The sequence below is a fragment of the Cydia strobilella genome, chromosome 15, assembly GCF_947568885.1.
Source record: "Cydia strobilella chromosome 15, ilCydStro3.1, whole genome shotgun sequence".
NCBI lineage: Eukaryota > Metazoa > Arthropoda > Insecta > Lepidoptera > Tortricidae > Cydia > Cydia strobilella.
The window spans coordinates 10,655,404-10,943,761 of NC_086055.1; the positions used below are offsets into that span (position 1 = coordinate 10,655,404).

At 37.8% G+C, this 288,358-nt stretch overlaps 15 protein-coding genes across 22 annotated transcripts; 11 read left to right on the top strand and 4 right to left on the bottom strand.

Annotated features, from left to right (window-relative positions):
- The first annotated feature begins 17,654 nt into the window (after positions 1-17,654).
- Positions 17,655-52,028, top strand: LOC134748032 (homeobox protein XHOX-7.1'). Its single transcript, XM_063682754.1, has 6 exons — positions 17,655-18,651; positions 35,465-35,634; positions 36,516-36,623; positions 42,664-42,831; positions 48,445-48,586; positions 51,699-52,028. The coding sequence occupies exons 1-6, from the start codon at positions 18,021-18,023 to the stop codon at positions 51,806-51,808; spliced, it is 1,329 nt and encodes a 442-aa protein (XP_063538824.1). The 5' UTR covers positions 17,655-18,020; the 3' UTR covers positions 51,809-52,028.
- A 3,218-nt stretch (positions 52,029-55,246) lies between these two features.
- Positions 55,247-80,043, bottom strand: LOC134747937 (cilia- and flagella-associated protein 61-like). The gene is made up of 30 exons (XM_063682615.1): positions 79,915-80,043; positions 79,620-79,754; positions 78,104-78,264; positions 77,578-77,722; positions 76,617-76,752; positions 75,612-75,761; positions 73,793-73,968; positions 72,043-72,122; positions 71,425-71,536; positions 70,325-70,436; positions 70,001-70,077; positions 68,970-69,146; positions 67,970-68,048; positions 65,941-66,063; positions 65,436-65,548; positions 64,107-64,238; positions 63,327-63,521; positions 62,919-63,047; positions 62,001-62,158; positions 61,002-61,180; positions 60,596-60,791; positions 59,881-60,050; positions 59,290-59,393; positions 59,173-59,186; positions 58,850-59,001; positions 58,460-58,633; positions 58,009-58,122; positions 56,059-56,121; positions 55,907-55,939; positions 55,247-55,440 (listed from the first exon to the last, which is right to left on the bottom strand). The coding sequence occupies exons 1-30, from the start codon at positions 80,031-80,033 to the stop codon at positions 55,285-55,287; spliced, it is 3,864 nt and encodes a 1,287-aa protein (XP_063538685.1). The 5' UTR covers positions 80,034-80,043; the 3' UTR covers positions 55,247-55,284.
- A 4,123-nt stretch (positions 80,044-84,166) lies between these two features.
- On the bottom strand, positions 84,167-92,287 carry LOC134748033 (REST corepressor 1). Of its 3 annotated transcripts, none has more exons than XM_063682756.1 (11): positions 91,996-92,287; positions 91,538-91,675; positions 91,244-91,458; positions 89,301-89,489; positions 88,801-88,890; positions 87,637-87,752; positions 87,285-87,516; positions 86,690-86,843; positions 86,229-86,381; positions 85,427-85,521; positions 84,167-84,720 (listed from the first exon to the last, which is right to left on the bottom strand). In XM_063682756.1, exons 1-11 carry the CDS (start codon positions 92,099-92,101, stop codon positions 84,628-84,630), a joined length of 1,581 nt encoding a protein of 526 aa, XP_063538826.1. In that variant the 5' UTR covers positions 92,102-92,287; the 3' UTR covers positions 84,167-84,627. The 3 variants fall into 3 exon arrangements, with proteins under 3 accessions (XP_063538826.1, XP_063538825.1, XP_063538827.1); XM_063682755.1 differs by having other exon boundaries at positions 91,538-91,690; XM_063682757.1 differs by lacking the exon at positions 88,801-88,890 and having other exon boundaries at positions 91,538-91,690; positions 91,996-92,286.
- Positions 92,288-96,089: 3,802 nt separating this feature from the next.
- LOC134748038 (uncharacterized) lies at positions 96,090-118,333 on the top strand. Its single transcript, XM_063682768.1, has 14 exons — positions 96,090-96,522; positions 97,503-97,687; positions 100,422-100,495; positions 102,057-102,162; positions 103,162-103,331; positions 104,014-104,492; positions 105,134-105,318; positions 106,538-106,666; positions 107,052-107,213; positions 108,447-108,612; positions 111,885-111,986; positions 112,343-112,521; positions 116,024-116,187; positions 118,178-118,333. The coding sequence occupies exons 1-13, from the start codon at positions 96,408-96,410 to the stop codon at positions 116,177-116,179; spliced, it is 2,208 nt and encodes a 735-aa protein (XP_063538838.1). The 5' UTR covers positions 96,090-96,407; the 3' UTR covers positions 116,180-116,187; positions 118,178-118,333.
- A 54-nt stretch (positions 118,334-118,387) lies between these two features.
- Positions 118,388-149,277, bottom strand: LOC134748035 (mucin-2). 5 transcript variants are annotated; one of them, XM_063682759.1, is made up of 15 exons: positions 148,937-149,277; positions 143,895-148,784; positions 143,304-143,799; positions 142,849-142,952; positions 142,055-142,159; positions 141,898-141,973; positions 141,477-141,627; positions 140,368-140,591; positions 139,528-139,754; positions 137,966-138,107; positions 136,987-137,146; positions 132,013-132,201; positions 130,176-130,431; positions 127,143-127,252; positions 118,388-120,632 (listed from the first exon to the last, which is right to left on the bottom strand). In XM_063682759.1, the coding sequence occupies exons 2-15, from the start codon at positions 148,754-148,756 to the stop codon at positions 120,346-120,348; spliced, it is 7,389 nt and encodes a 2,462-aa protein (XP_063538829.1). In that variant the 5' UTR covers positions 148,757-148,784; positions 148,937-149,277; the 3' UTR covers positions 118,388-120,345. The 5 variants fall into 5 exon arrangements, with proteins under 5 accessions (XP_063538829.1, XP_063538830.1, XP_063538828.1 ...); XM_063682760.1 differs by having other exon boundaries at positions 136,987-137,140; positions 143,895-149,277; XM_063682758.1 differs by having other exon boundaries at positions 143,895-149,277.
- A 1,016-nt stretch (positions 149,278-150,293) lies between these two features.
- On the top strand, positions 150,294-152,230 carry LOC134748042 (N-alpha-acetyltransferase 20). The gene is made up of 5 exons (XM_063682770.1): positions 150,294-150,447; positions 150,524-150,639; positions 150,797-150,926; positions 151,267-151,403; positions 152,101-152,230. The coding sequence occupies exons 1-5, from the start codon at positions 150,395-150,397 to the stop codon at positions 152,184-152,186; spliced, it is 522 nt and encodes a 173-aa protein (XP_063538840.1). The 5' UTR covers positions 150,294-150,394; the 3' UTR covers positions 152,187-152,230.
- LOC134748040 (protein crooked neck) lies at positions 152,231-155,044 on the bottom strand. The gene is made up of 5 exons (XM_063682769.1): positions 154,890-155,044; positions 154,631-154,816; positions 154,431-154,546; positions 154,004-154,160; positions 152,231-153,915 (listed from the first exon to the last, which is right to left on the bottom strand). The coding sequence occupies exons 1-5, from the start codon at positions 154,926-154,928 to the stop codon at positions 152,281-152,283; spliced, it is 2,133 nt and encodes a 710-aa protein (XP_063538839.1). The 5' UTR covers positions 154,929-155,044; the 3' UTR covers positions 152,231-152,280.
- Positions 155,045-161,927: 6,883 nt separating this feature from the next.
- LOC134748043 (mitochondrial ribonuclease P catalytic subunit) lies at positions 161,928-169,433 on the top strand. The gene is made up of 5 exons (XM_063682771.1): positions 161,928-162,138; positions 162,211-163,012; positions 166,672-167,058; positions 167,947-168,136; positions 169,252-169,433. The coding sequence occupies exons 1-5, from the start codon at positions 162,093-162,095 to the stop codon at positions 169,405-169,407; spliced, it is 1,581 nt and encodes a 526-aa protein (XP_063538841.1). The 5' UTR covers positions 161,928-162,092; the 3' UTR covers positions 169,408-169,433.
- Positions 169,434-170,226: 793 nt separating this feature from the next.
- Positions 170,227-173,494, top strand: LOC134747735 (uncharacterized). Its single transcript, XM_063682358.1, has 5 exons — positions 170,227-170,372; positions 171,591-171,825; positions 172,569-172,716; positions 172,951-173,062; positions 173,289-173,494. Exons 1-5 carry the CDS (start codon positions 170,282-170,284, stop codon positions 173,465-173,467), a joined length of 765 nt encoding a protein of 254 aa, XP_063538428.1. The 5' UTR covers positions 170,227-170,281; the 3' UTR covers positions 173,468-173,494.
- A 7,202-nt stretch (positions 173,495-180,696) lies between these two features.
- Positions 180,697-183,062, top strand: LOC134747736 (uncharacterized). The gene is made up of 3 exons (XM_063682359.1): positions 180,697-180,841; positions 182,161-182,259; positions 182,747-183,062. Exons 1-3 carry the CDS (start codon positions 180,830-180,832, stop codon positions 182,843-182,845), a joined length of 210 nt encoding a protein of 69 aa, XP_063538429.1. The 5' UTR covers positions 180,697-180,829; the 3' UTR covers positions 182,846-183,062.
- Positions 183,063-202,181: 19,119 nt separating this feature from the next.
- On the top strand, positions 202,182-205,313 carry LOC134748044 (hornerin-like). Its single transcript, XM_063682772.1, has 2 exons — positions 202,182-202,526; positions 203,221-205,313. The coding sequence occupies exons 1-2, from the start codon at positions 202,515-202,517 to the stop codon at positions 204,877-204,879; spliced, it is 1,671 nt and encodes a 556-aa protein (XP_063538842.1). The 5' UTR covers positions 202,182-202,514; the 3' UTR covers positions 204,880-205,313.
- Positions 205,314-216,786: 11,473 nt separating this feature from the next.
- LOC134747905 (uncharacterized) lies at positions 216,787-217,989 on the top strand. The gene is made up of 2 exons (XM_063682582.1): positions 216,787-216,900; positions 217,090-217,989. The coding sequence occupies exons 1-2, from the start codon at positions 216,883-216,885 to the stop codon at positions 217,987-217,989; spliced, it is 918 nt and encodes a 305-aa protein (XP_063538652.1). The 5' UTR covers positions 216,787-216,882.
- Positions 217,990-230,733: 12,744 nt separating this feature from the next.
- LOC134748045 (uncharacterized) lies at positions 230,734-241,956 on the top strand. Of its 2 annotated transcripts, none has more exons than XM_063682775.1 (3): positions 230,734-230,815; positions 236,105-236,318; positions 240,603-241,956. In XM_063682775.1, the coding sequence occupies exons 2-3, from the start codon at positions 236,301-236,303 to the stop codon at positions 241,917-241,919; spliced, it is 1,335 nt and encodes a 444-aa protein (XP_063538845.1). In that variant the 5' UTR covers positions 230,734-230,815; positions 236,105-236,300; the 3' UTR covers positions 241,920-241,956. The 2 variants fall into 2 exon arrangements, with proteins under 2 accessions (XP_063538845.1, XP_063538844.1); XM_063682774.1 differs by lacking the exon at positions 230,734-230,815 and adding an exon at positions 235,696-235,881.
- A 9,864-nt stretch (positions 241,957-251,820) lies between these two features.
- LOC134747906 (acyl-CoA Delta(11) desaturase-like) lies at positions 251,821-255,678 on the top strand. The gene is made up of 4 exons (XM_063682583.1): positions 251,821-252,016; positions 252,186-252,348; positions 252,687-252,860; positions 254,884-255,678. The coding sequence occupies exons 1-4, from the start codon at positions 251,821-251,823 to the stop codon at positions 255,320-255,322; spliced, it is 972 nt and encodes a 323-aa protein (XP_063538653.1). The 3' UTR covers positions 255,323-255,678.
- Positions 255,679-275,230: 19,552 nt separating this feature from the next.
- On the top strand, positions 275,231-285,610 carry LOC134748046 (uncharacterized). The gene is made up of 2 exons (XM_063682776.1): positions 275,231-275,314; positions 283,274-285,610. The coding sequence occupies exons 1-2, from the start codon at positions 275,297-275,299 to the stop codon at positions 285,524-285,526; spliced, it is 2,271 nt and encodes a 756-aa protein (XP_063538846.1). The 5' UTR covers positions 275,231-275,296; the 3' UTR covers positions 285,527-285,610.
- The last annotated feature ends 2,748 nt before the right edge of the window (positions 285,611-288,358 follow it).

Sequence of the window (288,358 nt, forward strand, 5' to 3'; positions counted from 1 at the left end):
TTGCCTTCTCCGCTCAGGCATGGAGGTTTTTTGTTCCGTGTGTGAACGATTCAGCTTAGTCTGAGGTCTGAGAACAGATAAGAGAATAACTTTAATATGGTTAGATAATCGTATTGTGTCCACGTACTCCGTCTAACAATTAGGAATTATGCAGTTTTATAAATTGTTATGAGTTTAGTTGTTAATATAACACCTCATATTTTTACACATCCTTTATCTATCTACTTTGTACTATAATCCTTCGTTTTTTTTAACAATACAACAAGCATTATTTTGAAGATTTTGGATACTACAGAAAAATAAATATCACCCGAAAAAAAAGCAGCAGTTTACATACATGAGGTACATGAGTTTAACTTCAATTTGTAACCTATTAATCAACGAAACGGGAAGCCAAATATTTTTGGCAGACGGCACAAATTGCTATAGATTTTTATGACCAACAGAAATCTGTGTTAGAAACAATAAATTTTCGGTTTTCCGTATCAAACGGAGATTTGCGGCGTAGGGCGGGCGGGCGGCGTTGCCAGGCAACCCCCCTCCCCGAAGCGGAGTAGGGTGGGGACTGGGACTGGGATCACTTTTAAACTTTCATGTCGGAAAGTTATTAAGGTTTGCTTGTGGCTCTCAGATTCGCTTTCTTTTAGTTGAAAACAACATGATGGATGAAAAATGTGCAAGAGATAATATGCTTCGTAATGGTGAAGTTTCTGTAGTCTCGCGTCCAAATAATTCTACTTAAACTTATTTTTTACAAGAAGTTGAGACTGAAAAAGCTTTTACGATCATATACAATAAGTGTTGTTTAAATAGATAGAAATACAAATTAGTTAAATTAAAAAAAAACTTTAGATTTCAACCATTCAGTTTATTACGCAGGCTATTGATATATTTTTTTATCTTCACGCATATATTTAATTTTTGCATTTAAGTATGTACTAACTTATAGTTAGGTATACTCATTGATAATAATTTTATTGTCTTGAAAATGTGATAATATTGATAATCTTCCCAACTTCTTAATAAAAACAAAAGTATCAAGGGAAATATTTTAACTATTTTTCAGTACTACAATTCAAATTACGCATCTCAGGATTAATTTCAACATTTTTATATTATTTTCTAGGACTCGTAAATAAAGTCTGCAGAGATATTATAACGATTTTATATTATTTCTACCTAGTAAAACGACGGTTATAATATCTGTACGTTGAAACACCTATAATGAAAATCCTGAAAACCTAATCCCCCTCTCATTTAATCGTGGAAAATGCTGAAAAGTATACATCACGCCACTTAACCTGGCCATTAAAAGAAGTATTTTGCGTCGCATGGAAAATAGATACATTTTGTGAAGGATAAGAAAAATAATGTCGATATTATGTAATTAACTTTAGAAATATACAATATATTGTAGGATTCCTTGAAGATAAACAAATATTTACTAAACGGAACCTTTTAGGCATAATTATTTACATTATTTATTTAAAGTATAATTTTAATCAACGATGCTAAAGACGCCGGTTCGAATCCGGCCTTCACCACTATACTGGCTGGAGGGCGTCGTCACTTTTTCTTTAATATATGACATCTATTTTAATTTATAGTTTTTAATCAACAATATCACATATACAAATAAATTTTTGTATCGAAGGGCAACCAGCAGCAGAATTTTAATTCAGGAACGGCTGTGGCAACATTTTGAACAACGATTACTTTTACACAATGAATTAATAAATTTTCAGCCATTATACAGTCGCCTGTGAAGTATTATTGCAGGTGACTGTACAATGGCCTGAAATTCTGTACACGCTTCACGCACAATTCATCGTCGCAGGCAGCCTGCACTGAAACAAAAGCCTATTCCCTCCAAATTCAATCGACCCCAACCTTGAAAAAAAAAAACATAAGCTCTCCCACTTCGAAGTTTACCGTATTTTTGTAGCAGAAAGTTTTTAACAGCAGAGAGCGTTGTACAAAATTGATGAAGGAAGGAAACCGCGCAAGCAGGGCCCGAAGGTGCTTTTAGCCCCTAATTGGTGAGCTTTTAAGTTTGCCGCGCGTTCGTTTGACGTCGCAGAGGTACTGGCGACGAGTTAAGCGGGCATTTTGTTTACGAAATACTGTTTTTGGAAAAAAGTAAAGTGCTAGCATCCCTTTGTCGAGCGTGTAGGTTGTTACAGAGATTGCTTTGTTCGTTTTTTTCATGGAGGCTAACAGGATTTAATTGATCAGTGAAAGTATGCATTTAAAACTGTTTCAGATTTAAAAGTTTGTCTGACCATAACTTGTAGTGCTTTGATTAAAAATAAATTTGACATTATCGTAAGATTATACACAAAATTTAAATTCCAACATGATTAAATGCGGTCTAGGTGTTACTAGAGGGCTCGAAAGGTGAATTGTTGATGGTCTTAATAAAATAGTCGAAGACATCGAGAAAACTCATATCACGACTTCACGACTATTTTCGTTTTCTTCGTAACTAATAATACTTACACTAACTACAAAATGTATTGAAATAGGTAATATACAGAACTTTGCGTAGGTATTATCTTAAAATTGTAGTAGTCAGCTAACCAGTATCAATGAATTTTGAATTATATAAAATTATGTAACTGTGAAAGCACGTTAGTATTGTATAATTTTCTAGTTAATATCATGTTGTCTTGAAATAAACGGATTTATTATTTATTGAAACTATGAGTCAACATCTGTTACAAAATAAAAATAAAATACTTTTCGCTTTCGGCCTTCTAATAGTATTTTAAAGTACCTACCTTAAATACTAAACAAATTTTAAAGAAACACGTCTTCCCATCGGCTTCTAGTTATCTACAGTCTACCTTAAATATCTTATGCCTAACATAAATAAATAAGTATCTTAAGTGATATCTAAATCTCAATAAAGCGATAACGATTTCCGACTCGACTGTAGCCATACGAAACAGCGGAGCAAACATTCGGATCGCTATTTAAGAGGTATGATGGCAAACTGAGTTAGTCGCGTACTTAGGTACAGATATCTTGAAACCACCTTTTAGTTACAATCTCGTCAATAATTCCAATTCAATTTTGTTTGTTGTGTTTGTTCAATGTCTGGGCGTAGAGCTTTGCTTTGTAAGTACCTACCCGTAATTTACAAATTGCTCATAAAGCTTATAAATGTGGCTTTCCATCAGAGGACTATTCTCTGCACCATGCAAATGAAGCATTAGGACAAGCGCAGGAAAACTACAAAATTCTTGTTTATTCCATAAAAACTCGGAAAAAGACAATAAAAGCTTCCGTAAAACTTTTGCTAACCCTTAAAGCCGATTTTAAGAACCCTATTAGAAATAAGCTATAAATGACTATACAAAACTTGCTTATTACTTATTATGTAGAATTTTCAATATTTCCCTGGCAAAAATAGATAAAATAACGTGGGCAAATTAAAATGTTGTTTTCTAATCTTAAAAAAAGAGGTTAGTTAAAATAAATACCACTTTTTAATTAATAATTCATTTCTGTTAGCTACAAAACGACAACATAAACTCACAGTCAACGTATTATTTCGTAAATCTAATACAAACACACCTCTTCTGAATAAAAAAAGTCTGAGCCACGTGTCTCGAGTAAAAAAGTTAACCGTTTGAATTGGAAACACAAAAGGTGGCGCGTGCCAAATAAACTATATTCGGCAAATATCAAATCACGACAAAGACCCTAAGGCAATTCACTTAATATTATATTCGAGTGGCCGTGGCGCTTCAAATGAGGTATAATTCACTGGCGGGACACTAAAATTTGCCTGTCAAAATATTATTGCAAACAATCGAAGCGCGCTTTCATCGCCTACTTTTTAACACCCACTTATAAAGCAACAAAACAAAACCACAATTAGCATAATAGTTACTCGTAGCATCTATTGTAACACCAACAATGCCCCAAATCATTGGGCGGAGTCGCTCCCTACTACATAATTGGCCTGTTAATTTTACAAGGTAAATAAAATACGTCTTTGCAAATTTTGAGTCGCAAATAATTAATTATCTCTTAACCTGAACGAATCGGGGACACCATATAAATTATTAATTTCGGAAAATGGTCTAAAAAGGATGAATTATGGAATTAGTCGTCAAACGATTCGTGGGGCGGGTTTAGGATGCTTTTAAGGGGTTAACGTATGGGTCTGACAGGTGAGGGACCTTTGAGGCGGCCGGGGGTCCCGAGATACTATCCGAAGCAAGGTCTTCCCGACTCGAGCAAACCTCTGCCACAGAATACTTTATTCGTTTAATCATTTAGTAATACATTACAAATACTTAGCTACTGAGATAATAAATCCATGACATGGCAATTTCACAATTTATTTAATACGAGTTGAAGTTAATCTTGTCACAGTGTTCAGCGTGCCTTCATAGTTCCTGGTTTTACCTACTGATTCCATATTTTAAACAGGGTGTCGCATACTGATCAGATGAAGGAAAACTCGAGGGCTTTTCAAAAGGATTTTTTTTTTATTTGATCCCCATGTATGTATGCTCAGCGAAAATTAATTGTTTCGGAAAAATCATCGAATTTTGGCATTATACATTGCTAACCATCAAACCGGTTTACAGACTAATCTGGTTAATATTATGGTTTATAATACATTCTGGACTAGGTACTTAGCATTATTTTGAGGGCATATTTAACTTGCTTCATAGTTTTTGAAATAGACAAGTTACAGAAGTCAGGTTAACACGGTTTACCACGAACACAAAAGTTACTTTTTTTTATTAATCAATCATGACTGATTTAAAACTCGGGGTCGACTAAACTTAGTCCGTTTTAACCCTGCCAAGACACAGGTTTGCGCGTTTACCGCAAAAAAGTTAGAGTTTGTCGTGTCACCTCGTTTTGAGAGCACTCCCCTGACTGCCGCAGCCAGCATCGGAATCCTCGGCGTCGACATTTCGAGTGAAGTCCAGTTCCGCGGCCATTTAGAGGGTAAGGCCAAATTAGCCTCAAAAAAGCTTGGTGTGCTCAACAGATCGAGACAGTATTTCACGCCGGCCCACCGCCTACAGCTGTATAAAGCGTAGGTTCGCCCGCACATGGAATACTGCTCTCATCTATGGGCAGGGGCACCCCAATACCAGCTTCTCCCTCTGGACCGCATCCAACGAAGAGCGACTCGAATTGTCGACTGCCAGCGTATTTCGGAACGGCTTGACTCCTTGGCGCTGCGTAGAGATGTGGCCTCGCTCTGCATTTTCTATCGCGTGTATAACGGGGAGTGCTGCGAGGAATTGTTCGGATTAATCCCTGCCGCTTCTTTTCGCCATCGCCCTACGCGACAACATTACCATCCTCACCACTTAGATGGTTGGCAGTCCTTAACTGTGCGTTTCTCTAGAAACTTCCTGCCTCGCACAGCTAAACTGTGGAATGAACTGTCGCCTGCGGTATTTCCGGACCGATATGACCTTCAAACTTTCAAGAAAAGAGCGTACTCCCATCTTAAAGGCCGGCAACGCACTTACAACCCCTCTGGTGTTGCGGGTGTCCATGGGCGGCGGTAATCGCTTACCATCAGGTGATCCGTCTGCTCGTTTGCCTCCTATTTCATAAAAAATAAAAAAAATAAAAACACAAATTATTAGTGTCGGTAAGCTGTAAAACATATTTTCAACAAATATTTCTATTATAATAATTAATATTAATTTTATCGACTATACAAAACCTAGGTACGACAATATGAGTAGGTAAATACCTACATACGATATTTCAAAGTGTACGTGCTTATCATGTTTCCATATTCCAACTGTATCAGCTTAGCTTTAGACAAATAGGTACTAGTTTTTACCAGCCTCCGCTCTTTTACTAACTATAATTTTGTATTCATGCATTTGCATAAAAGGAATTGTTTTTATAAACGCCGTTGAACACTTGCTGTTTGGTCGGGCTTGTGCAAAATGTAGTTAACCATCAAAGGGCAAAGGGTGCATTTTAAAGTAAAATTGAAACGTTCCAGAGAACTACGGGACAAATATCTCGACACCACTGTACGTAGAGCCGTGTCATTTTCATGTTTAAAATCTAACGGGTTCAAGGAAAATATTATGAAATATATTCTCGACCTTAAATCGTTGATCATTGAGCATAAAATGATAAAACTATTATTCCTTTGTTTTTCAGCGTTCTTCATCACCTACTACCTAATTCACAATTCATTTATTTACTACGAGCACGTCGCGTCCCCTAACATAACTTGGCCTCGATACTTAACAGTATTTTATGATCGGCAGACTTACAATAAATGGTTCATATGAAACTACGCTGCCTGTAATAATTGTAAATAATAACCCTGAAAATTGGTGGGTAGAGGGGTAAGGAAGATCATGGAGTGTTGGTAGGTGTGTAGGTATCGGATAAACGGTGGGTCCGCATCGTCGCAGCCATTAAAAACTTATTAAACATCATCTCAAGCAATTACCTTGCCCCTCCTGCCTCCCGGGTGGCTGGAGACACCTCGCTGCTACAACAAGCCCATGTAATAACTGTAATAAGACTGCGACAGTATTATTGACAAATATCAAATATTAGGAAGAACGTAATCAATGTAAAGATTACCTTGCATTGATATGACTATTTTGTGATGTATTGAATATCTACATTAGCCTTATATTTGTACAGGTTACAGGTGTGGCCCTCATGTATACCATAGATATTATACATATGTATACTATAACGAACAAGAATCAGTTTCTTAACTATTTGTTATATTTTTTGGCAGCCAAATCCTGATAATTCCATCTATAATTAACATCACGATGTAAATAGATCCAACTACTTAATTATAAACCCGTCATTATAAGTATTCATTTCTAACTTCTAACTAATATATTATGGAGGGCTGACTGCTACATATTTATTGGAAAATACTACCGCGGGCCGCAACGAAACAATGTCATATCGAATTGCTTACATCGTAAAAGCCCATTCAGGCTTTAGGGGCCGATTTTTGAATTTTGACCGCTCGATTTCGTGTATTTCGTTAAATAATATCTTGAACATTAATTAAAAACGAATCATATTTCACACAGACAGACAGACAGAGTCGCACCATAGGAGTTCCTTTTTGGTACGGAACCCTAATTAGCATTTCGCCGTTTACCACCGATTTTCGAGTAACGAACTCGAGCGATCGAAATTCAAAAATAGCTTTTTAGCACATCCACCCATACCACCAACAGCTGTGTCACATTGTAATTAATCAAAACGAAACGCAGATATTTCAGAGATTCTTAGGTTTGTTGGGCGATAAACCATCGAACAGTTAAAAACCTAACCTATTTTAACAGTTAAAATTACCAATATATGTCACGAAGATCTAACAATCTGAATAAACTGAAACGTGTTCACCAACTACTATGATATTAATAAGTATGTACACGTATCTCGGGAGTCCGGCGTCCCGGAACGGTCGGCCACAGGAAGCAGCCGCGACGACCTGCGCCGGCTGGCTGCGACGCCAGTTCCCCCTGAATAAAATACGATTTATTGCCGATAAATTAAATTGCTAATCATTTTATTCCAACTGATGGCTGTTTAAGTAGCAAGTAATGTAAAAAGGAAATGTGATCTGTTTTTGTACTTTGTGGTGTTTACTAGGAAACAACATGTTATACTGCGTTACATTCATACATTTCATTTGAGTTTATATAGCTCCATCTTAAAAAACAAACGAAATAGAACAAAAACAAATTATGTATGAAAAACTTAAATTGGGTGGATTTTTTAACTATGATATGTGAAGCTACATAAAACTAATTACAGGCATAGATTGTGAGTACAAAGTTTCAGAGCAATCTAGCTAGTCGTTTTAAAATGAGAGCGTAACTACGTTTGTATGGAGAACCGAGCTTGGCGGGGACTTAAGCTATTGGTAAAGTAACCAATTTTGGTGGACTTCTTAACTAACTAGTGGAGTGCTCCGCTTAAAAAATATCAAAAGCCATGTTAATAAAAAAACCGGCCAAGAGCATGTCCGGCCATGCTCAGAGTAGGGTTCCGTAGTTACCCGTCTGTCAACTATAGTTTACTATAGTTTTCAATTTTTACGACTTTTTCATATTTTTTGGACCCATGGTTCAAAAGTTAGAGGGGGGGGGGCATTTTTTTCTCTCGGAGCGATTATTTCCAAACATTATTGACTATCGAAACTTTTTTATTAAAGACCCCTATTCGTTTAAAAAGACCTATCCAACAGCACCCCACACCATAAGGGTTGAAACTATAAAAATCATATTTTTAGGGTTTTTTTACAACTGACGGACTGATAAGTTTTTATATGCATGACTAATTGCAGCTTCCTAGCACCAAAGAGGATATAATAAGATAGAGCGGTACTGTCATAGTAAATTTTGTAACCACTGTAAATTCACTGCCGTCTATCGACATACTTTAAAACTAAAAATGAAGATTTATAAAAATACGTTAAAAAGTATTTAAATATGGATAAATGATTTTTTTATTTGCATTAATTATTTTTATATGATTTTGACCAATGTTCTTTAACGGATATGCGTTAAAATTATAAATAACAAACGAAACCGTCAACGCCCCTGTACGAGAGTAGGCCACAGCTAGTGGCGCCGTCTGATCGAGAATCAAATTTTCGTGATTTTCGAGGCACGTTTTTTCCTAAGACTGTATCCATCTATTACGGAGTTATATCTATCTTTGCTAGCACTAACAATTACGGAGCAAAGTCTCGGACAGACATACGGACATGGCGAAACTATAACGGTTCCCAGTTGATTACAGAACCCTAAAAATCATCAAGATTTTTTGTATCATGTGAACATAAATCGCATAAGAATTTGAAAGTTTTTAATTTAAACGGTATGTAAATTACCTATACCTATTTTGAATGTAAGAGCGTTTGAGGGAAAACCGACAGCACGCCGCCCGGCCGGGCAACCTAGGTACCGATGGGCGGATGTGGTGGACGCTGATCTGCGCGAGCTCCAGGTCCAAGACTGGCGAGAAACTGCACAGGACCGGGATCAGTGGCGAACTGTCGTATTGAAGGCCAAGACACACTTTGGGTCGCTGCGCCGGAGGAGTAAGTAAGTATTTTGAATGTACGTATTAAAAAGAATATCTATCTAGAATTCCAGATCCAGACATAAGTAGTTACAAAATGCATTCACTTGCTATTGTTTTGTTATGTTTTAAAACAACCTTAGGATTAGCTAACCTTGTAACTCCGATACCGAAATATACGATCCCCAAAATGCCGCGTGCAATCGCGGCAGATGAGAGACCTGTAATTTGGCGTTGTACCACATCGCATTATTCCTTTGACACACTCGCAACAAAGCGACGGGGCGGGGCCGCACATGGTCAAAATAGAGTACACTTGTAATTATTGGGATTTTCCCCAATTTCTGAACAGAGTCACATTTCTGTAAGCGCATTAAGAGGAAAGTGGAGGACCCGCGCGAAATTGCCTTTTCATACAAACGTATTAGTCCTCATTTTCCTCTTTGGATATTAACATTATTGAAAATATTATGACACATTTTATTGTATATCAACCACAGCTATGCCCCAATGTTTGATTTTTTCGAATTTTTAAATATTATAAGAATTAGGAGCGTTTAAAAAATTGTACGAAATCGGTTTTCCGCACCTAATTTTTACAATTAAACGCATTAAGTCAAACGCATAGGCATAGGCTATGGTTAATATACATCAAATTATATAAAAATAATTTTCATAATGTCAATATCCAGAAAGGAAAATGGGGACTACGTTTGTATGGAGACGCAGCCGTCCCATTTCCTCTTAAAGGACATTCTACAAATAGGTACAGAAATATATTTTAGAAAGAGATCTGTAACGTGTTACATGGGTAAAGCTATGGAGCTTATTTTTATGATGTCACTACTACACTACATGATTAGTGTCCTTAAGTTAATTTCATGTAGAAAAAATATTTATTAAAAGCCAAATTCATCTTATTTTCACTTCGTAGAAGAGCATTTTACAGAATTCAGAATTAATTTCATTAAGACGTTAAGGTGACTGTGAATTATGTATATTTAATAAACGTAGAAAGTGTGTCACACAGTACCTGACACACATATGACTCAAAGTGGCGAAATCAAGTCTGTTCCCGGACAAAGTGTTCGCGCGGATCTCGGCTTAGGGCTACCCCACACTAGCGTCTTTTGAGTGTCGGCGTCTAGTCAGCGCTATGGAAAATGGCGTCGCTGCGCAGTTGCGCCAACAACGAGCCTCGAGCAGCAGCCATAGAGTTGACTAGACGCCGACGCTAAAAAGACACTAGCGTGGGGTGGCTCTTATGCGCAGTTTCTATGAGAACTTTGTTGCGCCCGCGGCTCTGCCTGTATTGGTTTCAGATGGAACATCGATTCTGGAAAATAAATGGATTAAGAATAAGTAGGACAAAAACAGAATACATGGTCTGCCACTTCAACCGCGTACATCCAGCCGATACACACATCACACACCACACATTATCACATTAGACAATATCAGGGTGCCCCAAGTTAACAAATTCAAGTAAGTATCTTGGATCTGTGATATCAGACGATGGCACGATAGACGCGGATGTTATGCACAGAGTCACAGCAGGGTGGAACAAATGGCGCCAACTTACTGGAGTAATGTGTGATACAAAGATGCCAGTAAGAAGCAAAGGCAAAGTGTGACTGCAATAAGAAGGTAGTCTAAAGGTGGCCTCGATAAACTTGCAGAGACCACCCTCAGGTAGTATGGTCATGTGATGCGTAGACCAGACGAATATGTTGTGAAGAAGTGCCTTTCCATCGCAACAGGCAAGCGGTAGACCGGTAGCCACATGGGTAAAGACTGTCCAAAGGGACATGAAATTCTCTCATTAGAATGCAATGACGTATATGACTGCAAAAAATGGCGTGGCCTGGTTAAGAAAGCCGACCTCGTGTAGCGGGATAAAGGCGAAGACAAAGAAGAAAGGCTGGTGATGAAACAAGCGTAAGACTTGCTTGATCATAAACAAACGCAAGTGCAGAGGTGTTTTAATACGAATTTTGAGATCTTACTATAATGGCATGGGCAATCCTACTGTAATTAAGTTTACACATTCTACTTTAACTCTGATTAGGCATTAATAAGATCTGAACTAAAATCGTATATTTATTTACTTTAAACTTTACCCACGTTGTTTAAAACAGCACAATATACGCGTAATGCAGTACCCTGATTCTTACTCGTATCTTAGAGTATGTAGGTACTTACCTACCTACAATATTTCATTTCCATGATAGGCCTATAGTTTGCATCATCTCAAATGGCTTTTGTTTAACAGCCGGACAATCATGTGCTCGGCCTACAGATTACCATCTTAGAAGAAAAAGTCATTTGAGAAGATGAAGACTATACCTAGATTTGTAATTTAATTTAGTGTTAATCAGAATTAGATTCAGTAATAATTATGGCTGTGCAGTCTGATCTCAATAGTTTAGTTATTTTTGGAAAAATAATTAATGCAAAAAAGTAAAACTAAATTATAACAAATACAATATTACCCCCCACTCTGATTATCCCCCGGACCAAATGTGCCAAAAATACTGGCGGCATTACCTCGCTGAATGGCCAGGGATATCTTTTGGATCAGGAAAGAACCAGAGCGAGGGTCGCCGCCCCTTTCCCTTAAGCGTCGCCCTATATCCTTAATAAAGGCTTTGGCCTCGGCACACCAAGGCCCAGCCGTCTCGACGGCAACCGGGACAAAATCATACACCTGTTCAAGGTTCGCGTACTTGCTGTGCTTGAACCTAGCAGCACTTTCAGCCGCTGCACCTGCCTTGTTCACCGTGCGCGCAAGATGAGTGGGAGCAAAAGTACTCACACACGTGGCATCCCAAAGTAAGCTGCGGCCCTTCGCCCAAGGAACAAGCGTAAGGCCGTCCGGTCTCTTACCGTCCAAACGACTTAGACCCTGGGGCTCCATGATGCATGGGACGTTCGCCGACACCAAAGCTCGCCTTATTAAATCGTTAATGGCACAGTGCCTGGGTATCCTACCCACACACCGCAAGCAGCTGAGCCCGTGGTGTCCATCCGCCTCCACCATTACCCCACACTTACACTGATGTGGCTCACACACCTTGCCCCCAATTCTAAGTACAATCGCCATCCGTAATGTATCATTATCAAGTAAGGTTCCCAAGTGTGGTGTCGGCAAGGCATGTAACCATGCCCCGGACTCAGGTTCCCAGGTTATTTTTGGTGTCCTTAAACTTTAAACTTACACCTTATATTCGCTGACAATAGGGAGGCGTGCGCGGAGCCTAAGTAGAGTTTCGACACTTTTATGAAATGTAAGTGAGTACACCGAGCGGATGCTGCTCTTGTCGGTGTCATGGGATTGGACGCAGTACGCGCGCAGGGCAGCACCCGTCAGATTGTAAGGACTGTTGAGAGTTCGAGGAATCTAAAATTTGGACTAAATGCTGGACTATGGGATATAAAACTGGACATTTTTAGTTCCGGCAGAGAGTGACTCGTCCCTAATCCATAAGATGACCCTCCGCAAAAAGCGATATCTACGATGGCTCAACACACAACTAATTGGTGCGATAGGTGCGAGCGAGATGGACTGCGATCGAGTTTACGCAGTCGCTAATGTAAACGTCAAGTGTCAACTCGTGGTACGGCTACTGATGACTGTGGTACTCATGATATGAGCCAACAGTGGAGTTATCTTACTGTAAACAGTACGTATATCCTGTTAATAGTTAGTGCCCGAGCACAGGAGTCACACTCCAAGAAGCGTGGAGTCAATTAAAACTAGTAATAAAGTTCCAAGACATTTCACTCCGAAGTCTAGTTGAAAACTTCGCCGTAGTTACACCTGGAGTGAATTCTATTTAGCCCTGCCTTGGCAATGGCCAAGTGTATGCATGTTAGCACAATTATCTTTTTAGGGTTCCGTACCCAAAGGGTATTTTGTTTTTCATTTTTTATTTATTTATTCGCAAGCAATATTTACATTGCATTGGAAATTATACATAAAAATGGGCTAACACAAAAGAAATACACAATAGCATACAAGGGAATAGGCGTTAATTTTACTCAACTAAAGCAAAAACAAATTAGTAATTAAAAAAAGCAATTACAATAAAATATAAAATGTCAAGTCTTAACTTAACACTTAACTTGTAAAACTACAACTAAAAAAAACTAAAAAAATCAAAATATGTCAATTACGCAATAATTATATTAAAAACAGGAGGTAAAAACAGGACCCTATTACTAAGACTCCACTGTCCGTCTGTGTGTCTGTCCGTCTGTCCGCCTATCACCAGGCTGTATCTCATGAACCGTGATAGATAGACAGTTGAAATTTTCACAGATGATGTATTTCTGTTGCCGCTATAACAACAAATACTAAAAAGTACGGAACCCTCGGTGGGCGAGTCCGACTCGCACTTGTCCGGTTTTTTTATTTACATCAGTGTTACATCTAATTTTAACGTTTTTAAATATGGGAAGTTTCATACTTATTTAGTTCTTTACTGAGTAGAGTTTATTGATCAGTCCGTCGATTGTGTTTGATGCAACTGGCTCTTAGTGAGAAAAGGTTCTCAACGAAAAGAAAATTAAAATTGAGCGTAACCTCATATTACCCCTACTCGTAATATAAGCAAAAGTATCGATACTATTCGTAAGATGCGACATCTTCGTAGCTACGTAGCTCGGCTACGGAGTCTACCGCCCGATCTACAGCTATTACGTCTACATCGCCATCGGCCTCGTAGCAAGCCTTCTGAATGCAATTAGAAGTATCCGTGTTGCCTCTTTTTTAGGGTTTCGTACCCAAAGGGTAAAAACAGGACCCTATTAATAATAATCCGCTGTCCGTCTGTCTGTCCGTCTGTCTGTCCATCTGTATGTCTGTCTGTCACCAGGCTGTATCTCATGAACCGTGATAGCTAGAATGTTGAAATTTTCACAGATGATGTATTTCTGTTGCCGCTATAACAACAAATACTAAAAAGTACGGAATCCTCGGTGGGCGAGTACGACTCGCCCTTGTCCGGTTTTTTTTTATTTACGGCAGTGTTATATCTACCTACTTATAAGCAATTGAAATGATCTAATATTCTTATAGTTGGTCAAACCAAATTGGCAGTAAATAAGAACCAAAAAAACTATTCTCATCCTTTTTCTTTTGGGTGCCAGTACTAGTGTAAGACAAAGATAGTATGATTCTCTCTGTCTATGTTTGAAATGAGACAGTCCTTTGACAAACTATACCGTAGTATATTATGCCCTTAGGCCACGGGTTCTTTTTTTTTTTTTTCAAATATTCATAGACTTTCGGCGTAATGTAAGTTTGCGCACGAATTTCTAGGCCCCGCTCGCCACGTAACGTAATAGAATTTCTCGATTTAGATTTTTTAAATTAAAAGAATGAATTTACCTTCCTTCTTCTTCCTCGCGTTATCCCGGCATTTTTTTGCCACGGCTCCTGGGAGCCTGGGGTCCGCTTGACAACTAATCTGACCTTCCAACCCAGAGGGGGAACTAGGCCTTGTTAGGATCAGTCCGGTTTCCTCACGATGTTTTCCTTCACCGAAAAGCGACTGGTAAATATCAAATTATATTTCGTACATAAGTTCCGAAAAACTCATTGGTACGAGCCGGGGTATAAAAGAATGAATTTACCTTACCGACATAAAATGCCTGCATAAGATAGTTTTAATGGATCCAATACAAGTAGCTTCATGACAAAACAAACTAACCAAGCAGTTGTCTCCATTTCAACACAATATGGCACATTTCTATCATACGATATTTATCTTCAATCTAAACCTCAAATTAAACATATCGTAGCAGCAAATCGGACATCAAACCTGATGGCTGATACCCTATCTGTTAATGGTATTCATAACTCGGTATGCAAAATGAAGGGTTGGTACGATCGGGTACGGCGGGCTACACTTGTATCTTTGATATTTGATAGCTTGTTTAATACTAATTGTTTAAGAATGCTGATAATGGAAATGCGGTATTTTATTATGTTATTGTTTTCTGTACTACATATAATATGTGTAAGTAAATCATGAGCCACCCATTCACTAAATTTGATTATGATTTATGATATTTAATATATTTTCTTTGTACCAGTCACTAAAATCAGGATCAGTAAAATTGGGCCCCGCCAAAGATTTCAAAAGTAAAGATAGGCCCGTTCATATAATGCACCATGCGCACCGTTTTTGTCCTGTAAATAGTAACAAAATCTGCCCCAACAAGCATAACGTAACAGATATTGAAAAACTAGTATGAATTTGGAATTTACAGGGCGGGGATTCGGTATATAATTGAAAGAGTTTCTTTCTTATCTTTATTTATCTTTTTTTTATTCTTGATCAGATGGCGCCACTACCTTTGGCCTACTCTCGGATAGATGGCGTTGACGGTTTCGTTTGTTATTTAACAATTTTAACGCATATCAGTGTAAGAACGTGGGTCAAAATAATATAAAAATAATTAATTCAAATAAAAAAAAATCATTTATCCATATATAAATACATTTTTTTATATTTTTATTTTTAGTTTTAATCGTGTGTCGATAGATGGCAGTGAATTTACTGTGGCTACAAAATTTACTAAGACAGTATCGCTCTATCCTATTACCTATATATCCTCTTTGGTTAAGGCTAAAAGCGTGGCCATTTTAGGATTCCGTAGTCAACTAGGAATCCTTATACCTATAGTTTCGCCATGTCTGTCTGTTCATCCGAGGCTTTGGTCCGTGATCGTTAGTCTGTAATCTATATTTGATAAATCAGTCACGCCGAAAATGTAGTTAAATAAAAACTAGATTTTTTTTTAGAGTACCTCCACAACCTACATTTTTCGCTTCAACCCCATAGTTGGGGTGTCGTTGGATAAGTAGTGGGTCTTCATACTCTTCATAAACCATTTTTTTACAAATAGTATTGTTTTGGAAACAATCGCTCCGAAAAAAAAAGTCAAAGTAATGCTTAGTAAACTTTCAATGAAAATTATAGCGAACATTATCGGTGAAGCCGTTTTTGAGTTTTTGCAAAAAGTCTTCCCTTCTTAAGTAGTAAAAGTGCTACGTATACACTCTTTTGCTTGTTACGTAAGTACTTACAATCGGGGACATTGCCGGTGAAACACTTCAGAATTGTTTTACCTCGATCCTTACGAGTGAGCTAAACTCCGCCTCCCATAGAGATAACCAATTACGATGCATTTTGAATTCTTTATGTTAATATCGAAAAGGATAAAAACAGGTAATGAGACCAACAATAGGTAGTAAGGACAGTTTATTAGTTGTTGTTGTTTAAGCTAAGCTTCGCCTCCCCTTAAAGATAACCAATTAGGATGCATATTGGATTCCTTATCTTAGTTAGCAACCGGCCGTCACAAAGACAATGCACGGCAATAAACTTTACCTGAGCTATATAACACGGGTACGGGGAAGACGGGTACAAATTATCGTCAACTTGGGGACCAGTGATTCAGATGTTGAAATCAAGGGATGTAATATCCTCGGACCAGTGTGTGGATATTGTTAGTGTTGCGTGTCGTGCCGTGGACAATAAGCATTAAACAGGAACGGGCAAAAGTATTTATTTGTCTACCCCGAACATTTATATAAACTAATATCGGGTAGTTTAGTGTTGTATATCAAAATCTCTATTTAATTTTGCTGGGACGTCAGTCTTCCGTGACCACAGCTAGTGCAACCTAGCTGAAACGTCGGAAAAAGGTAAAATAATGAAATTTAATCTCGTTAGACCCGGTAATGACATTAATTATGTTTACCTCAGCTAACCTTTTTTTTTCAACACTAACATTTTTAAGTGCCATGCTAGGTCATTTTTATGATATCGCCTGACCGTATGCAAGACGTTTAAACGATTTTTGCCCTTAAGGTTGTTCATCGGGAATGTCCCCGATTGTAAGTACAAGATACCAACTAACAGCCCCCGTTCAAGGCAGCCTACACTACTAACTACGGAACCCTACACTGAGCGCGGCCCGACCCGACTCGTTATTTTATTTTATATTAATGATTGAGATGCAAAAAGTTTATCTCTACATTCTTCAATAGAGTCTGTGCGAAAAGAGAAAAGTCGTATAATGTATTGGTACCCATATATTGTACAACTATGCTCCGCACAGACTCTACTACAAACAAGATAAGTATAATTAGGTTATATACGATTAGTATTCAGTAAATAAAGTTGGGCATCACCCACAGGCAAGTTACACTCAAGAGAAAATTCGATATACCTAGAGTGCTCTTGAGTATATTAGTAATTATCTAGGTAGGTATATGCTAAAGTCATGTAAAATAGTTACCTATGAAAGTTTATTTACTGAATCAAAAAGGATACTTAATCTATTACCTTATACCTAGTTACCTACCTGAAAAAAATAACATACCTATAGTACAGAGTTTTAAAATAAGTATAACCAAAAATTGTAAGTTGTGATGAGTGCAATTATTTTTATTTATTAATTTAACATAAAAATACATGTAAAAAATGAGCGCAATGTAAGTAGATGTGAGATAAATAACAATTAACTATTTGTAAGCAAGGAAAGGTAGGTGTTAAAAAACGGGCTTAGATCAAACACAGCACTATCACAAAACACTCCTTTTAATATTTGCTGCGATTCCTCATCTCTGTTTCACGTCTTATTTACCTCGAGAAGTTGGGACCCGTGAGCTTATTTTGTTTGAATTTTGTGAAACAAAACATGGTGCAATGCATAAACTTTAAACGCAAGATCGACGAGAAGCCATGGAACAATAAAACAAACAAAAGCCTATCTGGCCCGGAGCACTGCCGCGGCGGGTTCCGCCCCCAGCTTGCGCTCGTCCGCCATTGGTCGCCCGCAGCCGCCCCCGACGCAGGGGCGCCTTTCGCAATGGGTGCAAACGAGACGCAGCATCCCTATAAAGATTTTACATCGATTATGGGGGTATGGGAGCAGGCCGTTTCGTTCTAGCCCGTGGGCGGTGGCGTTCGGTCCTCTCGCGCAGTCGCGAACAATTAAAACGCGCGGGGCGGCCTGTGCGCGGCAACGGCGTCGTCACTATAATGTGGTTAGTCAGTGAGCGTCGGGGCCGGGCCGACGGCGACGGCACGCAGCACGAGGCCCGCAGCTCGCTCGGAGAGCGCTGGTCCATCAGCCCGCGAGCCGGCCACAGCACGGTGGAGTTCAAGAGTGCGGCGTGCGCGGCGGCCGGGGAGCCGTCCGCGCCGCCTTTGTCAGCGCTGCCGGATCCGCAGCAGTTCAACATCTTCCCCGCCTTCTTCAGTAGGCAGCTTAACTTTACTGGTGGAGGCGGATGCGGCCAAGGGTCAAAGATCATGGAGGAGTTGCGGCCAAACCTGGTCGGAGGGTTGCTCGGAGTCGGGGGGTTGTTGGATGAGCACAGGGCGGACGCCAAGTTCCTGCCGGGCGGGGAGAGCAAGTACACGCCGGACAAGGGCCGCAAGTGCAGCAACGCGTCGAGCTCGTCGGCGGAGGAGTTCGGCGCGCTGTACGGCGGCGAGCACGCGGCCACACCACCAGCGCCCCCGCTCAGTCGCTCGTTACAGGATCATACACGTGTGTACACTTCTATATTAACGTGATAAAGGATGATTGTCCATCAATGGGCGAATGTCCATATTGGGAGCCTAAAGGTAATGTTTATTTTCTTTAATATTTAAGACTTCTTTCATCCTTCTACCCATTCCTAATCTCTGGTGGGCAATTAGCTGCGTATAGGTACTTATTATGATTGCAGTTTTGAGTTCTCTAACATGTTCTTTTATTGGACTTGTTGGAATTGTTCTTTTATAAAAAGCGCGGTGTTTACCTTTGTGCCACTAGTGAGCTTATCTTCTTTGAAGCACCTTAGATTAGTACCTTTCCATTAGTAGTAGGTACCTGCTGCTGCTTTGGAGTACATATTTAATTTAAATATATGCCGCTTCTAACAAGGAAGTTAATCGTACAGTTGTACAAGCAAATAATAAGTATCTACTAATAAACTAACTACAGACAGACCGATTCGAATGCAGTAATTTTATTAGAAATATATAAAGTGGTAATTAGGGTAATTACGATTGTGTGGTGAAAATAAGTAGATTCATTTTCCATGATTCCATGTTACCGAAATCATATTTAAAATAAGATATATGATAGTTAGTTCTGTTCATTCAGGAACAACCTAGTAGTCCGCTCCGACCCAGGCTGCATGCTTTCATAAAACCCGGCCAAGTGCGAGTCGGACTCGCGTTCCAAGGGTTCCATACAATGTACCTATTTTTTATGCGACATTTAAAACCCGTAATTAAGTCCAACTCACGCTTGACTGCACATTTATAATAGGTTTTCCGGTGATCTATAGGTAAAGATCTACTTTGTGTATTTTTTTCAAAGTTTTTGACCCTGTAGTTTCGGAGATAAAGGGGGGAATGGTCATTTTTTGCCTATTTTCTAGAATAACTTCTAAACTGTTTATCGTAAAATTATATAAAAAATATATTTGAGATTCTCACAATGAGCTCTTTTATTTGATATGTAACACGATATAGTTTGAAAAACTTTATTTTTTAATTTTCTCATTTACCCCCCAAAAGTGGCCCCCGTGTTTAAAATTAATTTGTTTACGTTACATGTCCATGTTTGGGTCATAATCTTACATATGTGTACCAAATTTCAACTTAATTGGTCCAGTAGTTTCGGAGAAAATAGGCTGTGACAGACGGACACACAGACAGACAGACAGACGCACGAGTGATCCTATAAGGGTTCCGATTTTTCCTTTACGGAAACCCTACGGAACCCTAAAAACGACAATATATACCTAGTCGTAAAGTGGAAACAACTATATATATATATATATATAATATGGGATATTGTAATTAACTCTAATAAACTTTGACCCTGATCTATTTTATTTATTTATTTATATTTTGGAGACCCAACAGCTATCAATACAAAGTAGTAAGTAGTAGTAGTTTTTTAACTGGATCTTAGTTCTGCGGTTCTCTTCATGGTCTTATCGTTTAACGTTGCTGTATCATACTCACGTGATCCCATAGGATATTTATTAAACTATGTATTCAAACATTATCAGCATTAACGCACAATACAGAAACGAAATGCGTTACAAAACGGACACTTTTTTGGAGACATATTTTTTTTTCTTTTGTAATCGATAGTCCCCAGAAAATGCCCATATGACACCTAAGGGAGTTGGCAGTTGACTAGCTGGCGTTCGAATAAAAAAAAACGGGCATGTGCGAGTCAGACTCGCGTTCTAAGGGTTCCGTACATTACACAATTTTTAACAATGTGTATTTTTTTACCTGAAACGTGAGTGTATTAATCTTTAAAAACCCGTAGAAAGAAATGTAAAGTTGCATTTAAATGGCATTCTAGCAATGTGGCAAAATGGCGGCGGCCGTCGGTTCTTCACTCTGACAGGGCGCTAAAACTGAAATCATCCGACTACAGTAGTACACAAATGCATTCTCTTTATACAATTGATATGTTTTAGACTTCGATGGTATGTAATCTATGGTAGTTTTTTCAGAAAGGTATTATGTAGTGTACGGGTACTAAGTAGGGGAGAGTGGGGGAATTGGGAACGGCGGGTAATTAAAAACAGTGAGACAAACAGGTACAGTCACCTACAATAATATGCTACTCTCCGAAGGCCGCAAAAATATGTGACACGCTCTTATGGCTCTACAAATAAGATCGTGTCAGATATTTTTGAGGCCTTCGTTGTGTAACATATAATAGTATGTTTAAAACAAACATAAAAAGGCCATCATGTGCAAAGGTCACGATTAATCGAAAAATATATTTTCAACTTTTGTTGTAATATTTTTCACATATCATGATAGATGTAAGCATGAAGGTTTTGGAGTCGAAGGCTCCAAATTTTGCTATTATCTTGTATAATTATGGTATCTGCTTTCAAACCCCAGGTGGTTTCAAGTGATACTTATTTTGATTGATATTAATCAATTGAGGTATTTAGGAACAAAGGAAACGAGAGTGTTCCCAATTATGCAAGGGTGCATTCTCAATTATTCCTACTACATAGTGATTGAAAATTCAATATTTTTCAACTATGTATATTATTATTATTTATTTATTTATTTTAAACTTTATTGCACAATATAACAAATAAAGTACAAATGGCGAACTTAATGCCTAAAGGCATTCTCTACCAGTCAATCACCAGGCTAAACAGAAACAGTGATAGGTGCAGGCATTGAACAAAAAAAAAGCAGAATAGGTAACTTAAAACAAAAAATATAGCGATAAATAATACACACTACCGAAAATAAACTTACATATACATACTATACATACAATAATTAAATAAACTTACATATATATTACTTTACTTTATGTACCCAGTGCAAATAATACTATGCCTACGATGGACAACTAACCAGTGAGCTTGTCGAAAAAAATGCTTGCGTAACATGCGCTTAAACGAGAGCTTGGTTGGAGCCTGTCTGATGTTGAGTGGGAAAGTGTATTATGTATCCCGTGAGGTAAAAAAGATCCTTGAAAAGTGATAATAAACTGAAAATCTTCAGTGCTTCCATTTCCCCCGTGGACTGTTTCCAATTACCCGATACGGTTTCGGGTAAAATGGAACGGCAAGGTTTTTGTTTTCGTTCAAATTTAGTAGGATAACATTAACCTAAAATTATTACTTGTTTAAAATTAGACAGATAACGGTTAGGTACCATAAAACTTAATTCGGTTTGTGACATTTTTATAAATTTTTAGAATGTTTGAAGTTAAGAGTTCCCAATAGGGAATATTACGCGAAACTCTGCGCAGGGGGCGCCACTACCACAATCTGAGGGTCTATCGCGAAGCAAGAAAATCGAAATTTCGTTATCTAACATCTCTGTCACTCTTGCATATTCGAGCGATAAAGAGGCAGATAGCGAAATTTTGGATTAGCGTTTTCCGTCCTCTGTAAACAAACCGCCTTGATGCATCGATGTCATATTTTATTATCTCTGAAAACTTGTCAAAAACCTGTTAAAGGTACAGTATGTATATGTTACTCTATGGTTTAATAAAAAGACTAGAGGTGCACTCTGGTGGTAGAACATTGCAGTAATATCCCCTATTCCTCCACTTCCCCCTACTAAGTACAATAAAAACTGACTGTGCGAGTCGGACTCGCGCGCGAAGGGTTCAGGACCATTACGCAAAAAATTCACGTTTGTTGTATGGGAGCCCCACTTAAATATTTATTTTATTTTGTTTTTAGTATTTTTTGTTATAGCGGCAACAGAAATACATCATCTGTGAAAAATTCGGCTGTCTAGTTATCACGGTCCATGTGATACAGCCTGGTGACAGACAGACGGTCAAAGACGGACAGTGAAGTTTTAACCCTTTGGGTACGGAACCCTAAATTTTTTTACTAGAGTTAGCCCAAGAAAGGTCTGCAACGATTTTGATAGCACATCAAACCTCTATGAAATTATGACGTATAAATAACACTTGCACTGCGTATGCTATCAAAATCGTTGCAGACTTTCCTTGGTCTAACTCTACCTAATCAAATTACGATTACGAAGCATTTCACGAAAGCAACAAAACAACCTTTAGTTTCGTATTTCGGACTTTCATTGCAATGTACTCAAACTCAATTCTAACAATGCTTTCCCAAATTTTTCAACAAACAAATTTATTCTAGAGTCCCATCAAAGAGGATATAATAAGATAGAGCGGTACTGTCATAGTAAATTTTGTAACCACTGTAAATTCACTGCCATCTATCGACATACTTTAAAACTAAAAATGAAGATTTATAAAAATACGTTAAAATGTATTTAAATATGGATAAATGATTTTTTTATTTGCATTAATTATTTTTATATGATTTTGACCAATGTTCTTTAACGGATATGGGTTAAAATTATAAATAACAAACGAAACCGTCAACGCCCTCTATACGAGAGTAGGCCAAAGCTAGTGGCGCCGTCTGATCGAGAATCAAATTTTCGTGATTTTCGAGACACGTTTTTTCCTTAGACTGTATCCATCTATTACGGAGTTATATCTATCTTTGGTCTCATCGAGCGTCCTAGTGTCAGCTCACAAAAGCAAGGCGACCTATAACCAAACACTATACGTGCCAGTGATTACAATTCCAATTAGAATAATATAGCAAACAATCGGGCCCGAGTGACGTCATGAATGCGAAATGTCGTCACTAACGACCACCCACTCCCGTGGGGGGTGAATTTTCAACCACCTCGCTCAACTTGCAGTGTGAGCAATTAATGTACGATACATTTCAGTTCACGTCTTTATATTTTAGCTCGATATTTCAATTTATCTTGTATACGAGTAGAAAATATAGACACTCACGGTATATGAGTATGTATAATAAACATTCCAAACCTGTGAGACTTTACAGTTTTCCAGTATTGCTCATAATCAGGTCATATCATAATATTGTTTTACACTTTTTAAAGTGATTTAATTAAATTAACTTGCAGGACAATTCGAACGTACACTGCTGACATTAGAATGATATCTACATGATTTCATTTACCTAGTTATCGTGCGTCTCGCTCGCGCCAATACGGACAAGTACGGAGAAGATATCATTCTGTCAGTTAACGCTCGAATTGCCCTGTTAGTTAATTTTACTACACAATAAAGTATTATGTTTTTATATATTTCTCTCATACTTTTTTTACTTAGGTATTTTTAAAGCACTTGCACAAATCGCTGCGTTATACTTCCGTAGCCAAGAGCTATAATTATATATTCCCATCCCCGTCAATCCATTCTAATCGTAGAAAATGGCAGCCAACGAATAACAAATTCGACACAGGTTTGCCAGAGAGAAATAAAGGCGAGCACAGACACGTACCGCGCAGTACTCGGACAGCTAACAATGGCGTACGTGACCGCGTGCACCTTCACTTTGTAGCACAAACTATTGCAAGTTTCGGAGTTCAGGACATGCCTTGTTGAAATTAAACAATGACTAAGCAAAGGCTGGGCTTTTAGTTTTAATTGATATTCTTGTAAAATTTTAAAAGTTTGAGATTGTAAATATCGTTTGATTGGATTACAGATGAATCATATTATACTTCGCAAAATAAAACACTTTAATATTACATTATAAATACTACCGCGCGCATCTTCACTTTGTAGTACAAATTATTGCAAGTTTTGCAGTTCAGGACATATATTGCAGAAAATTAAGCAAATCCTAAGCAAACCGACCGGTCTGTTAATTAAAAAAAACAGCCAAGTGCGAGTCGGACTCGCGTTCCAAGGGTTCCATATATTACACAATTTAAACAATGTATTTTTTATGTGAAACGTGAGTGAAATGTTTAAAAAACCCTTAGGGGTCGGATCAAAAACTAAGTAGGTAATTAAGTACGACTCACGCTTGACTGCAATTTCTCATAGGTTTTCCTGTAATCTATAGGTAAAGATCTATTTTCTGTATTTTTTTCAAAATTTTAGACCCAGTAGTTTCGGAGATAAAGGGCGGGAATTTTTGCCTATTTTCTTGAATAACTTCTAAATTGTTTATCATAAAATTATAGAAAAAAGATATTTGAGATTCTCACAATGAGCTCTTTCATTTGATATATAATACTATATATAACATTTAAAACTTTCGCGGTTTGAACACATAATTAAAGGTAACAAAAAGTAAATAAAGGTAACAAAATAAATTCGCGATAGACCCGTTTCTAAATGTGATTTAATATGTAATACTATATAGTTTGAAAATCTTTATTTTTAAATTTTCTCATTTACCCCCCAAAAGTGGCCCCCAAGTTTAAAATTCATTCGTTTACGTTACATGTCCGTCTTTGGGTCACAAACTTACATATGTATACCAAATTTCGACTTAATTGGTCAAGTAGTTTCGGAGAAAATAGGCTATGACAGAAGGACAGACAGACAGACAGACGCACAAGTGATCTTATAAGGGTTCCGTTTTTTTCCTTTTGAGGTACGGAACCCTAATTAAATATCATCTAGAACATCGTTGTATTAAATTAAAGTTGCATAGTCATTCAGTAAAAAAAAACGCTTCAGTTACATAATACAGTTGTTTTTTTGCAAAGCTACATTTTAAGGATAGCAAAAAAACCGAACCTATATTATAACGCAGCTTGCTGAGCTTGCTGAGGCTGAAGCAAGCTGCATCTTAAACGCTGACATTAAACAAGAACGAGACAAAGGTGCGTCTTAAATTACAACAATTATTACCTTTTTTAATAAATAAATGAAAGAAAACACAAGTTTGAAATAATAAAAATAACGTGCACGAACACCGTACCGCGGACCCGGACAGCTAACAGTGGACGTGACCGTGTACGCCTTCAGTTTTTAGCACAAACTATCGCAAGTTGCGCAGTTTCGGGACATAGTTGAAATTATCAAAGGGTTAGCTTTTAGTTACAATGAAATGTTACGTTTATAAATGATGTCAATACATGGGTACAACTACTACTACAGCGCCCTAATCATTTACAGTGAGATGAAACTACTTAATAATTACACTTTGCTAAACCTACCTTACCTTTACCTTTGCTTTGCTTTGCTTTGCTTTGCTTTACTTAAAATACTCATAAAGTATAAACTGAAATAGATATCATACACTAAAGAAAAAGTGACCAAGTCCACCGTTGGCGGAGGCGGGAATGGAACCCGCGTATTTAGCTTACACAAACACAAATCAAAATATTTCATAAAATAATTTGATTTGTTCCTTAGTTGAATCATGAAGTAATTAATAAAAATAAATCATGACACTTGATTATTGTTGTTTTTAATACTCAAATTGATTTGTTACAATTTACTGCCGAAGAAGGATTTACAACAATTTCAAAAATTGAAACTACATACTCGTACAGCCAAAAAAAAACGAAAACTCATAGAGCCCTTTTTTGCTGGCAGGATTTCAACTGATTTCGCAGTCAAAGCATCAAGCACACAAATTGATGTGACAACTGGTTTACATTCAATCATAGGTATATTTATATTTTTCTTAATTTTACATGATCTTTTTTTAAATTGAAATAATTTTCATCTATTTCAGTTTTCTCGCTGAATATGGTAGAAGATTTGATATAGGTACACATACTGCTTCAAAAAAATAAAAAAGATACGTCGCTGAGTTTCTGACGCCTCGCCTGATCTTCGTCTGATGTTTTTCTTTACGAACCAGTAGTCGCTTTCGAATATACTAAGTAGGTAGTAAGCGGATATCTAAATTGAAGATTTTAATTTTTTTTACTTTGACTAAAATATTATTATCACTTAAAAACCTCAGCTTCACTCCTCATAATACACAGTTTGCTCATATTTTACCGCTTCATTTTCTGGCACAACTGGCATCACCATAAAGTAAAACTTTTTCTTTGTTAATGACTTCAGAACACCAGTTTTCTGATGGTCATCGTTTATATTAATATTTTTGTTGTCACTATTATCTATTTTTGGATTATCACTAGTAGCTTGTCCTTGACTTTCTTTTTCTTGTTCTAACTTTTGCTGTTCTTTCAACCTATTCAGTTCCTTTAACCTTTCTAATAGTTTCTCGGCTTCTTTCATTTGGTTCTTTATGCTGCTTACATCATTGTTCGGATTGGTTTGTCCTGTGGTCGGATAACTATTGAAGTTATTTAAGTTGTTGGTGTTCGGTCTGTTAACATTTGCATTACCTCCTAGCGCTGATAGTAAACTTCTATTTTCATTATTATTGTTAGGGTAATTATTTGAATATTGATTGTAGTTACTATTAAATAGACTTTGTTGGTTATTGTTTGATCCCAGCCCTAGTGCACCGATAAGTGGTATGTTGGGATTGTTGTTGTTACTATTTTGGTTATTTCCAAGAAGCGAGCCGAGAAGTAGCTGCGCCGGTGCTGGAGTTGTGAACACCAAAAATCCTGTAGACAATCAATTTGACGTCTTTATAAATAACTTTATTTTCCATATTTATTTGTTAATGTTATTTGAATACTACTTTGCACAAAAGTTCCAAAGGAAATATCTATAAGAATATAAAATAAATGATCAGTACAAATGATCCTGCTTTACATTATACAAAGCTAAGTGGTTTTGAACAAAAATCAGCTATCAACTATTACAGAATGACCAAATAACAAACTGAGTAAATATGTACAAAAAAATTCCCTTGGACTCTTTACAAATTTATATAAAAAAAAATGACAAAAGCAAGTACAAAAAAGATTTTGAAGTCCCTGACTTCTGAGCTAGGTAAAAACCTGTGTTACAGTCAGTCGTCAGTTATATCAGTCGAAACACAATTTTTTTGGTAAAACACTGCATAAATACCTACATTTTAAAAGTTCTTTCGAACACCGACCTATTTTCTCTTTAATGTGTATCGTCAAATATGCCAAGATTTAGTAAGGGATGATAGAAAATAGAAACCACTCACCTAAAACAAAAGAGGTAAAAGCATTTCTAAATAAACCCCACATTTTGATCAGGTAACTCAATTGCACAACAATAAATTAACCAGACATTTCGCGCGCACTACCACACTCACCGCTGACAAAATCACAAGGCAACCTAACATATTTAATGACCATTTAAACATTATGTCTTTCCGGTTTAATCATTCGATTAACCGATATAATTAACCAAGATCCGTTTAGCAAATCGATCCTATTTTTAGTCGGAATTACTCAGATAGTTGTGTTAATGGCCCATCATTATTTTATGATGCACTGCACCATGCATTATATTATCTAGCTGTATTTGTTCGACTGCAATGGTAGGTACAGGTACCTATATTTTACTCGAGTATGTTGTTAGCAAAATGAAATCAGGAATATTAAAATACGTCTTTCCATATCTCGGGTTTTAGACCAAAAAAACCATAGGGTTTTTTTTATCATAGGAACTAACTAAAATTCTGTTACATCGTGATTGATTTAGGTATTCATCGACCCATCATTCATAACAAAGGGTACCTATTCGAAGATCATTTCAATCTGTGATAAAGAACCTTAAATAAAGAATGGCTTCGAGAAAAAGACGGTAGGTACTAGGTAAGTACGGCCGTGCCTCTTTTTTTTTGCTCGACTTGGCGGGGGCACTGCCATGCCCCCAGATATAGGTACTGTGCGATATACACTCAAAGTCACAGACAATCTGACTTTATATTAATGTATGTTTCTTATTTTATTATGGAGTTTGATAACCGCAAACTATTAAGGGAAAAGTGCTGCTTGAAAATGTACATTGATTTAAAAGATTTACCTCATCATGCGTGGCCGATTTTCATCGTGTACAGTCTTTATCATCTCTATTTCAAAAATATTACAGCTACATTGACTGCAAAATATAAATGTGCGCTAATTCCTGGCGCGTGCGAGACGCGTGCGCGGTTCACCTGCGTGCGTGTGCGCAGAAGGGTTCCCTTGTAAAGGATTAGTTAGTTGATCCTATTTTTTTGGGTAGGATTGTGTTTGTGTCGGTCTGAAATCAATCGAGCCATGACTAAATTGACTGGTCAGTTGCTGGTCCATCTGCTTTCCGTCTGACTATTCTTTTGCAGGGAGGATTATTTTAAAATGGTCTATTATTCCTATTTGTTGTGTAAAATTATATACCAAACAATTCTAACTAATATTTACACATATTTTACCACACAAATTAAAATAAATTAAGATTTTATATCTAATATAGCTTTAAAAAAATTTATGAAATAATGACGTGAAACAATCCATAAGTGGTCAGTGAAATCCCTGTAAGTATTACAAATTCGAAACAATTTTTTTTTTAATAAATGATTTCCTCATTTAACAAGAAGAAGTTCTAGTATTTCTAAATCTAGATCCCATATTTTTTAACTCTCTTACCTACTTGTACGAACTGTAACTAAAAAGTTAAAAACCCCCAATATTCGCATAATAAATCCCATACTTAGCACCCACTCGACATAATGGAGTGGCGATTGTGTGCCCTTCGCACCGCACCGGGCGACAATCCGCTAAATCTATTGTAATTATACACATCAAAGCACCCTTTGGAATCAGCTGGCTGACAAAATATGTTCACTTTTAGCACCAAGGTATTTGGACTATTTTGATTATGATTACTTACTTACAAAAAAGAAACACGAATTTTGGTGTGATAACATTTAGGTATTAATTTAAATATTTGTAAGTTTTTTATTATTATTAATATTTTATTTAAGAGCCTAGAGACTCCAGTGGAGCAATTGCTAGCAGAGTCACTCCACTGCTAGCAATTGCTAGCCAAATGTCTGCCACTATTCCATATGCCACTAGTCACTCTAGTCAGCAATAATGTAATAATAGTCTCAACTTGGGTTTATTTTTATAGCCATTTTTACAATCCTCCACCAAACTAACTGTCTCTATTTAGCACAATGGTTGACTGGTAGAGAATGTTTCAAGGCGTTAGGTCCGACATTTGTACTTTTGTTATATAAATTTGTGCACTAAAATTAAATAAATAAATAGATAATATGTTCAACTTAATCTAATCAAGAATAATTACATAAAAATTATGGTGTGACTACCATCTTCGTTTTGGTAAGCGGGGTCAATCCAATCGACCCCGTGCCATGCTGAACGTGTTTTCACCACGGGATCCCTTTGTTTGACATAATTATTAAAAGTCATAATATAATGATTGTCATATTATCATTAGTCATAATTCTGAAACCGTTAACTTTTCAGGATTTTCCTCAGGCAATCTTTTCAGGAGAAAAGATACGCGCTTCTGTGAAAAACCAAATTATGACTAACGATAATATGGACAAACAATATATTATGACTTAAAACTATATGGGAAACAATAGAGACCCTTTGACCACTTTAACTGTCGCAACGTAGTAAATGTAAAATTCTAAAGGCATGTATTAACAGATCACCAGATTTAGTAAAATTTAACACCAAAAAGTTCGTTTTTACCACCAAAAATAATGAATGATCACCAAAATAAGAACTCATATTTAATGAGAAATGATTCCCAAATTTGTACCATATTTTTATCCTTTTAAAACAAATAACACCAAAATAATCATTTTTAACCCAAAAATTGTAAACGATCACCAAACTTAGAACAGCATTTTAATGTGAAATCATAACCAAATTATTTAATCTTGTTATCCTATTAAAGCTAATGACTCCAAACTAATTATTGTAAACCCAAAAATGGTAAATGATTACCAAAATTAGACCTCCATTTTAATGTGAAATTATAACCATTTTTTTTAATTTTGCTATCCTATTAAAGCAAATTACTTGAAGTCGGTTAAAAATGTGCAAATATTTATCATCTTGTTATTCCATTAAATTAATTAATCCACTTCGTCACACTAGTAGCATTTCGTTTTTGTAAGGGTCGCAGTTCTAACCTAACCTAACCCACTTTTATAAAAGCATTTCGTTTCTGTAAAGGTCGCAGTTCTAACCTAACCCACTTTTCATGTAGCATTTCGTTTCTGTAAGGGTCGGAGTTCTAACATAACCTAACCCACTTTTCTTGTAGCACTTCGTTTCTATAAGGGTCGCAGTTCTAACCTTACCCACTTTTTTTGTAGCATTTCGTTTCTGTAAGGGTAGCAGTTCTAACCTAACATAACCCAATTTTATAGTAGCATTTCGTTTCTGTAAGGGTCGCAGTTCTAACCTAACCTAACCCACTTTTCTTGTAGCACTTCGTTTCTGTAAGGGTCGCAGTTCTAACCTAACCTAACCCAGTTTTATAGTAGCATTTCGTTTCTGTGACGATCGCAATTCTAACCTAACCTTATCCACTTCTCTAGTAGCATTTCTTTTATGTAAGCGTGGCGCGTGACTGAATTGAGGATTGGGTCAGGCGAGCGCGGCGCGTGCGGTCGCAGTTCTAACCTAACCCACTTATTTGGTAGCAGTTCGATTCTGTGGGATCACAGTTCTAACCTAACCTACTTATCTGGTAGCATTTCGTTTCTGTGACGATCGCAGTTCTAACCTAATCTTACCCACTTCTCTAGTAGCATTTCTTTTCTGTAAGCGTGGCACGTGACTGAATTGAGGTTTGGGTCAGGCGAGCGCGGCGCATGCGGTGCAGTGTACGGGGGATTGAGCGGGAGGGGCTAGTAATTTTGGCATAATTTTACTTTATTTGTTAATATGTATACATTTTTTGGTAATCATAGTGGTTTATTAAAGTGAAAATATCGCATTAATTTGCTCTTCAAGATTTGGTGATCAATAATTATATTTGGTGATCATTCATGATTTTTGGTGTTTGAATAAAATTTGAAGTGCAGTCGTGATTTAAACAGGTGGTAGTTTTGTAATTTTAGACCTTATTTTTTTGGTCTAGTTTTTTTTTTGTTGAAAGCTATTTCTTTATTTAGGGTACCAGAGTATTTTTGGTGGTCATTATATTTGGTGCCAATTTTAAATAATCTACCCTTATATTTTTATTTTTATGAAAGCCTTTATTTTTTGTACCAAAAGCATTTAAATTGTTAACCTAATATGTAATAAAAGTCCAGCATCAGTGAAATGACTTCACAGTGTCACCAACATAAAAACGTACGTTATCGCACTTCTTTATCACCACAGCATCCCAATGACGGGGATTTGTGGCATTTGCGCCGATTACAAATCTATTAACATGTGATAACATATGGACCCCCGGGGCCGACCGGGGGCCCGAGCGCCCGGGGTGCCATTGCGATTGTATTTTGATTGCGATTCATGTTGAGCGGAATCTAGCGCAAATGACGACAGTTTTTTTTTAGGTACTTTTATTCGTGTCTCCGATAGTCAACTAAGTTCAGATAAACATAAGGTTGAATTCAGGAGAATAGCAGGTATGAATTATGATGTTTTGAAATTAGGCTTCCAAAGTGAAATAGTCGAACATTTTAAGGGTACTTTAATTATTGAGTTTGTAACGGTGCAGCATGAACGTTTTTTATTGTTGAGAATCAACCCTATGCCAATTGCCAACTATAAAAATATATGGATCACCACTAGGTGGGGAGGTAGGAGCTACTAAGCTGATATCATTATTTGTATTTCATAAGATCACCAAGTTAATTACTTTTTTTAATCATAATTACTGACAGACCTTACACATCTTATGACAGTCTCCACTGAAAAGGACTTCTCTGTTAGATACTTTTAACAATTTAAGAAGTTCTGGTCGCTGGTAGCATCGCATTATAAGTAATAGGTAAGGTCAATGTGGAGAAGAGAAAAAAATGCTCCATATTTCACGCCTAACTCGTCTACACTTCAATTGATTTGTCTAACAGAAGTCATCCTAAGAAAAAATTAAATTGTAGACGAAATTGGCTCTACAAAAGCTTCTAGTGAAATTTACCACTATAAAAAACAATGAAAATATACGAGAAACATTGAAACATCTCAACTTTCACCAAAGCCGGTGTTTAGCGACCCGACACCGCAGATGGCGCCCTGTCAATCGTCATAATTAGGGATCAGCGCCCTAATGGCACGTTGCACTGAATCTGTTACGCCTCCGAACAAATGTTTCCATTCTGTGAACAGTGAACACTCTTGACTTTGTCACTATGGACCACCCTCGTTTTCAATTTTCGCTTTATTTATTATTTATTTGTCTATGACTTTGGAATCTCATGGACGTGAAGAAATGGGAGTACGCACAAAATATCCACATGCTATTTGTTGATTTTGCCAAAGCATACGACAGTGTTGACAGAGAGACACTGTATAAGATTTTTCGGTACTTCAAAGTGCCAGAAAAATTGGTGTTAATGATTATTGTCGCTACCAAAATGAGCAAGATGAGCGCTCCATAGAGTTTTAGCGTCCATGCTGATCAGTAGACCGACCAAAATTCGAGTCTACAAGACTGTAATTAGACCAATTTTGATGTACGGATGTGAAGCTTGGACGCTGACTCAGAAAGAAGAGAACAAGCTCATAATGGCGGAGAGGAAAATCTGGCGAAAGATTCTGGGGCCTATCAGAGAAGAAGATGGAACTTGGAGGCGCAGGAATAATAGGGGAGCTGGTTGCGGTGCCCAATATAATTGGCGAGATCAAAGCCACACGACTCCGCTGGCTTGGTCACCTAGAAAGGATCGGAGAGGATCGTGCTGCGAGAAGAGCGTATGTGGGGCACCCGGGCGGAAAGCGTTCATCTGGGCGTCCCAGATACCGCTGGAGTGACGAAGCCCTAAAAGACCTGTCCGCCCTCGGAATACCCAACTGGCGTGAAGTGGCGCAGAATAGGGCAGAGTGGCGCTCTCTTGTGTTAGAGGCCAAGATCCTTTTTGGGTCACTGAGCCAGTGAAGTAATTAAGTATACCAATCTGTAATTGGGTAGCTATACTTTTCATGTATGGGTTCAAACTCAACTCAACTATAATGACGACGCGTTAGCCGCGATAGCTAAAGACGCCGGTTCGAATCCGGCCTTCATCACTGGAGGGCTTCGTCACTTTTTCTTTTTTTCTTTAATATATGACATCTATTACAGTTGTTAATTTATATATAGTAGTGTGACTATAGACTACGAAACCGCTTAGCGTTGCTAGTTAGTCTCCATAAGCTAGGGTGGCCAAAATCGAGAAAAAGCTGTCTAAAAATTTAATTTAAAAGTATTCAATCTGTTCACCACAATCAATCACGTGACTACTGATTTTTTTACAGCTCTTCATCTTACTTTAATTACAGTTTTTCTCGTTTCGTACCGTTTAATTATCGGTTTTCTCATTTGTTCGACATAATTACGACGTTATAAAAACGACGAAATACCGCCGAGCCTAAAACAAAATCTTAAAATCTCTAATGGAAAAAATGCAAAAATGTCACAACCATATTCGACGTCAAAGCGCCTAAAACATAGAAAGCGGCTAAAAAAGCCTTTTAAACGTTAAAAGGCCCGTTTACCGCGGACGCAAACACTTAGCTGCCTGTTAATTAGTAAGTAGCTGGGACACCGTCAAAGGGAATGCATGAATACTTGCTAAACCGACCTCCAACGGTGCTTTTAAAATTTCCCCCTCTTAATTCGAAGCTCAGAGAAACCGAAGCTAAACCGATTATGTCGCCAATATGGGGATTTTTCAGGGAAACGTTTAAACTTTGAAGTTGACATCCATGTGGCAACACAATTAGAAAGGACTGCTTGAAAATAAAATTGATGGCACTGACCGAGCGACCTCAATCGTGAATTTATTACGACAAAATGTGACATGGATTTGATTTAAAACTTCGTTATAAGTAACCGTTTCTGGTCCAACTCGTAATGTTGATGAAGATTTGAATGAGGGATTCCATTAAATACGTTGTAACCATACTTCAACAATATTACTATGTTAATAAAAAAGTTACGAAAATGACGCATAAACATTTAGTAAGTAAGTCATTAGATTTGTAGAACCCATACTCACTGCAAGGCAGATTTGCTTTCTTGCAGAAGGCTTTCACGTTTTCTAAAACAATGGCACGGAGTTTGTTAATCAGTTATAAAGTTTTAACTTCTAACTTAGTTAAAACTTTGTACCTAGAACATACATTCTTTATTTTACTATTGTATAAAAGAAATTTTAGAACCGCCTGTTGTTTACTTTTAACTTTGTACATTTTAAAGCTATTTGCCATGCAAGTCCTGTAATTGTAAATTTTCATTTTAGGCAGTATATTTATCACAAGTACCTATTGATCTAAAACGAAGGTATTTTGTCCTTTCCGCAAACAAAATTTTTGATTCATCGGCATCTGTACGTTCCCGAAAAAAAGACAATTTTTTCCGCTCACAGCAACCCGGTCCCGTTGCCCTACACGGCACGGCTCTATGCTAATTCCCGGCAGGATTACTTAACCGCATTACTTAGCCAGGCGCCGCAATTACGTGCGCACTTGACCTAGCCCAACCATCGTTCCTATGCAAATAAGAAACCTTTCTTTGACTGAGTGAACATGATTGTCTTTTCTGTATTTCGTACAGATATTCAGGGTTAAAGCTTGTTTTATAGGAAAAGCGGTTTGGTTAGCAATTTTTAGGGTTTCGTACCCCAAAAGAAAAACCCTTATAGGATCACTCGTGCGTCTGTCACAGCCCATTTTCTCCAAAACTACTGGACCAATTAAGTCGAAAATTGGTACACGTATGTAAATACGTGACCCAAAGACGGAAATGTAACGTAAACAAAAAAATTTTTAACACTTTTAGGGGATAAATGAGGAAATTAAAAAATAAAGTTTTTCAAACTATATCCTGTTACATATCATTATAAGGTAACCATTAAGATGTTACTTATGTTACAAATGACTAGTCATCTGCTCACTAATGAATGGAAACCTATATTGATTCCCTTTACAAGCATGGCCATTATTTACAGCTGAAGGCGCCTTCAAAAAGTTAAAACCTGAACCCGGCGGGAACAACGGCACATCAGGAGCGACGTCAGCACTATCTCCCGCGCTGGGACCCCAACACGCGGGGCACACCCCTACGACGGCATCGTGTCCTACGCCAGCGAGAAGGCGGCATCGAACAACATTTACACAGGTAGGTTACTCTACCAACGTTGGTACTAACTGCTTCGACGGGTCCCTAGTGGGGCACACTCCTACGTCTCCTACAAGATCTTCGTGCTCTGCGCCCCGGAGGAAACGGCATACGAGCACCCTTATTCAGATAACTGTAGAATTGTAGTGACGTCGGAACTAAGTATCTATCTCCCATAAAATTTGCCGTTTCAAACATTTCGGCTGATTGGATGTCGATGTGATGTTTTCTATGTGACGGACAAATTTTTGTGAGTTACATAGTTAGATAGTAACCGTTCAGAGTATGGCAAGAGTTGAAACATATATTACTTTTATGTTCTATAGTTAAGAGAATTTACACACAAACTACGTTCTGAAACACTGTTCACCGTTGCACCGTATTCCAAACAATTAAACGCCGCTTAGGCGCGGCGGAAGTACTACCGACGAAGTAGGAAGTGTGTAAAGTTTCTCAGTTTAAATTAAAAACTTCAAAAGAATAATATATTCAATTTAAAATCGAAGCCATAGTTCCTAAGAACAGATGTCGCTATCTCTCATAGTTACTGACTTCTCCATACTGACCCATTTGGATTGATCACCCTGTATATTGTATATATAATTGTCTGAGTACCCATAAGCCTCTTCGGGCTTACCGTGGGACTTAGTCATATAATAATATTTTATTTATATATTTGTATACGTAAGTACGTCGCTCAGACACAATCAGAAAGGAATAGCTTCACTCTTTTTGCTCTACCGACATTCTGTAAGTGGAGTATGTATACAAAAACAAGAGTTAAAAGCGACGAAAAAGCTTGTAGACGGTCTTCCCTTATAAACGGTATTCGCCACATTGACCTTAAAATAAAAGTGCTAAAATGAATGTTTGTTGCACAGGAACAATTAGCAGAATTAGAAGCAGCATTCGCGAAATCACACTACCCTGATATTTACTGTAGAGAAGAGCTCGCGCGGACGACCAAGCTGAATGAAGCGAGGATACAGGTTAGTTCTTTCACAGTTTTTCTTAATCTTCATTCTCTTTAAAAAAAAGTAATAGTCCGTAGGTAACCTGCAGTAGCGGAAAATAATCTATCATATTTTTTCAGGTACATTTGCATAATATTTTTGGTTATTTCTCAGAAACGGCTCTAGCGATTTCGATAAAATTTACGATATAGGGACATATGAAAACGACAATTCTATCAAACTAGGGTACATTTTAAAATTAATTAGTTTGTCCGAGTTTTCGCAGTACACCGGTGGGCATTAAATTGTAAAGTACTGATTCGATTTAATTTTCAAACCAGAGGCTAACAAGGGGCGAAAAATCGATCCTCTAGGTTTAATTGTTGGTAAGATTCGCTTTTGAGTGTTTTCAAATAAGAAATTCAATAATTATAAGATACATTAATTGGTGTGTGTGAAGTCCCCAATCCGCATAACGTGGCTGCCTATTGCCACGTGCAGTGGGACGTAGGTAAGTATATACTATATTATATGGATTATATGGTCGTGATAATGATACAATCATTGTTTACATGATGTAAAGTCTAATTTCAGGAATTTTCGAACAAATGCCCGCATAAAAATTGCGGCATGATAGATTTTTTTCCGCTACTGTAGGTAGGTATTAGGTAAATAGGTAGCTAGTGCGTTAAATAATGTTTCGTAACTGACTTGCTGTAAGAGGAACGCTTCGTTGTGACCGCATCTCTATACAAATGTAGTCCCCATTTTCCTCTCTAGATAATATTTTTACTCATGTTTACCTATTAACCACAGCTATACCCTTTCGTTTGATATTTTTCGATTTTTTATTATAACCGTCTCTAAACGACGCACCTTTTCACATGTTTACTTTTTATAATTTTTCTTTATTTTTGAATTGTATTGTTTTTTGTAGTTTTATGTTCCTTTTTAGGGTTCATTACTGTCGTGAACTAGTGCGCCTATAATTTATACCGTCTTTAAGATTTATAAGAGTTAGTTATTCATAGTAAATAATTTATGTTTTTTATATTATAGGACAGATTTTCAAAATCTGTCATCATGTGCCTATGTTAAAAATTGTCAGTAATCAGGCCAGTGGAAACTGGAAATAGATAAGCTATGAGTTGTTTCTAAGCCCATTACATTACAGAAGTAATATTTTTCAGCAACATAGTCTACCTACATATGTAGTAAAAAAAAACCAGCATAAATCATGTAAAATTTTGTATTATTTTGTATACATACATTGTTTTTTTTTCTTTAAGTAAAATGCTTTAAAAATGTTACAAAAAGGCTTAATAACCAATTCACAAAACCAAAACATATAGGTCATACAAAAGCGCAAAATATAACGCCCTAACAGAACTTAAACAGAATTGTCGAAATATCAATGATGCGAATACTCGCATAATATAATTTAGAGAGTAGGCCGGAGGCAGATTGAATTAACGCCATCTGTCGTCTGGACTGTATGAATACGAAATGCTTGCAGTCACTCTGAGCGATCTTTATCTCAGTTTTAAAATTGCTCAATCCCTCAGGGCGCGCGCTATTGATTTGTCCCCGGGCACCAAATTCGACGCTTTAGATGTTTTATACAGACTTACAACGAAAGCTTCCTTTAAATTTCGTCACGAAAAAACCTAACAAGAAAATATTACACGCAATTTAACAATAGAGTGTTCCATTACGTCCATGTATAAGTTCAAACGAGTAATGTTTTATTCACTGACACTCCATCAAGAGACGGTAAATGACTCTTTTATTTCAACGGCAAAGTTCGACTTAAGAAAATGAAAGGTTCCACGAAATGACATTAGATCGGGGACGTACGATGTACATATATATACCTACCGCTAAAAGCACGTGAAACACTGGCGTATGTGCCACGTGTGGAGTGCCGGCATGCGCACACATCATGACCGAAAGGTTCCATAGACATAGGATCATAATGGAGACATAGGACCTCTTTGTTGTTTGTTGAAAGAGTGAGTAGGTACGCTCGCACGCGCTCCGCAGGAGGCTATTAACGTTTAGGCGACGCTACATAAGAATGTAAACGTTAAAGACGACAGCGACGTCGCTTTCCCTCCTTCTAGAGGAAATTTCGATATAAAAATACAGCGTTGTCGGGCTTGCGAGGGTAGCGGGAGGCGGGTGGCCCCTGAGGCATTGCAATCCCATCAAATGGATCCGTAACGAAGTTAGCCGTTCATCCTCCCCGCGCGCCGCCGACATTGTCTCTGCCCTCAAATGAATTCTACAATTGGAAATAAGAAAATGTTTTGTTGGATCCCGTGCTTTTTCAGTTTAAAGGCGACCGTTTTCTCCGGATAACTCGGCCTCGGAAAATACCTATCTATTCGTCTTTGTTAAACGATGAATGTTTTAGCTTCAGCGAGGGATCTTTACTGAATTAAGCTTTATGTGCCTTTAAATGTCGCTCGGAGAGGAGTTTATCTGAAAGGTTAACAGGCTTTAAGCCTATATAAATACTTGATTATAGCGACCTTTTCAGTTTACTGATTACAAAAGATCATAAAATTTTGTTAGATCATCATTATTGAAGTATTAGAGCTATTTTCTCTGAATTGGTGCAAATGGAATAATAATAATTACCCAAAAAATATAAATTTTAAATGACTACTTATCTATTAACTGTTGCTATAATGAAGTTTCAGCAAAAGTTAAGTATACAGATTTATGGGAACTTACCTACCTACTGTAATTTACAACACATTCAACTTATTATAGAACTTGGAAAAATTAATTGAACCCAATATTAAAAAGTAATTTTAATTACCTATAGGTAGTACAAAAGCAAACAAAGGACCTCTTTACTAAAAACCTAAAAAGTAATAACAACCAAAAGTATTTCAATGTTACATGTTTTACTCAAAAAGTATTATTTATAAACGAATTGAAATTTTCAGTCACATTAATTTACTCTTTGTAAGGTCAACCGGGGCAATTGCGTTACTGTTTTTTTATTATTTTTTACTTTCCTTTAACCCCATAGGTATTATAAAATATTTAATAAGTGTATTGAAATAGTCTTTTGCTGTGTGTATCATGTGTATGTATGTACTCTTTGCCATGATAATTCGTGAAGTAACTTTTTCGTTGCACTATAATTAATATATTTATAGAGATGTTTTTTAAAAACGGAAATTTAGACGCCTTTGGAGTTGGGCAGATTTGCAAAATTTAGCAAGCAAGAAGCAATTTCCGTTCCTTAAAAAAGCTAGCATTAGAAAATGCTGTATGGTCGAAGGGTTGAAATTATAACTTCGCAAGCTTTTATTCTGACGAAATTTTCTTGAATAGCTGCTAAAACTACGTATCAAGTATACCTACTGGTAAAACTACGTATCTAGTAAAAAGGTTGTTGACCACTGACATTGGGGCAAATCGTTACATAGACCTCAACATTATTGACGCATTTTGCCCCGTTGAAAATATCCTCCAAGAATTTGACATGGATTTTTTCCAAAACAGAAATATTATTAATACAAATTGTGGTTCACATGTCTCAGTTAATCAATATTGAGCACATTTATTTCTAAATATTACCAAATATCTGAAGAATAACAAGGATGTAAACGTATTTTGTTGACTTACCTCATACACTGTGTTGTGTAGGTCTGAGGTAAAACTAGTTCTCAAAATAACGAACTATTTGAATACGATTCGGTAAAACGCACTCTATGTTACGTGTTGTCCTCCAAGTAGTTCTGATCTTTTTCTCTAGAGGCAGCTGTAGTAACTAATGTCGTTTAAAAAGTAACTCGAATAGACGCAATAACCCCATAGTGGCAATTATCCCGGTTGGCGTTATAGGAAAACTCCCATCATTTTCTGTTGAACTTGTGCATGATTGCTTTGAAGCCTTTTTGTGCGTTTTGCCGACCTGAAAGGTAAACAATTCCTAACGTAAAGGACGTAATAAAAGAGTAAAAACATGTTACATGCTTTAAAATATAGTTTGAAGTTAAAAAAACAAACAATTTTCAGAACATTTCATGGTGTTATATTTTTAGCAGATAGTAGAAATGAAAAAAAATTGTATTTCGTGTATTCTAATTTTTTAGGGTTCCGTACTCAAACGGTAAAAATGTAAACGGGACCCTATTACTAAGACTCCGCTGTCCGTCCGTCCGTCCGTCTGTCTGTCCGTCTGTCACCAGGCTGTATCTCATGAACCGTGATAGCCAGACAGTTGAAATTTTCACAGATGATGTATTTCTGTTGTCTCTATAACAACAAATACTAAAAACAGAATCAAATAAATATTTAAGTGGGGCTCCCATACAACAAATGTGATTTTTTTGCCGTTTTTTGCATAATGGTGCGGAATCCTTCGTGCGCGAGTCCGACTCGCACTTGTCCGGCTTTTTTCGTACGTCCAATTCAAAAGTAAGGGGGGATGCGGACACCTTTTTTTGGACTGTTGAAGCGATTATTTACATAATCAAAATTTATGATCCAAATAATCACTCATTAAAATAATAAATATATTTTATTATTATTATAAATATGGACTTTTGTCAATACATTTTTTACCCAATACCCCATTTCCTGTTATCATTAGTCAATATAAGTTTTAATTGGCTAAAATAAAATTCTATAGGTATGTATGTCAAACCTCTTGCGCGGCATTACAATACTTGACGTTGTCAACATATACTCGTACGCGTAGTATTCCCGTGGGGTCATTTTTAAGCTCTAGTCTTCTATAGCTCCTCAAGTTCGTTGCTTACTAATGAATATTAAATAGGTACATATACAGGGCCCCATTTTATTAAGTTACAAATTCAGAGATGATAATTGGCAAAATATATGCGATTGACAAACGCTCGACTTTGATCAAAGATATTTCATCGAGTAGGTATTGAGACTTATAAAGTTTGTGGCTAGTAACTTAATGCAATAAAATGTAGTCCAATGTGTAATAATAATAAGGAAAATAGTAGATCAAACAATTCAATCGCTTTCAAAAATAAACCAACAAAGCTACCAAAACCTCGCATCGTCATTTAAACCAGTCGGATATTGCCTCATTTTCCACTACAACGCGTAGAATGTCAGCGCAAAAACTAATATCCCATTTACGTTTCCTCCTACAGTTAATACAAGTATATAGGTACGCGTAGGGAGGGTTTGGCTACCCTATACCTATATAGGGTGTATCGGTTTATTTATATGGAGAGTGCGTAGAGGGCGCGGCCCTCCCGTCGGGCCCACCCCTCTAATCAGCTGTAATCACCATATCAAACGACATACGCTCATTCCTGTTGACAACACGCAGATTAGACTATACTCGCTTCTATGTTTTGTTGTTTCGTCTTTTATGTTGTAGTTAATGTTATTAAACGATGGAAGTATGTATTCGTGAGCGGTTCATTCGATTAAGTAACTATACGGCGTATCGATTTCGCTTTTTTACACAAAGCATATTTACACAAATATTCGAGCTGCATTTTTTCTTTAAACAATAAAAAATGCATAACTAAAGCAAATATTAGCGCAATTTGTGAGTTTGAGGACCGAAAAATTTAAACATGTGTTCCTAATCCTAATTATTGCTTAACTTCGGAGAAAGACATTCATTCATGACGATTTTCGGGAGAAGTACCTAGCTAGAAATAGAAGTAACTACTTAATAGTCTAAGGATCGTCTTTCATTGAATATGTAGTCAGATTATAAGCAAATAGATGTGTGAGAGAATAAACTCGTATTATTTTATTTTACAGTACGAGTAAAATTATTTAAAAAACATATCAAATTGGGTTACACTCTGAACTTCTCTTACTGTATAATAAGTAGTTGTAGAGCTTGGTTTCAGCCTTGGCACACTGCAAATCGCTTAAAACTGTCACGTACTAAACCTAATGACGTTTACGTTTACTGAGCTTCAGATATCTAAAGCTTTTTTATTTAGTTTAGTCGATATAGCAACCGTACTTATGAACTATTTAATGTGAAAACTTGGAATTCTACTTTTATTTGTTCAAATGTTAAACATAGGTGTAAATATTAATATTGTTTTAGGTCTGGTTTCAAAATCGGCGTGCCAAATACCGCAAGCAAGAAAAACAACTACAGAAGGCGCTAGCGCCGGCGGTACTACCTGGCTGCAACGGTATGATGCGCAACATCCAGGGCTACCGGGGCTACCAGCCTTACCCTCACCCCAACACCATCAACCGGTATCCACAGGTTGGTACAAACTTTGCGCTCTTTTCACAGATCATAGAGAGACGCTAGGTAGATAAAATCTAGTATGCTCTGTATGCTTTACTGTACCTTACATTGGTACATTAAAAAATGATTTTATTTATACAGTACTTTGTGAAATAACAATGTAACGGGTAACGAGGTATGGGATGAGATGAAAGTTGCCACAGTGACCCGTGTTTTTCCCGATCACGCTTTTTTTAGTAGTATAGGTAGTTATGTTTTATCTCAACACGTTCGAATAAAACACCAATAATCTTACGGTTTAACTCACGTATCACGTATTATCTTAATGTTAGTATGACTTACGACCGTTTAAATTCGAAAACATCTATCATTTGAAGCTTTACAATATTCCACAGCTAAACTTTGCCGATAGGCGCCATTGTTTCGTGCCTCGCGAGGCACAATCAGGCTGAAAACAATGCACTACAAGCAAGTGCGCGCAATGTTCGCCTCATTACTATGCGGCGCTAATCAACGCTGATTACGCGATAATCCGATTGCGCGGCGCGCGCGCGGTCATACGCGAAAATATGCAGCCTGAGGCGCTTTTGTTTTGATTGCGGTGGAAATGTGTCTCTTTATTTTATGGTGAGTGACAGATGTGTGAAACTATCGTTATGTGATTCGGACCTATGGATCGATTATCTAAAGCTGATGTGATTTGAATAAACTGTAGTGGAATCCAAAAATAGAGTAAACTGACGTTTATTTTTTTTTTTTTTTTTTTTTTAATTTATTGAATAAGGAAGCAAATTACAGTTTTTTTAGATCATTACAAGACCCATCGTAGGCAAAACCTTATGGAGGTTTGTGTGCCGATGGGGAGTTCGAGAATAACATAAAGAAAAACAATATTATATCCTATATCTTATCATAAATATGATTCTTAGTATACATAGCTTGTGTCGTTAGTTTTTAATAAGTGCATTTTAACGACATTTTTTATATGTTTACCATTTAAATATTTAGCACAAACAACTTCTGGCAGATCATTCAATATTTTAGGTAATATATATGTGTACAGCCTAGTGCCATATATGTTGTTATATTTGGGTATACAATATTTGTTTTGGTTCTGTAGACATCTTAGTATTTGCGGGCGTGTATTGAATAAGAATTACCGCATAAAGTACACTACGAAACAAGTACAAAAAATAGGAAATTCGCAGAGTGGCGATAAATTAAAACACGACCGAAGGGTGTTTTAAATCGACACGAGTTGCGAATTACCTATTCGCACATGTATCGTACAACGTTTTACAGTACATATGGCCCATAAAATTTTCGACATATTCACGTAATGTGCGAATTATCGCACTAGTGCAGCAAAGTAGCACCGTATGCACTGTAAATCTATATATCTTATGACTAAAAGTGTATATTATTATAGTGATTCAACTCTTATGAAAAACGCCTGAAACAAATAAATCAGGATTTTTATATCTGCTTTCAGTTTACTCTAAATGGACCCACTGTTTATCAGTCCGCCGGACGATATCAGCCTGTCAGTCAGAACAAAAATTTGACAGTTCCGAACAACTGACAGGCCGATATCGTCCGGCGGACTGGTAATAATCAGTGGGTCCCTTAATTCTGTTATGCTACAGTAAACGATGGCATCAACCTATCATTGTGTGAGTTAAAGCCCGGCAAGATTATATTTGGCCTTTGCCATGTAGCAAATTTTCAGTGGTACTAATTTCTTTTTCTACTCCAGCACTCTTATTTGTAGATTAAATGACTGCCAGTCAATTTCATAAGAAGCGCGGCGCAGCGGGCCCCGGCGCAGTGTTCTTAGGATGCAACTGTTGTTTTTTTTTTATTATGACTTCTAAGCAGATCTTTGCCTAGAAGAGAAACAATAAATAAATTTAGTCTAAGCTTTAGAAGAAAAAAATTCGCAAAAATAAACGATTTAACCGCAAAAATAAGATAAGATAAAAATAAAAGTGTCTTTATTGCACATAGAAAAAGAAAAGTTACACAGAGATAACAATAAGTAAATTGATATTAATGCGCATATACAGAAGTAAGAAGCAGTGCATATACAGAAATTGCAGAGGTCCCCGCACTAGGCCCGGTCTGTATCGCCAAAAATGATTCGCAAAGATGAGAGAATTTGAATACAAATATATACATCAAAAAAGGGACAAAGGATCGCGTAGCATTTCAACAAACAATGTTTTGAAATTGGTCGTTGACACAATTGATACTGACTAACATTTAATAGAGGTAGTGCGGTTGTATTTAAATGCTTAGTTTGGGATTAACTTAACTCATTCGCTGGCAGTGCTAGTGTTAAGCGTCATTAAGCCTACAAGCAGGTACTCCGCTTGCAGACGTAATGTCAGCGAACGCGTTAATAGGTTTTTTTTATTATTTAAATAAGTAGGTAGAGTTAGACAAGAAAAGTCTGCAACGATTTTGATAGCATACGCAGTGCAAGTGTTATTTATACGTCGTAATTTCATAGAAGTTTGACGTTTAAAATAACACATGCAATGCGTGTGCTATCAAAATCGTTGCAGACTTTTTTTGATCTAACTCTATATGTAACTCTGCGTAAAAAAAAAACAGACGCTCCCGCCATTGCCATCGTTACAAAATGACGTCTCACTTGAAAACATAATAAATATAGATGTTTCGATAAATACATGCCATAAGCCATTTTAATATTGAATATTTGAAATCAAATTTTGTTGAATAGGTAATTATTATGCCGAAAGCATGTGTTAACTTCGATTCTCTGAAAACAATGTTTGGACATTCTACAAATGTTAATACGAAGCCAATACACACTGTACAGTGTGTATTGGTACCTACTAGGTACGCACATTATTGCCATATATATATAAGCTGTTTGTAGCGACACTATCTCAGGGCTACATAGAAACTTATCAGGCTTTAAGGGGATCCCATGCCCCAATGACCTTCGATCTGAATCCCTTAGTTTTCTTATGTTTTTTGTAGCTTATCATATTAATAGCAACGGCTTTAAGTTATATAGTATCCCATATTTACTTCAAAGTTCATTGTTTTCGAGATATTTGGCCATACGTTTTGTGTTAATTAGTTTAGAATGAAAGACGAACCCAAATATGTATATTTCGTATATGTAAGATCTTTCACAGCAATCGAGAAACCAAAAAAAGTGTTTTTTTTGGACGATGATTAAAAAAATCATAAATAAATAAGTATTTATTTCTTTCAAAATCCGGTAGACAAAAATGGAGATATAAGATTGAAGAACCGATAGCCGTTTGTCTTATAATTCTAGGTATATGTATAGTAGTGCAAAAGTAGGAGATACGGATTCAAAACTTGTCAAAAATCGATGAAAACCTCGGGTAGCCCCTTAAGAACATTCTGTCCTATTAAGTAACCTGCACACGGTCTACGCAGATCCGTTGGAGATCCAGTAAACATAATACAATATGTCGAACTAAGAGCCAGTGTTGCTGTCTACGGACTAACACCCAGTCTAGACTGGGTACTCTGGGTACTACTGGGTGGGTCAGTCTAGCTAGCTATTATATGATAGCTGAATATATCTCAGACCACTTCAACTAGCCGAGATGCGTTCTAGCCTTGTATGTCTAGCCGTTGTCAATAGGTACAAATGTGGCACTTATCATAGGTAAATAAGTAAGCTTAGAGTGCACATCACATACATGGCTATACTTACTTAATAACAATAAGTTGTAAGTTAGGTTTAGTATGGTATTATTGTTTATAAGTTTACACTCTCTCAAATCTATAAGTACTTATATAAGTTTTCGCAAAGCTCTCTCAAAACTTGTTATAAATGGATTTTCTCTATGTAGAGGCACAGGGCGGACACGCTATACATCAATAATCACTTGCGTTTCTATGTGTGAACGGCACGTTCGTTCGTATACGCGTCATGCGTCATAGTGTGAGTAAGTTGCTTAAAAATAGTACTGAGAGCACGCCAGAAGTCCGCCTGATTTCTGTCGCGGGGCGAGGTAATTCGAGTCGGGGCGGGGCGGTGCGTGGCCGTTCTGTATGATAATACTATTACTTATTCTGTGGTAGAGGTATGGAGTGAGTACTCTAAGCTTAGATACTTATTTCTCTATGTTCTGGAATACTACTGGTTGTGTACCTACATAAACGTGATGAAAATGGGCCACTTTACAGTGTAAGGTTTTGGTTTTGTGTTTTATGGGCACAATATTAGCGACAATCGAAGTTAAACGTGTCGTGAGTCATACTAACTTAAGCCAAAAATATGGTTTAATTCACATAATTGTGTGGTACGTATGGCTTAAAGGCGTAGTGAGCGTTTCAAGTGTTAAAAAATTTAAGCATATACATTTTCTTAATTAGTAATAGAAATCTTCCTACCCGTTCTCAGCTAACTGCCTAACTTGTCAATTGCCTCTACTTTTGGTTTATATATTTTTTTTCTTTGAGGTACCCCATAAAGTTAATTTGCATTAATATAATAAGTTATGAATAAAATATTTCACGCAAGACCTAACCCGATCGCGATCGCAATTGCCCATTAGCGGGCTTCGATCAGTGCGCGATAAACGACCACCACTTAATAATGATTACCATGCGCCAAAAATTGATGACACCGGTAAAACCATAACTTTACTAAAGCCGGTCACACATGCGCGATCCAAACGCGCGTTTCAGTATCGCACGTCTGATTCATGACAGTGACTTAACGTTTGTATTAATCTAAACAGCTATACTGTATTGTAGTGTGGATAGTGGTCACTATTAATGCAGTATTAAGACAGTAATAATACGCTTTATGATATCACCTTTAAACTTGGTACCTGTGTTACTACTGCCTTTTGACTGAGCCGATGCCAAGAGCGGATATAGCTTCATAGTAAGGTCACCCGACTATAAACGGGGGTCGCCAGTTTAGAAAAATATCTAATGTTGTCCTAGACCCAGCCAGGGCCCCCATGACCCCCATGACCCCCACCCCCTGGATCCACCATTGGCTGCTGCAAACACTACCGGAAAATACTACTTAGGTAATGATTATTAAACATGGCACTAGTCAAAATTTTACACCTAACAGCCAGGTACAAAAACTTTTTGCACCTCTTCAAACGTGAGATTCACGCACGGTCAAACCACCACCAAAGAGAATTGATTGTAATAGAGAGGTAAAGCCTAAGAAAAAAACGTGCCCCTTATTTTGACATCCAAAGCAGATGGCGCTGTACTGCGCCATATGTTTTACGGTCACTGATTTGTCAAACGTCAACTTTAGACAATCAGAGTTGCCGCAAAATGTACGGAGCTGTACAGCGCCATCTCATTTACCTGTCAAATTCGAAGCACGAAATTGTCTTAGATTTTACGCATCTTACTCAATCAATGTATTTTTGCCACCACTTATCAATGATAAACTTACATCAATAAGGCCAGTTGGTACTAAACTTATTAGAGAATTTAATCTCTTGCAATTAGCCATTATTAGCGGCTCCTCAGTTCTAGTTATTAGTACTTATTACCTAAGAAACAAGGGCCAGGATTTGATTTCGGTTTTTTTGCATATCATGTCGTTAAACCGGTGTAACTTTTTTTCTTTTTTCGCAGCACCACGGGAGCTACGAGGAGCTGCAAAAGGACATCTTCTCACTCTCGCAAATGGGCGGGGGCTCGTACCCCATGACCCAGGGCTTCTCCATGGGCCACGGAGCCAACATGAGCGCCGTCGGCATGAGGCAAGATGCCATGGGTAAGTTGATCTTTTTTAGGGCTATAAACGTACCGTCATTCCTTCGTTCCAATTACTACACTGTAATTAATCATGGCATTATGTAAAAGCAATGTCATTATTCATAATAGTGCTTGGCCCGTATATGTCGTAGCTAGGCCGCTTGCATGTGGAGTGTACCATGCGAGTTCCCGACTATTTTAGCTGAATCAAAAAAACTTCGCGGCTACGCTAATTCCTCTACTTTCAATCTAATAATCGCTGGGACAGTCTATTATGATTTGTAGACAGTATAGACTAATCTAGTCAAAAATTTCTTTAACTGCGAATCTAATGGTCAATTTGTATAATAAACACATCCGTGTTCATCCGTACCTACACTGATTTAAACTCTCACGATTTTTACATATTATTATTTACGAAAACGCGACATCCCTATAGGGAACTGTGTACAAAACGTTCAAGTTGATAAACAAGACCAAGAGCGGGTTGTTCGAAAAACTCGCGCAGCTAGAAGATGTTGATGTCAATTTTAGCCCGTCTTCTCCGAGATCACGGGGACAATGCCCCATTTTTGTAAATTTATATAATGTATTTAAGATTCATTTATTTGAGGTATGGATGTTTTATTGATATCTAGTTAGTCAAGCATATAGTAACTATAGGTATAGTAAGGAAGCGTGTATCCGATGCAATAAATAGAGTTATTTCTATCTATTGCATAAATATATCGTCTTCTCTAGTAGGTGTTCACCACAAAAACCTAATTGATTATTGAGGTACCTACTATATCGATTTAGGTAGTTTCATGAAGTTACCTATCAGATAAGCAGTTGTAGTTCAAAATAGCTTTTTGCTATAAAATCGCTTATTTGTTATTTCCCTCTTCAAATGTAAAAGTATTTTCCGTTCTGGCAATATCTGTACTAGTTTAGTTTTCCAAAGAAATTAATAAATAGACAGGATACATTCTTGTCTTAACATGAACGAAATACCTACAAGGTAACATGAAGTATTTGCTACTACACAAAATATATTAAATTCCGTAAACACCGTATCAGCCCAAGTTTGTTTTCAACTAATACATTTTCATCACATAAAAAATAAAGTTTTAATATTATTCAATGTTCGAGCATGACGCTAAGAAGACGTAAGTTGCGAAGGGAAGGGAGGCAGCTTTCATCAACTTTCTATTACGGCCGCCGAGGCAATTATAAAGTTGAGCGCAGGATCGCAGTGCCAACCTCCGTTTTACGCAAATACTTATCTTATAATAATGAGAAAACTTGCTCTTTTTGTCAGCCGCATTGTTTGAGTAACTTGGATCAGATGATCGTAAAAAACGACGTTTCAGCGGTCTTAGAAAATTCTGCAAGTTAAGGTTTTAATTAAGCAGCGAACGAAGAACGATGCATTTAAAATTTTGGGTAATTATGCAGTCATTTACTTGTATTTGGGCCATTCTCTGAGAATATTCGTCCCCTGCCTGCTATACGGCCACATCTCAAAATTTATGATCATTGGAGATTCAATCTTAATTAGAAATAATAAAGTTAGGTTTCCAATAATTATAAATTTTGAGATGTGGCCGCAGGCGGGGGACGATGTCTGCGGTTGCGTCTAATTGCAACGACTGTTCATACATTTTGTATGGGATGGTATGAGTCGCGGCAATTAGACCGCAGGCATAATTTTTTGAGAACGACCCATTTGCTTCTTGTATCTTTACACTACATACTGAAACCAAGTTTTATTTGGTAACTAACGGTCCTGTACCGTACGGGATATGTATAACAGAAAAAAACATAACATATTATATGTTGTCAGTTTTTTTTTACTATAATCGAATAAATTGTTTAGTTAGAATAGAAATAAGTGCAACCATTAAGCGTGACTTCGACATGTCGTCATGCGCGTCTCGAAGACGCGGGTAGCGCTAATCTAATGATCCTTGAGTCTGTGGCCGGAGATTATTAATTTGTAGTACGGTACGTACGTGCAACTAATATCTATCAGATCATCATCTATGTACAGGCAGAATTGTTAATTTGCCGTTAGAGTTAGCAAACTGTTATGGATATAGAATCTAGTATAGCAAATTTACGCGGTGATTTAGTATGCAGACAGATAAGTAGGCATCTATGAAATGTGATGAAATGACTAAATGGTGAACGGGCTAAATTGCAAATTTTTTAAGTACTTAACTATTCAGTCTCATTCTACTTGCCAGTATAATATATACTACATATAACTAATATAGGTATAAGAAACTGAATCTTTGAAAGTTCAATTTGGATCTAGTCTTTTAATGTGATGGAAATTTTTCCATTAACTTATGCGTCGCTCAAAAAATGTCCCCCGTAACGTGTATAAGAAAAACGCGTAGGTACGCGATAAAGCGTGTAACAAGAGCCGGTCTGGAAGATTCCTGCGTAGCAAAAAACGAGCGCGGCGAGGCATCGTACCGTAGATATTCTAATAAGAAAATTTCCACTACATTTACTTTGGCGGGCGGCCTCGCGGCGTCTTGGCAAATATCTTATTTCCTGCGGCGAGATTGCATCTTGAGAAAACGCGAGGGTCGATTCAGTGCCTCACTATTCGCTTCCCGACCCTCTTACGGCGCCCTATATATACCTAGGTATATAGTATATATAACTGGAGCTAGAGGTAGGCGGGACGAAAACCACTTGCCGCGTACGCTTTTTTGCGCAGTTTTATTATTCTACCTTAGTTTTCACGATGAGAGAGAAATAAATAGGTCGAAATAATATGTTTCTATGATATTACGTTATTTTCCAAAATGTCTATTAAAATTTTGCGTGTGTACCTAGTGTATGTATAAATACTTAAGGTAAGGGAAGTAGGTATACAATTTAGGTATAAGTGTTTGGATTTCAGCTACCTCTACGTAGACGATAAGAGACAGTACAGTAGGTACTATTAGATACCGAAAAGAAAATGGCATGAATTTATTGTTATTTCAAAAATATACCCGTCCTGCCAATGTTTTTTTTTTTGTATTTGATTAACCGAATGCAACGATATGAAAACAGCATCTGCCCAATAGTATCCACCTACGTGCAACTTCAACAAATGTGGGTATATTACAGTTACCATTTTTCTTCTACAGGTATGAGCGCAGAAGACGAGTGGTACAACAAGTCGCTATCAGCCCTGCGGATGAACAGCGGGCACCACGCGAACCTGGCCGCCGCGCCTATGCTGCAGTACCAGACCTAATCGTTGCTCCACGGCGCCGACTACTCGGCGTCGGCGTCGGCGTCGCCGTACGCGCCCCCTTAGCCTAAAAGGTGAAGCTACGATATACGCGACAGTGGCGTTGCGTTGCGATTCAACCGCCGACTTTGCCTAGTCATGAAATTGAAACTGATCTCAAAGTTAAATTATGTTTCCTAATTTATTAAAGCTGCACCGCAGACTGAAACCCGAAAGGTGATTGAAGGAAAATTCATGGTACGTAGTATATCATCCACGCAAAAAGAATAACTGATTAAACTATAAACTATTTCTGCAACTAGTTATAATTCGGTATCTATATTCGTTATTTATTTGCTAGACAACGCCACTGTACTAAACTAGTTTTTCCTAGCAATGTAAACTTTCTTGGGAAAGAGATGATCAATTTATATGTATTATATATGTTAAGCTGTGACCTTTTGGCTTCGTTCAAATAGTTAAAAATTCGAGGATCGGAATCAAAGTATAATATAACTTAAAAGCGATAACATGACAACAAATTGCATAGATTATTAACACAAAAAAGGAATCTCAAATATGTGGATTTACTTTCGTTTGTATATACGGTTCAAATAAGATGAAAAATTACAGGAAGAACCAATAAAACAGCGATACATGCAACTTTGACATGATCATAATTCATAATTTATGACATACTGGTAATAATACCGATTCATTCTTTATCACTTCCCAGTCACTATACTCTGATTTGTAATTAGATTCCATAAAACTAACCTCACTTTTTCTCTTTTCCGTATGTTTTAAGAAACTAAACAAAGCTAAAATGATACATCTATATTTATTTTAAATGCTAGAGTATGTAAAAGGGAAATTTGAGTTTACTTCTTTACATATTTTCCATTATTACGAAAGAAAAAGGATCTGAGTGAGGTTAGTTTTTTGGAATCTAATTACAAATCAGAGTATAAGGGCCGATACAGACGAACTGCAACGTCGTCGTGCAGTTCCAATACTAGTTGCAGTCGGGTTGCAGTCCGTCTGTACCGGCCCTTAGACAGTAGGTAAGAACAAAATGCAAGACTTCAATAATTGAACTATTGCATAAAGTAATGGTATTTTATATTCATAGGTACCTAAGAATATAAAAGGATGAATATATAAAGGAAGAAGATTACTTCTGCATAATTCACAAACTTCTCAATCGGCCAAATCTATTTTACAATTACACATTTTGCTATACAATATCTGTTCAGTTAAGTTACATAGTGTTCTTTGGTGAGAATAAGATACAAAATGAATGCTTGCGGAGGTTGATATATTCACTAATATTCTAGGTAACTTATACATAAAAATTCAGAAACTGAATAACCTATCCCTATAATTTTAAATTATAAACTGAGATATATCTGTTTCCGCAGCCATTCGTGTGTTTAGATATTTATATATAGGTACAAATAGTGTTATAATTTTAATAGAGTTAGACCAAGAAAAGTCTGCAGAGATTTTGACAGCACGCACGCAGTGCATGTGTTATTTTAAACGTCAAACTTCTATGAAATTATGACGTATAAATAACACTGGCACTGCGTGTGCTGTCAAAATCTCTGCAGACTTTTCTTGGTCTAACGCTATGAATAATTTGTTCTACGACATTACGTAAGGTAAATCAACGTGTATGCTAGTCTGTACAGCCATTTAAATCGGTTAAGTGATAAGTATTGTATTTTCATGATTGTTGTATTGATTCTGATACCTATCAAATAAAACTTTTATTTGATAGCTTTGTAAAAATTCACACTGGAAAAATAAAGAAAAGATATTATCTAAATCAAGGTGGTTAAAAAACACTTCAAATTTCATGGCTATGGTACCTATAGACCCCTTCGGCGATTGCTACTTACTTGTACCAGCAAGAAGGTAAGCAGCAATAGTAGTCTGCAGACTCATCTGTATTGAAAAGTAAATAGTAAAACAAAGCATTGATACTTGGTTTTTCACCCTCTTTGTTGAACTCGGGACTCTCAAGGCTCTCTATTATAAGTGTAACGAAACTTTCAAGGTCGTGTGGATAAAAACAGCAGGTAACTAAGTAAGGCAGGCAATGGTTAATTATATACATGTGTTTTTTAAAAGCCCAAGTAGTTATAAGTTAAACTTTTGTTCAAAGTATAAATGTATTTGCTTCACTACGAATATTATGGAGCTATCAAATAAAATGTGTTATAAAGTTAATATTCTTTATCAGTGCAACTCAACCAATGTAAATAATCGTTTTGCATGATAATGATATTTTGTAAGATGTTAACAGCTCAACAATATCATAGCGTTAACTAATTAATTGTCTAGTCAAATTAAAATATAAGAGGCCGTTCCTCGTCTGGTCAACAGGTTAAGAGATCAGTTGGGGCAAGTGAGCCCCCTGGATAAGTGCTCCTACAGAATACATACAGGAAGAGCTTTGGGTTACAAAAACCTACTACCGTGGACGCACACTTATTCTGCCAGGGTGCGAGCCAATATGCCAATCGATTACGCTCCGTAGCGAACGAAATGCAACTGCCACTGTCGCACTAATATTGAAGTGATAGAGAGACACATAGCGTTTCGTTGTCGTAGCGCAAGCGATAGTCACCTTGGCTAGGCACCCTGACTGGCAAAATTGCGGCAGTTAGCCTTTCGACGCAGTTGTAAAAACTGATTTTAATAAAACTCATTTCACAAGCTAATTAAACTTTGATCTCATAGTTTTATATACCGTAAATGTAATTGACTACCTAATTGTTTATTCCAAATAATGAATGTTTTGAATTGTGTACAAACAGAATCATATCAAGTAAGACTGTTTCGGCGAAAAATCTTTATTCATCGATGGCCATCCTGTGCATTGTGTAAATATAATATTTAAGAAACATTGTCTAAATAATGAACATGTGTAAAATGGAATAAATTGTCTAAAACGTAAAAATCCGTTTTTCTTGGAGAAGTAATATGTACTTATGAGTACATTACCTATTCGCATGGATGTACCACGACAGACGCCAGAGTGTGCAGAAATAAAATGCGCATCATACCTACTCATATAGCCGCTGCTCTCCTAACTTATTTACATTTTTATTTTACGAGTACAATGCAACTCCACACTTTCTGGCAGCCTTATATGTCACGTAATAACATATAATTATTTGAATTTTGTCACGCACAACGTATCCAAATTACGCTCCAGTCCCTATCCACAACACTAAAACTGGCTATATCTATGTGGGGTCGCTGCCCAGAGCGTTCCAAAATTCCCCCGCGTCATGATGCAGCATTGCAGCTTAGCACATTATGGCAGCCTTATGACAAGGTATTTATATCGCGTACAAGCACAACAATCGAGTAGGTTCTAATTTACGCCGGCCCCAGTCCTTATCCACTCAACACCAAAAGCCATGGCATATCTACTGCTGTAAGCTTACCTTTGTTCGTTTGTAGTCTTCCTTGGAACAGCGCATATCCTAGATAAGATCAGTCTTGATGGTGGCGTACTGCGGGTTCAACACCCGGTTGCGGTCGAGATAGTGAGCGAGGTGCGCCGTCACGATGCGGTCGCCGCCCAACGCGTTCCAAAATGCCCTCGCGTCGTTACGCATTATTGTACTTTGACCACACTCCTGCAAAATGTTCATTCAGTTAAACCTTGACAAACATATCATGACAAGCGATATTTTTTCTGTTATCGTAACACACCTTTGTTACTTTAGAAATAAGGATGTTTTCTGAATGTTCCGACATATTTGGCCACTTTGCCCGTCACTATCTATTTGATGCCTATACCTATACCGCTAGTGTCCCTTTTTCGTTCAAAAAGTTTCTTATAGCTATTTATTTAGCTTAATTTTGGCTATTCAGCTTTTGCATTAAAATCACATTCATTAAATCACTATCGTTTGTGCAAATAGTACTCTATTATGTAGCTATGTGCGTCATTAAAAATTAAATACCTACCATTTCTTTTGTCAGCTGCCGATAGTGGCTAATACTTACATCAGGACTCATCGAATAATAAAATAACCTTGTGCTGTTTTTCTTAACTCTACCTAACGCTTAACCAAATTGTAGAGTGTATCTGATACTTACCGACGGGAGGTGTTTCCTTAAGCCCTCGTTCATCTGTGAAAATAAGCGGATGCAAATTAGTGACAACGCACGACTGAACATCTCAAACAAAAAAGTTTAACAATATTATAATTATATACTTAAATAAATCAAGAGGTGTAATTGAGACTCACCGCGGTAGAAATGGGAATGAACCTTTCTATTACTGAGCGGACTGTACCAAGATTTGGCGCATCCTAGAAGAAGAAACAAACCAATATACGTGAAATGTTCAATGAAGTAATTAAGCATATGTATTAAAAAAGAAATGGTTATAATGTTTAAAATATTTTTGGAAACGGGTATATACCATGTAGGTATATTTGTTTTGGTGAGTTCCTGATATTTCGGTACGGTTGCACATGCCATCTTCATGGAGTACCTAACTTTTTTTTAATACCACGTCGGTGGCAAACAAGCATACGACCCGCCTGACCGTAAGTAGTCACCGTAGCCAATGGACGCCTGCAACTCCAGAGGTGTTACATGCACGTTGCCGACCCTTTAAAAACCTGTATACTCATTTTTTGAAGAGTCATGTACTGTACTGAGTACTGTAGTCCCTCGAGAAAACCTCGGCATCCTGGAGCTCATTCCACAGCCGGAGCGTCCGCGGAAGGAAATTACTCTAACCGCACAGTGCGCGACCATTTAGGTTCTAGGGTGTGAGGATGAATATTCTGCCGACGGCGAGCGGTGCGGTGATAGAAAGAGGACGTTAGCATCATGTCAAACAATTCTTCAAAGCACAGCCCATTGTACAATAAGCGATAGAACACACACAAGGAGGCAAAGTCTCTCCTTAGACTTAAAGGTTCAATGCCGCTTGTTAGTTTGGGATACAGCGCGCCTTTGGACTGAGTCGAAGGTCGAAGACTCCAAGATGGCATCCAGGTGCTCCTGCCCAAAGCTCCTGACGTGTTGCGGGTTTAATTGTCGTCACCTGGTCACACCCACACACCATAGCGCTCTTTCGGATTTGCTTGTTATGCAGGTTGTACACACTCGTCGAGAAACCCCGAGACAAGCCGAGAACGAGTGTTAGTGTGTACATAATAGTCTCCTTCTCGTCTCCTTTTTCTCCGATTGGGTCGGTTTTTTGCCGAGACTCGGGGAGAGGCTCTCGACGAATGTATACCAGCCAGCATTACTTGTACGCACAGTATCACCGGTACGCTACTATCCCTCAATATGGAAAATACCCCATTTTCAATAGTATTTATAATATAAATGACTATGTTAATTTAAAGTTGTAAATGATTGTAATAGTCTTACTCACCCCAGAGTAAAAGAAGCAGCCGGGTTCCGAGTAACAAGTATGGATAGTGGAGCAAGATAGAGTTTTTGTGACCTTTTCCGAGCTTCCCACTCCGTCTTCATTAAAACTCATATCATCACGTGTGATCAGCGAGAAATGAGACTTGACTAAATCATACACCTGTAGGGCGAGCACATGATTGGCGCGACAGTATCTCGCCGCGAGATAGACTACCCGTCTTTTACTATCTGTATGAATTAAAGAGGGACGGGTAGTCTATGTCGCGGCGAGATACTCTCGCGCCAATCATGTGCTAGCCCGGCTGCAAGATAAAGGTCAGGTGTCGTAACTTGTTTAAAAACATATTTTTCCCTAAATTTAAGGTCTATTTACTATAAAATCGTTTTCCATATAAAAATCTTACACACGCACACTTTTTACAGCACACACTTTTGATGTACAGTCGCCATCAGATATATCGGAGCGGCCAAGGTGCTCACAAATATCTGAGCACGTCTCTATTGTCAAGGCGTTAGAGTGCGTGTACAGATATTTTTACCTATTCTACCTAGCTAATCTACCTATATTCAATCTTTTGTAGGCAGTTTGAGACATTCCAAAAATTTGTTTGGTTGAAGTCTGCATTACAAGTCAATTTTCTACGGTGCGGGATCTCGATTGCGAAGTGGTAGCGACACTGAAGTAATAATTCAATAATTGATTGCGAAATTTACTGCCTAATAAATTAGGAAAGCTTAGTGCCAACATTGTTGGTACTTTTATATACCTATAGAATCTATTGAATAAACTCTGTTATTATTATTACCGTCCCAACATTTTGTTGGCAAATATGTCCGAGTAGGTTCCCGAACGTCTCCTGGTACAATGCCGACATCCACGGCTGCATAAAGAACTCGTAAAAATCGTCGATCTTGTTCATCTGTGAAATTCAATCGCCTGATTGCATTTGACTCTCTGCGCTGACAATTTTCGCGTGTCACCATTATGTAGCGAATTTCAATATAACAAATCAGAGAATATGTTGCATTGCTACAGCTACAGTTAATAAATTTATATCTATACAGTTACCTACAGTATCTGATCTGATCTTATCATTCCGTTTAATGTTTTTATTGGAATGTATGCAATGTACGCTTTACTTATCTTTAAGAAAAGTAGGTAGATTATCAATCTTGGTTCGCAATTTACAATAATTTTGCCTGTAAATTTTTCCGGCCTAGAATCTTATTTTTGAAAACTCATATCATCATATTTACCATATATCTAGCAAGCAAGTTGTTGAACAGTGACTCATGCATTCCGTGAATTTGAGCGAGTATATCGTAGCAAGGAACCTTTTTGGCAAGGCATGTGGCGCCATCTATGCAATGAAACTCGTCAAGTCGCAGTTGGAAATAGTTCCCGTCCTTGTCCGTGTTCAGCGAATGGCCCTGGATAAGATTAAATAATTGGCATTATTGTAAAGGTCATTTTATTAATACCTCGGAAATCCAAAATATCAGAAATGAATGAATAATTTCCATTTTTTTTCCAACTTAGCAAAAGGTACACACTAAGTATGCAGCCTGAACACAAAGTATCCACAAAGTTAGTAACTAATTTGTGAACTAATTCTTAATATCTGTTTTAATATAGTTGACACTTACTTGATGAGGTAGGGTCAGTCCGACTTCCATCGGTATGACCACACCAGGCGACTTCAGGTGCAAATAATACAGTGGGCCCGGGAAAGTAGCCGCAAGTAAAAGAGGCGATACAAATTCCATCACAGGTTCCCACCTACGAAATAAAGTTATACCTAGGTATTAACGTCTAAGCATAGACACAAGATCTACATACACTGTTGATCAAAATATTAACGAACGAAAGTTCATAATTGCTCTAATCGTCACGGTCTATTTAATATAAGTAGGTGCATTTACTTACTTTCGGTTTTTTTCCAGTGACGGTCTAGTCAATGTTTCTATGCTTGGATGAGGGAAGCTGAAAAAATTTTAATATTTATGTAAGCATTCTAACCGTGTTTGGGTATATTATACAAAAGTAGGTAATGTAATAGGTAGGTAAGTAGGTATACAAAGTTTACCAGTTCAGTAAGCTCGATCTGTATCTCGGCATGGGATCCGAAAGATCCGATTCCGGGTCCGCCATCACGAAGGGGTCCATTTGACGCAGGAATATATTCGCAAGCTGAAATAATAAAATCCTATGATGGTATAGTGAGAGTCGAACGCGCGCGTATAGGGCCGGAGTAAAACTTTCTTGCGTCGCTCTGCAACCACGCTCTGCTCGGTTGCATAGGTTGCATACCCTTAATCGCGTTGTTTCATACAATAAGTTTTGATATAACAAAGACTGCCCAAGTGCGAGTCGGACTCGCACACGAAGAGTTCCGTACATTACCCAAAAAAACGGCAAAAAATCACGTTTGTTGTATGGGAGCCCCATTTCATTATTTATTTTATTCTGTTTTTAGTATTTGTTAATACATCATCTGTAAAAAATTTCAACTGTCTAGCTATCACGGTTCATGAGATACAGCATGGTGAGAGACAAACAGACAGACGGACAGCGGAGTCTTAGTAATAGGGTAACGTTTTCACCCTTTGGATACGGAACCCTAGAAATGACACATTTTAAAATTAATTGTTCTTTTAGAAACTTGATACACCCTTACTGCCTCGCCCACGTCCTCGGAGCAACGTTCACGATGCAACTGGCGGTCAGCGCGCAACCGTCTCGAGTACTGAACGCAGGTACCCGCGCCATATACGTGGGCATCATTGGTCTTGAACTTCGTGTCAACCACTAAGCCACCGTCGTATACTAGTCCGCATTCACTAATCGCTGAAAATTACAAGTTAATCATTTTGAAGATATTTAAATACGCAGGAGCGCTATGATTTATTGGAAATATAACTGACCAAATCTCGTATATATATATATATTGCAATTAAATACGGTCTTTACAGACTCTACCAGAAGACCTTTACAATAAAGTCTTGCCTTGCCTTCATTTACAAGTCTAGATTTATACGAGTTAACATACAGAACGCGGTAATTTTTAGTGGACTTGCACTGTGAGAATAACAATGTCCATATATGTATACTAGATTCTGCCCGCAACTTCGTCTGCGTGGAATGATGATGATGATCGATTGATTGATTAAAACTATCAAACCCTTCCCCGGGCTTCAAACTATCACCACCACAGGTAACCATTTAACAGCCAATTATTTTTGCATTTATTATATTATAGTATAGAGATCTAGTTTTTTCCTCCTGTGTAACTTTTCTAGGTTGATAGCATATCAAATAATTAAGGCATGTGCTCTTAGATAGAAGTACTTTCGCTTTCTTACTGAATTCTGGCATGAAAAGAATGTTCCTACCTTTAAAAGCATAATAGTTAATAGCCTTCAAGCCGTAATAAAAAAGAGCGAAGCACGGTATGGAGATCCTGTGGAGCGGCGACATAACGTCCAGGCTGGTGATGCGAGTGCCCTGCGTCTGCCAGCTTACGAAGTGACATTCACGGTATACGTAAATTCCCAAATTGTCTAAGCTAGCTTGTACTCTTTCATCAATCTAAGACAAACAAAAATGTATTATCAACTTAGGCACTAAACTCGCGTCACTGGCTTTTCTAACGAGTCCAACGGCAATAAAGAATATTCGCCACATGGCAACAAAAGCCCCGTGTTACGTTACGGCGTAGCACACGCAGCATTAGCAAGTCTTTTAAATGTATTATTTACAATATGCTTACATTACATTTAAAAAGTCGAAGATACACACCACTTCATCGTTAAAACAGTTCACTCTCATCACGTTGCGGTCAACAGGCGGGAATGATTCCACGAAGGCGATCTCGTTAGGAGTGATGCCTAGTTCAAGTAGAGCCGCCATAGTGCTGTAGGACTCCAGGTGGTCTCCGTACACAATTACCCGATTCTTGGCGCTTAAGTGTTCGCGGCCTAGATATTAAACAACAACTTAAAAACAGTTGACCGTAACCCTTCTACCGGAGGAAAAGGTTTAATTAAGGTGATCTGATTGGTGATACCCAGCTAGAATAGAACGGCAATGGTGCTGTAGGATTCGATGTGGTGCTCATCCACAATTAAATGATTTTTAGCGCTTAAGTGTTCGCAGCCTGGACACTATAAAAAAACCGGCCAAGTGCGAGTCGGACTCGCCCACCGAGGGTTCCGTACTTTTTAATATTTGTTGTTATAGCGGCAACAGAACAACATCATCTGTGAAAATTTCAACTCTCTATCTATCACGGTTCATGAGATACAGCCTGGTGACAGACAGACGGCAGACAGACGGATAGACGGACAGTGGAGTCTTAGTAATAGGGTCCCGTTTTTACCCTTTGGGTACGGAACCCTAAAAAACCAGCTATTAGCTAGCAGTTTTAAGCTTAAAACTCACTGACTCTTCAATGAGATGGATCGAAGTGAAATATTCAACGAAAGGGACCTCCATAAGAGCGATGAGCGATGACCAGCTCAAGTTAGCGGCTATGGTGATGTAGGAGCCGAGGTCCTACAGGTACACGATTACCCGATTCTTGGCGCTAAAGAGTAGGCGGTCGAAATAAGACCCCTTGCAAGATAATAATCTGCTAAAAGAGACCATTGGTCGTCGATACTCTCAAGTAACATTTCCCAATAATAAAGTATGTCATAGGTAAGGGTCTAGTTAGCCTTTCAGCCACAGTGTTTTTAACTTCACATGAGTATTTTCTGGTTATTTTATAATATGATAACAATGCGTAAAGTTCCGTACCTGCATTGATCATAGACATCAGCATTCTCAAGCAAATGTTGGCTTCGTGCATAGAGTTAATCAGGAACACGTTTTCGGGTAAGTCGGGCCGCGGCGGCACTTTGTCTGGCCGGTACTTGGGGTTGTCCATCAATATCCTCTCACACGGCTTGCCCTTACTATCGCAACAAAAAAGGAACAAAAAGTCAAAAAAAAATTACCAACCTTCATCTTCACCTTCGTTTTGTTCAGTCGCCATCGGATATATCGGAGAGGCCAAGGTGTCCTCAAATATCTGCATAAAGCCTCTATCAACAAGATGTAAAGTATATTCAATACTCAATCATTTATTGCACATAATGGTTACACAGGTCAGCCGGCCTAGCCAAGGTGACAATCGCTATCGCTTCGCCATCGAAACGCTTTGTGTCTCTCTGTCACTCTTCCATATTAGTGTGACAATGACAATTACGTTTCGATCGCTACGGAGCGTAAGCGATTGGCATGTTGGCTACGCGGCCAGTGCCCTGTTTATCAAAAGCTTGTAGCATGTAATACAAGTGGAAGTCCCTTTCTAACAAAAGCTGTCAAAAAGTGAGTTCCGCTTGTAATACAAGCTACAAGCGTTTGAGGAACAGGGCACAGGTGGAATATAAATATAATTATTGATCGCATTATGTACCCTGTTGGGCGCAGCAAATAAGGAGATTTCACTTAATTCTAGGTATTAGTTACAATTTCTTCTAAATATTTATTTAGATAATAATAACATTTGGACAGTAGAAATTGTTTCAGCTTTATCCGCAAGCTGCAATGCTGTTTCACTTCAGATATTTTTGAGGACCTTGGCCGCTCCGATTTATCTGTTAGCGAATGTTCAACGTGATAGATAACAATTACAATAAAAACAACTGGGTTGCAATGTATAATTGCAATTACCTCATCTTTTTGCTATGTGCGAAAGACTCAGCCAAATAATCCGGATGTTGAAATTGCTGGCCGCATGTCAATACCAGCTCGTCATAGAACTTCACCGCTCCGCCTTGCAGCCGGATGAATTTCTTCTGTCTGAGATTATAGACAGACTATACAATCGTTAAGAAGGCCAAACAAAGCGAACTTAGTTTGATTAATTTGATTATACGTAAAGGCACTGAGAAGACATGAAACTATCACGGGCCCTTCACAGTTCGCAATAAGCATACTTCCCAATGCCCATTTTCCTCGCCACAGTAACATAGTAATTGGGATGCTTATTTGATACTTCCAGATCTCTTGAGACTTACGATCTGACGGCATCGGAATACCTTGCCCGTAGAACAATGTTAATTTTGAGATAATTTGTACCTATCAATCTCCACCATAACGCCAGTAATACAGTCCACGTAGTAATACAACGGGAGGCTCTTCAGATATCGATCCGTGTATCGACCACTTCTGGGGACGCAGGTCTCTGCCCCTGGAATACACTCACACAGCATCGGAAGACCATGCTCGGATACAAGGGTTATGTTCGTAAATGTCAGGTAACGGGATGCGGGACTGTGAAGAAAAATTACAATTTTCATGAGATGACCTCAATTTTTTTAATAGGTACCTAGGTTTCATCTTCAGGTTTATAATGTTTCACTTGTCGTAACAATAATTGACGGATAGACGGATAGCGGGGACCTTTCGGTTAGTATCGGGTAAGATATGAGTAAGTAAACTTTATTGGCGTTATACATAAACGCATTTCAAACCTGAATTAGCTATGAATCGTTTGTCTTTATCTGTAATTTTGACTTATTTATTTTTAAGAAAGGGATAGAACATAATTAAACTAATTCAGGCTCGTAAGGTTTTATGAATAAGGTGGTAAAGCCTGACCAGAAATATATGATCATTGTCAAGAGGGCGCTGTTATTCTCATGTATATAGTGAGAGTTTAGTATAGTATGAAAAAATTAGTTCCAGTGAAATTCCGCAACATGGCGCGTGATCATATATATTCCTGCCCGCGCAGCATGGTTTCCCCTATCACTAAGTCCGTCACTTTCGCACTCACATACTTGTTAGAACGTGACAGGCATGGTGATAAGCGTACCGTGCTACGACTCCTGGTCGGGCTTTAAATCTATTACTCACCCCATCAGTAGAGTTTCGATAAAGGCCAAGCCAGTCCGACTGGCACCAACGACCACAATTCCATGGTTCACGTCCACTTTAGGCAACGCTGTCAAATGCGTTTCAATGCCAAACAATGCGCAATTTTTCGTTCTGTGCAGCGACAAACGATATCAATATCAGGTCTTTCAAAACGTATAGCGAACATGATCAGTTAAGCCGTTTTTGAGTTATCGGAAATGTCCTCTTCATAGTAAAAAGTCGTACGTACAGCCACAGTTAAACGGTATTACGACATTAAATGGATTTTTAAAGTCATTATTGATATAAATAAAGCAAAATATAAGATCAAATTGCTTATTGTACTCCTCAAATGCAAGTATAAGTCCTAAGAAAATAAAATCATGGCCATAGGTATGTTATAATATAAATTAATGCAAATTTACAATAACTTATTTGGTTTTCTCGCTTTCGATATAAAAAGAAGAGTGTTTAACTCGGGTGAAAGGCCTATTTCATCCCTTAGTAAACAATCTACTAGAGACTAGAGTCAGATCAAGATAACTCTGCAGCGATTTTTGTAGCACAGACTTGCAAGTGTAATTTTAAACGTCAAACTTCTAATAGCTTCTAATAGCCGTAAAACTTACACTACCGTACCGCACCGCGACCTTGATGCGCCGCACCCATAAGTGAGAGCGAGAAAGAGATTTTTTTTGCGCTCACACTTATGGGTGCTGCGCCGTGACCTTGGTGCGGTGCGGTAGTGTGTCACGGCTTTAACACTTGCACGTCTGTGCTATAAAAATCGCTACAGAGTTATTGTGGTCGGACTCTATGTATTTAGAGTTGTGCCGTTCCCGGTAACATTACCCATTTTGTATGGGGAATGTTACCGAGCGAGAAATTTCCCCATACAAAATGGGGAATGTTACCGGAAATGACACAACTCTATATGTATTATACTAATAGATCCCGAGCTCCCGTTTAGCCTATTGTGACGGAAGGGAAACTACGCAACCCTATACTCTGATTTGTAATTAGATTCCATAAAACTAACCTCACTTTTTCTCTTTTCCGTATGTTTTAAGAAACTAAACAAAGCTAAAATGATACATCTATATTTATTTTAAATGCTAGAGTATGTAAAAGGGAAATTTGAGTTTACTTCTTTACATATTTTCCATAATTACGAAAGAAAAAGGATCTGAGTGAGGTTAGTTTTTTGGAATCTAATTACAAATCAGAGTATACACTGAGCGTGGCCCGATATGCTCTTATCCAGTTTATTTAAGATAAGCTGTGTGAACATACATAATCAAAAGCATAAAATGTTGTTATTCAACTTACGAATTCCTCACTTTATCCAGATATTTGATCCCGGTTATATTAGGCACGGGATGGCGGTACGGCACGATGGGAACCATTCGTCCTGCCAGCGACATTATGTTTCGGCTTGAATACTGCAATTATATGCATAAGAAACTTCATTACAATTATCATTTAAGCAGAACTTTCGCGGCTAGATTTATATCCAAACCTTAACCTATTCTATGGATCGTCACAAATATCAGTTCCTTGTAGTGTTTTTTCAAAGGCCTTCAGCAAGTTTCACAAGCTTTACAGACCTCTTTCTTGTTGGAATCTAACCAAGTCTGCGTTTTGAGCCTATTCGTTGGTGACGAAATGTGTCTACTTTGCCAACGTCGTTTTTCGAATAAGTCATTATAATCAGCACTTTGTCACAGCGACAATAAACAAGAAAACCGCTAGAGATCAAATATAATTGTTATTGTAACAAAAGAAATGGCTGAGAAATCAAATTCCTAGCACATACAAAAAAATATGTAGGTACCTTGCCAGTTTTATTCAGCTGGCTCGGCCAGAATAGGTGGTAGAACTTTGAATGGCGTATGAGGTCGCGGAGATACCAGCGCGCGTGGGGTTCCAAGGCTGGTGAGAGTACCCCTGCAATGATCTGCCGCAATCACAAAAAAAATATACATCATACTATGATCATTTATACCATGATCATAATTATTTAAAACTTCTTTAGGCGCGACTAGAGGGTAACTCAGATTTTTTTTCTGAAGGAAGAAACGCTCAGTATTCTATAGTAAGTCTAGGTATGTAGATAGTTTCCGCTAATCAAGAATAGTAAATGTCATATCATAGAGTAACTTTGTATATATACTGAGATATACAGTCAGCGTTGACGGCACTACGCCATCTAGCGGAAAGTGACAAACTAACGGCACAAGGGTAATATTTTAGGGAAGTTTTATTATTTTCATGGTTGATTAGAGTAATAAAAGTCTTGTAAATTTGTAATTACTAACAATCGTAGGGATATTTATGTTTGAATTAAATTGATTGAACTGAATTGATTAAAATAATTTACAAAAATCAAAGCGTATCAAGAAAGATGCCAAATATGCCAAATTGACAATTTTTTTTAGTACTAGAGATAGAGCAGAAAAAATTATAAAAGTAAATTTAGTACATATATTATATCATGTAACAAATGCATTTCCGTTATTAAATTATCATTTAATCGCTTAAAATAATAAATAAAAAGTACAAAAATGTGCCCGCGAAAATCTAGTGAGCGAAACGCGCGAACCGTCACGTGACGTCACTCGTTCGACAGATTAGTTCACATAAGTTTAATTAGTAGCAAACGTTAGTTGGACCGTCCAACGTGTGACGTCATCACGCTCTATCAAATTCCCGCCAAAAATTATGAGCGTTTCAACCGCTCAAAATTTTTCAACATTCTAAATATTTTTTAATAAGATAATGTGAGGTTTACAAAAGTATATTTATTTTTTCCGGTGTTCAAACGATATAAATTATGATTACAAAAATGAAAAAAAAAACATGCATGGAGCTATATGCCATTTTCCAGTAGCTTTTCCAGTATTCATATGTATCATACTAATACGCTAGGACCTAGGTACCATTATAACATTTTCCCCTCACTAGCTCGGAAAGCCGTCTTTTATCCTTTAAAACAAGCGGGGAAAAACGCATTTTATCCACTAGTGAGGAAAGTAATTTGACCTTGGATGGAGCGTGTTTAAGTAGCGTGACAGAAACAAAACATAAAACGCTCATAATAATGGTTCGTTCGATATTAATTATCATTAAATAAATGGTTTGAGAATCTAATAAAAAATACCAGATTTAGCTTTATTTAATGATTTTAAGTCATAAACCTTAAAATCCTATAATAAACGTTTGTTTTTTAATAATTATGTTAAATATAATTCTGAACGCACAAGTTAAGTCGATGCAATTTCAAAAGGCATCATTGACATTTCATACGTCAGAAATGTCAACATTGTCAACAAAAATTTTACTTAAAAACTTCTCACGTAAAAGTACAGAATTTCCAGTTTTTTTTTATAGTATCGTAAAAAAATGAGTGATTCCAGTTGATGAAGATGATCTAACGCCTGTGGATGTTGCACTTTCCTCGCTATAGTGAGGGGAAAAGTTTTGTGTTACACACGGGTGCAAATGTATTTTACTTCTCGTGTGTTAAAACACTCGCTACGCTCAGGATTCTATTTTAGAGCCACTCGCTTCGCTCGTGGTTCAACTATAGAATCCTTTCGCTTGCTCGTGTTTCAATTCCACACTCGCGGGTAAAATACAACTTTGCACCCTTGTATAACAAATAACTATTATAATACACAACTCCTTACAGAAACGATAGTAATTTTACCTACTCTTTCTCATAGATAATTAGGTTTTCATTGTTTTCAAGAATAAATATCTCCGCAGTCACCCAACCTACTAAAAGTAAGTGGGGAGGCAATAACAATAACACTGACCCAGTTTAAGTAAATAGATTTGTAAAACAAATGGATTAGACTCACCGCGCCGTCGGTGCCCGCGCTTCTGGGCTCAGGCTCTAAGTCATACTGCGTTCGGACCCCAACACAATTATCTAGAGACCTGTCCATTAAATAAATTTATAGTCATTCTATCGCCTTAAAACCTGCCAAAATACGATCCGGATATATTACGCGAATGGGTATTAAATATCGCCATGGACAATGAGTCAAAAATATGCACGCTGCACGCACCTTAATAGGGGATATTACTGCAATGTTCTGCCACCAGAGTGCAGGACCAGCCTTTTTAGTAAACCATAGAGTAACTTATACATACTGTTCCTTTAACAGGTTTTTGACAAGTTTTCAGAGATAATAAAATATGACATTGATGCATCAAGGCGGTTTGTTTACAGAGGACCTACCGGGAAACGCGAATCCGAAATTGTTAATGTAAATCCGAGATGTTAGATAACGAAACTTGAATTTCTTGTTTCGCGATAGACCCTCAGATTGTGGTAGTAGCGCCCCCTGCGCAGAGTTTCGCGTAATATTCCCTATTTATGAAAATAAGGTGGTATATATACGCATTGCGATTTGTTGAGTGTGTGACATCGCTCCACTGTTTATTATACCTATACCTATCAGTCGAAAACTTTATGTAGAACCTCACTGAACTGACCTTACTTTAGGTACTTAAGGTCAGGCCAAGCTAACTCTGCAGCGATTTGCAGGAGTGTTACCCCACTCCCACTGCCTATTTACAAGTTTTAAGTACATAAACTATTAATCTTGGTTGTCTCTAAAAAATGCAAGATTACGAAGTAATGAAGATAAATTGGTTTGTTAACATTATTTTCAATTTCTTTGAAACTCCTTTTTAGAGTCACGCTTGTCACACAACACACAAACACACCCACTTTATCAGTAAAAAATGAGCGAAATTCCAATTTTCTCTGGTAAGTCAACTCTTCGTGCCTATTTTTTTTAATTTACCACCTTTTTCTACTGACATAGTGGGTATGCCAGAGTATATAATTACTCGAGTATAACCACTCCAAGGGCCTGACGCTGGCTCAACAGCACATAGGCGTCCAACTCGTCCGATACGAGACTCTTCTCCAGGAGCCGAAGTATGTTCTGTTTGTCGTGTACGTGTTCAAGGATGTGAGCTATGGATGGGAAGTCGAACGCTTCAGCTGGACGAACTGCCACGCTCCTAGAGATACGATACAATATTGGAAAAACCGAACAAGTGCGAGTCGGACTCGCGCACCGAGGGTTCCGTACTTTTTAGTATTTGTTGTTATAGCGGCAACAGAAATACATCATCTGTGAAAATTTCAACTGTCTAGCTATTACGGTTCATGAGATACAGCCTGGTGACAGACAGATGGACAGACGGACAGACAGACAGACGGACAGACGAACAGCGAAGTCTTAGTAGTAGGGTCCCGTTTTTACCCTTTGGGTACGGAACCCTAAAAACTACTACACATGTCTAAGAGTGGGGCCAAAATTACGTCGAAAACTTAGAATGCCAGTGTTAAATTTTCTTTTTCTAACAAATACTAATGTAAAAGTACCTAAGGGATAGGAAATAAAAATCCGGCCAAGTGCGAGTCGGACTCGCGCACGAAGGGTTCCGTACCATTATCTATTGTTTTTAGTATTTGTTGTTATAGCGGTAACAGAAATCGGTACATAATCTGTGAAAATTTCAACTGTCTAGCTACCACGGTTCATGAGATACAGCCTGGTGACATGACAGACAGACAGACGGACAGTGGATTCTTAGTAATAGGGTCCCGTTTTTAAACTTTGGATACGGAACCCTAAAAACGAATTGAAACAAGTCATTAATAAATAACGCCGTAGCTCGGATACGCGGATCGGTACGTGCGATAGTGTACACCATATTATTGACACGTCTACCGTTATCCATAAGTAGGTAACTGATATTCTTTATTAACTCGTATTCAGTATTTCTAGATCCATCCATGGCGGCCCTGGTTTTTAAATAATATTTTTCTGTGTTTATAAAGTCTAAATGCCCCTCTCGATCATACTTACTCGCGTACAGAGTTAACATGGGCCACATAGAGGGATTGGTTAGTGTATTTCTCCCGGTAATGTTTGGGTGTAACTAGCTGAAACAATTGCAAAAAAATATAAAAAGTATATATACACTTTCCTTGTAGCATAAAAACCCTTTACAAGAAATTATTATAAATATTATTATCACCACTTCAGGTCCAGGGCCAGGGATCATGAACTGTTTGGAATAAAATCAACAAAGGACTGTTATGTTTATAAGTTCACGGGCTATTCTGTTCAAGTGCAGGTGCTCACAGAGACCACAGGACCACTGCTCTAAATAATATACTCTGATTATACCGTAAAATGTTCGAGGAGAGGAAATGCCGGTTGGTTGGATGGGAGACACAACACACAATAATCTCTGTCGGGAAACACCTCAAACGCTGTCTGCAGAATGTCGTAACCATATCTGAAAGTGAATTGTTTTCTATAGAATTGATAAATTATAGATATGTCGGAGGGATGGCCAATGGCAATGGGGTTGGCAACTGTCAAAGATTTGTATAGATGGCGCCATCATAGCTTTATGGTCAGGAAATCAAATTTACGGAAATTAGGAAATAAAAGATCAAACATATTTTTGACCCTTTCTTGTAAAAAAATGGAATAGGTACATATCAGGTAAACACAATATAACATCCAAAAATATATTTTTTTTATTTACTTATAAAAGCTGGGATACCAAAATTAAATCCCGGTTAAATTATATGAATAATACGGACAAGTGCGAGTCAACAATTTTTTTTATTCACTTACAAATTTATAGTTTTTAGATTTTTTCCTGTACTTGTAGTAGATATAAGATAAAACGGTATTACTTGCTAAATTTCATAGATCTAGGCAAAATAGGTAAAGAGAAAGCATTGAAGCATTTTATGGAAACTCATTTAAAAGCACCATCTTTGATTTGCTACCGAAACTAACTATGTTCCATAATCGGAACCACACCTTAAAAGTTTTTTTTACACAGCTTCAAAGGACTGTAGACGTGAGTATATGGTTTTAATTTCAACTCGATACCTCCTTACCTCCACGCGTTCCCGACATAAAAGGTCTTGACAGACAGACGGGCGGACGGACAACAAAGTGTTCCTATAAGGGTTCCGTTTTTTTCCTTTTGAGGTACGGAACCCTAAAAATACTGGTATTGAATTTCTGATCGTGAGATGCGATAGTAGGAATTATATTCTTTAAATTTAATTTAGAAATATAATAGAAAAATATTTATTCGTGGCATACAAAACAATAATAAACAATACACAACTAAAAATAAACAAGTCATGAATGTAGAATATATTAGCTACGAAATAAGCCTACCTTACCTTAGTATGGTGCTGACCTACGGATCACTTTTAATTTATTACTAGGTATATATTTTTTTTTAGATTTTAACTTACCTTTCGTCGTAATCTTGATGCATCGCAAACACTTCTAACAGAAAAGCGTTCGGGGTTCCCGGGTAGCGTACGATTTCAAACGCAGGACGTGGACGAACTTTGTCGGGTGATACTGAAATTCACATAAAATATCATAAAATTCAATTTATAGTTCAAGCTTTTTATTGCTGACCGTACTTTTCATTAATCAAAAATCAACAGCAAAACCCGAATCCGAAGTTACGTCACAATTAAGACGATTGTAACGTCTCCAAAATTACAGTAGCAAACAAAAGTATTTTGACAATGATAATAACTATTGATCTACCTGTAGCGCAAATTATCAGGTTTAATTCTAAGTACATGTTTAGTTTTCGTAATCTCAGTGGAAACGTAACAAATGTAGGTTGAATAAGATATAATCGTAACGTAAAGATTAAATACATACCCTATTCATAAACATATTGAAAGAGGTTCATTGTCAAAATACTTTTGATCGCTATTGTAGTTTCAATTTAGTATAAGCAACTTCAGTCACTCTTCTCTTTTTCTCTCCCTTCTGCTCTTAGTTACATTTTTTCATTTTTTAAGTGCTATCAACATTATGGAGAAAATAATACATTTGTAATACATACTTACCTTGTTTCGACTTATGGATATTATTTTCAAGATCTTGAGTGGCCAACGTGGTGACTTGCAGGGTCTTATCCGACTTCAGCCTATGTGACAAATAAATCGTTTGCTTGAATGGGGTTGGCAACTGTCAAAGGTATAGATGGCGCCAGCATCGGTTTTACCTGTCTCTCGTTTTGTTCTATGGGATTTGGCTTCAAGGGCTAGCATCCAGGCCATAACATTAAAAAAACCGGACAAGTGCGAGTCGGACTCGCCCACCGAGGGTTTAAATTTTACTTATTTTTACAAGCTTTTATTTAACTTGCAATATGTAGGTACCTATATACAGTTGTGTGCAATAAAATAGCAGTCAATAGGAAAATGAAAATTAGGGGAAAACTATAACTTTAGATCAATTATATTGGTTTTTTTTTATAATTCTTATGCAGTACTTGACATTGTTTTAATAGTACATTATGATACAAGTGTGCTAAGTTGGTTATTACACACGAGGCGATATTGTGCGCGCGAGCTGTAAGCGAGCGCGCAATAAGAAAGCCGATGTGTGTAATGACCAATGCACACGCGTTTCATACGACGTTTCAACACATTTGCGAGAAAAAAAAATACTCATATTAATCAAATTTTAATAGTAAAAAAAGTTAGTATTGTGTTTTGCATCTGTCATACTGCCGGCCGCCCCTCGCCCCGGCCGCGGGCGGCGCGGCGGGCGGCCGCGGGCCGCGCACTGCGCAGGCGGTCGGGCGCGCCGGTGCCCGCCAGTCTGACCAATTAAAGAAGGCTCCTTTTCCATGCATATTAATAGAACTGATTGTCCTTAGTAGTCAGTCGGATAATATAATGAAAAAGCACGAGTGGAATAATACACTGAAAGAGCACGCGTGTTTAATATCTAGGATTATGAGCCAAAAATCGGTGGAATAAAAACGTCGTTTTGAGCAAGTGTGTTGAAAAATTAATTGTATAATTTACGTAAATAATATTGGAAGTTAAAAAAAATTGAAAATCGGCTTTTTTACTACCTCGCGGAAATTCTTATAAAAACGTAACAACCTACGAAAAAATTACAATTGCGTACTATAATTGTAATTTAGTATCTTGTCTATTATTTTCAATCAAAGCTTTCTTCTAAACCAATGTCATCCAAAAAAACTTTTCTTTAAGACGATCTTCTTCTCAGTGTACTACTAGTCCATCATTCGGACTTTTTTGTTGATTTTTGACCAAATACTCGGTTTTGTTTGTTTGCTTGAGGCTCTAAATGATAGTGCCACCCATGAGAAACCAAGTAGGTATTCGGTCAAAAATCAACAACAAAGTCCAAGTGATGGATTACTAGTACACTCTGAGACGAAGATCGTCTTATAGAAAAACTATTTTTTTCTGGGTGACATGGGTTTAGATGTAGGTAAAGCTTTGATTGGAAATAATAGGCAAGATACTAAATTACAATTATACTATGATTCAGTCATCAACTGACGGTCTTTCCACCGCGATACGACCGTCTGACTATTTTTTTAATTCATGATAGCATCTAAACTATCATCTGAAAGTATCAGCCGGGAGACGATGACAAACGATATATGCTCCTGACCCGCGGTTTTATAGGTATTTATTAGATTCAAATGTCCACTCGCCTTTTCTAAGGAAAGATAAGGATCATTTAGTTAGATACCAGTAAGCCGATTCAGATAGTGTTGGCACTGGTGGCTAACACATATGAAATAGGTATGTCAGATAATTTGTTATTTACTCGAAGACTATATTGAGTTCCACGGAGAGCGGCCTAGGTATCCGCATCAGTTCATTGGTGATGTTTACTATGTCGTAATCTACTAGGTCGTCATCGTTATCCACCATCGGCAGCTCGAAGATCACCTCATCGGATTCACATTGTGTAACCTCGCCGCTCAAGCCCCAGTTTAAGGTCTAAAGAAAAAACAGACGATTTTAATTAAAAATACCTATTATTTGCTCTACCGCACTCAATTGAAATTGAAGAAGTCTATTGAAAATCTGTTCACTACAGACACTACAGACAAACATATACTTTCGCATTTAAATATAGGTAGAGACCGTCTACACCAACTTTGCACCGACATCGGACCAAGACCAGCCGGCCTAGCCAAGGTGACAATCGCTATCGCTTTGTGTGTCTCTATCACTCTTCCATATTAGTGCGACAGTGACAGTTGCGTTTCGATCGCTGCGGAGCGTTAGCGATTGGCGTGTTGGCTACGGGGCCAGGCGCCGGAAAACTTTCGAGAAGAACGAGCCAACTGAACTAGAAATCAACAGTTCTAGGAATCTCTAAGAGCCTTTAAAGCCGTAACTTTGGCCGTAACACACCATCGCACCGCACCAAGGTCATTGTGCGACGCCCCTATAAGTAAGAGCGAGAAAGAGATATCGCTTTCTCGCTCTTACTTATGTGTGTACCTTGGTGCGGTGCGATGGTGTGTTACGACCTTTAATGTTGTTTTCAGTGGTCTAAGAACTCCTATTAATTTTCTGGGTGGCTTGAAGAGCCGCAAAATATCATACCTCCGAAGAACAGCACCGACCCCTGACATAAATTGGAATCTGCATAGGTATAACGCAGCGTACTACGTAGGCGAACAACACGCGAACGCCAAGCGAAGCGATGTGGCGCGGGGTGAATCATCAATCCTTTGATAGCTATAGAGGTGTCCTTACGTGGGCGATTTCGTTGCGAACGCGAACGCCGTGGGCCAGCCGCGCCGCGCCGCTTTGCGTTCGTGACTTGTTCGTTTACGTAAGACGCTGCGTAAGTATACCCATGATTTGGATAGGTATCATCAAATCAATGACCAGTTGACCACAGTTAGACCAAGAGAATTCTGCAGCGATTTTGATAGCAGAGACTGTGCAAGTGTTATTATAAACGTCATAAGTCGGCGTCGCTGCAGAGTTATCTTGGTCTAACTCTACCACCTTTTACCTTCTTCTGCTCCGCTTTATTAGAAGAGGGAACGGGATTTCCAGATCTAAGATTCGAGTCACGCCTCTCTGGCTTGCTGCTCCCCAAACTGAAGACACAAGTTTTGATGTCATCCAAAAGCATGGCACAGTTTAAGGGCCTGAGGGCCTACTTTGCGTGGCGCCACGCAACGCACTAATGGGACCACGCCCTAAGTGGACGTGTAGAATTCAGTCACCTAAATGAATTAACATGGATTCGCCAAAACGATTTTTAATCTTTACTGTGTGTTCATTTCATTCGTTCAAATGGCCTATGAATTCAAACGAATGTAATTACTTATTAAACTTTAAAAAAAGGAGGTTCTCAGTTTGACCCGTATGTTTGTATGTATATGTTTATTCGCGATTATCTCGCGTTTGGCTGAACAGATTTTGATGCGGTTTTTTATGTTAGCCTATTTCATTGATCAACCAGATACTTCAATTATTTATATAACTACGTATATACAAAATAATCACTATCAAACATTTTTCCGATAAAAAATTGAGCTAGGTATACACAACACGCCTACAGCGCAAAGAGTAGGTAACTAATTTGACTAGATAGTCTAGACAGAACTACGGACTTACATTTCTGCGGAAGAGTTGACGTATTGAACAACAGGGTTGCCCTCCAAATGACGGAGTCCTGCGAAAGGAGAGAGATCGAAGCTCTCCTCCAAAGACTCGAAGTTGATCATTGTATTGAGGATCATCACTCCGACTGCCAATTCCTGACGCTAAATATAAAAGGTTTAAGTGGAAAATGATATAGGTACCTACTTATAAGTAAGCAAATATACATTGATCGAGTGAAGGGTCCCACTGATTACCAGTCCGCCGGACGATATCGGCCTGTCAGTTGTTAGGAACTGTCAAATTTTTGTCCTAACTGACAGGCTGATATCGTCCGGCGGACTGATAATCAGTGGGCCCCTTAAGATACGTGAAATCTAAGACAATTTCGTGCTTCGAATTTGACAGGTAAACATGGCGCTGTACAGCTCCATACATTTTGAGTTAACTCTGATAATCATAAGTTGACGTTTGACAATTCAGTGACCGCAAAACATACAGCGCAGTACAGCGCCATCTGTTTTGGATGTCAAACTAAAGGGTACGTTTTCTTTTCTTAGACTTTACCTCTCTATTACAATCAATTCTCTTTGTAAGTAGGTATAGCAGTAATATAGTCTTTGGAAAACGATGTATTGAGGTGATACCTCTACTACTACACGCTTGTTTGCCAAATTGCCATTGCCATCCAACTCTTAGAGACACTTAGAGAGAATGGGAGAGGAGCGTGCCGTGCCCGTGAAGAAAGCGTACTTGGGACAACCAAATGGGAGACGCCCGATTGGACGCCCTAGGTACCGCTGAAACTACGTAGTTGCTCAAGACCTGCTCAACCTCGGCCATGGCGACTGGCGAGAGCTATCGCAAGACCGAGAGGCATGGCTTGATCTTGTGTCGGAGGCCAGGACTCACTTTGGGTCGTTGCGTCACCGTAGTAAGTAGGGATAAGTGAGTATTTCTGTGAATTAGTTTTTATAAAGTTGGTATAATTTTTAATTGTTTAAATATAGAAGTCTCACCTCTCCGACTAAAAGAACCCGTTCAGATTCTGGATGCCGCGATATCAATTCACTGATATAGAACTCGCCGTACATTTCCCGTAGGCGCTTGGAATGCTGGTCGATTATTGGAACTAAATCGTCGTTGTCCTCCTCGCTGAAATACAAACAGTGGTAAGTACGAGTAGTTAAAGATCGTCTGGGCATTGTAGGGACGTCAGGCGTGTGTCACTCCGCGATTTCGTCGCGTCGCTACAAGGAGCGGCCGCCTCAATTTTGAGGTTTTTCCATATTAATTGCCGCGCACCGTCATAGAACGCACGCCTGCACGCGCTTGCGCCGCCTAGCTTGCGCGTAGTAGACGCGTTTTGTTAGGGAGTGATCTTCTGTACCCAGTACTATTATATATTCTGTGGGCCGTGGAGACGTCGAATTTTATTAAAGACTAGCGACCCGCCCCGGCTTCGCGCGGGTTACACAAAACCTTAACAAATTATACACCTAAACCTTCCTCAAGAATCACTCTGTTGATAGGTGAAAACCGCATTAAAATCCGTTCAGTGGTTTTTGAATTTATCGCGAACATACATACACACAGACGGACACGGTGGGGGACTTTGTTTTATAAGGTGTAACAAAAAGCCTTTTAAATTGGTTTTGAGTTCAATGCAATGAAGTGATCGGGAGCTAGCTTCCGGTCCCTTTCCAACTCGTAAAGTCTCTGTAAAGGTTGAATGGAACATAAGGTATGTTCCTTCATAATATATTCTGCTCCTCGGACGCATACGCCCACTCTGTGACGCCGAAATGAACCGCTCAGCACGCTATGATAATGTTATCGACATACGGGCAAAGCGGTATGTCCTCGATGAAGCTCCTCTCGTTAGCTGCGTATTCTGACCACCCCGACATAGCATTCGGCTCTGAACTAGGTGAATAATTGAATATTTATGCATAAAACGAGAGAGAGAGAGAGACTAACACCGCCCTTCGCACCCTGAGCCTCGGGCACACTTCTGAACGCTCAGCCAACCAGAGCGAAGGCACTAGATCGGGTGGCAACCCGCGCTCCGCCGCAGATACTCGTCGAAAAGAAGCCTCGCAGCGACTTTGTCCTGGCATTAGCACTGAAATACAAGCACACAGTATAGTAAACGCCTTTCCAAGCGAGCGTAGTTTTACTAGAAGTTTCACTTACTTGCATACAAAACTCACTAACCAACCAAACTAGGTAATGGTACCGAATTCACCAGTTTAGTAAAGCCATAGCAGTGCGTTTTCACATTATGTAATCGAAAATCGTTCGAAGACGTTGGACTCATTAGGCTAGTCACAGTGCTTCAGTAGCTTCGTTGTTGGTAACTTGGTACACACTTACAGTTCAGGCCCACTCGAAGCTTCTGTTATTAGCGCTCTTAAGATTCTCCTCATATACCTAGTCTAAAATTCAACCCAGGCAAAAGTCCCAATCACGTGTCACCCATAGCCGACTACACAAGAAGACTTACTTGGATATTTAGGCATGCACTTGATGAAAGCAACGTTCATCAGGTAGGAGTCGTGCATGAACAAACTTTTCAGTAGGCTGTCCACTACTTCACGCCCGTAGGGCTTGCTCCAACAAAGAAGATGGAGGAAGTGGCTATTCCGAGCAGTCATTTCTATAGTTCTGGAAATATACGTTCAAATGGATCGGATACGGATCTGAGACGTGGGCGCTAACGATGGGCCTCATAAGAAGGCTCAAGGTCACGCAAAGGGCAATGGAGAGAGCTATGCTCGGGGTTTCTCTGCGTGATAGAATCAGAAATGATGATATCCGCAGTAGAACTAGGGTCACCGACATATCTCGCAGAATTGCAAACCTTAAGTGGCAGTGGGCGGGGCACATTGCTCGCAGAACTGATGGCCGGTGGGGCCGGAAGGTTCTGGAGTGGCGTCCGCGTACCGGAAGACGAACTGCCGGTAGGCCTCCAACGAGGTGGAGCGACAACCTGGTGAAGGTCGCGGGAATTCGGTGGATGCGACCGGCACAGGATCGGTCGGAGTGGCGAGCCTTGGGGGAGGCCTATGTCCAGCAGTGGACGTCTATCGGCTGACATGATGATGATGATGATGATGATGACGTTCAAATGTTCGGACGTGAATAGGCGGGTCCATACCTACACAAAAAGCCGTCTCGCGAGAAAATTGTCACACGAAGCAGCATGGACTGTGCAAACGTGCCGAATGCAAGCGCATCCACATCGCCTCAGGACCAACCAGCCAGGCCTAGCCAAAGAGCCAAGATGACAATCGCTGTCTGTCTGTCACCAGGCTGTATCTCATGAACCGTGATAGCTAGAAATTTTCACAGATGATGTATTTCTGTTGCCGCTATAACAACAAATACTAAAAAGTACGGAACCCTCGGTGGGCGAGTCCGACTCGCACTTGGCCGGTTTTTTTTATTCTACCGTTCTGTTATTGTCATGCATGATTTATGAGTGCATGCCAAATAAAAATGTTTGTCTTTTTATTCTACCGTTCTGTTGCCATGTATGATTTATGTATGCATGCCAAATTGCAGCTTTCTAGCACTAACGATCACGGTGCATAGCCGCGGACAGACAGACAGACAGACAGACATGGCGAAACTATAAAGGGCTACCTAAGTACCTACTACTACTAAAGTACTTGTATGGAAACTGCAGTCCGGTCCGGTTGGTGTCCGCCTGTAGCCTGAGCGGCCCTAAAAAGATTTACCTACTCGTACTTACTAGACTTATATTGACCGGGATATAGACCGTGATTACCTTTTGTATTGTTTATGAGCTCCCGATATTTCGACGCAGTTACATGCCCCCGGTATCCAGCGGCGGTAGCACGGTCGCATTTTTATCGCTTATCACCATGCCGGTCACGTTCTGACATGCAAGTGCGAAAGTGACGGGCATAATGACAGGCGATAAAGATGGAACCATGCTGCGCCCGCGGTTAATATAAATCTAGTGAAACTAACCGTGAATCATTCAAAACTCCTACTTGTATTTAGTCCAGATATAGTGTTCCCATGCAGATGGGTGGACCGAGGGTAGTAAAGGGTGGTCTTTTGCGGCCAGAAACCCCACGATTGCGTTATTGTCATTGAGTTGAACAATTGATAGCGTGCAAGTCTCTCTGAAATATGTAACATGACTTTGAAATAACAGAAAAGACAAGTGTACCGTACGTGTTACCCCCTACCCTACCTAGGTGGACGCAGACAAATGAACCACACCTGACTTGTTGGAGGGCAAGTCTCATTATAAATCTAGCAAAACGAAGGTGAATTACTTACATAAGGACAATTATATCAAACACTTGACGTATGCGGAAATTCTTCGCCATAGATTCGTTGCAGAGCTCAAATATGTCCGAGGCGTCCTGCAGGGTAGCAAGGCGGAGTCTGCCAAGCATCGGAGTACTCATCTTGTCCATTTTCAAAAATCAACACCACCTATAGTTGGTTTTTTTAATTGACAAGTTATGTTATGACAGATGATTCATCTAAGAATAGTCTTTGACGTTCTAGTTTTTTTTCTGATAAGAATAGTAGGTATACTTAGGGTCGGTTGCACCAAACCGTCTGTTACAGTTTTAGCGTTCGCTAAATTTTATTGTATGGAAAGTTTCATAGTTCTCTGCTGCTTGACGTTGGTCAGTCTGTTAATTGTGGTTGGTGCAACTGGCCCTTACTTTACTCTTTGGGCGATCGTGTGGACACGTCAACGCAACCACCGGCGATTCCCTTAGATGCGTGCCCAAAAAACCGACAACTCACGGGTTGCAGGCGATGATAGACGATGACTGGCGAATGTGCCCTCTACACTATCGTCTTCGCCAATCATCGCTTTTAAATGATAAATATTTAATAACATTCATTACAAACACCAATAATAGGACTATTGCATCCTGGTGTCCTACCTATATATGATTTGAGATAAGATTGAACTACATATTAACCTTTTGGACGCCAATGACGGATATATCGGTAGCGCAGGTCCAACGCCAAAGACAGAGTAATCCGTCATAGACCACAGAGCAACATAGACCTACGTGCATTCGCATAAAGTTCAATTTCAGTTTTGACACTTCGGTGGGGTGGCGTCCGAGTGACAGCTTTTGTGCTCGATACGGCGTCGAGAAGGTTACAGCTATTTCTAAAAAGTAGGTAAAATGAAATGCTCGTTTAACGTACTTATGCTTATTTAATATCCTTAAACCAAAATCAAAGCTTCCTCGATTTTAAACATTGTACCTAATAATTTGTAGAAATCATAAGTCATTCAGAGCGTTAAGTACTCGTAGACTAACACGGATAATTTGAGCTTTAACTTAAATAATAAAGAACTTCATAAACGAAAATGATTAATATCCTTAATATACAGAACACATCATTTTAAATAAAAAATAATTTAATTCAGCAACAATAATCTTACTTGCTCTAATTAGCATCAATAAATAAGATGACTTCATTATGTGGATTTCTTTGGAGTTGTTGACACATGTAAATAGACTACATTTTTTTTTAAATATATTTCAAGATGTGTCCGACGAATTCTTCCGGAACTTTTAAAATTGGATTATAACAAGCAAATAGTAATGTCAGCGTTTTTAAATATTTACAAGAATTACAAGCGTTCAGCAAGTCCAGGTACAATAATGAAAAACCAATACCAGCTTAAAAATAAGTTCAATCCGGAATACATGATCACATATTGAAGCGAAGATGATCCCGCTTAAAATTAAAAATATACAAAATTATGAAATAAACATATTGCTTACGTCAATGTGTTAGAAAGCTATAACAGCGGAAAACACTTTTAGGCGGACATTTCCCTGTTATTTTCGAAACAAGTAGCCAAATGTTTTTACGAGAAATACGAAGTGCTATGCTAGTGCTTATAGTATAAGCACTTTCATTTAAAATGCTTATATCTGGTGTTAGTTACATACAAAACTGAAACATCACTACGTCAATAAAAACTTAATATCGGTAACCACGTCTTCGGTTCGGTAAGACCAAATATATCATCTCATTCGTGATGTACGTACATTAAAACTAGTACATTATGCTTTAAAATTACGCAAGTATAAATCCATTAACCTAAATTGAACGAAATCTATTTAGAATAAGATTTAAAATAGTTATAATACTATAAAATAAGGTTAAATTTCAAACTATAAAAACACGCTTCCACACATAATTGCCCTAAATTGTAGCTGTCCTTTAACATACAAAAATATCGTTAATAGTATATTATTTTTGATATATCATCTGCTCCTACTAGATTTAACTAATTTACTATTTGGAACAATAAAGGCTTAATGCGCGATTTTGAAGTTTATTTGACTGACTGGTAGCAGAAACGATATCTCGGTCATGAATTTAATGTTGACCCCGTGTAAACTACCAAGCCAGCTTCAGACCAGAATCGGAGAGTATAAAATATGAGCTAATCAAAACTGATGCCTAGCTATCTTAAGATATTTACATTGCTTCGAAATGTTTACTTTATTGTATTTGTGTTTTTTTATACATAAATGTTCTCAAAATAACCAAGAATGTCATACTTCTACGAGCATCGTAGAATAAAGTCTGTCTAGACATCTAGATTGAATGTTAGTTTTAACGTAAAACTATAAGCGACGTGGACATTTAAAATTGATGATATACTTATCCATAAATTAAAGACTACATGAAAATGCCTAGCTACTATTTGCTCTTACGTTAGAATACAAAACTATTATCATTACCGCAATATATGCAGTGATCTGCACTGTCATATGCGTATATTAGGATGCGAGTATACGAGACATAATTTATCCTCAATCAAGGCAAGTGAATATAATATTTCTAAACGTTAGAAACGTTATCACACAAATCCAGGGAGATCAGATAGTGTTTAGTAAAATTTGCCATGATGCATCGTTTAATAGCTAAACAGTGATTATATTATAAATATACCCTTATCATTCGTTTAGAAGTCAACAAAATGTGACTGTAAGAATGGGTTTTATAAAAGCCAGTAATAAGACTAATAGGCATGTAATGCTAAATCAGTACTTCGATGTTAATCAATAATCATCTGACATGAAACTTGCCTTCACAAAACCCAGTCTTATAACTTGAATACTCCAAGTCCAATTCAATAAAATGATGCTTTCCTGAAGCGTATACTGACAATAGATACTCTGTCCTTTTTAATACACAACCGACAAAACATCACCTAATTATTTATTATATTTTGCACCATTTACACATGCACATTTTGTGCATCACATTGAGACTATTACGAACTAAGGGGCCCACTGACTATCAGTCCGCCTGACGATATCGGCCTGTCAGTTAGAACAAAAATTTTACAGTTTGGAACAACTGACAAGCCGATATCGTCCAGTGGACTGATAGTCAGTGAGCCCCTTTAGGAGCTGGATCCGCATTATTTCGCAAAAATGCGAGAATTGACAGTACTTGCCAGTTTGACAAATGACTGAGTACTATGACATGTAGATATTACATAATAATAATAATTTTTGTCACATTTGCGACATTCTGACTGTTCACAATGTAATGTTTTAAATATTTTCTAAACAGACTCCCCTAACTATCAATATTAGGCAAATTCAAAATGTTATGGCTCCTCTACGCGATGGACCAGCAAGATGGGCATGCGATGGTTGAGAGCACGCACCATGAAATGGGTCACGTGTAGATGCGTACGCACCATCGCTGGCCCACTACCTTTGATGTGCGGACGAAAAAGCGACACCGTAGCCATCCCATCGCCATCCCACCGCGCCATAGGCCATCCGACACCACTACCCTCTCTACACGCTGGCCCATCTTAGTGGGCCAGTATGATGGCCCATCGTGTAGAGGAGCCATTACACAAATGTTCGTTTGTGACAATACTTGATAATGAGATATAATAGCTTGACAACCCTATTGCAAGTTCTAAGAGGGTTATTTCTTATTATTAAAAAAATGCCTAAGTTATTTATTACTTATCATCACTTTGAAGATTTAATTACTACATACCCCGGTAGGAAAACTAAAATTCATTACATAAGAAATGTCGTAGAATAAATATTCTAAATGTGAACATATTGCTTTCATACACTCATAAAATAAATCATTTACATTTCAGCAAACTTAGCAAATAATTCTGTGATTGACTATGGATGAAAAGCAAGTGACACAATAACTGTATAAATTCATTATGGCTCCTCTACACGATGGCCCAACGTAGGCCAATCTAAGGCCTATCTCAGGCCTAAGGGACTCAGCTGTGTGGTGGAATGAGATAGCAATATCACTTGCTCCCTCTAACGCATAAATGCGTCCCTTAGATTGGCCTACGTTGGGCAATCGTGTAGAGGAGCCATTAAAATTGGCAAATATATGCACCTAAATATGGCTTCATCCCAAAATATCGCATTTTTAACTTACACCAAACTATACAATTCAAGGATATTTCAAAACATCTATAAAAATGTGGTATTTTGAGATCGAGCGAATCTATTCAAGGGCATTTAACAAATACGTACCCCTCACCTTTCTATTCCATGAAAATAACATGTTTTATTTCTACACAAAATTACAAATTCTTTTATCTTAATGGAAGAAAAGTGTCCATGATGTTTCATCCCTACTCTATTCATCTCGTACAATCGGTTCCCTAACATAAGTATCCACTTTCTATACAAGTAGTATGGCGACGGGGGTACTTATGTTATAACGTATACAACTTTGGGACACCCTTCTTCTATCAGGACCGAAAGAGCCTGTGACCTGCAAGAAGAGTCAATGCTGCTTGCTCATCCATTACTAGTCTGTCAAGCTATTACCGTCAGTAGACAAAAGCGGCAAATTTCTACGGCCTTTTTCTACTGACAAAGTTGTTTGACAGGCTATATTTTACATGAACCTCTTGGTCGCTATTAGGTGTAGCAGTATTTGGCAGGGTGTGGTGGTGGTGGTGGTGGTGGTGGTGGTGGTGGTGCGGCATCACTTGGTGGGCTTGTGCTTGGGCGGCGTGGTGGGCGGGCCGCCCTGCTCCGCCGGCGCGCCGATGGCCACGCCCTCGCTGTCTACTTCTGTCTATGAGACAAAAAATAACATTATACGACCGACCCTACTGAACGACCCACACAGAAATCTCGAACAAATTAAACTCTCATGTTATGAAATAATACTTATTTGTTTTACAAGGGGGCAAAGTTGTTGTTTAAGCTCTCGTGCTATTGATAGCCGAGCAAGCGAAAGACAACAACAAAATGGAATTTTGGGCGTTGCGAGGGTTTCAAGGCACGAGGGTTAAACGAATTATGCCACCGAGTGAAACACGAAATTTTTCACCACACCAACACAAGGAAATTACTAACTGTAAAATATCACACAATATCAAAGCAAATCGATTCAAAATGAATGTTATTAAATATTAATCATTCAAAATCATCATTTAAAAGTCAATTCTACCACTCTACCAGCAAACATAAGAAAACAACTCAAAATTTGCAATTCTTTTCAGTTTTTGAACAATCAAGAGAGCCGTTACCAGCTAGTGTGGAGAAAATCCGTATATTTATTTTCGACTGATAATATAACCTCTCTTGGTCTTTTAATGACTGTTCAAAAATCGTTTAACTCCTAAATAATTAAGCTCAGTGTACATTACATAATTATGTGTGGCAATAACAAATAAATAGATGTACTTTACAAAGATAATATTAACTACATTTGCAATATTAAAAATCTTAAAATCCTGAATAGAATTGATTGATTTAAATATATGTTGTTGACTTACTTTTTCATCCTTAGATGTGATTTGCGGGGAAGATGTCCCATTGTTAGCATTAGCGTTATCAACGGCACTTTCAGCGTTTTCTGCGCTTGTGGTTCCTGAAAATACATCATAATTAAAAATCTATTATATTAGCTCACTCCATCAAGATACGAAAATCCAACATTGACATGATTAGTGAGATTTTTTCGCTTACGCACAAGAAAAACACACGCATTTGTTCTTACAATAGTCAGAATAATAAAGTGTCTAGGTTATTTTGAAGTCAACGGCTTAGCTACTTTTGGTGCTGACCATACACAATAAGACAACCTCTGTCACGTTTCATAACCATATACACAAAAGAAACGTGACCAATGACCATAATGGATCACCAGATATTTGAAACCAGGTACTAATCCAATCGAAAAGAAAAACATGAAAATTCCACACGTCTGATTGTAATGAGGTAATGGCAATGACCCCCAGAAAAGTATTTTATTTGTTGACAAAAAAAGCGACATAACAAAAGTGAGTGGTGGTTTTGAGTTCATTTTTACTTTTTAAGCTGCCACCATGCAATTTGGTTTCGACAAATGTAGTTAATTTTATCACCTGTCACTATGCCTGTCACTTTCGCACTTACATACATGTTAGAACGTGACAGGCATGGTGACAGGCGATAAAAATGCGACGTGTACCGGCGGGTATGTGGCTGGCGTTGCAGTGCTCGCGCTGCTCGGCGTTCAAGTTGCATCTTTGGCGGTATTAGATAAAATTGAGCCTTATTCCAAAACCATAAAGTCCAGTTTGCACAGTAGTGTACCTGCGGGTATGTGGTTGGCGTTGCCGCGGTCCGCCTCGTGCTCTCGCAGCACGGCGTCCAGGTTATATCGTCGACGATACGAGATGAAGAACGTGCGTACGTGCGCTTCGGTCTTCGTGCCCAGTGTCTCTGCGATGGCCTGGAAGTCTTTGCCTGAACACGAAAAATAGAATTTAATTAGAGTATTCTTCGTAATTGCATTTTAAACCAGTGATGTAGTAATAAAATCCAGTAGTATCGTTTTATCAGACCAGCCGGCCTAGCCAAGGTGACAATCGCTATCGCTACGACAACGAAACGCTTTGTGTCTCTCTATCACTCTTCCATATTAGTGCGACAGTAACAGTTGCGTTTCGATCGCTACGGAACGTAAGCGATTTGCATGTTGGCTACGCGGCCAGATCTGCATGTCAATGTGAAACATGTATTTATATGCCATTATTGCCATTATAACAACTTACCGTATTTCCGAACTGCTGTCACAGCCATTAATAGCTCATCATTAGTCCAACGTGAGTTAATTTTGGCCGGAGGCTCACCAGGCCTCAGTTCCTCAACGCCACTGTCTCCAACTTTACGCTTCATTGCACTCAATTGCTGCTTATTCTGTTGCACCTGCGAGACATTCACAAGCTTTAGTTTTCACAAAGAACACAAAAACAAATTTAAAAAAAGCACTAGCAAACTAAGAACGACTGGTAGTGCATATCTGGATTATCCAAAGAACTGGTAGTAGGGTCGTGGAAATGTATTTATAAATAAATTGCGACATAAATAATAAAGGACATGGGAGGTAAAATGAGTTTCTGTGGTGCAGAATGCATTTCTAGGCAAATGCAATACCGCCTAGCGTGTATTACAACAGATTAACACTACTCTTGTTCGTCAAGGAGCATTGGTTGTTAGAATCACATTCTCACATTACATCACACAAACGCTTCACATGTTAAAAATTAATAGAAACCATGGGGATTGTTAGCAAGTGTCGACATAGAGTGAGAATGCGTCTCCCGCTACGGTACTACATAGCGACACTGTGGACAGGTGGTGTCTTACTTGTCTCTTGAGAGATATAATTTCTCTGTCCATGGCTTTGAGCATCGCCTCGCCCTGATTGACGAGCCCGGGCTGCGAAGGCTCGCCGGGCTGCGGGCCGGTCGCCATGGCCACCAGATCATCATGATTGATGTAAATGCCTCTCGGCAGCCGGTGCTTGTATCGCTGCTGTTTGGAGCCGGGCCCGCGCCGCCCCGACGGCCCACAGAGCGGTCTCATCGTCCCCGTGCGTCTGTCACATCACCGCCAACATTCAAACAACAATCCTAATCGATTCAAGTCTAACTTTAAAGACATGCAAGATTCAAACGGATGGATACAATGAGTGTTACCTAAGCTCGGAGTATACTACCTGGCGTGCACGAGGCAGGCCTGACACAGCTTTTGCGAGTTGTGCGCCGTGGTCTGGGAGCATTGAATGCCGCACACCGAGCACCACTTGCCCGCGCCCTCGCCGCCGTTCTCGCCCTAAACCCCAACAACATTTTACTAGCAATCAACTCCTTACGCGCTCCTACGTATAGGACAGACTTTCAAGGACTCCCTTACACACTTCTTTTAAAAACCCGTTAAAATGCCATTCTGCACACACAGTTTACTTATAAGTTTATCTGGGGCTGTTAAAGGAAGCATGCGGGAATTAGGTTTTAGGGGAAAAGGTTTGGAAGCGCGAAATTATTTCCATTTATAATTATAAGTAGTGCAATAAATGTCTGTATTTAATATATATTTATGATAATTATGATAAAGTTCTTAACATGAACATCTCCGAAACAACATTCATTCCATTAATTATAGAGCAAAGCCTCCTGTTTAGTTAAGATCTAAAGCATTAAGGACATCAATATTATTTCAGTGTTGTGACAATCCATGGAATTACACCACACCACATACATATAATAAGATTAATAAGTAAAACATCCTCAAATGAGAAGTTGAAGTAGACAATTGTTACAAAAACAGGAGACTACTTATTGGGATGAATCATTAAAACCTTAATTCTTCGAAATAAATAAAAGTTTCACATGTGAGACTAGCAATAAGTATGTAGATAAAAATGCAGAGCAGTCAAAAACAAAAAAAAAGTAAGCAATAGCCGGCAATCAATTAATAATACATGAAGCTAACAAATAATAAAAAAAATATATATATATATATAAACAAATTTCAAAACTAGAGGATGTAGTATTTTATAATGAAAAAATAATTAGATGCTATTGCTAACATGAATTTATGATATGCAATCTATGAAAATCAAAATGATGCGTAAAGCATGGTCACAAGCCAAACATCTGAAAGTAGACATGAATGGTAAGTGCATTACTATAGGTATTGCATGACGAAAACAGACACCATTGAATGGGAACCTTGGAACAGATCAGCATCTGGGAGAGGGAATCTGACAGACATCGAAATATGAATGATAAAACACCAATTAAATAGACAGACATGGTGCGAGAATGGAAGAAGACACTGAACATCGAGTTTCCATGAGAAGTGAAGTGGGAGGACCCACCTGGGCGCCTTGCGAGCCGCTGTGCTCGCTGCGCGTCGCCGGGCCTGGCGACCTGCTCCCGCGGACAATACCTCGATGGATAGTCCACTTCTGTCATAGCCAACACATGCCCATAACTCATATAGAACTATAGCAGATTTCAAGTATAATACCTAAGTCCTTGTTTGTCACCTTTAAACGCTGAGTTACTGAGTCGGAAATAAAGTCAGTTTGTATAGAGGACTTTGAAAGTAAACTATTATCAAAAAGTGGGACTACCAATCAAAATTTACACTACTCTGCATTTCTATTCACTACTAGTGCCACTATAGAGGACTGATTTTATTGGACAATCCAGATAGACCATCAGCAATTATCAAATGGGGAAAGATCTGAATATCCAGTCACTTTGTTAAGAAATTACATACACAAAAAATAAAAGTGGGGCTGTACAGCAAAATATATTTGGTAATGAGATATTCTACATGTAAGCTTTCCTTGTTAATGTTGGCAATGCCTACCTTCTCATCATTGTCAGACTCCTTGTCTGAGCCTCCAGGCTCTGACCCAGCACCGGACTCCCGCTTGCCTGTGCCTGATCCTGTAGCTGTGCGTCCTTCACCAACCACATCCATCAGTGAAGTCCGTGCTCTTGTTTTTTTCCATGAATAGTAATATTTAACTAATGACGCTATTGATTTGTCAGGTAACTGTAGGAAAAACAAAATATTGTTGAAATAGTTGGAAAAACATATGTAAGTACTTTTTTTACTAAAAAATACAATTTTTCGTATGAAATTAAAGCTCAATAATTTATTTTTATTTATTTTATTTTATTTAAAAATAAATAAAAATAAAATAATGGTGTGTAATGTTTAATATAATTATAAAACCGGCCAACTGCGAGTCGGACTCGCGCACGAAGGGTTCCGTACCATTACGCAAAAAACGGCAATAAATCACGTTTGTTGTAGGGGAGCCCCACTTAAATATTTATTTTATTCTGGTTTTAGTATTTGTTGTTATAGCAGCAACTTAAATACATCATCTGTGAAAATTTCAACTGTCTAGCTGTCACGGTTCATGAGATACAGCCTGGTGACAGACAGACGGACAGTGCAGTCTTAGTAATAGGGTCCCGTTTTTACCCTTTGGGTACGGAACCCTAAAAAACTATCATACACTTTTCATAATGCCATTTCATATATCATTACTAGTTATAATGTAATTATTATTATACATGGTCCATGAAGGCGCTACTGAAGGGCGACCTTCCCCTGTGTCTCAAGCGCAAACTCATCGACATGTGTATCCTGCCTATCCTAACCTACGGTGCTTAAACATGGTCATTAACTGAGGCGTTAAAGTCCAAACTCAAGGTTTGCCAGCGAGCGATGGAGCGCAGTATACTAGGTGTTCGCAGAACTGATAGAATCAGAAACACGGAACTGCGCTCCAGAACTCGAGTTGTAGATGTAGGTGTCCAGACCGCTAAGCTTAAGTGGGACTGGGCTGGGCATGTCTGCCGCATGCACCCTGAAAGGTGGGCCAAAATGGTTACCGAGTGGGACCCACGGAACACCATAGATGGTGCTGGCCGGGGTGCAGGCAGGCCGAAAAGGAGATGGCGGGACGACTTAGACGCATTTTATCCGGATTGGCGGGACACTACAAACGACAGGGTCGAGTGGAGGAAACGAGGGGAGGCCTTTGCCCAGCAGTGGGACACTAAATTAGGCTAGTAAAAAAAAAAAAAAAAATGATTTAATCTAAATGGTGATTGATACAATGCCTATTTTAATATAATTTTTAATTAGTATAAAGACATAATTGTTTAATGGCTATTGCTTATTATATATTTTAATAGAATATTATACTTTATATAATCAAAAACATTTTTTGTTCTAACCTACTATTACTAACATTTAAACCTTAAAACCGTTAAACCTACCATTATTTTATAACCTAACCCACTTTTTGCCAGATATTTGGGTGAATCAACTTTTAGAACACTGATTTCGTGTTTTAGACTCCCTAGCAAAGAAAAATCGATTTTTCAGAAACCATGTCTATTTTTTTTCTTTTCTGGTTACACGGGCATTATTAGATACATTAAGTATTTAATTAACACATTAAAAATTAACAACTAGATCAGATAAAAGTTACATTTTGTACGGTAACGCAGCATAAATCAAATATGATATTTTAATAATAATATGAAAAGTAATTATAAAAAATGTAGTGTACCCCTCAATAAACCTCATACTGAGCATCATTCAAAATGTTTGACAAGGAAATTTTAATCTAGTTTTTTTCTTCTTCAAGGTTGAATTTGCTTTGTTTGAATATTTTAAGAGACAAAAGAAATGCTACTTTGTTTATTTTCACAAGGTTTAACTTCCATTGAAACAGAGTGTAAGTACAATGGGCAGCAACACTAGAATAGGTAGTAACTAGTACTTACCATCTGCCTTATTCTGTGAAAACTTTTGCCATGAAACTGGAATGCTTGCTCAAACAGCACTTTATCCTCCACTGTCCACTCATCCGGAAAGGGTGTGAAGTTTGCCAAATCCATTGAGGCCCGATTTAAGTCATGTTTATGCCAGAATAACATACCAAGTGCTTGTTCACCATTATATCCATATTTTTCTTTAGCTATAGTTATGTATTCATCCACTATAACAAAATTGTTTCAACAATGATTAAAAATTCAAAATAAAATATGTAAATAGCTTAATTTAGATATGAAACTTACATTTGGAATCAGATATGTCACAAGTAGGTGACCACACAAGCAACGCTCTGTCAGAAATTAGTTCAGGTCTTCGCTGTTCCAAGGGTTCGAGCTCGGGGCACACTGCCTGGTAATCCCGTCCTACTCTTATCTTCTCAGCTGCAAATGGCACTACTGCTTGTTTCATGTTACATGAAGAGGATGAGATGATCAGTATGCAGATGGAGGCAGATGTAGATGATGAGAAGCATAAAAAAGAAAGCATGAATTGAGATGACATTAATAAAATCATGATAATGCTGGTGAGTATACAACAACGTAAAAGCCCCGCAACTAATAGCTTACCTCGCGGATGGACGACTCATACTTACTGACGTTCGAGCTGAACAAAAACCACATGCAACTGCGATATGTCCATCCGAAAATAAGCTCAACCTTAAGATCAGAAATCAACCAGCAATTATTAAATTATAATTTACCATTTTCATCCTCAGAACTGGAATCTGGACTTCCATGGCCATTGGGGCTAGGCCCTCTCGACCGCTTCCCGTTTCGAACATCATTACTTCGTTCCGCCAGAACCATGATTAACTAAATAAGCACTTAAGACAAATAATATAAACTCAACTTTACACGAATCACAAATTCATTTAGTTAAATTAAAATATACAATATAAAAACGAATATTATTGGAAATGCGGAGCTTCGCACTTCAATTCAAACCACCGCATCAATAATTTGACAAACCAGCAACGATACGCAACGGTTCATTTAATGGCGCCTGTACTTGACTTGCGGCATTCACTTCGTGTTTGTTTTGAAAATATTTATTAAAATTAACCGGTAAGAAAATATTTATACTAAAACTAATAATCTCCTAGAGGAAAATAACGATTTAATGTCTTTATAGCACGCAAAATTATTGATACAATTTGCAAATCAAAGCCTAAATGAAATTTAGATGCTAGCAACACCGTGAGTACAGACTTGTTGAAATGAAACATTGCAGTCAATATAAATTAAGAACGATTTATTCAATGACCTTTTAATTATCGAGCCTTAAATATTAAAAGTGAGGCGAAGAACATTAAAAACGTTATCAAAACAAAAATTACCCTAATAACTGAAACAAGAAAAAATGAGTTCACTTGAAACTTATACTCCTACTTTTGTGGTACGCTTTCGGGCAAAGAGATGGCTCTAGTCTAAATGTTCAAGTCAAGTCTCAAACGAAGCAATCGGCTCCTAATTACTGGAAAATAGGTACGCTGAAAAGCATACTTTCCAAGTGTGTACAATTAATACTTGTGATTGTATTGCATTTTCACACCCTAATCGAGCGAACATTTTGGCAAATAAATTTATTGCCTAAAGGGTGGTATTCCGCCTGTCCAATATTTGGTCATATTTGGTTTTGCGTCTCACATTTTGCTTAATGAGAGAGTGAGATGCAATGAACATTTGATTAAATATAGTATAGGTGGAATTGGAATCGTTAAAGAGTGGCTAGATTTTCAGGGAAAATTGCATATGCTTACTATCTCGGCATCGAATTTGATAGCCCAGTGTGCAAGCGCAAGTGTTATTTAAAACGTCATAATTTGCTAAAAGTTTGACGTTTAAAATAACACTTGTACAGTCTGTCTGCCAAAATCGCTGCTAATAACTTAGCTTGGTCTAACTCTAACAATAAAATAGTAGATTAGATTATACACCGAGGGAGGGGATTTTATTTTCTTTGTTTTGCGTATATGGCTTATTGTGGCTTGTTGTGGCCAGACGATCGTTCGATTTTTAAATGTTCTAATTTCGCCGGGTTGTACTATGGTTGGTCAATCCAAATTGTCAGTAAATAATGAACAAAAAAAATATACGCATCCTTTTCTTTTGGCTGCTAGTCCTAGTGTACGTAAATAAAATATATCCCTGAACATAAATACATTGAGTATAAGGTAAAGGCACCAGTGCTCAGACATGCACCGGTGGTCAGCCTTTCATGCTTATTTTTGTCTGTAATTATCAAACTTTTTCTAATTTTCATGTCAAAAGTAGATGATTAATTGAAAAATAGTTTTATTTTTAACAGAATTGTCTAGCATGAACCACAACACTACTAAGAAATCTTCTGACATAAAGAATCATGTGCGTCATTTTTTTTTGAAGTGTCACATGGTATTTTGATAATTTATAGGTATTATATTAACAGCCGAATTGTGATTTCTTGTTAAAATAATGTGGTCTGCTTAACATGATTAATACTTATTCCATCTGAAAGAAATACAAAGAAAAATAAAAGTAACATTTTAAGGCGGCTGACTATTACGAAATCCAATAGTCAGCCTCTCTTGACTGACTACTGGGTTTGAGGCAGTAAAGCCTGACCAGGAATATATGATCACGCGCCATGTTGCGGAATTTCACTGGAGCTAATTTATTCATACTATATTAACTGTCACATGAGAATGAACAGCGCCCCCTTGACAAAGATCATATATTACTGGTCAGGCTTTAATTTTGAAAGGGTCGTAAAACCAAAAGTCATCCGGGGGAGGCTGACCATAGGAATTAGAACTTTTTTTATTTTTAAATGAAATCTAAGTCGTCGAGCCAAGCACCTTTAAATATTTACATTATTATGACTTATTACGTTGATGGATTCGTCAATCTATGCGTCCAGTTAAAACGGCCGTTTTTGTTTTGAGTTCATAGATCGACGAATCCAGCAACATAAAAACGAGTTTGATTTATTCAAAAGTTACTTAAATACAAAATACAGTACGTAGCGGCTCCCTTTTTAGGGTTCCGTACCCAAAGGGTAAAAACGGGACCCCATTACTAACACTCCGCTGTCCGTCTGTCTGTCACCAGGCTGTATCTCATCAAAAACAGAATAATATACATATTTAAATGGGGATCCCATACAATAAACGTGATTTTTTTGCTGTTTTTTTCGTAATGGTACGGAACCCTTCGTGCGCGAGTCCGACTCGCACTTGGCCGGTTTTTTTTTAATATCTCGTTAAATTTAAATAATCACAATTATTTAGCAGTGGCGCTAGTGAGCATGCTGATGGGCTCTTAATGAAATATTTCCGAAAGCAACACTCAAAAACGTTTTATTCTTTACAACAAAATTAAACTATATTAAATTCTTGAGCAGTATAAATTTGTAATTCTTATAGGTCAATTAGTAACAAGCAAATGAAACTATCTTGAATTGAACATAAAATTTTTGTATATATAGGCTTACTACTGGTGCCTTTACCCTACAACTTGTACAACATGAATCAATTAGGTTGCCTATCTTTTTCCGGTCACTATTATTATTATGTGGTTGCCGTGCAGGTGAGTTTTATCGATAATTGCACTTATAGTCTAACCCGTTCGTATAAAAATACCGCAAATCGATGTACAGGTTAGCCGTTTGGCACACACATACTAGAGGCCAAAACAAAATTTTTCACCCGCAGTTCCTAAAAAAAAATTGCTGCGGGGGGGAGTGGTAAAACATTATTTTTTTTTGTATGGAAAAAAAGAATTTTTTTTTCCAAAACCTATGGTATGTGGTATCATACGAAAAGGCTTTTTGAGGCGATTCTAAAAATATATCACATCATTACATTTCGGGCATTTTTTTTAAATTAAAACAAAAAGAATTTTCGAAACATACCAAGTTTGGGCTCCTCCAGACACGATATGGCAGATTTTTTTTTGTACAATATACCACAAATGATACATGATATCCTCATGTCTAACTTTAAGAAAGCAAAATATTGTCTTCGGTTACCGCGATAGTTACTCATGAAATAAAACTATGAAAACGGATTATATCGCGTATATTGAATTTATAATACATCCCGACGTTTCGAACTCTTTACAGCGTTCGTGCGCGTGCTTTACAGCGTCACCCGTTGACCACGAACGCTGTAAAGAGTTCGAAACGTCGGGATGTATTATAAATTCAATATACGCGATATAATCCGTTTTCATAGTTTTATTTTAAGAAAGCAATTTTGAAAATAATATCATTAACATTTTTTTTTTAATTTTTCAATTTTACAAAGTGACACAGTTCTACTTCAATACCTATTTCACGAGACTTATGTAACTATACTGCAGATACGGTACATATTAATTATAAAATTTGCTATTTATTTACTTGTATATATATATAGTGGTCAAGCAAATCTTGTCAGTAAATAGAAACAAAGAAAAAACTATACTCATCCTTTTCTTTTGGTTGCTAGTACTAGTGTAAGACAAAGATAGTATGATTCTCTTTGTCAATTTTGGAATTGAGACAGTCCTTTGACAAACTATAAATCTTGTTATAGCCTAAGATACGTTGATAATTAATAAAATATGTTCCTGGACATAAATATAGTTTTTTTGTTCTTATTTACTAACAAGATTTGCTTGACCAACTATATGTCAAACTCGTGATTCTCGGAAATGTTTCAGTTACTTTAAAAAACACCGAAATCACCAAAATCTATTGTTACTGAACGAAATTGCTGCGTCGTTGCAAATCTTGCAAAGTTGTGCAAAATACGAAGCGAAAGCAGTTTCAGTTTCAGAACGCGTGGCCATTTGACAGATAATGAGGTGTTTGAGAATATTATTATCCATTCTTTCCAACACGTTTAAAGAATGTTATCAAAATAGATAACGATGCTGTATTATCATTCGACTAGCAGCTCGTGAAGGCGTGCTGGCGATAACAATTGCATTATAATAATAAGTTTTGATTAGAAATGCGCGATCCTTGACGGTACGGCTCGCCGTTTTTGGAGTCGTGTGTTTCGTTTATTTCTGTAAAGGGCGCACAAATATTATGTATGTTATATAACGAATGTTGTTAGTTTATCGCGAGTGAATTAATTTGTGTAAGATGAAGGTGGTGGCATTGGTGAGCGGTGGGAAGGACAGCTGTTACAACATGATGCAGTGTGTAGGCGCCGGGCATACGCTCGTGGCCCTGGCGAACCTCCAGCCGCAACACAAAGGTTAACACGTACGCTACTCGATATAGACGCATGTGTCGTGTGTCACATTCCCTAGGAGCTTGTTGATTGTGGCTACAGATCAGGTTAACTCTTTACTGATAAGAGAATTGATGCGTTAATTTCTAATTAATTATTGTCACGGTGTTACGTACTTTGAAATACACAAGACATTTGTTACTTAATGTAGAAAATAAATATTGCAAACAAAAAATATATTTCTACATTATCATCATAGGTATCAAAATAAAATAAAATAAATAAATGCAATAAATTATAATTTTGCTATTTATTGGTAACTAGCGACCCGCCCCGGCTTCGCACGGGTGCAATGCTGGTGTATTATACATATAAACCTTCCTTTTGAATCACTATCTATAAAAAAAGTTTTAAAGATCTAAGCGTCATCCAGACAGCAGGAAGCAACTTTGTTTTATAATGATAGTGTATATATGTAGTGATAATAAAAAATCTGAAAAATACTACCAAAACAGGTTTTCTTCTAGTTTTATCTTGTAAAGCCTCTGAATTAACTAAGTTATTCCAATAGATTGAAAACAATGAAAAAAAATATATAAATTGAAAGCACAGGTAAAGAGCATAATTATGGTAAGGATTATTTTTTCTCAGATCTAGGAGTTTTATGCCAATAAAATAATAAGGCATTTTTTTTTGCAAATTTCTGAAAATCAATAAGCATTTTGTATGAAAATGTGTGGACTGTGGACACTTATTACTCTTTCCTCAGTAAAATGATCTCTAATACCTATTCTAATTAGTTTTTTCCTAATTTAAAATCTGGCACAAAATTAAAAGGTACATAAAAAAAAACATTCACCCATTTTCATTGCTGCTGACTTGCTGAGTATTTTATATTCCAAACAATAAAATGAAGGTTTGAAATTTAATAATTTCTATTAATTCATTTTAAAACATACAAGTATATTAGCATAATTAATATTATCAATTTCTCACATTTTCAGATGAGCTGGATAGCTACATGTACCAAACTGTGGGCCATCAGGGTATTGACCTCTATGCGGAGGCCATGGGCCTGCCGCTGTACAGGGAGGTGATATCCGGCACTGCCGTGAACCAGGGAAAGATCTACAAGCCCACAGATGATGATGAGGTGGAGGATATGTATAGGCTGCTTGCCAGAATCAAGGTGAGGGTTCTTTTTGCAGTAGGTCCATAGACAAATTCTTAAAAAAAATACTTTACTGTGATTATATCCCAGATACTAAAGTGACAGATTGGCCAATCTACAACCCAATCTGAATTTCATTAATTTATTAATTATGTATTTGAGATAATTTATTTGTGTGACTGGTTTTTATTTGACAATTATTGTACATTATTATACATATAAGGAAAATACATTTATTTAGTACTAAAGTTGACACGTAAAAGATAAAGAAAAATACAATCACTAAAGATATCCTAAGAACTGAGAAATATTTAAGCCTAAAACTATAAATATAACTAAACCTAAACTAACCTATAAAAACTAATCAAACTACCCACCCCGCATTGCTCCCGGCAAAAAGGTCTGAATTTATGAATGAAAAACCCAAAAAAAATAACTACTGAGCCATTTTGACCATTTGCTGCAGACTCTTTGTTAAAATAAGATTTAATTTATTTAAACATGAAATATCTGGGAGACCGAGCTTTGCTCGGAAAGCATATAAAAACTCCATCGATTTTTCGCCCCCAAAAACCCCCTTATAGCAAATTTCATCGATATCATTAGAGCCGTTTCCGAGATCCCCGAAATATATAAATATATATATGCAAGAATTGCTCTTTAAAGGTATAAGATTATTGCTTGCAGTTCCACTTAATATGTCCCTACATTGTTATTCATACGATGTAGGACACTATGTAAATAAGGCACACGTAGATAACTTAATAATGGCAAGTATATGTTAAACTAAAAGCACTTCATACTTTAGCAACACTTAAGAGTCCCCGGCAAGCTCGGCCGAATTTCACCTTAGCGTACAAACGGAGTTTCGTTCTCATTTTAAAACTACGGGTTAGACCCACAAACAATGACATGAGGTATATCTAGGTCTGTAACCCAGTGTCGCGCGCCGCTTCGCCCGAGGCACGTCTACCGTCACGTCTCGGCCGAGGCGGCGCCCGCGAGGCATGTCTACTCTGGCCGGTTTGTGCGCGACGAAATTGCCTCGCGCGTATGCTCGCTCTGTGTGGACCCGGCTAATGACCAGAAAACTGTTTGCCATCTCAACTAATCAATGTATGTCTTGTTATCTTGCCAAGAGTTAAATATTTGCTCTGTACATATTCCATGTTGTGAAACAAAAAGCTGGTAATACCTAAGGCCCACTTGCACAATCCCACTAACCCGGGGTTAAGCGGTTAAACCGTTAACCCAGTGTCAAATTGTACTGGTAACCATGGTAACTCCAGGTTTGACCGGTTTGAAATAGGAGGAGATCTGTCGCTGCACAACGTGGTATCCGCTATGTTGCGCAGCGAGAGACAATAGGATGCGGTTGCCTCCGTTTGCGAAACAGTAATGAAGCAAAAGGAGGAAGCGGAGCAAGAGCGTGAAGATGACATTAACGCACACCCGCTACGGCGCAGGCGAAGGGGAAGAAGGCGGTTACAATACATTAATCGCCTTCTTCCCTAGTAAAGCCACGGATTGGGGACCCGCAGATGAGGCTCTACACGTCTGGGGAGGGGTTGTAGCGTTACGCAATCCCTCCTCCTTCGGCGCGAGGGTGCCCCCGGTAAATTAGCTGGGGCAGCCGAGGGAGCATCGTGATAGAATACTCGTGACCTCACAATGCTCCCCAATAACGGCAGAGAGGGTAACGCCGCAGGGGACGTTAGTGGGTAGTCTCCTCCCCTCCCTCTGAGTAACAGAGGGAGTACCGGAGGAGCGAGTCCCACATACAACCCCATCCCCAACGGGCCTTCGCAGCTCGGAGGTGAGATACGTAAATGTATTTACCCCTGCGAGAAAAAAAAAAAAAGGTTTAACTGGTTTGGTTCGGGGGGTGTCGCCGGGTGGGTGTGTAACGCCGCAGGGGATGTTAGTGGGTATTCTCCTCACCTTCATCCACCCCCCAGTGGGCTTCCCCAGCCCGGGGGTGAGATGCGTAAATGCATTTATACCTGCGAAAAAAAAAGTTTAACCATTTAACCCCAGATTAGTGGAATGGTGCAAGTGGCGCTAAATGAACATGTTAAAAAATCTACTTACTTCATCCCGAATTGCTTGTTATATACCAGTTTTTAATGTTTGTCAAATGATCTCTGGAACAGCCAAACATCGATCAATGAACATGTACTGGCGCACTCCTCGTTTTAGGCAAGCCACAATGCTTACAAAGTTATGCTAAAAATTATTTTATTTATTTATGTACTTTATAAGTATAGTTTGCTTTTGCTTTGCTTTTTTTAATTTCACTCAATATATTTCTCTCTCTGCACCAATTGTAGGTATCTCTGTTTGGCCCTATGGTTGACTGGTAGAAAATTCCATTTGGCATTAAGTTTGCCATTTGTACATTGTTGTATACATTTTGTGCAAAAAAGAAAAAAAAAACCAGTAAAGGTGTTAATTTAGAATGCTTTTGCTAGTAGGCCCTGCTACGATAAGTAGAAAATATCAATATGATAAATACTATCAGCAACGCAACTGATCATATGCCTATGAACCTGACCTTATCTCGTAGCAGTAAGGTTCAATTTTGTCAGTGACGGTACACAAGTGTATTACATAAAAACACTTGACACTATATTGAATATATTGTTTACAAAACTGCAACTTATCTCAAATAATAAATCAACGCTTATGATAACTATCTTATTTGCCCCTGTTTATTATATAACGTCATTTGTAATCGTGCAATTAATTTCAGAGTGAAATGGCTATAGAAGCTGTTGCAGTTGGGGCCATTTTGTCTGACTACCAAAGAATTAGAGTAGAAAATGTGTAAGTATATTTGTATTAAAATACTGTTTGAAAGTTACTCCCAGGCACTTATATGTTATGTGATTATTAAAATACTTACCTTACTAGTTACTAGTTAAATATGTAGTTGTAATAAAGTTACCAGACCCAGAAGTGACCACTCTCTAAAATGATTCCCTGGATGTTTTTTTTTATGTAGTCCAGGCCTTCCTTCACTACAGTTTAATTCATTTCATTGTGTTATCTGGGGGCACGGCCGCCAAGTCGAGCAAAACAAAGACAATCATCCTTTTCTCGAAGCCATTCAGGCCATTTTCAACGTCCTGTAATTTTGTGCAGGCTAAACCTAGAACCCTGAATTTTCAGTGATATATAGGGCATAATATGATTTAAATATATTCCCAATAATATTCAATTTGAACTTATGCTTTACTCATACTCTTTTGTGTATTGCTCAAACTGCCTGTGATTAGGGCTAGCGCTATGTTCAATTAGGATTATTTTTAATAGTTGACAATGATCATTATGTAATTTCGCAGCCGTGCGATGGCCAAGTAATTATAGGTGTAAAAAAATTGGTATAGATATCTAATCTCATATTGATATTGGTAAAAAACTTAGCTAAAGCCCCTTTTGCTTGTGTGAGTAAAGTGTATTGATAGACGTTCCATATTTTTGTAATATGACGTAAGGTTTGCAGATTCATTATTTACTTCGCTAAAGAAGTTTTATGAACAAACCCCGTTTTATGAATGTTGCAGTTTATTGAAAATAAGGGTTAGCAAAAATTCGCCTTTAGTACATAACATCGTCTTAACTAATAATTACATCATAATTTCTGTATAACTTGTATCATTGCCGTTTAGTACTTTATTCAACATACTTACAGAACATATACACATACACAACATAGAATTTCTTAAGTTTTAGTAAAAAAATTACTAGGCGAAGTTGGGGATGGGAAAATCATGTTATTTTACCTATTTTTTTTAATTTTAAACTTATATTTCGCAGTTTTTTCATTCATTGTGAGTCCAATAGATATCTTTTGCTTGGTATAAATATTAATTTAATATTTTACTTGGGCGAAGTTGGGCAATCGTTGGTGAAGTGAAGTTAGTGTTCCCTATGGCATCTATCAAAACGATCTAATTTTGCCAACCTCATAATTTATTTTTCATAAACATTAAAGATAAATATATTTAGTTGTCAACAATGCTGGGAATCTATTTAACGTTTTTGTAAACTGTACACACACTGATTAAAATAACCGACTTGGTTTCGCATTACATCTCAAAACTTTTTTGTAGTAGAAGAACTGCGTTGCGTGACTTGCATCTTTTTACATGTAATGTTTTTGATGGGATACAATGAGGGTTCTTACATAAATAGAATAGACTTCATAGTAGATAAATACTGTTATTTTTTTTAAATTTTTTTAAGTTTGATCATCTATTGTCAATGTTCAAAATGCAATATATCTGAGTGACTGGGATGGCTAAACATGTGATGCTTTCAATGCATTTATGTTTTTGTTTTACTATTAGTTAGGATATAAAGTTAAATGTAAACTATTTTTCAGGTGCCGAAGGTTAGGTCTAGTCTCTCTCGCTTATTTATGGCGAAGGAACCAAAAGGAACTTTTACAGGAAATGATAACTAGCAATGTCGAAGCGATTATAATAAAGGTTTGTTTACTCTATTTATCGCATAAACAATATCATTTTTAAATTTGTTATGGCCGTAATACCGTACTTTTCTAAAGCACGTGATGTTGTGAAATTCACATTAATCCACTTAAGGTCTATTTATGTTACCTCTTCTCCAAACTACCACTATACAGTCAGTTGCATTTTCTGCAAAGTGGCTTCTTATTTGTGATTTGATAAATTCTCAATCAGGCTCTATGATACATCCCTTAACCACTTTACGATCGCCCGAGAATAACTTGGTCAAAAAAAACTTTTATCAGCTTGCGGTCCAATAGACAGTTCTACATTTTTGCAAATATTTTTATAAATGTTCGTATAGCTTCGATAGCCAACTGGTATTTTCATTTCATCACAATAATATTGCTGTATACAAAGAAAAATTGTTAGTGCTGTTTGTTGCCATTATTGTGATGTCATAAAAGCAGTAACAAAGAAACTATAGAGAGAAACGTCAAATGTGCAGAGCAAACTTTTCGCCGTTGTTAAAAATTTAACACTTGTTCATAGTGATGTCATAACGAGAAATAAATGGTGGTCGGCGCTTTCGATCACGTGACATACAGATAATAAAACTACGATTTTAATTTGGAAATTAAAAATAAATCACATGTTTTATAACATAATAGTATTAAATTCGTATTTCTTATGGTAAACACGATATAAATAGCATACTTCCCTATTTTATTATTTATTTATCGTAGGACATACACACACTTCTTAAATTAGACTACATCAAAATTTACAATTCCACAGATACAAACTCGCGTTCTTTGTCAGGTTTTATAAAATCCTCAACTGGGCCATTATATCTGGTAACAGGGCATTGAAATACCATATGATGTATGGTCTACTTTGGGATCTCCGCACTCGCACGCCGCCGACTCGCTCCACCCCCACTTGTGCCAGAGGTACAAGATTTGCCAGATGTGCCAGAGGAGACTTTATTGTAAATGTTTGATTGAATTCTGTCCATAGGTGGCGTGCCTAGGGCTGGACCCTAACATCCACCTAGGCATGTCGATCCGCGACATTCAGCCGCACCTGCTGCTGATGCAGCAGAAGTACGGCTTAAACGTGTGCGGCGAGGGCGGGGAGTATGAGACGTTCACGCTTGACTGTCCGCTCTTTAAGAAGCGGCTCGTCATGTAAGTCATAGCTGTTTATATAGTGTTAGGGTCGGTTGCACTAAACTGTTTGTCATCGTTAAAGAGTTCGCAAAATTTTATTACATGGAAATTTTCAAACCGCCGCGGCGCCGTTGATCAGTCTGTCAAATGCGGTCGGCGCAACTGGGACTTAGTGTCCGAATGTTAGTAAGGGCTGTTTAGTAACATTTGGACAGTTTTATGGATTCTAAAATAAGCGCAACGCAAAAAGAAGTGGTGGTTGTAGTCAGGCCAAGCTAACTCTGCAGCGATTTTGATAGCACAGGCTGTGCGTTATTTTAAACGTCATAGAAGTTTGACGGTTAAAATAACACTGGGGTTAGGAAGCCGCACCCGCGTTATAAGTTTTTAAAAATCATCAATTTCTGATTTAAAAACCTGTAAATTTAAGATAATGCATAGGGCATTCTAGTTGATAAAGGGATCTGAACATATACCACTGATGCGCAAATGACTTTGTAAGAACATACCTTGCTGTAGCACCGCCCAATATCCAACTCCTTAAGGGATTCGCCAAATTTTTTTTTTCGTATTTTCGAACTGGGATTCGAGCTTACGTTAGCTTCTGTCGATCTCTAGATAGAACTTCAGGAATGCCATCTTTTAGTTTCAAAACTCAATTTAAGAGTCACTTATCTATGTTGTTTTTTTCTTTATACAGCGACGACAAAGAACTAATAGTCTGTTCCGACGACTCCGTCGCACCGGCCGGCTACCTCAACCTCGAAGTGCACCTCGAACCAAAAGCCCTAGAAACACCCATAGAACTACCTCCCACTGTGAAAAACGCCTTAGATTACGTAAACGACCTTAGCGACACCGTGTTCAGCGACCTAAGCGACATCGAGCTGAGCGAGACGGAGCTAGAATCTATTGAGAAGTTAGAAAAGGAGGAGAAGAAAAAACACAAAGAACTGAACCCATTGCTCAACACTCAAGATAGCATAGATGCCGACCAGAATGATAGCGTAGAAAGTATAGGTTATAACTACGACATCCACGGGCATAGAGAGATCCACCCCGTCCTGGACCATAGCTCTATATATGGAAATAGCCACGGATGGTACTATATCGGGGGGATAGTCGGAGAAGGAGTGGACACAGCGCTGGCGACGAAGGATGCTATGAAAAAACTCATTAGTAGGTAAACTTGTTCACGAGATGTATTATTTTGGTATTTAATATATGTCATATAGTTTGTAAACAAGAATTCGTGGTGTGAAACAGCGTTTTTACTAATATTGTCCCTAACACGCTCTTAATATGTAGCTGTGGCTGAACCCCTCTAGAAATGTGAATTTGCACAAACTGTACAGTCAAGGGCATAAATATATATACATTCACAAAGTTTCAAAAATATGTGTACACCTTAGACAATAAAGTCGTGTTCACATATTTTTGAGCCATTTGTCTGGATCGATATTTTTGCCTTCGACTGTACTTACCTACAAAACCTACCTATAAAAAAATATATTGTTGTGTTGTTTGTTTTGAGGCCATGCATTCTTGTTTGAATGTTCACGTCTGTCTGTGCTTATCGTGTCATTGTCCTGGAAAATGTGATATTCAATGTATTTTCTTGATACAATTATATTTCTTAAATAATATTTCGAATTTAACGAGCTAAACTAGCTAAAGTTTTACAGCAATCCAATTATTAATTTTATAATTTTGTTTCTAGCCATAATTTAAACTTAAATTCAAATCGCATCTAAATGAACCCATAAATTCTTTTCCAAATTCATCTTAATGTCCAAAGCTAATTCCAAAATTAATTCCAGACCTCCTAGACTCGCAAGACATGCGTCTCGAAGACGTATGCTCCGTCAACATATATATGAGAGACATGGGCGACTACGCGGCCTTGAACGAAGTATATGTGGACGCGTTCAACTTCGTCAACCCGCCGACTAGGGTGTGTGTGCAGTGCCCGCTCCCTGATGATGTGGGGCTCATTTTGGACGCTGTAAGTATTAAAATACAAGATACATATATGCTTCGTCAACATATATATGAGAGACATGGGCGACTACGCGGCCCTGAACGAAGTATATGGGGACGCGTTCAACTTCGTCAACCCGCCGACCAGGGTGTGTGTGCAGTGCCCGCTCCCTGATGATGTGGGGCTCATTTTGGACGCTGTAAGTATTAAAATACAAGATACATATATGCTTCGTCAACATATATATGAGAGACATGGCCGACTACGCGGCCCTGAACGAAGTATATGGGGACGCGTTCAACTTCGTCAACCCGCCGACCAGGGTGTGTGTGCAGTGCCCGCTCCCTGATGACGTGGGACTCATATTGAACGCTGTAAGTATTCAAATACAACTTATGCTTAATCAACATGTATATGAGATATGGGCGACTACGCGGCCCTGAACGAAGTATATGTGGACGCCTTCTACTTCGTCAACCCGCCGACCAGGGTGTGTGTGCAGTGCCCGCTCCCTGATGATGTGGGGCTCATTTTGGACGCTGTAAGTATTAAAATACAAGATACATATATGCTTCGTCAACATATATATGAGAGACATGGGCGACTATGCGGCCCTAAACGAAATGTGGACGCCTTCAACTTCGTCAACCCGCCGACCACTGTATGTTCAGTGCCCGCTCCCTGATGATGTGGGACCCATATTAAACGCTGTAAGTGTTCAAATACAAGATATATGCTTCCTCAACAAATAATATACATGTTTGTACACCTGTCTGTTGGGTTGCACGATGAATCGCTCTACCGCTCAGTATCAACTCTTATAATGTTTCTATAATATCGCATGTAAAATTTTTCGGCACTGTTTCGTCTTCTCTGTAGTCCAGCTATTGTATATATCTTTCTATGTAATGACTGTTTGTTGCCATAATAAAATAAAATAAAATGTTTAACTTTTGCACACAGTTAGAGAGTAGGAAAAAATAATCTGAATTGTAAATCACTGCAACACTACTTTTGTCAATACATGACGTGCTTTTATATGCGTGACCACGATGCCCATATATATTTGCGATGCTTTATATTTTATATTACTTATGTGTATGTGAATTTAAACACGAAGTTTCGAGATTCACATTAATTTTATTTATAGATACCTACGGTGATATTGCGTTGAGTAGGCGAGTTCATCCAAGGTTTTGTAACTTATTTTTATGTAATTGATAACGTAATCGTGTAAATGCAGGTAGCGCATAAGTCGAGCAGCCAGAACTATGACCCCGACGGGAACTCGAAGGAACGAGTCACGATGCACGTGCAGGGAATCTCTCACTGGGCACCGGCCAATATCGGACCTTACAGTCAAGCAGTTAAAGTAAGTTTTTCAATGATAAATGTTGTATTTTAATAATTTTAGACTAGGGAGAAGCCATACCTGATTATCTTTTTGTCAATAATCCTAACATCTCCAATCGCTTTTGATTAAAAATATGTAGTAGGGATGTGCGTTCTGGTTAATTTGTGGATGGTCTACGATCTACGAATTGACGCAGCACCGTCTATGAGTTTGCCATATTCATTCCTACTACTCCCAAACATCAATGGTGGGCAAATCATTGCTTTTTCTTATCTACGTATGTTCTTTCAAAGAAGCACATTTGTCGCGAAATCTGATCTCGTTTTCGATCTGTTCCACTCACGCGTTATTCCGGGTGGATTCACTTCCGATAGTCAGTTTTAATATTGTAATTTTGATGCAGGTGGGCGAAGTAATCGGCACATGCGGTCAAATAGCACTCGTGCCCGGCTCCATGCAGCTGCTGGAGGGCGGGGCGCGGCGGCAGTGCGCGCTCGCGCTGCGTCACCTGACGCGCGTCGTGCGCGCTGTGTGTCCGCGCGCGCACATCCGCAGCGTGGCGCAGGTATGCGGGGGCCGGGGCAGCTGCCGGAGGGCGGGGCGCGGCGGCAGTGCGCGCTCGCGCTGCGTCACCTGACGCGCGTCGTGCGCGCTGTGTGTCCGCGCGCGCACATCCGCAGCGTGGCGCAGGTATGCGGGGGCCGGGGCAGCTGCCGGAGGGCGGGGCGCGGCGGCAGTGCGCGCTCGCGCTGCGTCACCTGACGCGCGTCGTGCGCGCTGTGTGTCCGCGCGCGCACATCCGCAGCGTGGCGCAGGTATGCGGGGGCCGGGGCAGCTGCCGGAGGGCGGGGCGCGGCGGCAGTGCGCGCTCGCGCTGCGTCACCTGACGCGCGTCGTGCGCGCTGTGTGTCCGCGCGCGCACATCCGCAGCGTGGCGCAGGTATGCGGGGGCCGGGGCAGCTGCCGGAGGGCGGGGCGCGGCGGCAGTGCGCGCTCGCGCTGCGTCACCTGACGCGCGTCGTGCGCGCTGTGTGTCCGCGCGCGCACATCCGCAGCGTGGCGCAGGTATGCGGGGGCCGGGGCAGCTGCCGGAGGGCGGGGCGCGGCGGCAGTGCGCGCTCGCGCTGCGTCACCTGACGCGCGTCGTGCGCGCTGTGTGTCCGCGCGCGCACATCCGCAGCGTGGCGCAGGTATGCGGGGGCCGGGGCAGCTGCCGGAGGGCGGGGCGCGGCGGCAGTGCGCGCTCGCGCTGCGTCACCTGACGCGCGTCGTGCGCGCTGTGTGTCCGCGCGCGCACATCCGCAGCGTGGCGCAGGTATGCGGGGGCCGGGGCAGCTGCCGGAGGGCGGGGCGCGGCGGCAGTGCGGGCTCGCGCTGCGTCACCTGACGCGCGTCGTGCGCGCTGTGTGTCCGCGCGCGCACATCCGCAGCGTGGCGCAGGTATGCGGGGGCCGGGGCAGCTGCTGGAGAGCCAAGCGCGTCTACTTATTCGACTCAGGATCCATCTGATGAGGCTGCTTTGAAAATTAAGCCTCTGTTCCCGATTTTTAAGTATTAACTACAATATTTATAGAGCCAAGTCTCAAGTCTATTGGATTGTAGTCATTCGAATTTTTAATATACGATTTTGATTTAATATTGACCTAGCATCTCCCTCGCACACTTCGCGTTTGCAGATACGAAGATGTCAAATCGAAGTCAGATTTAAAAGTACATGTTATGCCATTTCAGGTTAAAGAATATAACCAAAATTATACTTAATAGTAAATTTTATAAACTTTACTTTGACTGTTTCTAGAGTGTTTGCTACATGACGCACGGCGGCATCGCGAGCGAGGCACGGCGGCAGCTGGAGCGGCGAACAGCCGGCGCCATCGTGCAGTACGCCGTCGTGGGCGCGCTGCCCCGCGGCGCCGCCGTCGAGTGGCACGCCTGGGCGCACACCGACAACAACCGCTTCGAGTGTGAGTTACAGAGAGAGAGAGAGAGAGACGAACAGCCGGTGCCATCGTGCAGTACGCCGTCGTGGGCGCGCTGCCCCGCGGCGCCGCCGTCGAGTGGCACGCCTGGGCGCACACCGACAACAACCGCTTCGAGTGTGAGTTACAGAGAGAGAGAGAGAGAGACGAACAGCCGGTGCCATCGTGCAGTACGCCGTCGTGGGCGCGCTGCCCCGCGGCGCCGCCGTCGAGTGGCACGCCTGGACGCACACCGACAACAACCGCTTCGAGTGTGAGTTACAGAGAGAGAGAGAGACGAACAGCCGGTGCCATCGTGCAGTACGCCGTCGTGGGCGCGCTGCCCCGCGGCACCGCCGTCGAGTGGCACGCCTGGACGCACACCGACAACAACCGCTTCGAGTGTGAGTTACAGAGAGAGAGAGAGAGAGAGAGAGAGAGAGACGAACAGCCGGTGCCATCGTGCAGTACGCCGTCGTGGGCGCGCTGCCCCGCGGCGCCGCCGTCGAGTGGCACGTCTGGGCGCACACCGACAACAACCGCTTCGAGTGTGAGTTACAGAGAGAGAGAGAGAGAGAGACGAACAGCCGGCGCCATCGTGCAGTACGCCGTCGTGGGCGCGCTGCCCCGCGGCGCCGCCGTCGAGTGGCACGCCTGGGCGCACACCGACAACAACCGCTTCGAGTGTGAGTTACAGAGAGAGAGAGAGAGAGAGAGAGAGAGAGAGAGAGAGACGAACAGCCGGTGCCATCGTGCAGTACGCCGTCGTGAGCGCGCTGCCCCGCGGCGCCGCCGTCGAGTGGCACGCCTGGGCGCACACCGACAACAACCGCTTCGAGTGTGAGTTACAGAGAGAGAGAGAGAGAGAGAGAGAGAGAGAGACGAACAGCCGGTGCCATCGTGCAGTACGCCGTCGTGGGCGCGCTGCCCCGCGGCGCCGCCGTCGAGTGGCACGCCTGGACGCACACCGACAACAACCGCTTCGAGTGTGAGTTACAGAGAGAGAGAGAGAGAGAGACGAACAGCCGGTGCCATCGTGCAGTACGCCGTCGTGGGCGCGCTGCCCCGCGGCGCCGCCGTCGAGTGGCACGCCTGGACGCACACCGACAACAACCGCTTCGAGTGTGAGTTACAGAGAGAGAGAGAGACGAACAGCCGGTGCCATCGTGCAGTACGCCGTCGTGGGCGCGCTGCCCCGCGGCACCGCCGTCGAGTGGCACGCCTGGACGCACACCGACAACAACCGCTTCGAGTGTGAGTTACAGAGAGAGAGAGAGAGAGAGAGAGAGACGAACAGCCGGTGCCATCGTGCAGTACGCCGTCGTGGGCGCGCTGCCCCGCGGCGCCGCCGTCGAGTGGCACGCCTGGACGCACACCGACAACAACCGCTTCGAGTGTGAGTTACAGAGAGAGAGAGAGACGAACAGCCGGTGCCATCGTGCAGTACGCCGTCGTGGGCGCGCTGCCCCGCGGCACCGCCGTCGAGTGGCACGCCTGGACGCACACCGACAACAACCGCTTCGAGTGTGAGTTACAGAGAGAGAGAGAGAGAGAGAGAGAGACGAACAGCCGGTGCCATCGTGCAGTACGCCGTCGTGGGCGCGCTGCCCCGCGGCGCCGCCGTCGAGTGGCACGCCTGGACGCACACCGACAACAACCGCTTCGAGTGTGAGTTACAGAGAGAGAGAGAGAGAGAGAGAGAGAGAGACGAACAGCCGGTGCCATCGTGCAGTACGCCGTCGTGGGCGCGCTGCCCCGCGGCGCCGCCGTCGAGTGGCACGCCTGGGCGCACACCGACAACAACCGCTTCGAGTGTGAGTTACAGAGAGAGAGAGAGAGAGAGAGAGACGAACAGCCGGTGCCATCGTGCAGTACGCCGTCGTGGGCGCGCTGCCCCGCGGCGCCGCCGTCGAGTGGCACGCCTGGACGCACACCGACAACAACCGCTTCGAGTGTGAGTTACAGAGAGAGAGAGAGAGAGACGAACAGCCGGTGCCATCGTGCAGTACGCCGTCGTGGGCGCGCTGCCCCGCGGCGCCGCCGTCGAGTGGCACGCCTGGGCGCACACCGACAACAACCGCTTCGAGTGTGAGTTACAGAGAGAGACGAACAGCCGGTGCCATCGTGCAGTACGCCGTCGTGGGCGCGCTGCCCCGCGGCGCCGCCGTCGAGTGGCACGCCTGGGCGCACACCGACAACAACCGCTTCGAGTGTGAGTTACAGAGAGAGAGACGAACAGCCGGTGCCATCGTGCAGTACGCCGTCGTGGGCGCGCTGCCCCGCGGCGCCGCCGTCGAGTGGCACGCCTGGGCGCACACCGACAACAACCGCTTCGAGTGTGAGTTACAGAGAGAGAGAGAGAGAGAGAGAGAGACGAACAGCCGGTGCCATCGTGCAGTACGCCGTCGTGGGCGCGCTGCCCCGCGGCGCCGCCGTCGAGTGGCACGCCTGGGCGCACACCGACAACAACCGCTTCGAGTGTGAGTTACACAGGGAGAGAGCGAGAGACGAACAGCCGGCGCCATCTTGCAGTACGCCGTCGTGGGCGCGCTGCCCCGCGGCGCCGCCGTCGAGTGGCACGCCTGGGCGCACACCGACAACAACCGCTTCGAGTGTGAGTTACAGAGAGAGAGAGCGAGAGACGAACAGCCGGCGCCATCGTGCAGTACGCCGTCGTGGGCGCGCTGCCCCGCGGCGCCGCCGTCGAGTGGCACGCCTGGACGCACACCGACAACAACCGCTTCGAGTGTGAGTTACAGAGAGAGAGAGCGAGAGACGAACAGCCGGCGCCATCGTGCAGTACGCCGTCGTGGGCGCGCTGCCCCGCGGCGCCGCCGTCGAGTGGCACGCCTGGGCGCACACCGACAACAACCGCTTCGAGTGTGAGTTACAGAGAGAGAGAGAGCGAGAGACGAACAGCCGGCGCCATCGTGCAGTACGCCGTCGTGGGCGCGCTGCCCCGCGGCGCCGCCGTCGAGTGGCACGCCTGGGCGCACACCGACAACAACCGCTTCGAGTGTGAGTTACAGAGAGAGAGAGAGAGAGACGAACAGCCGGCGCCATCGTGCAGTACGCCGTCGTGGGCGCGCTGCCCCGCGGCGCCGCCGTCGAGTGGCACGCCTGGACGCACACCGACAACAACCGCTTCGAGTGTGAGTTACACAGAGAGAGAGAGAGAGAACGGCCTGATTTTGACTGCGATGTAAGCGTTATACTGAAGACCGACTTAGATTCTTACCATTTGATCGAACACTTTATAATATTTATATTGTTTTCAGATGAAGAAACGGGTTGCAATGTGGGCGACTACAAAGTGGCGATAACGAGGCGGTGGAACTATGAGAACACCGTCGCGGCGTTCGTGTGTTACGTCGCAACAGGTAAATGTGTTTTAGACTGTTTTAATGTTTGTGTTTTAAATTTTTAATTGACTACTTCAAATTAGGAGATGTTTGAGAATTACATTTTAGATTCAAACTTTCATCTGGCTTTTATTGGGGCGGCCAACCTCAGTGCTACTGCTGACTAAGCATCAACTGTGACCGACTGATTGAAACACGTATTCTGGATAGGACGAAAAATTGTCTATGACAAAGGGCCGTATATAACCGACAGACGAAAAGACGTATTGGCAGTTTTAAAAGGTTCCTCGATGACAAAATAACTACAAGACTCCAGAACAAACCATTCAGCTTTAGTAAATAAGCAACAGTTTTAACTCCTGATTTTGTTACAGGTTCATCCCCCTCCACATGCCAGCTATCGTTCCCCAGCGAGGAAGCATGCGTGTCGCACAAGGCGCGCGCAGCACAGATGACGACGGCAGAGATAGAAGCCGTGCTGGAGTACGCACTGGGCAAGCTACTCCACGGTCGGCCCGAGCCCACCGCCGTCAAGATGAGGATATTCTACCAGGTAACAGTTGTTTCCTCGCAGGTTGCCATCTACCGTTCCCTAGCGAGGAAGCGTGCGTGTCGCATCGAGCGCGCGCAGCCCAGATGACGACGACCGAGATAGAAGCTGTTAGCGAAGTGTGCCGTGCCGGTAAGCCGTGAAAGGCCCATATGCTGTGTTGGGTGAGGTCTCGGTAGCTCACATGGCAGCGCACTGGGCTAGTGATCCAGTGGTCGTGAGTTCAAGTTTCGTCCAAGACGGTAAATTTTTCCACTTTTTATTTGTAAGCTTATCTAGTGTATGTTTTATCTGGGTGTCTATTGTTTCCCATAAAGTTTTAAGTCATAATGTATTGTTTGTCCGCATTTTCGTTAGTCTTTAAATGGTTTTTCTCAGAAACGCGTAACTCTTCAGGATTGCCATAAAACAAACCTAAAACCTAACTACGAAAATCCTGAAAAGTTAACTGTTTCAGAATGATGAACGATAATCTGACAATTTATTGCATTATAATGATGTGAAACAAAGGGACCCCGTTTTATGTTGTTTACCTTGAACTGTATATAATACACCAAGACCAGACGATTCAACGGAGCCGCGCCGTTTTGTCGCCTAAATAGTGTTTTAAGTTTATAAAATGCATATATATGTTAGTCTGTAAGGTATTTGTAATATGGGCCAGGGATATTGCGGATGCCGATTTTTTCACATCCGCGGATGCGGATTTTTAAAGGCTCACATCAGCGGATGCGGATGTCGAGATTAGGCACATAAAAACGTCAAATATTACACTTTGTAGCGAGACAGAATAATATTAGTATTCGCGAGGCGCGCGGATCCGAATATTTTCTCACTCGCACACTACTACCTGTTGCGCTCAGCCAAAGATAGATATAACTCCGTAATAGATGGATACAGTCTAAGGAAAAAACGTGCCTCGAAAATCAAGAAAATTTGATTCTCGTTCAGAGGGCGCTACTAGTTTTGGCCTACAGTCGTATAGATAGCGTTGACGGTTTCGTTTGTTATTTAACAATTTTAACGCATATCAGTGAAAGAACATGGGTCAAAATCATCAAAATAATTAATGCAAATAAAAAAAAACATTTATCTATATTTAAATACATTTTATCGTATTTTTACAAATCTTCAATTTTAGTTTTAAAGTGTGTCGACAGATGGCAGTGAATTTACTGGGGTTACAAAATTTACTATGACAGTACCGCTCTAGTATAAGTTACTCTATGGCTCAGCGGACCGACTGACCCGAGCGCGCGCGAAGATCTCCGAGCGGCGCACGGCACTGAATAAAAGGCGCTGCGCGGCCGCCGATAACGGATAATCATTCGTTAGCTAGCGGTCTAGCTTGGGAGACGGCCTCTGCTATCCTCAAGGTAAACCAACAAATGAGCACGGGTGAGAACGTCGCTACGTACCGCCCTAAGCTTCATCCTCGGTTAACCTTTAGTCTAGCGTTGGACATTCCCTGAGGGATTGAGCAAGGAGTGAGAACGCCACAGCGTACCGCTCTCCGCTCACATGTTATATATTTTGTAGCTAGGTACTTAACTTGTATGACTTGATTTTGTTCTAGTATAAGTTGCAACCAATAAAATACTGGTTTCCACTTGGCGTCTCATTCCATCCCTACAACTTTATTAATTTTTATTAATAAAAAAAGAAACTTTTAGTAGTTGAACAAGAATATAGGTGCCCCACAATCGCATTACTATACTAAAGTCCAAATAAGACAAAGTTTTCACTTCTTGTCGCTGTCCGTCATAGGCTAAAGTGCTCGATCGACGAATCACAAAAACGAAACGAGATTCCTATTGGCTAATGACGAAATTACCTAGCACTTATGCCGCCGCTAAGACGTTCCTGTACCTGCCTGTTCCACATCCGCATTAAGCTCCGCATCGATTTTATGCGGATGCGGATGTTGAAAATAATGCGGAAGTTCCGCGGTTGTGAAGGCGAATATTCGCAACATCCCTGATATGGGCCCTGTTCCCCGATTTAAATTTTTAAATAAATAAATAATAGGGTATTTGACTACTAATCAAATCAGTTTCCTTTTTCGAACTGTCAAAACGGTTTTGCTTCTATGGAATTTATATGAAACACTAGCATGTGACGTCACAATCAAATAACCTACTCTTTATAGTTTAATACGGGTTTTAAAATAGAAATTGTGTCTAAAAATAACTGCTGTGTACGTTTGTCTATTAATCTTTTGGTGCTTTATTTCATGCATGGTTTATTTTAATTTATTTTTCCCCTCACTAGCTCGGAAAGCCGTCTTTCATCCTTTAAACAAGCGGGGAAAAACGCATTTTATCCACTAGTGGGGAAAGTAATTTGACCTTGGATGGAGCGTGTTTAAGTAGCTCTTGACAGATAACAAACCGTAAAACACTCATAATGATGGTTCGTTCGATATTAATTATCATTAAATAAATGGTTTGAGAATTTAATAAAAAATACCAAATTTAGCTTTATTTAATTATTGTAGGTCATAAACCTTAAATTCCATAAGAAACAATAGTTTTTTTAAATGATGTTGAATGTAATTCTGAACGCACAAGTTGAGTCGATGCAATTTCAAAACGCATCGTCAGAAATGTCAACATTGTCAACAAAAATTTTCACAACTTCCAGAATTATATAGTCTCCATGTTCCAGAGTTTTCTGTTATAATATCGTATTATCGTAAAAAAAATGAGTGATTCCAGTGATGAAGATGATCTAACGCCTGTGGATGTTGCACTTTCCTCGCTATAGTGAGGGGAAAAGTTTTGTGTTACACATGGGTGCAAATGTATTTTACTTCTCGTGTGTTAAAACACTCGCGGGTAAAATACAACTTTGCACCCTTGTATAACAAATAACTATTACAGTACATATGGGGCTACATTACCGCACTAGTGTGATAACTAGCACATTACGCAACTATGTCAAAAATTAAATGGCCATATGTACTGTAAAACGTTGTACGATACACGCGCGAGTAGGTAATTCGCAACTCGTGTCGATTAAAAACACTCCCTTCGGTCGTGTTTTAATTTATCGCCACTCGTTTCGGATTTCCTATTTTTCGCACTAGTATCGTAATGTACTATTAAATACAGTCAAAGATAGATATAACTCCGTAATAGATGGATACAGTCTAAGAAAAAAACGTGCCTCGAAAATCAAGAAAATTTGATTCTCGTTCAGAGGGCGCTACTAGTTTTGGCCTACAGTCGTATAGATGGCGTTGACGGTTTCGTTTGTTATTTAACAATTTTAACGCATATCAGTGAAAGAACATGGGTCAAAATAATAAAAATAATTAATGCAAATAAAAAAATCTTTTATCTATATTTAAATACATTCTATCGTATTTTTATAAATCTTCATTTTTAGTTTTAAAGTGTGTCGACAGATGGCAGTGAATTTACTGGGGTTACAAAATTTACTATGACAGTACCGCTCTAGTATAAGTTACTCTATGATACAGTCAAATACCCTATTGTTGAAGGTGTGGAGCGCGCCGCCGCCGGGCCGCATCCTCGCCGCGGTGTCGGGCGTGAAGGCGCGCGGCGCCGCGCTGGCGGCCGCCACCGCCGTGCCCGTGCTGGCGCTGCACAACGCCTTCACCTTCCTCTCCATCAGCGGCCTGCGCTTCGACGAGTGATCACACAGGTAACGTACTTCCGTTCCACCTCCACTACGGATCTACGGCTTAGAACGCACTGCGATTCATTTCTTGCAGTTTCAGTCTAATGTCTTGCGGTTTCTTCTTAGTATTTTAAGTGCGTGCGCTTATGAAGCATGCCGTTCGTTACTTTTTGCGGTTCTGAAACCGCAAAAAAAATATCGCAGTGCGTGCCTTCAAAACCTTAAATTAGCTCATTACTTAAAAAAACATTCTTTATTTTCTAAAACAAACAAAACTACATTCATAGTTTTTTTTTTTTTGCTTGTCTAAAAATATTCTTGACTACTAAATATTCAATTTCATGGATATTTTGTACGACGGATAGTGTTTATTTTTTGGAATTTTTAGTCGGTTCGATTCCCGGGCGAGACAAGCGAATTTAAAAAAATCCTTGAATGCAGTTATGTTTCTTTTTAAAAATAAAATAATGTTTCATTTAAGTAAAATGAGCTAACTTAAGGTTTTAATGTACTTACCAGTTACCAGGACCGATAATTTTTAGGGTTCCGCACCCAAAGGGTAAAAACGGGACCCTATTACTAAGACTCCGCTGTCCGAATGTCACCAGGCTGTATCTCATGAACCGTGATAGCTAGACAGTTGAAATTTTCACAGATGATGTATTTCTGTTGCCGCTATAACAACAAATACTAAAAACAGAATAAAATAAATATTAAAGTGGGGCTCCCATACAACAAACGTGTTTTTTTTTGCCGTTTTGCGTAAGGGTACGGAACCCTTCGTGCGCGTGTCCGACTCGCACTTTTTTCTACACTGTATAGTTTGGCAAACCAATTTTGTCAGAAGAAAAAGGCGGCAAATTAAAACATATTCTGTGAAAGGTCGAAATCCCGTACAGAATTAGAATATCGCGCCTTTTTCTACTGACAAATTGTTGGTTTGCCAGACTGTATCGATTACAGTCGCGCTTGCCACGCTTGATGTAATACGGCACGTTACGTCACTTTCTGATACTGTACGGTTAATAGTGACCAGTGCTCGACTTTGGCCAGCGAGTAGTGTACTAGAAAACTTTACTTTTCGAGCATCACAGCTTTTTTCACTACTCACTTGCTGGTGCTAAGCCGCGTTCAGAATAACAGCGGGGCCAACGTTGACAATATCAGTAAGCCGTAAAGGAGCTGCAACGTATAACTCGTTACCAGAGGGCCTACCGCGAACAACGAAGTTCGCAAATTGCGGGCATCTTTCTCTGTCACTCTAAATACGCCTTAATTGGAGGAAAAGAGGAAGATGCTCGCAACTTGCGAACTTCGGTGTTCGCGGTAGGTCCTCGGGTGTTACCGTTGGCAATGAAGACCACGGACGTAAAGCTAAAGTGGACAGTACCAGTACCATACCACCGAGCAAGATATGTGATCATAGGAAACATGAGTCCGAACGAGCATTAAACGCAAGAACTGTGTTCCATATACCAAAGATATATTGATCAAGTATGAGTAGAATCTGAGAGAATTTCGTGATTCTAATTTGACAGGTAAACGAGATGGTGCTGTACAGCGCCATATGTTTTGTCTTTTGACACTTTTGACAATCAGAGTTACCGCAAAATGTATGGAGCTGTACAACACCATCTGTTTTGGATGTCAAACTAAGGGGCACGTTTTTTTCTTAAACTATATTACAATCAACTCTCTTTGCGTATACAAATAACCATAATGACACATTGACATCTTGTCAAATGCCTTGTCCGGTTTAGGTATACGTCCATGGTAGTATGGTGAGCGCGACCTGTGTCAATTTTGATTACAACATAGCTTGGCGAAATTCAATCTTAAGTCAAAGCTGTAAAAGTCGTTTGTTTAAAGAAGCTTATATACCTAATTACAAATTTTACTTCAATACAAAGCCCCTTACTAATTAAAATGGCGTGTTAACATGTTATCGCTCCTATTGGACTTTTTTTTCCTTTGTTTACGAAATGTACTTACGAACAATATTTTTTGTCCACAGTGTGCGGTTCTGTTCTCCAGAGAGAATGCAGATATGCTTTATTGCCAGTTTATAAAATATATTTGCTGAATATTTTCAGTGTTTATATGAATTTTGTTAATTATGCTACCGAGTTTACGATAACATAAGTCAAATTATATAAATTATTTTTATGCATTTCTTGTCTTTTTATTTCTCTGTTTTAAAGTTATGTAAAGAAAACAAAAGAACTCAAATTAAATTTATTTTATTTTTTTACAAAATTGACCGAACAGTGCGAGATTTCTAGAACGTTTACACTTGCATTAAGTAGACATAAAGTTATCAATATTCTCCTTAGAAATAAGTCTTAATTCACCTGTGTCAATAAAGCAATACGAATCAGAGGTGTGTGACACACAGGCACACCTAAACCAGTATATATTTAATATAAAAAGTAGTAACATGATTCGTTGAAATAAATCTGTGGACATAAATTTTGTCTTAAAAATTGTTACTAAGTAAACTATGATTAATAATAAACGAAAGATAACTATAAACTAAACATGATACATTAGGGGTCATCAGTTTGATGAATGTTACTGCACTTACAGAATTCTAATACAAGTATAATACACAACATACGGGACAATTGCACACAGCAGTGGTTAAAAGACGACAGCGCAGGATCGTAAGTACAGCGAGCGGTACGTATAAGGCGCGGACTACGAGTATCGAGGTTCGAGGTCGCTCTGGAAATGAATACCACCCAATTCGGCTATATTTTATTTAATACTATCTTTATAACACCGTACAATAAATAATTTTCTTCGTAATGAAAATAAACATATACTCTGAGTTTAAATAATTTATTTGATCTTTCTATTAATAATCTATATAATAAATTGGGTTCATAAACTTTCCAGAACGATGAGTAAATTAGGACACAAAATAGCCTAATGGTTTTGTACTTTGAAATTAAGTATAGAAGAAATGACATTGGAAAGCTGCTGAATTTCATTCGAGTAATTAAACTACAGAAACAAAATCTTATGTTAACTATTTAGTGATTTTAATCAACAATACCTTAATTAATTGAATGATTCTGCGTAATATAGGGGGACTCGCCCTCCATCGTATTCAATATTTCATATGTATATAAGCTTTCACTGGACTCCTACCGGCATCCAATGACTTCCAGGCATATCTCACTTTTGTAATATATTTTACATTTCTCAAATACAGAGGACACAAGATTGTATACAGTTGTATCCATATAAAACTAAAATAAATACCTTACAAAGGAAAATTAACAATAACTAAGTTAATCTATTTCAAAACATAAAATGCGGACTGTCTTGATTAGATCATTTCTTTCACCGACTTTCACGATATTCGAAAACAAAAGGGGAAAACAATTCATAGAAACAAAACTCAAATGCATCAAAAGGCAGACGTTTCTATCATAATTGTTTATTATCTTCAAGTAAAAAAACAATCGTAGATAATACAACCTAATTGTCAATTTTATGCAAATATATAGCTCATACAAAATTATTAGTTAGTGCTACAATAGTTTATAAACAAATTCGTAATAATCATAACGAAACAGCAGCAGAGCAGCACTCGTGAATCTTCTCTCCGACATAACAATTATCTGACCGAAAACGGTGCTTGTGTAAAGAAACGAATTGTCGGTTGACATTTTCGTATCTCCCAAGTTATAATTACGAGGACCGGCGCGCCTCTTTACACAAGCACTCGTCCAACATGATTTTTTCTTACAGGATACTTTCAAAACAAAACTATTAATATTAAAAATAGTATGATTGCCCAGCTACCCATTATAGTGAAGTTAGTATTACTGTACAGTTTACATGTTAGTTTATCTGCGACCTACATCTATCTAACCACTTCATGTTTAACCTCTGTTAAATTAATCCGTCTACACCCACTATTAGGGATAATATAACCGCGGCGGCGGTCCGGTCACTCGGCCGCGAAGATCACGAAAAATAAAGAGTCGGTCGACCCGGCCGAATACAGCTAGTATCTCTTCACTATCCGATAACTTAAACATACGTAGCCTACTAGTTAATCGTTACGTTAATCAGATTTATGCGACGGGGTCGCGCGCGAGCGTATCGAAGCGAACGAGTCATACACAGACGGCACTATCACTATACACAGTTCTATACAGTCGGACGCGGTCAGTCCTCGAAGGGCTGCGGGTCGTCGGGGTCGGAGCTGAGGTCGGGCGCGGCCTCGGCCTCGGCCTCGGTCTCGGCCTCGGCGTCGCCGCCGGCCTCGCGCGCCCGGGAGGCCAGGTACTGGCGGTGCGCGTACTTGTTGAAGCGGCGCTTGGCCATGAACAGCGTGGCGATGGTGCGCGGCGCGAGCCGAGCCGCCGCCGAGCGCGACGAGATGCCGGCGCGGCGGCAGTCGCCGCACGTGTAGTCCAGCACGTTCAGCGCCGCCACCGTCTGCTTAACGCAGTCTGCGCACACACGACAGATTAATCGTTGCCCGAACTAATGAGCGTTAGAACCCGGCCGTGTTAACCTTCTGACGCTTTATGAAGTTCCTCAAACTATTTTGCGAGATCGTCAATGTACGCCGCTGAAAAAGTGCAGGTTCACTGCACCCTAAGTTGTGACTTGTTTAGAATAAAGACTCGATCAGAATAAACTAGTTAGCGCTTAAAAGGTAACATGGAAGGGCACTTCTGCTCAATTTCGTAGACTCGTCACGTTTTTCAGAATAAATGCATAAAGAACGCTATAGCGATAATGTTATAATGTGCTGCAGTCTCTAGCGCACACACTGAGCTATTAGGTACAGCCTTGTTCATAGAAATCCTTATCCGAGGTTTGAACAACGACTTGCAAAACTTTTTTTTCTTTAATTCATCCTTATTTGAAATGTAAATTAGCGTTAAGTAATTGTTCCAATGATTCATAAAATCATAAACCTTATTTAAAGCAAAGAGTAACCCCGAGTTTGACAGCTCAACAAGATGGTGCTGTTCGGCGTTTGAAAAAGAACTGTCTGACATATTATTACTTAATATAATTTTTAAATCTACGTTAATGTATGACGTGCTAAATGTAATGTATAATTACATGGTCAATAAATTATCTTGTCTTATTATTATGCTTTGTGGTATCTGTGAAACAAAATCTTTGGTCAGCATGGAGCAATACAGCGCCATCTACATTAAACTGAAAAATTCCAAGCACGCATATGTCTTATACTTTACGCGTCTCAAATAAATCTAATGAATCTTTGTTTAAAGTATATTCTACAGAGTCGAGGTACCTACGTATCGATAACAGTTATATGCCGATATTTCATTTTGTCAATTATTATTTTTATACCACGTCGGTGGCAATCAAGCATACGGGCCGCCTGATGGTAAGCAGTCACCGTAGCCTGCAACTTCAGAGTTGTTACCAGCGCGTTGCCGACCTTTTAAAAACTTGTACACTCCTTTTTAGGGTTCCGTACCCAAAGGGTAAAACGGGACCCTATTACTAAGACTCCGCTGTCCGTCTGTCTGTCACCAGGCTGTATCTCATGAACCGTGATACCTAGAGTTGAAATTTTCACGGATGATGTATTTCTGTTGCCGCTGTAACAACAAATACTAAAAACATAATAAAATTATTATTAAGGTGGGCTCCCATACAACAAACGTGATTTTTTTGCCGTTTTTGTGTGTAATAGTACGGAACCCTTCGTGCGCGAGTCCGACTCGCACTTGGCCGGTTTTTATTTCAATCTTTCGTTTTTGCTACATCAGTGATGTCTTTTTGCATCATGTCAGCCTACTGTAGGCATGTTATAGCCGCACTATAACAGTGCGGCTATAACTTTCTCTGAATAAGGCTGTTGAAATCAACGAATCGCTTGAATTTGTTTACTAGCGTCCTTCGTGTATTTATTTTGTAGGCAAAGACAACCAATTTGATGGCGGGTCAGATTAAACTAGGTTTAGGTACCTAAATAATACATGTAGCAGTATAAATGACAAGCGAGTAAGTCAATGTATGTTTCAGACTACGATAAACTTTCGAATGTCAGTCTTTCTGACATTGACATAAGAATTAATTTCACCTGACCGGTGAGAAAGGATTTTTCTCAAACATGCTCGGAAATGGTCGCATTTTGTTCGTAATTAGAAAACGCAGTGCCTAATTTTTATCCCAGCGACGACAACGCACGCCAGCCGCGCGCCCGGCGCGGGCAAAAATGAAATTCGTATGATTAATTTTACTGCTAGGAGTAAAATAACCGATACAATGGTAGATTGTACAACAAGGGCATAAAGCGATCCATTTTTAACAGAGACAATTTTATTGGTCTGAGCGCAGGAGGCAGGAGGACCAATATAGTCGAAGATAAAAATGGACATTTATCCCACGAGCACTGCACTGCTTTTCTCTTCGACTGTGAGTAAAGTATGCATCAAAAATATCCAATATTGTAGGTTATTTTACCGTATTTATTTAAGACCAAAGAAAATTGTACTCGGTTGTGTCGGGGGAGCGGGGCGCGCCGGTCGGGGGCTCGCCGGCTCGCAGGGCTGGCAGTTTGTTTGTATGGCAGATTTTGGACTTTATTGCTAAGTCAATGAGGGTCGTAATATATCATTTTACTTTATGCTCTAGAACAAAAAGTAACTTTATGTCGTCTACGCACGACATACGCATACGTCTGCCACTACGCCTATAAAAAACAACAACAAACGATGTTTGCTATATCTTACAGTTTTATTTATATAAAATCGTCATTAACTTAACTACACAAATAAACATTTAAAATATTTCATCTAAATGTTAGCGGTAAAAATGTCTACTCAAACACGCGCAGGTATTTTTTTAAATTGTTATGGAGGCAAAGTTGAAAATTATTCATTCTGTAATTCTGTTTTACTGGATATGGTTTGTCAAAGGACTGTCTCGTTTCAAACATAGACAGAGAGAATCATACTATCTCTGTCTTACACTAGTACTAGCACCCAAAACAAAAGTATGAGTATATATATTGACCGGGATATAGACCGTGATTACCTTTTGTATTATTTGTGAGCTCCCGATATTCCGATATCTAGTGAAACTAACCGTGAATCATTCAAAACTCTAAGTATGAGTATAGTTTTTTTGTTCTTATTTACTGACAATTTGGTTTGACCAACTATATATTGTGCGTTGTTGATTTTGTTATTTAATGTGAAATCCGACGAAAAAAATCGTAATCGTAGGAGCGGGAATTGACAGCGTAACCAGAATTTACTTCAAATAACTTGCCGCTGCCAAGTCAAAGGCGAAGTATATGAGTTGCTTATGGCAATTTTATTATTTGAAAAACTAAGAAGTTTATCAGAAACAGTTTTTGTGGCATGTTTTAAAGAACTGGGGCCCGTTTATCAAAAGCTGTAGCTTGTAATACAAGTGGAAGTCCCTTTCTAACAAAAGCTGTCAAAAAAGGGACATCCACTTGTATTACAAGCTACAAGCTTTTGATAAACGGGCCCCTGAAAGTAACTATAAAATCGTCAACACTGGGAATTATACTCCATGCTTAAGGCAACGATGTATGTGAAACATCATATCAACATAAAAGGCTATGTAAATTTAGTTATGTGGCAAAAACGACAGACGGATACAAGGCGAAAAAACCAAAGATACATAAAAATATACGGGTAATAAAAATACACGACACGTGTATAAAATATGCGCGTGAAAAAGATATACGTGCTAGTTATATTTTGAGTGTAGTTTAGTTTTAGTTTTTCTATAAATAAAACTTTGATTTCGTGGAGTTTTTTTAATTTATTTCATTGCAGGTTTTAGAAAAGCACTATACATACCTCGGCGTGAAAAGGGGTTGCCGGCCTCATAACTACGCCGTCTATTTTATTCGGCCAGCAACCCCTTACTTCACGGCCTCTGTAGTAATGTACTATTCTGTGTCGGCGAGTACTTCACGCGTGCGCGCAACTACGCGGAACGAACGAGTACATAACGTATGCCACATTCGCCAAATATATTATGTTTCAGTATTTCCTTACATGTTTGAGAAAAGCACCATGGATACCCCGGTGGAAACAGGCATTTTCTGACTCGGACCTTTTGCCAGGCCGAGGCCTGCCATTTAGGTAAAGCCTGACCAGGAATATATGATTATTGTCAATAGGGCGCTGTTATTTTCATGTATTAGGGTGACAGTTCAGTATAGTATGAAAATATTAGTTCCAGTGAAATTCCGCAACATGGCGCGTGATCATATATTCCTGGTACCTAAACAAATAATATAGTATGATCACCTACACATCTAATTGGTTGACTACGTCAGGTTATAAAGTAGACTTGATACGATTTGAGAGTTTTTAGAATATTCAAATTAACCGGCTCTTTCTCACTTATGTTATAAGTACCTACATTGTATAAAGAAACCTGTTGGAAGAAACTGGTTGTTTTTAAAAGACACCTAAAAGCTTTTCTTACCGAGAAAGCATATTACTCTATTTAACTCTATTATAACAGAATTTTTGACTGAATTACCTAATTAAGATGTACTGCATGAAATAACCCTGTTTTGTCTATTATTGTTTGTCTGTGGTATTATGATTAGTGTGTATTTTTATTGAATTTGTATGCCAATAGGCACGACATAGTGATACTAAAATATTTATTTAACATCTTGTAACTTACAAATTTGCAATCTCTATGAATCTTTGAAAAACCTAACGTATATCAGGTATGGGCCAGAAACTGATATATAATGTAAACGATTTGAATTGGTATTGTCCAATTGCGGGTGGCATAGCTGAAGAATGATATTAAAAGTTTGGAGGTTATTGAACCCTGTGAATGCCACGCCTATAAAATATAAACCTTATTGGAATGCATGAACGTCGATATTACACTGTCACCGTGCTCGTCAGTTGACGTCTGTGCCGGTCAAACGGGTTTATTTACTTCGCAGTGCCTTTATTAATTTTAAGAACAAGTCTGAGTCTGACCATTGTTAGTTGTTAGTTGTATCTTAACAACAAGTCTAAGTCTGACCATTGTTAGCTGTATTTTAAAAACAAGTCTGAGTCTGACCATTGTTTGTTGTATTTTTGACAGTCAATGGTGAAAACTTACACTTGTTTACTGTAAGCGTACGCTTACAGATGTAGTATTTTCCATCGTATTTTCTCGGAAACGTTCGTATTTGTCATGCTACTTCAGTACTTTTTGTACCGAGACTGAATGAAATAGCAAGGCACGTTCAAGTTTCCGTGAAAATACGATGGAAAATAATTATGCACTACATCTGCACATTAATACCTATCTATATTATTCATTAGGAATGGCGACTGATACTTTTTAACCCTTTTCTTGACCAATTTAAAAAATATCGTGAATTCAAGCCAAACTTGCGCCTGATAGCGTAAAAAATTCTCTACGAACAACAAACAAAAAGACGGTGTAAAATTATGTATCTTGTAAGATACGTTGCAAAGGGATAAAAAAACCACCTTACCAATAAATCAAACACACAAAGTTTTTGTTTGTGTTTTGTGTATTTTTGATAATTAATGAGAGCTATCAGTTTTTGGACAATCACAAAAAAAAAAATAACGCACAATCGTATTGGACGTGTCGGAAAGGGATAAGTGACAAAAATTCAACTTAAACAACAGCATAACCACAAATCAACAACGGAAAATTCCCTGAAATAGTCGGTTATATTTATTAATAGTCTGACGTTCTTCCCTTCTTGTAACATATACAGCTGGGTTTTTTTTATTGTAAATAATTTATCTCAAATGGTATCAAGTCACATAATCGTCATATCTTAATCTATGGTCCTAAAACGCTGGAAAAAGGCACACAAACCGGTCTATCGGCCGATAGTACGAGGTCATTTCATACGCGACCCGCTACCGACTAGAGGCATCATTCGATCGCTGTGTATATACATCATGCCACCTTACACTGTCTAATACATCTAAAACACAACTAAGCTTCCTATCGATGTCATATTTCATCTGTTTGTTTCAGGATATATATTTGATTATTTATTTCGTTGGGTTTTAAGGAGTTTAAGGTTTGAGGTGGAATAAAAAGGTTGACTAGTTTATGGAAACAGCGATACGTGAAGCAATATAAAAAAGCGGTAATAGCGAATACATAACTAAAGCAACCAATCTATGTAATGAAGTATATGTAACATGCAAAAGGAATGGAGTAAAGCGTCAATTTCGAGAACACGTTTTTCAAACAATAATAATCTATAATTGTTTGCAACAATAGAATGTGTGCAAAATGTGTTCTTAAATTTGATATCAATATGCACACAGCATAATAGCAAGCGGTAAAAGATGGTATAGACTTGCATATTAAGCTACAAGAAATTTTTGAATTGAGTTTTATAGTAAAATTCCTTCTAGTAGCTTACTGGCAAGCCTTAAACGGACTGCGGAATCATGTAAATAACTCTCAATTTGAAGAAATAAATAGTAGTAAAGCATTGTAACACGTTACAATTTTGTACACTAAAGACAAACTTGTTGTAACCTAAAACGAAACAGTCAACGACAGATCGTTTGTTATTACGATTACAGTAAAAATAAGTTCTTTTATCAAAATTTTAATTTTTAATTTTTCATACAAGATTTTTTAGTTGACTGTCCTTTTTTTTTCAACAGGCAACTAATACTCGTCGAGACAATTCTAATAAACCCAAATACTTTGTTTTATTACAGAGATCCCATGGCCACCTCCTGTCTCCATCATCATTGCATTGTCACAAACATTGCAATTAAAATAAAAGTAAAAATATTGTCAGTGTACAGAATAGTTACCCGTATTATACAAAATAGGAAAGATTAACTGTTAAACGAGAAAATAGTGAACCAATCATATTAAATTTGTATCGATTGTTTGAGAATGATTGTCCATTCGTCCGCAGCCCGGGCCCTACGGTCGGGTCGGGTCGGGTCGTGACGTACCTTGGTGCAGCTGTCTATCGCAGAGCTTACATATGACGAGTTGCATGGTCCCCTTGGGACCGATGAAGGAGCGGTCGCACAGCGGGCAGTAGCGACCGATGCGATACGCCCTACGCACGCACACACACATACGCAACGTACGCGCACAAGCACCGGAACACAGAAACACGCCATTAGTTCATACACGGAGCTAGGATGGAACTATTTTGTTACTTGTCTTCAGGTTTGTTTTTGGGTAGGGGGGAGTTGTGTACAGTAAGGGTTATTTAGGCCGTTAAAAGTGAAGTCAGAAAATCGCAAGTCTGGCCAACCATCGTGTCACAAAGTAAAAAAAGAAAGTTCAAATCTTCCACATTTAGAATTTTTGAATTTTTAGACACAATGTTTCAAGTATGATCTCCATGTTTGCATTTGAAATCTCATACAATTATATATGTATGTTATTGTATGAGAACAAAGAATACAATTGAATTAGATTTCAAATGACCGGCGGATATGCTTAGTGCGGCAGTATAATAGGCTAGTTTCCTGTACGAGTCAAACTGTCTAAAAGCAATGGAAATACGCGGATATAATAAACTTGCGTTTATTTTCTCAACGATTTTTAAGTTGACAGAAACTAATACGAGACTTCATCGTTTCATACTTAGGTATTGTGTCGCCAGTTTTTTTTCTACCAACTTCATAGGCTTATGTTTTGACGATTTAAAAATAGATTTAAATAATCTTCAGGAAACTAGCCTAATCTTTAATGTGAATCAAGATTTATTCCGGCGATTCAGTGTACTGAATTTCGTATTTAGATTTGCTAGCCAATTTCTGGTTGTGTGGAAGTCAGGATTTATTTTCTTTTAAATTTAAAGCACAAGGCTAAGTTTCATTGGAGTGGTTCTGAATGAAGAGATACAATGTAGTGTGACATGTTTGACAATCTTTTTGTGAAATTCTTAGTATTAAATTTGATCTGTATAATAATTCAATATTATTATGGAATAATATTTACATCAATAAATTGCTCTGATAATTAGCTTAAGATAATATATATGTACATATTATTCATCACATAAGTGCTTGTTGCTAGGCCTACACGAATAAAGTATATTTGAACTTTGAACTTGAACATGCTGAAAACATAGTTATTTTTGTGTTGTGCCCGAAGACAAGTAACAAAATATAGTTGAGTTAGTTGACGCTGGAATGATTAGGATACTACGCCCGTGTTAGTCAAGTCTGACATAGAATGGAACATTAATGTAATGACAGTTAGTTGGCAAAGTCACTGCGGTGATGATGATGACACCCATTATCACAGATGATTCCATGTTCATTGAGGCAATACGCAGAAAAGATAAAATAAACCCATGTCAAATACTTTTAAGTCACTTAAGTACATACATGTAAATATTTGAATTGAGTTATTTTAGACTTGAATAGGCGACAGATTGATTTATCGAGTTTAGAAGGTGATGTACAAGAGATTGCTAGTTCTACATAAAAATATATATTTTTAAATATTACTTATGCCGTTATTCATAAACGTCTAAAAATCTAGTTAATTCTTATTTGGTACAGTGGCACTTTGACATTCGTATGTCAAAATGAGACAAATGGTATTTTAAATTACTTATAGCTTAGGTTTTATGAATAAGAGCGTTTGTACAACTCATAGCAACCTCAAGACATATTTTTATTTAATCTGTAGTTGCAGCTGTATTACCTCAATTAAAAACATGGTTTTATATTAATAACCAAATTACAGTAAAATGAATAAGGAAACAGTAAAGTTGGTGTGGCTGCTAAGAAGAGATCCCAGATAATTTTGATACCATTTCAGCTACTACCGATATTAACCAGAAAGAAGGTATATACAACAGCAGTGGTGTAGGTTTTACAGTGATTTCCAAACCAATTAAGACCTGTTAGTTGATTCAACTTTCCTGTTTATAATCGAAATAAAGATTGTTCGCTCTTCTAAACATCAACGTACCATAAAACTTTCATTAATCTGAACAAACAGCCTTCATACATAGAGATTAATAGAAATAACTTAAAAGGATGTGTAGCATGCATACCTATCGAATTATACTGGGGTTGTGCGAAAGAATGCTGCGTTGGGCATAGACTGCAGGGGTAAGATACTATACCGGAGTAAGCACATGTCAGTGAGCCGTCGTGTTAGTCCCACACGCTTGATGTCAACAAACTACCAAGACCAAGACCAAAACGTTAACATTACACAGAGTTCGAAACTTAGTACTTTCGTGAGAGCTTCGAATGGTTTTTTCACGTTTTATTTGGCTGCTCAGCGATTTACTTGGAATGACTCTGCGTATTGTCTCATTGGAATGCACAGTTTAATATTTTTAAGACTAGAGTCATATAAGAACCTATATTACATCAAGTATTTTATTTGATATATTTAAGATGGGTGAAATCCTTTACTAGGCTCATAATTTTTCTTGAGTCTGGTTATTTTGAATTCTCAAGTTATTGTATTTTTAAGGACCTCTTAGGTAAAGCATGTATGAAAATATATAGATACATTTTATTATTGCACTACCAAAAATATTATTAAAGTTAGAAGTCGTATCGTATTATATTAGTGAAGCGTTGCATCTTCAAAATAATGCTGAGCCAATCAGTTATGCTAGTTGAAATATTTGCATTTTATTGAAAAATAGTATTTAAGACGAATAGCTTCATTTTTAAGAAATATCAGTCGGTAAGATATGTAAATAAACAAGTTAAAATAGTTTTTTAAAACTAATTTAGTTTTCTACGAGTCATTTGTGATATTTAACATAATCATTCCTACATTATCAGATATAACCTTACAGTATTCCTAACGGCAACAATCATTTAACTATATACCTATTTCTTTGATCGATTCCCTAATCTAAACTATCTAAAAGTATTTTAAAAAAAACACCTAGCGATCCTAGCACTTTATTAAGTTAAGAATGATACTGACAAACCCTAGTTTGTTATCTCGAGACCGAAGTATCTTGTACCTTGTACTGTAGTGGTACTGACCTGGCGCAGGGCGTGCAGAGCGAGTGGGAGTAGAGCTTGTGTCCGCCGGGGCCGCGCCGGGTCTGGTGGTGCCAGTCCGCGCCCGGCGCCGACACCGAGCCCTGCGGCGTGCCGGGGGCGGGGGCGGGGGCGGGGGCGGACGGGCCGGGGGCGGGGGCGGCCGGACCGGGGGCGGGGGCGGCGCCCGGCGCCAGCCCGTTCGGGTCCCGAGCGCCGCACGACTTGCATATCGCGCACTCTACGCAGTGCCATCGCCCTGGAAGGTGGAATGCGACGTTTTACAATACAAACAATGTATGGTGCTGTCATAAACTGTTGGCGATCTCCTTGGCGGCGCGTCGATCATTAACATCTATTCTGCGAAAACTATAGATTCAAACTCGAAATAGTATTTTATCTACATCAATATCATAACCTCCCTAAAATAATAACGGCCTATATTAACAACAAGTGGGTGCATCGTAATTTTAACTATACGTTATCGATAACCGAAACCTTCCCCTATACATTCTTTGGAAGATCTCTGAGAAAAAAAGAAATTTGATTTGGCCTTTATTCTAATATCAGCAGGGTGCGAAACTCCTAGCTTCGGGCAAAGTCGGTTCCGTTCGGCTCAGCATTGGTCCGAGCAATTATTAGATTTGGCACATCATGACGTCCCTTAGCGTGCACGACCACAGATAAGATAATGACTTGAATTTTGACAACCCTAAATAGCCGAAAGGGAGAGTGCCATATATTAGAAAGGAACAGCATGATTCGACCCTGAACCATTGTCAAACTTCGGTTTTGTAGGAAGTTTCCTTTCTGTACGCTAGTACTATTATTTATTCTGTGATATCAGTCGAAATGACGTTTTAGAAATGAAGACTTCATTTCACATAGTGTCAGTGCAAATAATTTTGTCAAATTTAGCATGTTAAATTAAACATTTACTTGATGTCGAACGATATGGCACTCGGCCCCCGACTCTAGTTTGTCTCTGAATAAAAAAAAAACAATGGATGCGTGACATTAGCGAAAAAAAGCGAAAAAGCATTACTTTGTTTTGTAGAAGCTTATGATATTGATGTAGATAAAGCAGTATATGTAACTGTATATAATTAGATATTAAAATACTCGTGTGATCCTTTTATGAAACTCATTTCATTCGATTCATAAACCCACAATCGTATTTTAATGCCTTTCATTATGTATCAGTCACATAATAACGACACCTTGTCCCGTGCGTGTATTTTATTCGCCTACGGCTTAAAGACATCTCGGGACTCGTAAATAATAACACACTTTCCACACTTGCATTGAAATGCACTATTACAGTACAGTGCGACTGTACATACGGTGCTAATTTACCGCCCTAGTGCGGTAACTAGCACTATACGTGCCTATTTCGAAAATTTAAAGCGCCATATGCCATATGTATTGTAAAACGTTGTAACAATACACGTGCGAAAAGGTTATTCGCAACTCGTTTCGATTTAAAACACTCCCATCGGTCGTGTTTTAATTTATCGCCACTCGTTGCGAATTTCCTACTTTTCGCACTTGTATCGTAATATACTGGGTTTCTATTGTTTCCTATAAAGTTTTAAGTCATAATGTATTGTTTGTCCACATTTTCGTTAGTCATGATTTGGATTTTCTCAGAAAGGCGTGACTTTTCAGGATTGCCACAAAACAAATCTAACCTAACCTATCTAGATAGATAACCTTACGAAAATCCTGAAATCTTAACAGTTTCAGAATGATGACTAATGATAATCTGACAATCATTACATTATGACTTAAAATAATGATGTCAAACAAAGGTAGTAATAGAATAATATAGTATAGTGACCGGTGGGCACCCGCTCCAGGCCGACGCAGTAGATGTGGAAGCCGCGGTCGCACAGGTCGCAGAACAGCATCTTGTCGTCGTCGGCGGGCAGCGCGCACGCGCAGCAGGTCTTGCACTCGGCGCACTGCCACGCGTACTCGCGCACTTTGCGGATTGTGTCCGCGGGTAGCTCCACGCAGTGCGGGTGTACTGCGAAGATAACATCATCGTTAAATCGTATAAAATTACAGCAAAATAATGTAATTATTATGGCAAATATGAAAAGTTTAATCCACGCTGAAATAACTGAATCAGTAGAACATTTAAAACAGGATCTAATAAAAAAAAACCGAGGACCTCAAAACACAACAGGATTTTTTGAAAAAGCAGCTTCAGAGCACAAATGACAAAATTATAAATCTAGAAAAAGAAAACAAACATCTAGCGGCAACTTTACATGACCTACAAACACGTATTAACAAGTGCTCCGAACCTTTAAATAACCCAAACGATCAAAGAATAATAGTTCTCCACGGCCTGGACGAATATTATGGAGAGGAGGAAGCGGACCTTTATCCACGCATTAGTGCAATGTTTGCTGAAATACTTAACTTGGATATAAATGGTTTTATTGAATCGGCTGCGCGAATCGGGAAAATAGGCAAACTGAGAAAAAACCGGCCCGTCGCTATAGAACTACTAAGCAAGCGCATGAAAAATTATATCATAGAAAATGCACATTATTTTAATAATAGCGGCTATAAAATATCGAATTTTTTGAACAAAGAAGACTTACAAAGGAGGCACCAGCTGATAAAAATGTTACAAGACTCACGTCGGAACGGAAATTATGCGTACATACGTCATAATAGATTATATGTAAACGGTCAAGAAGTTACCCCCACGAAATGCGACTTACCACAGAGTCCACTTTCATCTACCGCACAGGAAAAAAGCGTAAACAAGAACGAGGCAGCGATAAACGGCGATGCGCAAAACCAACCTACGACCACCTCAAACAACGGGCTGGCAGTCTCCAGCGGATGCCCCGAAGAAATGGACAGGGCTAGCAAGTCGGACCCACCCGTAGTAAATCGCACTTTTCGCACCTTTCGAAATGAACTTTAACATCTTCATACAGAATGCACAAAGTATAAAAAATAAAGCGCACATACTCGAAACTCTCCTCAGCTCAAAAAACATAACAGCCGTTTGTTTATCAGAGACCTGGATATCTGAAATGCAAAAAGATTTAATACGTATTGAAGGCTACATATTTGCCTCGGCTTTCTATCGGAAATGCCATTCGGGTGGTGGAGTGGCGATTCTGCTAAAAGAAGGTATCGACTTCAAAATTCGGGAAGATATTACTCAATTATCTACAGAACTTATTTTTGAATGTTGTGCCGTGGAAATACCAACGGAGCGCATATTATTAATTTGTGTCTATAGGCCTGACCGCGATATCGATGTATTTTATGAGACATTGAACACTCTCCTTAACAAAATAAGATTAAAGGAACAGAAAATGCAAATAATTTTATGCGGCGACTTTAACATCAATATGGCAACAAAGTCGCGACAATCGGAAAGGCTTTTAAATACTTTGTTACCTTTTAACTTGCACCAAATAGTAAAAACACCAACTAGAGAAATAAAGAAATCAGCAACATGTATTGACCTTATATTTACTAATATGCTAGACAAAAAACGTATTTTGGTTGAGGACTTTGGTATATCAGATCATAAGAGTGTAATTTATGTACTCCCAAAACATGTTTGTAACAAAAATGAAATTAAGAAAACATACATATATAAAAGGAATTATAATGATAATAACATGACCGCATTCAAAAATGAATTATACTGTTCAGACTGGAATAAAATCATCGCTCACAACAATATAAACCAAAACTACAATGCGTTTAGCGAACACCTAACACAAATTTTAAATAAATGTATACCAAAGCGTAAAACATATCTGCGTACACCTAAAACTAATACATGGGTAACAAACGGTCGTCGCTTGTAAATCGCTTGTAAACACAAAAGAGCGCTAAAACGGCTCATAAATCAGTCTAAAAACGCCACACTAGAAAGATACTATAAATTGTACGAAAAGACTCTTAAAAAATGTGTAAAAACATAAAAAAAATTAAATTTTGTAAGAAAAATGAAAGCATCCAAAAATACAACTAAAACGATGTGGAATATTATTAGGGACACAACAACATACAAAAAAGTTAGCCAACAAAACTATATTAAAAACATGTCGCTAAAAATTAATAGAACCATTGTAGAATCGCCCGAATCAATTGCTAATATACTTAACGAGCATTTTGCGTCTGTAGGTGAGTCACCACCGGCCGGGAGTGGCGGGGAAACCGCGCCGGCGCAACCGGCCGGCAGACCCGTTATCTCACCATTGTCAAACTCCCTATTTATTAGCGAGGTAACTGAAAGCGAAATTCTTGCAATAATTCGGCAAATAAAGAATAAAAAAAGTTTTGGTATAGATGAAATCCCCGCGGCGCTTTTAAGACTGTGTGCAAGCGAGTTGGCTACACCGTTACGGGTACTCATAAATCAATCTTTTAGCGAGGGCGTGTTTCCGGATCAATTAAAAATTGCAAAAATTAAACCGTTACCTAAACCGGGAGGCGACAAGAAAGACCCGAGTCAGTATAGGCCTATTGCACTCTTGCCTGCTATTTCTAAGATCTTTGAGAAAGCAATGGTAATCAGAGTATGCAATTTTTTTGAAAAGTTTAACGTGCTAGATAAACACCAATTCGGTTTTCGTAAGCGTCATTCTACAACGCTTGCGGTCTACAATTACACACAGCATATCCTTAGCAGTATAGAGAGCAAACAATACGCAGTGGGATTACTTCTTGACATGACCAAGGCATACGATCGCGTCTTACATAACATCCTTTTGGCAAAATTAAACGGCATGGGTATTCGCGGAAACGCCTATATGTGGTTCAAATCATACCTTGAAAATCGTAGTCAATATGTACAGGTAGACTATTTTTGCAAAGATTCCGGTGAAATAAAAAACATCATGTCTGAAGTACGAGGCACTTCATGTTCCATACCCCAAGGAAGCGTCGCCGGATGTTTATTATTCTTAGCCTATGTAAATGACTTGCCTAAAATACTGGACACAACCTGTATAATGTTCGCGGATGATGTTTCCTTGTTATTTAGTTGCTCGGAAAATGGAGATTGCAATGAGCGGTTGCAAGAAGTATCGCAAACAACCCAAAAATGGCTCATTGATCACAATCTCGAAATGAATTTAAAGAAAACAAAAATTATTCAATTTAAGCCCCCGCAAAAGAAATCGTTGGATATGTCATTAAAAATTAACAATGTATGTATTGAGGAAGTGACTGAATTCAACTTGCTAGGAATAAAAATTGACTGCAGTTTGAACTGGAAATCCCACGTGCAAAACATAAAAACAAAATTGTCCCGTTTTATATACGCCCTAAGCATTTTGAAAGTAAATACAAACTTCGAGACTGCCTTGTCAGCATATTATGCGTACGCGAATTCTTGGCTTAGTTACGGTATAATACTCTGGGGTGCTAGTACGGACGCACACCAGCTCTTTGTTAGTCAAAAGGAATGTATACGTATCTTGACCAACACGCAAATACCTAACAGCTGCCGTCCGCATTTTGAACGACATAAAATTCTTACTTTACCAAGTATCTACATAATGGAAGCGGCAATGTTCGTTAGGAATCACCCGAAATTATTCCCATTGCAAAAAATCATATCAAACAGACTTAATCCTAATCAAAATAAAATCCAGTACTTCTTACTAATCTCGAAACTAGCTATGTACAGAAACGGTCCTTACTGTAGATGCGTCATCATAGCAAACAAACTACCCGAAATATTGAAACAGGAAAGTAATGACAAAATATTTAAAAATAAGTTAAAAATGCTGCTCACCGATAAGTCTTACTATTCAATTGACGAATTTTTAAATGATGACACTTTGTTGAAATGGAATCCGTTAAGTTAAATATAGTAGGAATGAATATGATTATGTAAATATTAAAAATAATTATAATATCAGATTATGACATTGCATTGTATAACTTCTTAATTTAATTAATATTGTTTTGACATACCTTTGCTTTGCATGAACTATCTTAGCTTTAAATTATATTAATTATTTTGATTTTCGCTAGAATTGTAAGTACCTATCTGTTAGCATTTTGTGCCCTATCAGGGTGTCATGTACCAACTACCTGTAACTAACATCTTTTGTAATGCACATGACATGTAATGTTGAATAAATATAAATATAAATATAAAACACATGTGATTATATAAAAACGACCGTCGCGACCATCGTCAAACCTAGTATTTTCTATTACTAGTATTCTCTTCTACTTGCACCAATAGAAAACCCTCGTATACGGATCACTCTCTCTCTCTTCTCTCCCTCAAAAGAAGAGACGTGTCAAAAACATGTAGACTGAAATTCGTCCAAAATGAAACGGACCCGTAATTAATTTATTTTTTTCAGTCAGCAGCAGAAGTTGTTAAGCGGGCGTCGTTTTAAAAATTACCTTGACATTGACACGCTCTTATTCTCTCAACAATAAAGTCGCGTCAAGATCATTTTGAACACCTCGCCCGCTTAACAACTGCTGTTGACTGTACTTGCAGCGAGTCCCCGGCAAGCTCGGTTCTTCATACAAAGGTAGTTACGCTCACATTTTAAAACGACTAGCTAGTTTGCTCTGAAACTTTGTACTTACAATAGGATAAGGTATATCTATGGCTGTAATTAGTTATAAACTAATTACAGACCTGATATACCTCATGTCATTATATGTGCATTACAATCCAACACGTAGTTTTAAAATGAGAACGAAACTTCGTTTGTATGGGAAGGTGAAATTCGGCCGAGCTTGCCGGGGACTCTTAAACCGTAAAATTAGCTAAATTTACAGTGAAGTTACTCACGGCGACAGTTGCAGTTGGCGCAGACGAGGAAGCGCTCGTGCGAGTACTTGCGGTTGCCTTCTTCACGCAGGTGGCAGGCGCGACACAACTCCTCGTCGCGGGGTTCCTCTTTCGGCTCCAGCATACTGCTGCTTCGCTTCACCTTCATTAGCTTCTTGCGCTGTGTTAGAAAGATTATAAGTATTATTTTTTATATGCCGTCAACCCGTGGTGAAACAGGTATGGCGGGGGTGAATGGGGATAAAACCTGGAATGAGATTTACCTAATAATTTCTTAAAAACCACCCAGCGGATAAAGTAAAGGGAATCGGATGTTAGGCATTCTCCAGAAAATACAATCAAATTGTCACTATTAGATAAAATAATAATTTCTATTTTACATCTCGAATCCTATTTGAATACTATTTTTATTAGTTTATTATGGACATCGATAACTGACTGTTACATAATGAAAGTCGTAAAAATACGAGTGTGGGCTTATGAAACGAGGTAAAAGCGAGTTTCATACAAACATGCTCTCTATGATGTGTTGGATCATTTTACGACCGCCATTGCGGAATTGATCACACTGTTTGCAATTGACATTTCATTTCGAATAAAACATCATATCGACTACTCAAAATTCGAAATTTCACAGATAAGAAATTGGTTCTAACAAAATAGTGTATCTTTACACTGGCCCTAATTTGCGGTTTTTAAACGCTTCATAGAGGGTTTATGACATAAATAAATAATAATAAATAAATATTAGGGGACATCTTATACAGATCAACCTAGGCCAAAACTAAGCAAAGATTGTACTATGGGTGCTAGGCGACGATATACATACTTATACATAGAAAACACCCATGACTCGGGAACAAATATTTGTGTTCATCGCACAAATAAATGCCCTTACCGGGATTCGAACCCAGGACCACCGGCTTCACAGGCAGGGTCACTACCCAAGTATATAGTAATTAGGCCAGACCGGTCTTACCTTAGGCGGCTGGTGGCGACTGCGACTGTTGTCGTCGCTGGAGTCCAGGTGGGAGCCCCAGTCGGGCTCGGACTCCGAGCTGGACTCGCACGGCGACGGCGGCGCCGGCGGCGCGCCCACCACCGTGTTCAGAGGGAAATATCTGACGAAATTATTAACTTATCTCACTAATTCTTGCCACAATTAATGAATGAGTGAACAATGGTTTTTTAAGTTTTTTTATAAGTTTTGTTCGGGTTTTTGGAATACTTTAGCAGCTCCGATATATGTGATGGCGACTGTACGTATGGTGCTAATTTACCGCCCTAGTGCGGTAACTAGCACTATAGGTGCGAATGTCGAAAATTTAAACGGCCATATGGACTGTAAAACAATACACGTGCGAAAAGGTAATTCGCAACTCGTGTCGATTCTGTCTTGAAACCCGCTATCCCGCATGGCGGTGATGTTAAAACGTCCGCAGAGCAGTAGTAAAAATGTTTATTGTATGTTCAATGTTAAAGTGAAAATGCTAAGTAAATAAGTCTAAATAGATTGATAGACGAATTGCTGCTTTTTAGATAGATAGATAAGACATTTATTTGTTTGCTGCAAACACACACAATCCCATCCAATCCAATACACCCAATCACATCCAATGGAGGATGGCGGGTCTGCGAGGCGTCAGTAGTGTACAAATTATTTTTTATTTCTCATGCTCGGAAAGTGGGTCGTTGTTGTTCTAAAAAGTGTGCAGAAAATGATACGTTTCTGCTCTAGAGCACTGTACTTTCTAAGTACGTTGTTTTCTTTTTCTTTACGACAAGCAGTTAAAATTTCGGTTTTAAATGGATTTGTTGTACAATTTCTATTCTGATAATTAATTCCCCATTCAATAAATAACGACATTTTTACCTAAATTGTTAATTGAAAGTACCCTCAAGAAATTCCACTGAAGTTTATACTTAGCCGTGTTTTTTAAATGCATATGTATTTTACTTTCCTCGTATTCGAACCCCTTGGTTAACAATCTACTATTAAAGATTCGTATTCGTATTTTAAGCAATCATTGTGACACATTAAAGCAACCTTTCCCTAGGGATCCTTTCCAAGCAAGAACTATGTACGCGACAGTTGCACCAGCCTGGTGACTATAGGATTCATTAGTTATTTAACAGTGGACATATATTATGTAGTATGAAAATTTAAGTTTACATTTTTGGCCGGAAATCGAGATCACTACTTTTACTTCCCCCGTAGCCAACAGTCCAGTGAGTGCTCAGTACCCATGTGTATATAGTCCAGGTGGAAAATTCATCAGTGGCTGGGCACTACCTAGTCCCACATTGTAATTAAGAATGACGGAGGAGGAGAAAGTACTGCTGCAACAGCGCATGTGGATGTAATCCTTCTAAAGTTAGTCGCCAGGTGTCGCTACCTCCATGGAAAAATAAATAAATATTATAGGACACAAGAGTAGTGTAGTCCCAAAGTAAGCTCAGTCATACCACATACCACCTCGGTAATAAGTAGTACATACATCTGTAAGCTAAGCTTCAAGTATAAGTTTAACAATATCTCACCTCAACTGATCCGGAGTATAGTACCGGTAGGTGTGCTGGTACTGCCCCGGCAGCAAGGCGTGCGGGTAGAAGCCGGCCGGGGGCTTGACGTGCGTCCCCGGGCTCTTCAGCGGGGCGCGGCGCCGCTGCACGGTCATGGTCTGCAGGTCGGCGCAGGCGCCTCGCCGGACCGAGTTGAGCCGCGCGTTCCACTCGCTGGCTGACGCTATCGCTGCCGCCGCCATGTCCTGACAAACAATAATTGTTAAAAACTCTCTATATGCATCGGCGATAGGGTTATGATAATTGGGGTTAATTTCATAACAGTCGTGTACTATTTTCTACCGAAATTGTACGGCATGGTTGCATTTCAACCGAGAATATATTGATTGTATCAGTTTTGTAAACAAATTCGTGCTTTGAATTTGACAGCTAATGTAGATGAAGCTGTACCGCTTCTACCGCTCCGTACATGATGTGATAACTCTTGTTGATAAAAGTAAACAACTTAGTACCACAAAACATTTTTTTTTGAAAAACACTTGAAAAATAAGTGACAGCCAATATGTAAAAAAAAAAAAAATTTTAAACTGTTTATTTCAAGAAAGATTACAAAGACTATTTACAGACTTAGCCTAATCTACATAATAATAATAATAATAATATTTAATAATATTAATATTTATTTATGTAATAATATTTATATTCTTTTGATTTCATAAGTAATAGTAAAAAAAAAACTAAAAGCGTTTTTGTATAAAAAGACATGTTAAGATTGTTTACCATTTTTCTAATGCTAAAGAAAACGAGGTATAACAATCTTTGATATTTCTTTGAACGAAGGCAGCACAAATCACATACCTGTCTAGTCTTCTCCGGATCAATCTTAGGCGGTTCCGGTTTATCTGAAGACTTGTCCGAGATCTTCATCTCCACCCGGTCCACTCTCACTTCAGGTTTCTCCGGAGGCTCCTGTGCGACGGCGATCTGCCGCTCGCGTTGGTGCGACCGATATTCTTCGTATTTATGGGGGTAGTCTGACAGCATGATGTCTAGGACTTCGCTGGCGTCCACTGCTGTGATGCCTGAAAATGAAAATTTAACTTAATAATAGCTAGGATATTCATTCAAAGAAGTTTTTTTTTTCCAATTAATTAAATTGTGTAGTTCTTTGTCACATTAGACACAATGTCAAAGATACAAACATTACCCATATAGTCTGGCCAGCAACTAGTATCACAATCACGTTTGTTGTATGGGAGCCCCACTTAAATATTTATTTTATTCTGTTTTTAGTATTTGTTGATAGCGGCAACAAAAATACATCATCTGTAAAAATTTCAACTGTCTAGCTTATCACGGTTCATGAGATACAGCCTGGTGACAGACGGACAGACAGACAGCGAAGTCTTAGTAATAGGGTCCTGTTTATACCCTTAGGGTACGGAACCCTAAAAAAGGATTGTGATGATTGACAAGAACTAAGACAGATTTAAGTACTGTATGCAAGAGTCCGTCAAAGCAACTGCATCAATTCGAACAGAAGAAAGTGAGGAAATGGCATTATAAAGATCATAATTCTTTTCGTAGAAATTTGATGAACATTGCCACGCGTTGTCATTACAAATGCTATGTAGACTTAGCTGGGTCCGACTCTAGTAATAACCTGGTGATATCTCCGTTGGTCAAATGGTGGACCGATGACATAGTAGAGGTTGCCGGGAAAGACTGGATGTACAATACCAAACATAGATATTTATGGAAGAAATGGGAGGCGGCCTTTACCCAAACGGGATCCATACCCCAAGAAAGAAAAATCAACAGAAATAACAACACCTTAAAAACATATTTTAGCCAAATTTAAAAACTAAAATAGAAAAGAGTATGGAAATAAAGAGGCTATAATAATATTCTCCGTTGGTGTAGTTACCGAATACCCTGGATAAGTGGACACAGTAAAGTGGACTTACCAAGATCGCAAAGAGCTTCAGTCACTATCCCTTTCCGGAGGATGTAGTCACGCTCTTCGCCGCCCACAGCGCGGCGCTTAAGTTCAGGGTAGCGCCGCTTGAAGCTCTTCACACCGAGGAACATCGCTACTTGCTCTTGAATCATCATCACCTGGAATAAATGTATTTTTAAATAAGAAAAAAATACAGGAACATTGATTACAGGCACTACAGCTTAAGTAATTAAGCTCTCAAAAAATTACGTTTTTAGGTTATTCGATATATTCCGATAAAGTACGCATAACTTAATCAATAACGCTTTCGTAAATACTATTATATAGTATAATATAAATAACAATTTAAGTACCGACCTAAAATAATCCTGACGCTAATGATTTAGAAAGAGTTCGTTAACGTAAAAAAACAAACTTGTAAAATATACCTGATGTTCAGCACTTGGGTTTTCAGGAGGAGGCCACATATATTCTTTGACATCAGCAGCCGTCCAAACTTTATTGCTAAAAAATTAAAATAATGTTGGTAATTAGAATTAGTCGCGATTGTAAACTACATATTGTTATAATAAAACTTATATTTACCTGTCAAACAAATCTGCGAACTTGGATTTCCTCATTTTAGTACTACTTTCGTTTGTCGAGCTTTTTACAGAACTCTGGGAGTCTTCGTCTAACAAATGCGAGGGTCTGAAAATAATAAATCACTGTAGATAGATTTCTTAAGCATTACATATTGCCGCCATATTATAATGACATTTTATAAAAAAAAAAAGAATTGTTTTTTGTAACATTTAATTAGGCAAAGGAAACCAGTTCCAAACAGCCAGTTGAAAATACAGATAGTTTGTCAAAGGATTGTCTCATTACAAACATAGACAGAGAGAATCATACTATCTTTGTCTTACATTAGTACTAGCACCCAAAAGAAAGGGATGAGTATAATTTTCCTGGTTGGTACTGACTGATCGTTTTTTTTAGCATTAAAAAAAGGTAGAAGCGAACGTGACGTATCTTTTTATTGAAAAGTAAGACGGCAAAATATGCAACAATTATAATTATTTTAAATCATTCACTTTATTCTGGTTTCATAAGTAGTAGGTATAGTATAGGTCAAGCAAATCTTGTCAGTAAATAGGAACAAAAAATACTATACTCATCCTTTTCTTTTGGGTGCTAGTACTAGTGTAAGACAAAGATAGTATGATTCTCTCTGTCTATGTTTGAAATAAGACAGTCCTTTGTCAAACTATAGTTACTGTATTTAAAAAAGTGTTTTTTAATACAAAAACCAGGTTGAGATTGTTTCCCTTTTTTCTAATGCTAAAAAAACGAAGTAATTATAGCTGACAAAAATTTAGACCCTCTTGTGTACTTACTTAGCAGGTGTAGCATTATCATCCATCATGCAAGTTTCCTCTTCGAATAATTGTACCGTCGTGGTAGCAGGTCCACATACACGTCCGTAAATACCCATGGTCTCCTAAAATAGTGTAATCTATTGTATTATACGTATTTTTTAAGAAAGAAGTTTCTGATGAAGTACTAATTTGATATTTTTTTAATTTGCTAAATCTTTTGTGAATCAAAACACTACCCGAAATAAAATAATTCAGTGATATTTTAGATTATTCATTATAAATTTCACCTACTCTAGCCCGGCTGGCAATAGTTCCCATTGGCGAGGCGCCCTTTAAACTAGAAGCTCTTAGAAACGGCTTTCCTATTTTTTAATAATTTAAATCATAAATAGTAAACCATGTTAGTTTCGGATTGAAGCTAGTATACTCCACCAATGACTATCACTAAACATGAGCACTATGTAAGTACCCACCTTCATGTACATAGCACCGCGACCACCACCCCGGCCCCGGCCGCGGCCGCGAGGGGTCTTGGCAGCGCCGCGGCCTCGTCCGCCGCGGCTGCCTCGCCCGCGCCCTCCTCGGCCCCGACCCTCACTCCCTGGCGTCTCTGGAGACTTCATAAACGTGTCTTCCAATTTAGGCAGTGTTGTCTCTAATACAACTTTTAACTCCTGAGTTTCTGGGAATATTTTCATATCCGTACTGCTGCAGGAATCTCTACTCTTTCGACTGCTCAGGGGCGTCGTGCAAACGGAAGGCATTTTATCAAGTGCCTCGGTCATTCGCGGCAGTTTCACCCGTGAGCTAGTCGGGTCAATCTCTTCAGGAGTTTTGTCCTCTTTGTTAAAAAAATTAGTAGCGGTCTCGACAATCGGTTCAGGTTCTTTGGGCGGCGACGCCAGAGCGCGCTTCACGCCACGACCCCTTCCCCTTCCCCGAGGTTTTACTAATATAGCTGGCCGATCCCTGAAAGTGATTTTTATATGGAATTAGTCTATTCAAGAAACAATAAGATTTTTTATATACTGACTGATTAGATAATTAATTATAATTATACATACCTAGTTAATCTTAAAGATCGCTGTGGTCGTTCTTCTAGAGCAGGGGTTGGTAAAGTGATAACAGGTTTTGCACCCTCTGACACGGGTAATTTGCGCGGTCTGCCACGCTTCTTCGGTTGCGGGGTAAACGGAACGCTTACAACACTTGATACTTCATTTGTTTTCAAGTGATCTACTTCTAAAGGATCTTGAGATAATTCATTATTGGCAATGTTGAAGTCATGGGATTCAGAATTTTCATTAATAATCATTTCCTGTACTTCCGGATGTGATCGTTCAATTGCTATAACTTCAGTTACATCAGAGCTGCCAGTTGATGTGCTAGAGTCTATCTCTATAGACTGAGTTTTTTCTACACAGTTAATAGAATTTAGAGGCATGACCTGAATTTGCTTGGCTTGTAAATTCGACAGAATATTATGAAGCTTAGAATTACCATTTTTAGAACAGTTTTCATTGTTTAACATAGAATGATTGACTGCTTTAGTGGTTTGTTTACAATCCAATCCAGTTTTAGCTTCAGAGGTTGCATTTTCAGATTTAGGATTTACAGGGCGTATTGTCAGAGCCTTATTGGATAGTAACTGTCCAAGCTTTAACCGCTTTGTTTCTAATACTGAGAGTTCCGGTTCCTTTTTCTGCGGAGGGCTGGTTTCTACAGAAGGAGGCCTCTTTCCAGCATTACGCTTGATGGGAGGAGACTTATCTGATTCCTGAACAACCCTTGAACTACGTAACCTTTTTCCCAAGGCTACTGTTGGTGATGCATCCGCTAGTCCTTTTCGTTTGCTATTTACAATACCTTTTCTTTGCTTGTCATTAACCATTTCTTGAGTATTTTCAGGTGAGCAACTATCTTGCATGGTGTCAGGTCTTTTAATGTCTTCCGTTATAATTTTGGCAGAAGGACCATGATCAGTCTTATTAATTTTCAAGATAATTCGTGGAGAATCTTGACCTGAGCTTGTAGTTGTGATCTTTTCTGAAATATTAATTTCTAATGGTTTTGTTACATTGTCAGTTTCTGCTCTACAACGATTAAGAGACTGAGCATTTGGTGTAAGGGAAGTTGTTTCATTTTGTACATCCTGGCTGGGTGCATTACTTCTTTTTTTATCATGAGTTGTCTTTGAGTTTACTTTATCAATTTGGTCACAATTTGAAACGCTTGTTGAGCCCGCTGGAGCTAATTTAGTTTCTTCAGGCACAGTTGGATCACATTCTTCTGGTTCTTTTACTCTTGTTTCTATATCTTTCTTTTTGTGTTCTAACAACTTCTTTAATAATGTACAATTTGATAAAGTTGTCTGCTTGACAGATGGTGTGGTTTTACTAGGCTCCTTATTTTCTGGTTCTACATTAGTATTTACATGTTCTTTCTTATTAGATACTGCAACTGTACTGGTTCCATCAAAATCATTACTATGAGGAGTTTCCCTGGTCTTTGATTCCTTAGGAAGACAATTTTCCTTTGTTGTTTTACGATCTCCAGCAGTGACAGGTATTGTTTCTTTTTTATGCAATGAATTAACCTTTTCGGTCTTTGGGACTTCCAGACAATTTTCTGTAGCTTGAATTATACTGGAGTCCTCATTATGACAATTACTCAAATCATTATTAACATGTTCATTTTCTATGGGTTTGACAAGTGGTTTAATGTTGATTTTGGACACAATAGGTATGCTATCATTAATATTGTTATAAACATGTTCAATTTTATCATCCAGATTATTGATTTTTATGTCAGCTTTCAAACTTTCATCACTTGATGCATCCGTAACAGCTTTCATATTAATTTTCATCACTAATGGAGGATTCTTCACATTTGCATCTTCAGTGTCTCTGCTTTTGGATTGTTCAATTTGATCTGGTTTAACAACAGGCTTGATGTTCAGTTTGGTAATTACTGGAATTTCCTTCTTAGGGGATGAAGGCTGTGCATTTTCTTCTGGTTTTATAATAGGCTTGATGTTCAGTTTAGTAACAACAGGTATGTTACTTTCTGTTGAAGTATTAGGTTTGGCAATATCTTCATCACCTGCAGGTTTTAATATTGGTTTTATGTTTAATTTAGTAACAACAGGTATATCAGTATTGTCGTCACTTGAATTTCCTGTTTCAGAGGATTGGTTTTCAGTATCTTTCATATTTTCTTCTTCTAGTGGCTTAACTATAGGCTTAATATTAAGTTTAGTAACAACAGGTATACTATTTTCATCACTGTCTGCATTCCATTCATCACAGTCTTTTTGTTCCAAAGATTTTTCTTCAGGGTGTTTTAATGGTTTTATATTTAATTTTGTTACTTTAGGGATATCTTCTATACTAGAGTCTACTTCACTATCTTTAGGTTTTAGTATAGGTTTAATATTTAATTTTGAAACTACAGGAACTTCATCTTTCATTTCTTCAGAGACTTCTCCATCTGTAGGTTTCAAAATGGGTTTGATGTTTAATTTTGTTACTACAGGAATTTGTTCAAGATTGTCACATTTTGATACAGACTTTTTAGGAGATGACTCAATGTCACTTTTAAGAACTGGTTTAATTGTGATTTTGGGGATGTGTGACGCCTCTTTAATTTCTCCACTAGTATCAGCACAATCTGCTGACTTACTCTTAGACATTTTAGTATCAGAATGATCAGCTGTACTGTCTTTGCCAGAATTTTCTACATGTTTTATAGGTTTTATTGTCAGCTTCGGGCTTAGTTGGCTGTCAGACTTAGCCACAGTTTTTATTGTCAATTTTGGTATCTTGTCCACTCTTTCTTCTGATGGGCTAACAACTAACTTTAGTTTCGAATCCGAGGCTTCCTGGTCAGGCTGCTGTAGACCTTTTATTGTGAGCTTAGGTACAGTTTGGTCTGTATAAAACTTGCCCTCCCCATCAGTTCCCGGTTTACCAAGCTTTATGGTAACTTTTGGTATGATGTCAGTAGGTCCTTGATCTGAGGTGGATGCCTGATCTGATGTGCTTGTTTCATCATTTTCTGAACATTCAGATTCTGATATTTCACTACTACTTGATTTTCGGTGAATATCATTTATCTTCTCTGGTGGTCTAAGAATAGGTTTAATATTAATTTTTGTAATGTTAGGTATTGGCTCGCTATTTTTGGAGCTTTCTGTTTTTAGCTCATCTTCAGCAGGGGGCTTTATGGGTTTTATAGTCAATTTAGGGATGGGAGACTTTATATCCTCTGGTTGCTTTCCACTTAATTTTATAGTTAGTTTAGGGATGTGCTTTGATGTCTCTGGTGAATCCTGAGTAGGCTCAGGAATGGGATGTTTTTCAATTTCTTTGTTTGTATCATTAATGACTGGTTCTGGTACATTTGACACAGCCAAATTAAGTTTAATAGGAGGAACTTTCTTATGAACATCCTCATTTTCAGAGACCTGTAGTGTTGATGCCCCTGAGGAGTGGCTCGGTTGTTCAATCTCTTTACTTACAACAGGGTTTTCATTTGTTAATTTATTGATAGGTTCCGCAATGGATTCCGCAATAACGGATTCTGATTGACAAGCTGGACTGGGCTCTGCTTTATCTACTTCATCTATAGCTTCACTCGTACTAATGCAGTCTGAAGAACATGAAGCTGTTACTGTTGATGGTACAGTAGGTGATGAAGTTGATGGAGCCTCAATCTCAGGTGTAACTGCTTGACTTTGTGATTGTACACTCTGACTTGTTGATGGTGTAACTTTCTGTCTTACTAACTTGATTTTCTTACAAGGAGTTGTTGATGTCTCTGCTTTGCAGACACTAATTTCACTTACATTGCTACTTTCAACATCCTTTACATTACCATGTACAGGGGGGATGATGTCAGAAGAACTAGACACATCCTTTGCTACACTCTCACTGCTTGTCTGTCCAACATCATTATCACTAACTTGGGAATCAACAGTAGAGGAGACAGTGGTGTCCGGACGGCGATCATACGGAGTCGGCCGAATAAGTCTGCGGCGCAAAGGCGACCTTGTTGCAGACTCTTGTGTCCCTTCACTTATACTAACATCACTTGATGTAGACTCAACACTTTCAACAGTCACATTGTCTCTGTTATCACTGGAAGTCACATGCTTCACTGTCCGGTCATTTGATTCACATTCACTAATCTCACAAACACTTGGTACAGTTTCTACACTGCTGGAAGGAATATTTACAGCTGAGTAAGTGCTAGCTGCCTCTACATTCACATTTTGTGCCTCCGGGGCATCATTTTCTGCAGGTCCACAGACTTCAGGCACAGATGAACTAGCCTGGGGTTCTGTGCTACTGGTATTGGTGCCTGCAGAAACGGAACTTTCAGATATGTTGTCTACTGGGGTTTCAGGTAAGATCTCAGGTGCACTTTCACATTTGGCACTAGAGACTGGGGATAACACCAGGGCAACTTGTAGGTCTTCAGTGTTCTGTGATGTACTAGCATTTTCCTCTAGTTGAGGAATGCTATGATGTGCTAGGTTTTCAGTGGGGGGTGGCTCCAGCGGCGGAGGCTCGCTTGGGGCCGGCGGCGCGGCAGGCGTGGGTGGCGAAGTTGCAGGTTCGTCACATTCAGTCGACAATGGAACTCGTTTCGGTGCACCAGGTCCGTCACAAATTTCGTCAATCATGTCCAAAATCGCTTCCGTGCTCGCATTGTTGTCGTGCGTCGATGGCGACGGGACGCTGTCGCCGTCGAAGTTATCCTCCGACATCGTTCCGGACTCGCACGGCGTTTGGGCCCCCGATGCTTCTCGAGACGCATTGGCGGTCGCTTCGACCTCCTCGTTGAGCCCGAGGTCCTTTTCCCGCGCCGATCCACGGCGGGAAGCGTTCGTCGCGGCGCCCGCATCGTCTTCTGAACTCTCCATTATCTACTGTTTTGCGACGCTGTCATGTCTGAAATACAAAACGCTCGCTGGGTGATATTTACGTTACGAACGGGTAACCTGACGACGTGCGAGATTGACAAGCCACAGGCACCATTCTAATTCACCATAACGCTACTAAAATTTCTTCACGGGGTCCACAGTGATGATTAATATACGTACACATGTATATTATTTTCATATTCACAACGTTTCAATCTCGCTCGATTGGCCGCGAGGTCATAGAAACTATTTAACAGCGTAAACCGGCAAACAAAAAGCTTGTATACGCCATTTTTAAAACCAAAGACATGGCAGGTTTGGTCGTATTGGCCTATAAAAAATATCTTAAAGCAGACAGTTCGGCCATTGTCGTGTTGGTAAACTGCCGACGAAGCCCATAGATCGCTCCACTAGTGCTCTTAGCTTGTAAAAAGAGTAATAAAATGGCTTTCGACATGTGTTAAAACGAGTCAGATAATATTTCTTCAATTTCTTTTTCGTATTGGATGGATAGTGGGACTTTGTAGTATTTTATTTTAAATGGCAACAATTTAGAAAGAAACGGAAGCAAAATTGAATGAAAATTATTGTTTTGTTGGATTTATATTTAACTTAACTATACGATACGAGTAAATTCTTGTCCTTTAGGATTTATACTTTAATACATTTAATTTAAAATACAATTTATCTCAAAAATACTCTTATTATTATGTTGGTACAATGTTGTTTGGCTGTAAATTCTAGGAAGACATTATCTGTTTCTGAATGGTTTCACCAAGTCCTGGGCCAAACTATAAGAAAGCTGTAAATGTCGATAGGTTATTGATCTGAGGTCGATACATCACTATGCCAAAAATATAACCTTTCATAGTTAGCAGAAAATTTCAAAAATATATGCTAAAATCTATACAGACTTTAATGCAATTATTAATTAAATAAACAACATATCGATTTCAATGTTTAGTGTCAGGTCCTATAAATTAATTTCCTCAAAATTGAACAAAACTTACCGATTAAAGGTTACCGGTTCGTGCGTATTTTCTTTTCTTCCTGTATGCGATTTACAGCTCTCGATCACACAAGACATTATCACATATGTAACTTCAAACCATTACAAATAAAAACTCAGCACGTTTTCCAACAATCTTTCAGGAATAGCAACAATATAATTACAATAAAGCAAGATAATCGCTGAAATTCCGCGAAATATTTCAACTCAAATAATACGACTATGTCAAGTTGTTACAGTTGACACCTACCTATCAAATAACGAACGTATATTTTATTTGGCTGGATTAAAAGACAACCAAAAACCACCATTTGACATTTTCCTCAGTACATCTTATGACAATACTGAAAAACACGAAAGAACTTGCGATTGTTGTCTCACTCACTCATAGACAAAAAGTAATAGCGTGTTGTGAATACGATACCTTTTACCAAGCTCTTATTTTTGCCCGGCTTCTATGCTTTAGTTATTATTCTGAGGTTTCACATATCAAAATAAAATAAAAAAAACAAAGTGGGCTGTATGGACTTGGTATGCGCAGACTAATAGGTATGGACCGATCTATAAAAAAAATCGCAGTAAGGTTATAATATTTTTAATTATTACTAAACACAATAATTATTTTCATCATGACTACAATCAGACCATTTACATGTGAAGATATGTTGAAATTTAATAACGTGTAAGTTCAATAATAAATTTGTATTTAATGTTTACTGTCATATACCAACTTTTAATTCATAAAAATCAATTCACAGGAACTTGGACCCTTTGACCGAAACCTATGGTTTATCATTCTATACTCAATACTTGGCTCATTGGCCAGAGTATTTCCAAGTCGCAGAATCGCCCAGTGGGGAAATAATGGGATACAGTACGTATTTAGTAAAATAATCATTGTCACTGCACTTGCAGCAGCTACTCTGTTTACTAACAGATTCATGTGTTGAGGCGCATTTGTTTGGATTATTTATTTCCCATGTTTCTGATAGGAAAGCTAGCTTTTTTTTAATAGTCATGTGCTATTGCAGTTATGGGAAAAGCAGAGGGCCTTGGTGACAACTGGCATGGACATGTTACTGCATTGACTGTCAGCCCTGATTACAGAAGGCTTGGGCTAGCAGCTACTTTGATGAGTATTTTAGAAGATGTGTCAGAAAAGTAAGTTTTTAAAGCACCTAGGTTCATTTGTTTAATACTTGTGTAATAAAAACAGAACGTAGTTTCTTTAACACTATAAAATACAATAGAAATGTGCACACTACATAAAAATTGAGTAAATCTTAAAAAATTATCTTAGTTACATGTAATAAATCCGCAATGCAGGCTTCGTCTAGTGGCTACAAATGCAAATCAGCAACATGCTTTGTCCCACTTTATAAATACAAATGTTCATGTTAATTTAAATACGTCTGCTTTATGCAAGTGCTTTTCAGTTGTTTATATTCAATTTATGTGCATAATTTTCTGCGTTATTTTGTACTTTCAACATATTTTTCAGGAAAAAGGCATATTTTGTGGACTTATTTGTGAGAGTGAGCAACAAAGTAGCCATCAACATGTATAAGAACTTGGGCTACATTGTTTATAGGACTGTATTAGAATACTATTCTGGGGACCCAGATGAAGATGCCTATGGTAAGTTATTATTTATTAAATTATATGTATAATAGATTATAATAGAGCAAGACAAATGGGCAAATAAAGTAACTACGTGGCCAGGACCACTCGGTAACCGAACTCGTGGAAAACCGAAAGAGAGGTGGGCAGACGAGATAGTTAGAGCTGCTGGAAAGGACTGGATTTCTAAGGCAATGGATAGAGATACTTGGAACGATATGGAGGAGGCCTTTACTCGTAGAGAGGTCCTTAAATAAACATAGAATAATAAATAATGTGCAATTTTATAATTTATATATATTTTTCTGTGTAAAGAAAAATGTACTAAATGTGAAAAAGTAAAATGAAAAAAAAAAAAATATATATATATTAAACTAAACTATGAAATGGAAATGTATATTCGGAATGTGAATTATGTAACATATAGAAATGCATGAAATGAAATTTTAATTTTATTTATTAAGAAATGAAACTGTAAATTATGTTTATTCATTAAGAAATAAAGAGGCTATATTATTATTATAGATTATGATAGACATATATTGTTATTTTTTTCTATTTCAGAATAATTTAATAAATAAAAAAAACTAGACAAAACCAAAAAGAACATTGGTATATTACTGAACGAAAAACTATCTATATGTCTGTGGAAAACATATTTTATGTTAATTACAATTAGTATATTTTGTTTTAAATATTTTAATTTTTATTCCAGACATGAGAAAAGCCTGTTCAAGAGATGTGAATAAGACTTCTGTTATACCTTTAGCTCATCCTGTTAGACCTGAAGATGTGGATTGATTGAATGAAAAAAATATACCAATAAAATTGACATCATTTTTTTAATTTTGATTTATTTTTGTAATCAAGCTTATAATATTTATCGCAATCATGATTAGGAATCACTATCACTGCTGCTGCTGCTGTCATCAGAATCATTGTCAACATTTGTTTGTGGCTGGTCTTGCTCTTGTTCTGGTTGCTCCTGAGTCTCCTGTGTCTCAGGAACAGCAGCCGTTTCTGGCACTTCCTTTTGTTTACGCCATTGTTTAGCAGCAGCAAGGAGCTTAAGATTGGGCCTAACCATTTCATCTTCAGGGAATATGTAATCAAAAACTTCTTCCCACCCTTCCTCTACACCATCATCACTAACAATCTTCTGCCTCTTCTTAACTCTCCTGGGCATTTTAGCCAACACTTTTTCTAGTTTAGTGTCTTCACCAATCTCGGTCTCAAAATCTTTCCAAGCTTCTAGGAGGAGCACTCTTGCTTCCTTTTCTCCAAGACTTCGTAGGCTGTCATTGGCCCGCTCATACACACGCCTGGCTAATTCCACATTGATGTTATCAGCGTTTTCTGCATTCAGCTCAAACTTAGCATAAGAAAGCCACACTTTAACATGCACTGTTCTTTCCAGCAATCTCTCATAAAGTTGTCTAGCTCTTTCAGTCTCGCCTTGGGCAACTTCAAAGTCAATAAAACTCTTCCAAAGCAATTCAGGCATATCTAGCCTTTGCTGCCCAACTGCAATTTCATAAATAGCCCTAGCTCTATCTATGTCTCCCAAAAGTGTTTCCAATTCTGCAAACTTTATCCAGGTAATACAATTTTCAGGACCATATTCTAAGAATTTCTGATATAATATCCTACATCTGTCAAACTCCCTCAGCTGTATCTCTAAATCAATGTAACCCCTGTACAACTTATCCCTTGGGCACATTCCCAAAGCCATACCTAATGTCTTTCTTGCTTGTTTCAAGTCTTTACATCTCACCTCAAACTGAGCATACATAAGCCAAATTTTGGAAAATGTGAATATTTTATGTGGTATCAACTCCAAGCAAGTTCTATAGACCTGCCTGGTGCGTTCAACATCTTCTGCCTCCAATTCTTCATACAAAGCATAATTTATCCAAAGGTAAATGTAGCGTCTCCAAAATTGTTTATCCTTGGAGGGAGGTACATTTGCTATAGCTCTTTCATATGTGTCTCTTATGTCATCAACATTTCCTTCATTTTCAACCAGTCTGATGTAATCAAACCAAGCATCATAATTAGTAGGATTTTCAATAACTTCTTGTTCATACATGTACTTTCTCTTGTTTACTATCACATCTTCAATGCCAGATCTATCTCCATATTTCTTCTCATGTATGGTATATGCTTTGTATAATTCCTTGTTTCTATCTTTTGGGATGTGATCCAGAGCATATTTGTAAATGACCCTGGCTCTGTCATGTTCTTTCTGATTTTCCTCAAACTTTGCAAATGCTATGAATAACCTCTCATCCAAATCTTCATCACCAAAGAATTCAACAGCTCTTTCAAATACTTTTCTAGAGCCATTGATAAAGCCATGGTTTTCTTCAAATTTAGCATACTTAGTCCAGTTTTTTACATCAGGATGTACCATGACAAATCTTTCATATATTTGTCTAGCTCTTTCAAGTTCTTTGTACCTTAGTTCAAAGTTGATGTAGGTTTGCCAAGCTTGTTCATCTGGTTGCCACTCCATCCACCTTTCAAATACCTAGAAAAACGATTACAGTCATTATTTCAAGCCAACCATTTACATAAAAAAATATGCATTTTTATGAGTTTGTTTATCTATTACATACTTGCCGGGCTCCTGCCACATTTTCCAGCATCTCTTCCATGTAAGTGTATTTGTACCAAAACTGGGAGACCCTGGGTAGTATGGTGACTGCTCTGTCCCACAAGTTACGAGCATGATTCACTTGTCTGTTTCTCATTTCCATTTCTGTGTATTTCAACCTGAAATATACAGACAGAGTTTAAATATTGTAATTGAAATATGTTAGTTGTCTCCAAAATATTGGCTAAAACAAAAACTGAAAAATATGTAGCCAATATTAGGTAGACATGATATTAGGTCTCTTACTATTAACTGGATAAGGACAATTGTTTTTTTTTAAATATATTTACTAAGCTGTGTAACATTATAGGAATACCCTGCATTACAGCTTCTACATTCATATCTATAAAAAGGAAAGAAGCAAATATCGTTAAATAAGTAATACATACCATAGGGTAACATTTCTGTGATCCACATCCAGGGCTCGTTCGTATATGGAGCGAGCCCTTTGCACTTGTTTTTGTGATTCCTCCCATTGAGCATATTTGAGCCAGTTTCCTATAACCTAAAAACAAAGTTTATGTATTGTTGTACTTATGTATGATTTATTTAGGATCTACATCTACAAGTTTCAGGCAATTGAACTTACAAGTCTATTCTTCCTTATGTTGTCTTCAAATGCCTTTCTTTTACGGTGCTGATAATCCCTCAACTCCTCTGGATCAGAGATTTTCTGTTTAGGTGGAGGTGGCAATATTTCCAAATCTCTTTCCTTTGCTTCGCGGAGAAGTTGCTCTGCAGTGATTTGAATCTCTGCTGGCGCTTTGTTTTTAACCTGTAAAAAAGGGAAATAGTCAGAAAAAAGTAAATAAAAAAATATGTATACGCTCTGGTTTGCTGTTATTTACCTTTGCCACTTTGGGCATTTTAGTAGCCTTTCCCTCCATGACGATGGTATAATTTAATATATTATATATTAAATTATATATAAATTAACACATTAAAATAAATAAGTGTGCCGTTTCAACACACGACGCTCTCTAATATCGGCTCGATGGCGTTGGCGTACAACATTATGACATTGACACTATTGACAGAAGGATGACCATAGACTAGAACTTTTTACTTTAAAAGTCAACAGACGGGCGTACCGGATCGCAACAATGGTATGGTCCGAGCTCCGAGACCTGTTTGATCGAGTGGAAAGTGGTTCGCCGTATGTCAGTTAAGGACGCAGCTATGAGTGAAAGCGAGAGAGATAAAAAGACCGGACCAAGGTAGCGGTCCGGTACACCCGTCTATACTATAGTTGGTCAAACCAAATTGGCAGTAAATTAGAACAAAAAAATACTATACTCATCCTTTTCTTTTGGGTGCTAGTACTAGTGTAAGACCTCAGAATAATAACTAAAGCATAGAAGCCGGGCAAAAATGCTTCGCAAATATGTATACCCGTGCTTTACTTCCTTACGAATTAGATAATGTGCCGAAAAGAGATGCATATATGCTTGTTATTTCTCATTTACGTACGGTGTCATAAGTTTGATAATTTGCTAGGGATGTAACTGTGTCGACTTTTTATATCGATAAATTATGCATAAGTTTATGTGCCGTGTAAAAGAATAATCACGAAATTGGCAAATTGATAATAGTCTGGCTAATGAAAGTTGAACCTGAAAAACGCGGCAATTTCAAGAAATCTGTAGTAGGCGGCTTATGACATTGACATTTTACATTACATGGCATGTCAAAACGTCAAAACCTCAGAATAATGACTAAAGCATAGAAGTCGGGCAAAAATGCTTCGCAAATATGTATACCCGTACTTTACTTCCTTACGAATTAGATAATGTGCCGAAAAGAGTTGCATATATGCTTGTTATTTCTCATTTACGTACGGTGTCATAAGTTTGATAATTTGCTAGGGATGTGACTGTGTCGACTTTTTATATCGATAAATTATGCATAAGTTTATGTGCAGTGTAAAAGAATAATCATATAATGAAAGTTGAACCTGAAAAAACGAGGCAATTTCAAGAAATCTGTAGCAGGCGGCTAGTTGAAATGAAATGAAATGCGTGGAATACAAGGATTGCATAACTTTTATACTTTTTATAATTTTCATATTCTAAAAATCATAAAAAGTATAAAAATTATGCAATCCTTGGAATCAAAGAGCCGCCTGATATGAGGATTAATGCATGTACCTAATATAGCTTTTATCTCATTTACCACTCAGAACCGTCTAACTATACCTCTCGTTTTTTTATCATTAGAAAAAAGGAGAGCGATCTTAACGTGTCGTTTTATCGAAAAACACTTTGAAAATAAGTCACAACAAGCATCCAGGCCATAAATGTTAAAAAAAAAAAAAAAAATAAGTCACAACAAATACCTATATAACATACGATCATTTACAAACTTTTGCTTTCATAAGTCAAATATTGCTATATTTATAAAAAAACTTGTCAATAAAAAGACACGTGGAAATGGTTTACCTTTTTTCTAATGCTAAAAGACTAAGTACTTATATTTTCTAGTCATGTACCAAATAGGAAATGAAAGAAACTTTCGTGTAATATATATTTTTTATTTAATAATAAAAGCTTGGTAAAAGATATCGTATTCACAACCCGTTATTACTTTTTGTCTATGAGTGAGTGAGATAACAATCCGCAAGTTCTTTCGTTTTTTTCAGTATTGTCATAAGATAAACTGAGGGAAATGTCAAATGGTCCTATGTGGTTCTATAATATAATCCAGCCAAATAAAATATATGTTCGTTATTTCACAGTTAGGTGACAACTGTAACCACTTGACATACTCGTATTATTTTAGTTGAAATATTTCGGGATGTTTCAGCGGTCATCTTGGTTTATTTTAATTATATTGTTGCTATTCCTGAAAGATTGTTGGAAAACGTGCTGAGTTTTTATTTGTAATGGTTTGAAGTTCCCTTTGTGATAATGTCTTGTGTGATCGAGGGCTGTAAATCGCATACAGGAAGAAAAGAAAATACGCACGAACCGATAACCTTTAATCGGTGAGTTTTATTCAATTTTGAAGAAATTAATTTATAGGACCTGACCCTAAACATAGAAATCGATATGTTGTTTATGTAATTATTACTTGCATTCAAGTCTATATAGATTTTTGCTATATTTTCGAACTTTCCTGCTAAGTATGAAAGGTTATATTTTTGGCATAGTGATGTATCGACCTCAGATAAATAACCTATCGACATTTACAGCTTTCTTATAGTTTGGCCCAGGACTGTCTCATTTTAATTGATGAGTACAGTCAAGGGCATGAATATATATACATTCCCAGTCTTAAAAATATGTGTACGCTCAGACAATAAAATCGTGTTCACATATTTTTAAGCCACTTGTCTGGATCGATATTTTTGCCTTCGACTGTACCTATAGTTTTCTTTGTTTTTACTTACTGACAGATTGTGTTTGCCAGACTATAGTTTAATACTAAAAACCGGTCAAGTGCGGGTCGGACGCGCGCACCAAGGTGACCGTACTTTTTAGTATTTGTTGTTATAGCGGCAACAGAAATACACCATCTGTGAAAATTTCAACTGTCTAGCTATCACGGTTCATGAGATACAGCCTGGTGACAGACAGACGGACAGCGAAGTATTAGTAATAGGGTCCCGTTTTTACCCTTTGGGTACGGAACCCTAATAAAAAAGACATTAATGATCATTGATGAATGTTCCTTTTAAAGATAAAGATAAAGATAAAGATTCTTTATTTGCAAGAATACTTAATTCTAAAATACAGATGTTGTTTTTTTAAAATATGGTGTACAGTATTCAGTCGCATAACGACATGCAAATTTTCAAAAAAAAAAATGTTATCTAATAGTATAATTAATAGATTAAAATTCCAATATTAAAATTCATAATAAGTAATTGATTGATTAATTAATAATAAGAACACTTAACTTAAATAAATACATTTGTCAACCATTAATTCTTAGGTACTACTGCAAATTACATTCCAAATATTCCTTAACGCTATAGAAACAGTGCTCTAACAGAAAACTATTTAGTTTTTTCTTGTATTCCATAGCGTTTATTAATATTGTTGGTCACAAAACTCAACTTTTTATTTCAGATTTCTAAAGGACGAGGAATAGGGGATATTACTGCAATGTTCTGCCACCAGAGTGCAGCACTAGCTTTTTTAGTGCACCGTAGAGTAACTTATTCATACTGTACCTTTAACAGGTTTTGACAAGTTTTCAGGGGACCTACCGGAAAACTCGAATCCGAAATTTCGTTATCTAGCTGCCTCTTTATCGCTCGAATACGCAAGAGTGACAGAGATGTTAGATAACGAAAGTTCGATTTTCTTGTTTCGCGATAGACCCTCAGATTGTAATAGTGGCGCCACCTACGCCGAGTTTCGCGTAATATTCCCTATTATTAAATAAAGAAAATATATTACACGAACGTTTTTTCTTTTCATTTCATATTTGGTACAGTCAGCTGCAGAGAAAAGGTACCCCACGTCCATACTAATTTACAGAACTTTGTATGCAGGGGGGGTGCCTTTTCTCTGCAGCCGACTGTACATGACTAGAAACTATACTTAGTCTTTTAGCATTAGAAAAAACGGTAAACCATTTCCACGTGTCTTTTTATTGACAAGTTTTTTTATAAATATAGCAATATTTTACTTATGAAAGCAACGTATGTAAATGATCGTATATTATATTTGTTGTGACTTATTTTCAAAGTGTTTTTCGATAAAACGACACGTTAAGATCGCTCGCCTTCTTTCTAATGATAAAAAAGCGAGAGGTATAGTTAGACGGTTCTGAGTGGTAGACTGCAAATGAGATAAAAGCTATATTAGGTACATGCATTAATCCTCATATCAGGCGGCTCTTTGATTCCAAGGATTGCATAATTTTTATACTTTTTAATGATTTTTAGAATATGAAAATTATAAAAAGTATAAAAGTTATGCAATCCTTGTATTCCTCGCATTCCATTTCATTTCATTTCAACGAGCCGCCTGCTACAGATTTCTTGAAATTGCCGCGTTTTTTCAGGTTCAACTTTCATTAGCCAGACTATTATCAATTTGCCAATTTCGTGATTATTCTTTTACACGGCACATAAACTTATGCATAATTTATCGATATAAAAAGTCGACACAGTTACATCCCTAGCAAATTATCAAACTTATGACACCGTACGTAAATGAGAAATAACAAGCATATATGCATCTCTTTTCGGCACATTATCTAATTCGTAAGGAAGTAAAGTACGGGTATACATATTTGCGAAGCATTTTTGCCCGACTTCTATGCTTTAGTCATTATTCTGAGGTCTGGAGCGCCTTAAAAAACTATAGCCGGTCAAACAGGACGTAACACACTACCGCACCGCACCAAGGTCACGGTGCGCCGCAACCATAAGTAAAAGCGAGAAAGAGATATCTCTTGGTCCTCTACTTGGTTGTTTTGACCTCAGAATAATAACTAAAGCAAAGAAGCCGGGCAAAAATAAAAGCTTGGTAAAAGATATCGTATTCACAACACGTTATTACTTTTTGTCTATGAGTGAGTGAGATAACAATCCGCAAGTTCTTTCGTTTTTTTCAGTATTGTCATAAGATGAACTGAGGGAAATGTCAAATGGTCCTATGTGGTTCTATAATATAATCCAGCCAAATAAAATATAAGTTCGTTATTTCACAGGTAGGTGTCAACTGTAACAACTTGACATAGTCGTATTATTTTAGTTGAAATATTTCGGGATGTTTCAGCGGTCATCTTGGTTTATTTTAATTATATTGTTGCTATTCCTGAAAGATTGTTGGAAAACGTGCTGAGTTTTTATTTGTAATGGTTTGAAGTTCCCTTTGTGATAATGTCTTGTGTGATCGAGGGCTGTAAATCGCATACAGGAAGGAAAAAAAATACTCACGAACCGATAACCTTTAATCGGTGAGTTTTGTTCAATTTTGAAGAAATTAATTTATAGGACCTGACCCTAAACATAGAAATCGATATATTGTTTATGTAATTATTACTTGCATTCAAGTCTATATAGATTTTTGCATAAATTTTCGAACTTTTCTGCTAAGTATGAAAGGTTATATTTTTGGCATAGTGATGTATCGACCTCAGATCAATAACCTATAGACATTTACAGCTTTCTTATAGTTTGGCCCAGGACTGTCTCATTTTAATTGATGAGTACAGTCAAGGGCATAAATATATATACATTCCCAAAGTCTCAAAAATATGTGTACGCTCAGACAATAAAATCGTGTTCACATATTTTTAAGCCATTTGTCTGGATCGATATTTTTGCCTTCGACTGTACCTATAGTTTTCTTTGTTCTTACTTACTGACAGATTGTGTTTGCCAGACTATAGTTTAATACTAAAAACCGGTCAAGTGCGGGTCGGACGCGCGCACCAAGGGGACCGTACTTTTTAGTATTTGTTGTTATAGCGGCAACAGAAATACATCATCTGTGAAAATTTCAACTGTCTAGCTATCACGGTTCATGAGATACAGCCTGGTGACAGACAGACGGACAGCGAAGTATTAGTAATAGGGTCCCGTCTTTACCCTTTGGGTACGGAACCCTAATAAAAAAGATATTAATGATCATTGATGAATGTTCCTTTTATTAATATTGTTGGTCACAAAACTCAACTTTTTATTTCAGATTTCCAAAGGACGAGGAATAGGGGATATTACTGCAATGTTCTGCCACCAGAGTGCAGAACTAGCTTTTTTAGTGCACCGTATCGTAACTTATTCATACTGTACCTTTAACAGGTTTTTGACAAGTTTTCAGGGGACCTACCGGAAAACTCGAATCCGAAATTTCGTTATCTAGCTGCCTCTTTATCGCTCGAATACGCAAGAGTGACAGAGATGTTAGATAACGAAAGCTCGATTTTCTTGTATCGCGATAGACCCTCAGATTGTGATAGTGGCGCCACCCACGCCGAGTTTCGCGTAATATTCACTATTATTAAAAAAAAAAATATTACACGAACGTTTTTTTTTTTCATTTCCTATTTGGTACAGTCAGCTGCAGAGAAAAGGTACCCCACGTCCATACTAATTTACAGAACTTTGTATGCAGGGGGGGTGCCTTTTCTCTGCAGCTGACTGTACATAACTAGAAACTATACTTAGTCTTTTAGCATTAGAAAAAACGGTAAACCATTTCCACGTGTCTTTTTATTGACAAGTTTTTTTATAAATATAGCAATATTTTACTTATGAAAGCAAAAGTATGTAAATGATCGTATATTATATTTGTTGTGACTTATTTTCAAAGTGTTTATCGATAAAACGACACGTTAAGATCGCTCGCCTTCTTTCTAATGATAAAAAAACGAGAGGTATAGTTAGACGGTTCTGAGTTGTAGACTGCAAATGAGATAAAAGCTATATTATGTACATGCATTAATCCTCATATCAGGCGGCTCTGATTCCAAGGATTGCATAATTTTTATACTTTTTAATGATTTTTAGAATATGAAAATTATAAAAAGTATAAAAGTTATGCAATCCTTGTATTCCACGCATTTCATTTCATTTCAACTAGCCGCCTGCTACAGATTTCTTGAAATTGCCTCGTTTTTTCAGGTTCAACTTTCATTATATGATTATTCTTTTACACTGCACATAAACTTATGCATAATTTATCGATATAAAAAGTCGACACAGTCACATCCCTAGCAAATTATCAAACTTATGACACCGTACGTAAATGAGAAATAACAAGCATATATGCAACTCTTTTCGGCACATTATCTAATTCGTAAGGAAGTAAAGTACGGGTATACATATTTGCGAAGCATTTTTGCCCGACTTCTATGCTTTAGTCATTATTCTGAGGTTTTGACGTTTTGACATGCCATGTAATGTAAAATGTCAATGTCATAAACATGTGGAGTACCCCGAGTTGACCCCGAGTACCTATTCAGAAATACTTAATACTTAGGGGTGTCAAGGGTGTATTGAACTAAAATGATTTGATAAATAGCCAATTAATCATCATTTTATTATTACTGCATTAAATAGTACTTATAATTATCTCACCATTTATGTAAACATGATGTCTACGTTTTTTCGGCGGTCTATTTTGACTCATAAAGCCTGTAAGTATTTCAACTTTGTAATTTAATTTACTTTCTTTACAATACCTTGTCTAATGTAGATTGGTATTACAGATATTCTTTATGGCAGACAATTCGTAAATAAGCCAAGCTTCTTGCAGGATCAAATCCCTGAAGCAGACTATTTTGAAAATTTGAAACAAGCTATACAGAACCACAATCAAAACTGGTCAGAAATAAAACAGTCTTTATTGAAGTCACCAGGAAATTTCAATCATAAAAATGTGGATGCTATCATGTTAAAATTAATGGTGAACAATAAAATACTTGATACAGCCCAGTCTTTTGCTAATTATTTACAAAATGGAAATGCACTTACTCTAGGTTCAACTAATGGCTTATTAGGTCTGTATTATGAAATTGGAAAAGCAAGAAAGCTGTCTGATAGAGAGAGAGGATTTATATTGGATACTTATGAGACACTGTATGATAAGTACAAGATTTTGGATTACACCACAAGTGAGAAACTGTTACATGCTCTGTGTGTTATTGATGAAACAAAAAAAGCCATAAGAGTGTTGGACGAAATTCATCACAGTGGGGTCCCCAGTCATTCTGCATATAGTACCCTGGTGGCTACGCTTTTTAGAATTAACAAGAAAGCTGAAGCATTGGCCGTAATACAAAGAGGTTTAAATGATAAAAGGCCACTACTTTATGCTGCATATGAGCAATGGATTAATTACATAATGAGAAAGTATAAAACAAACAGTGCCATTGTTAAGTATTTGGATGAGATTTGTGTACATATTGCTAGAAATTGTTTAACATTGGATGCTGCTACATCTAAGAAATTAGCAGAATCATATACTTCATTGGGCTGGAATGCCCAGTTTTCAACTATAAGTCGACACAGGTTAGAGCTACTTACACAAATTTGCTTGATGACTTGTCTACACTATCGGCGATGATAGACAATGACTGGCGGGCACGATAGTGTAGAGGGCATAGTCGGCAGTCCCCGCCAGTCATCGTCAATGATCGCCTGAGACCTGTCAGTTGTCAGATTTTTGGGCATGCGTCAAAGGAAATTGCTGGGTGGTTGCGTTGTACAGGCGATCATGTGGATCCTTGCACGATGATCTTGCAGATGATTGACGATACTAACAACAATCATTGCCGATAGTTACAGTAATAACATACTAATCTATGGAGAAGGCATAACATGTATTGATATCCAACCAGAACTTATATTATTTGTTACTAGCTGTGCCCGCGGCTTCGCCTGCGTGGAATTCGGTCTGTGTCAGTAAGCGGCTAATTCACCCCTAATTTATCTCCCTGTCCCCTGGAGACGGAACTTAAAGTAAAGTTGACAGATGGATACGCTAGAGGACTGTAGTCCAGATAAAATATTTTACAATTAGGTACCTACCACCAAAGACAGATATAACTCCGTAATAGATAGATACAGTCTAAGGAAAAAAAGTGCCTCGAAAATCACGAAAATTTGATTCTCGATCAGATGTCGCTACTACCTTTTGCCTACTCTCGTATAGAGGGCGTTAACGGTTTCGTTAGTTATTATTTATCAATTTTAACGCATATCAGTGAAAGAACATGGGTCAAAATAATAAAAATAATTAATGCAAATAAAAAAAATCATTTATCCATATTTAAATACATTTTATCGTATTTTTATAAATCTTCATGTTTAGTTTTAAAGTGTGTCGATAGATGGCAGTGAATTTACTGCGGTTACAAAATTGACTATGACAGTACCGCTCTATAATATTATATCCTCTTTGCTACCACTAAATAAAATTACACTCCAAAATGTTTTTTTTTTTTGCCCTTATTCAAATATTTGACGTGATTTAAACGGCATAGAGTAGTAGGTGTATATCGAACGATACAGTACCATTTTTGTATTTTTACGTCCTTGACTTTACCTATCCAAATCGGGTACACTACATATTTCCGAAAGATTTTATTCCGAATTTTAGAATGTCGAATTTTATCATTCCGATTTTTAAATGCTCGTCCCATCAAAATTCCGACTGTCATAATTACGAATGATGAAAATCACGAAGATTTATATTTCCGAAAACCCAAAAAGCCGAATTTTGTAAATCCGAACTACATAATTCCGACTAAGTATAACAATTCCGATGGTGGCAAACACCGAATTTAACATTTACGATTTTCAAAATCACGAATTCGGAATTACCCTTATTCCGAATTAACGTGATTCCTATTTTAAATATCCCAATTTTTAAATTTCCACTTTTTTGGCAACAGTTCGTTTTCTTGGGGGTCGCAGTTCTAACCTAACCAAACCCACATCTGGCAACAGTTCGTTTTCTTGGGGGTCGCAGTTCTAACCTAACCTAACCCACTTCTAGCAACAGTTCGGGTTCGCAGTTCTGTCTAATTTATTTATGCCGAATTTTTATGCCAAAAATATTTTATGCCGAATTTAACATGACGCGGCACGACAGGTACCCGTAATAATTACTAAAACGTGAGTCTTCATTTGAATATCACAGACTTCATTTTTCCGATTTTGTAAAAAACCGAATTTCTGAATACCGAATTATTTTATTTCCGATCGGACAATGATTTTTCGGAATTTAGGAATTCGGAAAAAAAATATTTTCGGAAAAGTGTAAAATCGGAACTCTTTCTGTCAAGTGACAATCGGATTTAAAGTTTTCGGAAATAGCACATTCGTGATTTTATTCCATAGTGTTTTTAAAAATCGTAATTTTGATATTTCGAACTTATAAATAATCGGGATTATGAAAGTCGTGGTTATAAAAATCGGAAAAACGTATTTCGGAATATTTGGGTGTTCCCATCAAAATCATGTCATCCAAATCGGTCCTCCAGTCAAATCAGTCTAAGCATGACGCCGGCGGCGGGCAGCGTCTGCCCCTTTTTTTGTTTTCGGAATGGGAAATGAAACTGCGTAGCGTCTGCCCCTACGACTTGTTGATGGTCATAGCGAAGCAGACGCTCACCCACCTGTAGGCGCTTGAAGCGGAACGGGAAGTTGCTCGGAATGAGGGGGATACGCAGGATGAACACGGCTTCTCCGGCGCCACACTCCGTCAGGATCTGCGCCTACATATGTATTGCGTACGATGTATTTGGGATCACAATCGAGACTCGCGCTGGCTTGCCGTTTCAGCCGAAAGCGAAGCGACCTGCCTGGCTAGAGCGCCACTGAGTCTCTCACCGTGGTTTTTCTCAGACGCCTGAGACCGTGCCCCTTGTGGCCGCAATGCATTGCGAGACTTTCGCGAAAGATTCGCTTTTTTTCGGGAAGGCATGGTAACGCGTATAAGTCCCAAATCGTTTGACATTTACTGAAAAATGTTTTTTTTTAAAGTACCCACCTTCGTGACCATTATTAAGAGGAAAGGGCACGGCCGCTTCTCCATGCAAACGCAGTCTCCATTTTTTGGATAAAAACTACCCTATGTTCTTCCACGGGACTCAAACTATCTCTATACCAAATTTTATCTAAATCGGTTTAGCGGTATAAGCGTAAAAAGAAATTAAAAAAAGTGTTTTTCATATTTTTTGTGTTTTCACTCGGGAATGGTGTCATTTTGATATCATAAATGAATTCGGCATACCCGATTTATACAAAAACGATACCTAACTTGGCCTAGTAGCTAAAATGATATAGTTATCAAGATAAAGTTTTTAACCCCTTTTTCACCACCATGGGGGAAGAATTTTTAAAAACGCTGAATAAAATTTTCGTGCTTTTTAATATAATTAACGTTTTGAGAAGTTTTAAGTTCCTGGCTTAAAATAAAATTTGCACCCCAAGACAAACTTTAATCCCCTTTTCAACCCCCTGAGGGGTTAAATTTCCAAAAACGTCAAAATTAGTTTTTTTGTAATCGTCTATCATACCTTTCTAAGAAGTTTCAAAGCATTTGTAATGGATTCAAACTTACAACCCCCTTTTAACCCTGTTAGGGGACGAATTCTTAAAAACACTAAAATCACTTTTCTTGTATTATAATAATATGCCCATTATATAAAGTTTCAAGTAACGCACCCAAAAAAAAATTGAACTCCATACAAATTTTCAACCTCTATTTCACCTGTTTAGGGGATGAATTTTCAAAAACGCTGAATTTGGTTTTCTTGTATTTCAATAATATATCTTCTTACGAAGTTTCAAATTGCTAGCTTAAAATAAATCTTGAACTCCATACAAACTTTCATCCCCTTTTTAACCCCCTTAGGGGTAAAATTTCTCAAATTTTTATAGCCTATAACCTGGCCGTGGATTTTTTCGACAGATTAGTAAAGTTTGCATCAAAATCCGTTCAGCCGTTTTCATTTGTAGCGCGGTCAAATAAACAGACAAACAGATAAACAGACAAACAGATAAACAGACAAAAATTCTAAAAACTGTTGGAATGTGTTCTGTTATCGATTCTAAGTATCCCCAGCCAATTTTTTTTCGAATATCTTCCATGTACAGACTTTCGACCCTCTTCCGCTTTATTATATGTATAGATAATTTTCATGAATGTTTCTTTTTTACAGTGGCCTCTGTGAGTGCTGCAATGAGACATTAAAATGTTTAAAACTAACATCAGATGAGTTTCAAGAACTCCAAAAGAATGTTAAAGGCAAGCTGATAGTTGGATCCGACTTGTTCCTAAAGACATCCCCAGAAGAACTACAAAGATTTTTAAGCTTTGTTGAAAAGACTGCCCCTTATGATATAGTCCTGGATGGTTTAAATATAGCATTAGCTGTTGGATCACCAGATAACAGACAAAGAGCTACATTTTTGAAGGCAGTTGTTGATCATTTTAAAAGGCAAGATAAGAAAATACTTTTATTAGGAAGAAAGCATATGCTGAAATGGCCTAAGCAACCTCTAGAGTACTTGAAAAAAAATACTGGTCACTTCTTTACTGATAATTTGTAAGTATATAATTTTTGAAAAAAGTTATAGACAGTAATTAAACAGCAATATCCCTTTGATGAATATGCCCTGCCTCGGACGCCAGGCATTCGCGATTATTTAAGCGAAATTGAGTCCTGTGTAAGTCCCTATTGCATTGGCGAAGCTATAGCCAAGCCAAGACTTTCCGATGACGTCCACAGCCGTCTTTGGCGGTCAAAAGGAAATATGATATGCTAACATATAAGATTTGTATCCATAATACAAGATTTGCTTAGTTTGGGGCTAACAGGTTGATCTGTGTAAGATTGTCCCCAAATATAAAACAAATACATCTAAATGTGACGTTTTCAACTAAAAGGTACCACATTGTCGCTCGTTGATAAGGTTAGTATTATATGATCTGTGATAAGGTTGATTTCAAATTGAAGCTATATGGAAATAGCGCCTTATTGACAACCGACAACCAGTGGCGTAACTAGGGGGGGGGGGGGGCGGTGCAGAGGGGGCAAGTGCCCCGGGCGCCATCCAAGGGGGGGCGCCAAAATGGGTAAAAGGCAGCAGCAGGGAAACTTGTCAGTCGTCAGGGGGCGCAAATTTGGTGACTGCCCCGGGCGCCATATCCTCTAGCTACGCCGCCTGCCCTCCTCCTCCCGCTCCCGCCTCCCCTGCCGACGATAAGTACCCTTTCGGTTGAGAACGGCACTAATTATTTTCGTCTTAACATTTGCAAACAAAGGTAAAGTATATTCAGGTAGTTTACAATAATTTCCGAATGTGAGGTCATTCCGAAAATGGTTTTGGATACGATGGCATTATGGGTTTTACACAAATACAGATATTTCTCATTTTCAAAATTACTCCACCTTTGAAGTTACCCCAATGCACTACACAGATTTGTTTTCCAGATCACAAGATGACCCATACTTCATCACCGCTGCTATCCTAAGTGGGCCACACACAGATATAGTCTCAAAAGACCTGCTCCGAGGACATATGTTTAACTTGAAACATGAAAACCTCAGACACATATTCAGAAGGTGGCAGTGGCAACATCAGTGGATGGTGTTTGCGAATCGGGGAAGACCTCAAATAATGGTACTTTTCATTACAGATAAATATAAGCCCTCTTACTCCTATGAAGTAAATTAATTTTATAAGCCTAGTACAGATGTATTTTCACGGAAACGTACGAACGTGTCTTGCTATTTCAGTCAGTCTCGGTACAAAAGTTCCTGAGGTTGACTGAAGTAGCATGACAAATACGAACGTTTCCGAGAAAATAGCATGGAAAACAATTATGCACTCCATCATTTTCCTCGCGTTGTCCCGGCATTTTGCCTCGGCTCATGGGAGCCTGGGGTCCGCTTGGCAACCAATCCCAAGAATTGACGTGGGCACTAGTTTTAACGAAAACAATTATGCACTACATCTGTATAATCGTACAACATGGAGTGGTTTTGGCAACTGAACTAGATGTTATTCTGTCTCGCTACAAAAATAATTTAATAGTACATTACGATACAAGTGTGCTAAGTTGGTCATTACGCACGAGGCGATATTGTGCGCGCGAGCTGTAAGCGAGCGCGCAATAAGAAAGCCGATGTGTGTAATGACCAATGCACACGCGTTTGATACGACGTTTTTTTAACACACTTGCGAGAAAAAAAAGAAACTCATATTAATCAAATTTTAATAGTTAAAACAGTTAGTATTATGTGTTGCATTTGTCCACCTGCAAACGCAAATCGGAGCGCGTGACGTCACGGTGTGAGAAACACGCACTGACAAATTGTCAAACCTGGTGGTGAGGACCACCAGGTCAGTGCCAGAGAGCAGTTTGTTTATCTCATCGTTACGTCATCAAGATCAAATGCCAGCTTGGATGAATGCCAGTTTTTGCGCGAAATTTAAACACTAAACTAATTAAAGCCTATTTTTCATAAAAAATTAATGAATAAAAATGTATTTTTTTTGCAATAGGTAATTACGTGACTATCTATAAAATGACATATATAAAATGACAACATCCCTATTATGTCACTATAGTGTCACTACACGGTTTTCTATTTTATTTCATTAGTATTGTTAGCAGTATAATTATCTACCTACCATTTTTATTTTCAATTGTATTGAAACTCGTATATTTATGACATCAATGCACCCGTACTATGTATTGTCTTTCATGAAATAAATATCTTATCACTTTTCAGGTGCCGGTAAAATTCACGCCCTTCGCACAGAAGGCAGATGCTGGTTGGCACTTACCTTATGATAAAGAAGACCCTAGAAGCACTGGACAAGTCAATTTGGGACTACCTAACTTAACTAGTTGGCTGTGTCTAAAATCAAATGTTGTTGCTAAATGAAATATACAATATTACATTTATACACCTTTAAGAATATTATTTTTTACTTGTACTTATCCAATTATAACTTTAAAGAATGATTAAGTCAGTTTGCTAAAAACGGGACCCTGTCTGTCTGCTTGTCCGGTTTCTTTACATATCGTACCTACTTACGATAAAGAAACCTTTTTCCGTGTAGTGAATATTTTGTAACTCCCTATATTTTTTTCTTAGAAAATGATCCCGCCATACCTTTTTGCTTTAGTTACCAAATGGCACTGTAGATGGTGCTGTACAGGGCAGTAGAAATACAGAACAGAGTATTATATTCTTTGATACAGAATCACTATCAAGATTTTTTGTTGGGCTAATGTGGGCATATTATTGTCTCTAATTTATCATCAGATTAGGTTATGTTTTACTATTTCGTTTTGCAAACTTCCAATAAGATGCTGTTTGAATTACTTAGCTAGTTACTTACTACTAAACAAATACTTTACTTTGAAATACTATACTCAAATCGTATGCAACCCTGCTGCGAGATACCATAAAGGACTTAAGCGAGGTTTAGACTAGCAAGAACTTGCATGCAATTTTCATTACATTGCGGTATCTGATAAACATTTTGAATGCAGTTTACCTCAGTAGTCAGCAATGTAACGTAAATTGCATGCAAGTTCTTGCTAGTCTAAACCTCGCTTTATATCCTTTATTGCACACCTTTTTGGCAATGTATACTAAAATTAAATCGCTTTGACAGAATTGTTGTTTGACAAAGTAAAACCGCAGCCATCAGGAATATCAAACAAACATTCGGAATTTGTCAAAATTTTTGTTAATTTCTTAGTTTTGGATATCTAAATTTAATTTTTTTAATTTTTCTACATTTCTGTAAATGGTTAAAATGGCTCCTAAACATGAGAAGAAACCGAAAAAAGAAACATCAGTGTGTCAGACCTCCAAATGCGATATGACCCAGGACGCAGGTAGATACGTGTCACAATATCACAATGTCTCAAAAGTTAGGAAGATAATTAACAACCGCGGGAAGCGAAGCTCTTAATATATAGTCAGCAGCAGAAGTTGATAAGCGGGCAATGTTCTAGCAATGTTCAAAATTACCTTGACACGCTCTTATTCTCTTAACAATAAAAGTCGCGTCAAGAATAGTCAAGATCATTTTGAACAGCTCGCCCGCTTAGCAACTTCTGCTGCTGACTGTACCTGCGTTTTAGGGATCCGTAGTCAACAAGGAATCATGTTCCGCGGATTTCATCTCTTCCGTCTGCACGTCAGTCTCTGCGTCAGTCCGTCCACGGCATCTGACCGATTAGTTTCAGAAACTACAACCCGGTCACAATATCTGTGCACCTGACCTCGTGACGTCATATCGGCGGTCTGGGTACGGTGTGAAAAAAAGTTTTTTCGAGAAATGTGGAGGTGTAGCGGCAACGAAGATGCTAACCGTACTGTCGCACCGGGGAGTGCGCGGAGAGGTGACAGGGGAAGCGGGAGAGGCGCCACATTCCAGCGAGGTGCACAGATATTGTGACCGGGTTGTACATAATGTGATTTGCGATAAATAAAAATAATCATTATTTACGCCGACAAACTTTTCTCTATAAACTCAGTGTTTGGTGGGGTTATAAATGAGCTTTAAGAGATCCCGTTCACACGTCAAATCATTATAGAATACCTATCCTCCATGTATAAGGAGAATGGTGGCCTTCGCTACAGAATATAGTAGTAGTAGTGAACTCTTTATTGTACAAATATACATATTAAAAATTACATGGTACAAATAATAAGATGTACAAAGGTGAACTTATCTATTGAGGGATCTCTTCCAGTTAACCTTTATTTAGTAGTAGTAGTAGTAGTAATCACTTTATTGTACACAACACAGGTATAGAATATAGTACTAGGTACAGAAGATTCACTCTCTAACAAAACGCGTCTACTACGCGCAAGGCGCAAGCGCGTGCAGGCAAAACCCCAAAATTGGGGCGGCCGCAGGTACTTGTAGCGACGCGACGAAATCGCGGAGTGAGACACGCCTGCCTTTGCCGACCGCGGTATCCCGGATCTCCTTCTCCACTGTCTGGAGTCTGGAGTATAAGACCACTTTTGCTGGGCTTAGCAGAAGCAGGTATAATGAGCAAGTTTGGAATGATTACTATCACCCTCTTTTAATAAACTCACAGAATGCGCCGCGAGCTGCCCGGGCGGTGTCAGCATAGCCTCAGGGCGAGGAGTCTACCCGGGTGGAGGAAAGCCGACTGATCGGCAACGTCGCAACATGGAGCGGGTTGAAATGCTTGCGCGACCCAACACGAGGCGGCTGCGGAGTCTCTGGGATGAGAAGTGCGCCATACTGCCGCCTGATCGTCGTGACAAGATCAAAAGCGCGCTGGAGGAGGACTATTTTCTTAGTCCCGAGTAAGTTTTACATCCATGCAAGGACAGAGTTCAGAGAACCTTGAAAAATTGCCATTTTGTAAAGCTGCACTTTATAATAACAATTCCGAGATACCTACCTACCATAATATCTGAAATCTGCACTATCAGTAGGTACCTGCGCTAGAAAAATTTCGTCAATGTTTTCCATTTCAAAAATCATCATCTACCTAGTCTAGAGCGTAATTGAGCAACGAGGCAGAAAATGTTTGATTATGCCACATCACAATAATTTATTTATATAATTTAATTATATGACACATCTACATTTCAACAGAACCGAAAAAAAACTCATACGTAAGAACTAAATAAGTACAAGGAACCGTCAGCGTTGTCAGCCACTTCATGACTTTGTTGTTCAGGGCGATCACTCACTCACCTTTGTCATAAACAATAAAAAAAAAGGCCAAGTGCGAGTCGGACTCGCACACGAAGGGTTCCTTACCATTACGCAAAAACGGCAAAAAAAATCACGTTTGTTATATGGGAGCCCCACTTAAATATTTATTTTGTTCTGTTTTTAGTATTTGTTATTATAGCGGCAACAGAAATACATCATCTGTGAAAATTTCAACTGTGTAGCTATCACGGTTCATGAGATACAGCCTGGTGACAGACGGACAGACAGACAGACGGACGGACAGTGGTCTTAGTGATAGGGTCCCGTTTTTACCCTTTGGGTACGGAACCCTAATAAGCTATTTTAATGTTTTTTCCCTTGGCAGGCAAACGGAGCAATACTTTCAAGCCTTGAACCAGCATACGGGCAAGTTCCACGTCCCGGGCGCCGGCACAGTCAGTCGCAAGGAACAAGCGGATATGGCCAAGGAATTGCGGCAGCGGCAGAAGTGGCTTGTCAACTTTAGTGCACAGGTGGACCGTTAAATCATTACCAACTTCTCGCCCCGGATTTCTATACAACTATCGTACTTAATACAAGAAAAACATATCATTAGGTATGATTCATGAGAACTGCTAGGCATTGACTGGCAGTTCTCATGAATCATGCAGCACTTGCAGCAGCATGACTATTGAGTCATGCTTCATTACGGATGCGGTATGATTTGGCCGTCAATCCGACAGTAATAAAGCTTTGCGTGTTCTCAGGTGGCGTATCGTATTTGCGACTACATCGCGAAGGGCCAGAAAGAGATGCTCGTGTCCAACAGGCTACGGAGCATCGCTGATGTGGTGTTAGAGAGAGTGGCGGATATACTGGGTTAGTTACGTTATTTTAGAGATGAACAATCGGATAAAATCCATGTCACCTCTTTGACAGAACAGACTTTAATTTTATTTTTTGAATACCATTTGGGATGTTGTTTCTTTTTAGAGTGTGCGCGAAAGACAAGTGTCGTGGTTTGTATTGGTTCCCAATACATTCCACGACTCTTCTCTTTTCTCACAGATATAGATAAAGCATTGTAAAAATGTATACTTTTTAGGTGAGCCCAAACCCACCCGAACACACCCTGGCCGCCTGGCGCGCTTTATGGTAGCCATCTCCGACCGCATCGCCGTCTGGATCGAAAACGCCGTCTATCGCGCCGACGCGATTGAGCCGCCCGAGGAACCCCAGCACGAGCATATGCGACTGGACCAAGAGCGCCCGCTTATATGTTAAATCGGTAAGAACTAGAGGCACGCTAAATCCGACGGCGTCGTCTAGATAGACAACGTAGTATACTGTGCCGACGCGATAGAGCCGCCCTAGGCACTCTAGGAACCCCCGGCACCAGCATATACGGCAGTAAGAGCGTGCGACTTTCAATCCGGAGGTCACGAGTTCAAACCCCGGTTCGTACCAATGAGTTTCTCGGAATTTATGTACGAAATATCATTTGATATTTACCATCAGTCGCTTTTCGGTGAAGGAAAACATGAGGAAACCAGACTAATCCTATCCTCTCTGGGTTTGGAAGGTCAAATGGCAGTCGCTTTCGAAAAAACTAGTGCCTACGTAAATTCTTGGGATTAGTTGTCAAGCGGACCCCATAGGTTCCCATGAGCCGTGGCAAAATGCCGGGATAACGCGAGGAAGATGATGAGTGACAGTGTGTTGCGTTTGCGCTACGGAGCGTAAGCGATTGGCATGTTGGCTACAATGGCTACGCACTACGCAGCCAGGAGTCGTAGCACGGTACGCTTATCACCATGCCTGTCACGTTCTAAAAAGTATGTGAGTGCGAAAGTGACGGACTTAGTGATAGGGGAAACCATGCTGCGCGGGCAGGAACGTCCGATTGATTCAGTGAGTCTAGGAGGATATAACCAAACGGAGCCGCCACGTCTGTAATTTGCTGTACAAAAAAGCCTGCCAATTTTTGCGGGGAGGGGAACGTCAAATGTATACGTAACATCAAAACAGCCATGTCAGATAAACGTCAGATAAACATTGTGTATGACCATTGGCCGACTTTTTACGTTGCTGGATTCGTCAATCTATGCGTCCAAAGTTAAAACGGCCGTTTTTGTTTCGAGTTCATAGATCGACGAATCCAGCAACAATAAAACTAGTTTGATGTATTCAAAAGGTACCTACTTAAATAAATACAAAATACAGTACATAGCGGCCCTCTTTTTTAAATATCTATCGTTAATTTTAAATAATCACAATTCCTTACCAGTGGCGCTAGTGAGCACGTTGATGGGCTCTTAAATTAAAACTGTTGTTGTCGTGGGCTTCACCATGCAAACATGCAATAAGTACCAATAAATATCACGAGTCTTTTTTATCGCAGCAAATCAGAAAGTGACAACAATTAAATTGTTCTAATGGGACAGCAATGACCGTTTCTGCACCGGGGCGTCAGAAATTAGTGGAGCGACGCGACTTCTTTTTTATTTACTAAACATGTTAAAAATATTACCTGCTTTTCTAGAAGCACCGATAGCCAAAAGACAAGGCATATCTTCTAGTCTTCGACCCATGCCACCGTGACCGGATAGCCGAGCGGTTCAGGCACCTGTCCGGTAAACGGGGGACGCTGGTTCGATTCCAGCTCTGGACACTGGAGGCTTTGGTCATTTTTTCCTTCGTATATGACCTCTATTTCAGTTGATAGTTTAAATAGTAGTGTGTCCACTTGAAAACACAAATTAAAATATTTTCATAGAAAATAATTTAATTTTCATAGAAATATTTTCATAGAAAATAATTTAATTTGTTCTTAGAGTACCCCATACGGTTTCGGGTAAAAAGGAACGGCAAGGTTTTTGTTTTAGCTCAAATTTAGTAGGATAACATTAACTTAATTTTTTTATTATGAAATTATTATTTTGTTAAAATTAGATAGACAGATAACCAAACTAACGGTAAGCATACAAATTAATTCGGCTTATGACATTTTTTTCATCTTTTTAGAGCGTTTGAAGCGTTCCCAATTCCCCCAATCTCCCCTATATAAGTGTAAACTCTCACTTTTATTATTTTATTACGATGAAAGCAATAAAATTGCAAATAAGGTGACGTAATAATGATGTACAGTCTCGGTCATAAACATGTAAACATTTTTTTCCCTACTCCGTTGAAATAAAGTTGAAACGTTTATACATATTTATGATGACACTAGTTCATTTCTTTAGTCATTATGCGGAACTGCGCTACGTACCACGTTACATTTTAGACGTTTGTATCTATTCGCAGTTTTCTAATCTCTCAAGCATGGATGAAACTACAAAAAATCAAGGCTAATTTAGTATGTATAAACTGTATGGCAATGGTCTCTTTATGTAGCTGTATAAACTTGGCAATGGTTTCTTTATGCGTAATGTTTCACTTTAATTGTGGTTGACGACTAAAACTAATTTAGTATTCTTTTTAAACAGAGCTAGTAGCTCTGTTAGTAAAAATATTAGTACCTACTTATACCTAATATTGGCATTTTGAATACATTGAATTAAATTATGTCCTTACAAAAAGTTTTTTAAGAGGAAAAAGGTGCGATGGTGAAGATTCATTAACATTTACTAACCGTGTAGGGGTAGGGTTGGTCCTGCCCTGCTCATATCTCATGAATCAATCTGTATATATCTGGTATCACCTAAAAATGATACCCCGTAGTTTGCGTTTGGACGGGGTAAATGGTTTTAGTACTAGGTAGTTTGTAAAACAGTATACTTTACAGCATTAATTCGTGTGAAATTTCAGGATGAAATATCGTGTCCAGAAAATCCCGAAATCGCAAGTTGCGCCAGTCCGTGAAGAATCGGCCGTATACCTACAAGTTATTTTTTTTTCAGGGCCCATATTCGATTGTAAATTTTTGTCATTGTATAAGTAATTGTCATCCGTTTTATTTAAATACATAAATCCAACAGAGACAGATACATTTGTATTTAATTTATTAACAGTTGTATGCTCAGGTTTACTGTCATCGTAAGGTCATCCTGTTTATAATAAATTTATACGACAAAGATATTTTTACTGTAGAGCACTCTATATAATATCAATCTTATGTACCTACTTGACGCTGCATTGCATATTAAAAATAGACATCTTATTGATTATAAATCGGCCAAGAGTGAATCGGACTCTGCTTCACAGTTTCGTTTAATTTCTCAATCGATGATGACGATGATGAATTTTGCAATATATGTATATAACTGTGAATAATAATAATAGTTTGGTTTGTTCCCTAATATGCTGTATTTTACTAATGTATTGTTTTTGACAAACCCAAATAATGATTATCCGTATCATTATCATTAAATTATAACTTTATTATTTTTATACACATGCATAATGCCGATATTTATCTAAACTTAACAATCATCATCTTCCTCGCGTTGTCCCGGCATTTATCTGAACTTAACAATAACGTCTGAAAAATCAGGCCTTTGATACAAAAAATGTATATATTTAAAAAACAGGACCCTAAAAACATGATCCAATTCAAATACTTAACGCTAATACAGTACAGAGCTGAATGACTAACTAAATAATGAGCAACGCCCTGTTATGCTAGAATCTAGATTTACATTGACCTTAGAGCGTTTCCACATTGTACGATCCGATATCGGATGTAGGATCCTACATCCGCGTAGTCAGGCCGCGGGGGCGCGCCCAGGGCCCGTCTTTAGCGGTCACGCACACTACAAGAAACATTATGCCTACACATACGCACACAAACAAATATTATCGGTCCGACAGCTGATGGGGGGCTCCGACATGGCTGAATTTATCGGAAACGCCTTTCCGATATCGGATGTCGAAAGGCGCCTATGACCAAAACAGCTGCAGGAGAGTGCCATTGGCATTAAGTCCGCCTTTTTGCGTTATTTATCGTTTTTTAGTAATAATGATTTATTAAACATATTAATAACGGGTCACTCACGTATTTTAAGTCGAAAAACGCTCGACATGTTTCACTCCGTACCCGTTATTAATATGTTTAATATGTCTGTGTCTCACGGAAGTTTTGTTATAATGATTTATTAAATGCATAAATAAATACAGAGAAACACATATATTACATTTTACTTCCTTCCGACATCCGATATCGGATCCGACAATGTGAAAACGCTCTTATGTCTACGTCTGGACTTGTTTGTCTATTATCGGTAAATTCATGAAAAATTGAGCTTTAATTTTAAAGGGTCGATAACTCTTAAAGGGTGTCGTGAGACTCTTGAGTACAGTTGTGTAAGTTGCTGAAAGTTTCCAAAAATTTGGAAAGCTCTTGTAAGTTTTAGGAAACTTACAGGTAATGGAAACTTTCATTTCGAAAATGGACAATTTTGATAGTCATATGAGAAGTTTCCGAAATGTCATGTGGGAATTTCGCAATTTTGGAAACTTTATGACGGCACATCAAGTAAATAGTCCTGAGTCGTGGTCCCCGAAGACTTACGAGTAGTGTCTTTTTTTTAAACTATTCTTAATTGATTATTGAATAAAAATAAAACTCATTCAAGGCCTGTCGCTGTTACATCAATAAAAAATAAAAGTTAAAAGCTTATAAATACTTACGTAAAATGTTTATGTGGGTCAGATTAGATCTGCACAGGTATATTAATTGGTTTTATTAGCCATTAGTCCACTTATAAATTAGTAGATTTGGAGCAATAATTTCAAGTGACTAGGATATTATTATATTTCGTAACAACTGCAAGTGTGTCAAACAACTATTTGTCAAATTGGCCAAGAGCTTTACGGCTACCATCAGATCGGCACTGACATAAACGCTAGCGTAAACGTAACTTACTTTCTATGCATCTTGCTCGTACTGACATATTAGTGCGAGCGAGATGTATAGAAAGTAAATTACGTAGACTTTAAAGTATATATCAGTTTTGACACTGTCAGTGACTCATGGTACGGGTACAGGTCAGGATTCGTACTTCCGTAGCCAGTATTACATAATTTACATATAAGCACACAACCTCTCAGGCTAGACTCTAAACTCTAAGCATATTACCATTAGGTATGTATTGGAACAGTTTATGAACTCGAAAAAATACATGGAACTACAAAAGCGTTTGCGACCTTTGTAGTATGGGAGCCGGCGATGCTAAATATGTAGTTACTCGCGAGCACCTATTGGAATCGAAAGATTAGATGATACTTAGAAAGAAAAAAATAATGTTTTCTTTTTTAGCGAGCCGGAAAACATCTATACATTCTTTTAAATTGCAGGTTAGATGGAAGGTTAAAAAAAAACCGTTAAGTAGATTGTGCATTTGGTCATTTTGATCCCAGTTAATGCTATAATTTAATCTGACGATCACACAAGTTCGACGCCCGATTTTCACATTGTAAATGCGTAAAAATCATTGTCAGATTTAGTAATAGCACAAATTATAGCATTAATCTGGACTAAAGTGATTAGGATAGAATCCACGGGGTAGTAAGATATCACACATATCTTAATCTGACGTGCTCCAGTAACTACAAAAATCACCTTTTGGGCTCCCTGAATGAAATATTACATTACAGTTCCAACACAAAACAAATTTGTATACTTAATGCTGGTAAGACATAGTGATTCTAAGTACTTATTGTAACACCTATGTACCTATGTTTGACAAATAAAAACATTGATTGATTGATTGACAGTTGCCTGTTAAAAAATTATGCATTCATTTTATATCCCAATACGTGTTTTATTTTTTTAATATGAAATTGTGACTGATTGTGCATGACTACTTTTAAGTACAACGGATGGAATCGTTAGATGGAAATAAGTATTTAAAAAAACAAGTATAAGTGCGAAATCTACAATATAAGTAAATTGAAGGAGAAGTTAATGATTGATTATTTTTGTTTTATTGTTATTTCCTCGTTAAGTGCAATAAAATACGGCGTTTAATAAAAAAGCTACATGCCCACTTGTCTTTCCACGCGTAAGGTAGTTCCTAAATAAAAGTTCTGTCATTATAATGACAGAACTTTTATTTAGGAACTATATATTCAAAATGAAAAGTCATTAAATCTAGGTAAATGAAAGGCGACATTTCAGTCTCGAACTGCTTGATAAAAAATCCCGAATGAAATTGGTCAAATAGTTGCCAATGCCATTTATCCCTTTGGTTAACAATCGATAACTTTTATAGACTTTATTATTATATAAATTAGATGATTATTATGCTAAAATAAAATTGTTGGAATTTTGAATTAGTGACTACTGACGCTCAGCTCATTTTTTTTTATTATAAACTGATCGGCGATTGGCCCTAGTCACACCTGATGGAAAGTGAAGACAGGGCCTAAGATGGAGCTCACCGGTTCAGTAACAGCCTATTCACTCTTGTTTTAAAGAGACCGAGGTCATATTGATCAGGGAATACAGATGGCGGGAGCGCATTCCATTCCTTAGCCGTCCGTACTAAAAAGGAGGAGGTAAAACGTTTCGTCCGAACGAATGGAATGTGGACCACGAACGAGTGCATTCGCTCCCCGCGCCTGGATGTCCGATGATGGAAAGGGAAAGGTGGGATCAGGTCGTGTAGTTCCTGTGCGCACTCCCCGAAATGTATCCGATAGAACACCGATAGGCAAGCGAGTCGACGGCGATGCTCAAGGCTCTGTATCCTTGACTTGACAGATGGGTCATCGCCAAAGAGTCTATGATGGGCCCGGCGCTCTATTGAGTCCAGTCATGTTATGAAAATCTCGATTTGTCGGTCCCTAATATAAGAGCTCATTGCATTCAGAGCCTTGGTGTTTAATAACAAACAGGTAGGTGCGTAGAAGTAGGTAGTTGCTCAGATTTCAAACATCATAAGACAAAGAATTGCATCACATTCATAACAACCAAGTCAAGAATGTCACTATTTGCAATTATCAATTTGAATTGAATACATGAGAGCTTGAACAATTGAATTAATTAGGAACAGAGTTAACTGGATTTTATAAGTAGTTAAGTCAATACCTACCTACTCTTGACACCTTTTATAAAGTACCATAGGATCATTATTTATCATTAGCAATAATAAAAACCTTTTTTTTTATACCACGTCGGTGGCAATCGAACATACGGCCCGCCTGATGGTAAGCAGTTACCGTAGCCTATGGACGCCTGCAACACCGGAGATATTACACGCGCGTTGCCGACCCTTTAAAAACCTGTACACTCCTTTTTTGAAGAACCCCATAATGTAGCCCCTTGGGAAAACCTCGGCAGGAAGCTCATTCCACAGCCGAAGCGTACGCGGGAGGAAATTCCTCTTAAACCGCACAGCACGCGATATAAGACAATGAGAAGAAATTTCAACTGATGAGTTGCTGAGGACTTAATATCTTTTTCTTCTCAACAAAAGGCGCCAATAATTTACCGGAGCTCCATATCGAGCGGGCGTCAGTTTTTATCTCGGGTATTCATGCAACCTTTGGAGGTTCTACCTAGTTCTAGGCCTTGTTAAGTTCTGTGCCAGGACTCGGTGACCTTCTGAGGGCCCTATATATGCGGCTGTCTTCTGTACCTCGATGTAGTTTGCACTTAGAAGGCTTTACAAGCAGTTCTTGTGAAATCTATTCATCGTCATAATGAAATACGCCGTAAGTTTTCTAATATTTTTTATTGTTTTTGATTTTAATGACCTATTATTTTAATTAATATTAATTTACAGTGTGTAAATTCAATACGGGCAAATATTTAAACGGTAGTTAGCGTAGGACCTAAGAAGTACTATATTGAGATAAATTTTGCTTAGCAATACAATGAAAATATTAACCATACAAAAAAGTTCAGCCCGTAATGTAAAGCAACACCAAAGTAACTTCAACTTACGGGGTTATAATTAAGTGTAACTTAAAAAACTTCTTAATTAATGATTACACGTATATCTGGTTTAATTTATCGCCCGTATTGGATTGACAAACTGTATATATTTCTTGCGCGCCCATACTTACTTTCATCGAAAAAAGTGTGTTTTAAAAATCAAGGCTACCTAGATTTACTGGTTATTTTATTGAATATAAAACATGTTTTTTTCATGTAATTGCAAATTAATTGAAATATGTAATAGTTGCCATTCAGCTAGAAAAGGCGACTTCTAATTACGTCACCGATTTCAAATTTCAACCTGGATAAATTTAGCTTTATTTATCTTTACTGTACAAATAAAATTTATCGGGTACCTGGTTAACTTTAAGATCTACTACTTAACTAAGACGGTTTAAGACGAGACAGAATGTATTAGGTACAACTTACAAGGGCTGACTATGGTTGAAGCTAACTAAGAATTTCAAAATAATTTAACCCCTGGTCCCAATCTAAGCTGTCTTCTACTAAACACATCATAAACCGTTTTAGTCAGGGGTCTTAACCCTTAAATGCATGATTTTTTGTATAACTTTTTAATAAATTGAAATAGATGTGTCATGCTGTATAAAAGTAATAAATGTGATTTTGGATAGCTGCATATTAAGCCACGGACCATCAAATATACGATGCATATATACATCATTATGCATTTAAGGGTTAAAGTAGGAAATGTTCGTTTAAAGGCTTGGCCAAACACACGGCGTGACGCAGCGCCGCGTGGACGCAAGGGGCCGGCGGGAGTAGAGTGGCGGGACGCAGTCTGTTTGACGTCGCTAACCTGTTAGCATGGGCGGCGGTCGCACCGCGCGACGGCGGTGCTGCGTCGGGCCTTGTGTTTGGCCAAGCCTTTAAAGTACCTACTTATCGCCAGTGGGTAAGCGTTACGGCTCGGCCACGACATTGCGTGACTGGCGGCGGCGGCGGCAATCATACTTTGGAGTGAGACACCGCGATCGGACCTTTCTTTCCCGCCGCCGCCGCCGCTGGTCGCGCAGTCGTGACCGAGCTGTTAGACTATTGATAATGAACTAACGTTTTTTGGGACTGACAGGTGTTCTTCATCCTCTGCTGCGTGGCGCTGGCGGCTGCTGCCCCCCAGTTCATCTACCCGGGCCTGGCTCCCTACGCCCCATTGGGACTGGCACCTAGGGTAAGTGTAAACTGTAGGGTAACTGGGTGTAAACCCTTGGCCTGTGATTCATGACACGCTGAACGCAGCATATAGATGTGCACATCGGTCAGTAACTCGGTGGTTGAGTACCTACTTGAACTTGAACTCACCTCGGCCAATCTTATAGCCCTTGCGGCAATCAGCAAGGCACCCAGTATCCTTCAGATTGGATGTAGTGTGAATCTAGCAGATTTGAGCTCCGACGAGTAGCGTGGATGCAACCGAAATAAACGCTAATATAAGATGAGAGCTACTCGGACCTTTTTTCTCTAAGTAGTCGTAAAAGTTTAAGTCAAATAAATCTACATTACATCCATATACTACCTGTTGTAAAAGAGGTGTGGTAACTGTGGTACTACTTTGACTTGGTCAGTTTGACTGTGACTGTAGCACCTTTTTTGTCAGAAATTAAATAATAGCGTATAATGCAAACAATACCATGGTTTAATGGTAATTACGTTTCCAGACCGTGGTGGCGGGTCCGACGGTGGTGAACGGCCTGACCCCATACGGCCTGGGAGCCCGCTTCGTGGCCCCCGGTTACATCGGCACCACCTTCATCTAAGCCGGCATCTCCATCGACACTTAACTTTTCGTGAATCTTATTGCAGAGGCATAAGGCCCTCCCATTGGAGGGCCTTGTTGCCCATTGGCAGTTAAGTGTTGTTGTTACTACTCGCGCCCATTGGTTACACTCTCATTGTAAATATTCGTTTATCATCAATTAAAGTGCTTCCCGTCTATTTGTTGTTTTAATGGTCAACCTTTTTCCGTGTTTTTAATGGTGTTCAACTGTTTCGCCGCTGTGTATAATAGTCAGCATAAATAGTTGTGGATGAATCTACGCTTCAACAATTCATTCTCTCTAATAGCCTTACAAAAAGATATGACTATAATAATTTCTATATCACTACGCCTTATAAAACAGAGTTCAGCAATATCTCTCTATTTGTAAAAGTATTCTACCCGCTAATATCGATTGTGACTGTACGTAAATTTGAGTAAGCAATAAATTAATCATAAAACTGTCGGTAAATTATAAAGAAAACTTTTGAGAAAGTTTATATATTTAAACGTATGTACAAAATTTCACATCGAAGATGTGAGATATCATTGAGACAGGGCTAACATAACATTTTCATAATTTTAATGTGCTTGTTCTGTTATGTAAGTAGTTGTTGATTGTGTTCGAATATTATGACAGTTATAAAACAAATAATGGGCATTCAAAGATATTTTATAATAATGTTAATTAGTATGAAAGTCAAGATCGCATTCGTAAATTCCTTAGCTTTATGGGTGGTGGGTGTTTACCGTTGTTATAGAAGTGTTATGATTCATAACTTATGAACCGACTTTATTATTAGGTACGTACAAATACTTAGCAAAACGTGAATAACATATATATAATAATATATTTTTTGCAGGGGAAATTGTAAAGTGAACTTAGAACACCAATAAGTCAATTTAAAAATGTCATTTATTGGCTAAGGTTATGGACCAAAGCCTTATCTAAAACATTGAAAGTGTAGCTAACGCCATAAAGTGCCATAATATTTATAATCCTTTCTGGCGCTATGGGCACGCCTATCCGCGACGACTATAGGCGTTCTTGGTGACGAAAGGGTTAAAGTGGAAATGCACTATTTAAATGTATCTATGTCCCATATTATCTGTATGTGTACCTGCCTATCCTAACCTACGGCGCCCAAACTTGGTCATTAACGGAAGCCCAGAAGTCCCGACTCAAGATTTGCCAACGAACAATGGAGCGCAAGCGCAGCATACATAGGAATTCGCAGAACCTATCGGGTTAGGAACACCGAACTGCGCTCCAGAACTGGTATAGTAGATGTGGGTGTTAAGGCCGCTAAGCTTAAGTGGGATTGGGTGGGACACGTCTGCCGTATGCACCCAGATCGGTGGGCCAAATTGGCTGCCGAATGGACACCGCAGATTAGCCGGGACGGAGGCAGACCAAAAAAGAGATGGCGGGATGACCTTGATGCTTTTGCAGCGACTGGCGGGAACATGCACCTAACCGTAATGAGTGGGGCTGAGTGTGGCGGAAGAAAGGGGAGGCCCAGCAGTGGGACACAAAATAGGCTATAAAAATCCCATACGTATATACTTATACAATTCGTAGACAATGTGCTTGCAACTTTATTTACCTATATATAGTGAGATTTAAATAACACTTTATTTAAAACTAGGGACCCGCCCCAGCTTCGGACCGGTTACATAAAACCTTAACAAATTATACACCTTCACCTTCCATAAGAATCACTCTATTGATAGGTAAAACCGCATGATAATTCTTTCAGAAGTTTTTGAGTTTATCGCGAACATATAGACATATACAGACTGACAGACGCGGCGGGGGATATTGTTTTATAATAATATATGTAGTGATAGATTCATATCTTATCTAGGAAAGAATTGAGTATATAATTTTTATCAATTGAGAGGGCAAGGTAACTAATGGCCACGAAATAAAAGTGTATGGCATTATTACAGAAACTCATAAAAACGCGGAGTTAAGGTTTTTATAAACAACAGAGCATGGCGACAATCACAATTATAACAAGAACTTTATAATTAATTGTCACCCATGGGTTGTGGTCATGATCAGAACAGAACCTCTAAACGAAGTGCGTAAAAAACCTAATAATACATTGTAATATTTGTAGCTACGAGTATCTAATCGATTTTAGACTCAACTTTGAACAGATTCATTTTATTTTATCACTAGTTTGTGTTATTAACCAACTTCAGAAATGAAGGTTCTTTTTAATTCGTCAGAATCTTATTTTTTATTTAAAATTTTGAATAAATCTTTTTGCTTTATTACAAAATAATGGGTAATATACTGATTATTGAAATATTTCATTTCTATCAAACACTCTTGTGTTTGATGAGGGCTTAATGAGGGCTACCGCGTTTAATTTCGCCGCTAGGGGCGCTAGTGTAGATGGAGGTCCGGCTGGAGGTCTTTCAAAATGTCAAATGCATAGAAGTTTTCGGGGTTTCAAGCATTTTTAAAATATATGCAAAATTAAACTGGTTGAAAAAATGGCACACTTAGTTTAGGGTTGCACCAAACCGTCTGTCACCATTTTAGCGTTCGCTAAATTTTATTGTATGGGAAGTTTCATAGTTCTCTGCTGGCTGACGTTGATCAGTCTGTTAATTATGGTTGGTGCAACTGGCCCTTAGACGTTAAAATACCTTAACGTAATGATTTTATAAAAATAAGCATAGAAGAATTTAGAAATCTGTTTTTCTGGACCTACATCAACAGTGGCGCTAACTGGTGAGCACAAAAACGGTAGCCCTTATTAGTGAGTACTGAGTACTAATGAGGGCTACCGTAACTTTTTGTAATGACTGAGTAGTTATTTAATCATTAGGGCTAAGTGGTCGGTTTTTTATCATCTGTCATCATGCCTGTGTCACGTTATAACAAGTATGTAATTGCGAAAGTAACATAACATGACAAGTGATAAAAATGCGACCATGATACGGTCGCAGGCATTTAAGAGTATCCGTCTCTCAGTTTTTTTGTCAGTACTTTTCGTTTTGTTAGCCACTGTCGTCTCTCTTTTGTTTTACTACTTCTTACAAATTTTGACAACCGTTCGTAATTGGCTGAAATTTAAACGTAGCGTGAATATTCTGGCACAGAAATAGTAATAAAAAAACCGGCCAAGTGCGAGTCGGACTCGCGCACCGAGGGTTCCGTACTTTTTAGTATTTGTTGTTATAGCGGCAACAGAAATACATCATCTGTGAAAATTTCAACGGTCTAGCTATCACGGTTCATGAGATATAGCCTGGTGACAGACGGACAAACGGACAGCGGAGTCTTAGTAATAGGGTCCCGTTTTTACCCTTTGGGTACGGAACCCTAAAAACAAGTAACTTTTGACCTAATAGTTTGTATCTCTTATTTGTATTTTATTTTGAAGTTGGTTGCTATTATGTCATGAACTCAATGAATCTCAATGAAGCTCAATGATTTCTTTCATTCAATTTGCTCTGCGTAGTATAGTTTTTGTATCTGTGTTTACGGTTTGCTAACTACCTAAACATAATTCACCTACTTATTCTACTTTATTCTTAACTAGCTTCTGCCCGCGTCTTCGCATGCTTGGGATGATAACAGTGACAGATAAAAACTATATTAAATCCTACCTCAGGCCTCAAACTATCCCCATACCAAATTTTATCTAAATCGATTCAGCGATTTAAGGCGGTTCCCTGAGCCAGTGGTCGAAAAATCTCCTTATATGATCATGTTTTCTTAAGAGGCGTTGATATTCGTAGACGTGGAAAAAATATATGTAGTTCTTGACTATATTATCTTTAACAACATAGCTTCCGATACACGAATTATGACACTTCGCTCGATACAATTAATTCCCTAAGTAACCTCTAACTCGGACTTTTAATCCTACTTTACTCGGTTATTTATTATGTGATACTATAAACAAAAAAAGAAGAATAAACAATCTTAACATAAATAGTAATTTCATAGCTTTAGAATTTCGATATTGTAAGGTAACGTTTTTAAAATAAATAAAAACCGACAAAATTCGATTAAAATTGACACTTGGCGCGTATGTTTTTCCCGTCCTTTCTTGCGAAATGTGACAAAGACAGCGGCAAACCGATGGAACGGCCTTAAGCCTGAAGGCGAATACGTAAAACCTAGACAGACAGAGTCACTTTTGCATTTATAATACAACTAGGACTTATACCTATATATCCTATATTCTATGTACATTACCTAATGTAACATAGTATTTAGAACATTCTAGATATCGAATAGCAACGATTTTCTGATAACTATTTTACTTTCTATACCTTTCTTGTAGAACAAACATTACCGTGCTTAGTTCAAATAAAACTACGATTAAAATTACATAATAACTTTTTGTACGGTAAGATATGGAGCAAGCACTTCCGTACTGTGTATCTTTTCTCTATTTATGTCATAACGCTCACTTCAGTACATTTTGTCTTATTTTCCTTACTTTAAAACAAAGACAAGTAAATAACAAAGACTATCAATCTTCATCTGGGTGGAAGACATTCCGAAGATCGCGATGGAATTCTGGATGAGACTAGGTCAGGACCGGGATAAGTGACGTACATGAAGAGAGGCCTATGCTCAGCAGTAGGTGGCAAGAGATTTAAATGATGATGATGACGATGATCGATTTCGATAAAAAATTGTGGACATTGTGATTGTTGTTCAAAGCTACGCTACTCAATGACTCATGTATACATTTGGTCTCTACCTATCTTTGATCTCATATCAGCTGGTATAGTGTTGTTATGATGCCATCGTCTACAATAACGATAAGTTACGCAACGTCGTCTATAGATTATCATTTTAATTTTCTTCTAGTCTATGCTTTAAAATAGAGCATTGAAATTGCACCTGCGATGGTGCCACCTATACCTATCTCTTCATCAGTGATGTCACTCGATCTGATGAAATTAAATGAGTACAAGATATTTGATAAGATCAGATTAAAAAGTGTTATGTCATCATGTACCGACAGCAAAAAAAGTCTGCAACGATTTTGATAGCATACGCAATTACGCAGTGTAAGTGTTATTTATACGTCATAATTTCATAGAAGTTTGACATTTAAAACAATACTTGCACTGCGTGTGCTATCAAAATCTTTGCAGACTTATCTTGGTCTAACTCTTAGGTAATGTTTGTGGTTTGTATTTCAATAATTATTTTCTGTGACCTCGATAGACCTACGTTCTTAAGATTTAGTGTAAGTAATTGTTTATTGTATACTTACAGATACCCAACCCGAAACAAAAGCTAGCTATTTAAGTCTGTTTCCGAAAATGATAAGGAATGCTAATTATTTCGATGTTATGTTATGTCGCAAACGACAAGTGGCAGGAGCAGGAGCTTAAACTAATAACTTTCTATTTCAAGTTATCAAAACGATAGCCCTTGGTTTAAAAACTTTCAAGAAAACTGAGGACAATACATACACACATACATTTTACTAAGGATTTCATCATACCGCTTTTAAATGGAATATAAGGTAAGGAAGTTTTTATACTACTTCGGTGGCAAACAAGCATACGGCCCGCCTGATGTTAAGCAGTCTCCGTAGCCTATATGTACGCCTGCAACTCCAAAGGAGTTACATGCGCGTTGCCGACCCTAACACTCCTCTCCCTCGTTGAGCTCTGGCAACCTTACTCACCGGCAGGAACACAACACTATGAGTAGGGTCTAGTGTTATTTGGCTGCGGTTTTCTGTAAGGTGGAGGTACTTCCCCAGTTGGGCTCTGCTCTAGATCTGGAATGACATCCGCTGTCCTGTGCCCTACCACACAAAGCGAAAGGTCATTCACAGCGCCCATACCTCTCTTTTGGACGAAGTTTAAGGACATTCCCCCGGGTCCGGACGTAGTTTAAGGACATACCCGGGTCTAAAAGTTAGGATTATACCGGGTGTTTCCTGTAACAGAAGCATAAAATTAAGCTGTAGGCTGTACTCCTCAAACTGACCAACATTTGTTCAGCAACTTTTAAAAATAACTTGTGTTTTAATTTTCATTACACTTTAAAGTTTATTGTAAGACGCAATGTATTGCAAAAAGGGTGACAAGCAACGTCAAACACACAGATGGCAACGTACATTGAAAATAATATTTAATTAGTATGAAACAGGTATAATCTGAAAATTTCATAATTTTAAAAAGCAGCTGAACAAATGTTGGTCAGTTTGATGCGTACAGCCTCCAGTTTAATTTATTGCTCCTGTTACAGGACGATGTCCACAGAAAAATAACTTAATGAAATTTTTTTATCGCTTATTTCTTGTCATTCTTTTTAAATTGTATCTATATCCCGATGTAGTGAGGTCAAATATCGTTGGTTTTTTTATTATCAGCAATATCAGCTTATTTATAAGGTACCTACTTATATGTATAATGGCAAACAATCAGTTAATATTCATTTGATTTTATGTGAAAACAGGCGGCTAATGTATCTAATTAACTTCATATTAAAAATGGTTAAAGTAAAAAAAAAAAATCGTAACATCAATTCTATCAAGTAAACTTATACTGTTAATATAATAATCCCATCTCGGCTTGGATGACCTAACCCTGCTCGCGTTTCGTACCGGATTCCATCCGTATTTGTGTGTCACATTATTTTCGTAACCGTTGCGCTAACTTTCTTGTGAGTCATGTTTACGAAAGAGATGAGTCTGAATTATCACATAGTAGTGCGAATCGATTGAAGTGTACCTTGGTTACATAACTCTGTGATAAACAGGTTTTTAGGGTTTTGTCTGTCAGCGGGCTCTATGTCAAGAACTCTTGTCGCTATAAAAATAAATACCTTATGGGAATCCAACCCTCTTCCGTATTAGAATTATCTATCGGGAGCTCGAAAATAATACAAAAGGTAATCACGGTCAATATCCCGGTCGATATAAGTCTAGTAGAATTAACTAATTAAGGTGAAAAATTATATTGAGGTTGATTCCGTACACGGCGGGAAGAAGTTATTGATAACTGGCGGGAAATAATAGAAGAAATTTGAACCTTATGTAATTTTGTTTTAAGCTTAAAATTCTTCAATAAAATATCCCGAGTTATCAACTTCTTCCCGCCGTGTACCGAATTGATCTAAGCAATATTTTCTAAATTTGTCCAGCATTTCAGATCTCACCAAACTAAAACATCAAACCGATTTAGCGTACCTTTAAAGGTACCTGAAGAGCGAGCGGCACCCAAGGAGAAGCTCGCTAGGGCCATTGTGGATGAGCAGGAATTCACTCTGGTGTCAAGAAAGAAGAAGGCGCGCACCGCGCGTCGTAAGACTCAGTGTGGTACCGCCGTACCGGCTAATTCTGGCTTGCGGGTTGCTACACCGAGTAAGGCACTGTATGTGTCGCGCCTGCATTACACCGCCACGGCTGCTGAAGTGGTGGAGTATATGTACACGAGAAGACCGGTTACACGCTGAGGGTGTTCCGGCTTCGATCGCGCCACTACGTGCACTTCAACTTTTCTGTGGTGCGCGTGCCGTGACGCTGCAGGGGGCCATCGAGTGCGCCGACTTCTGGCCGAAGGGTGTCATTTTCGGAGGTTCCGGAACAAACTGCCAAATCCAACACAAGAGCAGACGATTCAACGGAGCCACGCCGCTCTGTAGCCAAAATAGTGTTTAGTTTTTAAGTTTATGAAATTTATTATGTTAGTCTATAAGGTATATTGTAATATGGGCCTTGTTGCCTGAATTAAATTTTTAAAAAAACGTGCTAACAAATAAATATAGCATACCTCTACCTACGATATAGTTAACCTTGAAACTTGAGAAAAGCTCTAGTTCGAACAAGTCATCGTAAATAATGAGCTGCGTTCCGTGTCAAAGTAACGACATCGAAATTAACATATCAGTGCTGACTTCACATATCTCCATGTAAATGCACTTAATAACATAGTTACAAGTAGCGATATAACAACGTAATGAGTGTTGATCTTTACGGAGGCGTTGTCTAGTTACGCATACAAATAACAATAGGGGAACTAGCATGCTTGCATTAACTAGGTACCTGACACTTGACAAAATAACGAACCTTAACTACCGTGCTAATTATGATTTAGAATTGTGTTATCGGTAATTTATACGTACATAAATCAGCTAATTGTTGCAAATTTAATTTTATTTCGCTATCTGAAATAAATGAATAAATGACTTTTTAGCAACAACATTATTCAACATATCATTCTTATGCAAGCAAAACATGTATTTCTATCTTGTATATGTATAAGTATCCATTCTAATGATAATATAGGTACCTATTAGCTTACTATAGGATGTAGGCGTGGGCAGGTACTTACATCACCTATTTCAGGAACAAAATGATATTGCTTTTTTAATTTTTTTGCAATTGCAAAAAAAATGTCACAACTAGCACATTCGTATACCTATAGTAGGTATCATTCATTATCTTCTCAAATTTATAGAAAGTTCGTCACTTCCGTAGTCTTTTTGAATGATGTAGTAATTTATTACAAACAAGAGCTAACTTGTTATCTAATTAATGTGCAAACATTATAAGATGTTGTAATATTGAAAATATTGAAAATGAAACCATAAATTTACCTTTTCCATTCCTTTCCTTAGTGAACTGAGGAATTGGCAGCATTGGCGTATATTCGAACTGAAGAGACGGACGGAGAATTCAAAGAAATAGACTGAATATACATGCCAATAGAAAGCGAAGATATACAGAATAATAACAACCTGTCAGCAAACTAAAGGGCTTATTAGATTCCACTTAGATTCACACGGTCGCCGGGCACTTGCGAACAGGAGCCGATGTCAGGCCAGGCCCGATGACCCTTGCAAGGGGTCGTTCGTCGGGCGTTTCGTGAGTCGTGACCAACGTCAGTATTGCTAGAGTCAGACCAAGATAACCTGCAGCGATTTTATTAGCTATTAACAGAGGTTCAAGTGTTATTTAAACGTCATAATCTCACAGAAGTTTGACGTTTAAAAGACCACTTGGACGTCTGTGCTACAAAAATCGATGCCGAGTTATCTTGGTCTGACTAGACTTCTTCAATTTTTAACCAACGTATAACGGAAAAAAATCTTACTAAGGCGAGGTAATTTATTAATTTAGTTAAAACGTGCCATATGTTCAACTAAAAATTCAATATTTTCTAATTTATTTGTTCTCAGCCATGCCCGGCACCGGAGTAGCGCTAAAGTTTTTTATTTACGTAGCCGCTAGATGCTCAGAGCCGAATTACCTTCCTTCTTTAAATAATTCGTACCGGAGGTGTTATGAACTATATTATAGCTAATCCTTAAGGCAAATCAAATCTTACACCTGCAATGACAACAAGACATGACTAAAATAAGTCGTAACTTTTCTCATCTCACTCGCACTGTGCAAGACTGAGCCCCTTCCCCCTAGCGGCTATGGGACACATTAGTATGATAACTTTGTCCTAATGGAAGTTCTAATTATTCCCACGCTATATCGCTATGTGTTGTTGTTGCTTGCAATTCACCCACGCACATAGTATTAAATACAGAAAAGGAATTTCATTCAAACAATGCGCAGTGGCTACTAAAGCTTTAGTTATCTAAATACTTCTAAAACACGTATATGTTAATATTATATTATATTGGAACAGCTTCCGTATCAATACTAACTACAATAATACATGTGCTTCCAATCGAATAGAAAAGATCAACTTTCCTAAATATATTCACAATGTACCAGACGGACGAGTTTCGGGAAAGTGGGTCGCTCCTTCGAGACCTTTTCTCCGAGCGATGCAAAGTGTATATAGACATCTAGAATCTAGACTTGTGATAATAACTCGATGTGTTGTGGCTAATTGATTTCTAGTCGTTGAACAGACGTCCATTATAATAATATGTATACTTATATGAATATAGTACTAGAATATATATTGTATGGTACTCTTTACTACTGGTGAAATGCACGAGATGAGGAAAGAAACTGAAATTTTTGGCCATACGAATAATTTTTGGCAATACAAGCTTTTATAGCTAACTGGACTTTTCTTTCTACTGGCAACTAATACTCATGGAGACAATTCTAACAACCCCAAACACAATTACTTGGCGTTGTTTTATCGCAAAATTTAAGCTCAATCGAAAATTGGAAGTGGGTCAAATTTAGCTTCCAAGATTTGACTCACACTAACAAAATAACATATACCTACCTACCCATATAGTTTCGCCATTGTGCGTCTGTCTGCCCGGCCCGGCCGCGGCTTACGCAGCGTATTACGTAGGCGAACAACACGCGAACGCGGAGCCAAGCGATGCGCCGCTTCGCTTCGCGTTCGCGAGTTGTTCGCTTACGTAAGACGCTGCGTCAGCTAACTTAAAATTGCCACATGCTTATTAAATAAATGAATAAATATGATGTATTTATTTTGTTGGTTCTCGCGCTCGATTAAACACCGCGGTTATTGACGTCGGTGTGTTGTACAATCATTTCCTACAAGCTTAACACAATATTACAAGATTAATTTATAATTGTCTTTCAAAAAGTCTTGTAAAAGGTTTCACACAACTCGATATCTATGCGATTTTTTACATTAACTGAACTACATACATCACAACCTGTTTGCCACACCTTTACTAAGCAGTGAGCACATTTTAATGTATGCCCTGCAAACTTGCAAAATTACATATTTCCTTGCCATAACATTTACGATGCTAAATGACTTAAAAAACTCGTTGTTTTCTTGAATATAAGCCGTTTTTTAACTGGACCCGCAGAACAAATATGTAACATATTATTATATAACTTTGTCACTGGCTCACTGGTAATGAAGAGGCGGTTGCATAAAACTAGTTACATTACAATGTGGGCAGCTTTTATGGAAATTAATATTTGACCACAACTTTGACATGTCATCGGCGTGTCTAATTACGTACATAACGTTCATTGTGGACATTGTGGTGCCAACTGTAAACAACTTATAATTATAAACAACTTTTAATAAGCTTATATTATGCAAAGATAATTGAGTTGGTAGTATTACACTTCACACCCGTAGATCTTTATTGTATCATGGTAGAGTCCGTCTGAGCACTTTGCACGGACTTGAACAGAACAAAGTGAGGAAATGTCATATTTTCACAGATATTTGACATTAATTATGAAATTTCCACACTCTTTTTATTTTATTAGTATTAACAATACATTTATACGGCATTACAGACAAGGCAAATACACCGAGAAATTAAACATTGCAAAATACACAGTATATATATATATAGGTATACAACAACACACACATGAAATATATAACGAGACAATGAATGTAAGTGACATTAAACATAAATGCTGGACAGCCTGCCATCTATCAACTCGCAGAACTTTAAACATTCACGGCACACAGTCGCCCATCTCCAAGCAAACAAGTCACATTCAGGTGCCGATGTCAGGAGCGCATTGAGCAGCGTCTGCGCACGATAGAGCGGCTTTGTTATTGCAACTGCGATGCAGAGTTAACTTGGTCCAATTCTAGGATGCTAGGATCTCACTTTTATTTTATATTTAGGTAGGTTAGAACTTATTATTACAACTGCACACTAACATTCTTTTCCTTTTCCAACAGGGGTAAATTTCCTAAAAATAACCATTGAAAACACACAATGCGTGAATTCTCGTAATGGACTTTGCTCTTCACATTCTATTCTATAATATCTAAGGGGCATTATAAGTAATCTTCATAAATATGTATGCTTTATAAATATCAGTTTCTATTCACATCTGAGCTTATATCACGGCATTATTCCGGCGAAAGTATTTAAATTAATTAAGTTATGTAAGTGCTCTACTGTTCTAAATATTCGTCGCATAACATCATTGGTATTCGAAAAAGTAGGTATTTATTTCCGTCATTAACGATAAGACATCAACGCGCGAATTTTCTAACTTGTTCTTTCTAGGCTGTTCATACAATACAACTCTTAAGAGGATAGTGGAGGATCGTTTCTCCATAAAAACCTAGTCCCATTTTCCTTATTGGATATTGCAATTATGGAAATTATTTATAAACAATTCAATCTATAGTTATGCTAACAAATTTCATATACATTTTTAAAAGCTTATAATACTCGTAACTCTTATCGCATTGCTATGGTTATTAGTTATTATCCGACGACCGGTTTGGCCTAGTGGGTCCGTCTGTGAAGCCGATGGTCCTGGGTTCGAATCCCGGTACCCTTATTTATTTGTGTGATGTGCACAGATACTTGTTCCTGAGTCATGGTGTTTTCTACGTATTTAAGTATGTATTTATCTATATAAGTATGTATATATATATCGTCGCCTTGCACCTTGCACCCATAGTACAATCTTTGCTTAGTTTGGGGCTAGGTTGATCTGTGTAAGATGTCCCCTTATATATATTCTTTTTCAAAGTATGTTATCATATTTTCTATAATGTCAATATCCAGAGACTGAAAATGGGGACTACGTTATTGTAGAGAAGCAATCCGCCACTATTCTCTTAATACAGGGCTCAATATTTGATTTAAAGTTCGTTGACCGTCTAGGCCAGAGCCAGCCTGCAGTGACTTCACTCACTAGGTCGTTAAAGCAAAGGCCGGTGCCACGGTAATGGTATCTAGGTCAATTCAGTCCGATTCTCAGTGTTATCAAAATATATTACAATTTCAAGATGCTTAAATACAGATGCTCTCTAAACATTCGACAATTCGATGACATTTCAAAATCTATGAGTGCTGTATCTTTTTCTCTAGTGAGTATAAGTGAGTTAAATCTTGAACTGGTTTTCTAAAGTACTTTTTTGGATCAAGGAGAAGGTAGAAGAGAGACGTGAAAAGAAATATGATGATATAACATTTAAAAATTTCGCGTTTTGAACACATATTAAATCACATTTACAATCATTTACCGATTGTAAATTGATTAAATATGATGATGATGATAACGAACTGTGGATGTGTAGGTATTGAATCGATTTAGATAGTTCTTGTTCAGAAATGAAGATGGCGTTTTAAAAATGGTACATAAAAGTTCTACGTTAGGGTTAGGCTTTGCTAGGGTTCCGTACCCAAAGGGTAAAAACGGGACCCTATCACTAAGACTCCACTGTCCGTCTGTCTGTCACCAGGCTGTATCTCATGAACCGTGATAGCCAGACAGTTGAAATTTTCACAGATGATGTATTTTTGTTGCCGCTATAACAACAAATACTAAAAACAGAAAAAAAAATATTTAAGTGGGGTATTCCCATACAACAAACGTGATTTTTTTCAGTTTTTTGCGTAATGGTACGAAACTTCTCGTGCGCGCGTCCGATTCGCACTTGGCCGGTTTTTCTATTATACTACTCTTTGATTTACAGTTTTCGTTTCGTTCGTTACGCATTTCGTACATTGCCAATAAACAAGTGCTACGAAATATTTTTCATCAATCACTGCACTATGACTTATTTACTGCAGCCTCATCCAAAAAGTCGTTACTTTTGAATGCTCTGAATTGCATAACAATCAGAATGCAGATCGGTGCCTTAATGAGGGTATTTTATACAAGAATTCAGAGCACGCGATCAATGTCAAGACAATGGCGCTTGCATAACTGTTACCCACTGAAAAAGTGTCTGATCGTACACAATGCTGATATTAGTGTATTGTCAAAACAAATCAAACTTTCGTGTTTGGTAACAGTTTGATTGAGAATGATTGTTCTTTGTAATGTAATGTTAAATATACCTATACAGGTACAGGAGTCATTATACAATGACTCGTAAATAATAAAGACTTTCAAGAAACATTTCATAGCTTACATCAAGACATCGGTCGCATCACTAATACGAGTATGACGCCAAGCTAAAACAATTATGAGATTTATGAGGAATGTAATTTTGTACGGAGGTTGGAGATTGTAAGTCTTTGTTATTTATTTGTTTCTATCTAAGTCAGGTCTGGTGTACAACAATAATTTATTTATAGGAAGTGAAAGCTGTATACATATTATGTACTATGTATATATATATATATGTGAAGTTGTTGTAAGCTTTGATATGGAGGTCAACGGAGGTACCATTTTACATCGATTACCTATACGGATCAACAGCACCTACAACCGTTTCGCTCGCACACCGGTGAGTCGTGCCATTCGCTAGTGTGATCAACTGATCACCGCTTTAGTAGTTTCCAGAAAGACGAGGACTTCACAGTGATGTACTATATTGGCAAAATAATAAGGATAATACAATTACTGCTTACGCGTGCACATCTGAACAATAAAAATGGGACATTTTGCTCGCATTGCGGAAACCGTATCAGTATGATACCCGCCTATTTCCGTCGGCGTTGTCTGTAACCTGTTCCATTTGTTTATTCCCAGCTATTACCCACCAAGTTGTTACCACTGGAAACAGCTGAGATTCTCATCTTTTACAACTGTAGGTAATCAATGTAATGCGGTAAAAAAAAAAAAAAATGTAATGCTTGTATTATATGAGATGTGGCAAAGACACCTTCCCAAGGGTCTGTTGTTTTTCGAAACCTATCTTTGAGTGTCCGAATTCGAATTTAATTTGTTAGAACCCCTAAATAAGTAATTGCGATACGACGCTTACAATAATAAAGAAATAAAATAAATAAATAAATATTTATAATATATAAATATTATTACACAAATTGACTAAGTCCCATTGTAAGCTCAATAAGGCTTGTGTTGTGGGTGCGGGTATTACTTAGACAATGATATATATAATATGTAAATATTTATAAATAATTATATAAATAGACGACACCTATGACTCAGGAACAAATATCCGTGGTCATCACACGAATTTACCAGGATTTGAACCCGGGACCATCGGCTTCATAGGCAAGGTCACTAAACTACCGACTAGAGGCCAGATAGGTCGTCAAACAATATGTCTGCTCTGCACAATTGCAATCCCAGGAGGAATGACCTGTTTTATTTTATATTTCCTGGCAAATATGATTTATATATTTACGGTACGTAGGTTATTACAAAAGAGAGTTTATTGACCCGTTTTGTAATATCAGAATTCTGAACTTATCAATTAGTCTCGCTCTGTTCTATACCTTTCAATTGCCTCTTTTGTGTGTTACATATTCTACGATAGACATCGGTAAAATAACTCCATTCAACAAACTAATAATAATTGTACCTCTTACCAAAAGGAGCAAAACTAACGTGTTACCTAATACACAGAATTCACTTACCTACATTTGTTAGAGTATCGGTGTGGGACTGAGGCTTTCACCAGGAAGGGATTGGATGTTGTTGTAGAAGCAATTATGTTTTAAACAATTGACCTGTTAGCCATTGAAAGGCTGTCAAGGTATGGTTCTGCGTGAGTCTGGGGGTTATATTATCCGCAAACCAAACTGAGGTCGGGATCGAAATCATATCACTCACTCTTGCCATGGACCACGCGTGAATGAGATTGAGAATTTTTACGATTCCGGTCGGTTTCGTTTGCGGATATATAGTAGGTTAAGACCAATATAGTATGAAAGATAACAACAAAATATAAAAGGAGAAAGATAAGACAAACTATATGAGGTAGCAGGATGGAAAGAGGTCTTGGTGAGGCGGCTCCTCGTCGGAACGACGGAAGGCATATATCGATATACATATATTACGAGTAGGTATATGGAGTAGGTATCTCAGCAACATATTTTTGAAATATGTAAACTCGTCAAACCATGTGCGGGTATTAAAATATGTAAGCATTCCCTTGGTACTTGGATAACGTACCTAATAAATAGTGAATAATCGGCTCTTATCCGCACGAAGATACGAGACTTCATTGAACTTGAAATCGAGCGGTTATTCGTTTAGTTCCAAGATGTTGCTATAGTAGACCCAAAACATCTGACGACCGGGGTCATATCTCTATCTCTTTCGCCCTACCTAGCACGCGAGCGTGAATGAGAAGTTTTACGATCCCGGCCGTCCGTTTGGTTTGGGTCTACTATTAGTGATTCTGAGAGTTGTAGAGCTTCCATGGCACTGTGCCATATTCAAAAATTTCCAAAAATTAGATCTCACAAAACTTCACGAGAAACTGTTGCGAAATGACAGCATTTTTGACTAAGCTGATAAGGAGATGCTTAGCTCGCGCCTCGCGCTTGCTCAGTCAGTTAATAGCAATTTTCAGGAATCTAATTTGACTCGCAAAATGACAAGGTGACGTGACTGCCTTACATCATTACATGGCACTATGCGTAGGAATATGACTATGTAACAACTAATTAAATCGTGTTAAATAGGCACTATTCCCTATAGGTACATAGCGAGACCGAGCTTGGGCTTAAGGCAAACATTTACATTGAACAAAACATTATTATTGTTTGTTATTGAAACATTAAACATTGAACAGTTACTGCAAATTCGCCTGCTCATTTCTCGCTGTCAGACAATATTATCTTCATCTTAAAATAATAATTACTCCACAGCAGGTACTTAGCTTCCACTTGGAGTAAAGTTAAGAATAGCGTTAACAAATCCGTATAACATGTATATCTTATAATATTCTAAAAACAAAACGCCATATAATCCCAGGTAACAACAGCATCCGTAACCCATTGCGATTCTAGGCGTCATCATTACTTCACTGCCAACGAACGCAGTGCGTACCAACGACTATGAAAGTGCAACGGGCACGTGCAGATGGCGACCCGCCGAGATTAATGCCCGCCACTTTCCTTGTGCCCGTGATTTGTGTTGCATGCCGCGTTGGTATGCCACCAAGAACATTACACTTGCACTTGATGTCCTTGCAATATATTACTTACCAATGATTATCACTGAAGCATTACTGAAGTCAAGAACAATACCGTTTTACAGAAGCCTGCAACTTCGTCTGCATAGAATGATGAATGATTTCTGTGATATTGAAAACTATCCTTTGGCCTTCCGTGAGTCAAACTATACCTTACTATAGACGTAACAGACAACATAGGCCATTACACAGAGATACTTTCGCATTTACAATATTAGTAGGGATTTTCAACGTTCAGACATACCTACGTGCTGAATATGTAGCTCATAAGTACTGAAAATGAGGTCGAGTGTAGTCAAACCGTGACATCGCTATAATATTTGGTTGTTTAATATTATATTTCGGCTGATCAGACGACGATGACTTCTGAAAGATATATTGCTTATTTGCGCGCTATGTATGGCGAAACATAGAAAAAACAGCCTGTAAAAATTACATCCACATTTTGTTCGATAAGCGTCTTGAAAAAACGGTAAAGACTGAAGCTCTATATCAGCTAACTTCGGTTCTCTATCTAACGATGTAATGCGATGTAGAGACTAAAAGTTGTGGAGTGACTATAAACTTCCGCATGATAAACGTTTTGCCGAAAAACCGGAATTGAGCAATGTTACGAGTATTCATTTCTGGTAAGCAAACTTAATTGTGAATATCTAAATATTATAAAAATAGTATACCTACTTAAAATCATTTTCTTTGGAGTTATGGTTGGGGAGCCCAAGGGGGGATTTTTGCAGTTACTCGAGCGCGTCAGATTAAAATATGAGTGATATCTTGCTACCCCCGAAGAGTCCGCTTTTAGCCGTCTATGTTGAGCCGTTGGTTGGTGGGTGGTTGGTGGAGGGTTCAATAAATTTAATCGTTAAGCAGATTGTGGATTTGGTCATTTTAGTCCAAGTTAATGCTATATTTGTGCTATTACTAAATCTGACAATTATTTGTACGCATTTCCTTCTGACGGTTACAATGTGAAAATCGAGCGTCGAACTTGAGGTCGTCAGATTAAGAAAATGCGTACAAATAAGTATCATATTAAGTTATAGAAAAATGATAGCATTAACTTGGATCAAAACGACCAAATCCACAATCTACTTAACGATTTTTTTTTAACCCCATCGGCACACAAACTTCCATAAGGTTTTGCCTACGATGGGTCTTGTAATAATCTAACAAACTGTAATTTGTTTCCTTATTCAATAAATAAAATAAAAAAACCCTCCACCAACCCCCCGAAATTAAAAAAAATCTTTAAATTTGTTTGCTGAAAAAAAAAATACTTTATATAACCTTTTTTTTCTTCTTATTATCTAATCTTTTGATTTAATGTTATTAGTGTCATTAGTAGGTACCTAGTGTACATAGACATAGTATATAAAACCTAGTGTACCTACCTTAAACTGAAATAAAGAAAAATCAAATCTTAAATTCGAAAGCAAATAATTTGATATGGTGTTAATTCTCATGTTACATAGGTAAATATATTCAATCCAGTCTATCGTAGGTACTATGTTTTCAGCACTTACCTGCCTATATAATCATTATATACGAGGCATGCAGGAAAGTAGCATAATAGGACAAGTTGGCTTACGTTCACGAGACTGGATATAACGTATAACGTCTTGATTAGATTTAAATTATGGTTCAGCTATTTGAAGATAATGCACTCAAGAAAGAACCGTAAAACCTCCCAAGTATAGTCTAAAGCTCCCAACTGCTCCCCTTTTTCGTTCAGGTATGTCTTTTACTGTATTTTTTGTAATTCTAATGCAAGGTATGTTTATAAATGGAGAAACCGGACAAGTGCGAGTCGGACTCACCCACCGAGGGTTCCGTACTTATTTAGTAATAGGGTCCCGTTTTTAACCTTTGGGTACGGAACCCAAAAAACTTGGAGTAAACCAAAAGGAACATTGAATGGTATTCATACTTAATTTACTTTTGAACTTGAGGACTATAGTTGAGAGGTTTTATGAAATCTTTTGTAATGAGAGACGTCCCATATTAAGAAATATAGGCATTTGAGAGACGATCAGTTCAATTAAGGTTTATATTGCTGTGTAATTGTAATAAATCATTTCAGCTGGATTTGGGTATACAGAGAGATCCCTTTTCCATAAAAATGCTGAACCGAAATTGCTAAGATAAGATAAGATATTTCTTTATTGTACAACCGTGTTACAGAGGTGTTATGTGGTGTAATACATGTGAGTTTCCACGGTAACCCAATTCGGGTATACAATGGACACTTAAAACGAAATTAAAACTAAGAAACACTTAACTATTATACACGTACATAGCATAGCTATCAGTACAGGGGACACAGTATCACGAAGAATATAATTCAAAGAAATCCTTTAGTGAATAGAATTCATTCTTAATAAGCCATTTTTTTAAACTACGCATAGATTCTATGCCATCTAACATTTTCAATTCATCTGGAAGCTGAATAAAGACGCGAACTGCTACAGAATTGCTGCAAACAATAAATCCATCAGAGGCAAGAAACATGCAATTACTCTACCAGTCTTACAACCGCAGCGCGGACGACACCTGTCCCAAAAAGTGCACGAAAATTGCGATCGGCTACTTATGTGTGACGCAACTTCCGGTCGGGTTACCTCATTGTTGGGTTCGGAAGCTCACTCGCTCCCATTCCTTCAGCCAGCAGTGAAAGGGTCGTTGTTACTTTTACCCTTGCGCAGCCTGCGCGCTGCGCTTGCGCCCGGTGCACCTCTACCTCTCTTATAAATTCGGTGAAGACACTACGCTTTGACATTACGAATTCGGCGGTTGTCCCATCCGGCCGTCCGATACCGCGTGTGTTGTGCCCAGTGATTTAGTTTCCAACACGCAACGAGCATAATAAATAAACAGAAATGAAATTCACGGTGAGTGTGTGATCAGTGACAGGCGAAATTTTAAAGTGTTTCTGGAGATGAATTAGGTCTGGAATTTCTAATGCAGTGTTTCAACAGTACAACGACGAGGATTATTAATTTATTATTTAAACAGAATCGGGATTGGAGTTCCGATTCAGTATAAGTGAAAATCGTGTTAATTTAAATAAAAATGCCAAGGATTATTACGACAATTAAAGTAAATTAACTGTACGTATGATACACGTCGAGTTGCACGTTGTCTATTTGTAGTCTTAATTAGTTAAGTATATAATTAATATAATTATATTCGTAAGAATGGCTGTGTGTATAAAGTTTCTAGCTTAGAAAGGAATTTTAACGATTATAACATGTGATTCTAAAACCTCAAGTAAAAGCGGTAAAAGCGAAATTTAAATTTATTGCTATAGAAGTTTAATCTCTTGGAAATGTCATGCGGGCCGCGCGGGCACGGGCATTAAAGTAGCGGTTTCGTTTTTTTTCTAAGACCCGTTTCGGGTTTCCCTTGTTTGCATTAACGAAAGTGAAAATTAGATTAGTATTAATTACATAAGTCGGATGAGCGTGCGCAGAAATGCCGTCATGCGTTAATAACCTCTCACGGAAATATTTTTTACGTCTATATGAAAGAATAATAAATGATGCTGCTTAACTATGCTAATGACAGTTTTTGCTATAATTCCAGATTACATTAATCGCTCTGCTGAGCGTTACAACGTCCTGGGCTAAGAAAGAACAGAAGGTGGACGAATTGAAAGACAAGAGAGAAGCACCCCTTGGATATCCTGCATCGTCACACAGTTACCAGTCTCCGTCGCTGGGCAACGAGGGTGCTAGCGCCATTAGCATCGGGGCTGGCTACAGCGTCGGTGGAGCCAAACCCAGCTACTCCAGCTATGAAGGACAAGGATTTAGTGGATCTCATTCACTCTCATCCGAGAGCCTGCCAGCCAGCGGCCACGCGACTATCCAGCTCTCACCGATCACACTGCAGCCAAGTCACAGTGGCCTAGTAGGAACCGACCTCAATCATTTGATGAGTCAGCTTCAGCAGCAATTGAACTCAGGAGCTCTGAGCCTGCAGGTGCCGGAAAGCTACGGAGGCTCGATACAATCGGAGGGCCACAGCGGTTATAGTGGACAAGAGCAAGCTATCCCACAGTATACTTTCTCGGCACCTAAACAGCAATACACTTTTGCCGAGCAACATCATCAACCCAGCATACCCTCGTACGCCGCCGGTACTAAAGGTCTTGGATCTTACAGTTCCACAGGCCCAGTCCTGTTCAATCCTACAGAAGCTAAACAAACGAACGCCCCTTCCTTCAACTACGCTGCTCCCAGTTCTGGCCACTCCTTCGGTTCAGGAGGGCTCAGTTTAGGTAGCGGAGCCCAATATTTCGCTGGTGCCTCTGGCTCTATCGGAGAATCTCTTGGTGGTGGATACTCTTTAAGTGGCCCTTACAAATCTTTCGGAAACAGTTACGCGTCTTCTGGAAAGAACTCTTTTAAACCTTCTGCGTACATAGGATCTTCAGTTCAAGCTGACCCAAGCCACGGTATATCTGCTCTATCAAGTTCCTATGGTGCGCCTTCCTTTAGCGGTGCCTCTTCTCAATCTGGCAGCCATGGTGCCTTTTCTCTAGGGTCTGCGGGCCATGGAATCAGTTTGGGCTCCGGTAACGGCGGTCATTCGCTGGATTCCAGCCTTAGCGGACACTCAATAGGATCAAACAGCCTCGGCGGTCATTCTCTTGGATCCAGTAGCTTCGGTGGTCACTCTTTGGGTTCTGGAAGTCTCGGCGGTCATTCTCTAAGTTCTGGAGGTCATGGTATTTCCCTGGGTTCTGGAGGCCTTTCTTTCTCCTCCGGTGGTCAGGGTAGTCACGGTGCTTTATCTATAGGATCAGGCGGACTCGGTGCGAGTCTCGGAGGATCTCACGGCGGTTTTGGAGGCGCTTATGGCGGCGGTTCATCTAAGTACATTTCTAATGCTTACCTTCCGGCTAAAGACAGCTTTGGATCTCTTTCCTCTCACTCTTCCGGTCTGTATTCACCACCTGCTACTAGTTACGGTATTCCTAACTCCGCTCATGCCGCGTCTTCTCACAGCCCCCAATACTACAAGTCGCAGCCATCGTATAGCTTTGGAGCCGGTAGCTCGTACAAATCACCCTCAAGCAGCATCAGCTCCTTAAAATCTTACCCCAAATATAGCTCTGGTGGATATAGTAGCCTTAGTTCACAGTACGGATCTCCTAAAGATCCTCTTCAAGGTTCTTATAGTGAGAATACTTATAACACAATAAAATATAGCGAGGAACTAAAAGCCAGTCCTCAATAAATGACGATGTCTCTTAGGAGGGAAATGGCTTGTAAATAGTGAGTTTGTGTGTGTGTCTTTGCGTGTGTTCTGTGGTGTAGGGCGGAGAGTGTTACCTAAGCGAAAGTGTTTTCATTGGTATGATTTATTTTCGTATGTTCCGCTAATTTTATTACTTACTTGACCCGCGCGGGCGACCGCGTCACTGGCGCTTAATGTGTTTTGGATACATGCTCTCTTTTTAGTAACAACCACGTAATTATGTTACTAGTTACCTATTATATATATATTATCACTTCGATTCTGGTTGCGCCAGCTTCACCAAAACATCCGTGAGTTTGTTTTCAAATGGTCAGCTCAGAAATGTAAATATTATTTTAAGTGAATATAGCATAGCTTATTTATTAAAGATAGCCCGTAAATCGTTATTGTTTTTAATAAATTTGTTGTAAAAACGTGCTGTTTAGTTTTCTTTGCTTACTTTAGATTTCTACTAAGTTTTATTAGTCCTAAATAGGTAAACGAGGTGTCTAAAAAATTAAGCCTCTAAGACTATTTCCTTAAGTACCTAATAGTCAGTTTTGATTGAAGACTACCTCAAGATGGTGCTATCAAAACGCTTGGGCTCGGATCGTAATATGTACGAGATATGTATGACGTGAAAACATGATATTCCGGATTGTATAATCGACGGCGCTCTAACAATTTCACTCGTAGGAAAGTAAAGAATATTATAAATAGATAGCTGGCTCATGGAGTTTTCTAACCTTACTTGGGTGTTGGACGAGATCTTCATTTTGCTCTTAAGATATAGATAGATATTAACAAGATAGTTAGTTATAATTGTAAAAATAAAACGATTACTGATTATATTACGATGAAACAATGTACGCAAAATGGATTTCGATTTCTACACATAGATTTTCATTAGGTTTACGTAAATTTCCCTAAAACGTCCCATTGCCAAACGATAAATCCTATATAGAATATAAAAGTCTCAAATCATAAAAACTATATAAAAACTATATATATATATATATACTATTAATCAAGGCTGATACATTACAGAAACGAGAAAAAAGCCCTATAACGGGTCTTTTCTTCTAGCCTAATAAGTGTGCTTCGTAATTTAAAATGTTTTTACTTGGAAATCCTAAAAGCTGAGATGAATAAGATAGGTAATAGAGTGGAACGGCGGCCACCACAGAAAAAAGAGAATAGAAACGGATGCCCTGATATCACAATGAGATGCAGCTAAATGATCGCGCATTAGCTAACAACTGACCACTGTCAATCCTAAAAGTTATAAGGCCGTAACTACAAATGATGCTGTTACCAGATAATGACTTAAAACTCATTATGTTCAACATGAAAAAATTCACTTTAACAGTGTTGTCATAAAATTCAAAGCGTGAACACGAAATATTTTGAGGTACCTAGGTTGCCTCTACTCAAATGAGCTTCGTGGATTGTTACGGCTTTTGTCATTTGCGGACGGTTATCCAACGATACGGTCCGAGGCGCATGTAGACGTCGCTTACTTCCGAATTTTCTTATTATCTTATTATGTGTTACGATCTGTTGCAACGCATAGGGCTGGTAAGCGGATTTGTGTCAAGTTTTTGTTATCGTGGTATGGATTGTGCGGATGATCGTGAGCTACGCGATGTGATCGATGGAGATACTTACCCTTTGTGTTAATACTTTTAATAACTCGACAGAATGTGATAAGGTTAGAGTTACTGAGATGGGGCAAGAGAAACATTAGGGCAGGAGAAAAACTAATAGGGAATTCTCATACTGTTTTTCTAGCCCCGAGCAAAATAAACTATGTACATATGTTTCTCTAACCTCCCATGAGCTTATGTGCTTTAAGGCTTGTCCGCCAACCTCAATTTTCTAAAACTATAGACTAGAAGATTGGGTACGCGAGCCACCGCCACCTAAAGGCGTACAGGAGAGTAGAACGGCTACACTAATTATACTAATTAGAAGACTTCATTATAAAAGCATACTCCAGATCCAGAGCACACAGTCGCTGTGGCCGAAATCAGTCAGCCTCCTGACTCTTCTGAGCATCATAACCACAATCTTTTCTGCTTTCATTATTAGTTTAGTGTCGGTGACAGCTGCCACGCACTGATGATATAAATTAATGGTACAACTCAAGGCTCGCTTTTTTTAAATTAACAGAATGTCATGAGTTAGGCAATGCTTTCAAGTAAATAACAATAAATAACTTGTTAGTTCGCTGGTGTTACAGTCAAGGTATTAAATATCGACACGGACAAAGTGACAAAAATATGTACCTACATACTACCTTAATGTATGGGCAATAAGGCTATGTATTAACTACATACATTTGGCCCTTTATCCGCGTCGATATTTAATGCCTTTGACTGTACTTTTCCCGTACTTGGACTCGTAAGAGGCCAAATAGCGGCAATATCAGAAGCAATCATTAAAACATGTTGATTTTGCCTTCCAAGCAAATGTGATATTTTCCTCGTTTTCCATCAGAAGAGAAAGAGGATTATGTACAGTCACCTGCAATAATATCTTACACAACAACGCGCCGAAAAATATATCAGACGAATCTGCAGCGGCAACCAATGTGTGTTGCAGGTTAGGTTAGGTCCAGTGCCTGGACATCGTTGTACCTAAGTGGCCCTTTAGACTGTGAGTTTACGCGTAATGAAAACTGTCACCTTACTGCTATTAAAATAACTTCGGAATGTAAAATTGTACCTGCCTGACCGCTGTCTGGTACAAAAGTACAATAATAAAAGCTTTGCTATTTTAATTTTAATGACGCCATATAAATTTAACTTTTTCTCAAGCTTTTTAAGGCATATGTAGAAAGGTAGATTTAATAGCGACGTCTATTTTTAACTTCTATGTCGTAATTTTGTACTTTTGGCAGCGGTTCAATTACCTAAGTTTCGTAATTATAAATAGGCTTTATAATAGCAACCTAAGATGACATTTTTCTTAAGCTCAAAGCTAAAATACAAAATAGTTAATGCCGCTGCCAAAGACAATTCTTGCGGCGTTCTATATACAATATCAGTCTTCTATATTTTCTAACCAACGTAAGAATTATTTAATTAATTACTTATTTAATGCGATAATCCACAAACAATAACTCAACAATGCATTGCATGTTGGATCACAGTTTAGCACTTGCCTATAATTCTACCATATCGTAAGCAACTGATACAGTCATCGTGATTGATTATGATTAGGTACTGTTAATGATTACTTGATTACCTTTCATGCATTAGTTCCCTTTCCTAGTTACATATACTAACATAGTACCTGTATTATGTATCTCGTTGCAAAAATGATGTAAATTGTTTATCAAAACCGGCCAAGTGCGAGACGGCCTCGCGCACGAAGGGTTCCGTACCATTACGCAAAAAACGGCAAAAAAATCACGTTTGTTATATGGGAGCCCCACTTAAATATTTATTTTATTCTGTTTTTAGTATTTTGTTGTTATAGCGGCAACTGAAATACATCATCTGTGAAAATTTCAACTGTGTAGCTATCACGATTCATGAGATAAAGCCTGGTGACAGACGGACAGACGGACGGACAGCAAAATCTTAGTAATAGGGTCCCGTTTTTACCCTTTGGGTACGGAACCCTAATAACATTATTATTCCATCTGGCACCTATTAAACCGGACAAGTGCATGCCGGGCCAAGCATAATCATAATCATTTATTTGTTGTAAACCATGGTAATTACAGATGTTCTTAATGGAGAGTTCCGCAATTGAACACTATTTCAGCACGAAACATCTGAGAATATGGTCCAAATAAGGCCTGTGCTGAAAAAAAAAACTGTAAAATTCAAACGGCTGTAATTTTATTTCTAATCAAGATTACGACAGCTTTCTAACCGCAGTTAAAAGTACTATTATTAAATTATATATTCCAATATAAATAATTCTGGATTTACACCATGCGACGTTACACCGGTGACTAGAAGAGATCACCGAAATTTAATCTTTTCCAGATGGCAAGAAAATTTTCAACATCCTCCATGCTTGCTTTCGATACTCTTAAAATAACCTCGAAGTTTTGTGCATTTCATAATATAAATAAATAATTTTGTACGTTGTCTCTTGAGCAGAGGTCTCGAAGCGGCAGACCTCTAGGAACAAGTGACCCTAGGACCATCAGAAAGATTGTTAGGTAATAGAATTTGCGCCCGCCCCTGCATGCCCGTCATATTTATCGTGAAAAATTGGGGTACATATACGGCTTAAGTGAAACGAACTTTCAAGAAACATAGTATATAGATTCGTACAAAAGTTAGGATAGCTAAAGGAACCGAAAATTTGCGTAATTAATTTCTGGGCCAAGTCGAAAATCATACAATTTCCTTCGTACAGAAAGTCGCATTTTGTAATAGTCGATGAGCAAAGTAAGACCACCATACGTCCTGCAGTGCCATTCTCTCGACTATTCATGGGCTCAAATCAAGAGTGTATTAAAAGAGAAGGATAAAACAGCCGAAAACTTTGACAACTCCAGCAGGTGTTGGGATGGTGCAGGCAAATATGAAAAACAGCTCCGTAAAAAGCTGCCAATGAATGCGCTAGGAAAAAGCTTCTTATCACTCCTGCAGAAAATGTAATTATAAAAGAAACTGATTATTATTTAAATTAAAAGTAGCTTCATATTCTAATAATCCTAAATTCCAAGAATCCTTGTCAATTGCATCAGTTTTTTTCATTTGAAGTTTACAGTTTTTTTTCGCTACGCCCCTTATTTACTTTGAGAGTGCAAAAACACATCTTACTTCCTCTCACGTCGCTTGCGACGGCTGTTCCTTTTTGAACTCGGTTTTCTTTATTTTGAATTTTTCTAAAAATATATACGCATTTAAGAGGAAAGTGGATGACCGAGCGCGACAGCTTTTCCGTATTTGTAATTCCCTTCTAGCTCAATAAAGTCAAACGAGGGATATCGACACAGTATAAAAATATTTTCTATAATGTCAACATCCAGAGAGGAAAATAGGGACTACATCCACTATCCTCTTAAGTCTTACACATTCCGCCATCTATACTCCGTGCCATGAACTTTCTTTCAGCATGGCGAGCGCCAACGTGCAACGCTCCCTATAGTTAAACACGAACTCTTTATCAACTAAATGTTTATTTGATACACACATGTCAGCTAGATGGCGTTGTTATAAAGGTTATTTTTCGTGTACTTGCATTTGAAAAATTATACGATTATTGAAAATAATATTTGGTAATGGAAATTGTCATACACACATGGGTTGCCTAGCTAGAACAGAAGCCGACTGACAGAAAAGTTAGTTGAAATCATTTTTCTTTTTAGGGTTCCGTAATTAACTAGAAACCGTTATCCTTTCGCCATGTCCATCTGTCTGTATGTCCGCTGCAATTTTGTATGGATACATAAATTAATTATGCCCAATTTTTTTTAAATAAAAACTAAAAAAAAATGTTTTTAGGGTACCTCCCCTACACGCAAATTAAGGTTGACATTTTATTCGCTACAACCCTATGGTGAGCGTTTTCATTTTACAGGTCATTCGAAACAAATAGGGGTCTTCAACAGAGCAATACGTGTAAATACGATCACCAATAGTGAATTCTAAATAGCGGGGCGATTGAGATAAAATAAATACCGGCGATAAAAAAAGAAACAAAAAGTATGATTCGCAACATCAAAAACCGATCTGGGGGTACGGTAGTGCCCCCGCCAAGAACAGCAAAGCGAAGCGCAAGGGCAATACTTACCTTTTCTCGAAGCGCTTCGTCGTATTTTGAACCCTCATAACTTGGGTTTGGATTATACCAAATAAAAAAAAATTCTCGGGATATGATGTCATTAGTGGACTCATTAAGCATACAATTTTTCAATTACATAGCTCTTATAAGTACTTTAGATTTTATGCAAATCTAAAAAACCCAGATTTCGTCACTCACTGACTCACTCACTCACTGATGATCATCAAAACCTTTAGGGTACTTCCTGAAATCCTAGGAAGCTGAAATTTGGTGAGTATAAAGGATCGTCTTAGTACACAAACAATAGAAAAATTCAAAAATTTAAAATTTCACCCCTTAGGGGCTAACAATTTTGTATGGGGAATTGATAACCGCTGACGGATTTAGTTGAAATTTGGTATATAGATAGTTTTTGTTATAGGGAAGGATATAGAATAGTTTCAACCCCAAAATCACCCCGTAAGGAGTGGAAAAGATCGTTAGGGGGAAAAAGGGGGTTGAAGTTTGTATGGGAAATCAGTAAAAAGCAGATTGTGTAAAAGATGCCTCCAGATACGTATTTCAGGATTTAAATAGTAAATTACCCCCAACCCTTTAAATTAGGGGATGGAATGGAAGATTGTCATAAGCAACTTGCAAAAAGAAGTGAAATCCCACCAAAAACATTTTCATGTAAAATGTTGCCAGGACGAAACCATAAGGCTCGCACTGTCAAAAAGTTATCAGATCTCTTGTAGAGCCAAGCTTCTAACTCTGCAAGCCCTAACTTCACAAACTCTACACCTTAGTCAAATTATGTAGCTTGGCCGTTTCTTTACTACAACAACTATTGTAGGTATAATAAAAAACAATGAATAGTAAATCAATTTTTCACAAGAATTGTAGCGAAACGGCCAAGCCACATATTTTGACTAAGGTGTAGAATTAGAAGCTTGGCTCTACAAGAGATCTGATAACTTTTTGACAATGTGAGCCTTATGGTTTCGTCTTGGCAACATTTTACATGAAAATGTTTTTGGTGGGATTAATATTTCGTTTCGAAGGAGCAAAATTAGCAAATAAAATTTAAAACTCTAAACTGCAAATTATATATTTTTTGTGTTTACTGCCGTCAACGCCATCTAGTGACAGCTAACCGTTAGTTAAGAACTACGGACATATGAAATAGGAACCGAAATGGTTAAGGGTTTGTTTATATACTGATATTTTATTAATATTTTTCCTATTAATTTCAGGAAAAAATGTAAACAAGTAACATGCGTTTAAATTTTTTCTTCTGCCACCCCGGCGGTGATAGGAACTATAAAAAAAAACCGGCCAAGTGCGAGTCGGACTCGCGTTCTAAGGTTTCCGTACATTACACAATTTTTAACAATGTATTTTTTATGTGACGGTCAGATCAAAAAATAAAGTAATTAAGTCCGACTCACGCTTAACTGCACATTTCTAATAGGTTTTCCTGTAATCTATAGATAAAGATCTATTTTGTGTATTTATTTTCAAAATTTTAGACCCAGTAGTTTCGGAGATAAAGGGGGAGGAACGGTCATTTTTTGCCTATTTTCTTGAATAACTTCTAAATTGTTTATCCTAAAATTATAAAAAATATATATTTGAGATTCTCACAATTAGCTCTTTCATTTGGTATGTAACACAATATAGTTTGAAAAACTTTATTTTTTAATTTTCTCGTTTACCCCCCGAAATTGGCCCCCATGTTTAAAATTTATTTGTTTACGTTACATGTCCGTCTTTGGGTCACAAACTTACATATGTACACCAAATTTCAACTTGATTGGTCCAGTAGTTTCGGAGAATGTGACAGACGGACAGACAGACAGGCGCACGAGTAATCCTATAAGGGTTCCGTTTTTTCCTTTTGAGGTACGGAACCCTAATAAGATTATTTACATTAATAAAATATAACATCAACATACTCATAAAAAATATGTAAACAACAAATTTTTAGCAAGAGCATGCAATATATATAATATGAAATATTCACACATTGATTTGTTCCAGCATAGGTGTAATAAATTTGTTTCTGTCATCAAACAAAATAAAAAACATAAAAAATTTCAAATTTCGTTAACTCGTAGCTAGTAATAAAATTGTAAAAAAAAAAAAAAAATGTAATCTTGTGTTGTTATGATTGTTATTGTAATTGTACCTATTTGATTTCAAATTCTAAATTGAAAATTGTGCTTGTTATTTTCCAAATTCTAAATTATGCTTGTTATATTTTTAATCGTGCTCGTGGAATATTACTGGATGTTATTGTTAAATTCAACTTACTACTTATTCAAAATACCTAATAATTGTACTTTTTTTTCGGAGCAAAGGAATTTTGTATTAACTATAAGTGGAAACTCTTTTGGCCTATGTTCTAACTATATCTTTTACCCTATTGTGCTGTATGTTTCCCAAATAAATAAATAAAATTAAATAGCTATACGACGCGGATATAGGTGTAACTGAGATAAAACACGGTAAAAAGATTAGACAGCTGAATTGTAGTGAGTGATTGAACTAGTGATTCAATGGCCGCCCTTATTATGTAACAGTTGTAACAACAGTCTTTGTTTCTGAGGCAAGTTCATTAGCAAACCTTTATCGGATGTCTGTATCTTTACACTGCACGCGAATATGCTTTCTATTGGGCTTACTTATCTGATGAACGATATTTCAATAGGTTGTCCTAAACTTCGACCCAAGGCTGTTCCTTCCTAAAGCCCCATTTAGAATAGAATATATTTAATAGAATAAAATTTTATTCGTAAGCGCAAACAAACAAGACATTAAGTACATAATTATTTACATAACATTTATACTAAAGGTTTTGTCTAGAAATATGAGTTTAAAAATTAAATACGTCTAATTTTTGCGTTTCGGCTCGTTTTAGGGTTCCGTACCTAAAAGGAAAAAAGGTAACCCTTATAGGATCACTAGTGCGTCTGTCTGTCTGTCCGTCTGTCACAGCCTATTTTCTCCGAAACTACTGGACCAATTAAGTTGAAATTTGGTATACATATGTAAGTTAGTGACCCAAAGACGGACATGTAACATAAACAAATGAATTTTAAACATGCGGGCCACTTTCGGGGGGTAAATGAGAAAATTAAAAAATAAAGTTTTTCAAACCATATCGTGTTATATATCAAATGAAAGAGCTCATTGTGGGAATCTCAAACATATTTTTTTTATAATTTTATGATAAACAATTTAGAAGTTATTCAAGAAAATAGGCAAAAAATGACCATTCCCCCCCTTTATCTCCGAAACTACTGGATCTAAAATTTTGAAAAAAATACACAAAATAGATCTTTACCTATAGATTACAGAAAAACCTATTAGAAATTGCAGTCAAGCGTGAGTCGGACTTAATTACTTAGTTTTTGATCCGACCCCTACGGGTTTTTTAAAGACATTTCACTCACGTTTCACATAAAAAATACATTGTCTATATTATGTAATGTAAGGAACCCTTGGAACGGGAGTCCGACTCGCACTTGGCCGGTTTTTTTATAAATGTGGGCATCTCATATCTAGTAGGGTGATAAAATCTGGTCATTTAAGTGGATTTCTGCAAAATATCATAAGTTTTTGCAATAATGTGATAATAGTTATTGAATAAAACGATAATAAACCGATCTCTCGTTCCTTTTCTTATATTTTTATATTATTCAAATATCAGAAAAAATCGAATATTCGAATACCTGAAAGTCGAATATTTGCAATCCCTACATGCAATTTTCGTTACATTGCGGTATTTGGTCGATCGACTGAATACCTACGTACCTAGTGTACCTACTGTGTAATTAGTTAACAAGGTACCGAAATTGCATGCAAGTTCTTTAGCCTAATGGGGCTTGAATAATAATCTTGTTTAAAGAAAATATTGACTTCTCTCAGATATGGTACCCTGCACTTGCAGATGAAGTGCATAATTATTTTCCGTCGTATTTTTACGGAAACGTACGAACCTGTCTTGTTATCTCAGTACGTCAGTCTCAGTACAAGAGATACTGACGTTGACTAAAGTAGCATGACAAATACGAACGTTTCCGAGAAAATACGATGGAAAACATTTATGCACTACATCTGTACCTCCTGTTGCAAAAAAAACGAGTTTTTAGTTTTACTTTGTTTTTATTTAGTCTGAAGCTTTTTTTTTAAGTTGCTTCGTAGGCAGGGTCACTAGTCACTACCAACTAGGCTTAGGAGGCCGTTAAATATAATAATGGCCAGCAGGTATAAAAGTCGTGCACCGATCGTAGCTGCTGGGTAGTTTGGTAGTTAATCGGCCCCTTCATTCTCGCTAGCCAGGCTCAGTACTACTCAGTAGAAAGCTCTCGAGATATTCTATAGATTACCGAAATTACTATAGGTTTGTAAGTGCATTACTCTCTTGGGTAGGTAGCCGTCCATTAAGTCATTACGAGTATATGAGCATTAAGCATCAATTGTATAATCGTATATCGTAGCTATGTTTAATCTAATGAATAGGCAATTATAATTATATCGTCTGATAGGTATGTTCTCCTAGTTGGTATGATAGTTTTTTCTGTTTATTTGTATTCTTTGTGGATAGACGGGCAATATTCTATATAAATATTATCTTATAAATGGCAGGCCCGAACCGAACTAATACAAAGTATACAGGTTTATCTACACACATATCATAAACCCTCTTTCATCTATGTTGCCTTCAAAAACCGTAAATAATGGCCAACATTAAGATAAACTGTTTTGTTACAGCAAATTTCTTATCTGTGAAATGTTGTAATATATAGCTGCATAGCTGCATTATTATATCCAAATCGATTTGGCAATGACATTCATATTTCCAACATATCTGAAAAAAAAAGCAGTTTGATTTCACCCTTATTCTAATATCAGTCGAGATGACGTTTTATTCGTAATGATATGTCAATTGAATACAATTTTGACAAACCTCGCATGTTAGTGTATCTAACGATATGCAATGGACCCCGACTCTAGGTTGTCTCTAAATAAATAAATAAACTACGGTTGCGTGACATGCGTGGAAAAATTCCCACTTCGTTCTTTTCTTAAACCCAAACTCGTATTTTAATGCCTTTCATTATGTAGCAGTCATATAAACTACTATTATGTTAAAAGTTATGGTTCATCTTTAGAAAAGTTGTTTACCTTTCTACTTATTTATCTTTTATTTGATCTGAAGGCATTTTGGTCGTAATAACATAAAGAAATCAAGTTTAACGTGTCAAAATTTAACTGACCCAATAACAGAAAGCATTTTACAACTAGCTAGGGCGCAACCTTGAAGCATGCTGAATTGTTGCGTAACGTAGTGCCTTCACCGAACGTGACTCACGCATCTATATTTCGATTTTTTTGAAGTTTCCACCTTTACTTACAGTAATTTGCGAGCAACGAAGAGCAATCAACATTCTTCAGTTTTTTTTGGGCAAAAGTATTTTAGAAGCAATCCAGTCGCATCGTACTAATTGCATGTGTACTTTTACTATTAATCGCGTTTTGTAACGTGAATGAGGTATTTTCAGATCATTTCAATATCGATTTAATATCAGTGTCCCCTTTATTCTCATGTTATGTGTATTGCCTTTCTGACTGTGTATGATGTGGAAAGTGAGTGTTGCAGTACTAAAAGTGTTTTATGTGCTTATAGTGGTCAAAAGGTATTGTGGTTCCTTTGTAGGTACACTATTTTGTGTCAACTGTCAGGCAACGAATGTGTATTAGGTATAGCCGCTAGGCGAGAGCCACCGTCGCGCACGCAGCCAATACTAACGAGAGCAGGTGTTGTAGGAAATGGTCGCAAATCGAGCACAGACGCACCTCCGTCACATTTCCGTGGCTCCAGGTGCCATTCCAATCGCTCAGCGAACGCAAACTAATCGTGGGGCAAACGCACATGCTTGCTCTATCATTACGTATAGTTTTTTACGGATCTTGAGGTCACCAATCTAATGGGTTTTACCTTGCCCAAACTAGATAAGCAATAGGAATAGGTATGGCCAGGAAACTATCTCAAGTATCTCGCAAACTGGATATGTAGCGATCGGACAAAGACCTAGCGGTCATTCCCTCGATCTGGAGCTAGGAAAGTTGCACACGAACGCTTATATAAATGCCTGAACTTGATACAGTAGTGCACTTTTCCATGTGACTTCGCCTAGAGCGCTTTTCTTTTCACATTAGAAAATAATGTATTTTATAATTTGCAAAGCTTAAACGTCCATCATGTCGAAGAGGATTCTAGTAAGTTTTAAAGCTATTAATTTTTTTAAAGTAAATTAACAGGAGATTTGTATGTATGTACTTTTACAATCGTATGTTACGCAAAGCAAATAAGCCGTTTAATGAGGAAGCTGATTGATGGTGTTCTACGCCTTTCTTTAACAGGCGATGATGGATGATTAAACTCATTAAACTAATTGGTGTTTTCAGATGTTCGTGGCTTTCGCCGCGTTGGTATGTGCGAACGAAGTGGAAGATTCGGAGCAGAAGAAACGAGGCGCCGGTAAAGGGACTAGCTTAAACTCTATCCCTACTGGAGCCCAAAAGCCAGACTACACGTACCAGGTTTATTCTCAGACCCCGAGTTCACAGGGCAGTTCTTACCAACCTCAAGTCTCGAATTCTTTTTATCCAAGTCAAGCATCAAGTCAATACTACTCAGTACCGAGTCAGCAGGAGGTATCCCCAGGGTATTCTCCTCAACCACAAATAAACCTAATTCCTCCGCCGGCTACTTCACAATTTCTTCCCATCAATTTTGTTCCAAGTCCAGGTTATCAATCCAAATATCAAATAATCCCTTCTAAAACAGCAAACGGGAACATACAGCTACTTATACAACCGTCCTCTAATTACCAGTCGAGTCCTTTTCTGCAGTATCCTCAGTCACTGTTTTCACCTAATCCCGCAAACCATCAGTACAGTCAGCAGCAGCAACTTCAGCTGCCATCTCAGCAACAATTTAATGTGGCCTCTCCGTACCAGCAATTGCCTTTAGGTCAGCCTTACTTCGGCCAGCCGTCTACTATGTTTCTTTTAGCGCCGCCGAATCCTTATAATAACCTGTTGTATCCTGGTCCGAACCCTTCTCAAAGTTTTTACAACTACTATCCATCGAATGCCCAGCAGAAGTATAATTTATCTTATGGATCCTCTTCACAGCCGTCGGTTGAGTATGAGAAAGTCCAGGGGCCTGTATCGTCGGGCTTGCCGAAGGAAGATAATGATATCGGGACGCACGGGAGCGACTTCGTCCCTTCGGATTCCAGTAGCAGCTACAAGACAGCGTACGCGACTAGCCGCAGCGGCACGTACTCCAAGCTAAAATGACTGTGTAAACGAATTTAAACTATTTAGTTACCGCTAGTTGCTTTAATTTAGTCGTATGTTACAGGTGTTCAGTTGCCATTTATATTATGTTACAGTGTTATTTATTAATATGTGGCAGTTGTTGGTAATGTTATTAAATGTACAAAATAAAATATGTAACTATGTGTTTAAAGTGTTTTAATTTGCTTATTTTAAACCCGTATTCACATCACTTGCGGTTAAATAATCATGTATAAAAAAATCTAAATAAATAATAAATTATTCATAGTTTTAGAAATACAAGACCCGATCAGTCAGTCATGCAATCAGCATGACTGACATGTACCAATATGGTTTATGTCAATTCCTCCACTCCAGAGATCCAGTGAGATGAATATCTAAAGACACATCATACTAGTCACACCTAAAACTCTGAAAGATCATGTACCTACGTTTCAGGGCGATAGACACACTAAATAATATCTACGTTAAATTACATTTACTGGTCACCCTTTTCTTCGTGATTGAACTTTTATAGATGAAATTGCAAAGCGGACCTTGGGTTGAATCAGACACAAAATATATGAGAGAGAGTGTAAGAGAGAGAAAGTCAGAGATGTAAAATAGCATTGAAAACGTAAATATATGCATAAAACCCTAAGAATAAATAATGATTATTTCATTACTTTTATGATATCGCCTAACCGTATGCAAGACGTTTAAACGATTTTTGCCCTTAAGGTGGTTCACCGGGAATGTCCCCGATTGTACATATATTTAATTATATTTGTATGGTACTGTATTGTATACGGTCACTAATTCGAAATATGTACATAACTAATACATTACTAATGTAAGTGCTAATTCTATGTTATGTTATAGGTTCAACGCACAATCCTACTTCCATACAGTGTCACCTGAAAGACATGCCCTGCCCAGGAAATATATCGTGCATTACTATATAATTGATGGTCATTTGAATGCAATAGCATCTAGTTACATCCTACATGAAGAATTTTATTTTTGTTGGTAATAAAAGTATTGGATAAATAATTAATTTCTGGTAGTTCTATTTATTTTGACACAGACTTCAGGACGCCAGCGGTGTCAGCATGGTTGCATTTTTATCACCTGTCACTATGCCTGTCAGATACATGTTAGAACGTGACAGGCATGGTGATAGGCGATAAAAAATGCTACCGTGCTAAGCCCGCAGGCTCCCATGAACCGCAGCAAAAAGCCGGGACAACGCTAGTACTATGATGACTGTACGTGGGAAAAAATACTACACCGTCGTACAGCCAAGAGATACCAACTTCGATACCAACTTTATTAAGTTTCCCTTTTAATTCTCCAATTCTGTCTTATAATTTGTGATCACGATGTCACCCTGGTTGTCTCGACGCGCTACGTAATTAGACAAGTTTGTTTTCAGTGCAAGTGATTTTACGGGTTTCCCTTCCATAAGCCCTGCGCACGCGCTCGCGCCCGCTCTATCGATCGTAAATCGAACTTTCACTTTAATCTTAACGCGCAATAAGTAAAGCTAAACACTTTATCCTAATTTCACTTTCTCAAAGTATGCTATTCAGATCCTTGAAATTTAGAAGCTCGGTTAAAATAAAATGTAAAAAAATATTAATCAGTTGCCATATATCTTTTAGGACTACTAGCCTTTTTAGGGTTCCGTACCCAAAGGGTAATAAAAACGGGACCCTATTACTAAGACTCCACTGTCCGTTTGTCACCATCAGTGTGTCATGAGCCGTGATAGCTAGACAGTTGACATTTTCATTCATTTTCATTGGTTTTGCCGCTATAACAACAAATAATAAAAACAGAATAAAATAAATAATAAAGTGGGGCTCCCATACAACAAACATGATTTTTTTGCCGTTTTTTGCGTAATGGTACGGAACCCTTCGAGCACGAGTCCGACTCGCACTTGGCCGGTTTTTTCTGCCCGATCTCCGGGATCGATCAATGATTTCAGTATTGATCTCACTTTTTAGTCTTTCTCTCATGAGTACCACATGCAGGTATTAGAAGTAACATAGGGACGATATATACCTAGTTATCACTGGATTAATTATTCGTATGTAATTTGTACCTATTTCTTGTAGTAGGTAACTTCAACCAGTTTTATATTACAAAACATAGCTAACGTATAGGAAGTCACATTGGCACGCTTTAATTACACTATTCCAATGACTTATCAGCACATAAATTAACAGACATGCTTAAACTTAAATACAAATATGACATAACAAGTTGGGCCATTTATTATAATTAGTACTTGCTTCGCTTTTCAAGTAAATTGGCACGTCTATTTGCCACTAATCACGTCAAATTAACGTGAGAATAAAAACTTGTGTGGTGATGTAACTCTTATCATTATCACTTGTGGGTGCTGGTGCTGGGTGCTACCAGCACAGTGCACAGAGTACGTAAATACAGAATGAACTGTTTCAAAAACACGTTTTATGAGATGAGAGAGACGAGAAGTGAGGAGCCACGCTAATAAGCTTTTATTTGCATTGGCTTTGCTAATATGACAACTAGGCGCTCTTGTGAGCTCAACTGAGGGGAGCCTGGGAGTAGCTGGGGGGAGCTAGGGACCATGGAAGGCAATTGCTATGAAATATTTACGTCAATGCCCCGGCGCCGTTAGTTTAACAATAACTCAAACAGTCAAACTAAAAATTATGTTTACATTTTGCGCCATAATACAAAGCAGTCAGGTGCAAAAGTGTAAACATATCTTTGACGTCGACTGTACCTTATTGTTTTTTGTAAATCAATTTATAAATTTTGCTCGTATAACAGGTACCTAGTATAAATGCAAATCTAAATGGATGTAAAAGAAAAGTCGAGTGGAAAGAATAAAACCTGGCTGACTGGCTGGCTGGCTGGTTTATTTGTAAATATAATCGAAATTATTCGATTTTAAAATAAAAAATTTGCTAGTTTAACAAAAAAGGATAGGATACTGTTTAAGAAGTGGGTAGTGTGTAACAGTGAAAGGAGTTCGGTTCGCCCAACTAATTGCCGCGTTATTCGTATCATTCCGATTGCAAGTGGGATGAGCAATCGAACCACCTGTTATAGGATGTTGCACATTTCTGATTACGATGTACGAGTAGGTACATGCATGCCTTGTATCGTAATATTGACTTGTAGATTGAGATTATATGATTAATTGATTATATATTTTTTTATTTACAAGAACGGTAAAAACCAATTTTACTTATAAATCCATAGTTTGAATATTTCATTCTTAAGGAACATATAACTAGTGGCTCTGTGAGCTGTAGACCTTGTTTGATAAAGTCTACAAGTCTCCATGGACCGGTCTGTTCATTTACTTTTTATACAATCTCAATTCCAAATCATTGTCGATGATATCAAGATAATTCGACCTTTATTTCGGAGGTTTAAGACTTAAAGCGTAGCGGCAAATTGAAGTATCGTAAGATGTAATAGTAAGGGCTATTTATTATAGTTAAAAATATTACCTAACGAGAGTCCTACATTTGACGTGCTGGTGGATGTGCTGTAATACTTTGGGCCTTCCATTTCCCGGCATGATCCTAGATCTTACGGAACGCTAACATGGTTGTGTTAAAACAAGATTTAAATTAAAGATAAGTACGTACCACGCGGGTACAGATATCTTATGGATTATGATCATTCGTAAGATAGCTAGAAACCTACCAAAAGTCAATGGAAACGTATCGATCAACTTTTACGAGTTTGTGTAAGCTTTTTTCCTTAAATCAGATTACGTACATTGTTGGGAACTAGCGTAGTTTTTTTTTCTCAGGACCAACCTAGAACTGCACATGTTTTCTAATTATCAGTTCATTAAACTAAGCAAGGCACTCCTGATTTAAAGGCACTCCTAAGAAAACGTGTCATTAACTAGTAATGATTTTTCCCACAGCCACTTTTATTTTCACCAGCTACTTGCTTAGTGCTAAATACAGCAATGTAAAGCCTATGATCGATTCGAGCTCACTTGCATTTAATAGTCACACCGGTCCAGTACTTGTGGATCAAGTGCGTTATTCTGGATACTGACGTTTATGACCAAAAGGGAAGTCACGTATCGCGTTTCCCAGAAGTTATACAACCTGTGTTAAAGTATTTAATATCGGAAGTACGGTTAGGAATTTTGCTGGGAAAAGTTACGTAGGTTACCGGATAGATGTTATTTTAATGGAAGACGGATATTTATGTTATTTATCTTGGGACATTTCCAGGAAGGATGGAATCATGCCAAAGAAGAGATACCAATAATCGAATGTTATTGTTTAGTAAAAGATATTAAAAAAAATGATAACAAGGAAAATTATACTTGATGCCAACGGGCAATTGACCGTAGTCCATTATGTTCTTTTACATAATAACAATTACCATCGCTTTATAGGTACCTACCGAAATCAATTCTTGGTAACCAATTCACAAGGCGTTACACACACCGATGCATCCACAGTTCCGAAAGATGTTCGCTGACCGGAACCGTTGAATAACAGTGTAAGTTATGTAATATGATATGAGGCTCGAAGTGGGCCGATCTATATTGCTCCTTTTGTTTACTTTTTGCTCTACCATTGAAAAGTGTTCTATATTCGAGTACAAATGAAGACAAATTAAAGTAGCCGAATTTCGACCTTACTTCATTGCAATAATGTTCATAAATATTCTCCCGGTAATGGTATTTAGTAAGTATTATTATACACAGTAAATTGACAATGAAAAATGAAATGAAAATTAATAACATTTAATAATTTAATCAGTTTAATTTTATTTATAACGAATTTTAATTTCATTTTTATTGTAATGTTTAATTTTAATCTTAGGTTAATATAATTTGTATTGTGTGGACCCTTGTTGTCTGTAAATAAATAAATGATTATGATTATGAAAATGGTTTATGGTGATTCTGATAGCAACTGCAGCAGCGTACAACGATGCTCTTGCAACGTTACGGCAGTGGGAAATGGTTTCCCTGCCAATTTCCTGGATAAATTAATCGCGACAGCAATGCAGCAGTATAACGATAGCAACGCTGCTGCCGCGTGTTGACGTAGGCGAACAACACGCGAACGCGAAGCAAAGCGATGCGGCGCGGAGTGAATCAATCCTTTGATACCTATAGAAGTGTTCTACGTGGGCGATCTCGTTGCGAACGCGAACGCCGTGGGCCCGCCGCGCCGCTTCGCTTCGCCTTCGCGAGTTGTTCGCTTACGTAAGACGCAGCGGTACTTCGTTTTGATTGACTTCATACGAACTGTTAACTCGAAACACACGATCCGATGCCTGATTGACAGAAAAGAGTTCATAGGTACGGTACACCACTTTTGATCGTTAAGTTAACATTAATGTGTTACTAAACTAATTTTTCTTTGTGTAGGCCATGTTTAGGTTGTTTCTTAATGGTGTGTTTTTGTGTTTAGTAAAATTATATATTGTATAAACTATGTGTATAGACCTAGCCAGTGTTTGAATCGACCTTAACAAAACTTTTTTACAATCAGGTATCATTTGGGTATCACATAATTTGTCAACACTTTCATTGAGGTGTATTTATGTAAAAGGAATTGAAAATTCACACTGAATAAAATTTAAGATGTCTGATAGGATGTCTATTGCTGTTGTATGTTTTATGAACTAATTTATTTTATCTCAGTAGATACGTAGAGTAAGCTCTGTCTCCAACCAACTGTAAATCCAGTGTATTAAAGTTGGTAGGAGATAATGCTTATTACCAACGTATGATTATAGAATGACAAACAAATGAAAAACAAATATTTTACTACCCGCTAGTTATGGATTTCACACTGATTTAATTTTTAATTTAATTTTATTTTATTTTTATCCTATTGTATCACAGTTCTATTACTTATTTATTGTACTTATCCTTATTTACTACACGTGTTACAATTATAAACTTACAACTTACAATGCACGCTTCTTATGAAACTACTTATGATATTTTTTTTGAAATTGGTTACCTCGTTAATTTTTTTCATCAGTCCTTTTTGATTAGGTGGACCTAAGTAATAAACGATAAATGGAGCAACAAATATTTTAAGAATGCCTTTTCGTGTTAAGGTGTGTGTAAGAGTTCTCAACTCTTACACACACCTGATCCCGTCGCGAGTCGTCAGCGCTCCTGTCAAAGTGTCAAAAACCGCTCCCTCATTGCACAAGGTGCCCGAGCCGACCCTGTCTGTCAACCCAAGAGTGCCAAATGCTAGACAACCATAGACTACTTCTCACAAATTCCGCATTGTAAAGCTTTCTTAAGTCCCCGGCAAGCTCGGCCGAATTTCACCTTCCCATACAAACGGAGTTTGATTATCATTATTGAACTACGTGTTGGATTGTAATGAAACTGCACAAACAATGACATGAGGTATATCTAGGTCTGTAATTAGTTTATACAGCGTGGAAAAAAATAATGGGCCCTGGAGGGAAAGTGCCTTAAAAACTTAAGCTCATTTTACTTAGAGGAAACATTCTTTTTATCTCGTGTGCAGCGGCGGTAGCATGGTCGCATTTTTATCGCATGTCATAATCATAACTATAATCATTTTATTCATAAAACCAATTTACATGTCAAAAACTTAAAAATAGATTACAGTTAAAATATAAATGGAGATAAAACTTAAAATTAAGATTAAGATTAAAATTAACCTAATAAATAATGCCTGCCTGTCACGTTCTAACAAGTATGTAAGTGCGAAAGTGACGGGCATAGTGACAGGCGATAAAAATGAAACCACGCTGCGCCCGCATGATTGATGATGCTTCAGAATCAAAACTTCTGTGTCAGTCTGAACGATTCGAACTTTAAGACGTCAAATATTAGGTCTAGAAACGATATGGATTAGATATGTCAGTGTCAAAAACGTCACTTTAGACACTGACACATCTAATCCATATCGTTTCTAGACCTAATATTTGACGTCTTAAAGTTCGAATCGGGCCGATAGTGTGGTAAAGGTGAAAGCAACGCGTCTTATGTGTAGTCCATCTAGTAGCTAAGTGATCTGTATTCTGTGATGTTAACACAAGCTTAACCCCCCGCTGACACTGTGGATAACAATCTCGAACAAACACATCCGAGTGTTTATTTGCTTCTAATTGGTTAGTTTAGGTTAGCAATACAAAATTTGTATTCGCTGCATTTGTATTACAAATGCAGCGAACCGTTAAGTTTTTCTTTGTATTTTCTCACGGTTAAATATCGTGTTCCGTTCTGATTAAATAGATAGGTTAAATAAAAAAAAATAAGAAATTTGCCTGACCTTCGATAAATTATAAATTCGGGACTTCCATAAAAGATGCAGCTGGGATAAGTGGTCTCTAGCTGGTGTAGTTGACGTAGGTAGGAGTACAGTACCACTGGAAGTACCTAGTCCACAGACCACATGGACACCCAATATGAAGCTCTCATAATTCTCGTAAGTCCCCGTGTCCTTGTACAAGTACGAATTCAGTTCGAGTTTTGGACTCAAAGAAATAAAATAAAGTTCCAAATTCAAAAGCGCCAAATGGAAGCATGCACCGTGGTGACTGCGAGTTGTTTTACATGCTCCACCTTGTAGTTCAGTTGGTCTGTGAACTACTCAGTAATCACCAATAAATTAATTGACCTATTAATATGATGTAATAAATTAATTGACCTCTGCACTTCCCTCACATAATTGTTTTGCTTTTCAAACAAACAGTTTAATTTAGGGCGAGTTATTATTTTCTGACATATTAATTAAAATTTTGTAAACATTTCCTGCAATAATCTCAAGTTTTAAAGTAAAATTTGTCAAAATATACTCTCAAGTATAAGAAAATACAATCGGATTTCAATTCGTTAAATTGAGTAAGTTCCGAGCATTCGAAAGTTAACTATATATGACCCGCACTCAATTGGCTGTTAATAGCTTGTATATGCTTTGATTACTTTTAAAATGGTTACCGCTACTGCGTGATTACTTAATTAGAGTTCTTTTCTCATGATGTTTATTCATGAATTAGTAGTGTGTAATTCTATTCTTTGAATACACGACTGAACGAATGGATCTAGATTTAGTTTGAGCAATTCCGATGAGGTGTGGTGAATACTATTAGCGTTAATTAATATAGTTTGGCCTATGACTGTCTCGTTACAAACATAGACAGAGAGTCATACTTTCTTTGTCTTATGCTAGTACTAGTACCCAAAAGACAGGGATGAGTATAATTTTCCAAGTTATTACTGACTGACAAGTTGTGTTTGCCAGACTATATTTGAGTTGTGTTGGGGTCAACTGGTCAAAGATGTCCATTGTCCGAAAATACTTGTTACACTGTTTTTAAGTAAACGTTGACCATTCGTCAGGTAATAGGAATGTTGACATGAATCGTGAATATATAATAGTACATTTCGATGCTAGTGCGGAATGCTAATACACCACGAGTACCGAGATATCTTGCCACGAGCCGTGCGTAGGCGAGTGGCAAGACTCGGGACGAGTGAAGAATGACATTTCCGCACGTGTATCGAACGACGTTTTTTAATACAGTTGCGAAAAAATAAGAAAAGCAACAAGTACGGAATGGAATTCGAAACATTTATATTATTAATTCTGTGACATCATTGACATTGACATTATGAAGAAGTGTTTTTCTAGCTTTTATTCGACTAGAATAGATTTTGTTATTATTATTGAACCCACTTCAATGAGTTTTTTTTCAAATGCATGTTCTATAAGACAGAAACAATTGTAAATATTAAAACATTGTTCTTTTATTACCTAAATATAGTTATTTATGATTATTTGTGTATCGTATATTTATAAAAACAATATAGAATGTTGCCTTTGGAAACTTAAAACATTCTTGCAGTAAGATAATACGCCTCTTCTTTGACAGGCGTTCCGTTCCATTCAGACAACGTATTAAGAACGGTTTTTCAACATTAAAAAATAAACGTGTTATAATACTTATAATGATGAAGAGGTAAGTAGTAAAATATGAAATATGCATATTTTTCGTATTCTTACATTAACAGTAGATTTTTATGTTGATAACGACGTTTAAAGGAAACTAATCAATAAGTAGTCATGAATTGGAACAAGTAAAAATTTAAAAAAATTGGAAAAGAAAAAAGCACTAGTTCGCGAAAACCAACTTTCCGCACGCTAAAGAGCCACGAAAAGTAGCACTTTTTGAGCAACTGTATTAAAAAATGTTTTTCCATAGCAGGGAATATTAGAATGCTGAAAATCATATTTTGTAAGTGTAAATATGCGTAATAAATTAAATAAAAATATTTAAAAGTATTTAATTTAATGCCCAGCATCACGTGACTGCAAACGCAAATTGTAGCGCGGGACGTCACGACGTGAGAAACACGCATAGTAGACAATTTTTTCAAACCAGCGGCGGTAGCGCGGTCGCATTTTTATCGCTTGTCACCATGCCTGTCACGTTCTAAAAAGTATTAAGTGTGAATGTGACGGGCATAGTGAGAGGCGATAAAAATGGAACCATGCTGCGCCCGCTGGTGGTCCTCTGGCATTGACAGCAGTTTGTTTATCACATCGTTACGTCATCGAGATCACATGACAGCTTGGAACGTAACACTAAACTAATTAGTCGATTTTTTTATTAAAAATTTATGAATAAACAAATATTTTCTTTTTGCAATAATTACGTGTCTATCTATGAAATGAAATAGTTCTAAAAAAATGTCAACGTCCCTATTGTTTACAATCATCGCTGAAATATAAAAAAATAGGACGGTCTTCATCTTCAAGGTTTTGTTTGTTATTACAATAATAATCGTTAAAATAGTAAGTACCTACTAACTTACCGTGTCCAAATCCAAATATAATCACCATCATTACTGCAGAGAATGCTGAGGTTCATAATTGAATTTCTATTAAAAGGTTCCCAGTGATGGGAAAATAATCTCCTAACCAGGTCTCACTTTAATTTGAAAATTAATTGGCGACTGAACATTACATGTATCTGCAAGTTGCGACCTAATTTGTTAATCTACAACTAAAGCAAAGTATTTCTCTCTGCTTAACAAGTGCAAGCTGATCGAACGTTCGAATTTTGAACGAGTCTTGACTCTTGACCTCAAGATCTGCGGAGAGATACAGAGTACATTTCGATGCTAGTGCGGAAAGTATGTCATTACTTCACGAGTACCAAGTATTGCGTGTTAAAAAGGGGCGTGGCAAAAAGGGGCATAGCAAAAAGGGGCGTGGCACAAAGGGGCGTGGCACAAAGGGGCGTGGCTTGGGATGTGGCCCCACCCCCCGTGCGCTGGAACTCTCATATTATTACATTTAAAAAAGCTGGAACTTTCCGCATTCCGTAAAGCAGCAATTTTTGAGCAACTGTATTAAAATAGTAGATTGTATGACTAGGGAATTAAACGATTCATTTTAGGCGAGGTGCGGATTTTAGCTACCCGAGCCGGAACGGCGAGGGTCGATAGGCACAGCGAGGTTAAAACGGGTTTTATTACCGAGTTAAGGATGACTCACGTTAGACCGGGCCGTGACCGGGCCGGAGCTTCCGGCGCTTCGTTTTCTATGGAAAGCATCACGTGATCACCTGTCATGTCATAGAAAAGTAAGCGCCGGAAGCTCCGGCCCGGTCACGGCCCGGTCTAACGTGAGTCATCCTTAATACACTCTACTTTTCACTTTGAATAAAAAAAACAACAGGTAGGTATGTATTTATTTTATATTTTATGAAATATTAAAAGTACAATTGGTACAATGTTTAATATGTAGAGCTATGTTTATCCCGGGTTGAATAATTGTATTCAAAAATATGTATACATATTTTCCCTAGGGACTAAAATACGATTTTTGCCCCGCTTTGCAAGTCTAATATTATTATTGCAGGTTAATTAGAGCATGAGAAGTGAAAATATATTTATGACTTTCGAGCGTACGACTGTTTTATTAAAAAAACGATGAAAAGTATTTTTGAATTACACATTAAATATCGAGTGGTATCTAGCACCTGCTTAAGAGACCACCTACTATTTGTTTTGGGTTGCTGATATAAGTAGGTATTTTAGATATTTTTAGGACCAAATATAGTTATTTTCGTCATATTAAAGTATGTTTTCGGGCAAGATTAAGATATGATCACGATATTTCAAACGCAAAAATTTCAAAAGCGCCTTAAATACATTTTATTAGTATTATTAGACAGTGTTTTGTCATTCTTACACTAACTTAGCTCGCATGAGCGTTGGATTCACTAGCACTCGGCAAGGAAATGTAATCAAATCCAAGCTCTGCGCGACTTACAAAGCTTAAGCTTTGACGTAGTTAATTTAGTGATTACGACAAACAAAACGCAATGGACAAGAATAATTTCAGTATATACTTTCTATTTTGGTTCATTAAATCATCAAAGTAACGTCCGCACTGGTAGAATTAGTTACATAAAATTATATTAGTGATTAAGTTAGCATCCATTTAGTAGTGATATTATTAAGGTAAGAATACTTAAGTATTTATTTGCGCTTCAGCAAAGTGTGGGCACCATTAATATAGTTAATTATATTAGGTAGGGACGCAGTATCTACAATAAATATTTACGATATCGATAGATAGTAATTAATGTATATATTTATGAAATTGAATTATATAAACGGATTATAATACTTTACACTGTTTGTAGTCCACGGGTGACAGGAAAAATAAATTCACCTCTATCAAAATTTCAATGTGCAAAACTTTCCACATATAAAAATATTGATAAATGAAGACTATAGTTTGCAACCTGGGATCATGCAGGGGAACACGGACTTTAAAACTTAAAAGCATCAAAAGCAAACAAATATAATAATGGGGCTTTCTAGAAATTTGATGTACGGAACTCAGGGTAAAACATGAATATTTCGTGACAGTTAAGATACTGCTCGTAGCTTTTACTATGTAAAATTATTTAATATTACATACTGTCACCACCGTTACCACGCCATAAAACCTCAATGACTATCTATGAGCCTCCACAGCGTATCCATCCGACATAGAAACCCGTTAAGATCAGATGATTTGGGGTCAGAGTTTGGCAAGATGAAAATAAAGAGTCCTGTTTGACGTTTACCGCCCACAAACTAACTATCAACACTGATGTGCATATTTATTTTTAATTAGTTCGTAAAGTCGTAGAACAATAATTAATCTAGTCGTTGATTATAACTAGGACTAGACTTGCTATCAAATTTAATTATTAAGCATGCTTTGCGTAAACTGTAATTCGTACCTCTAGGTCTAGACTATACTAATTATATTGCCAAAGATGCTCTAACGACTTATTAAGAACCTTAATCATAGCTTGTCAGTTGAAAATCAGCCAAAAAACATGATTATAGTGTTCCTTTGAGTTGTAGAATTAAACAAGTATTTTAGTATCTACCATACAAGGAAGTGAATAATTGACTACTCTCCTAAGTCCAACACGATTAGTGTCTTGGGAGAGGCGATATGCTGGAGCGGCCCAATTGGGGAGGTGCCAAACAAAAGACCATAGGCAATAAGGCAAACTATACTCTACTTGCCTATTTAAGAAGGAAGTAAGGTTGCAATAGCTTCCGAGGGATACGTGGTCGACTAAGCGTTTGTAAAACCTATAGAGTTGCCTGTTTACCATAAGGCGAAGCTTGCGTCTGTTTGTTTCTAAGTAAAAAAAAAGGTGAACAAACCGACAGGGTGTCGTCCCTGCTCCACTTGCTTAGAAAGTCCCAGTGAAACCGACGGGCGAGGAAAAGTGACAATGGCGGTAATACGCAGTTTGCGTCACGTATTAATGACATGGTCAGGTAAATTGAGAATTGAGAAACCAGCGAGGATGCGTGTAATGCAATCGCTGCATCGGGTGACGAGCGGAGTTGGGTTGCGAGTCGGTTTTTGACCTTTCGTTAAAGACGTTTTATAAAGCCTTTATATACTTAGTTAAAACCACAATTAATATGAAGAGAAGTTTTTCGAGATAGTGTTTAGTACGAGTCAATATCTGGTTTACTATTGCAGATCTAATTTGGTTTCATACCTACAGGTTCCCGGAGCTACTACAAGTACTTAGATCACCCCTATCATTTATAATGTAAATTTTACATAGTGGGTATGAAAAGTCAAGACACATTATTAAAAAATATAAGACAGTAGGTAAGTACATGAATGATAATTTATAGAGTAGTCGCATGTGTGTGTGTGTGAAATTGTGTAAAAAAACAGTAAAAGCTCAGCTGGATTAAGCAAACAAATGCGATACACAACTAACAAAACTTCAGGCATTAAACTTTTACTAGCTTCTTTACAAACTTACAAGTACAACTAATGATTGCGACTACAATTCCTTATTGCATTAGACTTAGCGTTCAGGTTAGAAATTCGTTTTGTAACGTAAAATAAGGATATATGAAAATAAATTACACTGTTCAACGCTGTACTAAATCAATATGTCACTAAACGTCAGCACCTTCATATTTATTTTCTGAAGCAGTCCTGCTAAAAATAGTCGTGTCTAATTTATGATGGCGTAATACCTTATAGTACCAATAGCCAGATTTAAAAAGAATGGTACCTAATAATTGCAAAGAAGATTAAAATCAAGAGATAAAAAGAAGTGTATCTAAAAATTTAAAGTTTATAGTTGTAATAGCCAATAGCTAAGCGGGGCTCCTAAGTATTTCTGGGCGATTTTCCCTTCGGGCATCTGAAGCTACCTAACGAACCTATCCTACCTATCTATCGCCTTAGTGTGACTATCGTGAAAACATATTACTCTTTGGAGAAAAAAGCGACTGGGACATACGCGTGTGATTAAATTAACTAGGTACTGAAAAAATAAACGCCTGGTTAAAAAGCAGAATGGGAAAAAACGCGAATGGAACAAAAGCTATTGGGGAACAAAAAAATTGGGTAGCTAATCTAAACAGTCCGCCAGAGTATATATCGTATGTCGTTGCACATACTTTTTGGTGCGTTGTTTGATCCGTTACTATTGAAGCTGACTGTACATTTATTAACTATTTTGCACTACATGTTTCACACGTTCCGCCATACATAATTCTCTTATACAGAAACTGCTATTAACTCTATTAAGACATGCTTCTTCAGCTTTTGTTAAAACACTATTTTATACGTTCTGGACTTCTGATGCAATCGGACATCGTTTTCGACGTTTTCTATAGATACCATCAAGCACAATGGAATTATCAACCATAAAAATAGCGCAGACGCTTTATGATGATTGCATTTAATTATAGAAATTAAATAATATTGGTATGTATTATAAATTCAATATACGCGATATAATCCGTTTTTATGGTAGTTTTATTTTATAGAAATTAAAATTTCATAGATGTCGTGTTCTGTATAGATGACAGACGGACAGACAGACAGACAGCGGCGTCTTAGTAATAGGGTCCCGTTTTTACCCTTTGAGTACGGAACCCTAATAAAAGACCATAAAGTTAAAATTTCCTCTCCTTTTTTAGCCAAGCATCAAAGATACATGCATAGTTTTTTTGCACTAAAACTTTCCACTATGTTTTCGTTTACGGCTTGATTCGACCGGGAATGGACATTTGTGGTGCTCACCAAACTACAAATTCTTGTCAAAGATTACATACGTTTCATTTACGTCCTTTTTTATTGCTGCGCTACTAAAATAATGTAGCATGAAAAAGTATGTGCTCCGTTTTGCCAATCTATGGTTTGCTAAAATGACGTCATAATAGCGTGCAAATTATTTTAGCGAGCTCCATTCAGATTACGCTTGGTTTTTGTTTCGACACAACATTTAACAGTTAGGTATGTCGAAAAATAGCTAGGTAATTAGCGGTGAACAGTCTTTTCGTAAATGAACGATGCTAATAACTTGTTTTTGCGAAGCTTACCATAATATATTACCACATACCGGGATGTAACAATGAAAACATGTAACTTTTATCTCTGGTTTTGTTGTTAGTTAAAAAAAAATTCGAAACATACAGATTTGTCGAGTCAGCGTTTTTTATTATTCTATAGAGAACGCAAAATATAAAAAAACCGGATAAGTGCGAGTTGGACTCGCCCGCCGAGGGTTTTGTACAAATTTAACATGTTCGCGGACGGTAAGTGACGTCATGTGTCATAGGCCAAAGAAACCAAAAAACTACGTGAATTCTATAGCATTCGTGTCCGCGAATGTGTTAACTTTTTTTCACAAATTTACTTGCCAAATTTCATAGTTCTAGGTCAACGGGAAGTAAATATTGATTCCTCCATAAATTTTGATTCTCTTGAGTGTTGAAATATATATACGCTTTTTGAACGGCCGTATCTTTTTTACGTCAACTTAGAAGTTTGATTTTTTACAGCTTCAAGGTACTTTAGACCTGAGTATATATGGTTTTAATTTCTCGATACCTCCATGATTTCCCGAGATAAAGGGCTTGACAGACAGACGGACGCACGGATGGATGGACAACAAAGTGTTCCTGTAAGGGTTCCGTTTTTTTCCTTTTGAGGTACGGAACCCTAAAAAAAGTTAATCACAATTCCCTAAACGGGAGAAGTGTTTAAAGTTATCTATACCTACAGAGCTTTATTGTATGAAAAAAATTACTTTTTTTGATTACCCACTTATTCTGCTTACTCTACTCTTTACGAGGTACAAATAAAGCTACGAACACTGGGAAGCAACAAATTAAGCTTACGTAAAACGGTCTCAGATTAAACTATCGCAGTGGTACTTATATCGGATCTTACTCAATCGATCTAAATAAAGAGCTTTCTAATAAAAAAAGTTGTGAGCTGATTTATAGTTTATTTACAACATGTTGAAACCGAAAGCGTTAGCCCTTTATATCTTTCATCTACCAGCTGCACGTCATAAACAGAAAAGATGCACGTTGCTTTAAAACAAAACACTTCTAATGCATAAGCACTCTATGTTTTAGGTTAGCATAATTTACTCATACTAAGACCCTACCTACCTAGAAGTGCCATTTGTGGCCACTGTACCCTTTGTGGTCATTTATTGCCTTGATATACCTACGAAAAAATAAACATATATTTATTATAGGTATACCATTGCAAACTCTATTCGTCACCGTATTAAGCTTTAAAAACTAAAAAAAACGTCTAAAACTTTCCTTTTTTTCTTCGGCCAAATTCGGTACTTCCTTCGTAAATAAACAATATTTTTACCTGATCCATTAAGGGGAATTTGAGAAACCTTAACATATTTTTGGTGATCATAGTTTTTTGAATGCGGCTCGTTTTAGTTTCGTTTAAAAACGATGTAGGTACTTAATCTTAAATATTGTAGAAAGAAAACGCAGTAGCAGAAAATGAGTAATTTTTGACAAAATATAAAAACAATTTAGGATCATAATATATTATTACATTATAACATTACATAAAATTATTATATTACAGTAATGATTAAAATTAAAGTTAAATTAGACTAAAATTATATTAAACCCCTAAAATAATTAATAATATATTAAATAAATTATTTATTATTTAATTTTTAAAATTTATATATATAAATTAGTCAAAATTAAAATTAACTATTAACAATTAAATCTATGAATACAAATAATTACATGAGGTAACTATTAGTCAACCCCGTTCTTTATCGCTCCCGGTGCAAAAGTGCCCATAATGCTCACGGCATTGCCCCGCAGGATGGCTATGGACAGCCTCTGCACCAGGAACGATTCGAAGCGGGGGTCCTCTCCCGTTTGTCTAAGTCGACGGCCTATGTCACGCACAAATGGTTTCGCGTCAGCACCCCAACCCCAGCAGCCCGCTGTTTCCACCGCAAAAGGGACGAAAATATACCCCGAGATATGATATAAATATAAAATAAAACAACAGAATTCAAAGTTTAATTTTTTCTACGAAATACTTACCTACATACATATTTCTATTTCTCCCGGGATAGCGGGACAAGGGTAAAGAACATGATTGAAGGGATAACTTTCTGAAAGGATTGATATCAAAACGCGTTACGTAATCGAAAGAGTACCTAGGTACCAGTAGGTAACGTGGGATGTATCACCAATAAATGCCACTTCACATCATTTTGTAAGTATCACTTACAGCTATTTCGACGTCTCATATTTCTTTTGTGACATAACAATGTCGGATCGCGATGAGAGGTCTGATCGGGCCCTAAAAGTGGTTCATCTTAATAATTCGGCCATTAAGACGCAATCGATCTTGCCAATTTCGTAATATACGATGTAAATATTACGATTTTCTAACCTGTAATCGCTTGGCTGTAATCATAACTGCCATTCTTCATAATTGTTGGTTTTTAAGCTACAAGATGTATTTATCCGAATTGGTTCGATAGAACATTTAAATTGCCGCAACGTAAATTGTTTATTGTCTTTAATAGATAGGTTTAATTTTATATAAGTCTCATGAAAGAATTAGAAACCCATATCACTAAAGAATGATATCATATTACGTTATGTATATAGTTTTTTTGGACATCTATAATACTTATTTATATGTTATCCAAATTAAATAATTAACAGAATATTATATTCTTTATTCTAATTATAAATTTGAATCAAGATCACCCCATGGTTAAACCAATTTATTATCAAAAGGGATCCCGAATCCCGACCCGGGAGCCGACCCCCAAGTGAATAGTAGTAAATTATAATACTACTATTTAATATATTGCAATGGACTTATCCGAATCCATGTAGGATCATCATTATCAACACCATGTCTTCGTTGCGGAGCGGCCGATCGCCTTTCTTGTACTTCAATATGTAGAGTAGTGCGGTATTTAACAACACAACGCCAATACTCCGCACCACTTACAAACCGGGCAGCCGGCAGAACGCATTTGCGCGGTACAACAATATAGAAAAAAGTTCGTACATCTTTTAAAAATCATACCTTTTCGTTAAATTCCAATACATACCTATCTATCATAAATAAAAAAATAAACTGTCGCTTTTCCCGCGCTCTTTTTTGCTCTAAATGCAAACCATAGACAAATGAAAAAGTTTTTCTAAACGCATACGTCAATTATCGAGTGTGGTCATTCGAGGAGTCATCGATTTTCTTTTTAACCAATGGCTTTGAAATTGTAGGGTTTCCAACGGCTTCGCTTCCATGGACACTGACGGATATGAGGACAGTACGCAGTTGACGTCGTCATGAAGATGCAATGACTTCGGGATCAGCTGTGTGGTGTTATTGAAGTGCTAGCCATAGACAGTGCTCATGTTTTGTGACCTTTCGGGAGTTTCTTGGAATTCGTGATCTAGCTTCTCTTCTAACTTATTCATGATGTTAGTGAAGGAGGTAAGAGCGTTGTTGTATTTTATTCATAGCTATTACTAAATACCTATGTAGTTACATTACATTATTTCAAACGAATTCCCAATTAACAATCGCATGTTAAGACCTCTTATTGACCGAGAATAGTGAATACATATGATTATGGTTATTTGGAAAACTTTAAAATATTGTTTCAAACTAACCACAGGTTGATAATACTTAATTATCATTTTTTTAATCATTCATATTGTAAAAAAATATGAATATAAATAAAAGTAACTTTAATTCATAAAAAGAGTGAAATTTATACCATGGTAATCTCATTAGTCGGTTTACTTTTATTCTGGATATGAATATAGAAATATACTAGGTATTGATATAGTTGTACGTCTTATATGTATATATAAAGGTGCTTTAATACAACAAAGTAATTGCTTGTAAATATTATTAAGTATTTAATTAATTTACGCCTTTGAATATTGAATACCTACCCAAGGTAAATGTCCAAATTGGACAACATAATTTCAATAATTAACAGCCCGATTGTCACCTCTATTGCTTGGAATTAAGATTGAAGAAGGCAGTTATTTGGTATGTACAGTGTTCAGCATTGAGACATTTACGTTATTTAGCATTAATTAACACAACTCAAGAGCTTTAATTGTAGCTGGTCGGAGTAAGGAGGTGTACTGCTTTTACTGATATTGTATCATATTTCACTTTTAACTGATCAACTCACTTAAACGCCAGAAAGTAGAATCATTAAAAAAGGAGAAAGGACACGAAGTAGTTGTGACACATTATATGTCGTGTATGTGTTACTTATGCATTAACATTTATTACATTTAGGTATTAATAAGAAATTCCAATTAATGCAGTAGTACCTAATTACCTATCCCCTCATAAAACATACACTTTTATCTATTTCTATTTTGTACTTATATCGTAAAGGTAGAGTACTTACATGCTTATTAAGCGTGAAACATCGGCCGCACAACCTATTCCTATATATTATTATGTTACGGTTTAAGACAATTATGCACAATATCCACATATTATACTGTGCAGTGCACACAAAGCATTGTGCAAGAAGGTCCATATATTATTGGAAAAAATGTTGATGACAGTCAAATATTCCCTAATCCCAATTTCAATATCGCCCGTCCCGTGACTTACATTAAATGGGACGATCCTACTGGAGTTACGGGTAATATAGTTCCGGATTTCCCATAATAAACGTTGTATTCTTGCTCACGCTGCAGTGCTGCAGCCTGTATGTGTATTAATTAAGTATTTTAAGGTACAGTCAAAAATAATTTAATTTCCTATCCATTTTGGTTTTTGTAACAGTGACAATGGTATGAGGTCTCTAGCGACTGTCATATTGATTGACACTGTGACAGGTACGAAATGGGTTGGAAATTTAATTATTTGACTTTACGTTAAACTTGAATCCATGGTAAAGCCATGAATGGCTAACAGGTATTTTTGAGATTTATTGTTTAAGTTTCTATCACTAGTTTTATCGAGGTATCCTTTTTCCATAAAACTAATCATGCAAGTTTTTCTGAGGCATGTTTCAGAACGTTACGTAATAATACTCCATTAATGTTTTTTTTTTTTCAAATCTACGAAAGTTCTATTCGCGTCAGTAGACAGTTTTATGAAATCACTGAGGATTATGGTAATCTAACAGATAAGACGTGTTCATACACAATAGCAACGCGACATTTAAGTGTCCATAAAAGTCGTAAACTACTTGACATCACATATAAACGTATCATTATAAAAGGTACAAAAGATCCTACGAATTTAGAGCAACAACAGTCGTTGACACAAAAACTTCAAGAAGACCTTTAGTTGCGCAAAATTGTTTTGAGGTAACAAACAGGTTCTTTTTACATCTCGATTATAACGTACGTTAATAATAAAACTATAGCGTGGGATTGGGAGGTCATTATAGTATTTTTATTATATTATTTGATTGCGGTTAAGTGCTATGAATGCGTTTATTCGATTAGCGACCATTGAAATAAAAATAAGTTGAAATTCTTTAAATCTTTCAACACATTCGTATTTCTTTCATACCTTCTGTTTGTTGTGTTGGTTAATAAGAATTGATATGTATTACTAAATCTAGTACTATTACATAAATATTAAACTAAAACCTTTTATAATTAATGTATTTGTGAGAATTTCATAAATTATTAGTACTATTACTTAAATACTAAACTAAAACTTTTCATAATTAATGTTTAATATGAGAATTTCATAAATTATGACCTGATACCTATTTTACATATATAACATCTGAGTAAAATCATAGGTTTAAAACAACTATAATCTTTATTTACCATCCACCACCATCATCTGAATATGTCGCCTTGAAGAAGTCGTATTTTATAGCTCGATGTTATAATGTATATTTAATATTTGTAAAATGCCTGTCATATTTACAAACCAAAATAACGCTCAAAGACGAATATTATATATATAAATTTTAATAACGGAGTAAATAAATAAATATAAGCATTCACTAATTAATAAGTAAGTACCCAATTAATAGGGTACTTACGCACAGCTATAACTTACTGTCATACTAATTATGTGTACAATCTAACGCTTAAACCGGCGGCGTAAACTTAAACGTATTATATTTGTTATTATTACATGTTATTACTTATATTGTCTGCTCAAGGTTAATCTTACGTGACAATTTACAATATTTACGGCTTTGTATATACCTATATATATTTTATACAAATTTTACGCAATTGTTGGTAGCAACTCCGTTAAATAAATAAATATTATAGGACACTAATCGACCAAGTCCCGCTGTCAGCTCAGGCTTGTGTTGTGGGTACTAACTAGATGACGATATATATTTTAAATAAATATGTTATGAGACATTCTTACACAGATTGACTAAGTTCCACAGTAAGCTCAATAAGGCTTGTGTTGTGGGTACTTAGACAACGATATATATAATTTAAATACTTAAATACATAGAACACACCCATGATCCAGGAACAAATACTTGTGCTCATCACTCAAATAAATGTCCTTTCAGGGATTCGAACCCAGGACCATCGGCTTCATAGCCAGGGTCACTACCCACTAGGCCAGACCGGTCGTTTATGACTTATATATAAATGCTTATATACATAAAAACATCCATAACTCAGCAAAATGGTCGAAAATTAGAGCTGGAGGACAAATCAGTGCAATGACCCTATTGGAAGCGTTTAAGCGACTCATTAGCTAACTAGCTAAGCTGCCCAACTTTGCAGTTGTGACCAATTAAACGAGCATATGTTATTATTTTCATCCGCACAAATCATTTCCATTCGTTCTCTAATGGTGCGACTGTGAGATGGCATTCCGTCTAATTACTTACTACGCAACTAGGGAACAAATAAAATTATTTTTTGTTTTTTTTTTTTAATTTGTATTCTTTAAGTAGTCACACTACTATATATAAGTACCTACAGTTACTACGGCCTTATATGCTTTGACAACACACAACACACACAAGTAGGTAGAGTTAGACCAAGATAAGTCTGCAACGATTTTGATAGCACGCACGCAGTGCAAGTGTTATTTATACGTTATAATTTTATAGGTTTGACGTTTAAATTAATTACATACTTGCCCTGCCTGTGCTATTAAAATCGTTGCAGACTTATCTTGGTCTAACTCTAATAGCCATAAGTAAATTATTCACCATCATAACAATATGGAAAAGTTGCATGCTATGTGATATGTGAACCACAAAACAAAAGACGATTTCGTTTCACAAGACCTGACTTTCAATTAGGATACAAACGGCCACTTGATATCTATAGAAATTGTATCCGTTTCACACATCACTCATACAGAATACTTTGACTAAAGTATTTGCAAAGATAACTATCGACAAAAAACCAACAATGCGATTAACCTACGATTATTTGAGAAACTTATATCATCAGCTTATTAGACATGCGTCTGATTACGTCGTCGCGTCAAAAATGTAACAATAATGACATAGCGGCGAATTATGGTGACCGCATGTGTATAACATAGGATGAAAGCGTTGGAATCTTTTAACCACATAAATTACAAGTAAAAGCTAGCTCCCGTTTCTAAGTACTCCACAAAGCTAACTGGTTTCGTAATAGGCTACAATCTATTTTTTGCCGTTCACCTGTTGGACATAAGGCAGCAAGCGCGCGCGGCACGCCTCTTCCGGCCATGTTTGGGCATGTGGTGCAGTGGCCACGCGCCTCGGACATCCACCTTACTCACACCGCACGCTTTTACTTTCAGGTTGCCCTTGTGTGCATCCTGGCCCTCGCTATCGCAGCCGAGAAGAAAATCGAGTTGCAAGACATCGAAGATGATAATTTAAAGAGTGAAAATGAAAAGGAGCTGGAGCAGAAATCCGAACCCCGCTCACAAACTGTGATTCCAGGCACTGCCCCTGGATTATTACCGCTGGAATTCTTCAAACACGGCCTTCTTAAATATTTTGAAAGTCCAAACCCGGTTCATCAGCAGCCCAGATATGTTCAGCAATATGCAGTGACTGAGCCACCAGAAAAACCTCCAATGCAAATTGCATCTCCTAAATCTCAGTACGGAGCACCTGCTACTCAGCAAGCAATGGTTGGCTATCTATCCAATGTCCCTATGCAAATATATCTAGTCCCACAGTATTACAATGAGAATGGTGAGCAGGCAGCTAATAGTCAGCCGGGAGTTCAATACGCTGCGCCAGTAGTCAGTCGAGTCAACGCCTACCCTACAGCGCCAGAAGCGATACAGCCTCAACAAAATTTCATAGAGGTTCCAACCTACGTAACCCCAACGGGTAAAACGTATATCCAGCAACCATATGCTTACGTGAGCTATGCTGCTCCGTCTACTGTGGCTCCAGTGCAGGCCACCGTTGCACCAGTGGTATACCAAGTGCCTATGGTGCAGTACCCAACCGCTATAGCCGCACCTCCCGTTGTGCCTAAAGGATATTATCAGAACCCCCAATTCACCGAAACAAATAATGTTGAAGAAGTTCAAGAAAACGAAATCGAAAATCCAAAAGAATATTCAAGTCAGACAGATCAGCCTTACCCTAAGCCGAGTCATGAATATCCACGATATTATTCCTCTCACGCCCCTCTTAGGGATGATCCGCGGCACAATGTCATTTCTGAGCTTCCCCCACCGAACCCATTGCTCCTGAAAGGCCCACCGCCGCATTTATCCCACCTTCCTAAAGCATTGCCGATATTCCGTCCCTTATCAAAGCCAGTGTATGCTGCTGGAGGTAACTTTATCTCATCAGCATATTCACCTAAACCGAGCGAAAGTTTTGGTGTTCCCTATAAGCGAAGACCTATGTCTCTGCTTGATTCGTATGTACCCTCAGCAGTTCAGTTGGAATACATGAAGAGAGGCTACGCCAAGGACCCTCTTGCAGCTTACGAAGCGCTGTCCAGTCACCGGCACTACTCCCACTATCCTGCGCCTAGACATTACGAAAGAGGTTTCCTCCCCAACCAGATGTACCATACTGCTGCTGGAGGCATCAGTTACGGACACTTGAAAAGGACACCGAAGCTAGATAAATCATCACAAAATTAACTCATGATTTTTAAGATATGATTAAAACGTTTGAATTATGATGCTATCTGTTATGGCACTGAACTGAATATGTGTTTAGAGAATCATGTACTTTCTGCAATACAACTGTAATACAATTACTTTAAGCGATATTTAAAACATTTGAGTAGTTATTAGTTAGGTAATCGTTAGGAAATAAGTTTAATGTGACAATTAAGATCAATTCAGACTTGCGCTTTGTAAAATAATGCTATTGATCGGTCAGTATAACGAGATTTTGTTTTTTTACATATGTTTTGAAATAAATATTTGTTAAATTTGTACTTCTTTATTATGTTTTATTATAAAGATGGTTTATATAGTTTTGGGAATGTTATTTGTAAGTTATATGAGATGAGGTAAATACTTATAATATTTTTAAAACTCGAAGGGTAGGATGACAGGTGTAATCTCCATATAATTTATAATTGTACATACTAAGATTTAACAATTTTCCACTTTTTCTTCCTGAAATGATATCCCAGGCAATTGTTGTTGTATAATTAACAAAATTCAGTGTTTTTATAATATTAGCTGCATTCAACAATTATGAATTTAAGGGTCAAAGGGGCCTACCGTAAACACCGAAATTCGCAAAATGCGGGTATCTTTCTTTTTTACTCCAATTAAGGCGTATGTAGAGTGACAGAGAATAGAATGCTCGTAATTTGCGAACTTCGATGTTCGCAGTAGGCCCTCAGGAAGGTGCCCATTCTATAATAGCTTTTATATCGGTATGCAATGCAGGTAGGTATATTGTTTAATGTATCTACATTTTGTGATCATAAGGAACGATTAAGGTAATCAAGTTACTCTTAATTTAAATTCCTTTCACGCTTAAAGTAAATCTGCCCGAACGCCGTGTGGTTAGACATCTCAGTATATAATAGGTCCGAGTAATTTTGCCAGGAAATTAATTTGCCATCCATTAAAAGCACCCACAAGATTTAACCACGGTTAGCTAAGAAAGGAAGGATAAAGCATAGCTAAAAGTAATGAAATTACCACAGTGGGACAAAGTTAATTTAGAAGTAAATTAAGAGGTTAATTGTGAGTTATGTCTACAGTGTGTAAATCCAATACGGGCGAATATTTAAACGGTGGTTAGCATATTAGGAGCTAAGAAGTGTAATGAGATAAATTTTGCTTAAAAATACAGTTATAAAAATTAACCAAACAAATAATTCAGCCCGCAATGTAAAATAAACACACAAGTTACGAGATACGAGCTTCTTAATGTAGCTGTCAACGCTTATTGGCAGTTACTATAAATAGCTCATATCTCGTAATGTCATGTCATGTTAAAAATGTCTCTTAATGTTTGCAGTAAAAGTTTGGTAAATTTTCAAAAATTAATTATGGGGTCATAATTAAGTGTAATAAAAAAAACTTCTTAATTAATGATTACACGGATAAATTCTACATCTGGTTTAATTTATTGCTCGTATTGGATTTACACACTGTATTACGTTTTCATTTTCATCAATCCCTCGTTTTTGCTAGAAGTAGGTGTTGAAATAGAAAAATGAATTTAAAAAAATATGAAGTAGTATGTACACGTAATTCATTATTAATACAGCTGCCCGCAAAAAGTTCTAGTGATATTTCCTAGTACATTATCAATATTATCATAAATAATTACTGAATTGGGACTATTTTTATTGATACAACAAAATGTGAGTACAAGTAGATAAAACATAATAAAAATACTTAGTTACGATAAATTTGACTGAGACGCATTATGTGAAAACAGACTTGAAAGTTCTGTTATACATTAAGTACCTACAATTTATTGGAGCTCCTACGGTTTTACACCATTATCTACTTGACTGGATAATAAACAGTTTAATGACCAATACAAAGTCTAAGAGATGGTAATTTGCTTCCGCGTCGTGATCACTGGTTCTCCCCGAAATTCAGTAAAATGCTGCAAGTGGTGTTAGCTATGAAAATCAGCACGATTGATATTTCGTCCATATAGATCAATTTGACCCGAATCACCAAAAAATAAAATAAAAAGGAGAGGAGTTATGACGTCATCTTTTTTTTCTATGAAAAAAAAAATCTTTTTTGTTTAGAAACCTATCGTGTGCAGTATTATATGAAAGGCCATTCTGAGCCGGTTCTAAAATTATATCACATCACTACATTTCAGTAACGTGTTTTAAATTAAAATAGAAATAATTTTCAAAACATACCAAGTTCGGGCTCCTTCAGACACGATAATTTATGGCAGATTTTTTTTTGTACAATATACCACAAATGATACGTGATACCCACATATCTAACCCCATGAAAGCAATTTTGAAAATAATTTCACTGTTTTTTTTAAGTTTTCAATATTACAAAGTAACACAGTTCTACTTCAGTACCTATTTTACGAGACTTATGGAACTACAGCAGATACGGTACATATTAATCATAAAATTATACGTCATAAGCATATTATACCTAATCCTTTAACTGCGCGTTTTCATCAGTTGGTATAGTTTGTTCAGTTTTTCACACAAAATATCAAGTTTGAGCTCCTTCAGATACGATATAGACAACTGATTTTTTATACCACAAATGATATGTAGTATTTTTAAATTTAACCCTAAGAAATCAATTAAAAAAAATCATTTAGTACCTATGTTTTTTAATATTTCTTATGTGTATAATTTTTCAATATTTTAAAAAATAAAAAAAAACTGAAATTATTTTCAAAAATACTTTCTTGGGATTAAATATGAGGATATTAGGTATCATTTGTGGTATATTTTACAAAAAAAAATTCAACGGTATCGTATCTGAAAGAGCCCAAACTTGGTATGGTTTGAAAATTATTTTTATTTTTATTTAAAACACGTGACTGAAATGTAATGATGTAATATATTTTTGTGGGCGGGGCACATTGCTCGCAGAACTGATGGCCGGTGGGGCCGGAAGGTTCTGGAGTGGCGTCCGCGTACCGGAAGACGAACTGCCGGTAGGCCTCCAACGAGATGGAGCGACGACCTGGTGAAAGTCGCGGGAATTCGGTGGTTGCGAGCGGCACAGGATCGGTCGGAGTGGCGAGCCTTGGGGGAGGCCTATGTCCAGCAGTGGACGTCTATCGGCTGACATGATGATGATGATGATGAATATATTTTTAGAACTGGCTTAGAATTTCCCTTTCATAATACCACACACGATAGGTTTCTGAACAAAAATATTTCTTTTCCATACAAAAAAAGATGACGATACATACATAACTCCTCTTCTTTTTATTTCATTTTTTGGTGCTTCGGGTCAAATTGATTTATATGGACTAAAGATCAATCGTGCCGAGGTTCATAGCTTTAACACCATTGGCAGCGTTTTTTGGCGAACCGCTATCACTATTCACGCAATCTGCGATTTGCCACGCCATAGAGAAATTACACGCGTTTAGGCAACATCCATGATATTTAACGTGGAGATATGCTAGTTTTGGAGCTATTTAGTTCTCAGGTCGATTACATGTTTAGCACCTGAGTCTAATAAAAAATCGCTTGGATATTATAGTCCACGAGTTTCGCGACCATCGAGGATTCGGAGCGTGAGGAGAGGACGCGAGAAATTCTACCAACTTAAAAAACAACTACATACACTCTAGTTAGGGGCATAGTTCAGTACAACCAAAGATATATATAACTCCGTTATAGATGGATACAGTCTAAGGAAAAAGCGTGCCACGAAAATTTGATTCTCGATCAGATGGCGCCACTATCTTTGGCCTACTCTCGTATAGAGGGCGTTGACGGTTTCGTTATATCAGTGAAAGAACGTGGGTCAAAATCATATAAAATAATTAATGCAAATAATCATTTATCCATATTCAAATACATTTTATCGTACTTTTATAAATCTTCATTTTTAATTTTAAAGTGTGTCGATAGATGGCAGTGAATTTACTGTGGTTACAAAATTTACTATGACAGTACCGCTCTATCCTATTATATCCTCTTTGGTACAACCCACACACCTGGCACACACAATATAGTTAGGTACCTATTACCTATCAAAAACGTACAGTGGTGCACATCATAGCATTATGGTACCATCAACTGCAAAAGTGTTTGGCGACTTTATCAAATGAATTCATTCATAATTTCTCCATGCAATTTCGCAGCTCACTGTACATAAACCAAGGCTATATCTGTAGAAGAGCATCGGCCAGATAATTGTGTCCATAACCCTTCCTATCCCTTAACAATCTAAGCCTTTCCTTAAAGTTTGATAATTTCTTGTTGTTATTTTGTCCCGTCAGCCAGTACCTGCTTACCTAGGTTGTACAATGCCGTATCGCCGTATTTTAATGTATGAAATGAATAAAAAAATTGTGTGGAGTATTTTCCTAACTGGGGGCCGGGGCCGAGCCAAGTTGACAAAAGTTAGCAGAAAACGAAACAAAACGCTAAGATACGAGTAAATGTAAATTATACACGGTGGCTAAAAAATAAATGCATTCCCGTTGCCAGGGAGATTTTGGGATTATACTGAGCAATTTTTACTATGAGACCAACCCGAGCCGGGCTCGCCCACCGAGGGTTCCGTACTTTTAGTATTTGTTATTATAGCGGCAACAGAAATACATCATCTGTGAAAATTTCAACTGTCTAGCTATCGAGGTTCATGAGATACAGCCTGGTGACAGACAGACGGACAGACGGACAGCGGAATCTTAGTACCCTTTTTACCCTTTGGGTACGGAACTCTAAAATAAATGACTGTTTACATTTTGTATACCTTTTGGCTGGTCCATTTTCTATGGAGGGTACATTTTTTTCGCGATTTCGTGGTTGGTTCCAACTCCCATAGTAAGAGTTGCTCAAGGCCTTCAGCAAAAAGGCGTCTTCGAACGCCTTAGCGCTGTCTAGGAACCAACTGCGCAACTTGGTAAGGGTGCTTACCGGGCACTGCGGCCTAAATAAGCACATGCACACTATGGGGAAACGTGACATGGGGCGGTGTAGACTCTGTATGGAGGCAGAGAAGACACCCCTGCACATCCTCACAGAGTGCCCTTGCCTAATGCGTACTTGTGACTTAATCCTGGGCGGACATATATTGCGCCCGGAGAAGTTAAAGTCTCTCGATATCAAAAAGATCCTGCAGCTGTTTGAAGTTGCAGGTTTGGATCGAGAGTTGTAGTAGGCGGCGATCACAATAGATCAGGGATGGTCGCAGTGATACATAGGCTTTGGAGCCTTATATAGCCCCTAACACAAAGAAGAAGAGTTGCTCAGTATAATCCCAAAACCTCCCTGGCAACAGGAATGCACTTATTTTTTTGTCACCCTGTATATGAAAATGATAGCGTTTCGTTTCGTTTTCTGCAAACGATTGTTAGCTTGGCTAGTCCCCTGGTTAGATATTTAGGTATCCAACCAGGTGCTAATTTTGAACTTTGGACGGTACCAGTATAAACAATTATCAACTGCATGTTAGATTTGACATAATATGACATTACATGTATAAATAATAATACCTTCAGTTTAGTTTCGGATGACGACTGCGGCAGCTTTAAGATGACATTACTGCAACATAACTGCTGTTGACATTCATATATACAAAATATGAATTGGTAGAATCTTTCATATAGGCCAAGCAATAAGAAGGTATAGAGGGAAATGCTAGGAACACAATTTTTAACTTCGTAGCTTTGTTTGGACTAGTTAGGAGACGAACATATCAAAAGTCCCTGGCCGTAACCCTGGTGCTGGGGGGGAGAGGGGGGTTTGAAGGTTACATTTTTCGGTTTTTCGATTATATCTCGGAAACTATGCGTCTGAGCGACTTGGCCACTTATACAAAATGAAAAGAAATTTAATTTGTTACAAGTTTTATTCAGTCAAGTTTTTCGATATCTTGTATAGTATTTGAGATATCCGCTCTTGAAGGTTTATTTAGGGCTCTCATTTTTATCTTGATTATCTACATCAGTAAAGCTGCTAGGCCGGGTTTGGTAACATTTTCGTATAAATCGGGGGTGCTGAATTCATTTATGGTATCAACATTGACACTTTTCCGAAGTAAAAACATATAAACTTTAAACAAATAACTTTTTTTCTTAACTTCTCTTCAGGCTTAAACCGCTGAACCGATTTAGTTTGAAATTCGCCAACCGAAAACGCAAAAACGAAAGACTGCTACCCACCTGCTACCTCACTTCGGATAAAGAGTGCATTATTGCTGCAGCGTTTTTGTGCAGCATTACTGTAGACTGCATAGCTACAGAGTAAAATTTCAATTATTAACGACGTCGACATTGATTTTGACGTTTCTTGCCGCATTAAATGTCGAATTGTCGATGCACCAGCAAAATCGATGTAGTCCTGAATAATTGACATTTTCTACAGAAGCAATGTAGTCGGCGGTAAAAAATCTTAAAATAAGTCGCCTTAATAGAAGGGCGGGAGGGGTGTTGAGGGAGGGGGAACCCCCCCTCTAACTTTCCCCGCGGAGATGCTTGGTTTCTGAAGTATTCATGGTTATAATTTAAGGTTATAACAGTGCCAAAGATTGTAATGCAGAGAGGGGGGGGGGGGAAGAATGAGGTGGACTCCGTGGTTGCTCCGACGCTGCGGGAAGCGCAGCCCCGCCGCCCGCTCAAATTAAAATTAATTGACGGAACAGAATAACAACAAGAAATTATCAATCTTTAAGGAAAGGCTTAGATTGTTAAGGGATGGGATGGGTTATGGACACAATAAGATAAGATAAGATAAGATAGTCAGGTAGGTAGGTAGATAAGGTAGTAGATAGAATTATCTAGCCGATGCTCTTTTACAGGTATAGCCTTGGTTAATGTACAGTGAGTTGCGAAAGAAAGTGCGGCACCAACGCTCGCCTCCGCAACTTCGGCTTTTTGGTCGCCTTCGGCATCCTTCGGCGACCAGCCTCAGCCGCTCCGGCTCACTCGGTGCCTGCTCTTACGGCGGGCGGGGGCTGCCCTCCCTCCTCGCCTCCGGGCTTTTATATACACTCTAGGGGTAGGGACCACAAAGACCACGTTGGGTCGGGGTTGACAAATTCGGTTCCGTGACAAATTTGTACTTTAAAACAGAAAATATGCTCGGCTCAGGATAGTGGAGTGCTCTGATTCGATTGTTGGTATGTATGGTGTACAAAAGTAGCCATAAAATATTCAATGAAATCAAAAAAATAAGCCACCTTGCGTTTTGTTTCACGTAATATTCAATAAAATCAAAAAAATAAAAACATCTCCGGCGGCTAAACTTGCTCTAAATCATAAAAGTCCCCCACAGCGTCAGTTATCCTCAAACAAGGCGACTTATTTTAAGATCCAACCCTAGTCGGCAGTAATGCTGCACAGTAAAGCTGCAGCAGTAACGCTGGTGCAGTCTCAAATACTCAATCGTAATATACTAGTAACCTTGAGACTGGTTGAAAGACTAACATTGATGCTATTATAGCATTATTTTTCAAACTAACCAAGTCTATCTATCGTTGCTAAAACTATGTAGGTATAAAATTCACACGTTAGTGGTAATTATACAAGAGATAAAAGCCTCTTAGGGTTCCGCACCAAAAAAAGGTAAACCATTGTCCGACTGTCTGTCTGTCCATCTGTCATATCGCTAAGTATCTCTATCAAACTGAAATTTGGAATATTTATAAACAAGTCTAACTGAGACGCAAAAAATTAAACTTTTTTTTGTCATAGATAATGCCCAACATGAGTGGAAGGGCAACATTTCAAAATCTAGTTACTTCAAGTGGAGTATCTTTGAAAAAATGAAACATTGATAAATAAATAGAATAAGAGCATAATCACAGAATAACTAATAGTGGCATAATATAGGTACTTAACTAATGTATTGAAACTTACCGAAAAGTTTCAAGGATGCAAAATCAATTACAAATAGGTGCATATTTTCCTTGATACTCAGTTAATCATATATTTAGTACCCATATATAAAAAAGAAAACTGTAGTATAATAGGTACATTGACAACACCATAGGAACCAATACATCAAAGAAAATAGTGGTCGTGATTTCGCGGTTCAAACTCAAGCTACCTATCTCTATTACAAATTTCAACTAAATCGGTTCAGCGGTTTAAGCGTGAAGAGGTAACAGTCAGACAGACAGATATACACACTTTCGCATTTATAATATTAGTATGGATTATAATAAAACGTTAAGATAACATCGATAACTGACATGTCGAAATTTCATTTTATAATTTCATTTTTCATTTTATAGGAAATAATTAAATAAAATAACCCCCCCCCCTCCCCCTTATCCCCATATACGAACGTTTCCGTGAAAATACGATGGGAAAGCATTATTCACTACATCTGTAAGTACCTATTTACCGTTAGGCCGTGGCATTTAGTAATGTACTCAATGTTGCGAATTTCACAAAAGATCAATAATTTTCATGTCACCAAATTACATTTACATTCTCTCAATATTATTTGTTAGCAATTATAATATTTCTATAAATAGTGACATTTACTGTCGAAATTAAATTTATTTAATAATAATACACAGCTTACATTTTTCACGGTCGTTAAATATGATAAAATAATTCACAAGTATCAAGACTATATAAAGCTTTTACTGTGGTATTGTCACATATAGATTAGAAAACTTCTTACTTTTTATCGATCGCTGCAACGATTAATCATTACACTGCATACCACAGCAATATAATTTTAGTATAAAATAGCTATTGATATAGCGTAGGGATTTGACTACGGATTATGGATGGACCAAGCTAACTTTGCAGCGATCGATAATAACGATACAATTGAAAATAAATGAAAATAAGACATATTTTCATGATTTTTCTATCGAGGACATCGAGGTACTCGTAGCTTTAATCTTTTAAGGTTTTTAGAGTTTGCCCTTGCAAATATAGTCTAGCATCGTGTGATTTTTTTCATACATTTTGAATATAACAACAATAATTTTGATTCTTATTTAATGGGATAATAGGGACAGCTATGCTTCCAAGTTATAGTTGCATGACAAAATTTAAAATTTGTACGGAACCATCGGCACGTGAGTCAAGTAAACTCGCACTTGACCGGTTTTTGTCAGGTAGAATAGTATATATACTATTTTCCGAATAGTCTGTCATTGTTAGACAACAAACTCTTACGATTACATACATCCATGTAGGTAAGTAGGTAGAATAGTTTAGAATAGTTTTTATTCGTAAACACACAGACAATAGACATACATTAAAAGAACATATTGAAAATAAAGTATCACGAAACAACAACATACATCCTACTAAATACACATACCGCCTTCCCGCCTAAACGAAGCTGGAGATCCCGAGTTTGAACCACGGCAAAAGTATTTATGTACATATACTTAATTACGTTTGTTTTTGAGTTATGGATGATTCCTAGCTATATAACTATTTATATATATAAATCGTTGTTTAGTACTCACAAGTTCACAACTCACGCCTAACTTAAGGTCAGTTAGGGTCAGTCATGTGGCTATTTTTTATTTTTCACCGACACCTCTACCGCGCTTTAAAAATTGAATGTCCTATTCGTCTTTTATGTTTAAGGAAAGATACTGCAGTTGGTTTCAACACAATTAACAAATTAAAATTATGTTTATTCTCCACTGATAGCTAGTATGGCGCCATTTATTTTAAAACTAAAAGAAATTAATGAACTTAAACTATGACTCTTGTTTATAGTAAACTGTTTTGGTGTTGTTTGTTGTAAAGTGTTTCAAAACTAAACTAAATACTTATTTTACAGGATTTGTGGTATACGTGTCATTATTGGTGCCACGTCCATACGGGTGTTTAATAGCTTCCGTGTTCCATGAATTCCAAATCAGACCTGTCTCTGTTTCTTCTTATAGAAGTCTAGAAATTACAGAAATGGCACCTAATTTGAAAGACAAGGATTTTCCACAAGCGGACAAGAAAATACAGGAACCGCTAAAGACGAAGGCAGTGAAACGGGAATACACTATATTGTACCATGTAGTTCTACTCCTCGCATACTTGCACATTGCAGCACTGCACGGAGTGTACTTGCTATTCACTTCCGCTAAATGGGCCACTCTAGTATTCAGTACGTACCTATTAATTAATAAATGTGGTGTCGGGTATTGTACAGAATTTCGTTAACTGTCGGTTACTCATTCTGCCGAAGACAAATTGGCTATTCTAGCATTCTCTGAGTGATTTACAATTCAGAAACCAAAATAAGTACTGTACTATTATGATTTGTCTATTTTCAGACGTTTTGGCCTTCATAGTCGGAAGTTATGGTGTATCAGCGGGCGTGCACCGGCTCTGGTCCCACCGCGCCTATAAGGCGAAGATGCCGCTGCAGATTATACTGATGCTCATGCATACCATAACCGGCCAGACAACTATTATCAACTGGGCTAGGGACCACAGGTATACGATTATTAAAATGACGTCAATTCCGAACTCAAAAATGTATTCTGTAAGTAGATCACAAGGGCTCTTTCACAAGTCAATACAACATTAAAATTTACTTGAATTTTAGTTACTTGAAAAATACATAGCAACATTTATAGATACAACAGCTAATACCTGGGTAATCATTATATTAACATAATCTTTAAATAAATGATTACTACAATATAACAAAGACTATAGTCTCTACTTATGGTTAATAATACATCAAATGTGAAAGTGTAAAGGCTCAAACCAACAGTTATAAGCGTCATAATTATGTATATATCATGTTAAATTAAGATTGATTGGAACAGAGTGCACCACAAGTACTGCGACACCGATGCCGATCCATACAGTTCAGCGAGAGGACTATTTTACTCACACATTGGTTGGTTATTGGTGGAGAGACACCCGGAATGCCTTCAAAAGGGAAAAGAAATAGACATATCGGATTTACTGCAAAACCCGGTATTACGGTTTCAGAAGAAGTAAGTTTGAGTAACTATCTGTTTATTCCGTTTCAATATATTCCAGCTATATGAGACAAATATCTGAAATGCTATCCTGCAAACCGGCGCAGTTCTGGTCATACGTGAACTCTCTTCGATGCAAAGGTGGCGTGGAGCCAAAAGTAACGCGCGGGGACATAGAGCACTCGGGCGCTGCTGCTGCGACTGCGTTTGCAGATCACTTCAGCTCTGTTTTTTTACCAAACGAGCCAGCTCTTGATCCCCAAGTGGCCAGCGCCAGCTTGCCGGCCGATGCTAGGCACGTGGACGTTAAATGTCTTACGTCAACAGATAAAAGAAATGCTGTGAAAAAGTTAAAGTCTAATGCCGCACCGCCAGTTATCTTCAACCTCCTCCTGGATTCAGGAGTCTACCCCGCGGTATGGAAAGAACACCCATTCCTAAAGCGGGCTCGAAACTAAAAGTGGAAAACTACCGTCCAATTGCTATTTTAAGCGTCCTAGCCAAAATTTTCGAGTCAACTATTCAAGGAAGACTACTCCCTCAATGTCTGCCTCATATCACCGATGCGCAACACGCGTTTTTACCCAAAAGATCTGTGGCAACTAATCTGCTAACACCCATTCCTACCCTACCCCTAGCTAGATAGGAAGGCTCAAGTCGACGTCATCTACCTAGACTTCCAAAAAGCCTTTGACCGCGTAGACAACGACATCCTTCTTATGAAGTTAGGCGCAATAGGATTTGCTCCGAGGCTCCTTAAGTTGTTTGCGAGCTATCTCTCCGGGCGAACACAGTACGTGAAGTACGGACCCTACATATCCGAGAATTACACGTTCCGGCATTAGTCAAGGGTCTAACTTGGGACCATTCCTCTTTGTACTGCTCTTAAATGACTTACCATTAGAAGTGCAAAATTCCACACTACTGTTGTTCGCAGACGACGTAAAGCTAATTAGATCGGTCGACAGCCATAATGATTGTCAGGAATTACAAATAGATGTAGATGCGGTCTACGTTGGAGCCTCAAAAACAAATTATAGTTTAACTCGAGTAAGTGTGAGGTGATGACCTTTTCGCGATCGCATGGTCCAATTGAGTACGAGTATGCCATCGGTGATGTTTGTATAGCGCGTTCGGCCCGCGTCCGTGATCTGGGTGTGCTTTTCGACCCTGCAGTCTCCTTTCGCGATCATGTCCAGGCAGTGACTGACGCGGCGTACAAGAGGCTGGGATTCGTTTTGCGCAACTCTAGGTCCCTGAGCGTATACGCCACTCGTGTGCTCTATGCTGCACTCGTCCGGAGTGTACTGGAGACGAATTCTGTAGTCTGGAGTCCACATGAGAGTAAATATATTCTCATGTTGGAACAGGTCCAGAAAATGTACCTAAGGGCTTTGTACAAGAGGATATATGTCTACTATCCGTACATGTATCCTACCTTATTCTTACAGGGTCAGCTAGGGTATGACTTCTTACAGTTGCGAAGGTCGCTCTCCTTAGCCAAGTTTATATTAGCAATCTTTAGAAATAAAATTGATAGTATAAAACTTGTCGAAGTTAGTGTGCGCCTGTTTGTACCTAATCAGTACACCCGCGCGCGGCGGCACCCGCTGCTGGCGACGGGCGCGGCGCGCACGCAGGCGCACGCGCAGGCGCCGGTCGCGCGCGCTCACGCGTTGCTCAACTCCCTGCTCCAGGCGCAACCACAGTGCGATTTGTTTGTGAGTGCGATGGGGCGAGTGATAATGGAATGCAAGAGGACATTAGAAAGAGAGATGCCTGAGAGTACCATATCATAATTTATACCTGTGTCTTAGTTGTATGTTATGTGTTATTGACTAGGACTATGTTCTACTCGCTTTATGTTGTTAATGTATTTCAATTTGTGCCGCTTTGGCATTAGCTGTAAGGTGCAATTTGTTATTTGAAATAATAAATAAATAAATAAATTCCAATAGTATTATTTAAATATACAGATTATACGTTGACTTGGAATCAGTCAACTCTCGAAAATAATCAGATATTATTTTTGTTCCAGATACTACTCTATCCTCAGCCCTTTGATGGTGTTCATACTACCGACTCTGATACCAATGTACTTCTGGAACGAATCCCTAACCAACGCGTACCACGCCCATCTCGCCTATCTCATGCTCGGCGCCAATGCTACGTTTTGTCTCAATAGCATCGCGCACGCGTTCGGCAATAAACCCTACGACAAAAATATATCGGCTACAAAAATTGTACCCTTGTCGCTTATGTCATCCGGGGAGGGATATCACAACTTCCACCACGCTTTTCCATTTGACTACCGATCTTCTGAATTTGGAAATGATTATATAAATTTTTCAACTCATTTTATAGATTTCTTTGCGCGAATCGGTTGGGCATATGATTTGAAAATCACGACCCCCGAAATGATTGCGAAAAGAGTGAAAAGAACCGGGGACGGAACTCATCGTAATCAGGGCGAGTGAAGGGAGGTTTGAAAAATTAACAAGCTAATAGGTTTTTATTATAATAGACATTAATTCTAACGAATCTGCTTGAAAGGTATCGGAAAACATACAAATTTGGAAGAAAAAGGTTTTAATATTTAAGTGTAGTTAACTTAATCTTTCGTTAAAGTTAATCGTTTTTTCGTTTAGCAGCATACGTGTTTAGAATCAATAGAAGAGAGGCTAGGGTCTACCGCAAATCTGATCTTCTGTATTCATCTTTGCTACTTGATTACTGCAAGAACAAAAGCTTTAGACGAACTCGATAAACAGACTTTGCCGTTATACTTAGATCTGACCCGAGTGGGTTGCGGTTGTGACTAAGGGCTGATACTTGGCCGATACAGACGGATTGCAACCCGACTGCAATTTGTATGGGAACTGCACGTCGACTGCACCCCAACTGCAACGTCGGCGTGCAGTTTCCATACAAGTTGCAGTCAGCTGCTCCTTTTGAGTCCTTTGCCAAACAGTCTCATTTCTAAAATAAGCAAATTAAAAAGCTTTACTGGTAGTAAAACTAGGAAGTAAAACGATGTTGCTATTAGCACATTTACTAAGGTTTATTTGGTAAATAAAATATGTGTTTACGGTCCCACACCAGCGCACGGCCCATCCTCCCCTTCCGTTGAGGCGCTTGCCATCGTCCCGCACGATCTGGGACTCCAGAGCTGCGGCGACGCTGGCACTGCCGAGAACCGTTCTAAGGATGTCGTTGAGGGCGGAGTGGCGAGACAGGCGACCGGCGCCCGAGGAGCAGGAAAGAGGTGATGACCAAGCCGTTTGACTGGGGCCTCACAAGAATATTCTGCGCAGATTGGCATTCCAAGCCGGAGACCGACGGCTATGCGCTGAGTACTGGAGTCGATTAAGGTCCCCGTGTTGGACGAGGGATAGGCGTGAAGCCAGTGACCCGACTCCGGTTTAGATGCTGCCAAGAGGTCCTTACCTGATGACGTGGTTACGAGTGAGTTAAGAGTGGCAACGGAGGTTATGGTGTCCCATGCCCTTTGACTTTTAGGTCTTGATGGCAAATTTGGAGTCGGCCCAGTCAGCCAAGCATTCGTGGCCCCATCAAAGCACGTGATCTACCAGTTTGTCGCTGTGGGGGATTTAATTTACCTTGAATGTTAAAAAAAGATGTATTTTAATTTATTTTACTAAGTTATAGGGGACTCTAGGACCTAGAACCATTCAACACATTATTTTATATGTAATTGTCAACCGAAAACTCAAAGTAATAGTCGTACAAGGGAGTTTTAGTAAAAGGGCATTGGATTGTTCGTCCCGGAAATCATCGAGGGAGTGAAATCATGATATTGTTTACATGTGTACCTACCTAATTGAGATTAATTGCTATTCGGGCAAAGTCGCGGGCAAAATTTGCAAAAATCCAATATAAAAATACTATAACAGCCTTTAATATGACAATACACGAACCTTCTGAAAACCCACACTGAGATAAAGCTCGTTAAGAGCCTTCATTTTAGATTAAGGTAAAAACAAAATAGTCAGTAAGTAGGTAGAGTTCTAAGGTATTTAATAGTTATTTGTTATACAAGGGTGCAGTTGAATTTTACCCGCGAGTGTAGAATTGAAACACGAGCAAGCGAAAGGATTCTATAGGTGAACCACGAGCGAAGCGAGTGGTTCTAAAATAGAATCCTGAGCGTAGCGAGTGTTTCAACACACGAGAAGTAAAATACATTTGCGCCCGTGTATAACACAAAACTTTTCACCTCACTATTATAGCGAGGAAAATGCAACATCCACAGGCGTTAGATCATCTTCATCACTGGATTCACTCATTTCTTTACGATATTATAACAGAAAACTCTGGAAGTTGTGTATTTTTACGCGAGTCGGTGAGAAAAGTTTTTTAGTAAAAAATTTGTTGACAATGTTGACATTTCTGACGTATGAAATGTCAACGATGCGTTTTGAAATCGCATCGACTCAACTTGTGCGTTCAGAATTATATTTAACATCATTATAAAAAAACAAACGTTTCTTATGGAATTTTAAGGTTTATGACTTAAAATCATTAAATAAAGCTAAATTTGGTATTTTTCATTAGATTCTCAAACCATTTATTTAATGATAATTAATATCGAATGAATCATTATCATAAACGATTTACGTTTTGTTATCTGTCAAGCTACTTAAACACGCTCCATCCAAGGTCAAATTACTTTCCCCACTAGTGGATAAAACGCGTTTTTCCCCGCTTGTATTGAAGGATAAAAGACAACTTTCCGAGCTAGTGAGGGGAAAAATATTATCTATCTGATTATGTGTCTAGTCACAGATCCCAGCGTAATTAATTTTCCGATATTGCCGTTATATCATGTAAATTCTTACTAGGAGATCTAACCTGTGTCGCTTAACTTCAAACCCGGGTAAATTCGACCCTCCTGTTCTTAATACCAAAATCGCAAAATCGGAATGTTGGATTTACCTGAGTTAGAAAATTAATCACCTAAACTTCGTAAGTTAACCTGTATTAAATTTTATGACAGAAATATATTTTCAATTTCATAGAACTAAAAAAAAACCGGCCAAGTGCGAGTCGGACTCGCGTCCCAAGGGTTCCGTACATTACACAATTTAAACAATGTATTTTTTATGTGAAACGTGAGTGAAATGTATTTAAAAACCCCGTAGGGGTCGGATCAAAAACTAAGTAGTTAAGTCGGAATCCTATAAGGATTCCGTTTTTTTCTTTTGAGGCACGGAACCTTAAAAAATAAGTCTATTTTTTTATTCCGTAGACTAAAATGACATTTCATGTGTTGCTAGTTTTTTACGTCTTATAATAGCGGTTCGCCAAAAAATATTGCAAATGGTGTTAAAGCTATGAATATCGGCACGATTGATCATATAAATCAATTTGACCCGAAACACCAAAAAAAAAACAAAAAAGAAGAGTTATGACGTCATCTTTTTTGTATGAAAACATTTTTTTTGTTCAGAAACCTATCGTGTGTGGTATTATATGAAAGGACATTCTGAGCCGGTTCTAAAAGTATATGACATCATTACATTTCTGTCACGTACTTTAAATTAAAATTAAAATAATTTTCAAAACATACCAAGTTTGGGCAATTTGGGCATCCTTTAGATACGATACTTTTTTATATTTTTTGGTGCTTCGGGTCAAATTGATTTATATGGACTAAAGATCAATCGTGTCGATTTTCATAGCTTTAACACCATTTGCAGCATTTTACTGAATTTCGGGGTGAACCGCCGGGACTATTATGGGCAAGTCACTATATGATATTAATAAAACTTGAATAGAACTTTAAACCCCGCGGGGCTTCAAGGCCATGTCATGCGCACTCTATGAGCAACCAAGCAAACTAAGCTATTTCTACTTAGACTAATAAGATGCTCGTTTATTGGCAAGTTTGGCAACCTTCCCATCATAGTATCATAGATGGCGCAGCAAATGCTTCAACTTACAAAACGTACTACTTGATACTGTCTTACAGGTTTTTCTTCGTATACTCGGGTTAGTTCGAAGTATGGACAACAGATGGCAGTTAAAATACAAATTGACGACTTAGCGAGAATTCTTCCACCAACAAATTATTGCGTTTGATTTGAGAGGTGCAGTTACCTATAAATATAGCCGTCGCTCCTTTATTTTTTTTAAGGCAATGAACAATATTATCAAACAAGTTTGTGACTAACATATACTTAGCAGATTAAATGCTCACATATGGTTTGACACAACACCATCAGTCTTAAATCGGTCGGTTAACTGCATACTACATACTACGCTTATATCTAAATCAGTCTGTTAAGAAAATTGGCATTAATCTTTCTGTAGATCTTGGGACGAATTAAGAGTTAGTATTAAGTTCTACCAGCATAAATGCGTTCTGTAAGTGTAAATGTTTCATTATCAACGTCCTATTAGTAAAAAACGGAACAAGTGCGAGTCGGACTCGCCCACCGAGGGTTCTGTACTTTTTAGTATTTGTTGTTATAGCGGCAAGCAGAAATACACCATCTGTGAAAATTTTAACTGTCTAGCTATGACGGTTCATGAGAGACAGACACCGGAGTCTTAGTAATATGGTCCCGTTTTGACCCTTTGGGTACGGAACCCTAAAAACTAAACTTCCCAAAGATTTCCCTTCACTGTCCCATTTCATCTTCTTGGATTTTTTCCATCCTGCATTTTTCGGTATGTGATTCCCCAATGGCCATATACTATACCATGCCCCGTATACAGCATTTCAAGCTTAGAAACTCGTTGAAAAATATGATAACTGAGTTCATAAAGTTTATAGGACTTGCGAATATTCTGTGAGTGTGAATTAAATATTGGCTGTTAAGAAAAACTGGTTTTTGTTAATCCATTTCCATTACCTACTCCCCGATATACCATTTCTCAGTTTGTCGAAACCTAACCTCCTTGTCTTCATCAATTGATTTAAGTAGGTATTTACTTATTTCATCTTTATTGCACAAAACAAAAACTTATTGTACAAAAGGCGGATTTCATGCTAAAAGGCATCTACCAGTCAAATTTATTGATCAACAATTGGTTTAAAGGCCCATTTTATCGTTCTACACTGAAGCAAATCAAGGACTTGTAGTTCCTTATTGGCTATGCTTAATCACTTCAAGCAACGCAACGTTACTCAACGTAAATTTGTTTTATTTTAATTTCTACACAATAACAAAGGGCTATCAGTCCGGTCAATCTTATATCTCAATTACTTGTTACAAATAGCAGTTTGGTTTGACCCTCTTTAAACTTAACTCATGATTGTTACGATTATACGTCGGCATACTAATCTCAAAAACTATCTGTTCATTAGTTAACATCTTATTAGAGATCACATTACATAAGGACGTTGCGATTTGAAAATTTCGTGAGATCTGACGAGACAACAACATAGGCTTATAAATAATGCATAGAGCGCGTCATCGGTTATTACACCCGAATGCATGATGGATGACAACGCTGAGAAAAGTGAAAATTTGCCAACGATACAGTGCGTGTTATTTCAATTGCTTTCCAAGCATGAGCGAGCCGTAGGCTCCAGCAAAACAGTTGTGCTTCGCTCTCTATGTCGGGTATTTCACTACGTACAGTCAAGGGCATAGCTATATACTTATACATTCCCAAAGTTTTATTAATATGTATATACTCTTAGACCTTAGACAATAAAGTCGCACATATTTTTGAGCCATTTGTCTGGATCGATATATTTGCCTTCGACTGTCTACAGTCGAAAAATAATGATAATGATAAGGTGTAGGTACCATGCACTTATCATTGAAATCAAAATGAGTAAATACTCGTACAATATATGTTAGTAACCCGCAAAACTTAGTATATGTTTACATCTATTAGTCGTAAATAGCATTAAAAGCAATAGCGTTACAAAGGTCATATGTTACATTGGTTCGAACAATAAGTTTATGAAACACAATGTTTAGAACAATAATTATATGTAAGTAGTAGGCTACTTGTAAAAGTAAGAATAAATCAATATAAATTAAGTAATGATCAATATAATATGAACACAAATTATTTAAATCTTCTCGGGGCAGAGGTGTGGGGTTAGAGCCGACGTAGCTTTATTTCACGTTCATAAGCGCATTGTAATAATTGCCTACTTGCTATCTTTATCTTACAAATCTTACAACAGCTTAAATCGGTAATATCAGTATACTTCGAGCACGATATTACGTGCTCGATATTTTATTTATTTATTTATAGCACTGCAATTATGCGCACAAACGGTTGAGATGAACGTATTATGTAACAATTAATGCTCATTTATAATTAATAGTCATATCGTATCGACTTTATGCAGGTTTATGTTGGTCACGTAGCTACGCGGTGCGACAAAGCATGATCATAATTCACATGATAAAGAGAGCATCGAAGCTTGACAGTTTGTTTGCTAAAATATCCTTAATTACAGGATCCAGGCGTCTGGCAGCTGTTCATCGCACAGACAAAGCGTCTTCGTCGGTCCGACAACGCATGGTCCTGTTGGAGCCACTCGTTATGGGGCGAAAGATGTCAAACAATTTTCGACCTAAAAACGGGTGTTTAATATGTTAAATATGTCTATTTACGGGGTCTTGCCAAGATTACAATAGTACATCGACAAATGTCGAACGGAAAGAAAAATGTACCTATCGGGATGATAGATGATACGAAAAGTCGCGTAACTAATTCCATACATTATGTAAAAGTTTCGATTGGCATTTTTCTATCAACGATTACGAGTTAGCGAGGATAGGGGCGGAGACGGGATATATCTATACGGGCTCTGTCTATGTCAGCGGATGTCACAAAGTGAGACATTGAGAAGGTAAAAAGGATAGAAGCACAGAAAGAATGGGAAGAAGAAACTGGACGCACAGTCAAAGATGATGATTAAAGGAATAGATCACAGGAAAACCAGGTATCTTTTGAACAGAACAGAACTTTTGGTAAGAACAGTCTGAGACTACTAACAGGTATCATAACAGGCCAAAACAGCCTTAACAGACACCTTAAGATAATGGAAATTAGTAGAGATGCCTCCTGTCCACACTGTGGTAAGGAGGAGACTAGCTTACACTTACTAAGAGAATGTATTATGTATGTGGCACCGCGTTATACGAGTAATACATTCGGTAGAGACACACTGAAAGAAAACGAACTAAAGGACGTCGAACTTAAAGATGTCCTTCTGTTCTGCAGAAAAACAAGGAAGATTTGAGGAGAATAGTGTGGAATGCCGTCGGGACAGTAACCTAGCTGCAGCTCCAACTTCAGGGAACTGGGCTGAATGAACGCGACACGTGATCGACAGCCCGCCTGCTTCCGGCCGAGCGTCCCTACACTACATCTACATCTAGGGTCTAGCTCAGATTATTTAACTATGTAGATCATTTACTTGGTTTTTTCATCGAACAACCTAATTTAAACAAATGTATAGCACCAAATGTCGGTGAGATAAGCCTTTCACTTGCCAGTGACAATGCTTCGCCCGCAGAATGCCAACTATCAATTTGCATTAATTAATTCTAATCTCGACCTTATCGTGATAGATTTAGGGCCCATCAAGGTAACGGTCGGTCGAGATGCATAGCGTTGCACTTTTTGTTGGTCATCGGAGCAGCGGTGGTCGTTGCCCTACGCTGGATGGATTGAATTGAAAGTGATTTAGCTTAGATAGTATCTAAGCTAACTAATCTGTGGATACACATAAATTGTAAAAACTGAGTTTCTACACAAGTTGTTTCAAAATATTTCTCAATCGCTTCATGTTATAATCAGTATCGATCGTTTCAAATATACAAAATATTTGGAAACGTTATCGCCATTCGCGTCTACAATAGTGATGAGGAATGTGACTTTGTATCGGAGATAACCTTAGATTCAAAATTACAGTGGGGTTCGCACATTTCTACACTGGCCGGTAGACTAAGTTCAGCAGCATACGCAGTTAAAAGAATCCGTCAACTTGCAGATGTTGAGACAGCACGGCTGGTGTATTTTGGATATTTCCACAGCGTCATGTCTTACGGCATTTTATTGTGGGGCAAAGCCGCTGACATTAATTCAATTTTTGTTTTACAGAAGCGTGCTGTTCGTAACATATATAATTTAGGAACGCGAATGTCTCTTAAAGATAAATTTAAAGAAATCAATATTCTCACTGTTGCTTGTCAATATATTTACGAAAATATAATGTATGTAAGAAAAAATATTGACATGTATAAATTGAATAGTGACATACACAATTTTAACACTAGAAATAAAAATAAATTGGCGATTCCGAAATTCCGTTTAAATAGAGTAAATAATATGTCATTTATGGGGAACAGCGTGCGCTTTTATAATAAGTTACCATCTAATTTAACGAAATTGTCAATGAATAAATTCAAGTCAATTGTGAAACGACAGCTTTTACAAAAAGCTTATTATACGGTTAAGGAATTCGTAGAAGATAAGGATGCATTTATGTTAAAATAGAATAATTATGTATAATTATATTATTATTTATTATTATATTATTGTAATTATGTATTATGTAGTTATAAGTTGACATGTAAAAGAGCTAGCTTAAGCCTATTTACAGAATAAACATTTTGAATTTGAATTTGAATTAGATGGGCTGTAGTAGGTATTAGGTATGTATTATTTTACTAAATAAGTAGTCTCGATTATCGCCAAGTTTCATGTTTCAAGTTTTTATTTAATTTGCCTTGTTTAGTACGTAAGTTTGTTAGTTAGTGTAGGTCAAATCTTGAAAGGTAAATTTGACCCACTTCCCGATTTCCGATTGAGCTGAAAAATGCATAGATATGTAAGTCGGGTAATGATGGAATATTATGGTACCATCGAGCTGATCTGATGATGGAAATAGGAGGTGGATGGAACTGTGTGATGAAACAACGCAACCTTTGATTGTGTTTGGGGTTTATAGAATTGTCTCGATGAGTAGGTATTAGTTGCCTGTCGTAAGAATAGTACAGTCAGCGAGAAAAGCTTGTACATAAATATATTTTTTTGCTAAAAATTTATTTTAGCTACAAATTTTTGGTTGATTATTTCCTTATAGACGGAATAATGACAAGAAACTTTGCTAACTTTGCTTTGCTTTACAGTTGAAATGAAAGTAAAAGTAAATTTTTTAAGACCACTTTCTTGCTCTTGCCTACTAGTAGTAGGTACCTACGGTGAATGGTGCGTTTAATAAAGGTGTCTTATGCTGTTAGTTATTTCTTCAGCTGACTATATGAATAACTAATATCGCAATTTTTACAAATTGCGACACTAAAAATATTAAGACAATATTGATTTGATTTCATTAATATTTTTAGTGTTCCCAGAAAATTCAAAATATTCAGTTCACATTTGGTACGAGTATTTGAACTATTGACCTCTTCGATTTCTTTCTTTTTTACTTATTGCGAGGTTCGGCATGTTAAGTTAAGCCCTATAGATGAATAAAGGCTTTAAATATAGATGAATAAGTTTGGATTGTAAATAGTAGTTACAAACGTTAATATTGTAATAAACGTTTATAAACCGACTTCATATGCTGGGGGTCCTGTATGAAATCGAAAACAAATTGTTTTATGGAATGGTTCAGTGTTATTGACTGGAGGTTTCATAATAAAATTATATTATGCTTTATTTTCAAAAATCGCTGCTAACTAAGCTTGGTCTAACTCTATAAGTAGTTATTTAAATATCCTTTTTAAATATTATACCTACATATATGCGAAAGTAACTCTGTCTATATGTCTGCTACCTGCCCACGCTTTAACCAATGAACCGATTTAGATGATAGGTCCGGGAAAGAAAGGACATATTCGTCATTATTACATGCAACGAAGTTTCAGACAGTAATTAGTTATTTATATATGAATGCTCTCATTACTTCCTTACGTAACATTGCTTGGAAATGATGCAGCTGCAGAATCTTACTAAAATAGCAAAAAAAAAACTACTGTAGAGACCATTAACTGATGCTTCCGGCACCATGTTTATATGTTTTATGACAATACAGACGAGTTGATAATAACTACTGTTAATCTCCATATTCCTAGTCGAGCGTATTCGTCATCGTTGTTATGGATGGTGATGATGTTGTTGGGCGAGGCTTCCTTCTCCACATATACTTTGAGAGACCAAATGCTTGTCATATTATAGTTGAGCTTATATCAGATGAACTTTTTTCACTCCACCAGCTCATAGAGATAAGTTTATATTAATATTAGCTGTACCTACTATACCTTAAACGCCAATATGGCAAGGTGCTTCCATCCGGCGTCTTCGGCCAAGTGTGCAAACGCCGGTATCTCCATCCACCATTCTAATAAAACACAATAATGCCATTTACTTATGTCATTTTATTTAAAATGGTACAATACACTATTTTTTTAATTTGGGAACTTTAATGTTATTTCTACTCAGAATAAAGTGTGCTTTCGATTCAAATTGGAGAAAAATGAGTTCCAAGATTTTTATTTTCATTCCGTTACCATTTTTCATGGATTTTGTATGACGATGATGGTAACGGTATGGCAGTAACAAAAAATTTATGGATTTTGAGACACTTTTTTCCCCTATTAGGATTAAAATAGCTAATGATTCTGAGTAGAAATATCATAAAATATCCCAAATAGGATAAAAAGTGTTCCTACTTTAAATAAAATGGCCCTTATGCAACTTAGTTTAAGTTAAGAGTTCTACCATTTACTTGTCTTACGACACGGATGTGCGTTTTATTTCGGTTTCTGTAATAAAATTCGTTCCGTATTTATTTTAGATAGACGAGTGTTGAAATAAGTCATACTCATAAGCATAAAACATCACGTAGTTATTTAGATACAATGGAAATCTGCACACCTGCCCACTAGATATAATTTTAGTGTTCGTCTCTCTTTACATCTTCTTATAATTAGCAATTGTCTTTTGTGAAATGGTGAGAACAGAGATTTTTGAGGTTATATGACACCTAGACGTAAATATGTCATTTTTGCATAACCTGCGTTAGGATGTGATAATAACAGTACGTATTTAGTGCGGGTCAAATCTTTTAAGCTAAATTTGACCTAACTACTTATATATCGATTAAGCTGAAAATTTGCATACCTACATAAATGTTAGTCGGGTGACAATGCAATGCTATGGTACCATCGAGCTGATCTGATGATGGAGTCAGGAGGTGGCCATAGGAACTCTGTGATGAAACAACACAACCTAAATTGTGTTTGGGGTTTTTAGAATCGTCTAGATGAGTATTAATTGCCTGCGATAAAAGCTTGTGCCAAAAATGAAATATTTGCCATAAACTTATTTTATATCAAAAGTTCTGATTTTGTTATTCATATTCTGCATAACTTTAGAGTATTTCTGCCAAATCTCCAAGCCATTAGACTTGCGTCGCAAATAAATGGGTATTAAAATCACGATTTTCTCTGACTACTTGTTACTCATTTTGCAAACCGTTATGAAAGAGTCAGTTAGAGAACTACCTACTACTTTAATAATATGTGTGATTATGATTATGCGTTCGAACATTTAACTGGTGATTGGTGGTAGGTAAGGATATTAGTATTCCTTAGACTAGAAATATGTATGTATGCAATAATTGGTTGATAGGAATTTGAACGGCGGGTTGCACTTTATATGAATAATTAAATCTTTATTATAATTTTTGTGTTACGAATATGATATCTTAGAGGAAGTGAAGATAGACATGGTGTTGCATTCCGCATAACTAAGGAAAAGTGTTGTCACAAACATATTAGGTTGAGATTTAGATGATAACTATTGATTGATTAATTAAGTACAATAATTACCTATGGTAAAATACTACGTTTATGGCAAAAAAACACAGACATATAAACACTTGTATTTTCTTAATCTCAACTTGCTCAAATCTATAGGAATTATTCAAATACGCGGCGACTTACTAGCAAAGCAACACGTAGTATTTCATAACATGTATTGATACGGTTTAAGTCACCTGTTACTCCATTGCGCTTCTAAATATTGCGTGTATGTAGATATTGTACCTAAAGTAACTACCTAAAATAACTACACACACACCCGCTCAGCAATTTTGCTACTTCAGCAAGCACTGTGCAATGGGGTCATATGCTTTTGTGCCTAATCATAAGTGGATATATACCACGGTTCGAAAATAATCAGTTTTTTTTTTTCACTTGTCTGATAAAAATTAGAGGGCAATGTTGTGATGTCAAATACATCCTACAGCCCTAGTTATGCAAGGTATGTATCATGATGTTTGTCTCAAAGATATGCTTTGTACTTATGTACCTAATAATCGGCTCTTCTATAATTTAATAATTCATGATAAGCCAAGTGCATAATGTCTGCTTAAGTTTTTCGTAATAAAGTAAGTATGCCTCTTATAAACCCAAACGAACTAGTCTCGAGACAAAGCTGTAGCAATAAATTACTTTAATACGCATTAAAGTTTACAAAACAAGAAAATACGCATCTAGTAGGTCAAGTCGTTGAATGCCATCATGAGTGCCTGACTTGCAGTATTATATTGACTAATTCATTAACACATGTATGTACTATTTGATTTGAACCGACTGACCCGACTGTCGACTACGCCAGCAGAACTTACATATCTTGCAAAAGCTCCTATTAGTACGTAAACAGTAAAAATGAGGTCAAATGACATCTCTGTAAATTTTCTAATTCCATAAATACTGTTTTAATTACTAACAGTTGTACTATCTTAGGAAATATTCGACGTAACGTAAGTTTATGGATAACAAGTTTGTTTTTATTAGATACAACGTTCGAAATTAACAATTAATACAATACAAATATTATTTATTAGTCACCACTATGAAAAAGAACATGACATACAAATGAAGCACTTAAACTATTAATTTAAGTCATATAAAAATAATCATAAATAACTATTATGAAATTTCATTATCTAAGTGAGGCAACTAGAAATTTCCTTATATTTATTTATAATATTATTTGAATGTATAAATTTTTGTTATTATTCTGTATACATGGTTACTTTCGTTGTAAGATTGTAACTTTTGTAATGTATATTTATAAATTAAGGTTTTGAAAGTAGTATAAAATACATACTATACTTTGATTTGTAATTAGATTCCATAAAACTAACCTCACTTTTTCTCTTTTCCGTATGTTTTAAGAAACTAAACAAAGCTAAAATGATACATCTATATTTATTTTAAATGCTAGAGTATGTAAAAGGGAAATTTGAGTTTACTTCTTTACATATTTTCCATTATTACGAAAGAAAAAGGATCTGAGTGAGGTTAGTTTTTTGGAATCTAATTACAAATCAGAGTATAGTTAACAAAGTAACTTAAACAATGCTACGTTTTCTTGCTAACTCCTAAAAATGCCGCGTCCACAGTGTTATGCCATGCCAAACATCGGCAATTTAAATCAATGTTAATAACTTCCTCGATGCAAGAGTGCACAGCCGGAAAATTATCTTATGAATATTGAACCACATCACTGATATATGTAACATACGAGCAATATATTCAAATCTTGTTGAAATATGACTGTCAATATTTAAACGATGTTAAGTGGCTATGTAGCACAAATAGTCGTGTTACACTAGCTAAATCAATATTTTAATGGTTATAGTAGGATTATACGCAATTCAATGCAATCGTCTGTCCCCCTTTTTTAATAGTTCGTTTGTTACACGTTGTAAATTAACACTGAGAATAGAAGTATATATTTATGTAGCGGGGAATACCTATTAAGTAATTATTATCGGAGGAAGTGGTGGCGAGGCAATATTGCACATACCCATTTACAGTAACTACTGTTAAATTCGTAAGGCTAGATGACCTTTTTCAGGATAACAAAATGTAGTCATTGTTAAAAATATTATTAGGGTATCGATGTACTTAAACTTGTCTCAGAAACTGAAATTTTAAAATCATAAAAGTTCTTTAAGTGATTTTGTATCATAAACTCAAATGATACGGAGATGTAAAACATGAACCAATCATTGAGCAAAACGATACATGATTTACTGATTTCAATTTCATTTCTACTTGCTCTCATATCGTTTGAAAATAGCAACAACATCGCGAAGATGATTTGCTACGACGCAACCGTGATCCATCAAACTCATATTTTTATTGTTAATGTTTTTTAATAGCGTAATGGCGTCCGTATGGCCCATTTCGAACATAATTAATACGCATTTCGACAACCATCGGTTGATCAACTTTCCTTGGCTCTGGCATCATTATGTATAATGATTGCGTAATTTAGAGTACTCTTGTGCTTCTAATAATATAGAGTTAGCTAAATGATAAAATTTAATCCGCATGAATGAAGACATTGCATAAGAATGAACAATAGCTTGCTCATTTGGCGCCAAAACAATTGAATGATAATAATGAAGAGCGACAGTTGCTCTTCATTATTATCATTATAAGAGAACAGTTACTGGTCTCTTTCTAATTTTACCGATTTCCGGTGGGATAAGGTGGGATAAATGCAGTCCCCACGCCATTACTTCATCAAATAAAATACGTATGTTATGTAAAAAGCGCTGGTCTTACATTCGAATCTACTAATATTCCTCATTTTACCAGAATACATATTTAAATTAATTCAGACAATTTTAATAAATTCCATTAATCGTAGCTTGATTGAATAACAAATTTCTAAATAGTCAAAACTTTCGCACTTATTTTCTGCACAGGCATATAGCATAACACCCTGTTACTGCCTAAGTTGTTATGCGTATTGACGGCTGTTTGCATATATAAAATTAAATCTAACTTGCATCACCAAATATGCAAATAGATTAGGTTTTCTTTTATCATTCAAAAATGTTATTAAGCCGTTCGGAAATTATCTCTCCACATTTGTTTCATCTAATTAATTTCCAGTGTTTAAAATTGCATAACATCTTTTGTTTTACGAACGCGCAGCAATTTCACTGTCCGACGCGCAACGATATGTGAATTCCCGTCATTGTTTTTGGATTTCGATTAGCTCTGACAAGTTGGGTGCCTTTGTAATATTTTTTTATGATGATAAAATGACCCAGTTAATCTCTACTGTAGGCAAATTCGATTTAGGGTTCCTTACATGAAATATAAGCCTTTTTGCTTATTCCACACTGGCCCTCTAGCCAAAATGCCAATCATTTACGCTCCGTAGCGAACGAAACGCCAATGTCTCTGTTGCACTAATATGGAAGAGTGACAGAGAGAGATGATCGTATCGTTCGCTCCGAAGCGAACGATTGGCATCTTGGATAGGCAGAAGTTCTTAAACTGCCGACGAAATCTTCAACTTATTTATCCGTTTATAAATTTGAAACTTATTTATCTATATGTTAAAACTTACAGTTAATTACATAGAATTTTTTGACAGTGTTGCTTTCTGTCACACATTGTCTACTCGTAAAAATCCTTTACCTACTGTAGAGGTTGTATAACAATCCTCTACAGTACTGGTAATTTTTATTTTATTTGATATTAATTGTATGACATAAGGTGTAATAGGTTTTTTCTTTACCTATTTATTCATAGTATTATGAACATTTAGATTAAATATCAAAAAAATTATACGGAACCCTCAAGTAAGATTTAGAATCGTATTCAGATTAGACCTGTTTTGTTTTTTTATACAGTCATTAATTTATTCATGACAGGTGCGTTAGTATCGAGAGCTTGTGCAAATTATGTAATTTATTTGATAAACATGGAAACAAAACTGGAAATGAATCTGCAAAAAACTAATAAACTTATGACCAATTATTCAAAACCATCGATAATGATAAAGGATGAAAGTTGAATATGTAAATACTTATATAGTATATCTCGGAAAACAAGTGTCTTTTCATAGGGACAACAATCTAGAAGAAATAAATAGAAGAATAAATATCTCTTGGCAAAAATTACTGGGCCCACAAAGAAATATCGAAAGGAGATATGCCACTTACTGTAAAAAAGAAAGTAATGGATAGTGGCATCCTCCCTTGTTTAACGTACGGCTCACAAACATGGACATATAGAAAAGAAGTAAAGGAAAAAATCAGAATATGTCAAGCAAACATGGAACGATCCATCCTTAAAATTCGAAGGAAAGATAAGGTATGCCTCACAAACATAAGACAATTATCCAAACAAAATGATTTCTCTGTAACTATACAAAAATGAAAAAAAAATATATGCCTTATTTATTCATTTGATAAATAACAACCGTGACATTGATATCCAAAAAATTAATGGTTTTATAGTCCAAATAAAACAAAAAATTGTTTAAAAAGTCGATGTAGCTGAGCGGCATAGTATATACGAGTATGTGGCGTCCAATTCGGGGGTCGTAGATTCAACTTCTCGTAACAATGATATTTTCTGGACTTATGTACGAGTTATCATTTGTTATTTACTGTACTATGTATTGAGCTGTATAAATAAGCCCACGGCACGAACAAACGTAACATTTTTTTTTAGATCGAGAAGTATCATTATCGTTCGTCTCATTCGTCTTTTGTCATTATCTTACTTGGGCAAAGTCTGTATTTTGTCTCTCTTAATGTATCTTAATATATTTTTCTTCCTTGGTCTCATTCGTCGTTTGTTCTCTTTCTGTATTTTGTCTCTCTTAATGTATCTTAATATATTTTTCTTCCTTGGTCTCATTCGTCGTTTGTTCTCTTTCTTGCATCTACGCTGATATCGAGAAGTTACATCTCGCTAATGTTACTAGAAATCACTCAGGAGTATACATGTATGTACTTATGCCTCATAAATATAAATAGATGTGTGCAAACTCATCATCGAACAGATAATCAATCCAAGTCCGCTGAGTAAGGTCAGAGAGCACGTGATTAACACTTTTATCGTTAACCGCGTTATTAGAGACTGCAAGTAGGAAATTTCGCCCAAGCCGAGAGTTGGGCGGAAATTAAACATGGCGACCTACGACCCGGTTATGATTGAATTTGGGCCACAAGATCACATGCATGGGGAAACTAAGTTTCTAAGGATGACCGCTTCTCAATACAAACATAGTCCCCATTTTCCTCTTTGGATATTAACATTATAGAAAATAAAGACGAAAGTGTAGGACCCGCTCGAAATCGCCTTTTCATACAAACGTAGACCTAATTTTCCTCCGGATATTAAAATTATTGACAATATTTTGACACAATTTCATGCATATTAACCACATATGCTATGCCCCGTTAGATGTTTTCGAATTTTTAATTATAACAAAAGTTAGGCGCATTAAAAATTTGGATGAAATTTGTTTTTCGCTCCTAATTTTTATAATAATCAAAGAATCCAAAAAAGTCAAACGTAGGGGTATATATGGTTAATATACATCAAATTATGTAAAAATATTTTACATAATGTCAATATCCAGAGAGGAAAATGGGGACTACGTTTGTATGGAGAAGCGGCCGTCCCCTTTCCTCGTAACGTAGTAGTACTGTATGTAATTATTTTGAGGCGGAGCACATGTGACTTTTTACATTTTATTCAACTTTTGGTAGTGATGACTTTACTATGAGAAGAAAAGACATCAACGAGCAGCCAACCTGATAGATTTTTATATGGCACTTACAAACTTTACTGTATGGTGCAGGCAGTGTCGCGTATCTTTATTAATCACAGAAAAATAAAAAAAGGCAAATTATACTGCATTTGTGCGAAGACGGATAATTAAAGTCTTAAAATTGAGCGAATTTAAATAATTTTAAAATGGCGTCACTATTCCAAAAAAGCTTATGCCCTTAATATAGATAACTTGCGCCTAAGAAGGCGTGAAGGTTCTTAAGCTTGCTAGTTCATACTTTTACATATACGTAAGTGTGAATGTGTTCAAATTTTGCGTCCATTTTCGCTAGTAGATTCCATACACAAAACTGTAAGTTCATATTAAAAAAGCGAATAAAAAATAAAGATAACGATGTGGCATCTTCGGCGCAAGTACCTTATTAGTCCTATCTATTGGTGCTACCTATTTCCTAGACACTATCTTAATGTTGAGTCATTAAGTGGAAAATAAAATTACGAATTACCCGTGCCATATTAAGGCGGTACGTATTTCTTGATTTAAACCAAGCTTTTACATAAATAGTAAACTCATTAAAAGCGGTACAGTACAACATCTTTTTGGCAAGGGAAACTTCGCAAGGATAGTTACATAATAAGCAATTAAACAACCGGTCAAGTGCTTGCTGGCGGTACAGGCTGTTTTGGTCAGTAGGTGCGCCTTAAAATTGTAAGGACAAATGTGCATTTTAATGTACACTCCGTTTCAATCTAATTAGTTCCTTTCATAAACTAAGTAAAGTTACTTTTCTTTTGTTTTATTGCTTTCTCAAACAAACGAAATTCATCCCAATTTACTAAACAACAAGGTTAAATAAAGGAGGGCTTTATCCACGTGATAAAAATGTGTCACTGACACTGTCATTATCACACTGTCACGTAGACCAATACGACCATCATATTATTTATATTATACTGGTGTATATGGAACAAGGTTATATTGATGATACTCTCCAAGTGACCTATATTTTGTGCAACAACTTACTCAGTGGCGACAGCTAATATAAAAATAGTAAACTCATTAAAAGCGGTACAGTACAACATCTTTTTGGCAAGGGAAACTTCGCAAGGATAGTTACATAATAAGCAATTAAACAACCGGTCAAGTGCTTGCTGGCGGTACAGGCTGTTTTGGTCAGTAGGTGCGCCTTAAAATTGTAAGGACAAATGTGCATTTTAATGTACACTCCTTTTCAATCTAATTAGTTCCTTTCATAAACTAAGTAAAGTTACTTTTCTTTTGTTTTATTGCTTTCTCAAACAAACGAAATTCATCCCAATTTACTAAACAACAAGGTTAAATAAAGGAGGGCTTTATCCGCGTGATAAAAATGTGTCACTGACACTGTCATTATCACACTGTCACGTAGACCAATACGACCATCATATTATTTATATTATACTGGTGTATATGGAACAAGGTTATATTGATGATACTCTCCAAGTGACCTATATTTTGTGCAACAACTTACTCAGTGGCGACAGCTAATTATAAGCTCGTTACTAAACACATTAACATCGTCTGAACACTGAACAGGCGGTAAAGCAAGCCGACGTCTGGCCTAACTTTATGCAAATAAATCGAAAGCGCCACTGACTGACATTGCAGTCTGTTTGACGAAATATGGTGCGTTTTTTTAACATCGATAGCTATTATTAAACTTATATGACAAATAAAATCCATATATGAAAATATTAAGTTTACAGTTTTGACAATAGCTCATGCAGTTTAATGAATCGTCCACCCGTATTAATAAATTTATCAGTTTAAATAAATCTTTCATCATAATGACAATGTATATCGATTAACTTAGTTATTTAAATTCCAATACTTGTTTTTGAAACGATTTTAGTAATCGGTTAGTAGTGGGAAATATAAATCGAGTAAATATTCTTGTTTGAGTTTATAAAAAATACGGAATAATAAAAACGGTCGTGTCCATGACATGCGCCCATGACTATAAAATTCCATTTTTAATAAAATTTAAACAATTGAAACGTCAATAACGTTTAATGCCAGTCTTTTAAAAATATATTTATTCTTCTCTAATGCTAAGTAGTAGATAGGTAGGTAAAAGTGAATAAAGGAATTTGCTAGAATTAAGTAAAATTTATCGTGAACAGTCGAAAGTTAGTAACTACCTATTATTTTAATTATTTTTTGTACATTCTGTCCATACACTTACATTTAAATAAGGTCACTTTATAAGGAAATTTCCGCAAATAGTGATCCAGTTTTATTGCTCAAAGGGATAAGTTAATTTTGTGCCTATCCATTCTGTACCTAAGGCTAGTGTAGTTTGTTGCAACATACTTGTACATATCTAAAACACTGTTTAAGGGTTTTAACTTGCCCATGACTAATAAAACTATACTTGTTGTATTTAATTTGTAGACTAAAATCACAAAACTACTAAGAAATTGCCAGTGAAAGTGTGCACCATAATCAGTAGCGCATCCTCCGCGGCTCTGCCTGTGTGAGTGCTTCTGGCCGGCGATCGCGGGCGCATCTCGTGAACATTTCCGAGGTATAAAAGAAGCGAACATAGTCTTACGTGGATCCATTGCTTTACTCACCGGTATACCGGCCATATACCTGACCCACAGTGCATGTATGTGAAACGTTTATCACAATAAAAATAAATTTTAATATCTTTATTGCATTCATGTTGATACAAATAAGGTCAAACTAACAAAATTAAGCCACAATATAACCCTGTTAGGGACAAAAATTAGAACTAAGTAGTGTAGTGATTTGTGATAGTGTTGTGATTTGTGACGTGACGGATGACAGACTAAACGGTTTGTTTTCTTTTGACAGAAGGCGAGTGACGTCGACGCAAGATGCGGTGGTTTGCGCTGGTAAATACTTTTATTTTGTAAACATTGCAAGCACGTGTAATTGGGTTAATGTATTCATACCGACCGCAGACTACTCTGCTTTGTCCTGCCTTTTTACCTACCTACCTAATCTGGGGGCCCAGCCAAGATGACAACGTTGATAGAAAACGTCAATCAAAACTTAAATAATGAATGGAAATAGTCACGTGACTTTTCGTAGAACCCTTATAGGATTATTTTGTTGTCCGTCCGTCTGTCCGTCTGTCCGTCCGTTCGTGTGTCTGTCATTTATCTCGGGAACGCTCATTATGTCTGATCTATGGTCCCTTGAAGCTGTGAAAAAATGTTTTTATACGGAACCCTCGGTGGGCGATTCCGATTCGCACTTGTCCGGTTTTATTCTGTTCGTGTGGCTTTTCTTGATATACGATTGTCATCTTGGCTAGGCCCTCTGGTCATATAAATAATAGTGAAATAACAGATAACCTGTTAATAGCTTGGATGACTCGTGGCTGTACTTTAACCATTAATTTTTCCATTCAGGCATTTATCCCTACTAATATTATAAATGCAAAAGTAACTGACTGCCTGACTGTTATCTCTTCTCGCTTAAACCGATTAAGATGAAGATGGAGATAGTTTGAGTCCCGGAAATTTTCACAATTTCGCAAAAATGCGGACAGCTACTCGTATTATTTTACTTATCCGCTAAAGACGTTTTGTATATACCTACTTATTTCGATACCTTATTAATTTAATTTTACGTAATTACAATTGATAACGAATATTTTGAATCAATTAGGTATTTATTATATTTTGTAAGAGGGTGTACCGGTGTAAGTTTGATTGTTATTTAACTGATAGTCATACTTATAATGTTAAGCGACCAGTGGTGTAAATATGGCCTATTTCTAAATAAGTTGATTTGGTAATGATAATGCTCCATCCAGACTCCACATATAAGTTACCGCTAGTATTAATTATGTTTAAAAATATACCTTAATAGTATTACTGAAATGGCGTCAAGATTAATGATAATGATCGAATTTATTTTTGGACAGTTCATATTTATTGTCATCTATTTATTAGCACATTGATACTACACAGTATTAAAAATATTGCAAGTAGGTACCATTCGATTAGAATTTTATCAGATTACATAAACTCATGTGAAATATCGATAACTAGCGCAATTAAATCTGGACAACGCAAGGTGTCCAAAGCAACTTTTTAATAAACTTTTTAGTTGCTTTTAATCTTATCAACGTATCTACATAAAACAGCCTAAAGCAATATCCTATTCGCATAAAGCCAATTTACAGTACCTATTATATTCGAAAGTACCTACAAAAAACAGTAGGATGCATCAGGCAAGTAATGTAACCGTAACGTCTCGCATTAAATAGGGTCAGACGAGATCGAAATTTCCTTATCTGCCTCTATCGCTCTTGCGTATTCGAACCGTGATCGTGGCCCTCCTGCAGATCGACCGGACGAAACGCGTTGAAGGCTGAAATGCAATCCTTATGCTGTCCGAGCTTTGACAGTTGTTACGTAAGTATAGGAACTATATGTTAAAGAAAACGTCTTTCGTCAATACGTCAAAATTAAGCAAAAGCATACGTGACCTAATTCATACTCGGGCTTCTATTTCGAGGTTGATCTAATAACAAAAATTGTTTAACAGTATACTTATGACTAAATCAGGGGTTGGCAAACTTTAAGGAAAATAAGCTGTAATGTTATACAATTTTTCAGGCCTTGACATAATCAAATTCAAAACTATATTCAAAAGATGGCCAGCGTTACACTTCCATTCCAACAAATATGTGTCATTTCCAAGCAAAAAGTCCCAGTTTGACGCTTGCTATAAGGATGCTTTGACAGGTTATTCGTATAAAGATACACGCAAATCTCGTCCTTATGGTAAGCGCAAAAATGAGACCTTTGACAAGACTTCGGCACGTATAATATATAATGTAGTACTAAATAAATAACTATTTAAATAAATAATTATTTATGTATAATGTAACTACTTAAAAATCATAAATTTTTCGAACTCCAAAAATCAAATATTGATTTAATGTGTTCGTGTTATATTTTGGGAAACGACGAGAGCACTAATTGTATCTCAATGGGTAGGTACAAGAGACTCGCAGGTCTCGCGGTATGCCGACCCGACCTGAATACTCAATTATTAACCTCTTGGAGTATGGCCAGACCAGATGTAAAGTAAACTAAACACATCCTGTCATGGTATTATTTATTTATCAATATACTCCGTAACCCCGTTGCGCTGTCAAGATGATCTGGTAAGCTGGGGAGTGAAGGACAGGTTAAAATTAATATAGGACATGACATTGACACTATCAATCTGACGTGCACTCGTGCAGTTGTTGCACAAACAGGGTTGTATTGTATTGTATTACATATTACATATATATTTAACTTTAACTCCATCAATATTACATTTAATCTGCTATTTTTTTAATGCAAGAATAAAAGGATATAATTTAGGGTATATATTTATTCTCCAACTTACCCTATCAAGTTAACAGCGCGTCGAGATTAGACTTTATTTATTAAATGGGCTCGATTACTCTGTAGCAATCTGTAAGCTACAAGTACAAGTATCTACCTATAACTATTTGCAAGATATTTCCTACCGACTAAACGACGGCTTAAACCTAACTACTAGGCAGTAACCAGTTGCACCACTACATTAACATCCAACACGACTATTACTTCACTACAAATGCCATGCGAGATTATGTTTAATGAACTATAAGTTCCTTGTTTTGAAACTATCTCGCACTCAAAGCGCGATCCGTAATGGCCGGCACCAGAGATAAGTGCATAATAAAGATTGGTAGTCTCTAGGTGAACTGCCGTTTTTACCTTAAGAGAAAAGTTGAGGACCGCGCGTGACCACTTCTATATACTAACGTAGTCTCCAGTTTCCTCTCTGGATTATTTATAGAATATATTTTGATTTGATGTATATTTACTACAGTCCTTAGTTTGACTTTTCCAATTATTAAATTTTTATAATTTATAAGTGATAGAAGTTTAAAAACAAATTGTTCGTATTTTTTTCCGCTCCTAATATCTCCCGCTCTTATTATAATAATAAAAAAATCGATGAAAGGCATACAAAGGGGCAGAGCTGTGGTGAACTGGTGAATAATACGAGATAGATTATGTAAAAATATTTTCCATATTGTCAATATCATCAAAATGGGGACTACGATTGTATGAAGAAGCTATCGTCGACTATCCTCTTAAGAAAAAAAAAACAATACTTTGCCGGGTTTACCTTAGTATTTAAACTCGCGGTTTTCTACATAAAGCTTTCCATACACATAAAGTCCTTATGGACTACACTCGAACTTTTGCGGCTTGGTTGCGGAGATAGACGGTCTTTAATTTTCATATCTCTGTTCCGATTATGGTTTTCTGCACGATTAACATCAGATCTGTAGATAAAAGTTCTTAATATTGATTGCGAGTCATCGTGATTGCGAGTTTTACATTGAAATGTCATTGTCACTGTTAAAGACGGGCTAGATTTGATGTGCATTGTAAATTATACAATGAAGTGGATTTGGGTTTATAATTATTTGTAGGTACATGTTTTACAATCAAGCATCTCGTAATGACCTAAAAAGTAAAGTAAGTCTCGTAAAGGACCTAGGCGTCTAGGTATCTAGACAGCACCCTGAAACGGAAGATACAGGTAGCTTAGGTAGCTGAAATTTGCCGAAAAGTAACTGGATCTACATGCCCTTAAGACGAAAGTGGAGGACCCGCGCGAAATCGCCTTTTCATACAAACGTAGTTCTCATTTTCTGCTCTGGATATTAACGTTATTGAAAATATTTAGACACAATTTGTTGTAAATCAACCATCATACCATGTCACCGAACAGGTTACAGTCATGTCCAATTCTTTCTCCATTCAGGTAGCTCGCCGTTGGAATAGTCTCCCTGTTACAATTAAAGCAAATATTAAAACAAAAATTGACACTTGAAAATTCGACAGATTAAAAAAACACGTTCGGAATGACAATTTGGCTAATGAAACATCGGATAAAATTTGTATCGACGTTGCCGTAGGTAACCTTTCAAAATATCAGAATGCGCTCATCATAAAACGAGAAAGGCAAAATTGGGACACTGCGAACACGCACACAATACTCGTATCTCGTTATTTCCAACAAAACAAAAGACTAACAGCCACACATTTCCGCAAAATGTCCGTTTCGCAATGCATCTCGAAACCTCATTAATTCGCATTTAGCTTCGCGTCGTACTTACTTACCCAATTCTCAAAGCAATTTGTGTCATCTGTGATTTTAACGATGTCCCTTGACCTTGCCTTATCTTTACTTGTGACTGGGGCCCTATTAAAAACTCAATTAAAAATTCTGAAGAATATAAGAAAACAATATACAGGTGTCCTTATAGCCATTGGACAAAGCCGAAATTTACATATGCATTAGGGTATTTAGAATCAGTATACCAAGTATCATATCAACCGGTGTAGCGGTTACGAAGAAATTAACTAATAACGATTCTTAGGGTTTCGTACCTCAAAAGGAAAAAACGGAACCCTTATAGGATCACTCGTGCGTCGGTCTGTGTGTCTGTCCGTCTGTCACAGCCTATTTTCACTGAAACTGCTGGACCAATTAAATTGAAATTTGTTATACATATGTAAGTTTGTGACCCAAAGACGGACATGTAACATAAACAATTGAATTTTAAACATGGTGGCTACTTTCGGGGGGAAACTCCCCCCTCTTTATCTCCGAAACTACTGGGTCTAAAATTTTGAAAAAAATACATAAAATAGTTCTTTACCTATAGATCACAGGAAAACCTATCAAAAATGTGCAGTCAAGCGTGAGTCGGACTTACTTACTTTTTGATACGACCCCTACGGGTTTTTAAAGATATTTCACTCGCGATTCACATAAAAAATACATTGTTTAAATTGTGTAATGTACGGAACCTTTGGAACGCGAGTTCGACTCGCACTTGACCGGTTTTTACTTTGGAGCAGCCTGTACGTGTTAATAGCTCCTGAGGTTATAAATAGTATGAAACCTTCTTCGACCTTATTATCTTTTTTATTTATGACATTAATAAGATTCTGACTTTTGACTGACTTTTCGAACAAGTCGTCCATGGAGACTATATAAAGGAGCCAAATCTGTATGTATGAAAAGTGTCCATCAAAAACAGTAATTAGGCGGCGCCAGCATACACCGAAATACTACCAAAAACAACCTACGTAATTTGGTCGGGTTATTTGTTGCCTTATATGGTTCATGTTATACTCATGTCCCAGAGCCTAACTAGCGCCACCGGAGAGATTAGGAACTATTATTTAAAGCTTAAAGCGGTCACTTTTGTAACAATTCTGCCATAAGAGATTGGCATCCTTTCTATACCATCCATAAAGTCGTCAAAAACGCTGCCAATGATTTTGTTTCTTTTTGTTGTCGATCATTGGAATTAATTTTTGTTTGAATTTTTTTTTATCTTTTGTTCTAATTAAAAAAATATTAACGTTAGAGCATTCCTGAGAAGTAACCCTACGTGGGATTTCAGGGTTTGTCTAATGGCTAAGGTCACCCTGTACCCTGTAGATTGAAAAAAATGTGTAAGGATTTAAACTTTCAATTTCATTTAAAAAAACAACGCGTCCTAAAAATATAAGTATAAATACTAGTACAACAGTCCTAACTAGTTATTTGTTTGTTTTACATGGGGGCAAAGTTGTTGTTTAACCTCTCGTGCTATTGATACCCGAGCAAGCGAAATATTTCAAAATTTAACCACGTACGTAGCGAGTGGTTTGAAAAGTGGAATATTGAGCGTTGCGAGGGATCCAAGGCACGAGGGCTAAACAACTTTTGCCTCCATTTTTCACCACGTCAACGCAAGGAAAATAGTAACTGTAAAATACCAAACAAAATCAAACCAAATCCATTCCAAATTAATGATATTATTATTAAATATTTATCATTCAAAATCATCATTTGAAAGTTAATTCTACCAGCCCACATAAGGACACCACACAAAATTTGCATTTGATTACTTTTGCCTCACATGTGGGTAAAGTGCAACTTTCTGATCAGTTTTTGAACAATCACTCAAGAGAGCCTTTACTAGCTGGTGTGATCAAAAGTATTACAAAAAAAGCTCGAGTCTACAGAAAACTAGTTAAAGCCTGAAAATGGTGATATCAGTTTAAAAGACGAGGACTCCTTACCCACACTAGGTGGGATTCAGCCAGGAAGTTTCGCAATCGCAACCCCGTGGATCCACCGTTTAACTTTCTCTAGATTAACTCTAACCTGCCCAATAAAAGCCGACTCGAATTTGTTGAGGAAGTCGCATTGTATTACGCCTGACTTGGCTTATGTAGGGTAGGGTAACTATACGGAGAATTACAGATGAGGCAATTTGAGTAATAAATCGTAAGTCAGACGAATTGTATACGTAAGAGCATTTTATAAGATGGTATAAATCTCCACGACATTATCACATAAGTTTGTTTTACGTTGACCGCAGATTAATAGAGCGGTTAACATGCTTTTGAATACCATAAAAATAAGATGACGACAGACGTAATGACGCGGAATCTCGATCTTATTTACATATCACTATAAAACCCTAATTATAACCGCAAAATAATTTATGTAACATTTATGTAACACGTATGTCAATGTTTTAGTGAGGTAGTTTATCACGAGATCCTGAGGTCGTGGAAAGCGAGGGTCGCGACTCGCGCCGAGAAAATGGCGTTTGCGTAACAGCTGCGCTATTCAAGTCGCTTGCTGAACGCTGGCGAATCGAACGCTCATGTGAATCAGCATAAATGCCCTTTCTGATCACGTATAACTTTTAGGGAAGTAATTATGTGATCAGCCGTTTTTAAAACTGATAAAAAAAATGGCATTAAATCATTTGGACAGCATACAAAATTTTGCTGACAATAAATAAAAATCGAGCTACAACTCGTTTTCAGCAAACAATTCACTACCATCTATCGATACACTTTAAAACTAAAAATGAAGATTTATAAAAATACGAACATGTACCTATTTAAATATGGATAAATGATTCTTTTATTTGCATTAATTATTTTTATATGATTTGACCCATGTCCTTTTACTGATATGCGTTAAAATTGTTAAATAACAAACGAAACCGTCAACGCCCTCTATACGAGAGTAGGCCAAAGGTAGTGGCGCCATCTGATCGAGAATCAAATTTTCGTGATTTTCGAGGCACGTTTTTTCCTTAGACTGTATCCATCTATTACGGAGTTATATCTATCTTTAGTGTATGTAACATGCGAATTAGCCTATTTATTTTGTACGTTCGTCAGTTAGTGTGATTTGCCGTATTGTAACATATTAGTTAGATTTGTATTAATTATGGAAGTGTCATTAGCGTATAATTGAGTATTAAACTTATTGGAGAAATTCAAAAGGATGCGACACCGACATGTATTACTGTAGCAACTTTCTGTATTTATTCGGTCAGGGATCAGGGTATTTTATTTACGTAGAGTTAGACCAAGAAAAGTCTGCAGAGATTTTGACAGCACATGCAGTGCCAGTGTTGTTTATACGTCATAATTTCATAGAAGTTTGACGTTTAAAATTACAACCGCAATAAATGTGACAGGTAGGTATTTATTGGTTAGGCTGCATCATTTTTGAATCATGTACTTATATTTAGAGTTTTTGCCTCGTGCAATACTAGAAGAAAGTCATGACCTGCAACATGATATATTAGCGTGATCAAAAATATTTTGAACTCTAGCTTTGAGTTATAAATTTGTGTAATTTATTATGCACGATTCTTATTATCATCATCAAGTGAGATATTCTATTAAATTCACATTAAATTTCTTACTTAAGTAGAAAAAATATGTTTAAAGATTATTTTTGCATTATTTCAGATATTGGTGCTCACTGCGTTATCTACAGCGAGCCCCGCTCCCGAACCCAAGAAGTACAAGCCTGAAGTTAAGGAACCCAATACAAATTTAAGTCTCACAAATGAAGAAAGGCAATTCCTGAGGGAGGTAGAAGCAAAATTTGGAATCAAATCCGATGTGCCTGTGGATGAAGAAAAAAATAAGTCTGACAAAGAAACAACAAAACTACCACCCAAAGGAGACTTACCTAAACTGCCATTCCCTGCAGTTATTGCTATTGAAATAGTAAACGATACGGACTCGAAGGGAAAAGGAAAAAGAACCATTGATGCTAACTTGGGATATGGATACAGAACCAACACTGGTTATAGTTACTCCTATTTCGGAAAGCCTCAAGAAAAAGGAAAATTCGTGTTATACCCATATTCGCAGGATGATATTCCTCCAGCGCGTCCTAATGGCCAGAATAACCAATATACGAAAGGAGGTTATACAACAGCTTCACCAAATGTAGAGATTCAGCCGTCACAGGCTTACGAACTCGTTTCAGTTAAAGAAGAACAAACGAACTCTTATGAATACAAAAAACCCTCGACTGAGTTTAAATCGAACTATGAAAACGTGAAGGGATTAGAATCTCCTCCACCGCCGCCCTATAAATCATCGCAGTCTTCACCCTCTACTTTATACACAACATACAATGGAGATCATTTCTCCGGATTGAGTGGTCAATTTCCCTCAGTTATGCCTAACTACTTCGTAGATTCATCTCAACTCCTTAAAAGCCCTCAGTACCAGAGTGCTGGATTAACTTCAGATTACATCCGATCACACGGACCTCAACTAGAACAAAAAGTAGTTCCTGTGCTAGTTTTGAGAATCCCAAGCTCGTATCTTAAGAATCCATCAGCTGAATTGTATGCTAACTTACCGCAAAACTATCCGATATCTCAGTATTTGAACAATGTTAATTTGCAAGAGTTAGTCAATCAGTATTTTGCTAAGATTGGATATTCAATGGCACCTCAAATTATGTCTTACAACCATTCGCCTTTATCAGCGCCTGTGTCTGCGCCAATCTCGTCTCCAGCATCTCATTACGAACCCCAACACTATGCGAACCCGTACGTGCGACCAGCTTATACGCAAGCAGATTACTCCGGAGTTCAATATTCCGCAGTTCAGCCTGTCATGGCTAAATATCCTTCAAAGTATTCTTCTCCTCAGTATTATATGACGCCAGCTCAAGCGGTTTACCATCAGCAACCTGTGCAAAACCAGCAGTACGAGTACCAATACCAGTACGTTCAATCCCCAGAAGCATATCAACAATATTACGTTGATAATGTTGATTCTGAATATCAGCAAATTTCAAGTCAAACTAATGGCCAGACGGCAGCAGCAGTAGACCAAGAATCTACCGTTCAACATACTCCTGCTCATGAACAGTACGATGAATCCCAGGCGGCTGCCCAACAGCAAGCACATGAAGTCCCCCGGTCTCCTCATTATAGACCACAACAGCTACAGTCACAGCAATATGAAACGGAAGCGGAGTATGAGCTACCCAAAGAAGATCCTAAAGATGATGCTCCTACAAAAGTATCTGTGAGTTCCTACAATACGCCTAAACCGCAATATGGAGCAGCTCAAGAACAGCAGCAATATTACTCTCCTAAAGAACCCCTTCAAAAGGAAACTATTGCAATTTATCCGTCATCTCCCAAGAGTCAAACGATACAAAGATACCAATTCGATCCTCAATCAGGTCATTCACAGAACTACTATTATCAAAAACAAGTTGGCGATGATTCTGCCAGCAAAACTATCGTCATCTCGGAGAATTATCCCAGCCAAGCTCACACGATTGCTACCGTTTTACCCTTCCACAAAACGACGCCAAAACCAAGCAAATCAATGCAATCAGTGAACTACGTTACTCCTGAGCCATATTCATCAAAATACCAGTCAAGATATAACATTATGGTTCCACAAACAGTTCTTGGAGGTGCAACAGCATCCAATGAAAAAGTATCCTATGTCAATTCTCACTCGTTACCCGCGCACTACATTCAAAGTGGGTCACAATTAAACCTTGAAGAGGAGTACACAAGCGGGCTCCATCACGTACCTGCTACTAGTTCACAAAAGGCTCCCTCCTTCCCAAGAAACTACCACAGTCAACCTAAGCGAATGGTGAAACAAGAGAACAAACCAGAAAGGTCGTCTTCGAGGAAACGAAACGACAAAAACGACAAAAATAAATCATCGTAGAGTATCAGTTCTCATGCCTATTTAAATGTTTAAATACTCCTGTAAATATAGCGTTAAACATAATAATAAGTTTTTTACAGTTAAGTTAAATAATATAAAAATTTAATCAATTATTTGTAAAGGATTGTAAAATGTGATACGGCAATTAGTATCGATGGCATGACTTAATAAACATATTTGCATGGGTAAACTTCATTCGAAATGCGTCGCTGAAAAGTTAACGTCATCATACGAGGATACGAAAGTAATTCGAATAAATATTTGTTTAAAATCAAAAAACCCCAAGAGCGGTAACAGCCGGACAAGATTTACAATTATATGCAAATTGGACGAGAAAAATGCAATATTAGTAGGTATTTGAGAAAATTTAACTGTTATTTATTTTATTATTACCAGACAAAATTGTTATGGCTGTTTCAGAGTGCAATATATTGAAATAAGGGTTCAATAAAATATTCCAACGAATAAAGTGCCTTATTTACAGGCATCGTAAACTGCCAGCGAAATCCATTGAAGTACTAGGGTTGTAACTGGTTGTCAATGTTGTCATACGTCATTTCAATGGATTTCGCTCGCAGTTTACGATGCCTGCTTATTAAGTATCCTCTAATAATAGAATGTATATGGTTACTGTATATCTGTATCTGTAAGAGTACTACAAATTAGGCAATTGTTTTCTCCCAAATATTCACAACAGCGTTTATTTTACACATCCATAATAAATAAATACATAAATGAATATTAGGGATTGGATCTTACACCATCCGACATAGTCCCACAGTAAGCTCTATAATATGGCTTGTGTTGTGGGTACTAGTACTCACAAATTATAACGAAATATATCAGAATGGATAGAGGTTGCGATCCTCGCTCCGGATCGTATCCGGTCCAACAGATCTTCTTTGCAATTCAACGGGGCAACGCCAACGCTGCCAGTGTCATGGGGACGTTTGGGCCGGCTACGGTCCGGGGTGGCACCATAGCCTAGTTTTTATCGTTTAATTAAAGAGGTTGATAAATGATAAGTGGTTAATTGTTAATGAAAATACTATTTGAAATCAATTATAATTCAAATGTATAGACCTAGTCTGAAATAAAGAATATGCATTAATTCATTCATTGTCATTCAGATGAACAATTATACAAACATCCTGTGTGCAAAATTACGTCATTTTTACGTCATCCGCATGAAATGTTCGAGCCCTGCAGTAATATATAAATACTAGTATACATAGGAAACATTCATAACTCAGGAACAAATATTTGTGATGAACACATCTATATATGGGGCATTTTCTATGAAAAGGGACCTTATTGTCGATGGCGCTTACGCCGCACAGCGTCGCGTGGCATTTTATTTATATCGGAGCATCGTTTATAATGGCGTAAGCGCCATCGACAATAAGGTCCCTTTTTATAAAAAATACCACATATGCCCTTACCAGGATTCGAACCCGGGACCTCCTGCTCTGTAGGCAGGTCACTCCTCCTGGAGCCGCCTTAAGACGTGTTTGTATAATTGTCATAATTGCAGCGCCATCTGCATTAAGCTTTGCGCGTTTATCCTTATTGAAGAATAAAGTTTGATATCCCTTATTATTTCTCAGTGAAAACTAACAAAGTATTTTGATAGGTACACGGATGTAATAGTTGTAATGTAAAGTTGAAAGAAATTTCTGAAAACTAAAAAAGATTACAAGAAATTTCAGAACTACGTTATCTGGTTTTTTTAAATTGTGTGACTGAATAAATAAAATTCTTATTTTTGCCAGTTTAGGCCATAATTTGGAAGGTGGCAGGTAATTTACGATTTATCCTAGTTCCTTTTCTAAATACAACACAGAGTAGGTTAGGCACTGAGTTAGAAGGGCAGATAACTATTATATCTGCAAAAAAATGTGTTTAGTCAAATCGATGGACTAGGATGCAATCGACAAAAGGTTAGGAAAGAATTAAGCAGGGGTTTAACTTAATTGAATAATTTCCTCGTCAGAGATTAAAAAACAATGATACAAAGTCAAATAATGCTTAGATGAATGAAGAGATGGCGCTACTTAATGCCATGCGAACTATTTCAGTAAGAATTTTTTGAGGGAAGTTCTTACCTTGTCAAACAGATAGCAGCACATGTCGCACTCATAGTACTCACAAACAGTGGAAGGTAGTACATTTTATCGTATACATCTTCATTTTTAGTTTTAATCGTGTGTCGATAGATGGCAGTGAATTTACTGTGGTTACAAAATTTACTATGACAGTACCGCTCTATCCTATCATATCCTCTTTGTATGTACTCACTTGTAGAGGGTCGCGAAAATGTTGTCTTATTAAGAGGGTTGCGCTAAAAAAGGTTTGAAGCAAAATTATCTTAGAAAATATTTTAGAGCTACAAAAAGCATGCAACTAACATAAAATGTGCATGCATTCGATTATCATGACAATGATCAAGATTAAATTAGTGATCAAGTACCGTTAGCATGTGTCTGTCTATTTACCTCAAAAGTAGAGTGATTACTTGCACAATTAGTATGAAGGTATGTGTACATTGCTAATGCATGCGTTGTCTTGAACATGCGAATAGCAAAAAACTAGTGGCAAAAGTACTATTTTAATAATTAATTCCATTCTTCCGCCAGTGAGATGTAAATTTTCCATGTCAGATATGTAGTTACATCCACATATTAGGGGTAGACATAAGATAAACGTCGATTGTTAGGGTTGATATTTTGCGATTGGCAATAACTGCGGCTTCTAAATCGGAGATAGTGGGTTTGAATCCTGACATAAGCCAATTTTGTCAGTCAAGAGACTTTTCGACTTTCTCGAGTACAT

Excerpts from the sequence above, each read along its gene's own strand:
- LOC134748032 (XM_063682754.1), top strand. The coding sequence starts at position 18,021 with ATGGGAGCAGGCCGTTTCGTTCTAGCCCGTGGGCGGTGGCGTTCGGTC. Across the intron at positions 18,652-35,464 it reads CTCGTTACAGGATCATACAC|CTGAAGGCGCCTTCAAAAAG; the intron begins GTGTGTACACTT and ends CATTATTTACAG. Across the intron at positions 36,624-42,663 it reads TGAATGAAGCGAGGATACAG|GTCTGGTTTCAAAATCGGCG; the intron begins GTTAGTTCTTTC and ends ATATTGTTTTAG.
- LOC134747937 (XM_063682615.1), bottom strand. The coding sequence starts at position 80,033 with ATGCTTGGCAGACTCCGCCTTGCTACCCTGCAGGACGCCTCGGACATA. Across the intron at positions 76,753-77,577 it reads CTCAGGGTGCGAAGGGCGGT|CGAGGAGGACAACGACGATT; the intron begins GTTAGTCTCTCT and ends TTTGTATTTCAG. Across the intron at positions 75,762-76,616 it reads GGGTTCTTTTAGTCGGAGAG|CGTCAGGAATTGGCAGTCGG; the intron begins GTGAGACTTCTA and ends TTTTATATTTAG.
- LOC134748033 (XM_063682755.1), bottom strand. The coding sequence starts at position 92,101 with ATGGTTCTGGCGGAACGAAGTAATGATGTTCGAAACGGGAAGCGGTCG. Across the intron at positions 91,691-91,995 it reads CAGTTCTGAGGATGAAAATG|TAGTGCCATTTGCAGCTGAG; the intron begins GTAAATTATAAT and ends TGAAACAAGCAG. Across the intron at positions 89,490-91,243 it reads TTCACAGAATAAGGCAGATG|TTACCTGACAAATCAATAGC; the intron begins GTAAGTACTAGT and ends TTTTTCCTACAG.
- LOC134748038 (XM_063682768.1), top strand. The coding sequence starts at position 96,408 with ATGAAGGTGGTGGCATTGGTGAGCGGTGGGAAGGACAGCTGTTACAAC. Across the intron at positions 97,688-100,421 it reads GGCTGCTTGCCAGAATCAAG|AGTGAAATGGCTATAGAAGC; the intron begins GTGAGGGTTCTT and ends AATTAATTTCAG. Across the intron at positions 106,667-107,051 it reads CTTACAGTCAAGCAGTTAAA|GTGGGCGAAGTAATCGGCAC; the intron begins GTAAGTTTTTCA and ends ATTTTGATGCAG.
- LOC134748035 (XM_063682759.1), bottom strand. The coding sequence starts at position 148,756 with ATGGAGAGTTCAGAAGACGATGCGGGCGCCGCGACGAACGCTTCCCGC. Across the intron at positions 130,432-132,012 it reads CCTGGAGCGGGTGCCCACCG|GGCGATGGCACTGCGTAGAG; the intron begins GTCACTATACTA and ends TCCACCTTCCAG. Across the intron at positions 120,633-127,142 it reads CGATAGACAGCTGCACCAAG|ACTGCGTTAAGCAGACGGTG; the intron begins GTACGTCACGAC and ends GTGTGTGCGCAG.
- LOC134748042 (XM_063682770.1), top strand. The coding sequence starts at position 150,395 with ATGACTACAATCAGACCATTTACATGTGAAGATATGTTGAAATTTAAT. Across the intron at positions 150,448-150,523 it reads ATGTTGAAATTTAATAACGT|GAACTTGGACCCTTTGACCG; the intron begins GTAAGTTCAATA and ends ATCAATTCACAG. Across the intron at positions 151,404-152,100 it reads CCCAGATGAAGATGCCTATG|ACATGAGAAAAGCCTGTTCA; the intron begins GTAAGTTATTAT and ends TTTTTATTCCAG.
- LOC134748040 (XM_063682769.1), bottom strand. The coding sequence starts at position 154,928 with ATGGAGGGAAAGGCTACTAAAATGCCCAAAGTGGCAAAG. Across the intron at positions 154,817-154,889 it reads AAATGCCCAAAGTGGCAAAG|GTTAAAAACAAAGCGCCAGC; the intron begins GTAAATAACAGC and ends CCTTTTTTACAG. Across the intron at positions 153,916-154,003 it reads ATGTGGCAGGAGCCCGGCAA|GTATTTGAAAGGTGGATGGA; the intron begins GTATGTAATAGA and ends TCGTTTTTCTAG.
- LOC134748043 (XM_063682771.1), top strand. The coding sequence starts at position 162,093 with ATGATGTCTACGTTTTTTCGGCGGTCTATTTTGACTCATAAAGCCT. Across the intron at positions 163,013-166,671 it reads TCAACTATAAGTCGACACAG|TGGCCTCTGTGAGTGCTGCA; the intron begins GTTAGAGCTACT and ends TCTTTTTTACAG. Across the intron at positions 167,059-167,946 it reads CACTTCTTTACTGATAATTT|ATCACAAGATGACCCATACT; the intron begins GTAAGTATATAA and ends TTTGTTTTCCAG.
- LOC134747735 (XM_063682358.1), top strand. The coding sequence starts at position 170,282 with ATGGTTAAAATGGCTCCTAAACATGAGAAGAAACCGAAAAAAGAAACA. Across the intron at positions 170,373-171,590 it reads CGATATGACCCAGGACGCAG|AATGCGCCGCGAGCTGCCCG; the intron begins GTAGATACGTGT and ends ATAAACTCACAG. Across the intron at positions 172,717-172,950 it reads TTGTCAACTTTAGTGCACAG|GTGGCGTATCGTATTTGCGA; the intron begins GTGGACCGTTAA and ends GCGTGTTCTCAG.
- LOC134747736 (XM_063682359.1), top strand. Across the intron at positions 182,260-182,746 it reads CATTGGGACTGGCACCTAGG|ACCGTGGTGGCGGGTCCGAC; the intron begins GTAAGTGTAAAC and ends TTACGTTTCCAG.
- LOC134747906 (XM_063682583.1), top strand. The coding sequence starts at position 251,821 with ATGGCACCTAATTTGAAAGACAAGGATTTTCCACAAGCGGACAAGAAA. Across the intron at positions 252,349-252,686 it reads AACTGGGCTAGGGACCACAG|AGTGCACCACAAGTACTGCG; the intron begins GTATACGATTAT and ends TGATTGGAACAG. Across the intron at positions 252,861-254,883 it reads GTATTACGGTTTCAGAAGAA|ATACTACTCTATCCTCAGCC; the intron begins GTAAGTTTGAGT and ends TTTTTGTTCCAG.